The 261,811-nt window shown below is 42.5% G+C and overlaps 5 protein-coding genes and 1 long non-coding RNA gene across 8 annotated transcripts; 1 reads left to right on the top strand and 5 right to left on the bottom strand.

Annotated features, from left to right (window-relative positions):
* Window positions 1-54,038: 54,038 nt before the first annotated feature.
* LOC139576697 (sialate:O-sulfotransferase 2-like) lies at window positions 54,039-185,391 on the top strand. The gene is made up of 9 exons (XM_071403040.1): window positions 54,039-54,578; window positions 135,554-136,474; window positions 141,531-141,645; window positions 161,817-162,001; window positions 164,911-165,032; window positions 165,401-165,575; window positions 175,717-175,881; window positions 177,388-177,588; window positions 180,235-185,391. The coding sequence occupies exons 2-9, from the start codon at window positions 136,087-136,089 to the stop codon at window positions 180,591-180,593; spliced, it is 1,710 nt and encodes a 569-aa protein (XP_071259141.1). The 5' UTR covers window positions 54,039-54,578; window positions 135,554-136,086; the 3' UTR covers window positions 180,594-185,391.
* Window positions 150,659-152,694, bottom strand: LOC139576696 (uncharacterized). The gene is made up of 2 exons (XR_011675160.1): window positions 151,902-152,694; window positions 150,659-151,496 (listed from the first exon to the last, which is right to left on the bottom strand). It is a non-coding gene; the product is annotated as an uncharacterized lncRNA (long non-coding RNA).
* On the bottom strand, window positions 183,270-184,031 carry LOC139575330 (chemerin-like receptor 1). Its single transcript, XM_071400261.1, has one exon. The coding sequence runs from the start codon at window positions 184,029-184,031 to the stop codon at window positions 183,270-183,272; it is 762 nt and encodes a 253-aa protein (XP_071256362.1).
* On the bottom strand, window positions 184,261-191,850 carry LOC139576700 (chemerin-like receptor 1). Its single transcript, XM_071403044.1, has 2 exons — window positions 191,739-191,850; window positions 184,261-189,406 (listed from the first exon to the last, which is right to left on the bottom strand). Exon 2 carries the CDS (start codon window positions 189,376-189,378, stop codon window positions 188,338-188,340), a length of 1,041 nt encoding a protein of 346 aa, XP_071259145.1. The 5' UTR covers window positions 189,379-189,406; window positions 191,739-191,850; the 3' UTR covers window positions 184,261-188,337.
* A 180-nt stretch (window positions 191,851-192,030) lies between these two features.
* Window positions 192,031-205,611, bottom strand: LOC139576698 (chemerin-like receptor 1). 3 transcript variants are annotated; one of them, XM_071403041.1, is made up of 3 exons: window positions 205,500-205,611; window positions 199,658-200,018; window positions 192,031-193,324 (listed from the first exon to the last, which is right to left on the bottom strand). In XM_071403041.1, the coding sequence occupies exons 2-3, from the start codon at window positions 199,796-199,798 to the stop codon at window positions 192,332-192,334; spliced, it is 1,134 nt and encodes a 377-aa protein (XP_071259142.1). In that variant the 5' UTR covers window positions 199,799-200,018; window positions 205,500-205,611; the 3' UTR covers window positions 192,031-192,331. The 3 variants fall into 3 exon arrangements, with proteins under 3 accessions (XP_071259142.1, XP_071259143.1, XP_071259144.1); XM_071403042.1 differs by lacking the exon at window positions 205,500-205,611 and adding an exon at window positions 200,448-200,651; XM_071403043.1 differs by lacking the exon at window positions 199,658-200,018.
* Window positions 205,612-219,428: 13,817 nt separating this feature from the next.
* Window positions 219,429-222,318, bottom strand: LOC139575229 (chemerin-like receptor 1). The gene is made up of 2 exons (XM_071400205.1): window positions 222,217-222,318; window positions 219,429-220,800 (listed from the first exon to the last, which is right to left on the bottom strand). The coding sequence occupies exons 1-2, from the start codon at window positions 222,283-222,285 to the stop codon at window positions 219,808-219,810; spliced, it is 1,062 nt and encodes a 353-aa protein (XP_071256306.1). The 5' UTR covers window positions 222,286-222,318; the 3' UTR covers window positions 219,429-219,807.
* Window positions 222,319-261,811: the final 39,493 nt, after the last annotated feature.

Raw genomic sequence — 261,811 nt, 5'->3', positions numbered from 1 at the left:
TAGCGTACCTCGGAAGCTAGTGGAAAATTCTTCCACACTTTAGACCAATACTGTATACTATAGTTATGATTGGGCATGCAGAACAATGTATCTGGCTAACTGCTTACAGTTATGCATCCACAAAATGTTAATTTCTCTGATTGGTCATAATTAATATTTTTTTGGGACAATGAAGCACAAATCACTTTTCATTCTTCTTTTGATACATTTTTATTGCACTCTGCAGGAATTCCGCAGGGACAGATCTGTGCATGCATGGGAGAGCAGAGAAGAGTGGAAGTCAGAGGCTAGTTGAATGCAGTGCCTTTGGAGGGTGTTAAGTTAATTAGCCTCACAATGGAGCAGTGCAGTTCTCTGAGCATTCAGCAGGGTCTGTGCCATAGGCCTGTACTGTGATCAATATCCCCTTCCTCTCCCCTTCATAACAGAAATGTATCGCGGTCACTACTGCTGGCGGGGATGCTAGATCAATAGCTGGAACACCAGTTGTGTGCAATGAATTATCAGGTAGAATAGAAAACAGCAGTAGTCTGGACCTTGTAGGGCACACGCGTCAAACTCATTCCATGGAGGGCCGAGTGTCTACGGGTTTTCGGTCCTCCCTTGTACTTGATTGATGAATTAAGGTCACTAATTAGTAAGGAACTCCCCTCCCCTGGTTGTCTAGGTCTTAATTGAAAGGAAGAAACAAAAACCCGCAGACACTCGGCCCTCCATGGATTGAGTTTGACACCCCTGTCGTAGGGTAAGATTTGAATAACCCTGCTGCAGTATTTACTATAGATGTAGGATCTTAATTTGATCCTACATCTTGTAGTGTACTTGAGGTTTAATAAGGCTTCTAAAGTTTGTAATTAAGAAAAAAGAGAAACACTTCTCTGCCAATAACAGCTAGTTCTCAGTTTTCCCTTCCCCATTCAGACCACTTTAAAACAGTTCTAGCTAAATTCTTGCTTGAGAAATTTCTCTTCGCTAAGGACCTATTTTTGTTTCTTTTTGATCATTTTAATTGAAATCAATTACAGTAAGGTACTTGATTTTTACACAGAAATGATATGATATTTGAAGCTCAACGCTTCACTAGGGCTTCCTTCCTTTTACAAGTAATACATGGTCTTCAGATTATTTTGTACTCTGAATTTCCATGACTCCCTGCTGAGGATGCTGTTGTGTGTATGCCCAAGTAAATTGGGAGAACAGTGGACTGTATGTGAGAGATACAAAAAGTAAGTTAGCTACTGTAAACTCTCATTTCAGTGTATGGCTAAGCCCAACTTACATGTGCATATATCAATGTTTACATGGGATTTTACAGACTGAAGTTCTACTTATCTGAAAATCAATGTTGCATTTAACATTTCAAGCTTGTTCACCCCGAGTACCCATATTTTCCTATTTGCTATGTGGTGATGGAAGGTGTCCTCTCCAGTTCTCTCAATGTATCCTTGAGATGGCAAATTGTCTGTTTGCTGCTAACAGTCCTGAGTGACTGAGTGCTCTTAGGGCCACTAGATGAATGTGTTTTTCATGTTCCCCCTGATTGAGTGGGAAGCAGGGGTTCTATCTGAAGCCTGGAGGCAGGCGGCAGCAGCTGAATATGCCTGAACTCTGGAGGAGCCTGATTGATTGATCTCCAAGTAATGAGAACATTGGTGAAGTGGGGGCGTGAATCTACCAGCCATCCTCAAAGGAGCACTAAAAGAAGGTTGGTTTGTTCACAAGAAAAACATGTTGGTTGGTTGGTGTGGGTAGACATAGCTGTTATGTGTTTGGTTGGTGTGGGTAGGTCGATTACTCCTACCCTTTCTACCTCATTACACTTTTTACTTTGTTTCATCCAGGCTTCCTTGTGATTGTGTAGTCTGGTCAGGTGAACTCCAGTGGCCTTTTGCCTTCTTCTTCACAGGGTGACAGATATGAATGTAGCAGGAGGAGACGGAAGGTGACATAAGCCAGCTCACCCCCTGTTTCATTGGGTTCTGGTCAAAGGTAGTGCACTATGTAGAGAATAGGGTGCCATTTGGGACACATCCTAGACAGGACAAGAGTGGCCAATCAGAGAACTGTCTTCCCACATGAAAAAATACTATAGTGTATACTTTGGTAGGAATACTATTGTATTCCCTTTGGGTTTTTTTGCAGACTTTTCTGTAGTATTAATTGTAGTATACAGTCAAAAACTGTAGTATTTACAGTTTACTATAGTATAAATACTGAGGTAAAAATCAAGTAGTGTATATACTATAGTAATTACTGTAGTGTTTTTGAGGATTGTAGTATTTACAGTACTGTAGTGTTTTTGAGGATTGTAGTATTTACTGTAGTGTTTTTGCTGACTGTAGTATACACTGTAGTATTTACTGTTGTGTTTTTGGGGACATTACTGTAGTATTTACTGTTGTGTTTTTGGGGACATTACTGTAGTATTTACTAATGTGTTTTTGTTTTATTATCTTTGACATAGAAGTTGTGGGAAAGAATCAGAATTCTGTGAATTTGACTGATACTGCATCTGAAAATGTTTTCCACTCAGCTGGTACTATTGCAGAGCTATGAGGGAAGTGTAACTTCTAACGTGGCCAGGTCAGTCGGAAGCAATTCCGTGTTAATCCGCAGTGCTTGTGAGCCAGAAGGAAGAGATGTGTGGTTGTTTACATTACACAGCAGCATTGGGAGGTGCCTCTTGAGTTTCCACAGAATTCTTAGCATCAAATAAATTCACCAGTGTCCCAGACAATGCTAAACAAATTGACACAGTGCAATTTCCCGTAGGGAAACAAACCCCAATTAGCAGGATGCGTTTCAGTTACACTGCAGGAGCCAAAACAAAGACACGTGTCATGTGTTTCAGTAGGTCAAGACACAAGTGTCATGTGTTTAGGTCATGATGCTTCTGTAGGACATACATGTAGAGCCATAAAGAATTCCCACAGTGTTATCCAGTCAGTTAACATTTCCTAAAGGTGACACTGGACGTTAAGATAGAGAGTGAATATTGCATCAGTTAAGATTGATTGTCTAAAATGACAGGAGTCAGATCTTCTTTTTTTTTACTATATCTTACTACACTAATTACAAAGCTGAGCAAGGTAAACCTTGAAACCTCGAGGAGAACCAGGCTCAGGAGGGGAAACCACCCTTTCTGATTTTTGGGGGAAGTTTGTGTAACGCTCGTCTTCCTCCTCGTCTGAAGAGGAGCAAGGATCGGACCAAAACGCAGCCGGGGTTGAATACATACTTATTTATTATTATAAACGAAGACGGAAAAAACACTTAAACAAACTACAAAATAATAAACGACGTTAACAGACCTGAACTTGAGAACACAAAACATGAACGCACGAACAGGTACAAATGAACGAACGAAACGAAACAGTACCGTGTGGTGAAACAAACACAGACACAGCAACAATCACCCACAAACAAACAGTGAGAACAGCCTACCTTAATATGGTTCTCAATCAGAGGAAACGTAAAACACCTGCCCCTGATTGAGAACCATATCAGGCTAGATTGACAATGAACCCAACATAGAAACACATAACATAGAATGCCCACCCAGCTCACGTCCTGACAAAGGAAATAAGGTCAGGAACGCGACAGTTTGACATATACTGACCCTGATCTAAATCATTGTGGTGTATTTATTTTGATCGGGAAAAAAAGTTGTTTATATCAAGGCTATGTTTTATATTCATGTTATTGTTGTTGTTTTTAAAGTCTTGATTTTCAGAAAGTTTCCTTAGATCAAGGTTTTGGTTCCTTAGTGTAAATTCCTTTAATTTCATGTAGATTTGTTTAGTCTTAATAATTTTCTATGACAGCTAGATTCTGTATAGATTTCTTTGAGAAAGGAAATGCAGATAGCTTGGGAATATGAACAAAATATTTTCAGAAAGTAAGACGCTTCTAAATTCAAAGAACAAAACAGACAGAGAACAGAAGCTGAATGTTGCCTCATTTAGACATATTTGGCACCTTCCCTGTTTCTGACGGAGTGAGTCATGGACATAAAAATGTATATGCAGGAACGGAAACAAACCAATGGACACCCAAACGGCAGGTAGCATACAGGGTTGGGGAGTAACGGATTACATGTAGCCTAATCCATCACATATAACTGATTTACAAAAAAGTATTACTGTAATCTGTTACATTAACAGCAAAAATATTGTAATCAGATTAGATACTTCTGGAAAACCTTGATGATTACTTGTAGGATTCCTTTTAATTTCAGAAAAAAATGTTAGTGAAACAAATATTTGACACCTTTCTGTTTTCTCAGTGACATTCAAATCAGCATTGAAAAAAGTCGCAAGTTTAAGTTTATTCCGCCTGAGCGAGTCTGACCACAAGTCAGAGACCACTATGATGATGCACCAACCGCATTTGATGGATTGCGGGAAAAGAGGAGGAATAGGCTTTTGTAGGCTACAGTTCAAGCTATGTCTTCCAATGGTGCAACTGCTGTCGGCATCCAAAAACTATCCAATTTGAATGAACGCTTGGCGGTAAGGATTACAGCAGTGGTGTAGCCTCCCACTGGGAACAAACAGGTTGAATCAACATTGTTTCAACGTAATTTGTCAACATATTGTGACGTGGAATCTATGTGGAAAATACTTTGGATTTGAAAGAAGTAACCAAGTGTTGTTTTGAGGGTGAAATTTCAACCACAGGATTATGTCATCATGGGAACCATTTTCCAACATAGGCAAACCTTGAAACAATGTCAGATCTTCAATATTATATCTACAGTCATAAAAAAAACTCCTACTGGAGAGTTAGTCTATCTACAGCTTTCCATTTGGTCTCCCATCCAGGGTTTAAACGAAACCCAGCACTACTTGGCTTTGATATTTGTCACTGACAAATACCAATGTACTATCGTGAGAATGGTTACTGAGAGGTCTCTTAATAACTAAATAGATTCGCTGTTGCTATCGAAGTCATTACAAAGTGTAGGTTTAACAGAGTAAATGAAATGTAACCATACTTTATCATCAATAGTACTATTTATAACTACACAGCAGTTGCGAAGTCATCAAAGGCTATTGTTTTAAATTCAACCCAGGTTTCAACAAAAAATAGACAATATATGCAGTATACATATCCTCAATGAGTGATCATTTGAGACAATGCTCAATTTGGTGAGTCGAAAGAAAAATAATTAAGGGTTACAGAACAAAATCGGTCTTCTTTATGATATACGGCAGGTAGCGTAGTTCGTTAGAGCATTGGACTAGTAACCGAAAGGTTGCAAGATCAAATCCCCGAGCTGACAAGGTAAAAATCAGTTGCTCTGCCCCTGAACAAGGCAGTTAACCCACTGTCCCTAGGCTGTCATTGAAAATAAGAATTTGTCGTTAACTGACTTGCATAGTTAAATGAATAGAGATGTTGAATTTAGTTTATTCTGCCTGTTCTTTGTAATTTTCTAAATGGATGAACAATTCCACATTGAACACTGCATGGTAATGAATTGGTTTGGTAAACATCCGTTTGGTGAGTAGGCTTAGTCTCTATCAAACGTTTATTGCATATTTTCAGTGTGGAACCTGTCAATATTTAGGAGGGTTATAGCCTAGGCTAACAAGTTCTAAATGGCACTAGCAGTTTGCAAAGTAGCCTCAGCGTGAAAATAGACGGGACGCAATTATTCCAAAACTGCAGCTCGTTGTTGGAACACATATTTCCCTACTTCAGTCAACCAGTCCATTTTGAATTTGTGATAAAACTGAAGTCATTTGGCAAGGAATGTAGCTACTGTACGTTTTTATAGGCATTTATTTCTGTAGGTCTAATGGGAGCGTGTGTGCGCACTCAGCACCTGTGTGTAGAGGGAGCGGTCAGAACGCAATTGAGTGAGTGAAACATGGAAGGGAAAGTGAATTTAGGGAGAAGAACTGTGCGATGCTTGGCTTGGTTTATTTTTTGTTGTGCCCCCACTGGGGAAACAGGGTCCATATTAGGGGATATCTTTAGATTACATGTTTTTGTATATTCTAGAGAGTACAGTGCATATTTCCAATGCATATTTTGAGTTTTGTGGATATGCACAATATCTTGAGAAATTCTGAATCCAGATATGTCTTTAAGAAATATACAGTGCCTTTAGAAGGTATTCACACCCCTTGACTTTATCCACCTTTTGTTGTTACAGCTTGAATATAAAATGGATTCAATTGAGATTTGTTTGTCACTGGCCTACACACAATACCCCATAATGTCAAAGTGGAATGATGTTTTTATTTTTTTATTTGTACAAATTTAAAAAAATGAAAAGTTGAAATGTCTTGAGTCAATAAGTATATTGTATTTGTCACATGCGCTGAATACAACAGGTGAATACCGTGAAATGGTTACTTAAAAGCCCTTAACCAACAATGCAGCTTAAAGAAAATAAGAATTAAGAAAATATTGACTAAATAAATAAACTAAAGTAAATAAAAGTAACACACTAATATAACAATGACGAGGCTACAGTGCATTCAGAAAGTTTTCAGACCCCTTGACTTTTTCCACATTTTGTTGCAAAAACAGGTTTTAAATTTTTTTATAACTGAAAAATTACATTTACATAAGTATTCAGAGCCTTTACTCAATACTTTGTGAAAGCACTGTTGTGGAAATTACCACCAGGAACACCTGAAGTCAATCTTAAATGAATCACTCTTTATTGACAGCAAGCTGGAGAGGTCACAGTCAAACTTAGATGCATAAAGCACCGGTCTGATGTGAGCTCTGCCAGGACAGTCCCGTTAGTTCTCTTATATACTTCTTACATAGACAAGCTACATAGGCCTGGTTCATAGGGTTGGTTCCTATATGTGTCTGGCCCCATCTCCTATCTTAACTTATAGAACATATTCTGTGTGTTCTGCCAAAAGGTCTGAGGAGGGGGTCATGACCGTCTCCCCCTCATATCTCTACCCAGCACCTACAGGAACCAATGACTGTATGAGACAAGATGTACAATTCAAGGCTGTCTCCAGACTATACATTTTTCCTCCACATTCCCTACTTTTATCACTTCTATGATAATAATCGTTACATTTTTTATGAGATAGACACTTTCAAACCCTTCATTCTGGGTTATACAATCTAATTAGTATAGTAATACTATCATCATAATAAAGGCTTTACTTATATTAACGGGAGTACATTTATTTAAAAAAATCACACACATACACAGCATGTTAATAACATAATTAGAGAAACTAAGCAAAAAACACACGCTGCAGCCCATTTGGCAATTTGGGATCCCCAACTTCTAAACAGGGATTCCAACCAAGTTGCAAGTGCCCACTTTGGTTGTGGGGAATTATTCTTAGCAACAGTGGCAATGTATTTGGCGAGATCAGTCATATTAGAAGAGTGATCTGGGACAAAAGTATAACGTTCATCGCCAATGATTGCACAAGTGCCCCCTTGATCTGCCAAAAGATAGTCTGTTTTGCAGAGCCAAAATTATTTTAGTTCCTCATTCAATTATTCCAGGGCATTTTGAGTAGCATTGCCATTTTTCTCTATGTGTCTAGAGTTTGGTCTAGGACACATTCAACTCCATACCAAGGGAAAAACACACCAAAGAACCTGGAGACAAGTGCCTGTGTGTGAGTGATGTCAGCCAGAGTCTTTTAAACAGAGCCTTCAAATCCTTCTTATTGTTTGGAACGGTTCTCATAGCTGTCACCACAAACCCAATAGTGCAAGCATTTGATCCATAAGATTCATAGTACATTGTTGGTCATAGTCTTAATAAAATACATTTTTCCTGCCAATGCAATAGTAAAGTTCACCACCCTAACTTCTGGGCCACTCCAGGCCTGCAATGTTCCCTTTGGCTCATGACTCTTTCTACGATTACCATCTTCTGGGCCACTACTCCGGGCCTGTGTTGGTCCCTTTGGCTCGGCACTTACCTCACCCTTATAGAAACATTCTGTCTCAGAATCAGGCCCCCTTTGTACATTGCCTCCTGCCACAAATACATTTGCACATAAATCATTCCATGTAACCAATAACACCTTAATTGCTCCACTTATATAGTTATAAACATACTAAAAACTTGCTGAAGTCAATTAGTCAGTTACAAAAAATGTGTCTGTTTCCAACAGTCACTCACCTGGAACAATGATCCCTCACATGTTCCACACCACCTAGGAACCATATTGACTTTCACAGGGAAGAGAGTGAACACGTTATACCAGTTTCACACCAACCTTGATAAGAATGAGTTTGGGGTTAACCCAAGCTACAATCTAGTAGCTCTCCTCACATTTTAGTGGCATCGCTCTGTCTCTAGAAGCCTCGCCTTTCCAAATCAGAATTAGAACTATTGATTAATTATCCAACCTAAATTTAGAATGACAGTCCTTAGTGCTTCACGTTGGTTCTATCACTCGAATTTAAGACTCTCAATTTAGCACACACCGACACTGGAAGAATGTACATTTACATTGACATACAGTATATTCATCTTATATTTCGAGCATTAACTTTTCTCATCATGGCCCCCATTTGTGGTAATGACAGATTGGTATCTCAATGCATTCTTAGTCTAAATTATTATAAATTCTGCTGTGTGCAGACCTCTTGGACAAGCCTAAATCAAATATGGCCATGGTTGACCACCCCCCTCCTTTACGACATTCATTCTTCTGGCGTTTCTTCAGTTTCTTCTTCAGATAGCTTTACAGTTCGTCCTCTCAATTGCACACATGTTCAAAGTGGATGGCCCTTGATAATGTCCCGATTCCAATATCTGGGGAATAATCAGATTTTCCCAAGCAGACGAATCTCTCACCTGAGCCGCCACCACCATCCTTTACAGTCCATTATGTCATGTTCATTTTCCTACCAGTACACCAGCAGCATGAGAGAAGTTTGGATGGGATCTCTCTCCATGGTCACTCCACATGGACCCATGTCACACTCCTGAGATAAAAGATGTGAGAGAAAAGGCAGTTGATAGCTTCGACTGGATGCTGTGTACAGGTTGGCTCGGACTCAGATTTTAGGTAGAAGTGGTGAAAGACCATAGGGAACGCCATTGTCACCATTACTTCAGCCAGTTAGAGGAGGTGAGGCTCACACTTTCCTTGGTCAAATGATCCCTTCCATGCATCTAGATACCATCTGTGGTCACCTTCACCATAACCTCAAGAGAGGACAGACCAGAATAGTTTAGTTTAGCATTTCTGATTCAGTAAATCCAGACAAATTATTCGTTGTATTACAAATGAATTCTACTAAAAATACTCTTAATACAGATTTCTAAGACAAATGTCAAAGAGAATAACAAAACACAGTTGAAATCATTTTTTTTCGGGTTTATACTCCCTTATCATCTTGCCGATCTCACCACAGAGTTACAGGGTCAGGGAGTTATAGGGCTAATCCTTCGGGAGAAATCCCAACCATCCAGCAGACCCAATCTGGTGAGATTTGTATTGAAGCAAGACAAAAAGAAAACAAACACACTACACTTTTTCATATGAAACTCCTTATCCTCATTTGGACAGATGGCTCACATTGTGATTCATTCGTCCCAAAAACAGCAACAAATTTTAAAAAATGAATTAGAATAACAAATCAAATTAGAATGACAACTCCATAAGGAAATAATTGTATCCCATAAGGCAATAGTAAAAGACTAGACTAGAGACAGGTGTCCCTTTATTCAGGGGCAGCGCTCTCTCTCTCCTTCTCGTAGTCCGAATCACACATAGGACTATTGCTAAATTATAAACTTCTTCCTAAATATCAGTGTTTACATATTACATTTAAATCTCACCCAATGTCTCTAGCCTTTCTAGTGAGGGTGATCAGGTCTCACCAGAAAGTCAGAAGAGAGGTCAGAGGTCATTCCATCCCATTAAGTGAGTGTTTCTTTCCCTGTACCTCATACTCATTATTTAACGATATTTCAAACATTTTGTGTATTAGGTTTATATTGGATTTTTCAGGACATTTCTTATCAAGATCATTTACATGTGTGCAACCAAAACTCGGACAATAGATACTTCAGAAAATGTAATTTGTGTGCCCTTTAAGGTGCATCCTTTCCAAGCCATGGAAAAACCCACTAAAACACTCAAAAAAGACTCCACACAATAAATCAAACACTGTATTAACACCACTAACAAATATTCTTAAAAGGTGGGTTGTGTGTGGGTGCTGGCGTGTGTGGTAAAACGTAGGGTAAAAACAAACAAAATGGCCAGACCTTACTTAATTTGAGAGCTACCTTAACAGCCAGATTTGGGTACCTTTATACTGTATAGTATACAGTCTTAATAACTGCTCTTCCCAATCACCTGCCTCTGGAAGCCTTTCAAAGGGAGAGCTACAGAATCATTGGTAAACATGTTAAAAAAAACTTGGTAGCGGACATTCCATCAGTCCTGGAAGAAAGAAAATAAACATGTACTTAGTTATCACTATGCTACATTTTAATCAGTCCTAAAAATTCTTAATCCTAATCGAGTTTGTAACAATTGCGCAGGAGAAGAAGGCTGACGTTTTACATGTCCCCAACCGATTGTGTTTTTTTGTTCGTTTATTTGCATTGTTTGTAACTTAGTTTTTTACTTATTTTGTATATAATGTTGCCGCTACCGTCTCTTATGACCGAAAATAACTTCTGGACATCAGAACTGTGATTACTCACCACGGACTGGCAGAATCCTTTTTATCCTTTAATGAGTCTGACGAGCCCGACGCGAATGATATACTGCTTTCTCAGGAACAGGCCCAGATCCCCGTGATTTGCGTGAAGAGGAGGTGGAGAAAAAGGGGCCAGAGAGCGGGCTGCCTTCTGGGAATTCGGAGACGATCGAATAAACCTCCACTTCCTTCCATTCTGCTTGCAAACATGCAATCTTTGGAGAATAAAATAGATGTCTTACGCGGAAGATCAAACTACCAACAGGACCTTCAAAACTATAATATCCTTTTTGGGCTAGGGGGCAGTATTCGGAATTTCGGATGACTGACATGCCCAAAGTAAACTGCCTGTTACTCAGATCCAGATGCTAGGATATGCATATAATTGGAAGCATTGGATAGAAAACACTCTGAAGTTTCTAAAACTGTTAAAATAATGTCTGTGATTATAACAGAACTGATATGGCAGGCGAAAACCAGAGGAAAATCCATCCAGGATATGGGATTTTTTTGATGTGAGTGGTTTTCCATTGAAAGTCTATTGACTATATAAAGGTTTAGGGCCCAGAATGCAGTTCCTATGGCTTCCACTTGATGCCAACAGTCTTTAGACATGGTTTCAGGCTTGTTTTCTGAAAAACGATGAAGAATAAGACCTTTTGGTAAGTGGTCTATGGAATCATGCAGTACTGGTTTGCGCGCGTGACTGTGTGCGCACTCTTCGTTCTTTTTCCTTTCTATTGAAAGCTATTGGCTATTGTCCGGTTGAAATATTATCAACTATTTAGATAATTGACAACCTGAAGATTAATTATAAACATCGTTTGACATGTTTCGACGAACTTTACCGGTAATATTAGGATGTATTCGTCTTTGGGATATAAAGAGGGACTTTATCAAACAAAACGACAATTTATTGTGTAGCTGGGACCCTTTGGATTGCCAACAGAGGAAGATCTTCAAAGGTAAGTGATATATTTTATCGCTATTTCTGACTTTCGTGACGCCTCTGCTTGGTTGGAAAATGTTTGTATGCTTTTGTATGCGGGGCGCTGTCCTCAGATAATCGCATGGTGTGATTTCGCCGTAAAGCCTTTTTGTAATCTGACAAAGCGGCTGGATTAACAAGAAGTTAATCTTTTAACCGATGTATAACACTTGTATTTTCATTAATGTTTATTATTACTATTTTTGTTATTTGAATTTGGCACTCTGCAATTTCACCGGATGTTGTCGAGGTGGGACGCTAGCATCCCAATGAGCCCAAAGAAGATATTTTACGCTTCACGGAGTCGTGGCTGAACGATGACACTATCAACATACAGCTGGCTGCTTATACACTGTACCGGCAGGATGGAACAGCGGCGTCTGGTAAGACCAGGGGCGGTGGACTATGTGTTTTTGTAAATAACAGCTGGTGAACGATATCTAAGGAAGTCTCGAGCTATTGCTCGCCTGAGATAGTGTGGTCTACAGCTTGTCATGAGATACTCTATCTACCTAGAGAGTTTTCATCTGTATTTTTCGTAGCTGTTTACATACCACCACAGACTGAGGCTGGCACTAAGACAGCATTGAATGAGCTGTATTCTGCCATAAGCAAACAAGAAAATGCTCACCCAAAGGCGGCACTCCTAGTAGCCGGGGACTTTAATGCAGGGAAACTTAAATCCGTTTTACCAAATTTCTATCAGCATGTTAAATGTGCAATCAAAGGGGAAAAAATCTGGACCACCTTTACTCCACACACAGTGAAGCATACAAACCTCACCCTTCATTTGGCAAATCTGACCATAATTCTATCCTCCTGATTCCTGCTTACAAGCAAATATTAAAGCATGAAGCACCAGTGACTAGATCAATAAAAAAGTGGTCAAATGAAGCAGATGCTAAGCTACAGGACTGTTTTGCTAGCACAGACTGGAATATGGATTCCTCCGATGGCATTGAGGAGTACACCACATCAGTCATTGGCTGCATCAATAAGTGCATCGATGATGTCGTCCCCACAGTGACCGTACGTACATACCCCAACCAGAAGCCATGGATTACAGGCAACATCCGCACTGAGCTAAAGGCTAGACCTGCCGCTTTCAAGGAGTGGGACTCTAACACGGACGCTTATAAGAAATCCCGCTATGCGATCCAACGAACCATCAAACAGGCAGAGCGTCAATTCAGGACTAAGATCGAATTGTACTACACCGGCTCTGATGCTTGTCAGATGTGGCAGGACTTGCAAACCATTACAGATTACAAAGGGAAGCACAGCCGAGAGCTGCCCAGTGATATGAGCCTACCAGACGAGCTAAACTACTTCTATGTTCGCTTCGAGGCAAATAACACTGAAACATGCATGAGATCACCAGCTGTTCCGGAAGACCTTTAAGCAGGTCAACATTCACAAGGCCGCGGGGCCAGACGGATTACCAGGACGTGTACTGCGAGCATGCGCTGACCAACTGGCAAGTGTCTTCACTGACATTTTCAACCTCTCCCTGTCCGAGTCTGTAATACCAACATGTTGTTTGTGTCCAAGAACATGAAGGTAACCTGCCTAAATGACTACCTACCTGTAGCACTCACGTCTGTAATCAAGAAGTGCTTTGAAAGGCTGGTCATGGCTCACATCAACACCATTATCCCAGAAACCCTAGACCCACTCCAATTTGCATACCGCCCCAACAGATCTACAGATGATGCAATCTCTATTGCACTCCACACTGCCCTTTCCCACAATCTCTATATGAGAATGCTATTAATTGACTACAGCTCAGCGTAGTCAGTACATCACTGAGACCAAGCTTCCTGCCATCCAGGACCTCAATACCAGGCGGTGTCAGAGGAAGGCCCCAAAAATTGTCAAAGACTCCAGCCACCCTAGTCATAGACTGTTCTCTCTGCTACCGCACGACAAGCGGTACCGGAGCTCCAAGTCTAGTTCCAAGAGGCTTCTAAACAGCTTCTACCCCCAAGCCTTAAGACTCCTGAACATCTAATCAAATGGCTACCCAGACTATTTGCATTGCCCCCCCTCCCCCTCTTCCATACCGCTGCTACTCTCTGTTGTTACCATCTATACATAGTCACTTTAATAACTCTACCTACATGTACATATTACCTCAACTAACCGGTGACCCCGCACATTGACTCAGTACCAGTACCCTGTATATAGTCTCGCTATTGTTATTTTACTGCTGCTCTTTAATTACTTGTTACTTTTATTTCTTATTCTTATCCATACTTTTTTAAACTGCATTGTTGGTCAGGTGCTCGTAAGTAAGCATTTTACTGTAAGGTTTAGACCTGTTCTATTCAGCGCATGTGAAATTGGATTTGATTTGAGTTTACTGCATCTTAGGCAGGAAGTTTTGATAAAACCATGCGTATACAGAATTAAACTTTAGACACATCAGATGATAGTGTCCCGTCAAGCGGAATAGGCACCTTCTAAAGTAAACAATTCCAGAGCCCCTTTCTTGTAATCTTATCATTTTGACCTGTTGCATTGACATATGTCCCTGTGACATCAACTAGTCAAAATATGAAACCTGTTGTTTAACAAATCTGCTAGGTCCTTCAAAAAGTTGGTGCTGGCTTATCAGCTCAATATTTGGTACTAAAAACATTTACTTGGATCTACTTCAGTTCTGGACACAGTTCCACGTAATGGAACCAGATCATTGTTTTAGATGAAATTACCTTCTTACTTACTTAAATCACTGGTATATTCAAACTACTGAATTGAGAAATAATAATTGTAAATGGTCAAAAAAATATCTTATTCAATTATTCATAACACATTTTCCTACTGTATCCCTTACAGCCTTTTTGAGTTCAGTGAGTAAAGGGAGCTTATTTCTAACCCAAACAGATGCTTCTAATTTAATATCAGTCCCAATTCTCAATCCCTCTGTTCGTCATATGACCTTGTATTGAAACATTTACATCTTCAAGTTACTAAGACATTGCATTATTAGAGTGCTATCTGAATGCTACTGATATTACCATTCATTGTGCTACTTTCACTAGTCTCGATATCTGTTTCCTTCAACTAGGACTCTCAAGACCCTCCCAATCACTACTCCTAATACAAACGGATCACTCTCAAATGTTCTGCTTTTACCCCTATTGTAAGGTTTAAAAACAAAACAAGCATTATAACTTTCTCCTTTTTGGAAGGCATTGTTCTAATTTTAGTCTACCCTAACAATGTTACTCTATATATTTTTTAGCAATTTCTGTTGGATATTCACTTTCTGCTTCACACTTATTAAATGTCTATTATTTTAAGATTGACATGTATTGTGATGAATTTATAAAATACATCAGCCAATTCAAATGGAAGAGAAACTTTGGAGGTAGCTTCCTTTTTTAAGGTAGCTCTCGAGACTAGAGTCTCTTTCTGGGATCAACTTTAACTATAACAGGTCTGGCACTGTCTATCAGTCCCCTATAGATGGCGTGCTATGTCCATAATAAGTCTATACCTAGCAAGTTAAACAGTTGAGTAGGTGAATACAGAAAATCATGTTCAACATTCATTGTTTGCTTTCAACAGGGCATGGGTTTTATTTGAAAATGTATTACAGGGGTGGAGGAAATCCCATAAGCGTTTATAGTTTTATTGGTTAGGGATAAGTCAGGTCCCGTACCTTTACCAAAAGTGGATATGCGCCAATCTTTGTCTGAGACGTTATTTCCCAAACCCTTTAGACTCTAGCTGGGCTCTGGCTGGGCCACTCAAGGACATTTAGAGACTTGTCCCAAAGCCACTCCTGCGTTGTCTTGGCTGGGGGCTTAGGGTCGTTGTCCTGTTGGAAGGTGAACCTTCGCTCCAGTCTGAGGTCCTGAGCGCTCTGGAGCAGGTTTCCATCAATGATCTCTCTGTACTTTGCTCCGTTCATCTTTCCCTCAATCCTGACTGGTCTCCCAGTCCCTGCTGCTGAAAAACATCTCCACAGCATGATGCTGCCACCAACATGCTTCACCGTCGGGATGGTGACAGTTTTCCTCCAGACGTGATGCTTGGCATTCAGGCCAAAGAGTTCAATCTTGGTTTCATCAGACCAGAGAATCTAGTTTCTCGTGGTCTGAGAATTTTTTAGGTGCCTTTTGGCAAACTCCAAGCGGGCTGTCATGGGCCTTTTACTGAGGAGTGACTTCCGGCAGGCCACTCTACCATAGAGGCCTGATTGGTGGAGTGCTGCAGAGATGGTGGTCTTTCTGGAAGGTTTTCCCATCTCCACAGAGGAACTCTGGAGCTCTGTCAGAGTGACCATCGGGTTCTTGGTCACCTCCCTGACCAAGGCCCTCCCCTGATTGCTCAGTTTGGCCAGGCGGCCAGCTCTAGGAAGAGTCTCGGCTCATCCAAACTTCTTCCTTTAAAAAAGAAATGTAGATCTTTTTTTTAACCTTAATTTAACTAGGCAAGTCAGTTAAAGAACAAATTCTTATTTTCAATGACAGCCTAGGAACAGTGGATTAACTGCCTTGTTCAGAGGCAGAACAACAGATGTTTACCTTGTCAGCTCAGGGATTTGATCTTGCAACCTTGCAGTTACTAGTCCACCGCTCTAACCACTAGGCTACCTGCGCCTCACCTGCTGCCCCATTTATAGAATGATGTAGGCCACTGCATTCTTGGGGACCTTCAATGCTGCAGAAATGTTTTGGTACCATTCCTCAGATCTGTGCCTCGACACAATCCTGTCTCGGAGCTCTACGGACAATTCCTTCGACCTCATGGCTTGTTTTTTGCTCTGACGTGCACTTTCAACTGTGGGACCTTATATAGACAGGTGTGTGCCTTTCCAAATCATGTTCAATCAATTTAATTTACCACAGGTTGACCCCAATCAAGAAAAATCCCAAGGATGATCAATGGAAACAGGATGCACCTGAGCTCAATTACGGGTCTCATAGCAAAGGGACTGAATACTTATGTGTCACGCCCTGATCTGTTTCACCTGTTCCTGTGATTGTCTCCACCCATTCCAGGTGTCACTTATTTTCACAGTGTATTTATCCCTGTGTTTCCTATCTCTTTGTGCCAGGTCGTCCTGTATGTTAATCAAGTCAACCAGAGTGTTTATCCCGTTCTCCTTTTGCTATTCTCTTTTTGCTAGTCTTCCCGGTTTTGACCCCTGCCTGACTCTGGACTACTTTCCCGCCTGCCTGATCATCCTGCCTGCCCTGAACTTGATTCTGCCTGCCCTTCGGTACCTTTTGGACTCTGAACTGGTTTTGACCCTTTTTCCTGTCCACGGCCATTCTCTTGCCTTACCCTATTGGATTAATAAATATTTTAAGACTCCAACCATCTGCCTCCTGTGTCTGCATCTGGGTCTCACCTTGTGCCTTGATACTTATCTAAAAATAATGTATTTCTGTTCTTGTATTTTTCATACATTTGCCCCACAAAATCTAAAAACCAGTTTTCGCTTTGTCATTACTGGGTATTGTGTGTTGATTGATGAGGGGAATTTTTTTTAAATCAATTTTAGAACAAGACTGTAACATAACAAAATGTGGAAAAAGTCAAGGGGTCTGAATACTTTCCGAATGCACTGTATCTGTAAGGTCCCTCAGTCAAGCAGTGCATTTCAAATTAAGTTTCAACCACATAGACCAGGGAGGTTTCAAAATGCCTTTCAAAGAAGGGAACCTATTGGTATATGGGTAAAAATACAAAAAGCAGACCTTGAAGTTATTAATTACACTTTGGATGGTGTGTCAATACACAGAGTAACTACAAAGAAACAGGTGTGCTTCCTAACTCAGTTGCAGTGAGGAAGGAAACCGCACAGGGATTTCACCATGAGGCCAATGGTGACTTTAAAACAGTTGCAGAGTTTAATGGCTGTGATAGGAGAAAACTGAGGATGGATCAGCAACATTTTAGTCACCCCACAATACTAACCTAACTGACAGAGTGAAAAGAAGGAAGCCTGTACAGAATAAAAATATTCCAAAACATGCATCCTGTTTGAAACAAGGCACTAAAGTAACACTACAAAAAATTAGGCAAAGCAATTCACTTTTTTCCCTGAATACAAAGCATTACGTTTGGGGCAAATCCAGTACAACACAATACTGAGTATCACTCTCCATATTTTTAAGCATAGTGGGGGCTGCATCATGTTATGGGTATGCTTTTAATCGTTAAGGACTGGGGAGTTTTCCAGATAAAAAAGGCTTTATCCTAAAGAAACACCTGGTTCAGTCTGCTTTCATTGATTCAGGGGTGTGAATACTTCATTTTCAATAAATATGCCCCAAAAATCTAAAAATATGTTGAATTTCTTTGGGGGACTACCTACAGTAACCATCTCTTTATCACAAATACATTAAACTATTTTCCTCAATAACATACTTCAAAATTTGATATAGCTCTCAGCTATTCATGTAATTACTGATGACATTACACTAAAATATGGTGGTGTACAAAACCACTGAAATAACACCCTTTTATGAAAGATTTTTGTATTACATTAAATTTTCCCTTTATAGAGGCTAACAGTCAAATTAAATCTAGAAGAGGCCATTGACAGCTAATAACAGAATCTAAAATAGCTTGAGTGAAATAGAACACTAGGTAGTTGGCGTTTAGCTTAACTAACAAATTGCATACATTATAATGGGTTGAAGTATAATTGGCGTCTCATATGTACACATAAAAATATAAATAAATAAATATAAATTGAGACTTCGTTTGTTCAAACAAAACCATTAGGAGCTTAAAACATTCATAGACTAAATAAAAATCATTGTGGCTGCCATTTTGTCTCACAGAATTGCATACAAAACTATCCAGCTATACTCGCTTCATTATCTTTGAATGCGAAAATCCTTTCAATATTCAATCAGTCATAACAATTGAACAATACTAAATGACCAAATTGATGACCAATTGAACAAAACTAAGTCTAAATGACACCCAAACTCATCACCGTTATGTTGAACATGTTATCTGAAGATTTCAAAGATGAAAATATTCTTCTATATATTACATATCTTTAAAACAGGATAAATTAATGACACGGGACAGTTAGCTTGCTTCTTTTGGAAATTACGTTGCTGCGTTGTGTTGAGGAGGTGAGGAAGATGACCAAATGCAGTTGTTAAGATATTACCTTCAGATTACGTTGCCACCAGTGGCGGTCGGTGACGTTTAACCTGGATTAGCCCCTTTTTTTCAATTTTCACCTAAAATGACATACCCAAATCTAACTGCCTGTAGCTCAGGCCCTAGCTCAGGTACCATTTGAAAGGAAACACTTTGAAGTTTGTGGAAATGCGAAAGGAATGTAAGAGAATATAACATATTAGATCTCGTAAAAGATAATACAAAGAATAAAACAACCGTTGTTTTGTATTTGTTTTGTACCATTATCTTTGAAATGCAAGAGAAAGGCCATAATGTATTGTTCCAGCCCAGGTGCAATTTAGATTTTGGCCACTAGATGGCAGCAGTGTGTGTGCAACGTTTTAGACTGAGCCAATGAACCATTGCATTTCTGTTCAAAATGTTGTATCAAGACTGCCCAAATGTGCTAATTTGTTTATTAATAACTTTTCATGTTCAAAACTGTGCACTCTCCTCAAACAATAGCATAGTATTATTTCACTGTAATAGCTACTGTAAATTGGACAATGCAGTTCGTTTAACAAGAATTTAAGCTTTTTGCCAATTTGAAATGTTTATTTCATTCAGTCTTGACATAACCTGCGGGGAGCAGAGAGCATTAAATGCTATTTGTCTGAATACCAGTTCTCCCTCACTCTTTTCTCCTTACATTTTCCATCCTATATTGTGATAGGCTAACCTAAAGGTTATTACAGTGGCAATGGCAGATCAATATTTAGAGTCAGGGTTATGAGGGGAGGGCAGATGAGAAGGGTTGAAACAGGGAGATCTAAATGCAGTTATCATGTCCTTCTCCTTAAATTCCTCCATCTTCTTAACGGGCTTGGTCTTTAAAGAACACATCCCTGCAGGAAAATGTTGAAACCTTGGTACTGTAGATAGAAACAGATCTGAGAAATTATGGCTTCCTCCAAGGCTGATGCTTATGGCTGATACAGTCTTCCTAGGGTGCTCTCTGCTCAAGTGTTGTTGTCTTACTGTGGGACATTAGCATTCACCATGTGAGCTGAACCTCTGAGTCCTGGATTGAGTCCCGAATGGCACTCTACTCCCTATACTGAAGTGCACTATTTCTGACCAGGTCCCAGCACTATGTGCACTGTGAAGGGAATAGGGTGCATTTGGGACAAGGCCCCTGAAGAATCTCCCTAGACTCCCATCCTGAGCACCCTGAACAGCAAGACCCATCTGGACTTCAGTAGACAGCCAGTCCTTCTCAGGTTCATACATCAGACACAAGATCTAGCAGCACTCATAGAACAATGATGATGAAACTAGACAACATCATACTGTACACTTCCTGTGCCCCCCCCCCCCCCCCATGAGAGGGAACCCAATGAGTGTAAATTTAGCAGCGAGGGCTACAGGACAATGTCTACAATGCCTAGGAAATGGGGCTGCTGACCGTAACATCACACTCAATGTTAGACAATGTGGACGAGATACCAAAGAAAAGGAGATGAAAAAGCTAATATTAATTTAACAAAAATAATTATAATTTCTCAGTAATCTTCACACGACCTCGATGTACAGTATTGTTAGCTCAGGGTGCATTCCCGAGAGACTCTCCCTGAATGAGAATTCCAAGCTTGGATTCACAAACAGCCCTACTTTACTCTTCATACTGCATCAACCCTTTTTCACCAAGTAAAATCAATGCCTGATCTTTGGTCTGTTGATTTCCCGAGTGTTATAGCTACCGATTATAGTTGAGCACTTAGGATAATCTCATTATTCATTCATAACCCTGCTAATTAAATCTGCATGTCCCTTTAATAATGCAGGGTGTATTCTTCATGGTTTTCAGAGAGAGCCTTGGGAATTATTGATGTTAACAGCCTTCACCAGGTCTAATAAATGTAGATTGCTATTTCAGTTTAGCCCAGGCCTTCTCCTCCTGCGCCAGTCATGACATACTCACTGTCAACTGCCTAGCTTCAAATCAAAATAAATCAAATTTATTTGTCACATACACATGGTTAGCAGATGTTAATGCGAGTGTAGCAAAATGCTTGTGCTTCTAGCTCTGACCATGCAGTAATATCTAACAAGTAATCTAACCTAACAATTTCACAACAACTACCTTAAACACACAAGTGTAAAGGAATGAATAAGAATATGTACATAAAAATATATGAATGAGTGATGGCCGAATGGCATAGGCAAGATGCAGTAGATGGTATAGAGTACAGTATATACATATGAGATGAGTAATGTAGGGTATGTAAACATTATATAAAGTGGCATTGTTTAAAGTGGCTAATGATACATTTATTACATCAATGTTTCCATTATGAAAGTGGCTAGAGTTGAGTCAGTATGTTGGCAGCAGCCACTCAATGTTAGTGATGGCTGTTTAACAGTCTGATGGCCTTGAGATAGAAGCTGTTTTTCAGTCTCTCGGTCCCCGCTTTGATGCACCTGTACTGACCTCGCCTTCTGGATGATAGCGGGGTGAACTGGCAGTGGCTCGGGTGGTTGTTGTCCTTGATGATCTTTTTGGCCTTCCTGTGACATCGGGTGGTGTAGGTGTCCTGGAGGGCAGGTAGTTTGCCCCCGGTGATGCGTTGTGCAGACCTCACTACCCTCTGGAGAGCCTTATGGTTGTGGGCGGAGCAGTTGCCGTACCAGGCGGTGATACAGCCCGACAGAATGCTCTTGATTGTGCATCTGTAAAAGTTTGTGAGTGTTTTTGGTGACAAGCCAAATTTCTTCAGCCTCCTGAGGTTGAAGAGGCGCTGCTGCGCCTTCTTCACCACGCTGTCTGTGTGGGTGGACCATTTCAGTTTGTTCGTGATGTGTACGCCGAGGAACTTAAAACTTTCCACCCTCTCCACATCTGTCCTGTCGATGTGGATAAGGGACTGCTCCCTCTGCTGTTTCCTGAAGTCCTCGATCATCTCCTTTGTTTGGTTGACATTGAGTGTGAGGTTATTTTGCTGACACCACTCTCCGAGGGCCCTCACCTCCTCCCTGTAGGCCGTCTCGTCGTTGTTGGTAATCAAGCATACCACTGTAGTGTCGTCTGCAAACTTGATGATTGAGTTGGAGGCGTGCATGGCCACGCAGTCGTGGCTGAACAGGGAGTACAGGAGAGGGCTTAGAACGCACCCTTGTGGGGCCCCAGTGTTGAGGATCAGCGGGGTGGAGATGTTGTTACCTACCCTCACCACGGGGCGGCCCGTCAGGAAGTCCAGGACCCAGTTGCACAGGGCGGGGTCGAGACCCAGGGTCTCGAGCTTAATGACGAGTTTGGAGGGTACTATGGTGTTAAATGCTGAGCTGTAGTCGATGAACAGCATTCTTACATAGGTATTCCTCTTGTCCAGATGGGTTAGGGCAGTGTGCAGTGTGATTGCGATTGCGTCGTCTGTGGACCTATTGGGGCGGTAAGCAAATTGGAGTGGGTCTAGGGTGTCAGGTAGGGTGGAGGTGATATGGTCCTTGACTAGTCTCTCAAAGCACTTCATGATGACGGAAGTGAGTGCTACGGGGCGGTAGTCATTTAGCTCAGTTACCTTAGCTTTCTTGGGAACAGGAACAATGGTGGCCCTCTTGAAGCATGTGGGAACAGCAGACTGGGATAAGGGTTGATTGAATATGTCCACATGCTCTGTGGACGCGGCTGGGGATGCCGTCTGGGCCTACAGCCTTGCGAGGGTTAACACGTTTAAATGTTTTACTCACATTGGCTGCAGTGAAGGAGAGCCCGCAGGTTTTGGTAGCGAGCCGTGTCAGTGGAACTGTATTGTCCTCAAAGCGAGTAAAGAAGTTGTTTAGTCTGTCTGGGAGCAAGACACCCTGGTCCGCGACGGGGCTGGTTTTTCTTTTGTAGTCCGTGATTGACTGTAGACCCTGCCGCATACCTCTAGTGTCTGAGCCGTTGAATTGCGACTCTACTTTGTCTCTATACTGACGCTTAGCTTGTTTGATTGCCTTGCGGAGGGAATAGCTACACTGTTTGTATTCGGTCATGTTTCCGGTCACCTTGCCCTGATTAAAAGCAGTGGTTCGCGCTTTCAGTTTTGCGCGAATGCCGCCATCAATCCACGGTTTCTGGTTGGGGAATGTTTTAATAGACGCTGTGGGCACAACATCACCGATGCACTTGCTAATAAACTCGCTCACCAAATTAGCGTATTCATCAATGTTGTTTTTCGACGCTATGCGGAACATATCCCAGTCCACGTGGTCGAAGCAATCTTGAAGCGAAGGAATCCGATTGGTCGGACCAGCGTTGAACAGACCTGAGAGCGGGTGCTTCCTGTTTTAGTGTCTGTCTATAGGCTGGGAGCAACTAAATGGAGTCGCGGTCAGCTTTTCCGAAAGGAGGGTGGGGGAGGGCCTTATATGCGTGGCGGAAGTTAGAATAACAATGATCCAGGGTTTTGCCAGCCCGGGTGGCGCAATCGATATGCTGATAGAATTAAGGAGTCTTGTTTTCAGATTAGCCTTGTTAAAATCCCCAGCTACAATAAATGCACCCTCAGGATATGTGGTTTCCAGTTTACATAGAGTCGAATGAAGTTCTTTCAGGGCCGTCGATGTGTCTGCTTGGGGGGGAATATACACGACTGTGATTATGATCGAAGAGAATTCTCTTGGTAGATAATGCGGTCGGCATTTGATTGTGAGGAATTCTAAGTCAGGTGAAAAAAAAGGACTTGAGTTCCTGTAAGTTATGATCACACCACGTCTCGTTATTCATGATGCAAACACCCCCGCCCTTCTTCTTACCAGAGAGATGCTTGTTTCTGTCGGCGCGATGCGTGAAGAAACCAGCTGGCTGTACCGACTCCGATAGCGTGTCTCGAGTGAGCCATGTTTCCGTGAAACAAAGAACGTTACAGTCTCTGATGTCTCTCTGGATGGCAACCCTTGCTTGGATTTCATCTACCTTGTTGTCAAGAGACTGGACATTGGCGAGTAGTATGCTCGGGAGCGGTGCGCGATGTGCCCGTCTACGGAGCCTGACCAGAAGACCGCTCCATCTGCCCCTTCTGCGGCACCGTTGTTTTGGGTCGCCGGCTGGGATCCGATCCATTGTCCTGGGTGGTGGGCCAAACAGAGGATCCGCTTCGGGAAAGTCATATTCCTGGTCGTAATGTTGGTGAGTTGATGGTGCTCTTATATCCAATAGTTCCTCCCGACTGTATGTAATAAAAACTAAGACATTATATAAACATTATATAAAGTGGCATTGTTTAAAGTGGCTAGTGATACATTTATTACATCCATTTTTCATTATTAAAGTGGCTAGAGATGAGTCAGTATGTTGGCAGCAGCCACTCAATGTTAGTGATGGCTGTTTAACAGTCTGATGGCCTTGAGATAGAAGCTGTTTTCAGTCTCTCGGTCCCCGCTTTGATGCACGGTGATGCGCTGTGCAGACCTCACTACCCTCTGGAGAGCCTTACGGTTGTGGGCGGAGCAGTTGCTGTACCAGGCGGTGATACAGCCCGACAGGATGCTCTTGATTGTGCATCTGTAAAAGTTTGTGAGTGTTTTTGGTGACAAGCCGAATTTCTTCAGCCTCCCGAGGTTGAAGAGGCGCTGCTGCGCCTTCTTCACCACGCTGTCTGTGTGACTATCATTTCATTAACGCTGTTATGTTGCTGTCATCTGCCATTAAGGACTGTGTTAACAAATCAATTTTGATATTGCTTCCACCTTGCAGGGACTGGCCATTTATTCCAGAACCAAAGAACTACAGCTGCGTTGTTAGGAGTGTGTATTGGAGGCAAAGTCAGGTGCAGGAGAGCAGAGTGTAGTGAACAGGCGCACTTTTTATTCCGGTCAAAATGACAGCACACTTCCTCTTGAATTTGCAGACGTGTTGCTGTGCGTTTTGTTGCCAACTTTACTTTGCTAGCTGACAACTTTACGTTTATATTTTTAGTTTTTCCATCACAACTTTTTTCCCTCATTCAACTTTTTCACTCCGGACGCTTTATCTGGACATGGTTCGTCAGCACCTTCAACAGCCGAAGCTAAGTAGTAACTTTAACATGATGTCTTCTAACTGCATTCGCTGTACTCATAATATACAGGAGAATGATCGCCTAACGGCGAGGATAGCTGTGCTGCAAGCCCAGCTTCAGACGCAATCGTTAGGCAAGGGTAATTTCAGTGTAGGAAAGGGTGAAACAGCGTCTGTGCCACCAGTAAGTACAGATAGTAACGTTAGTATAAATCCCCCCGCACTGTCCCCGCAGCCGGACAATTTTCTCATGGCTTCTGGAGGGAAATGCTGTTGGAATGCTCAACCGGTGTCGCTCATTCAGCCGACAGAAACTTTCAACCGGTTTTCCCCATTGAGTAGCGAGTCGGAGTCTGAGGCCGAGTCTTCTCTTGTCTCTACTCCTCCCGTTACGGGGTCTGAGACGCCGAAGGCTCCCACCATTAGCTCTGACAAATTGAAAACCCTAGTCATTGGCGACTCCATTACCCGCAGTATTAGACTTAAAACGAATCACCCAGCGATCATACACTGTTTACCAGGGGGCAGGGCTACCGACGTTAAGGCTAATCTGAAGATGGTGCTGGCTAAAGCTAAAACTGGCGAGTGTAGAGAGTGACGAGCTCTACAGCAGAGTCTCACAACTCAATCGCTGGTTGAAAACTGTTTTCTGCCCCTCCCAAAAGATAGAATTTGTAGATAATTGGCCCTCTTTCTGGGACTCACCCACAAACAGGACCAAGCCTGACCTGCTGAGGAGTGACGGACTCCATCCTAGCTGGAGGGGTGCTCTCATCTTATCTACAAACATAGATAGGGCTCTAACTCCACTAGCTCCACAACGAAATAGGGTGCAGGCCAGGCAGCAGGCTGTTAGCCAACCTGCCAGCTTAGTGGAGTCTGCCAATAGCACAGTCAGTGTAGTCAGCTCAGCCATCCCCATTGAGACTGTGTCTGTGCCTCGACCTAGGTTGGGCAAAACTAAACATGGCGGTGTTCGCCTTAGCAATCTCATTAGGATAAAGACCTCCTCCATTCCTGCCATTATTGAAAGAGATCGTGATACCTCACATCTCAAAATAGGGTTACTTAATGTTAGATCCCTCACTTCAAAGGCAGTTATAGTCAATGAACTAATCACTGATCATAATCTTGATGTGATTGGCCTGACTGAAACATGGCTTAAGCCTGATGAATTTACTGTGTTAAATGAGGCCTCACCTCCTGGTTACACTAGTGACCATATCCCCCGTGCATCCCGCAAAGGCGGAGGTGTTGCTAACATTTACGATAGCAAATTTCAATTTACAAAAAAAAAAATGACGTTTTCGTCTTTTGAGCTTCTAGTCATGAAATCTATGCAGCCTACTCAATCACTTTTTATAGCCACTGTTTATAGGCCTCCTGGGCCATATACAGCGTTCCTCTCTGAGTTCCCTGAATTCCTATCAGACCTTGTAGTCATAGCAGATCATATTCTAATTTTTGGTGATTTTAATATTCATATGGAGAAGTCCACAGACCCACTCCAAAAGTCTTTCGGAGCCATCATCGACTCAGTGGGTTTTGTCCAACATGTCTCTGGACCTACTCACTGCCACAGTCATACTCTGGACTTAGTTTTGTCCCATGGAATAAATGTTGTAGATCTTAATGTTTTTCCTCATAATCCTGGACTGTCGGACCACCATTTTATTACGTTTGCAATCGCAACAAATAATCTGCTCAGACCCCAACCAAGGAGCATCAAAAGTCGTGCTATAAATTCTCAGACAACACAAAAATTCCTTGATGCCCTTCCAGACTCCTTCTGCCTACCCAAGGACGTCAGAGGACAAAAATCAGTTAACCACCTAACTGAGGAACTCAATTTAACCTTGCGCAATACCCTAGATGCAGTTGCACCCCTAAAAACGAAAAACATTTGTCATAAGAAACTAGCTCCCTGGTATACAGAAAATACCCGAGCTTTGAAGCAAGCTTCCAGAAAATTGGAACGGAAATGGCGCCACACCAAACTGGAAGTCTTCCGACTAGCTTGGAAAGACAGTACCGTGCAGTACCGAAGAGCCCTCACTGCTGCTCGATCATCCTACTTTTCCAACTTAATTGAGGAAAATAAGAACAATCCAAAATGTATTTTTGATACTGTTGCAAAGCTAACTAAAAAGCAGCATTCCCCAAGAGAGGATGGCTTTCACTTCAGCAGTAATAAATTCATGAACTTCTTTGAGGAAAAAATCGTGATCATTAGAAAGCAAATTACGGACTCCTCTTTAAATCTGCATATTCCTCCAGGGCTTAGCTGTCCTGGATCTGCACAGCTCTGCCAGGGCCTGGGATCGGGAGAGACACTTAAGTGTTTTAGTACTATATCTCTTGACACAATGATGAAAATAATCATGACCTCTAAACCTTCTAGCTGCATACTGGATCCTATTCCTACTAAACTACTGAAAGAGCTGCTTCCTGTGCTTGGCCCTCATATGTTGAACATAATAAACGGCTCTCTATCCACCGGATGTGTACCAAACTCACTAAAAGTGGCAGTAATAAAGCCTCTCTTGAAAAAGCCAAACCTTGACCCGGAAAATATAAAAAACTATCGGCCTATATCGAATCTTCCATTCCTCTAAAAAATTTTAGAAAAAGCTGTTGCGCAGCAACTCACTGCCTTCCTGAAGACAAACAATGTATACGAAATGCTTCAGTCTGGTTTTAGACCCCATCATAGCACTGAGACTGCACTTGTGAAGGTGGTAAATTACCTTTTAATGGCGTCAGACCGAGGCTCTGCATCTGTCCTCGTGCTACTAGACCTTAGTGCTGCCTTTGACACCATCGATCACCACATTCTTTTGGAGAGACTGGAAACCCAAATTGGTCTACACGGACAAGTTCTGGCCTGGTTTAGATCTTACCTGTCGGAAAGATATCAGTTTGTCTCTGTGAATGGTTTGTCCTCTGACAAATCAACTGTACATTTCGGTGTTCCTCAAGGTTCCGTTTTAGGACCACTATTGTTTTCACTATATATTTTACCTCTTGGGGATGTTATTCGAAAACATAATGTTAACTTTCACTGCTATGCGGATGACACACAGCTGTACATTTCAATGAAACATGGTGAAGCCTCAAAATTGCCCTCGCTAGAAGCCTGTGTTTCAGACATAAGGAAGTGGATGGCTGCAAACTTTCTACTTTTAAACTCGGACAAAACAGAGATGCTTGTTCTAGGTCCCAAGAAACAAAGAGATCTTCTGTTAAATCTGACAATTAATCTTGATGGTTGTAAAGTTGTCTCAAATAAAACTGTGAAGGACCTCGGCGTTACTCTTGACCCTGATCTCTCTTTTGACGAACATATCAAGACTGTTTCAAGGACAGCTTTTTTCCATCTACGTAACATTGCAAAAATCTGAAATTTTCTGTCCAAAAATGATGCAGAAAAATTAATCCATGCATTTGTTACTTCTAGGTTAGACTACTGCAATGCTCTACTTTCCGGCTACCCGGATAAAGCACTAAATAAACTTCAGTTAGTGCTAAATACGGCTGCTAGAATCCTGACTAGAACCAAGAAATTTGATCATATTACTCCAGTGCTAGCCTCCCTACACTGGCTTCCTGTTAAGGCAAGGGCTGATTTCAAGGTTTTACTGTTAACCTATAAAGCGTTACATGGGCTTGCTCCTACCTATCTTTCCGAGTTGGTCCTGCCGTACATACCTACACGTACGCTACGGTCACAAGACGCAGGCCTCCTAATTGTCCCTAGAATTTCTAAGCAAACAGCGGGAGGCAGGGCTTTCTCCTATAGATCTCCATTTTTATGGAATAGTCTGCCTACCCATGTGAGAGACGCAGACTCGGTCTCAACCTTTAAGTCTTTACTGAAGACTTATCTCTTCAGTAGGTCATATGATTGAGTGTAGTCTGGCCCAGGAGTGTGAAGGTGAACGGAAAGGCTCTGGAGCAACGAACCGCCCTTGCTGTCTCTGCCTGGCCGGTTCCCCTCTCTCCACTGGGATTCTCTGCCCCTAACCCTATTACAGGGGCTGAGTCACTGGCTTACTGGTGCTCTTTCATGCTGTCCCTAGGAGGGGTGCGTCACTTGAGTGGGTTGAGTTACTGACGTGATCTTCCTGTCTGGGTTGGCGCCCCCCCTTGGTTTGTGCTGTGGTGGAGATCTTTGTGGGCTATACTCGGCCTTGTCTCAGGATTGTAAGTTGGTGGTTGAAGATATCCCTCTAGTGGTGTGGGGGCTGTGCTTTGGCAGAGTGGGTGGGGTTATATCCTTCCTGTTTGGCCCTGTCCGGGGGTATCATCGGATGGGGCCACAGTGTCTCCTGACCCCTCCTGTCTCAGCCTCCAGTATTTATGCTGCAGTAGTTTATGTGTCGGGTCAGTTGGTTATACCTGGAGTACTTCTCCTATCTTATCCAGTGTCCTGTGTGAATTTAAGTATGCTCTCTCTAATTCTCTCGTTCTCTCTTTCTTTCTCTCTCTCGGAGAACCTGAGCCCTAGGACCATACGTCACGGCAAACCGGGCATGATGACTCCTTGCTGTCCCCAGTCCACCTGGCCTTGCTGCTGTTCCAGTTTCAACTGTTCTGCCTGCTGTTATGGAACCCCTACCTGTTCAACTCTTAATGATCGGCTATGAAAAGCCAACTGACTTTTATTCCTGATTATTATTTGACCATGCTTGTCATTTATGAACATTTTGAAAATCTTGGCTCTCTCTAATTCTCTCCTTCTCTCTTTCTTTCTCTCTCTCTGAGGACCGGAGCCCTAGGACCATACGTCAGGACTACCGGGCATGATGACTCCTTGCTGTCCCCAGTCCGCCCGGCCCTGCTGCTATTCCAGTTTCAACTGTTCTGCCTGCGGTTATGGAACCCCTACCTGTCCCAGACCTGCTGTTTTCAATTCTTAATGATCGGCTATGAAAAGCCAACTGACATTTATTCCTGATTATTATTTGACCATGCTTGTCATTTATGAACATTTTGAAAATCTTGGCTCTCTCTAATTCTCTCCTTCTCTCTTTCTTTCTCTCTCTCGGAGGACCTGAGCCCTAGGACCATACGTCAGGACTACCGGGCATGATGACTCCTTGCTGTCCCCAGTCCACCTGGCCTTGCTGCTATTCCAGTTTCAACTGTTCTGCCTGCGGTTATGGAACCGCCACCTGTCCCAGACCTGCTATTTTCAACTCTTAATGATCGGCTATGAAAAGCCAACTGAAAATTATTCATGATTATTATTTGACCATGCTTGTCACTTATGAACATTTTGAACATCTTGGCATAGTTCTGTTATAATCTCCACCCAGCACAGCCAGAAGAGGACTGGCCACCCCTCATAGCCTGGTTCCTCTCTAGGTTTCTTCCTAGGTTTTGGCCTTTCTAGGGAGTTTTTCCTAGCCACCGTGCTTCTACACCTGCATTGCTTGCTGTTTGGGGTTTTAGGCTGGGTGTCTGTACAGCACTTCAAGATATTAGCTGATGTACGAAGGGCTATATAAAAAATAAAATAATAAAATAATAAACATAAAATGTGCTCAAAACACGGAACATAGACAAAAAGTAACACGCGTAACAATATCCACAATATCAAAATACACGTAACACAAACAATCCTACACAAAGAGATGATGGGGAACAGAGGAATAAATACATATGAATTGATTGGGGAATGAAAACCAGGTGTGCAGGGAACAAGACAAAACAAATGGATACATGAAAAATGGAGCGGCGATGGCTAGAAAGCCGGTGACGTCGACCGCCGAACGCCGCCCGAACAAGGAGAGGAGCCGACTTCGGCGGAAGTCGTGACATGCGTGCATGGCCTCTAACAGTTGATGTCGATTAAGATAAATAATTGAATGCAACTAAACACATGAGCTTTTGTTTGTGCTTCAGGAGACAAGAGCAGCTTAGCGGAGTTTACATGCACTGTACAGTGGGCTCCAATATTATTGGCACCCCTGACTGGCAATGCACAAACAATACTTTATAAAAATATAAACAATATAATTATAGAGATGAACTCAAAATACCAACATGTGAGAAATACTGTACTTTATTAATGTTTCAATGGAACCCACCAAAATCATTTATTGATTTAATTAAAAATCAATGTCCTCTAAATCAAGGTTTCACAATTAATGGCACCCTTAAAGATTATTGTAAATAACATCTACCAAAATTAAACCAGGAATTAAATTCCACTTATTTAAGTTTATCTAAGTCTTAAGGAACTATATTGAGCCATGGCATCACTTCCGTTTTCACTAGGATATACAAATGAGGTAACACACATTCGATATCCCTTTGTCATCCAACACCATGAAGAAAACAAAAGAACTGGCAGTTCAAAAGAGACAGATGGTCATAGACCTTCATAAATCTGGTAATGGCTACAAGAAAATCCACAAACGATTGAATATACCACTGAGCACTGTCAGGGCAATTGTAAAAAAATTCAAAAGATATGGAAAGGTTGAAAACCTCACGGGTAGAGGACGCAAATGCATTTTGCCCCCCAGGATAGGGAGGAGGATTGTGAGAGAAGCAACAAAATCCCCAAGAATCACTGTGAAAGAATTGCAGGCCTTGGGGACATCTTGGGGTCACCAGGTTTCAAAAAGCACCATCAGATGCCACCTCCACAACCACAGGCTCTTTGGAAGGGTTGCTAGAAGAAAGCCCTTTCTGACCCCAAGACACAGACGCAAGCACATCGAGTTTGCAAAGCGTCATTTAAATTATGACTGGAAGAAGGTGCTCTGGTCAGATGAGACCAAAATGTAATGTTTTTGTCAGATACAGCATCGGCATGTTTGGCGGCGAAACAGAGATGCATACAAGGAGAGGCATCTCATACCCACAGTGAAATATGGTGGTGGGTCAGTATTGTTTTGGGGCTGTTTTAATTCCAGAGGTCCAGGGCCACTGGCTAAGATTGATGGCATAATGAACTCCACCAAGTATCAATCAATTTTGGCTGACAATCTGGTTGCCTCTGCCAGAAGGCTGGGACTTGGCCGTAGGTGGACTTTCCAACAAGACAATGACCCAAAACATACCTCAAGATCCATACAGAAATGGTTCTGTGATAACAAAATCATTGTTCTACCATGGCCATCTCAGTCGCCGGACCTCAATCCAATCGAAAACCTGTGGGCTGAGTTGAAGAGAGCAGTTGATAAGCGTAAACCCAAGAATGTGAAGGATTTTGAAAGGATCTGCATAAAGGAATGGTCCAAAATCCCTCCAAATGTGTTCCTTAACCTTGTCAAACACTACAGGAAAAGACTCCATGCTGTTATCCTTGCCATAGTTGGCTGCACTAAGTACTAAATGAGGAGTGCCAATACTTATGCAACCTTGATTTTGGTGAAATGTATTTTGTATTAAATAATTGTATGATTTTGGTTGGTTCCATTGAAACATTAATATACAGTATTTCTCACATGTTGGAATTTTGAGTTTCTCTATAATTATATTGTTTATATTTTTTTAAGTATTGTTTGTGCATCGTCAGTCAGGGGTGCCAGTAATATTGGAGCCCACTGTATATACTACATCCCTTCAGTCCCTGTTTACATGTATATCCCACTACCAGTCACTTTTTATGTATAAAGCTCAAGCACTCCAGTACCCCTGCACATTGAAAAAGATACTGGCACTGACGTGTACACTACCGTTCAAAAGTTTGGGGTCACTTAGAAATGTCCTTGTTTTTGAAAGAAAAGCAACGATTTTTGTCCATTAAAATATCAAATTGATCATAAATACAGTGTAGACATTGTTAATGTTGTAAATGACTATTGTAGCTGGAAACGGCTGATTTATTTACATAGGCGCACGGAGGCCCATTATCACCAACCATCACTCCCGTGTTCCAATGGCACGTTGTGTTAGCTAATCCAAGTTTATCATTTTAAAAGGCTAATTGATCATTAGAAAACCCTTTTTAGATCCTCTGCAATTATTTTGGTGGCACAATTACTACCAGCCTATATTAATGACTTCAAAATGTAAAAAGTAAATATTTTCCTCAGAAAAACAGTTTCATGAGAGTGTGCACAGAGTGGTCATGTGAATAATTTTGGTGACATAATGCCACCACCATATTCCCAGTTTAACCTTTCACGAGCCTCTACCCCGGGTCCGGGATCACCCCCCACCCCCCCCCCCCACACACTGATTAGCATAGCTAGCATAGCTTCACAAGTAGATAGTAGCATCTAAATATCATTAAATCACAAGTCCAAGACACCAGATGAAAGATACAGATCTTGTGAATAAAGCCACCATTTCAGATTTTTAAAATGTTTTACAGGGAAGACACAATATGTAAATCTATTAGCTAAACACGTTAGCAAAATACACAATTTCTTTGTCCACCATTTTTTCTCTCCACCAGTAGCTATCACCAATTCGGCTAAACTAAGATATTGATAGCCAATAACCAATAAAAAACCTCATCAGATGACAGTCTGATAACATATTTATGGTATAGGATAGGTTTTGTTAGAAAAAAGTGCATATTTCAGGTAGAAATCACAGTTTACAATTGCACCGACCATCACAACTCGACTAGAATTACTATAGAGAGCAACGTGTATGACCAATTTACTCATCATAAAACATTTCATAAGAATAGACAAAGCATAGCAATGGAAAGACCCAGATCTTGTGATTTCAGACAATATTTCAGATTTTCTAAGCGTTTTACAGCGAAAACACAATAAATCGATAAGTTAGCATACCACATGTGCAAACGTTACCAGAGCATCGATTCAAGCCAAAGAGAGCTATAACGTAATCATCGCCAAAATATATTAATTTTTTCACTAACCTTCTCAGAATTCTTCCGATGACACTCCTGTAACATCATTTTACAACATACATATAGAGTTTGTTCGAAAATGTGCATATTTAGCCATACACAACCGTGGTTATACAATGAAAATACTAGCAAATCAAGCCTCAAAATGTCGGACGTCATCTTTCAGAGTGATCTAGTTTAATCGAAAGCTAATCATATACTTGACTAAAAAATACAGGGTTGACAGGAATCGAAAGACAAATTAGTTCTTAATGCAACCGCTGATTTACATTTCTAAAATTATCCTTACTGTGCAATACAGGGTTCGCCAAGTGAAGCGATAACAAACAAAATGGCGGATTATGCGTTTCAAATATTTCGACAGAACAACGATTTATCATATTAAATATTTCTTACTATGAGGTGATTTTCCATCAGATTCTTGGGCAATGTATCCTTTCTTGGGTCTAATCTTCTTTTGGTCGATAGATGTCCTCTGTCCTTCAAAATGTCCACTAACATCGACCGAGACCCCGAAACGTACCCAAAGCTTCAAAGTGCACGACAAAGAAATTCCTCAAAATCGCACTAAACGGATATAAATTGCTATAAAACGGTTCAAATTAACTACATTATGATGTTTTTAACAACTATAACGAGTAAAAACATGACCGGAGAAATTTTACTGGCTAAACAACCATTTGGAAGGAGGCAAGTCCGATGTCCATCTTGCGTAAGACGCGCGAAGGGAAAGGACGGTACTTCCACGTTTTGTTGTTTTATAGTGGCTCTGATTGCGCAATCGAATCCATTCAAAACGTCATGACGTACTGACACCCAGAGGAAGACGTAGGCAGTGTCGGTTTCTCCATAGCATTTACAGGCACCTTAAAACCGACCCCAGATCAGGGGTCAAAATTTCTGAAATCTGACTCCCTGTCAGGAAAAGTGCTGTAGAAGTAGTTCTGTACCACTCAGAGACAAAATTCCAACGGCTATAGAAACTAGAAAGTGTTTTCTATCCAATAATAACAATAATATGCATATTGTACGATCAAGAATTGAGCACGAGGCAGTTTAATTTGGAGACCAAAAAATGCTAATGCGGAACAGCACCCCCTATAGTTGCAAGAAGTTTTAAACCCTTTCTTCCATCCTCCAGCTCTTGGGTGTGAGAGGTCAGTAGTCCATGCATAACAACAGGCTCCTTCAAAAGTAGTGAACTATCATGGGATTTTTTATTTTTTATTTAACCAAGCAAGTCAGCTAAGAACAAATTCCTATTTACAATGACGGCCTAGGAACAGTCTCTCTTGACAGCCTTCTGAGATTACTGTATGCCTGACCAAGAACACCTCATATGCTGCCGTATGAATGGAATAAATGAAATATTATTATTTATAAATTAATTATTATTATTTATTATTATTTATTCTGTCCTGTTCAGGGGCAGAATGACAGATTTTTACCTTGTCAGCTCAGGGATTCAATCTAGCAAACTTTCGGTTACTGGCCCAATGCTCTAACCCCTAGGCTACCTGCCGCCCCAATAGGGAATAGGGTGCCATTTGGAACGCACACACTGTTGAATATTAAGCATCATTTAGTCGACCGGGCATCTGAATCCTAACAAGGCAAGGTGCAAAATATACAAGCCAATTTACCCCTGGTGGCTGCATATTAAAGCTTCTCATCACTTTCACCTTGACACTGCCCCCTGCAGGGGTACAGAGAGGGGCGGACTGAGAGAACACAATGAACCAACATAGACATGTATCACCGTCACAATGTTGTCTGAGGAGCACTGAGTCAGTCCTCAGATTACTGTCAAACAGAACTATCCCACCCTACACACCAGTAATGGCTGATGTAAACAAAGAAGAAGAACTATGGGGAGAAAGAGAGGCACACTGCCGCTGCTAGTCTTGTGACATCAGCTAAGAGGTTTAAAGTGAACTGAACTGAAGTAACCTGGAGAGAAGCTGTTTTTAATGAGGACAATGCCATATCCTGCGTGTCATGATGAAATTGTCTTTATAGTGCATCAAAGCTTAGAGTCAAGGGGTAGTTGATTTACAAAGTCTCCTCAGGCATTTATGAACACAACACATAGCTGAGTGGTCTACAACTGTTTCCTGATGTATGCCACCCCAGTTAGCCATGCTTGTAAGACACATTTAAGGGTTTTCACTTTCCATTTGTGTTGTTCTCTTTCTTCATACCTGTAGGTTGATAATAATCTCAAATTCTTTGCATGAACAAGCCGACTGAGTGATATGCACTGCGTAACAGTGACAGATTATCCCAGATAATATTTTATAGCATATTTTATAGCATTCCAATAAGGAAGGCTGTGGAGGCTGCAGAGTAGAATGCCCTGAGCACAGCTCCCTTGTAATTGTGTCACCAAAATAATTGCAGAGGATCTAAAGCATTTCGTAGAGGTAAACTATTATGGTCCTGACGGTTACACAATGGTGTTGTCAGTGCAATGCCATTCCCCAAAGGTCAAATCACACTGAAGCTGACAACCAGATGATTGAGTTTTTTCCACAACTGCTAATCTGCTTGTTTTGAATCAATGCATGCTAGTCTGGAAGAGGAAGGAACTAGGGGGAAATAAGATATCATCTGAACGGATGCAACCAATCTCAGTATTCTATATAAGGTTACCACATCCTCTCTAGGCAATGGTGAAGGAAAAACATGGTGAAACAGTTTCCCCCTCTAGAGACTTTTCTCTTCTTTCCTCTGACTCATTAAAACTCATAGTGTCTGTGCCAAATGGCACCTTGTTCCATATATAGGAAATAGGATGCCATTTGGGACAAAACCATAAACATCACTATCCATCCACATCCTGTTAGACCTTACTGGACGTTAGCTAGTACACAGCAAGTCCCAGTGAGGGACACTGATTGGCCCCGAGGGAAACAGGCCAACAGACACATGGCGATACAGATAATCAATAAACATGACACATGACTACATAAATCACTTTGTGACAACTGCTGATGTAAACAAAATCAATTTTTATTGATTGAATTTGATTGATTATCAGCTGGAACTGACAAGACCAATGATCAGTTTCAACAACATCATCATGGAGAATGAAAAAAGGTGAATTCATTCAGGACATCAGTTTATGTACAGTGCATTTGGAACATATTCAGACCCCTTGACTTTTCCACATTTTGTTAAGTTACAGCCTTATTCTAAAATTGAATAAATGTTTTTTTTCCTCATCAATCTACACACAATACCCCATAATGACAAAGCAGAAACAAGTTTTTAGAAATTGTTGCAAATTTATAAAAAACAAAAAACTGAAATATCACATTTACTTAAGTATTCAAACCCTTTACTCAGTACTTTGTTGAAGCACCTTTGGCAGCAATTACAGCCTCGAGTCTTCTTGGGTATGACGCTACAAGCTTGGCACACCTGTATTTGGGGAGTTTCTCCCCTTCTTCTCTGCAGATCCTTGCAAGCTCTGTCAGGTTGGATGGGAAGCGTAGCTGCACAGCTATTTTCAGGTCTCTCCAGAGATGTTCAATCGGGTTTAAGTCCAGGCTCTGGCTGGGCCAGTCAAGGACATTCAGAGACTTGTCCCGAAGCCACTCCTGCGTTGTCTTGGCTGTGGGCTTAGGGTTCTTAGGGTCCTGTCCAACATTGTCCTATTGGAAGGTGAACCTTCACCCCCAGTTTGAGGTCCTGAGAGCTCTGGAGCAGGTTTTCATCAAGGATCTCTGTACTTTGCTCCGTTCATCATTCCCTCGATCCTGACTAGTCTCCCAATCCCTGCCACTGAAAATCCTCCCCACAGCATGATGCTGCCACCACCATGCTTCACCATAGGGATGGTGCCAGGTTTCTTCCAGACGTGACGCTTGGCATTCAGGCCAGTTTATTGTATTGTATGAAATGTATTGTGACAAGTAACTTAATTTGGCTGATGTCTGCATCTGTTTATTTGTGCTGGATGAGTGTACGTGGGAAGAGAAGAGGGGTTATGGATAGGAAATTACAGTCTTACAGCCATGGGCTCCAGGAATCCATTAGAAGATTGCACCTCTTGGATCCCTATTTTAAATCATTCCTGTCAGTTTGACGACACGGATAGCTGGGAGACCCACACCCAAACAGCACATTTTCAATTAAATCATCTCTGTACACCTTCCAGCATTTTCACTGTCACCACATTCCACTCGGTATACTATATGTCTCTCTCTCTCTCTCTCTCTCTCTCTCTCTCTCTCTCTCTCTCTCTCTCTCTCTCTCTCTCTCTCTCTCTCCCTCTCTCTCTCTCTCTCTCTCTCTCTCTCTCTCTCTCTCTCTCTCTCTCTCTCTCTCTCTCTCTCTCTCTCTCTCTCTCTCTCTCTCTCTCTCTCTCTCTCTCTCTCTCTCTCTCTCTCTCTCTCTCTCTCTCTCTCTCTCTCTGCTATCCTTTAATATAGGGGAATAGTGTGACATGTGAAAAGAGGCATCAATACTGACTGTTATTCTCCTCTCCCCCTCTCAAACAGAATACCATAACTACTGTACTGGTTATAGGAATGGACAATGGAGTAAGAGTTGAACGTGATATATAAATAAGTGTTTTATAGAATATGATGCTAGGAATGGATTCCAGAACAGAACTTAGTGATGTTAAAGGGCAGAGGATATGGTGTTTGGATGACAATGACAAGGTGTTGTTTTGGCAAAGCATTACCAGGACACGTTGCTGTCTCTGTTCCAACCACCGTCAGTAAAAACGTTCTTGTGTGTGGAAGGCCAAACTTGTTTAATTAACAGGACCCTCTTTGTTAAGTAGAGACTCCTGGGAGTAATATCTATGTGATGTTGTAAGTAACTTGTCCAAGGAGAGATATAGCTTTGAAGTTTTTATGCAAATCATATAGACGTTTCATAAGAGGAGGTAGAGTTATTTAGATGCCATTGTTACTACATCGCTGGAGGCTACAGTGGAGTTCCCATCCAGGACCATAGTACATTTACCGTAACAGGATCTCACGTGACGATTTATACAGGTGTAACTCTTCATAAACATGCATCAAGAACAGACACAATGGCTCCTTGACAATGGTGCTTCTGAACGGTACAATTACAAATGCTTTTACATTACAATTTCACTGCTTACAATGAGGATAGGGTAAATGAGTTGGTTTTCATTTTCATTCTGTTAGAGCTACCATTTAGAGGACAGCTACCATTAATAGGATGGTTGTTCACATCAATATCAGGTCTCTCGCACCTTGCATGCAATGTTGACATCTAAGCCATAGGACTGTTTCTCATGATGAGAAATGACCAACAGCAGCCCAGTGTTCTGGTGTAATATGGTCGTGTGAAATGTCATACTGGGCACAAACTGGTTGAATACACGTTGTTTCATCGTAATATGTCAACGTATTGTGATATGGAATCTACATGGAAAAAACATTGGATTTGAAAAAGTAAACTGTTGTTTTGAGGGTCAAATTTCAACAACAAGATTACAGTGCATTCAGAAAGTATTTAGAACCCTTGACTTTTTCCACATTTTGTTACGTTACAGCCTTATTCTAAAATGTATTTTTAAAAGAATTTCCTCATCAATCTACACACAATAATCCATAATGACAAAGCAAGAACAAGTTAATATAAAAAAAAAAAAATACAATAGTATTCAGACCCTTTAATCAGTACTTTGCTGAAGCACCTTTGGCAGCGATTACAGCCTCGAGTCTTCTTGGGTATGACGCTACAAGCTTGGCACATCTGTATTTGGGGTGTTTCTCCCATTCTTCTTTGGAGATCCTCTCAAGCTCTGTCAAGTTGGATGGGTAGCGTTGCTGCACAGCTATTTTTAGGTCTCTCCAGAGATGTTCGATCAGGTTCAAGTCCGGGCTCTGGCTGGTCTTCTCAAGGACATTCAGAGACTTGTCACGAAGCCACTTCTGCGTTGTCTTGGCTGTGTGCTTAGGGTTGTTGTCCTGTTGGAAGGTGAAGCTTCACCCCAGTCTGAGGTCCTGAGCGCTCTGGAGCAGGTTTTAATCAAGGATCTCTCTGTACTTTGCTCCATTCATCTTTGCCTCGATCCTGACTAGTCTCCCAGTCCTTGCCGCTGAAAAACATCCCCACAGCATGATGCTACCACCACCATGCTTCACTGTATGGATGGTGCCAGGTTTCCTCCAGACGTGACGCTTGACATTCAGGCCAAATAGTTCAATCTTGGCGTCATCAGACCAGAGAATCTAGTTTCTCATGGTCTGAGAGTCCTTTAGGTGCCTTTTGGCAAACTCCAAGCAGACTGTCATGTTCCTTTTACTGAGGAGGGGCTTCCATCTGGCCACTCTACCATAAAAGCCTGATTGGTGGAGGGCTGCAGAGATGGTTGTCCTTCTGGAAGGTTCTCCCATCTCCACAGATGGGAGAGCTCTGTCAGAGTGACCATCAGGTTCTTGGGCACCTCCCTGACCAAGGACCTTCTCCCCCGAAATCCTCAGTTTTGGGCCGGGCAGCCAGCTCTAGGATGAGTTTTGGTGTTTCCAAACTTCTTCTATTTAAGAATGATGGAGGCCACTGTGTTCTTGGGGACCTTCAATGCTGCAGACATTTTTTGGTACCCTAGATCTGTGCCTCAACTCAATCCTGTCTCGGAGCTCTACGGGCAATTCCTTTGACCTCGTGGTTTTTGCTCTGACATGCACTGTCAACTGTGGGACCTTATATAGACAGGTGTGTGCCTTTCCAAATCATGTCCAATCAGTTGAATTTACCACAGGTGGACTCCAATTAAGTTGGAGAAACTTTTCAAGGATGATCAATGGAAACAGGATGCACCTGAGTCTCATAGCAATACGTATGTATACTGAATACTTATGTAAATAAGGTATTTTTATTTTATTTTTAATACATTAGCAAAAAATGATAAAAACCTGTTTTTGCTTTTTTATTATGAGGTATTGTGTGTAGATTGCTGAGGAAATGTTTTTAGTTAATCCATTTTAGAATAAGGCTGTAACATAACAAAATGTGGAATAAGTCAAGGGGTCTGAATACTTTCTGAAGGCACTGTATATCATCGTGGTATCCACATTTCAACACAGACAAACCTTGTATAAAATATGTTGAATTTGTACCTTTAAAACAATAAAGAAAATAGGCTGGGCAGCACCTACTGGAAGTTGATCTATCTACTGCTACCGCACCTTTTGGTTTCCTATTCCTATTTTCAGTGATTATTACCAAGGTGCTATCGCAAGAATGATTGTTGAGAGATCTCCATTTAAAAACGAAATAGATTCATTGTTGCTATCGAAGTCATTCCAACGGATAGATTTAACAGAGCAAATTAAATGTGACCATACTTTATAGCACCTTTCATCAATGATGCTATTTAGGCCTACAGTATATAACATTTGCAAAGTCATCAACAGCTATTGGATGGGAGACCAAGAGTTAGCTGTAGATAGATCAATTCTCCAGTAGGAGGTGCTACCCAGTGTATATATTTTTGTTCTTCTGATAGGGGATATAACGTTGAAATTCTGACATTGTTTTAAAGGTACAAATTCCACATTTTATACAAGGTTTGTATAAAATATGTTGGTTACCATGATGACATATTCCTGTGGTTGATACTTCACCCTTAAAACAACAATTTACGTTGATGACTTCCACGTAATTTCCACATAGATTTCATGTCACAATACGTTGACAAATTACGTTGAAACAATGTTAATTCAACCAGTTTTTGCCCAGTTTTTGCCCATTTGTCTACAAGTTAACATATAAAATAAAAGGTATAGAATGGGATTAAGCCTGTAACTCAGATGGAACTATCCAAGCAGTAGATAGGCCTGCATCTTCTTTAAATGCTTATATTTGGTTGCGTTGTCAACCAAACACAATTCAATATTAATTTTGTAATACAGTAAATAGCCTAAAGTTAACGCTACTTTACAAACTAATGTAACATTCAAACTTAAAATAAGTAACACATCCATGGCCATATTTTGACTGTAACTATAAATGTCTTCTTATGTCATCATTTAAAGTGTGCATGTTCAAGATAGCATGCATAGGTCGCCGCAGGTCTGTGGAGATCTTCACAATTTCTGTGCAGAATCTCGAACGGCATTGATCACTTGCACCATGTACTTGTAATCTCAACTGCAATCCAGGCAATTTGGTTCCACTATTAGAGTAAGCACAGGGATAACACATTCATCTGTTGGATAAATAAATAAATATCTGACATTGTATTCCCATTTCAAATTTGGTTGTGGTTTTATATGGTTGAAAGCATAGGGACAACTGTCACGTTCCTGACCTGTTTTCCCTTGTTTTGTATTTATTTAGTATGGTCAGGGCGTGAGTTGGGGTGGGTTGTCTATGTGTGTTTTTCTATGTTGGTATTTTGTGTTCGGCCTGGTATGATTCTCAATCAGAGGCAGCTGTCAATCGTTGTCCCTGATTGAGAATCATACTTAGGCAGCCGGGGTTTCACGTGTGGTTTGTGGGTGTTTGTTCCTGTGTTAGTGTTTCGCCACACGGGACTGTTACGGTATGTTCGTTTATTGTTGTGTATCGTGTATTGTTTTCGTGTTCATTAAATTACCATGGAAACTTACCACTCTGCAAATTGGTCCTCCGATCCTTCTCGCCTCTCCTCGTCCGATGAGGAGGACGACTTAGACTGCCGTTACAACAACACATTGGAAATTCAAAAAAAATTTGGCTGGATTTTTGAATGGGTGAATATAGGTTGTACTCTAATTTATCAACGCCTCAACCAAATATGACCCAATTATCCATGTTGAAATGACGTGGTGTGCCCAAAGAGAGGTGTTTATTGTTCTAAAGTTATATGATGACAGATGAAGTGCCCTTTCTCTTCCCCATTGCGAAGCAGAGAGTCATGCTGTATGTAGAGTTACACCATGGCTGTAGCCTTAGATTTCCCCTGAGACCTGTGTTTACAGGATAAAAGCAGAGTTAGGTTCTTGATGGGAAACCCTCAATGAATACTAATGGGATATAAAATCACACATTTTCCCATGGCAGAGTTTGACATTGGTTGTATTGGATTTCAAGGCCTGTTATTTATATTGTGTTTGAGCAGTGGAAAATGTGGAAAACATTATGCCATACAAATAGAGTATGAATGTGTCTTCCAAGTAAAATATGATCCTGAATTCATTATATCCTTTATACTTCAAATAATGAGTTATGAAGTTGTATATTCTCTTTAATTTCACATCATCACTAACAGCAGAACATTGCCAGAATATTGCCAAGAAAAAACAGTATGTATGACTCAATCTTTAGAAATTAATGTGGTGCTCCCGAGTGGCGCCGTGGTCTTAAGCACTGCATCTCAGTGCAAGAGGCCTCATTACAGACCCTGGTTCGATTCCTGGCTGTATCAAAACCGGCCATGATTGGGAGTCCCATAGGGCGGACAACAATTGGCCCAGCGTCATCCGGGTTTGGCCCGAGTAGGCCATCATTGTGAATAATAATTTTTCTTATCTCACTTGCCTAGTTAACTAAAGAATAAATAATGTGATCCAATGAAAATGCCATGAACTCTTCAATGAGTTTTCTTGTAAATCACAGATTATATCATTGTGTTCCTAGTACTTGCCCTGTCGTGTATAATACAAATGTATTATTCCACATGTGTGGATCTTAATTCAAATCCTTTTGAATAATGAAAAGGACTGACCTGGCTCCTTATATCTGGCCAGACAGCCCACTCCCAATGAGTGGGCGGGGTTCTGGGAGAGGACAACAGACACAGACCCCATATTTCATTGTGGGCCTACATCCCAAATGGCATTGTTCCCTATAAAGTGCACTACTTTGGCCAGGGCCCATAGGTAAGTGCTCTATATGGACTATGGTGCAACACCCTGGGTCATCTCCTGAAAGGTACAGGAGGTCATGGATGTGATGTGTACATAAATGGGGGTGATATGTGTCTTAAACTGACAGAATGACATTTCACAACTTTTTGCAGATCAACCCAGGTTTACTGTATTGTTGATGGCAAAAGCATTTACAGAAAGAAACCTTACCTTTTGGCATATCAAACAAGCATTAACATGAATGTGCACTGTCATGTCTGTTATGTAGTGTCAGCAGACTGGCTGCTCCTTGTAGATGGATGAATAATAATGCAATGTGTTGACTGTTGAGAAGTGATTTGCTCCTAAAAACCTCTATGGACTGAGGTGAGAGAACTTAGAGGCACACATGGCACTGAATTAAGAAGTGAGAAGGCTGTGGTGTGACAGAGAGAAGGACACACCCCCAGAGAAGCCAGCAGAACAGCCCACCTCAGACCCAGACCACAACGGGACAGACAACACAGGACCCACCAACCCAACAGACCAACCCTCCTAACAGCACCCCTGTCAGCACCTCTGATAGCTGTCTTGACAACCCCCACACATCCACTGAGGACACACAAAAGCCAAAGACTGTGCATTGACTCAAATGGCTAATACATTCAAGAGGATAAACTTTTTCCTAAACACAAAGTGGCTAAGCTCTTGTGCCCAAACACTAGACATGCCCTGGAGCTGTTGTTAGAGGACAGACTAGGGTCCCCCAGCCACATTCACACAGGCACAAGTGACCTGAGTGCCCAGCAGGAAAGGGTGGCCACAGTACTCAAGGGAGTGATTGAAAAAGCTTCTTCCACTTTCCCCAACGCACAAGTGGCTATCTCCACCCTGCTACCACGAAAAGCCACCATACAGCAGGTGAATGCAAGCATTTCGCAAGACTGTGCCTCAAAACCTAATGTCTACCTGGCCCACCACTCCAACCTGGACTTGAACAGCCAAGAGGACCTACACCCAATCCACAGCATCACCAGCCACACCCCAATAGGCCCCCCTATATCAGACCTATGCCCCTTCTACCCACCCCATGTCCCTGCGGCAAGGACCTCAACATGACAGCAGGACATATGCCCAAGCCGTGAACAGAGCAACAGGCCCAACTCTCACTATTACACCTGCCCAAGCCCCATCCTGCGACCTACGAGGTACACTACTGTTCAAAAGTTTGGAGTCACTTAGACATGTCCTTGTTTTCCATGAAAACACATTAAATGAGTTGCAAAATGAATAGGAAATACAGTCAAGATGTTGACAAGGTTATAAATTATGATATTTAATTGAAATAATAATTTTGTCCTCCATTTGCAGCAATTACAGCTTTGAAGACCTTTGGCATTCTTTTTGTCAATTTGTTAAGGTAATCTGAAGAGATTTCATTCAATGCTTCTTGAAGCACCTCCCACAAGTTGGATTGGCTTGATGGGCACTTCTTACGTACCATATAGTCAGGATGATCCCACAACATCTCAATATATAAGGGTACAAGACGAGACCCGGATGCAGACACGGGAGGCAGATGGTTAGAGTCTCTGATATTTATTATAATCGAAGGGGTAGGCAAGAGAAGGGTCGTGGACAGGCAAAAGATCATAACAAGGTCAGAGTTCAGAAGGTACTGAGTGGCAGGCAGGCTCGAGGTCAGGGCAGGCAGTATGGTCAGGCAGGCGAGTTCAGAGTCTAGGCAGGCACGGGTCAAAACCTGGAGGACTAGCAAAAACAGAGAAAAGGAAAAAGCAGGAGCACGGAAAAACACGCTGGTTGACTTGACAAACAAGACGAACTGGCACAGAGAGACAGGAAACACAGGGATAAATACACCGGGGAAAATAAGCAACACCTGGAGGGGGTGGAGACAATCACAAGCACAGGTGAAACAGATCAGGACGTGACAGTACCCCCCCTCTAGGAACGCCACCTGCCGTCCTACCTGGGCGCATACCTGGCTGACCGGGGAGTAGGCGGTGAAAATCGACAATGAGGGCCAGGTCCAGGATGTCATAAGCAGGAATCCAACACCTCTCCTCTGGGCCATAACCCTCCCAGTCAACCAGGTACTGGAAACCACTGCCCCGTGGTCGAACCCTCAGAACCCTCACAGCGGCGGATAAACATCTGGGCTGAAGGTATGTTGACCTCAACTTCTTGTTCTGGGAAGAGCAGAGGCTGATACCCCATAGAACATTCGAAGGGGTAGAGTCCAGTGGGTTTTGCAGGGGAGAGTGTTCCTGGCACATTCCACCCAGACCAGATGCTTACTCCAGGTGGTGAGGTTACTGGCAATGAGACACCGGAGTGCCGTTTCCATGTCTTGATTGACTTGCTCCGACTGGCCGTTGGATTGGGGTTGAAACCTGGAGGACAGGCTGGCCGACGACCCGATAAGGATGCAGAACGCCTTCCAGAATCGGGACGAAAACTGAGGCCCCCGATTCGAAACAATGTCGACCGGGAGTCCATGGATTGGAAGACGTGCTGCACCATGAACGCTCCCTAGGCGATAATCTAACTCTGCCCAGTTGCATTGGTTCCGGTGTATCTGACTCACCCGTCGCCGATGATTCTCGTGGGAAATCGGGTGGCTTTGGGTCTTCTCAGAAAAACAGTCTTCCGGGTCTTCCGGATTCCTTTGGAGGTGAGCAAGCTACAGCGGATAAACGAGTGTGACCTAGGCCAGACCTCCTCTCACTCCTGCGTTCCCATAGACGTCTATCAATCCTAATGGTGAGAGTGATGAGGGAATCGAGGTCAACCGGTAATTCCCGAGCAGCTAGCTCATCTTTTATTACCTCTGATAATCCGTGGGGGAAGGTATCGAAAGGGGACTCCGGATTCCAGGCACTCTCGGCGGCCAACGTGCGAAAGTCTACAGAGTAGTCTGCCACACTACGGGAGTCTTCAAGTAGTTTTCGGGCCGCCTCTCTCGCGGATACCGGAGAATCGAACACCTTCCTCACCTCTGCCAAGAAATCCTCCAGATGACGACAAATGGCAGATTGTTGCTCCCAAACTGCCGTAGCCCAGGAGAGCGCCCTTCCCGACATTAGCGTAATAATATACGCTATCTTCGATTGGTCCGAAGAGAACGAAGATGGCTGTAGCTCAAAAATAAGGGAGCACTGAGAAAGAAATCCCCGGGCAGGTTCCAGGATCCCCAGAATATCGCTCCAGAGGAGGTAAGCGGGGTTCTCGTGGAGCCGGGGTAGGCTGTACAAACTCACCACTAATAGATAAAAGGTTACTGAGTGGTTGGGGGATCTCAGATGTGGCAGGCTGCCAATGAGCTAACTCCCTGATTTGCTCCATGATTGCCTTAAACCCTTGGTCGTGGCGTTCCGTCAGGGAACGAAGCCCTTCCAAAAAGTCCTTTAGTAGCTCTTCATGCCTCCCAATGGTGGCTCTCTGCAGGGAGACAGCGTGGCGGAGCTGGGTCTGTCATGGCCAGTTCGTACCCCCATTACAAGGTGAGACCCAGATGCAGATGCAGACACCTACACCACCCGATGTCACAGGAAGGCCATAAAGATCATCAAGGACAACAACCACCCAAGCCACTGCCTGTTCACCCCGCTATCATCCAGAAGGCGAGGTCAGTACAGGTGCATCAAAGCAGGGACCGAGAGACTGAAAAACAGCTTCTATCTCAAGGCCATCAGACTGTTAAACAGCCACCACTAACATTTAGCGGCCGCTGCCAACATACTGACTCAACTCCAGCCACTTTAATAATGGGAATTGATGGAAATTATGTAAAAATGTACCACTAGCCACTTTAAACAATGCCACTTAATATAATGTTTACATACCCTACATTACTCATCTCATATGTATATGTATATACTGTACTCTATATCATCTACTGCATCTTGCCATCTTTATGTAATACATGTATCACTAGCCACTTTAAACTATGCCACTTTATGTTTACATACCCTACATTACTCATCTCATATGTATATACTGTACTCTATACCATCTACTGCATCTTGCCTATGCCGTTCTGTACCATCACTCATTCATATATCTTTATGTACATATTCTTTATCCCTTACACTTGTGTGTATAAGGTAGTAGTTGTGGAATTGTTAGGTTAGATTACTTGTTGGTTATTACTGCATTGTCGGAACTAGAAGCACAAGCATTTCGCTACACTCGCATTAACATCTGCTAACCATGTGTATGTGACTAATAAAATTTGATTTGATTTGAGAAACGGGAGGCAGATGGTTCGAGTCTCTGATATTTATTATAAAAAAACAACAACACGAAGAGTTATCTAACCAAAATGGAGATGTATGGATGAACCACTTCTCCAATCTTTTTGGCTCTATAACAAAGAACAAACAGCAAAAACATATACATGATCAAATACAATTCTTAGAATCAACTATTAAAGACTACCAGAACCCACTGGATTCTCTAATTACATTGAATAAACTACAGGACAAAATACAAACCCTCCAAGGCCTACGGGGTTTATGGTATCCTGAATTAAATGATAAAATACAGACCACAAATTCCAATTGGCTGTGCTTAAACTCTTTAACATCATCTTCAGCTCTGGCATATTCCCAATATTTGGAACAAAGGACTGATCACCCTAATCCACAAAAGTGTTGAAGAAATTGACTCCAATAACTACCGTGGGATATGCGTCAACAGCAACCTTGGGAAAATCCTCTACATTATCATTAACAGCAGACTCGTACATTTCCTCAGTGAAAACAATGTAATGAGCAAATGTCAAATTTGCTTTTTACCCGCAAAACTGGTCCAGCTCCTTCAAGTTGGGTGGGTTCCACTGGTGTACAGCAATCTGTAAATCATACCACAGATTCTCATTTGGATTGAGGTCTGGGCTTTGACTAGGCCATTCCAAGACATTTAAATGTTTCCCCTTAAACTACTCAAGTGTTGCTTTACCACTATGCTTAGGGTCATTGTCCTGCTGGAAGGTGAACCTCCATCCCAGTCTCAAATCTCTGAAAGACTGAAACAGGTTTCCCTCAAGAATTTCCCTGTATTTAGTGCCATCCACCATTCCTTCAATTCTGACCAGTTTCCCAGTCCCTGCGATGAAAAACATCCCCACAGCATGATGCTGCCACCACCATGCTTCACTGTGGGGTTGGTGTTCTCGGAGTGATGGGAGGTGTTGGGTTTGCGCCAGACGTAGCGTTTTCCTTGATGGTCAAAAAGCTAAATTTTAGTCTCATCTGACCAGAGTACCTTCTTCCATATGTTTGGGGAGTCTCCCACATGCCTTTGGCGAACACCAAACGTGTTTGCTTATTTTTTTCTTTAAGCAAGGCGTTTTTTCTGGTCACTCTTCCATAAAGCCAAGCTCTGTGGAGTGTACGGCTTAAAGTGGTCCTATGGACAGATACTCCAATCTCCGCTGTGGAGCTTTGCAGCTCCTTCAGGATTATCTTTAGTCTCTTTGTTGCCTCTCTGGTTAATGCCCTCCTGACCTGGTCCATGACTTTTGGTGGGCGGCCCTCTCTTGGCAGGTTAGTTGTGGTGCCATATTCTTTCAATTTTTTAATAATGGATTTAATGGTGCTCCGTGGGATGTTCAAAGTTTCTGCTATTTTTTATAACCCAAGCCTGATCTGTACTTCTCCACAACTTTGTCCCTGACCTGTTTGGAGAGCTCCTTGGTCTTCATGGTGCCGCTTGCTTGGTGTTGCCCCTTGCTTAGTGGTGTTGCAGACTCTGGGGCCTTTCAGAACAGGTGTATATATATATTGAGATCATGTGACAGATCATGTGGAACTTAAATAAAGTCCACCTGTGTGCAATCTAACTAATTATGTGACTTCTGAAGGTAATTGGTTGCACCAGATCTTATTTAGGGGCTTCATAGCAAAGGGGGTGAATACATATGCATGCACCACTTTTACGTTTTTTATTTTTTAGAATTTTGACCTATTTTGTGTATGTCCATTACATGGAATCTAAATAAAAATCTATATAAATGACATGTTGTAATGCAACAAAATAGGAAAAACGCCATTGGGGTTGAATATTTTTGCAAGGCACTGTCTATCAACAAATTGGCGAGGGCACTAGAACAGTCTGCAGCACCCGGCCTCACCCTACTAGAATCAAATGTTTACAGCAGCACCTAGATCTTCTGCAAAGATTCTGTCAGACCTGGGCCCTGACAGTAAATCTCAGTATGACAAAAAAAAAGTCAAGTTCCCAGGACCACAAATTCCATCTAGACACCATTGCCCTAGAGCACACAAAAAAACTATACATCAGCGCCACGGGTAACTTCCACAAAGCTGTGAACGATCTGAGAGACAAGGCAAGAAGTGCCTTCTGTGCCATCAAAAGGAACATAAAATTTGACATAACAACTTGAATCAGTTATAGAACCCATTGCCTTTTATGGTTGTAGGGTCTGGGGTCCGCTCACCAACCAAGAATTCACAAAATGGGACAAAAAACTAATTGAGACTCTGCATGCAGAATTCTGCAATAATATCCTCTGTGTACAACGTAAAACACCAAATAATGCATGCAGAGTAGAATTAGGCCGATACCTGCTAATGATCAAAATCCAGAAAAGAGCTGTTAAAAACATATTCACTTGACACATTGGAAAGAATTTACAAAAAAAACTGAGCAAACTGGAATGCTATTTGGCTCTAAACAGAGAGTACACAGGGGCAGAATACCTGACCACGTGACTGACTCAAAATTAAGGAAATCTTTGACTCTGTGTCACACCCTGATCTGTTTCACCTGTCTTTGTGCTTGTCTGCACCCTCCTCCAGGTGTCGTCCATCTTCCCTGTTATCCCCAGTGTATTTATACCTGTCTTCTCTCTTTGTCTGTTGCTAGTACGCTTTGTCAGTCAAGCCTACCAGCGGTTTTCCCCTTGCTCCTGTCATCTAGTTTTCCTGGTTTTGACCATTCTGCCTGCCTTGACCCTGAGACGGCCTGCCGTTCTGTACTTCTTGACTCTGATCTGGATTACTGACCTCTGCCTGCCCTTGACCTGTTGTTTCGTCTGCCCCTGTTCTAGTAATAAACTTTTGTTACCTCGACACTGTCTACATCTGGGTCTTCACTAAAACGTGATTGTCACGGCCGTTGAAAGAACTTGAACAAAGCGCAACGTGGTGAGCGTACATATTTCCTTTTATTAGGTGATGACGCCGACAAAACAATAAACAATACCAAACAACCGTGAAGCTTAAGGCTAAGTGCCACAAACAAAGTTAACTTCCCACAAAGACAGTTGGGAAAAAGGGAGACATTAAAACGATCTCTAAGGTCAGGGCGTAACAGTACCCCCCCAAAGGTGCGCACTCCGGCCGCAAAACCTGAACCTATAGGGGAGGGTCTGGGTGGGCATCTATCCGCGGTGGCGGCTCAGATGCGGGACGCAGACCCCGCTCCACCATAGGCTCACCTCACTTTGGTGGCACCTCTGGTGCGGGGACCCTCGCCGCGGGCCCCGGACTGGGCACACTCGTCGCGGGCCCCGGACTGGGCACACTCGTCGCGGGCCCCGGACTGGGCACCCTCGTCGCGGGCCCCGGACTGGGCACCCTCGTCGCGGGCCCCGGACTGGGCACCCTCGTCGCGGGCCCCGGACTGGGCACCCTCGTCGCGGGCACCGGACTGGGCACCGTCGCTGGGGGCCCCGGAATGGAGACCGTCGCTGGGGGCCCCGGAATGGAGACCGTCGCTGGGGGCCCCGGAATGGAGAACGTCGCTGGGGGCCCCGGAATGGAGAACGTCGCTGGAGGCTCCGGACTGGAGAACGTCGCTGGAGGCTCCGGACTGGAGAGCGTCGCTGGAGGCTCCGGAATGGAGACCGTCGCTGGAGGCTCCGGACTGGAGACCGTCGCTGGAGGCTCCGGACTGGAGACCGTCGCTGGAGGCTCCGGACTGGAGACCGTCGCTGGAGGCTTCGTGCCATGACTCCTCACTGGAGGCTTCGTGCCATGGATCATCACTGGAGGCTTCTTGCCATGGATCATCACTGGAGGCTTCTTGCCATGAATCATCACTGGAGGCTTCGTGCCTTGGATCATCACTGGAGGCTTCTTGCCATGGATCATCACTGGAGGCTTCGTGCCATGCATCATCACTGGAGTGAGGAGACGTATGGGCAGTCTGGTACGTGGAGCTGCCACAAGGCTCACCAGGCTGGGGAGACATACAGGAGGATTAGTTCTGGGCGCAGGCACAGGACTCACCAGGCTGGAGAGACATAGCACCGGATATACTGGGCCGTGGAGGCGCACTGGAGGTCTCGAGCTTAGAGCCTGCACAACCTGTCCTGGCTGGGTGGTTATCTTCACCCTGCAAATGCGGGGCGCTGGCACAAGACGCACTGGGCTGTGTAGACGTACCGGAGACACAGTGCGCAGAGCCGGCGCAGGATATATTGGGCCGAGGAGGTGCACTGGAGGTCTGGAGAGCAGGGCTGGCACAACCCGTCCTGGCTGGATGCTCACCCTAGCCCGGCAGATGCGGGGAGCTGGAATGTAGCGCACCGGGCTAAGAACGCGTACTGGAGACACCGTGCGCTCCACCACATAACACGGTGCCTGACCAGTACAACGCTAGCCACGGTAAGCACGGGGAGTTGGCTCAGGTCTCCAACCTGACTCAGCCAAACTCCCCGTGTGCCACCCGTAAAAAAAATTGTGGGCTGCCTCTCGGGCTTCCTTGCTAGCCGTGTTCCCTCGTAACGCTGCCGCTCTGCTTTCGCTGCCTCCAGTTCCTCCCGTGGACGGCGATACTCCCCAGCCTGCCTCCAGGGTCTCTAACCATCCAGTATCTCCTCCCATGTCCATTTCTCCAGATAGCGCTGCTCCCCCTTACCACGCTGCTTGGTCCCTTGGTGGTGGGAAGTTCTATCACGGCCGTTGAAAGAACTTGACCAAAGCGCAGCGTGGTGAGCTTACATATTCCCTTTTATTAGGTGATGACGCCGACAAAACAATAAACAATACCAAACAACCGTGAAGCTTAAGGCTAAGTGCCACAAACAAAGTTAACTTCCCACAAAGACAGGTGGGAAAAAGGGCTACCTAAGTATGGTTCTCAATCAGAGACAACGATAGACAGCTGTCCCTGATTGAGAACCCTACCCGGCCAAAACATAGAAAAACAAATAATAGAATGAAAGAACATAGAATACCCACCCCAAATCACACCCTGACCAAACCAAATAGAGACATAAAAAGGATCTCTAAGGTCAGGGCGTGACAGTGATACTATGTACAGCGTCAGTGAGCATAGCCTTGCTATTGAGAAAGAGCTTTCAAGAGAAAACAGGCTATGTGCACACTGCCCACAAAATGAGATGGAAACTGAGCTGCACTTCCTAACCTCCTGCCAAATGTATGACCATATTATAGACACATATTTCCCTCAGATTACACAAACTCACAAATAATTTGAAAACAAATCCAATTTTGATAAACTCCCATATCTATTGGGTGAAATACCACAGTGTGCAATCACAGCAGCAATATTTGTGACCTGTTGCCACAAGGAAAAACAGTGAAGAACAAACACCATTGTAAATACAACCTATATTTATGTTTATTAATTTTCCCTTTTGTACTTTAACTATTTGCACATCATTACAATACTGTATATAGACATATGACATTTTAAATGTCTTTATTCTTTTTGAATGTTTGTAAGTGTGATGTTTACTGTTTATTTCACTTTTGTTTATTATCTATTTCACTTGGCTTGGAAATGTAAACATATGTTTCCCATGCCAATAAAGGCCTTAAATTGAATAGAAAAATAGAATACACATTTTTGGGGAGAATAAAGGGTCACAGCCATGTCTCTTCCCTTGCCCACTGCGGTGCCAGAGAGTTTCTCAGTCACAGCTCTTAGATTCATACAGTGATGAAAGCAGTAGGGATTAGGTTAGATGGCATTGACTTTCATTAGGCTAGTATGATTCTCAAGCCAACTGCTGTAAACTGTAGAGATTCCATGTTGGAGAATGTTATCACAGTTATATGTTTTTACAAAAACAGAATTAAATGTATGATGTTTTGGTGTATTGCGCTGTTGTGACATTACACAGTAGAAACTAATCTGTCACTCGGGGGGCTCTCGAGTGGCGCAGCGGTCTAATGCACTGCATCTGAAGAATTTGTTCTTAACTGACTTGCCTAGTTAAATAAAGGTTAAATAAAATCACATAAATAAAATAAATAATGTCAAGGTGACCATTACCTGCCCCATATAATTAATTCAAGACAAGAATCATACATAAATACCCATATAATTAATTCAAGACATGAATCATACATGAATACTCAAGGAGAAAGTATTTGTTTTATGGTGTAGGGTGGCCTGTATGGTTTATAATATATGCAATAGAAAAAGTAGTTATTTCAAAACGCACAGTGAAATGCACAGTCACCTCGCCCTTTAGTTGCGTGTATTTTCTGCTGTGTCTCTTTAAATACAGTAGGCAGTGCTATCCGCCTGTGTGGAGCGCAGAGCGCGGTTACCGCTGTGGTGTGCGCGATCCACAGGGCTGTTTGACAGGCGGTCTGGACACGAAGAGAATAGGCAGGTCGTCTCACCGCGACACGCTGGCTGCATCATACCGACATTGACCCAAAATGGTTGACAGCGGTGTACAGAAAGGATAGTCTCCCGCCTACCGTGTTCAGTATAATTTCTTCTCTCATTGTAAATTAACGTGTGGCAGCATCCAATGAACGCTTTATTGAACTGGACCAAGATTGGTTTGTAACGGGATTGAGAAACTCAGAGACAGAGGACCCACGCATGGACGTTATGGCGAATTCATAAATGTGTTACCCTATCTCAACATTTAGACTACCACTGGATCTATTGTGTTGATATTGTGAGGAATTTTCCCCGAGTAAGGACCAAGATTGTGCATGAGAGCTGTTATCAGACCCATTCTTATTTCAGAGTTGCATCTTTCTGTTACCCGCGCATTAGGTTCAACCAAAGATTCCCGAATATGCGGTAATGGATTGTACTCACCTTTGGATGTCTCTCTCATGACTCCTATTTGAGGTAGGTTACAGACCGTATCATATTTTATTCAGTTCAATGAAAGTTGCCAAACATTTATTTATTTATTTTTTATACCAGATATAGAATTTTACTAGGCTGTTATATGCATTTTCTACAGGCAGATTTCTATTGTAGGATTTAACATCTACCAGCAGATTTCTACTGGATAACGTCTGTTTCTATCAGCTGGTTTCTACTGTATAGCATCTGAGACATTGATAAGTGCCCCCATCACAATTGTTTTGACGATCAGACAGTGCAGAGTAATTTCAGCAAACCAGCAAACCCACTCTCCCCTCGGATCTTTATGTATGCTGGGCCACTGACATGAATTTAAGTCATACAAATATATGAATGTAGCCTACAGTAGCCTATAGTTTATTATTTTTCCAAGCCTACTGAAGGTGGTGGTGGTGAGAGACCATTACCACTGATAATGGTGGAGAGAGTCATTGCCATTGAGCTGAAAATTTCAACAGACATTTCAAGATTTCCCTGAGGGCCTATTAATGGGCCTACCATTACCAACACAGACCAGTATGCCTGTTCTATTTATTCCAACAGACTCTCATATACAGTTCCTTCAGAAAGTATTCACACCCCTTGACTTTTTCCACATTTTGTTGTGTTACAGCCTGAATCTACAATAGAATAAATGTAGATTTTGTGTCACTGGCCTTCACACAAAACCCATAATGCTAAAGTGGAATTATGTTGTTAGAATTGTTTACAAATTAATTAAAAATGAAAAGCTGAAATGTCTTGAGTCCGTAAGAATAGAGGCCATTTGTTATGGCAAGTCTAAATAAGTTCAGGCGTAAAAATGTGCTTGACAAGTCAAATAAGTTGCTTGGACTAATAGTGTTTAACATGATTTTTGAATGACTACCTCATCTCTGTACCCCACACATACAATTATCTGTAAGGTCCCTCAGTTGAGCAGCGAATTTCAAACACAGATTCAACCACAAAGACCAGGGAGGTTTTCCAATGCCTCACAAAGAAGTGTGATGGGTAAAAAAAACAGACATTGAATATCCCTTTGAGGATGGTGAAGTTATTAATTACACTTTGGATGGTGTATCAATACACGCAGTCACTACAAAGCACTACAAAGATACAGGCATCCTTCCTAACTCAGTTGCTGGAGAGGAAGGAAACCGCTCAGGGATTTCACCATGAGGCCAATGGTGACTTTAAAACAGTTACAGAGTTTAATGGCTGTGATAGGAGAAACTGACGATGGATCAACAACATTGTAGTTACTCACCAAATACTAACCTAAATGACAGAGTGGAAAGAAGAAAGCCTGTACAGAATAAAAAATATTCCAAAACATGCATCTTGTTTGCAATAAGGCAATAAAGTAAAACTACAAAAAAATGTGCCAAAGAAAGAACTTTATATCCTGAAAACAAAGTGGTACGTTTGGGCCAAATCCATCACAACAGATCACTGAGTACCACTCTTCATATTTTCAAGCATAGTGGTGGCTGCATCATGTTATGGGTATGCTTGTCAATGGCAAGAGTTAGGGAGTTTTTTAGGACTAAAAGAAACGGAATAGAGCTAAGCACACACAAAATCCTAGAGGAAAACCTGGTTCAGTCTGCTTTCCAACAGACACTGGGAGACAAATTCACCTTTCAACAGGGCAATAACCTAGAACACAAGGCCAAATATATACTGGAGTTGCTTACCAAGACGATATTTAATGTTCCTGAGTGGCCTAGTTACAGTTTTGACTTAAATTGGCTTGAAAATCTATGACCAGACATCATCATGGCTGTCTAGCAATGATCAACAACCAACTTGACAGGACATGAAGAATTTGAAAAATAATAATGTTCAAATATTGTACAGTCCATGTGTGCAAATCACTTAGAGACTTACCCAGAAAGACTCACAGCAGGAGGGCACTAATCGCTGCCAAAGGTGATTCTAACATGTATTGACTCAGAGGATTGAATACTTATGAAATCAAGATATGTTCGTTTATTTTTTATATTTTCTTCACAAGTGTTAACATTTTTCTTCCACTTTGACATTACAGAGTATTTTGTGTAAATTGTTGCCAAAAATTACAATTCAATCCATGCGTATATTCCCACAAACCAAGTGGAGCTGTCTATAGTCTGTAATCAATTAGACAAAGTCAAGTCAGGAAGAGGTTGTTTGATTTTCTCTGTGTGTGTGTGTGTGTGTGTGTGTGTGTGCGTGCGTGCGTGCGTGTGTTTGTGTAAAACGATCAGCTCCCCTGAATCTCACCACCTGATACATGCAGGGTTTATTTGGATTAGTTAGATGTGCTAATGGACATGTGAAAGTGTCCTCTGCACCAGTAGCCAACTCATCTCAGTGTGTGTAATCATACCCAGTCAGTGGCTCTGCTAGGCTGCATGTCATTATTTCCCTGCCTGTTCTGGAGGGCTTGCTCTATGTAAATATTGTTTGGCCGTGAGAATCAACACATCGCAACTCTCACTTTAACAGAAGTGTGAGGCAGCTGAACTTTCATTAGAGCCCTCCTGCTAATGTTTAACTAGCAGAATGACTTGCAGATCCACCTCAGATAGCAGAGGAAACCGGCCTGCCTTTCTGCCTTTCTGACTTCCTGCCTTTCTGACTTCCTGCCTTCCCTTTCTTAACCCTCTGTTATTCTGTTACTGAGGCTAATGACATGGTTAGAGATGTGTTAGATGTATTCTTCTTTGTGGCAGCTCAGTAATGGGGAAATGAACTGAATTGATATTCGGTGGTATTCATAATGAAGCATCATCTGTCAGCAGGTGCTCTCCAGAGACACAGTTATTCAGTACTGGAAGTGGTCAAACATTCCCACATTTAACCCTAACCCTAACATTCTTGGGTCAGAATAATATAACAGCAATATGTTAAGTCTTTAAAAATGACCACAAGGCTGCTGAACTACCCAGTTATTAATGCTGGGAATTGTTCAGACTGCTGCCATAGTACAGTACAGTAGGCTATAGTAATTACCTTCTGGAGAAAGTAAGTATAAAACCGGGCACACACTATTAATGACAAGTTGTGTATATATTATATGTGTCAACACCTTGTACTTTTAAAAGAAATTGATGAATTACAAGTCACTCATTTTGACAAATGAAATCATTATCTAGCTTAAGTGTAGCTGGCTGTAGCTGTCCCACCCTGCAGCCATCTACTAGCCTGAGGCTGAGAAAGTAGGGGGACAGGCTAGAGATAAGAATGCACAAGGGGGTTTGGATTCTGAGTGATGCTGTGCCAAACAGCAACAGTATATCTGAATAATGTTCCTCTCGCCCCTTTGCAATTAGATAGGAAAAAGAGACATTCAGGTGCTCTCAATGACTGTTATTGGAATGGTTGTAGTGAAGTAATATTTGATATGCGCATATTATATATACCTCACATGCGACTCATAAGACTAAGCAATTGGCCCATTAAATGAATTATTTGACTCCACAAAGATGATTTAGCAGTATGCAAGTAACTAAAGTTGAGTTACAGTAATAGGCAATCAATAAATGTCTGAAAATGGAATTCTAAATACAAGTGTATTTAATTACTTTGTAAAATGAATGAAATAACATACTGAACAAAACAATTTACCTTTATTTAACTAGGCAAGTCAGTTAAGAACAAATTCTTATTTTACAATGATGGCCTACCACGGCCAAACCCTCCCCTAACCCGGATGACGCTGGGCCAATTGTGCGCCGCTCTATGGGACTCCCGATCACAGACAGTTTTGATACAGCCCGGGATCAAACCAGGGTCTGCAGTGATGCCTCTAGCATTGAGATGCAGTGCCTTAGACCACTGCGCCACTCGGGAGCCTTATGCCATACAAGACATAAAGCTTATGTTACAAAGCATTAACAAGCATTACAAGGCATTATTCTAAGCATGATCGGAGAGGGAGCCCATAGCTCATGGGAGAGGGAGAGAATGAAATAGAAGGAGAGACTGTATCTCACCAGCGCAGATCAGGAACAAAAAAGAGAGCGAGACAATGAATAAGACCTTCTTTAAGCCTCAGTTGTTTGGATTCAAAATCTGAGTTGTTGACCAACAGCATAACTTCACCTCCAATCAGATATAATACCTACAGACCTGTAAAGACAACAGAACCTCTGCTTCTAAGAGGTGTGACAATGGGGGTTGGTGAGATCAACACGGAGAATGTTGAATTCCTAAGACAAAACAGAGGAATCTTTGCAGTGTAAATAGTCACTTCGGGGGCTGGGTCGCTCTACATGGTAACTAACCATGGTAATAACAGATGCATGGTACAGTATTTTCCATTATATATACTCATTCATTCCAATTACTCACCAGGCCAGCTGACACATTCAAACAGTTGTGAGTACTCATTCCTTTCAACCTTCCAATAATCATTTTTTTTTAAGTAATAAAAATATCTAGTATGTAGGTAGTATTTCATTTAGAATTTCAGATTCTAGCAGGCTTAGTACCCAGCCCAATAGAGCACTTTAAAGCCCCTCAGATATGCAGCTCTCTGTAGAGCCATGACTAGATAGCAGGAACAGCAGCATAGTGAAGAAGGCTTTGAATACCTTCAGAGTTTATATGGCTTCCTTCTTTATCCTCTTGGTGAACTCTCAGTGACTCCTCATGGATCAGAACAAGTGGCTCTGGTCTGTGAATATAACCAGAGGAGCTGACATAAAGAGAACATCCATGGCTGAGCTGGTCATAGCAATGAAACCCTCTGAAGCCTGCTGTGTTATGGGAAGGCACTGTACTGTCCTGTACTGTATGTATGTTTGATGATGTGCTCTCTCTCTATTGATATTTCATTATCATGAACGGATGCCAAGATTCTCATTAGGGTGTATACAGAAGTAGCCTGGCTATAGAAACGGAGTTTCAGTGTTTAGTGCTTAAGCTCTGGCATGTGGACAATCGCTCCTCACTGTTCTCTGGGTTTCGTCAGTGCGGTGTCTCAGGGAAGTGGCACATTAGACAGAGGGAGTTGATGGTTTTCTCTGTACTCGTTGTTAAATACTGTTTTGGTGCAGAATAAGCAGTGTTGGAAAAAGAGACCCAATTGTCATACTTGAGTAAAATTACAGATACCTTAATAGAAATGAATCAAGTAAGAGTGAAAGTCATCCAGTAAAATACTACTTGAGTAAAAGTCTAAAAGTATTTGATTTTACATATACTTAAGTATCAAAAGTAAAAGTAAAAGTATAAATAATTTCAAATTCTTTCTATTAAGCAAACCAGACAGCACCATTTTCTTGTTTTTTACATTTACAGATAGCCAGTGTTACGCTCCAACACTCAGACATCATTTACAAACGAAGCATGTGTTTAGTGAATCTGCCAAATCAGAGGCAGTAGGGATGACCAGGGATGTTCTCTTGATAAGTGTGGGAATTAGACCATTTTCCTGTCCTGCTAAGCATTCAAAATGTAACGAGTACTTTTGGGTGTCAGGGAAAATGTATAGAATAAAAAGTACATAATTTTCTTTAGGAATGTAGTGAAGTAAAAGTTGTCAAAAATATGAATAGTAAAGTAAAGTAAACTACTTAAGTAGTACTTTCAAGTATTTTTACTTAAGTACTTTACACCACTGAGAATAAGAATCACAGAAAGACAGAACAGCAGATCTATAGCCTGTCAGTTATAAAGAGGTTAATCAGTGGTTGAAGGAAAGAACAGTGAATAAGACACATCCATCATCTCAATGAAAACAGTTTAATGCCTCCAAATTCTGACAGGTAAATTAGGCATTGTCTCATCTATGATCTCTATAAGTAGAGATGTAGGACTCATATTTTTATTTTATTTTATTTATTTCACCATTATTTAACCAGGTAGGCAAGTTGAGAACAAGTTCTCATTTACAATTGCGACCTGGCCAAGACAAAGCAAAGCAGTTCGACACATACAACAACACAGAGTTACACATGGAGTAAAACAAACATACCGTCAATAATACAGTAGAAAAATAAGTCTATATACAATGTGAGCAAATGAGGTGAGATAAGGGAGGTAAAGGCAAAAAAAAGGCCATGGTGGCGAAGTAAATACAATATAGCAAGTAAAACACTGGAATGGTAGATTTGCAGTGGAAGAATGTGCAAAGTAGAAATAGAAATAATGGGGTGCAAAGGAGCAAAATAAATAAATAAATACAGTAGGGGAAGAGGTAGTTGTTTGGGCTAAATTATAGATGGGCTATGTACAGGTGCAGTAATCTGTGAGCTGCTCTGACAGCTGGTGCTTAAAGCTAATGAGGGAGATAAGTGTTTCCAGTTTCAGAGATTTTTGTAGTTGGTTCCAGTCATTGGCAGCAGAGAACTGGAAGGAGAGGCGGCCAAAGGAGGAATTGGCTTTGGGGGTGTTATATATAGTGATGGCTTAGTCATGTCATGTCTGAGAGAAATGACAGAAACATCTACAGTATGTACAATGACATCACTGTGATTGGTTCTAATATAACCAGTGCTGGCTCCATGCATAAGCGATATAAGTGGGCCCCCACCAAAATCAATATATATTTTTTATTTATTTGGGAAGTCAGTCTTACTGTTGCGAGTTAGAATAGTAGAATACACAATGTGCAATTTCGAAATTTGGTTGTGCATCAGCCGTTTTTCTCTTGTTATGTCAGTCACTGACAGTCACAAAATGACCATGTCAGCTAACAACTTTTACATTGTTAAGTTAGTCTAGCCTCGCCTCTCCTGAGTCCGAAAGGGAGTTGCAGTGATGGGACAAGACTGTAACTACCAATTGGATATCACGAAATTGGGGAGAAAAAGGAGTAAAAGTACAAAAATAAATACAAATATAAAGTTAGTCTAGCCTGCTACTGTATCTAAACTTGTATTAATCATGTCTGAATAGCGACCGTGCACGCTGGGCAGGTGCCCAGTAGCCCTGAACTCCAAGGGAGTTAGTTTTGTTAGTTACTCTCACTCAGATATCATTAACATGACATAAGTTTTGACAAAATGGATAGAATTGCAGGAAATTAGCTGTAAAACTGCAATTGTTTTCTCTCTGCCCCATGGCAAATTAAATACAATTGCAAGGCCCTGGAACAGGGAACAGAAACGAAAAACAGAAAATGGCAACAAAATTTGAGGAACAGAATCAAAACCGGAAACTAAAGTGATCTAAACTGTTCCGGAACAGAACTGTAATTTTAAAAGCATGGGAACCGGTTAATAACATTATTTTAAAATCAAGGCATTTTTTGGAGTCCCAGAAGAAACACAACTAAGCGCCTATGCAAAGCCTTCAATCTGTCACTCAGAAACGTATTTCAGTGTCTGCCTGCAAGCCGTAAATCTTTGCCAGTGGATGTGTGTGTGTGTGTAGGCTACCGTCATTTTAAAAGCATGGGAACCGGTTAATAACTTTATTTTACGTTCCAGGCATTTGTATTCCAGTTCCAGAAGAAACACAACTAACACCCCTCCCCCATATCTTATGCCTGCCCATACCATAACCCACAGTTGAAATTGAGATTCATTTGTGAATAGAACACTTCTCCAGCCTGCCAGTGGCCATCGAATGTGAGCATTTGCTCACTGAAGTTAGGTACGATGCCAAACTGCAGTCAGGTCAAGACCCTGGTGAGGACGACGAACACACAGATGATTATTCAGCTATGCAACCCAGAGTTTCATCAGCTGTCTGGGTGGCTGGTCTCAGACGATCCCCGCAGGTGAAGAAGCCGGATGTGGAGGTCCTGGGCTGGTGTGGTTACACATGGTCTGCAGTTGTGAGGCTGGTTGGATGAACTGCCAAATTCTGTATAACTGTACATTTCTGACGTTGGAGGTGACTTATGGTAGCGAAATGAACATTCAATTATCTGGTATCAGCTCTGGTGGACATGACATTTTTCCAGCATTCATTTTTCCCATGGGGGATTTTAGAAACACTTACAATAAGGGATATGTTTCTTGCAGGCCTACCTTGGCATGGCATTTTGATAACCATGTAAATTTCTCGCGGACAAGGTTACTTTCATCAATATATTCGGCTCTATTTACTCTATTTACTCTCAGATTTGAAAATGCTAATTAGAATCAATGTAGACATCATACAAAACTACAAATCCCTGCAAGCGCTTAAACCTTATCTCTAGCTGACACCTTTGCTAACAGTGTTAACTTGCACAAGACAGTTCACAGAATTGTCAATGTAGCCTATTTATTCATTACTACATTTAGCTAACATTAGATAGTTCATCCAGAGATTCTTACCTTTTCCTCAATATGGCAGTCTCGTCCAGATCATCATGGCATTTGTAGTTCTTTATGATAGCCACATTAGAGACTAATTAGCATTACATTTTTGGGGGGTAAATACAGGCGAATATATCGATAATAGTCACCTTGTCCTAGAGAGATTTACACGGCCATCAAAACGTCACGCCAGGGTCAACCTACACAAAACAGCCCTTTAAGTGTTTCCAAAATCCCCTTTGGGAAAAATGAATGGTGGAAAAACGATTGGAACCATTTCACTGTTTGACCTCTAGGTACTCTATGATCATGCTGTTCAATTAGCTTCTTGATATACCACACCTGTCAGGTTGATGGAATGCTCACTCACAGGGATGTAAACATTTGTGCACAAAATTTGAGCAATAAGCTTTTTGTGTGTATGGAACATGTCTGGAATCTTTCATTTAATTTCAGGTCATGAAACATGGAGCAACACTTTACATATTGTGTTTACATTTTTGTTCAGTTTAGAACTCACCTGCAGCTCACCTCTGCTACAGTCACGCCCCTTTCACCTTCTCCTACGCAACTGACAGTATGCAATTTCGCAATTCATCCTTCCTCGATTCCTCTCCTCACATCCTTCTCAAAACCCATTGGAGAAGAAGGTCAGATGGGAGGGACCTTGTACCTCCTCCTCCAATACAGTTGCGTTACAATACAGGTGAGGAAATAGGATGTGAGTAATCAAGGAAAAACAAAGTGAGACAAAGTCCTAGTAGCCATCGTGAGGAGATGTCACCGGCCCTGAGACCTAAAGTAATGATATCCTAGCCCAATCAAATCATGGTTTTAGAAGGATAATGTACTCTGCTTTGTGGGTATGAAGTCCTGTTGTGGACAGGGGTTGCCTCCTAGGTCAGCCATAAAGGGATTGTTACACCCACACCAATGATCAAGGACATTAACTTCAGCTGCAAATCTGTGCAATATCATCAGACAAAATGAGAGTGAGTGACACCCAAATAAAAGAGACAATCAGGGAATGTTCAATGACCCAGAAAATACACTATACTTTATTCAAAGAATCACTGCTTTATTTCATATCATACAAAGAATGCCTATATAAATGGTAAGTAGATTTAGACATCCATCTTTCTCCATAACAATAGACGATTGAATAGTTAAATGAATTGTGTCTAATAGAAATAATGTCAGGGCTGGGCTTGAACAGAAACTTGCACACCCAGTATTTATTTATTTATATATATATTTTTATTCAACCTTTATTTAACTAGGCAAGTCAGTTAAGAACAAATTCTTAATTACAATGACGGCCTACCAAAAGGCAAAAGGCCTTCTGCGGGGACAGGGGCCTGGGATTAAAAATAAAAAATAAATACAATATAAATATAGGACAAAACAAACATCACAACAAGAGAGACAACACAACACTACATAAAGAGAGACGTAAGACAACAACATAGCATGGCAGCAACACAACATGACAACAACATTGGTAGCAACACATCCAGGTGGCAGCACAAAACATGATACATACATTATTGGGCACAGACACAAAGGGCAAGAAGGTAGAGACAATAATACATCACATAAAGCAGCATGAAGAGATTGAGATAAAACTGTTCAGTTTGAGTGTTTGTTGCAGCTCATTCCAGTCACCAGCTGCAGCGAACTGAAAAGAGGAGCGGCCCAAGGATGTGTGTGCTTTGGGGACCTTTAAAAGAATGTGACTGGCAGAACGGGTGTTGTATGTGGAGGATGGGGGCTGCAGTAGATATCTCAGATAGGGGGAGTGAGGCCTAAGAGGGTTTTATAAATAAGCATCAACCAGTGGGTCTTGCGACGGGTATACAGAGATGACCAGTTTACGGAGGAGTATAGAGTGCAGTGATGTGTCCTATAAGGAGCATTGGTGGCAAATCTGATGGCCGAATGGTAAAGAACATCTAGCCGCTCGAGAGCACCCTTACCTGCCGATCTATAAATTATGTCTCCGTAATCTAGTATGGGTAGGATGGTCATCTGAATCAGGGATAGTTTGGCAGGTGGAGTGAAAGAGGAGCGATTACGATAGAGGAAACCTAGATTTCACTTTAGCCTGCAGCTTTGATATGTGCTGAGAGAAGGACAGTGCACCGTCTAGCCATACTCCCAAGTATTTGTATGAGGTGACTACCTCAAACTCTAAACCTTCAGAGGTTGTAATAACACCTGTGGGAAGAGGGGCATTCTTCTTACCAAACCACATGACCTTTGTTTTGGAGGTGTTCTGAACAAGGTTAAGGGTAGAGAAAGCTTGTTGGACACTAAGAAAGCTTTGTTGTAGAGCATTTAACACAGAATCCTGGGAGGGGCCAGCTGAGTATAAGACTGTATCATCTGCATATAAATGGCTGAGAGAGCTTCCTACTGCCTGAGCTATGTTATTGATGTAAATTGAAAAGAGCGTGGGGCCTAGGCTCGAGCCTTGGGGTACTCCCTTGGTGACAGGCAGTGGCTGAGACAGCAGATTTTCTGACTTTATACACTGCACTCTTTGAGAGAGGTAGTTAGCAAACCAGGCCAAAGACCCCTCAGAGACACCAATACTCCTTAGCCGACCCACAAGAATGGAATGGTCTACCGTATCAAAAGCTTTGGACAAGTCAATAAAAATAGCCACACAATATTGCTTAGAATCAAGAGCAATGGTGACATCATTGAGAACCTTTAAGGTTGCTGTGACACATCCATAACCTGAGCGGAAACCAGATTGCATAACCGAGAGAAAACTATAGACATCAAGAAAGCCAGTCAGTTGATTATTGGCAAGTTTTTCCAACACTTTTGATTAACAGAGCAAAATAGAAATAGGCCTATAACAGTTAGGATCAGCTTGAGCTCCCCCTTTACATAAAGGATGAACCGTGGCTGCCTTCCAAGCAATGGGAACCTCCCCAGAAAGGAGAGACAGGTTAAAAAGGTTGGAGATAGGCTTGGCGATAATAGGGGCAGCAACCTTAATGAAGAAAGGGTCTAAACCACCTGACCTAGATGTTTTTTGGGGTCAAGTTTAAGGAGCTCCTTTAGCACCTCAGACTCAGGGACTGCCTACTGGGCGAAACTTTGTAGTGGGGCAGGGGAAAAAGAGGGAGAAGCATCGGGGATAGTTGCATTAGAAGGGGTGGGAGATTAGGAAATGTTGGATGGGCAAGGAGGCATGGCTGAGTCAAATAGGATTCCTGACTTAATGAAGTGGTGATTAAAGAGCTTAGCCATGTTCTTCTTGTCAGTAACAACCACATCATCAACATTAAGGGACACGGGCAGCTGTGAGGAGGAGGATTTATTCTCCAGGACATTAACCGTTTTCCAGAACTTCTTGGGCTGAGACCCACAGAGAGAGAACTGCTCCTTAAAGTAACTAACTTTGGCCTTCTGGATAGCCTGAGTGCGCTTATTTCTCATTTGCCTGAACGATAGCCAGTCAGCCTGAGTATGCGTGTGCCGAGCCTTTCGCCAAATGCAATTCTTGAGGTGGAGTAACTCTACAAGATCACTGTCGAACCAGGGGCTGAACCTGTTTTTAATTCTCATTTTCTTTATGGGGGCGTGTTTGTTAACAATACCACTGAAAATATCAAAAAAGAAGGTCCAAGCGTCTTCAACAGATCAAGCTGATATTATACTATTTTACAGAGGCCAGTTCATGAAGGAAGGCTTGCTCATTAAAGTTTTTTAGCAAGCGTCTATGACAAATCAGGACAGGTCGTTTCACTGAGCAGCCAACAGTAGCTAGTTGACCTTGTATGTTCTATGCACTGTTACTTTTAACAGTACTTTTGTAGTCCTACAACCAACCAAACAATAAACCAATAGCATACATATGGATATGGCTATCCCCTTCAGTCTCTCCAGGACTTGGGACTTTTTTGGGACCTTCATCCGCGGACAGGGTTTAGCAGCTTTCACAGGTTTCTGTATCTTAGGTTTTGGAAACATAGAAATTAGTCCAGGACTTGGGTATTTATTCTCAAGTGGTAAAACATTTGATATTTCGTTTCAATTCTGTTTTTGTATTGTCATAGATCTATTTTTGGAACTGGAAATCTATTCATTAGCTAGCTAGCTTAGCTACTAGCTTGGTAGCTAACATTGTTGTTTTTAGCAGATCAAGCTTATGTTTATGTCATAAAAAAACAAATATTGGATTGCTGTCTATCCTATTTATGTGTAGCTAGCCAGCTAGCTGACATTACCTAGAATAGATGGTAACTTGACCCTTGTGCTATGCATCATCCTGGTGCCGGCACCTCCTGCTGCTAACGTTTCTATCCATGCCGGCAATGCAGCCCGCTGCGATGCTTCTTTGGGAAATCTATAAAGTTACATTTCTAAAATAAATGAATCGCCGGTCATAATGACCATCCCACCCGTGAATACTATGGTCAACTTGAGAAAACAACTAGACTAAGCTGTTTACAGCCGGGACAGATAGATATTTACAAACACATCCTGAGTTCTTTGGGGTTCCAGGGTTCCCTTCCACGTCTCCTCAAAAAGCCGTTGAAAAGGTCTATATGTTTCTTCTTCTCCTTTGTGGCACATCGGAAAATTATACATTTCCCTGCTAATGTTTCCTCAAATGTCAAGATTATTTTGGAGTGGGGATTATCTGCAAGACTCTTTGATCAGTTACAGGAAGGCCTGAGGAGGGCTAGCCTTGCTGCATACATATTTAGGCAGATTTTTTTGTCTTGACAGGGATAATCCGTAACAGTGGGCTTTTTCAGTAAATAATACTCAAGTAATAGCTGCCTGGACAGGTGATCGGGTAACCTTGAGTGAGGAAAGGCCATTCTGGGTGGTGGGGAAAAACCCCAAGATTTAGGTAACAAGATGATGTCCTAATGAAGTATGACATTGTTCGTATGTGCATATTTATATGTTTCTCCTTTATACATTTCACTCATTTCATCCTCATCAAACGCTTACATTTTTGGGTTATGCTAATGTTGATGCTCTATGAGGAGTTTCAAGAGCCAGTGTGTGGATAGATGTTCCTCTCGCCCCTCTTTGAAGGATGTGAACCCAGACCTGTCCAATCAAAGTAACACATGTTTCTCCGCTGGGCATCCTCCAGCAGACACAGATACAGCAGGGCACTGAGGGAGAGGATGTTGTTTAGCCCACCTGCCCGTGACTATTGTTTGGTTTTAGGAAGGGGGTTGTGGTGGTGGGTGGGGCTGGTGTGTGGTTGGGGGTCCAGTATGCTGGGATATAGACGTCAGGATATAGACGTCAGAAAAACAAGTGTTTTCCCTGCGCGATGGGGACTCTGTCACTCTACTTTGTTAACATCTCTAACTGTGTCTACCTGGCCGAGGAGGAAGGACGATGGATCAGCAGCGTTAGAGGCATCCCATGGTGATGGATGACTGCGGAACACCGTAGAAAGGGCAGGGAAACATGCACTGTCACAGAAACAAGGAGATGATTTCTACACCGTGCTTCTACACCTGCATTGCTTGCTGTTTGGGGTTTTAGGCTGGGTTTCTGTACAGCACTTTGAGATATCAGCTGATGTAAGAAGGGCTATATAAATACATTTGATTTGATTTGATGCTTTGTCATCATTACCGTCATTAACCAAGGTCGTTACTCTAACACTGCTAGTCGGTGTGTGGAGATGCAATGAATCCACTCTATAAGGACGGTTGTGTTTACAGGCTTGTTTACAGTATATACTATAATGTGGTTCAGCAGGCTCATACTCTCCGTTCCTTATTGGATCATTGAACTTGAATTGGTATTGTGTTTTGATTATTTAAATTAGTTCATATGGCTTTGTCAGTCATCTATACCCAGCATTCACATCATCCATCAATCAACTGGTTATTTGAGGTTAATGCCAGGTCTTCTCAGTTGGCAGAGTTGAACTAGATAATGAATATGTTATTAAGCTCTTTCCTGACACACACATGCTTATTAACCCAAAATGGTTGATTAGGTCCGACAGTCAGTCAATGTAGAAGGACCTTCCCAAAGCCGCGATTTCAAGCCTTGTCATGTGAAACTTTACACAGTCATAACCATGTCATAATATGTCATAATAGCTGACATAACTTGTCATAACCTGTCATAATATGGTCATAACACTGGCATGACACATGTCGCCTGTGGTGACATATATTGCGTTATGTTATGGCTGGTTACATAAGCGTGTCAAAACTCACATTTATTCAAATTTATTTTTTCCCTTTTTTCCCACCATAATCATATAAGCCAGATAGGCCTATCACGTACATGCCCTTATGTCAGTCATCAGTCTAAAAGAGGGTGTCTTTTCCTGCTCCTGAAATCTGCTCCTGCATTCATCCCATACATCAGCAACAGAGCATTGGGGTAGGTGCGTGTCTGACATCAATTTGTGCGCAATTACAATGATAATTTAATATGGTCAATTTCATAAAATGTTATATCACAAACATACTGTAGACGATGGTGTAATTGAATATTTGGCCTTGTATGGTCGGTTTTGTGGATTTTGACACTCTTATGTAGGTGTCATAACCAACCGTAAAATAATGCAATATATGTTACAGGTCTAAATATTTGTGTCGTGATAGTGTTATGACCATATTATGACAGGTTATGACAAGTTATGTCAACTGTTATCACATATTATGACATGGTTATGACGCTCGGTGTCAAGTAAAGTGTTACCGAGTTTTCAGGGTTGATTAGGAATCAGGTCCCAGACGTGGCGTTTGCACTGGCTCCTTTTAGTCTCGCCAACTCTCTGCTCCATCCTCCAACTCCCTGTCTGTCCTCTAAAGTGTCATTCAGGCTGACTCTCATATCATTGTAAATGACCAACACTAACTGCCAAGGGGAGTTAGAGGGGTCGACATGAAGGAGTGTATGTGTGCGTGTGTGTGACAGAGAGAGACCGGGAAGAAGAAAGAGTGGGGAGACTAGAGAAATAGAGTGAGGGAAAAGAGAGAAAGAATAGTCTATTATGTAGTCAATGAACAGCTGACCTTGAGATGTGGCCAGTCATAGAGATTACAACATCAGCCAATTGTAATTGCTGACCTACAATAACAGACCCTCTTGTTCATTCTTGAACTTGCTGACACACAAACAAGCCTTAGTCTGTGTGAAAGTACTGGAACCTGTTTTTCTACCTGGGTTACCAAGAGGGCGCCACCTGCCAACACCCATCCTCCTAAAACACAGACTTTTAGTTCTCTGGTTCCACTTTCATTGCATCTTGGAGAAGGGAGCCATTTAGCGAGCCATTTATCTTGGGCTAATGCTGAGCCAAAGCCCCATTGATATTTAACACACAACTACCAAAGCCTGGCGATTTCCGCACTTTTATATTACATTCTGCAAATTAATTCACATATTAAAGTAATGAATGCCTCCTTAGGCTGGATCATGTGGGAGGAAAGATAAACACTGCATTTATTAAATTATTTATCTTTTTGTTTTAAGCTACAGTTTCTGCCTAATGAATTTGGGCTCTGTTTGGTAACAAGTTGCAGATATTACCCAGATATTTGTATTTTATTTATTTAACCTTTATTTAACTAGGCAAGTCAGTTAAGAACAAATTCTTATTTACAATGACGGCATACCAAAAGGCAAAAGGCCTCCTGCGGGTACAGGGGCTGGGATTTAAAAAAAGTAATAATTAATAAAAATATAAATATAGGACAAAACACACATCATGACAAGAGAGACAACACAACACCACATAAAGAGAGACCTAAGACAATAACATAGCAAGGCAGCAACACATGACAACACAGCATGGTAGCAACACAACATGACAACAACATGGTAGCAACACAACATGGTAGCAGCACAAAACATGGTACAAACATTATTGGGCACAAACAACAGCACAAAGGGCAAGAAGGTAGAGACAACAATACATCACGCAAAGCAGCCACAACTGTCAGTAAGAGTGTCCGTGATTGAGTCTTTGAATGAAGAGATTGAGATAAAACTGTCCGGTTTGAGTGTTTGTTGCAGCTCGTTCCAGTCGCTAGCTGCAGTGAACTGAAAAGAGGAGCGACTCAGGGATGTGTGTGCTTTGGGGACCTTTAGCAGAATGTGACTGGCCGAACGGGTGTTGTATGTGGAGGATGAGGGCTGCAGTAAATATCTCAGATGGGGGAGTGAGGCCTAAGAGCGTTTTATAAATAAGCATCAACCAGTGGGTCTTGCGACAGTTTACAGATGAGTATAGAGTGCAGTGATGTGTCCTATAAGGAAACTTGGTGGCAAATCTGATGGACGAATGGTAAAGAACATCTAGCCGCTTGAGAGCACCCTTACCTGCCGATCTATAAATTATGTCTCCGTAATCTAGCATGGGTAGGATGATCATCTGAATCAGGGTTAGTTTGGCAGCTGGGGTGAAAGAGGAGCGATTACGATAGAGGAAACCAAGTCTAGATTTAACTGAGAGAAGGACAGTGTACTCTTTAGCCATACTACCAAGTACTTGTATGAGGTGACTACCTCAAGCTCTAAACCCTCAGAGGTAGTAATCACACCTGTGGGGAGAGGGGAATTCTTCTTACCAAACCACATGACCTTTTGGAGGTGTTCAGAACAAGGTTAAGGGTACAGAAAGCTTGTTGGACACTAAGAAAGCTTTGTTGTAGAGCATTTAACACAAAATCCGGGGAGGGGCCAGCTGAGCATAAGACTGATCATTTGCATATAAATGGCTGAGAGAGCTTCCTACTGCCTGAGCTATGTTGTTGCTGTTGCCCCCTTCTGTTAAAAGAATGCAACTATAGTATGGTATGTAGTAAATTTCACATACCTCATCTTCACAATAATATTCATGCCCAATCATCTATTTTACCAATTTAAGGCCTAATTATGTAGAGAATCATGGTGAATCTGCAATTCCACCCATAGATATCTGGACAGTAGGAAACGGACTGGCACAGCAGAGCTAAACCCATGTTCAGAAAGCTCTGTGAAAAATCAGACGTTCTTCACTTAAAAGAAGAAAAGGAAGAGATATTTCTGAGCCCTCTCCTCATAATACTCCCCTCCTCCCTCCAGTACAGCACCAGTGGTTGGTCTGATAAAGGATATAGATTTTAGTCATTTAGCAGACGCTCTTATCCAGAGCGACTTACAGTGGGGAGTGCATAGATTTTCATACTTTTTTTCTCATACTGGTCCCCCGTGGGAATCAAACCCACAACCCTGGCATTGCAAGCGCCATGCTCCACCAACTGAGTCACACAGGAGAAGAGAAGAGATCCCCTGTTGATCTGTCTTTCAGCTTGTACAGGGAGAGGCAGCAGCCTCAGATCTCCTCTCCTCTCTGCTCACTGGGCCCTAATTGGGCTGTCACAGCTTCCATGCAGCTTTGTCCGAATGCTGTGAAGTGAAGCTCCTGGCAAAATCCCGGGGTGCATCCCACTGTTCCTGCTAAGATTCTCTACCTACAGCAGGCCTGTTACCACTGTGTAATTATCATGGGATAAGTAGTTACATGTGTATGCACCGTTGGGAACAAGTACATGAAGGGTGTGGTGAACCTTAAATGTTCTTACAATATGTTTTATGCTCTTCATGACTAAGATTTTGTAATGTAATGTAATGCAGTAGCCAAACTCTGTCTATTTACAATAAGACCTGCCGTTGCTACTGTTCCACATTGTTCTAAAACGAAGAGTTGGCTCCTGCACTAGAAGCATCAAATAGGATAAGGCTCTAAGCATGTCTTAAGTATTAGCCTAGTTTCCGGTCTGGTGGGGATCAGTAAGCACGCTCATGCAGGTTCCATTCACAAGGCCTATATTCATTATCCATCTGTCGGTGAAGTCACACAAGTCTGGTGAGATGTGTGGGAGTGTCACATTATTACACAGTGCCTGGTCGGGCACGTGGCAGCCAGGGCCCAGGCCATGATGGCTCCCATCAGTTCCTGTGTCTACTCTACTATGTGGTGACTGTGCATGTGTCAGTAACAGGTCTCTTATAGATGTGCTCTGAGGATGACTCAGCTCATTCAGGGCCTCACTGATTCCCTGCCGGAAACATTCACCCATTCACACGGACCTCACTGCAAGGTTAGACTGAGGCCAGGGCTGGGAGTGTGATATTGCTATTAGGGTTGCAAAGCTACCGATAATTTACCAAAGTTACCGGAATCTTCAGTAATGTTGGTAATTAACAAAAAATCCATGGCAAATCAAATCAAATTTGATTTGTCACGTGCTGAATACAACAGGTGTAGTAGACCTTACCGTGAAATGCTTACTTACAAGCCCTTAACCAACAATGCAGTTTTAACTAAAGTCAATGTGCGGGGGTACAGGTTAGTCGAGGTAATTTGTACATGTAGGTAGGGGTAAAGTGACTATTCATAGACAATAAACAGTGAGTAGCAGCAGTGTAAAAACAAAGGGCGGGGGTTGTCAATGCAAATAGTCTGGGTAGCCATTTGATTAATTGTTCAGCAGTCTTACGGCTTGGGGGTAGAAGCTGTTAAGGAGCCTTTTGGACCTAGACTTGTCGGTCCGGTACCGCTTGCCGTGCGGTAGCAGAGTTTTTGAAAAAATTTTGGGCCTTCCTCTGACACCGCGTAGTATATACAGTTGAAGTCGGAAGTTTACGTACAGCTTAGCCTAGTAAAAATTCCCTGTCTTAGGTCAGTTAGCATCACCACTTTATTTTAAGAATGTGAAATGTCAGAATAATAGTAGAGGGAATGATTTATTTAAGCTTTTATTTATTTCATCACATTCCCAGTGGGTCAGAAGTTTATTTACACTCAATTAGTATTTGGTAGCATTGCCTATAAATTGTTTAACTTGGGTCAAACGTTTCGGGGAGCCTTCCACAAGCTTCCCACAATAAGTTGGGTGAATTTTGGCCCATTCCTCCTGACAGAGCTGGTGTAACTGAGTCAGGTTTGTAGGCGTCCTTACTCGCACACGCTTTTTCAGATCTGCCCACACATTTCTATAGGATTGTGGTCAGGGCTTTGTGATGGCCACTCCAATACCTTGACTTTGTTGTCCTTAAGCCATTTTGCCACAACTTTCGAAGTATGCTTGGGGTCTTTGTCCATTTGGAAGACCCATTTGCGACCAAGCTTTAACTGCCTGACTGATGTCTTGAGATGTTGCTTCAATATATCCACATAATTTTCTTGCCTCATGATGCCATCTATTTTGTGAAGTGCACCAGTCCCTCCTGCAGCAAATCACCCCCACAACATGATGCTGCCACCCCCGTGCTTCACGGTTGGGATGGTGTTCTTCGGCTTACAAGCCTCCCCCTTTTCCTCCAAACATAACGATGGTCATTATGGCCTAACAGTTCCATTTTTGTTTCATCAGACCGGAAGACATTTCTCCAAAAAGTACGATCTTTGTCCCCATGTGCAGTTGCAAACCGTAGTCTGGCTTTATTATGGTGGTTTTGGAGCAGTGGCTTCTTCCTTGCTGAGCAGCCTTTCAGGTTATGTTGATGGAGGACTTGTTTTACTGTGGATATAGATACTTTTGTACCTGTTTCCTCCAGCATCTTCACAAGGTCCTTTGCTGTTGTTCTGGGATTGATTTGCACTTTTCACATCAAAGTACGTTCATCTCTAGGACGCCTCTCTTTCCTGAGCGGTATGACGGCTGCGTGGTCCCATGGTGTTTATACTTGCGTACTATTGTTTGTACAGATGAACATGGTACCTTCAGGCATTTGGAAATTGCTCTTTGCTGAGGACTTTGCTGATTTCTTTTGATTTTCCCATGATGTCAAGCAAAGAGGCACTGAGTTTGAAGGTAGGCGTTGAAATAAATCCACAGGTACACCTCCAATTGACTCAAATTATGTAAATTAGCCTACCAGAAGCTTCTAAAGCCATGACATCATTTTCTGGAATTTTCCAAGCTGTTTAAAGGCACAGTCAACTTAGTGTATATAAATTATAAGTGAAATAATCTGTCTGTAAACAATTGTTGGAATAATTACTTGTGTCATGCACAAAGTAGATGTCCTAACTGACTTGCCAAAACTATAGTTTGTTTTCAAGAAATTTGTGGAGTGGTTGAAAAATGAGTTTTAATGACTCCAACCTAAGTGTATGTAAACTTCCGACTTCAACTGTAGGTCCTGGATGGCAGGAAGCTTGGCTTCAGTGATGTTCAGGGCTGTACGCACTACCCTCTGTAGCACCTTACGTTCTGCCGTGTTGTTGCCTATTCTCACCACCTGGGGGCTTCCCTTCAGGAAGTCCAGGATTCAGTTGCAGAGGGAGGTGTTCAGTCCCAGGGTCCTTAGCCTAGTCCTAAGCTATGGTGTTGAACACTGAGCTGTAGTCAATGAACAGCATTCTCATGTAGGTGTTCCTTTTGTCCAAGTGGGAAAGGGCAGTGTGGGATGCAATAGAGATTGTGTAATCCTTGGATTTGTTGGGGCGGTATGCGAACTGGTAATCTGAATGTTAACCTGTTTTAAAGGTCTTACCCACATTGGCTACGGAGAGTGTGATCACACAGTCGTTCAGAACAGTTGGTGCGCTCACGCATGGTTCAGTGTTGCTTGCTTCGAAGCGAGCATAGATGGCATTTCATTTGTCTGGTAGGCTCGCATCACTGGGCAGCTCGCGGCTGGGTTTCCCTTTGTAATCCGTGATAGTTTGCAAGCCCTGCCACATCCGACGAGCGTCAGAGCCAGTGTAGTAGGATTTGATCTTAGTCCTGTAGAAATGAGTTTTTCTGCATTAAAATCATCGGCAGTTAGGAGCGCCACCACTGGATGAGCATTTTGTTGTTTGCTTATGGGCCTATACAGCTCGTTGAGTACGGTCTTAATACCAACATCGGTTTGTGGGGGTAAATAGACAGCTACAAAAAATGTAGATTTTTTTTTATTTTTAAATTTTATCCCATTTTATCCCCAATTTTCGTGGTATCCAATCGCTAGTAATTACTATCTTGTCTCATCGCTACAACTCCCGTACGGGCTCGGGAGAGACGAAGGTCGAAAGCCATGCGTCCTCCGAAGCACAACCCAACCAAGCCGCACTGCTTCTTAACACAACGCGCCTCCAACCCGGAAGCCAGCCGCACCAATGTGTCGGAGGAAACACCGTGTACCTGGCCCCCTTGGTTAGCGCGCACTGCGCCCGGCCCGCCACAGGAGTCGCTGGAGCGCGATGAGACAAGGATATCCCTACCGGCCAAACCCTCCCTAACCCGGACGACACTATGCCAATTGTGCGTCACCCCACGGACCTCCCGGTCGCGGCCGGCTGCGACAGAGCCTGGGCGCGAACCCAGAGACTCTGGTGGCGCAGCTAGCACTGCGATGCAGTGCCCTAGACCACTGCGCCACCCGGGAGGCCCCGCCTCTTCATTATTAAGCAACCTGTTAGCGTCTTCCTTCCTGTCTGAGTGACGAGGCAAAAAGAGCTACAACAATAACAATAACAACAGTCTGTCCAGAAATAGAAACAGCAGTGAGCAACAGGGACTCACTCTAACTCATTCTAACTCAGGAGAGCAGAATCTCTAGACTTCCTTAATATTAGAGATTGCAGACCAGCTGCTGTTAACAAAGAGATACACACCACCCCCCTTGAGTTTACCCAATGCTGCCGTTCAGTCCTCCCGATGCATATAAAAACCAGCTACAATATTATCCATGTCATTGTTCTTCAGGTCCCGTTGATAGGATAGTCTCAAAGGGAGTTCATCCAGTTTGATCTCCAGTTATTGTACATTCTTCAACAGAACAAAGGGGAGAGGCAGATTATTTACTATCTGCAGTAGCTTCATCAGGGTACCCGCATTGTCTCTTTCTCTTCCGAGTGTCAGGGATTAGGACCTGGTCCGGGGTGAGCAGTATGTCCTGTGTCGCCTTCTCATTAAATTAGAAATCTTCATCCAAATTGAGGCTAGTTATCCCTGCTATGATGTCCAAAAGCAAAACAATTAAAAAGAATAGCAGAATTGGTCAGGAGTCCCTAAAACGTATTCTATACATTCCAGCTCCATTTTTCATTCTTATTTTCAAGCATGGTGGGGGTTGCATCAAATATACACTGTAGTTGCTTACCAAGAAGACAGTGTATGTTCCTGAGTGGCCAAGTTACAGTTTTGACTTAAAGGGTAGTTAGCATAAACGTAACCAAGTGTAACATATGGATTGGCATTAGTATACACATCAAAAGTCCCAATACAAAGTTACACCTCACATTTCTATTTTTGGAGTTATTACATGAAGCCAATCAGAATTCCAAAGAATACAAAAGTAATGTCCTTATAATGTAAACTCCAACAGAAATAACAGAATTATAACTTAAATCATTTGCACTCATTGACTACTGGTTTCAATGACATTTTCAGCCAACTTACACGCAAATACTTTATTAATGTTTTGTTACAAATCAACTTGCAAGGTTGCTAACCAACTAGCCTGCTAACGTTATCCCTACTAGCCTGCTAACGCTATCCCTACCAGCCTGCTAACATTACATTAGTCAGCGAGTTGCTATCAACACCTAGCTTGCAGCTACCCTAAAGTAAACCAAAGTTTTGGACATACACTACCGGACAAAAGTTTTAGAACACCTACTCATTCAAGGGTTTTTCTTTATTTTTACTATTTTGTACATTGTAGAATAATAGTGAAGATATCAAATCTATGAAATAACACATATGGAATCATGTCGTAACCAAAAAAGTGTTAAACAAATCAAAATATATGTTATATTTGAGATTCCTCAAATAGCCACCCTTTGCCTTCATGACAGCGTTGCACGCTCTTAGAATTATCTCAACCAGCATCATGAGTTAGTCACCTGGAATGTATTTCAATTAACAGGTGTGCCTTTTTCAAAGTTAATTTGTGGTATGTCTATCAATGTTTTTGAGCCAATCAGTTATGTTGTGAGAAGGTAGGGGGGTATACAGAAGATAGCCCTATTTGGTAAAAGACCAAGTCCATATTATGTCAAGAACAGCTCAAATAAGCAAACAGAAACTACAGTCCATCATTACTTTACGACATGAAGGTCAATCAATTTGGAAAATGTGAAGAACTTTGAAAGTTTCTTCAAATGCAGTCGCAAAAACCCTCAAGCGCTATGATGAAACTGGCTCTCATGAGGATCGCCACAGGAATGGAAGACCCAGAGTTATCTCTGCTGCAGAGGATACGTTCGTTAGAGTTACCAGCCTCAGAAATTGCAGCCCAAATAAATGCTTCACAGAGTTCAAGTAACAGACACATCTCAACATCAACTGTTCAGAGGAGACTATCAGGCCTTCATGGTCTAATTGCTGCAAAGAAACCACTACTAAAGGACACCAATAATAAGAAGATACTTGTTTTGGGCCAAGAAACACAAGTAAATTCGTCCTTTGGTCTGATGAGTCCAAATTGGAGATTTTTTGGTTCCAACCGCCGTGTCTTTGTGAGACGGGGTGTGGGTGAACAGATGATCTCCGCATGTGTACTTCCCACCGTAAAGAATGGAGGAGGAGGTGTTATGGTGTTGGGGTGCTTTGCTGGTGACACTGTCTGTGATCTATTTAGAATTCAAGGCACACTTAACCAGTATGGCTACCACAGCATTCTGCAGTGATACGCCATCCCATCTGGTTTGGGTTTAGTGGGACTATCATTTGTTTTTCAGCAGGACAATGACCCAAAACACACCTACTGTCTATATAAGGGCTATTTCACCAAAAAGGAGAGTGATGGAGTGCTGCATCAGATGACCTGGCCTCCACAATACCCCGACCTCAACCAAATGAGATTGGGATGAGTTGGACCGCAGAGTGAAGGAAAGCAGCTAACAAGTGGTCAGCATATGTGGGAACTCCTTCAAGACTGTTGGAAAAGCATTCCAGGTGAATCTGGTTGAGAGAATGCCAAGAGTGTGCAAAACTGTCATCAAGGCAGAGGGTGGCTATTTGAAGAACTATATAAAATACAAATATAAAATAATTTTTTTGGGTTACTACTTGATTCCATATGTGTTATATCATAGCTTTGATGTCGTCACTATTATTCAACAATGTAGAAAATAGTAAAAATAAAGAAAAACCATTGAATGAGAAGGTGTTCTAAAACTTTTGACTGGTAGTGTATATAACGCCATCTAACCAAACATAAAATAATGTTAGCTACATGCATTTAACTTAGCAAGCTAGCCAGCCAGCTAACGTAAGCTATTTATCCAAATAACATTTGCTCTTATCCAAAATAGATAGATTCCAGATGTCAGTCAGCTAGCACGCTAGCAGTAAGCCAAGGTGGAAAAAGTTACAAAATTCCCATAGCCTACTTCACAAAGAACATGCTGAGCAGTTGACAGAACAAAAAGGACACACTTTTTTATTTTGTTTTGAGCCCACGGCAAGAAGGCACCAGAGTCTGCAGTGCTAATGGGTTCCCACTAGATAACACAACCACAAAGTCTGTGAAGAGCATGAGGTGTGGCTAACGTTAGCCAGCTTGAGCTAGCTACCGCGCTGGCATACGAACTCAGTAGCACAGAGTAGATCCTCCATATGATGTTGAGAAAAAGTTAATTGTGGGTAGGTCCGAAGATATCCGGAAATAAGTTACAGTTTTTCCCAATTGTTAACACACGTTTGCTGAAACTACATTTCAGGTACTCTAAACTCTAAACACAAAACTCTAAACCGTTAGCCAATTCCCCTAAACCCCACAGATATCTTGTAAAATGAAACACAGCAATCAAAATCATGGAAGATGGTAGGGTTTTCAATAATCTGTTGTTGACATTATTTTCAACTACCATTTGCACAATGGCAGCCTCCTGTTTGTCTGTAAATAGACGCGTTCTACCACCATGTGGTTACCGTCTTTCAGTTGTACAAAAACAAAATAGCATACAGTACAGTAAACACTGCAGTTGTACAGTATACAAGATTAACATGTTACAAAGTAGTATAGCTCCCAATTTTATACATACAGTAATACATGAAACATTTACTCTGTTTTCCGAAAACTGTGCTTTATGTTGTACTACTGACAAGTAGTAAAAGTAGAGATAGGTTCAATGTCTGCAGTGCATACCTATTCTCATTTTGGAACGTCTGGATGATGGATGCTGCGGTGAAGCGGCTCAGATTGGGCTGCACTCTCTACACAGCATCTCTCAAGGTCAAACCATGGTTGACCATATGGTCCACCACAGTCGCCCGAATTTCATCAGAGATTACTCTCCTTGTTCTTGGTCTTCCTCCACCTCTGCCTCTGCCTCTACCCCCACCTCTACCCCCACCTCCGCCTCTACCAAGTTTGCTTCCATTGTTCTCCAAACACAGGAGTACTCACCTGTGGCCTTTTTATCCATACCAAAGAAAGGTCTGATTGCAAAGTGTACATTTACACAATTGGTGTTTGCACATGTGAAGAGTGAAAGTGATCAATTGTTAATTGAGCTTAGCTTGTTGAACAGTGTTGCTTTTCATTTGCACATAAGACATTTTAGTTGTGAAGGTTGTGCCAAAGGTAGAGAATTGTGTGTTGTGTTTTGCCAAATGTTTGTTATAGAATTGCAACCTGAGTATAAAGCAAAACATGTGCCAGTAGTAAATATGTAAAAAAAAAAAAAAAAACATAACTATGTTTGTAGTTATAGGTAACCAGATTGTGACTACAACTAAGTTTATAAATCTTTCACCACACTGTGTTTTTACTTTGGTGAGAAAAAACCCATGCTACTTACCCTTTAATCTGCTTGAAAATCTATGGCAAGACTTGAAAATTGCTGTCTAGCCATGACCCCCACACCTTAAAATTAAAAGAGCTTGAAGAAATAATGGACAAATATTGTACAATCCAGGTGTGAAAAGCTCTTAGAGACTAACCCAAGAAGACTCACAGCTGTAGTCGCTGCCAAAGCTGTTTCTTACATGTATTGACTCAGGGGGGTGAATACTTATCCAATCAAAGTATGTTAGTGTTACATTTTTCATACAGTTTTAAGACCTGTTATAATTTTTGGGGACATTTTGTATAGATTGTTTACAAAAAATTTAAAATCAATTTTAATCCCACTTTGTAACACAATGAAATGTGAAGAAATCCAAGGGGGGTGGATACTTATGATAACCACTGTATCATAAGTAAAATGCAAAAACTGCAGTTTCTTGACTTCCCTTTTCTCAATCCCATGTCATGTGATATTTTGTTGCATGGCTGGTGCATTTGAGACCTGAAAAGCAATGATAATGATTCTTAAATGATTAGTATAGAGGTGTGCCTTTTCTTTATGTTTCATCAGTTTACTGAGAATCTGGGAATTTAATATCTAAAGGGCAACACCTACACTAAATTAGTGGTGTGTAACAGGAATGCACTTTTTTGGATACTAATTCTTAACTACCCGTATTGGAGTGGAGATTGAGGTTACAGTAGATGTCACGATGTGCCTCTTCATTATTAAGCAACCTGTTAGCGTCTTCCTTCCTGTCTGAGTGAAGAGGCAAAAAGAGCTACAACAATAACAATAACAACAGTCTGTCCAGAAATAGAAACAGCAGTGAGCAACAGGAACTCACTCTAATGATGGCCCCTCTTTAATTAATGTGGCTGTGATGATATCCGGCTGCCGGCACTACTCTGCCTTTTCAGGCAGATTGGCTTGATGAGGAGGCCCATGGTTCAGTGACTGTTCCGCAAGAGGAGGCATGTTCACAGAACCTTCAACCCCAACCCTACCCCCCATCCCCCTCTCTCCTCCCAAACAAGTGCATCCAGCCCAGTGGGTCCTGGCCACTGCCTGACATGACTGCTCACTGTTGCAGAGCTCATATTACAAGCCAAAATAGCCTGAGCCTTTGGAGGTGATCCACTGCAGAGATAAAGCAGTGTTCATCAGGGTGAGAGGCAGGTTTGCAAGCTTCCCATTCTCATCATTTACTATTTTTGTGTGCTAAGGTTTAGGCCATGGCCTCTGCAGTCTGCTCAATTTCTATTGCTCAAAATAGTCATCAGGCTGGTCAGGTTATCCTTGAGGAGATCTTTAGACAGAGTATAGAGTCCATGGACATTGTGAGGATGTGTGCTTTCTATACATTGTGCCTTTCAAGCAGTCCACAATGAAGGACGATTTTGAAAGCTGAAATGTATCTCAGTACATATCTGCTCTTGCAGCTGATTTATGTACAGTTCTGTATGAAATACTCAAGTATTACTGTATTTAGCACACATTGTGCCAAGTAATTTTTTGTCCAAGCGGCCATTTTCTGCTGCAACTTTAAACTTTATATGTGCCATCTTTGTATGTGCCTTTTGGTTTCATTAGACTCCCAGGATGTTAAAATAGGTTGTTCCTTGTTTAAACCGCCTAGAGTCGATGTCCGCGCCCACAGAAATCGAATTAGCATAATAAAAGGAGGAGATGGCTTTGTCAAAGGGGGATAGGGGACGGGGTTGACGGACAGGTTGGGGGTGGAAGGCTGGTTAACGCTTTACACAATCCAGATTCAACTGCTCATGCCTGCTCTTGCTACGTCTTGACATTATCTACACTGTGTGTGTGTGTGTGTGTGTGTGTGTGTGTGTGTGTGTGTGTGTGTGTGTGTGTGTGTGTGTGTGTGTGTGTGTGTGTGTGTGTGTGTGTGTGTGTGTGTGTGCTTCTGCATGCGTGTGCGTGTGCGTGTGTTCGTGCATGTGTGTGTGTGTTTGTGCGTGTCTATGGACAGAACAGAATAGGGGATTTGGTGATTAATTCTGTCCACAAATAAGCAGACTGGTCAGGTGAGCCCAGGTGAGGTAAGATGGCTGCTTGGCTCTTTAGCTCAGTTTGGGCTTTAGAGGATAATTGGCTGCTGTTGAAGTCAAGTTTTAGTTTGACATTCAAGTTTCCAAATTCGAATTTCATTTATAAGTGCATTCTGTCATTGTCTGAAATCTGAAATCTACATTCAAAAGAATATGTCAGAAGAGACAATATAGCCAAACTAAGAAGAAAAAAACACCATATAAGTACAACACAAGCTCTTTTACTCTTTCAAACTATTAAAATTGGTTTGCTTGTGAATGCACCACCATCTCATTCTCTCTCTCTTTCTCTCGCTCAGTGTCTACTCTCTATGCCAAGGCGTATGCCAGCAACATCCAGATAACTTTGCCCATGTTTGTTGGATCATTAAATCCAGACTGTGTTTAAGAACACAGGCCACTGAGCAGTGGTGTGGAGTAATGAGTAACCAGTATATTGGATTTGGACATACACGCGTGGCTTAGATGCAAAGAAAATCCCTGGAAAGGATTCTGAGCTGGTCTTTTACTCAGGCAAAGCGTAGGAAGGCTGATGTAAGATAAGGTGTAACGTAGAAGCTGGGAAAGAGTGGGAGCTGCTTCCTCCTCTCTAGCAAGCTCAGTTAAGTGGCTTCCTGTTCGGTCAACATGGAAAAACTAAGAGCCTTCCTTTCAGTTAATGAATGACTCCAAGTAATTGTGGTGTGTGTGTGTCTGTGCGTGTCAGGTGAATGTGTGTGTTTGTGTGTGTGTGTGTGTGTGTGTGTGTGTGTGTGTGTGTGTGTGTGTGTGTGTGTGTGTGTGTGTGTGTGTGTGTGTGTGTGTGTGTGTGTGTGTGTGTGTGTGTGTGTGTGTGTGTGTGTGTGTGTGTGTGTGTGTGTGTTTATCGGCATGTGATTTGTGTTGATTTAAGCTAGGTTTCTGTCCACCCCTTGTAAATTAAGTAACTACTGTATAGTTAGTAATTTGTTGGGAACCCTGAACTCGTCTTGTATTCAGATATGTAATTAGATGTTCAGACTGTTTTTAAAGGGTGTTTAAATATGAAAGGGTGTCTTAAAAAATGTCTCTCCTTCAACCACAGTGGACTGAATTTCCAGAGAGTAACGTAGGTATGAGATTTATTTCTTAATTAAAGCCAATCAATCCTGCGAGTGGGAAAGCTGGAAGCAAGGGGAAACGCTTCACTCCAGGGGAAAAATACAGATATTCTGTTGGCCCTGAATAAACGCTTTGTTCAGGCTGGTGAGTGGAAGACATCATTTGATCTCCCATTGACAGAGCTTCCCCATTCAGCATCACTGCAAATAAGGACTTCTTTAAGGGAGCCCTCAGAGGGCCAATTCACTCAAGTGATTTTAAAATGTCCGTCTAGGGCCTCCGGGCAGGGTGCTGGGCTGGCTAGGTGGAGAGACAGCGTGGGGGGGGCAGAGGCTCAGACGAGTGGAGGAATCTGAGGTCTTTTCTCAGATTTTAGACTGTAGGGTGACACCCGGGTAAGGAGGACAGGATGAAAGAACCTCCTCAGTTGTGCCCATCAATGGCTCCTTTTGGGATTTAAAGGCTCCTTCTCTGGGTTGGTTAATCAGAATCTGTAACGCTGTAAAGGTTGCTGCACTGTTTTATTCATTCTCACTCAACCACACTCACTCCCTCTCTTCCTCTATCTCTCTCCTTCCTCCCTCCCCCTCCCTCCCTAAATTGAAAAGCTTCATGAATATATTGTGTTTTCACACAGCCTAGTGTCCTGTGGAACAAAATAAAGCTGACTCAGTTTTTGTGGAAATGGTAGGTGGAACCTGCACAGTCCAGTTTTGATTTGCTTATGGGCTGTGCTTTTGGGCATGTTCTATAATCAAAGGAAGCTATTATCACTACCACCCGTTTATTTTAACTATTCCGTTTCCATGGCACCAATAGGCACTGATATGGTGCCATGGAAACAACAGAGTAAAAACAAATGGGTGGAAACAATAGTCTTTCCTTTGATTATGCTCAGAAAATGTTTCTCAACACCGATGTAGTTACTCCATTACACCACACTCAGCTAAGGCTACTACTGTACAGGGCCAGTTGCTACTGTATAGGATAACGTTATTTTTAGAGCCTTTTATTTACCTCTTTCACTGTAAAAAGGACACCAGTGAGCTTAATGGTCCATTGAGTATTATAAGGATTACAATGAGCCTTTTCCCTGCCACCCATGGGCTTAATTTCTCAGCTTTATATGGCTCACCTATAACCCCATCCTGTGATTGGTCGGTTGGATCCTTTTTGTGCCAAATGCATGGGCATTATTGGCATCTGCCACTTCATTGCGTGCCACTGTGTACGAATTCACTTGTTTACAAACATTATAAATGTGCTATTGCACAAAGTACCTCTTTATGTCTTTCTCAACACTGTACTACCATTTCCTCACATCCTTCAGTTTCTTATGTTTCTCCTTTGACATTACTCTTTCCCTTGGTAGCATTAAATATCATTTCTGTGCTAACCTCACCAAGCGAGGTGTTAAATTAGAACAGCACTGTATCTTCCACCCTATCCCAATTAGAACAGCACTGTATCTTCCACCCTACCCCAATTAGAACAGCACTGTATCTTCCACCCAACCCCAATTAGAACAGCACTGTATCTTCCGCCCTATCCCAATTAGAACAGCACTGTATCTTCCACCCTATCCCAATTAGAACAGCACTGTATTTTCCACCCTATCCCAATTAGAACAGCACTGTATCTTCCACCCTACCCCAATTAGAACAGCACTGTATCTTCCACCCTATCCCAATTAGAACAGCACGGTATCTTCCACCCTATCCCAATTAGAACAGCACTGTATCTTCCACCCTTTATCCTAATTAGAACATCACTGTATCTTCCACCCTATCCCAATTAGAACAGCACTGCATCTTCCACCCAATCCCAATTAGAACAGCACTCTTTTCTTCCACCCTATCCCAATTAGAACAGCACTGTATCTTCCACCCTATCCCAATTAGAACAGCACTGTATCTTCCACCCTATCCCAATTAGAACAGCACTGTATCTTCCACCCTATCCCAATTAGAACAGCACTGTATCTTCCACCCTATCCCAATTAGAACAGCACTGTATCTTCCACCCTATCCCAATTAGAACAGCACTGTATCTTCCACCCTATCCCAATTAGAACAGCACTGTATCTTCCACCCTATCCCAATTAGAACAGCACTGTATCTTCCACCCTATCTTCCACAGCTAGTGTTAGATACTGTACCCAACTACAGCTAGTGTTAGATACTGTACCCAACTACAGCTAGTGTTAGACACTGTACCCAACTACAGCTAGTGTTAGATACTGTACCCAACTACAGCTAGTGTTAGATACTGTACCCTACTACAGCTAGTGTTAGATACCGTACCCAACTACAGCTAGTGTTAGATACCGTACCCTACTACAGCTAGTGTTAGATACCGTACCCAACTACAGCTAGTGTTAGATACCGTACCCAACTACAGCTAGTGTTAGATACTGTACCCTACTACAGCTAGTGTTAGATACTGTACCCAACTACAGCTAGTGTTAGATAGTGTACCCAACTACAGCTAGTGTTAGATACTGTACCCAACTACAGCTAGTGTTAGACACTGTACCCAACTACAGCTAGTGTTAGATACCGTACCCTACTACAGCTAGTGTTAGATACTGTACCCAACTACAGCTAGTGTTAGATACTGTACCCTACTACAGCTAGTGTTAGATACTGTACCCAACTACAGCTAGTGTTAGACACTGTACCCAACTACAGCTAGTGTTAGATACTGTACCCAACTACAGCTAGTGTTAGATACTGTACCCAACTACAGCTAGTGTTAGAGACTGTACCCAACTACAGCTAGTGTTAGATACTGTACCCAACTACAGCTAGTGTTAGACACTGTACCCTACTACAGCTAGTGTTAGATACTGTACCCAACTACAGCTAGTGTTAGATACTGTACCCAACTACAGCTAGTGTTAGACACTGTACCCAACTACAGCTAGTGTTAGATACTGTACCCAACTACAGCTAGTGTTAGATACTGTACCCAACTACAGCTAGTGTTAGACACTGTACCCAACTACAGCTAGTGTTAGATACTGTACCCAACTACAGCTAGTGTTAGACACTGTACCCAACTACAGCTAGTGTTAGATACTGTACCCAACTACAGCTAGTGTTAGATACTGTACCCAACTACAGCTAGTGTTAGACACTGTACCCAACTACAGCTAGTGTTAGATACTGTACCCTACTACAGCTAGTGTTAGATACTGTACCCAACTACAGCTAGTGTTAGATACTGTACCCCACTACAGCTAGTGTTAGATACTGTACCCAACTACAGCTAGTGTTAGACACTGTACCCAACTACAGCTAGTGTTAGATACTGTACCCAACTACAGCTAGTGTTAGATACTGTTCCCAACTACAGCTAGTGTTAGATACTGTACCCTACTACAGCTAGTGTTAGATACTGTACCCAACTACAGCTAGTGTTAGACACTGTACCCAACTACAGCTAGTGTTAGATACTGTACCCAACTACAGCTAGTGTTAGACACTGTACCCAACTACAGCTAGTGTTAGATACTGTACCCTACTACAGCTAGTGTTAGATACTGTACCCAACTACAGCTAGTGTTAGATACTGTACCCCACTACAGCTAGTGTTAGATACTGTACCCAACTACAGCTAGTGTTAGACACTGTACCCAACTACAGCTAGTGTTAGATACTGTACCCAACTACAGCTAGTGTTAGATACTGTTCCCAACTACAGCTAGTGTTAGATACTGTACCCTACTACAGCTAGTGTTAGATACTGTACCCAACTACAGCTAGTGTTAGACACTGTACCCAACTACAGCTAGTGTTAGATACTGTACCCAACTACAGCTAGTGTTAGATACTGTACCCAACTACAGCTAGTGTTAGATACTGTACCCAACTACAGCTAGTGTTAGATACCGTACCCAACTGCAGCTAGTGTTAGATTCTGTACCCTACTACAGCTAGTGTTAGATACCGTACCCAACTACAGCTAGTGTTAGATACTGTACCCAACTACAGCTAGTGTTAGACACTGTACCCAACTACAGCTAGTGTTAGACTACAGCTAGTGTTAGATACTGTACCCAACTACAGCTAGTGTTAGACACTGTACCCAACTACAGCTAGTGTTAGATACTGTACCCAACTACAGCTAGTGTTAGATACTGTACCCAACTACAGCTAGTGTTAGATACTGTACCCAACTACAGCTAGTGTTAGACACTGTACCCAACTACAGCTAGTGTTAGATACTGTACCCAACTACAGCTAGTGTTAGACACTGTACCCAACTACAGCTAGTGTTAGATACTGTACCCAACTACAGCTAGTGTTAGATACTGTACCCAACTACAGCTAGTGTTAGACACTGTACCCAACTACAGCTAGTGTTAGATACTGTACCCAACTACAGCTAGTGTTAGATACTGTACCCTACTACAGCTAGTGTTAGATACCGTACCCAACTACAGCTAGTGTTAGATACCGTACCCTACTACAGCTAGTGTTAGATACCGTACCCAACTACAGCTAGTGTTAGATACCGTACCCAACTACAGCTAGTGTTAGATACTGTACCCTACTACAGCTAGTGTTAGATACTGTACCCAACTACAGCTAGTGTTAGATAGTGTACCCAACTACAGCTAGTGTTAGATACTGTACCCAACTACAGCTAGTGTTAGACACTGTACCCAACTACAGCTAGTGTTAGATACCGTACCCTACTACAGCTAGTGTTAGATACTGTACCCAACTACAGCTAGTGTTAGATACTGTACCCTACTACAGCTAGTGTTAGATACTGTACCCAACTACAGCTAGTGTTAGACACTGTACCCAACTACAGCTAGTGTTAGATACTGTACCCAACTACAGCTAGTGTTAGATACTGTACCCAACTACAGCTAGTGTTAGAGACTGTACCCAACTACAGCTAGTGTTAGATACTGTACCCAACTACAGCTAGTGTTAGACACTGTACCCTACTACAGCTAGTGTTAGATACTGTACCCAACTACAGCTAGTGTTAGATACTGTACCCAACTACAGCTAGTGTTAGATACTGTACCCAACTACAGCTAGTGTTAGATACTGTACCCAACTACAGCTAGTGTTAGATACTGTACCCAACTACAGCTAGTGTTAGATACTGTACCCAACTACAGCTAGTGTTAGATACCGTACCCAACTGCAGCTAGTGTTAGATTCTGTACCCTACTACAGCTAGTGTTAGATACCGTACCCAACTACAGCTAGTGTTAGATACCGTACCCAACTACAGCTAGTGTTAGATACTGTACCCTACTACAGCTAGTGTTAGATACTGTACCCAACTACAGCTAGTGTTAGATAGTGTACCCAACTACAGCTAGTGTTAGATACTGTACCCAACTACAGCTAGTGTTAGACACTGTACCCAACTACAGCTAGTGTTAGATACCGTACCCTACTACAGCTAGTGTTAGATACTGTACCCAACTACAGCTAGTGTTAGATACTGTACCCTACTACAGCTAGTGTTAGATACTGTACCCAACTACAGCTAGTGTTAGACACTGTACCCAACTACAGCTAGTGTTAGATACTGTACCCAACTACAGCTAGTGTTAGATACTGTACCCAACTACAGCTAGTGTTAGATACCGTACCCAACTGCAGCTAGTGTTAGATTCTGTACCCTACTACAGCTAGTGTTAGATACCGTACCCAACTACAGCTAGTGTTAGATACTGTACCCAACTACAGCTAGTGTTAGACACTGTACCCAACTACAGCTAGTGTTAGACTACAGCTAGTGTTAGATACTGTACCCAACTACAGCTAGTGTTAGACACTGTACCCAACTACAGCTAGTGTTAGATACTGTACCCAACTACAGCTAGTGTTAGATACTGTACCCAACTACAGCTAGTGTTAGATACTGTACCCAACTACAGCTAGTGTTAGACACTGTACCCAACTACAGCTAGTGTTAGATACTGTACCCAACTACAGCTAGTGTTAGACACTGTACCCAACTACAGCTAGTGTTAGATACTGTACCCAACTACAGCTAGTGTTAGATACTGTACCCAACTACAGCTAGTGTTAGATACTGTACCCAACTACAGCTAGTGTTAGATACTGTACCCAACTACAGCTAGTGTTAGACACTGTACCCAACTACAGCTAGTGTTAGATACTGTACCCTACTACAGCTAGTGTTAGATACTGTACCCAACTACAGCTAGTGTTAGATAGTGTACCCAACTACAGCTAGTGTTAGATACTGTACCCAACTACAGCTAGTGTTAGACACTGTACCCAACTACAGCTAGTGTTAGATACCGTACCCTACTACAGCTAGTGTTAGATACTGTACCCAACTACAGCTAGTGTTAGATACTGTACCCTACTACAGCTAGTGTTAGATACTGTACCCAACTACAGCTAGTGTTAGACACTGTACCCAACTACAGCTAGTGTTAGATACTGTACCCAACTACAGCTAGTGTTAGATACTGTACCCAACTACAGCTAGTGTTAGAGACTGTACCCAACTACAGCTAGTGTTAGATACTGTACCCAACTACAGCTAGTGTTAGACACTGTACCCTACTACAGCTAGTGTTAGATACTGTACCCAACTACAGCTAGTGTTAGATACTGTACCCAACTACAGCTAGTGTTAGACACTGTACCCAACTACAGCTAGTGTTAGATACTGTACCCAACTACAGCTAGTGTTAGATACTGTACCCAACTACAGCTAGTGTTAGACACTGTACCCAACTACAGCTAGTGTTAGATACTGTACCCAACTACAGCTAGTGTTAGACACTGTACCCAACTACAGCTAGTGTTAGATACTGTACCCAACTACAGCTAGTGTTAGATACTGTACCCAACTACAGCTAGTGTTAGACACTGTACCCAACTACAGCTAGTGTTAGATACTGTACCCTACTACAGCTAGTGTTAGATACTGTACCCAACTACAGCTAGTGTTAGATACTGTACCCCACTACAGCTAGTGTTAGATACTGTACCCAACTACAGCTAGTGTTAGACACTGTACCCAACTACAGCTAGTGTTAGATACTGTACCCAACTACAGCTAGTGTTAGATACTGTTCCCAACTACAGCTAGTGTTAGATACTGTACCCTACTACAGCTAGTGTTAGATACTGTACCCAACTACAGCTAGTGTTAGACACTGTACCCAACTACAGCTAGTGTTAGATACTGTACCCAACTACAGCTAGTGTTAGACACTGTACCCAACTACAGCTAGTGTTAGATACTGTACCCTACTACAGCTAGTGTTAGATACTGTACCCAACTACAGCTAGTGTTAGATACTGTACCCCACTACAGCTAGTGTTAGATACTGTACCCAACTACAGCTAGTGTTAGACACTGTACCCAACTACAGCTAGTGTTAGATACTGTACCCAACTACAGCTAGTGTTAGATACTGTTCCCAACTACAGCTAGTGTTAGATACTGTACCCTACTACAGCTAGTGTTAGATACTGTACCCAACTACAGCTAGTGTTAGACACTGTACCCAACTACAGCTAGTGTTAGATACTGTACCCAACTACAGCTAGTGTTAGATACTGTACCCAACTACAGCTAGTGTTAGATACTGTACCCAACTACAGCTAGTGTTAGATACCGTACCCAACTGCAGCTAGTGTTAGATTCTGTACCCTACTACAGCTAGTGTTAGATACCGTACCCAACTACAGCTAGTGTTAGATACTGTACCCAACTACAGCTAGTGTTAGACACTGTACCCAACTACAGCTAGTGTTAGACTACAGCTAGTGTTAGATACTGTACCCAACTACAGCTAGTGTTAGACACTGTACCCAACTACAGCTAGTGTTAGATACTGTACCCAACTACAGCTAGTGTTAGATACTGTACCCAACTACAGCTAGTGTTAGATACTGTACCCAACTACAGCTAGTGTTAGATACTGTACCCAACTACAGCTAGTGTTAGATACTGTACCCAACTACAGCTAGTGTTAGACACTGTACCCAACTACAGCTAGTGTTAGATACTGTACCCAACTACAGCTAGTGTTAGATACTGTACCCAACTACAGCTAGTGTTAGATACTGTACCCAACTACAGCTAGTGTTAGATACTGTACCCAACTACAGCTAGTGTTAGATACTGTACCCAACTACAGCTAGTGTTAGACACTGTACCCAACTACAGCTAGTGTTAGATACTGTACCCAACTACAGCTAGTGTTAGATACTGTACCCAACTACAGCTAGTGTTAGATACTGTACCCAACTACAGCTAGTGTTAGATACTGTACCCAACTACAGCTAGTGTTAGATACTGTACCCAACTACAGCTAGTGTTAGATACTGTACCCAACTACAGCTAGTGTTAGACACTGTACCCAACTACAGCTAGTGTTAGATACTGTACCCAACTACAGCTAGTGTTAGATACTGTACCCAACTACAGCTAGTGTTAGACACTGTACCCAACTACAGCTAGTGTTAGATACTGTACCCAACTACAGCTAGTGTTAGATACTGTACCCAACTACAGCTAGTGTTAGATACTGTACCCAACTACAGCTAGTGTTAGATACTGTACCCAACTACAGCTAGTGTTAGACACTGTACCCAACTACAGCTAGTGTTAGATACTGTACCCAACTACAGCTAGTGTTAGACACTGTACCCAACTACAGCTAGTGTTAGATACTGTACCCAACTACAGCTAGTGTTAGACACTGTACCCTACTACAGCTAGTGTTAGATACTGTACCCAACTACAGCTAGTGTTAGACACTGTACCCAACTACAGCTAGTGTTAGATACTGTACCCAACTGCAGCTAGTGTTAGATACTGTACCCAACTACAGCTAGTGTTAGATACTGTACCCAACTACAGCTAGTGTTAGATACTGTACCCTACTACAGCTAGTGTTAGACACTGTACCCAACTACAGCTAGTGTTAATACTGTACCCAACTACAGCTAGTGTTAGATACTGTACCCAACTACAGCTAGTGTTAGATACTGTACCCTACTACAGCTAGTGTTAGACACTGTACCCAACTACAGCTAGTGTTAGATACTGTACCCAACTACAGCTAGTGTTAGATACTGTACCCAACTACAGCTAGTGTTAGATACTGTACCCAACTACAGCTAGTGTTAGATACTGTACCCAACTACAGCTAGTGTTAGATACTGTACCCAACTACAGCTAGTGTTAGATACTGTACCCAACTACAGCTAGTGTTAGATACTGTACCCAACTACAGCTAGTGTTAGATACTGTACCCAACTACAGCTAGTGTTAGATACTGTACCCAACTACAGCTAGTGTTAGACACTGTACCCAACTACAGCTAGTGTTAGATACTGTACCCTACTACAGCTAGTGTTAGATACTGTACCCAACTACAGCTAGTGTTAGATACTGTACCCTACTACAGCTAGTGTTAGATACTGTACCCAACTACAGCTAGTGTTAGACACTGTACCCAACTACAGCTAGTGTTAGATACTGTACCCAACTACAGCTAGTGTTAGATACTGTACCCAACTACAGCTAGTGTTAGATACTGTACCCAACTACAGCTAGTGTTAGATACTGTACCCAACTACAGCTAGTGTTAGATACTGTACCCAACTACAGCTAGTGTTAGATACTGTACCCAACTACAGCTAGTGTTAGATACTGTACCCAACTACAGCTAGTGTTAGACACTGTACCCAACTACAGCTAGTGTTAGATACTGTACCCAACTACAGCTAGTGTTAGATACTGTACCCAACTACAGCTAGTGTTAGATACTGTACCCAACTACAGCTAGTGTTAGATACTGTACCCAACTACAGCTAGTGTTAGATACTGTACCCAACTACAGCTAGTGTTAGATACTGTACCCAACTACAGCTAGTGTTAGATACTGTACCCAACTACAGCTAGTGTTAGACACTGTACCCAACTACAGCTAGTGTTAGATACTGTACCCAACTACAGCTAGTGTTAGATACTGTACCCAACTACAACTAGTGTTAGATACTGTACCCAACTACAGCTAGTGTTTGATACTGTACCCAACTACAGCTAGTGTTAGACACTGTACCCAACTACAGCTAGTGTTAGACACTGTACCCAACTACAGCTAGTGTTAGACACTGCACCCAACTACAGCTAGTGTTAGATACTGTACCCAACTACAGCTAGTGTTAGATACTGTACCCAACTACATCTAGTGTAAGATACTGTACCCAACTACAGCTAGTGTTAGATACTGTACCCAACTACAGCTAGTGTTAGATACTGTACCCAACTACAGCTAGTGTTAGATACTGTACCCAACTACAGCTAGTGTTAGACACTGTACCCAACTACAGCTAGTGTTAGATACTGTACCCAACTACAGCTAGTGTTAGATACTGTACCCAACTACAGCTAGTGTTAGACACTGTACCCAACTACAGCTAGTGTTAGACACTGTACCCAACTACAGCTAGTGTTAGATACTGTACCCAACTACAGCTAGTGTTAGATACTGTACCCAACTACAGCTAGTGTTAGACACTGTACCCAACTACAGCTAGTGTTAGACACTGTACCCAACTACAGCTAGTGTTAGATACTGTACCCAACTACAGCTAGTGTTAGATACTGTACCCAACTACAGCTAGTGTTAGATACTGTACCCAACTACAGCTAGTGTTAGATACTGTACCCTACTACAGCTAGTGTTAGATACTGTACCCTACTACAGCTAGTGTTAGACACTGTACCCAACTACAGCTAGTGTTAGATACTGTACCCAACTACAGCTAGTGTTAGATACTGTACCCAACTACAGCTAGTGTTAGATACTGTACCCAACTACAGCTAGTGTTAGACACTGTACCCAACTACAGCTAGTGTTAGACACTGTACCCAACTACAGCTAGTGTTAGATACTGTACCCAACTACAGCTAGTGTTAGATACTGTACCCAACTACAGCTAGTGTTAGATACTGTACCCAACTACAGCTAGTGTTAGATACTGTACCCAACTACAGCTAGTGTTAGATACTGTACCCAACTACAGCTAGTGTTAGATACTGTACCCTACTACAGCTAGTGTTAGATACTGTACCCAACTACAGCTAGTGTTAGACACTGTACCCAACTACAGCTAGTGTTAGATACTGTACCCAACTACAGCTAGTGTTAGATACTGTACCCAACTACAGCTAGTGTTAGATACTGTACCCAACTACAGCTAGTGTTAGATACTGTACCCAACTACAGCTAGTGTTAGATACTGTACCCAACTACATTTAGTGTTAGATACTGTACCCAACTACAGCTAGTGTTAGATACTGTACCCAACTACAGCTAGTGTTAGATACTGTACCCTACTACAGCTAGTGTTAGATACTGTACCCAACTACAGCTAGTGTTAGACACTGTACCCAACTACAGGTAGTGTTAGATACTGTACCCAACTACAGCTAGTGTTAGATACTGTACCCAACTACAGCTAGTGTTAGATACTGTACCCAACTACAGCTAGTGTTAGATACTGTACCCAACTACAGCTAGTGTTAGATACTGTACCCAACTACATTTAGTGTTAGATACTGTACCCAACTACAGCTAGTGTTAGATACTGTACCCAACTACAGCTAGTGTTAGACACTGTACCCAACTACAGCTAGTGTTAGATACTGTACCCAACTACAGCTAGTGTTAGATACTGTACCCAACTACAGCTAGTGTTAGATACTGTACCCAACTACAGCTAGTGTTAGATACTGTACCCAACTACAGCTAGTGTTAGATACTGTACCCAACTACAGCTAGTGTTAGATACTGTACCCAACTACAGCTAGTGTTAGACACTGTACCCAACTACAGCTAGTGTTAGACACTGTACCCAACTACAGCTAGTGTTAGATACTGTACCCAACTACAGCTAGTGTTAGATACTGTACCCAACTACAGCTAGTGTTAGATACTGTACCCAACTACAGCTAGTGTTTGATACTGTACCCAACTACAGCTAGTGTTAGACACTGTACCCAACTACAGCTAGTGTTAGACACTGTACCAAACTACATCTAGTGTTAGATACTGTACCCAACTACAGCTAGTGTTAGATACTGTACCCAACTACATCTAGTGTAAGATACTGTACCCAACTACAGCTAGTGTTAGATACTGTACCCAACTACAGCTAGTGTTAGATACTGTACCCAACTACAGCTAGTGTTAGATACTGTACCCAACTACAGCTAGTGTTAGACACTGTACCCAACTACAGCTAGTGTTAGATACTGTACCCAACTACAGCTAGTGTTAGATACTGTACCCAACTACAGCTAGTGTTAGACACTGTACCCAACTACAGCTAGTGTTAGACACTGTACCCAACTACAGCTAGTGTTAGATACTGTACCCAACTACAGCTAGTGTTAGATACTGTACCCAACTACAGCTAGTGTTAGACACTGTACCCAACTACAGCTAGTGTTAGACACTGTACCCAACTACAGCTAGTGTTAGATACTGTACCCAACTACAGCTAGTGTTAGATACTGTACCCAACTACAGCTAGTGTTAGATACTGTACCCAACTACAGCTAGTGTTAGATACTGTACCCAACTACAGCTAGTGTTTGATACTGTACCCAACTACAGCTAGTGTTAGACACTGTACCCAACTACAGCTAGTGTTAGACACTGTACCAAACTACATCTAGTGTTAGATACTGTACCCAACTACAGCTAGTGTTAGATACTGTACCCAACTACATCTAGTGTAAGATACTGTACCCAACTACAGCTAGTGTTAGATACTGTACCCAACTACAGCTAGTGTTAGATACTGTACCCAACTACAGCTAGTGTTAGATACTGTACCCAACTACAGCTAGTGTTAGACACTGTACCCAACTACAGCTAGTGTTAGATACTGTACCCAACTACAGCTAGTGTTAGATACTGTACCCAACTACAGCTAGTGTTAGACACTGTACCCAACTACAGCTAGTGTTAGACACTGTACCCAACTACAGCTAGTGTTAGATACTGTACCCAACTACAGCTAGTGTTAGATACTGTACCCAACTACAGCTAGTGTTAGACACTGTACCCAACTACAGCTAGTGTTAGACACTGTACCCAACTACAGCTAGTGTTAGATACTGTACCCAACTACAGCTAGTGTTAGATACTGTACCCAACTACAGCTAGTGTTAGATACTGTACCCAACTACAGCTAGTGTTAGATACTGTACCCTACTACAGCTAGTGTTAGATACTGTACCCTACTACAGCTAGTGTTAGATACTGTACCCAACTACAGCTAGTGTTAGACACTGTACCCAACTACAGCTAGTGTTAGATACTGTACCCAACTACAGCTAGTGTTAGATACTGTACCCAACTACATCTAGTGTAAGATACTGTACCCAACTACATCTAGTGTAAGATACTGTACCCAACTACAGCTAGTGTTAGATACTGTACCCAACTACAGCTAGTGTTAGATACTGTACCCAACTACAGCTAGTGTTAGATACTGTACCCAACTACAGCTAGTGTTAGACACTGTACCCAACTACAGCTAGTGTTAGATACTGTACCCAACTACAGCTAGTGTTAGATACTGTACCCAACTACAGCTAGTGTTAGACACTGTACCCAACTACAGCTAGTGTTAGACACTGTACCCAACTACAGCTAGTGTTAGATACTGTACCCAACTACAGCTAGTGTTAGATACTGTACCCAACTACAGCTAGTGTTAGACACTGTACCCAACTACAGCTAGTGTTAGACACTGTACCCAACTACAGCTAGTGTTAGATACTGTACCCAACTACAGCTAGTGTTAGATACTGTACCCAACTACAGCTAGTGTTAGATACTGTACCCAACTACAGCTAGTGTTAGATACTGTACCCTACTACAGCTAGTGTTAGATACTGTACCCTACTACAGCTAGTGTTAGACACTGTACCCAACTACAGCTAGTGTTAGATACTGTACCCAACTACAGCTAGTGTTAGATACTGTACCCAACTACAGCTAGTGTTAGATACTGTACCCAACTACAGCTAGTGTTAGACACTGTACCCAACTACAGCTAGTGTTAGACACTGTACCCAACTACAGCTAGTGTTAGATACTGTACCCAACTACAGCTAGTGTTAGATACTGTACCCAACTACAGCTAGTGTTAGATACTTTACCCAACTACAGCTAGTGTTAGATACTGTACCCAACTACAGCTAGTGTTAGATACTGTACCCAACTACAGCTAGTGTTAGATACTGTACCCTACTACAGCTAGTGTTAGATACTGTACCCAACTACAGCTAGTGTTAGACACTGTACCCAACTACAGCTAGTGTTAGATACTGTACCCAACTACAGCTAGTGTTAGATACTGTACCCAACTACAGCTAGTGTTAGATACTGTACCCAACTACAGCTAGTGTTAGATACTGTACCCAACTACAGCTAGTGTTAGATACTGTACCCAACTACATTTAGTGTTAGATACTGTACCCAACTACAGCTAGTGTTAGATACTGTACCCAACTACAGCTAGTGTTAGATACTGTACCCTACTACAGCTAGTGTTAGATACTGTACCCAACTACAGCTAGTGTTAGACACTGTACCCAACTACAGCTAGTGTTAGATACTGTACCCAACTACAGCTAGTGTTAGATACTGTACCCAACTACAGCTAGTGTTAGATACTGTACCCAACTACAGCTAGTGTTAGATACTGTACCCAACTACAGCTAGTGTTAGATACTGTACCCAACTACATTTAGTGTTAGATACTGTACCCAACTACAGCTAGTGTTAGATACTGTACCCAACTACAGCTAGTGTTAGACACTGTACCCAACTACAGCTAGTGTTAGATACTGTACCCAACTACAGCTAGTGTTAGATACTGTACCCAACTACAGCTAGTGTTAGATACTGTACCCAACTACAGCTAGTGTTAGATACTGTACCCAACTACAGCTAGTGTTAGATACTGTACCCAACTACAGCTAGTGTTAGATACTGTACCCAACTACAGCTAGTGTTAGACACTGTACCCAACTACAGCTAGTGTTAGACACTGTACCCAACTACAGCTAGTGTTAGATACTGTACCCAACTACAGCTAGTGTTAGATACTGTACCCAACTACAGCTAGTGTTAGATACTGTACCCAACTACAGCTAGTGTTTGATACTGTACCCAACTACAGCTAGTGTTAGACACTGTACCCAACTACAGCTAGTGTTAGACACTGTACCAAACTACATCTAGTGTTAGATACTGTACCCAACTACAGCTAGTGTTAGATACTGTACCCAACTACATCTAGTGTAAGATACTGTACCCAACTACAGCTAGTGTTAGATACTGTACCCAACTACAGCTAGTGTTAGATACTGTACCCAACTACAGCTAGTGTTAGATACTGTACCCAACTACAGCTAGTGTTAGACACTGTACCCAACTACAGCTAGTGTTAGATACTGTACCCAACTACAGCTAGTGTTAGATACTGTACCCAACTACAGCTAGTGTTAGACACTGTACCCAACTACAGCTAGTGTTAGACACTGTACCCAACTACAGCTAGTGTTAGATACTGTACCCAACTACAGCTAGTGTTAGATACTGTACCCAACTACAGCTAGTGTTAGACACTGTACCCAACTACAGCTAGTGTTAGACACTGTACCCAACTACAGCTAGTGTTAGATACTGTACCCAACTACAGCTAGTGTTAGATACTGTACCCAACTACAGCTAGTGTTAGATACTGTACCCAACTACAGCTAGTGTTAGATACTGTACCCTACTACAGCTAGTGTTAGATACTGTACCCTACTACAGCTAGTGTTAGATACTGTACCCAACTACAGCTAGTGTTAGATACTGTACCCTACTACAGCTAGTGTTAGATACTGTACCCTACTACAGCTAGTGTTAGATACTGTACCCAACTACAGCTAGTGTTAGATACTGTACCCTACTACAGCTAGTGTTAGATACTGTACCCTACTACAGCTAGTGTTAGATACTGTACCCTACTACAGCTAGTGTTAGATACTGTACCCAACTACAGCTAGTGTTAGATACTGTTCCCAACTACAGCTAGTGTTAGACACTGTACCCAACTACAGCTAGTGTTAGACACTGTACCCAACTACAGCTAGTGTTAGATACTGTTCCCAACTACAGCTAGTGTTAGATACTGTACCCAACTACAGCTAGTGTTAGATACTGTACCCAACTACATCTAGTGTTAGATACTGTACCCAACTACAGCTAGTGTTAGATACTGTACCCAACTACAGCTAGTGTTAGATACTGTACCCTACTACAGCTAGTGTTAGATACTGTACCCTACTACAGCTAGTGTTAGATACTGTACCCAACTACAGCTAGTGTTAGATACTGTACCCAACTACAGCTAGTGTTAGATACTGTACCCAACTACAGCTAGTGTTAGACACTGTACCCAACTACAGCTAGTGTTAGATACTGTACCCAACTACAGCTAGTGTTAGATACTGTACCCAACTACAGCTAGTGTTAGATACTGTACCCAACTACAGCTAGTGTTAGATACTGTACCCAACTACATCTAGTGTTAGATACTGTACCCTACTACAGCTAGTGTTAGACACTGTACCCTACTACAGCTAGTGTTAGATACTGTACCCAACTACAGCTAGTGTTAGATACTGTACCCAACTACATCTAGTGTTAGATACTGTACCCAACTACAGCTAGTGTTAGATACTGTACCCAACTACAGCTAGTGTTAGACACTGTACCCAACTACAGCTAGTGTTAGATACTGTACCCTACTACAGCTAGTGTTAGACACTGTACCCTACTACAGCTAGTGTTAGATACTGTACCCAACTACAGCTAGTGTTAGACACTGTACCCAACTACAGCTAGTGTTAGATACTGTACCCTACTACATCTAGTGTTAGACACTGTCCCCAACTACAGCTAGTGTTAGATACTGTACCCTACTACAGCTAGTGTTAGACACTGTACCCAACTACAGCTAGTGTTAGATACTGTACCCAACTACAGCTAGTGTTAGATACTGTACCCAACTACATCTAGTGTTAGATACTGTACCCAACTACAGCTAGTGTTAGATACTGTACCCAACTACAGCTAGTGTTAGACACTGTACCCAACTACAGCTAGTGTTAGATACTGTACCCAACTACAGCTAGTGTTAGACACTGTACCCTACTACAGCTAGTGTTAGATACTGTACCCAACTACAGCTAGTGTTAGACACTGTACCCAACTACAGCTAGTGTTAGATACTGTACCCAACTACAGCTAGTGTTAGATACTGTACCCAACTACAGCTAGTGTTAGATACTGTACCCAACTACAGCTAGTGTTAGATACTGTACCCAACTACAGCTAGTGTTAGATACTGTACCCAACTACAGCTAGTGTTAGATACTGTACCCAACTACAGCTAGTGTTAGACACTGTACCCAACTACAGCTAGTGTTAGACACTGTACCCAACTACAGCTAGTGTTAGATACTGTACCCAACTACAGCTAGTGTTAGATACTGTACCCAACTACAGCTAGTGTTAGATACTGTACCCAACTACAGCTAGTGTTAGATACTGTACCCAACTACATCTAGTGTTAGATACTGTACCCTACTACAGCTAGTGTTAGACACTGTACCCTACTACAGCTAGTGTTAGATACTGTACCCAACTACAGCTAGTGTTAGATACTGTACCCAACTACATCTAGTGTTAGATACTGTACCCAACTACAGCTAGTGTTAGATACTGTACCCAACTACAGCTAGTGTTAGATACTGTACCCAACTACAGCTAGTGTTAGATACTGTACCCAACTACATCTAGTGTTAGATACTGTACCCTACTACAGCTAGTGTTAGACACTGTACCCTACTACAGCTAGTGTTAGATACTGTACCCAACTACAGCTAGTGTTAGATACTGTACCCAACTACATCTAGTGTTAGATACTGTACCCAACTACAGCTAGTGTTAGATACCGTACCCAACTACAGCTAGTGTTAGATACCGTACCCAACTACAGCTAGTGTTAGACACTGTACCCAACTACAGCTAGTGTTAGATACTGTACCCAACTACAGCTAGTGTTAGACACTGTACCCTACTACAGCTAGTGTTAGATACTGTACCCAACTACGGCTAGTGTTAGACACTGTACCCAACTACAGCTAGTGTTAGATACTGTACCCTACTACATCTAGTGTTAGACACTGTACCCAACTACAGCTAGTGTTAGATACTGTACCCTACTACAGCTAGTGTTAGGCACTGTACCCAACTACAGCTAGTGTTAGATACTGTACCCAACTACAGCTAGTGTTAGATACTGTACCCAACTACATCTAGTGTTAGATACTGTACCCAACTACAGCTAGTGTTAGATACTGTACCCAACTACAGCTAGTGTTAGATACTGTACCCAACTACAGCTAGTGTTAGACACTGTACCCAACTACAGCTAGTGTTAGATACTGTACCCAACTACAGCTAGTGTTAGACACTGTACCCTACTACAGCTAGTGTTAGATACTGTACCCAACTACAGCTAGTGTTAGACACTGTACCCAACTACAGCTAGTGTTAGATACTGTACCCAACTGCAGCTAGTGTTAGATACTGTACCCAACTACAGCTAGTGTTAGATACTGTACCCAACTACAGCTAGTGTTAGATACTGTACCCTACTACAGCTAGTGTTAGACACTGTACCCAACTACAGCTAGTGTTAGATACTGTACCCAACTACAGCTAGTGTTAGATACTGTACCCAACTACAGCTAGTGTTAGATACTGTACCCAACTACAGCTAGTGTTAGATAATGTACCCAACTACAGCTAGTGTTAGATACTGTACCCAACTACAGCTAGTGTTAGATACTGTACCCAACTACAGCTAGTGTTAGATACTGTACCCAACTACATCTAGTGTTAGATACTGTACCCAACTACAGCTAGTGTTAGATACTGTACCCAACTACAGCTAGTGTTAGATACTGTACCCAACTACAGCTAGTGTTAGATACTGTACCCAACTACATCTAGTGTTAGATACTGTACCCTACTACAGCTAGTGTTAGACACTGTACCCTACTACAGCTAGTGTTAGATACTGTACCCAACTACAGCTAGTGTTAGATACTGTACCCAACTACATCTAGTGTTAGATACTGTACCCAACTACAGCTAGTGTTAGATACCGTACCCAACTACAGCTAGTGTTAGATACCGTACCCAACTACAGCTAGTGTTAGACACTGTACCCAACTACAGCTAGTGTTAGATACTGTACCCAACTACAGCTAGTGTTAGACACTGTACCCTACTACAGCTAGTGTTAGATACTGTACCCAACTACGGCTAGTGTTAGACACTGTACCCAACTACAGCTAGTGTTAGATACTGTACCCTACTACATCTAGTGTTAGACACTGTACCCAACTACAGCTAGTGTTAGATACTGTACCCTACTACAGCTAGTGTTAGGCACTGTACCCAACTACAGCTAGTGTTAGATACTGTACCCAACTACAGCTAGTGTTAGATACTGTACCCAACTACATCTAGTGTTAGATACTGTACCCAACTACAGCTAGTGTTAGATACTGTACCCAACTACAGCTAGTGTTAGATACTGTACCCAACTACAGCTAGTGTTAGACACTGTACCCAACTACAGCTAGTGTTAGATACTGTACCCAACTACAGCTAGTGTTAGACACTGTACCCTACTACAGCTAGTGTTAGATACTGTACCCAACTACAGCTAGTGTTAGACACTGTACCCAACTACAGCTAGTGTTAGATACTGTACCCAACTGCAGCTAGTGTTAGATACTGTACCCAACTACAGCTAGTGTTAGATACTGTACCCAACTACAGCTAGTGTTAGATACTGTACCCTACTACAGCTAGTGTTAGACACTGTACCCAACTACAGCTAGTGTTAGATACTGTACCCAACTACAGCTAGTGTTAGATACTGTACCCAACTACAGCTAGTGTTAGATACTGTACCCAACTACAGCTAGTGTTAGATAATGTACCCAACTACAGCTAGTGTTAGATACTGTACCCAACTACAGCTAGTGTTAGACACTGTACCCAACTACAGCTAGTGTTAGATAATGTACCCAACTACAGCTAGTGTTAGATACTGTACCCAACTACAGCTAGTGTTAGATACTGTACCCTACTACAGCTAGTGTTAGATACTGTACCCAACTACAGCTAGTGTTAGATACTGTACCCAACTACAGCTAGTGTTAGATACTGTACCCAACTACAGCTAGTGTTAGATACTGTACCCAACTACAGCTAGTGTTAGACACTGTACCCAACTACAGCTAGTGTTAGATACTGTACCCTACTACAGCTAGTGTTAGATACTGTACCCAACTACAGCTAGTGTTAGATACTGTACCCAACTACAGCTAGTGTTAGATACTGTACCCAACTACAGCTAGTGTTAGATACTGTACCCAACTACAGCTAGTGTTAGATACTGTACCCAACTACAGCTAGTGTTAGACACTGTACCCAACTACAGCTAGTGTTAGATACTGTACCCTACTACAGCTAGTGTTAGATACTGTACCCAACTACAGCTAGTGTTAGATACTGTACCCAACTACAGCTAGTGTTAGACACTGTACCCTACTACAGCTAGTGTTAGATACTGTACCCAACTACAGCTAGTGTTAGATACTGTACCCAACTACAGCTAGTGTTAGATACTGTACCCAACTACAGCTAGTGTTAGATACTGTACCCAACTACAGCTAGTGTTAGATACTGTACCCAACTACAGCTAGTGTTAGATACTGTACCCAACTACAGCTAGTGTTAGATACTGTACCCAACTACAGCTAGTGTTAGATACTGTACCCAACTACAGCTAGTGTTAGATACTGTACCCTACTACAGCTAGTGTTAGATACTGTACCCAACTACAGCTAGTGTTAGACACTGTACCCAACTACAGCTAGTGTTAGATACTGTACCCAACTACATCTAGTGTTAGATACTGTACCCAACTACAGCTAGTGTTAGATACTGTACCCAACTACAGCTAGTGTTAGACACTGTACCCAACTACAGCTAGTGTTAGATACTGTACCCAACTACATCTAGTGTTAGATACTGTACCCTACTACAGCTAGTGTTAGACACTGTACCCTACTACAGCTAGTGTTAGATACTGTACCCAACTACAGCTAGTGTTAGATACTGTACCCAACTACATCTAGTGTTAGATACTGTACCCAACTACAGCTAGTGTTAGATACTGTACCCAACTACAGCTAGTGTTAGATACCGTACCCAACTACAGCTAGTGTTAGACACTGTACCCAACTACAGCTAGTGTTAGATACTGTACCCAACTACAGCTAGTGTTAGACACTGTACCCTACTACAGCTAGTGTTAGATACTGTACCCAACTACGGCTAGTGTTAGACACTGTACCCAACTACAGCTAGTGTTAGATACTGTACCCTACTACATCTAGTGTTAGACACTGTACCCAACTACAGCTAGTGTTAGATACTGTACCCTACTACAGCTAGTGTTAGGCACTGTACCCAACTACAGCTAGTGTTAGATACTGTACCCAACTACAGCTAGTGTTAGATACTGTACCCAACTACATCTAGTGTTAGATACTGTACCCAACTACAGCTAGTGTTAGATACTGTACCCAACTACAGCTAGTGTTAGATACTGTACCCAACTACAGCTAGTGTTAGACACTGTACCCAACTACAGCTAGTGTTAGATACTGTACCCAACTACAGCTAGTGTTAGACACTGTACCCTACTACAGCTAGTGTTAGATACTGTACCCAACTACAGCTAGTGTTAGACACTGTACCCAACTACAGCTAGTGTTAGATACTGTACCCAACTACAGCTAGTGTTAGATACTGTACCCAACTACAGCTAGTGTTAGATACTGTACCCAACTACAGCTAGTGTTAGATACTGTACCCAACTACAGCTAGTGTTAGATACTGTACCCAACTACAGCTAGTGTTAGACACTGTACCCAACTACAGCTAGTGTTAGACACTGTACCCTACTACAGCTAGTGTTAGACACTGTACCCAACTACAGCTAGTGTTAGATACTGTACCCAACTACAGCTAGTGTTAGATACTGTACCCAACTACAGCTAGTGTTAGATACTGTACCCAACTACAGCTAGTGTTAGATAATGTACCCAACTACAGCTAGTGTTAGATACTGTACCCAACTACAGCTAGTGTTAGACACTGTACCCAACTACAGCTAGTGTTAGATACTGTACCCAACTACAGCTAGTGTTAGATACTGTACCCTACTACAGCTAGTGTTAGATACTGTACCCAACTACAGCTAGTGTTAGATACTGTACCCAACTACAGCTAATGTTAGATACTGTACCCAACTACAGCTAGTGTTAGATACTGTACCCAACTACAGCTAGTGTTAGACACTGTACCCAACTACAGCTAGTGTTAGATACTGTACCCTACTACAGCTAGTGTTAGATACTGTACCCAACTACAGCTAGTGTTAGATACTGTACCCAACTACAGCTAGTGTTAGATACTGTACCCAACTACAGCTAGTGTTAGATACTGTACCCAACTACAGCTAGTGTTAGATACTGTACCCAACTACAGCTAGTGTTAGATACTGTACCCAACTACAGCTAGTGTTAGATACTGTACCCAACTACAGCTAGTGTTAGATACTGTACCCAACTACAGCTAGTGTTAGATACTGTACCCAACTACAGCTAGTGTTAGATACTGTACACAACTACAGCTAGTGTTAGATACTGTACCCTACTACAGCTAGTGTTAGACACTGTACCCAACTACAGCTAGTGTTAGATACTGTACCCAACTACAGCTAGTGTTAGATACTGTACCCTACTACAGCTAGTGTTAGATACTGTACCCAACTACAGCTAGTGTTAGATACTGTACCCTACTACAGCTAGTGTTAGATACTGTACCCTACTACAGCTAGTGTTAGATACTGTACCCAACTACAGCTAGTGTTAGACACTGTACCCAACTACAGCTAGTGTTAGATACTGTACCCAACTACAGCTAGTGTTAGATACTGTACCCAACTACAGCTAGTGTTAGACACTGTACCCTACTACAGCTAGTGTTAGATACTGTACCCAACTACGGCTAGTGTTAGACACTGTACCCAACTACAGCTAGTGTTAGATACTGTACCCTACTACATCTAGTGTTAGACACTGTACCCAACTACAGCTAGTGTTAGATACTGTACCCTACTACAGCTAGTGTTAGGCACTGTACCCAACTACAGCTAGTGTTAGATACTGTACCCAACTACAGCTAGTGTTAGATACTGTACCCAACTACATCTAGTGTTAGATACTGTACCCAACTACAGCTAGTGTTAGATACTGTACCCAACTACAGCTAGTGTTAGATACTGTACCCAACTACAGCTAGTGTTAGACACTGTACCCAACTACAGCTAGTGTTAGATACTGTACCCAACTACAGCTAGTGTTAGATACTGTACCCAACTACATCTAGTGTTAGATACTGTACCCTACTACAGCTAGTGTTAGACACTGTACCCTACTACAGCTAGTGTTAGATACTGTACCCAACTACAGCTAGTGTTAGATACTGTACCCAACTACATCTAGTGTTAGATACTGTACCCAACTACAGCTAGTGTTAGATACCGTACCCAACTACAGCTAGTGTTAGATACCGTACCCAACTACAGCTAGTGTTAGACACTGTACCCAACTACAGCTAGTGTTAGATACTGTACCCAACTACAGCTAGTGTTAGACACTGTACCCTACTACAGCTAGTGTTAGATACTGTACCCAACTACGGCTAGTGTTAGACACTGTACCCAACTACAGCTAGTGTTAGATACTGTACCCTACTACATCTAGTGTTAGACACTGTACCCAACTACAGCTAGTGTTAGATACTGTACCCTACTACAGCTAGTGTTAGGCACTGTACCCAACTACAGCTAGTGTTAGATACTGTACCCAACTACAGCTAGTGTTAGATACTGTACCCAACTACATCTAGTGTTAGATACTGTACCCAACTACATCTAGTGTTAGATACTGTACCCAACTACAGCTAGTGTTAGATACTGTACCCAACTACAGCTAGTGTTAGACACTGTACCCAACTACAGCTAGTGTTAGATACTGTACCCAACTACAGCTAGTGTTAGACACTGTACCCTACTACAGCTAGTGTTAGATACTGTACCCAACTACAGCTAGTGTTAGACACTGTACCCAACTACAGCTAGTGTTAGATACTGTACCCAACTGCAGCTAGTGTTAGATACTGTACCCAACTACAGCTAGTGTTAGATACTGTACCCAACTACAGCTAGTGTTAGATACTGTACCCTACTACAGCTAGTGTTAGACACTGTACCCAACTACAGCTAGTGTTAGATACTGTACCCAACTACAGCTAGTGTTAGATACTGTACCCAACTACAGCTAGTGTTAGATACTGTACCCAACTACAGCTAGTGTTAGATAATGTACCCAACTACAGCTAGTGTTAGATACTGTACCCAACTACAGCTAGTGTTAGACACTGTACCCAACTACAGCTAGTGTTAGATAATGTACCCAACTACAGCTAGTGTTAGATACTGTACCCAACTACAGCTAGTGTTAGATACTGTACCCTACTACAGCTAGTGTTAGATACTGTACCCAACTACAGCTAGTGTTAGATACTGTACCCAACTACAGCTAGTGTTAGATACTGTACCCAACTACAGCTAGTGTTAGATACTGTACCCAACTACAGCTAGTGTTAGACACTGTACCCAACTACAGCTAGTGTTAGATACTGTACCCTACTACAGCTAGTGTTAGATACTGTACCCAACTACAGCTAGTGTTAGATACTGTACCCAACTACAGCTAGTGTTAGATACTGTACCCAACTACAGCTAGTGTTAGATACTGTACCCAACTACAGCTAGTGTTAGATACTGTACCCAACTACAGCTAGTGTTAGACACTGTACCCAACTACAGCTAGTGTTAGATACTGTACCCTACTACAGCTAGTGTTAGATACTGTACCCAACTACAGCTAGTGTTAGATACTGTACCCAACTACAGCTAGTGTTAGACACTGTACCCTACTACAGCTAGTGTTAGATACTGTACCCAACTACAGCTAGTGTTAGATACTGTACCCAACTACAGCTAGTGTTAGATACTGTACCCAACTACAGCTAGTGTTAGATACTGTACCCAACTACAGCTAGTGTTAGATACTGTACCCAACTACAGCTAGTGTTAGATACTGTACCCAACTACAGCTAGTGTTAGATACTGTACCCAACTACAGCTAGTGTTAGATACTGTACCCAACTACATCTAGTGTAAGATACTGTACCCAACTACAGCTAGTGTTAGATACTGTACCCAACTACAGCTAGTGTTAGATACTGTACCCAACTACAGCTAGTGTTAGATACTGTACCCAACTACAGCTAGTGTTAGACACTGTACCCAACTACAGCTAGTGTTAGATACTGTACCCAACTACAGCTAGTGTTAGATACTGTACCCAACTACAGCTAGTGTTAGACACTGTACCCAACTACAGCTAGTGTTAGACACTGTACCCAACTACAGCTAGTGTTAGATACTGTACCCAACTACAGCTAGTGTTAGATACTGTACCCAACTACAGCTAGTGTTAGACACTGTACCCAACTACAGCTAGTGTTAGACACTGTACCCAACTACAGCTAGTGTTAGATACTGTACCCAACTACAGCTAGTGTTAGATACTGTACCCAACTACAGCTAGTGTTAGATACTGTACCCAACTACAGCTAGTGTTAGATACTGTACCCTACTACAGCTAGTGTTAGATACTGTACCCTACTACAGCTAGTGTTAGACACTGTACCCAACTACAGCTAGTGTTAGATACTGTACCCAACTACAGCTAGTGTTAGATACTGTACCCAACTACAGCTAGTGTTAGATACTGTACCCAACTACAGCTAGTGTTAGACACTGTACCCAACTACAGCTAGTGTTAGACACTGTACCCAACTACAGCTAGTGTTAGATACTGTACCCAACTACAGCTAGTGTTAGATACTGTACCCAACTACAGCTAGTGTTAGATACTTTACCCAACTACAGCTAGTGTTAGATACTGTACCCAACTACAGCTAGTGTTAGATACTGTACCCAACTACAGCTAGTGTTAGATACTGTACCCTACTACAGCTAGTGTTAGATACTGTACCCAACTACAGCTAGTGTTAGACACTGTACCCAACTACAGCTAGTGTTAGATACTGTACCCAACTACAGCTAGTGTTAGATACTGTACCCAACTACAGCTAGTGTTAGATACTGTACCCAACTACAGCTAGTGTTAGATACTGTACCCAACTACAGCTAGTGTTAGATACTGTACCCAACTACATTTAGTGTTAGATACTGTACCCAACTACAGCTAGTGTTAGATACTGTACCCAACTACAGCTAGTGTTAGATACTGTACCCTACTACAGCTAGTGTTAGATACTGTACCCAACTACAGCTAGTGTTAGACACTGTACCCAACTACAGCTAGTGTTAGATACTGTACCCAACTACAGCTAGTGTTAGATACTGTACCCAACTACAGCTAGTGTTAGATACTGTACCCAACTACAGCTAGTGTTAGATACTGTACCCAACTACAGCTAGTGTTAGATACTGTACCCAACTACAGCTAGTGTTAGACACTGTACCCAACTACAGCTAGTGTTAGATACTGTACCCAACTACAGCTAGTGTTAGATACTGTACCCAACTACAGCTAGTGTTAGACACTGTACCCAACTACAGCTAGTGTTAGACACTGTACCCAACTACAGCTAGTGTTAGATACTGTACCCAACTACAGCTAGTGTTAGATACTGTACCCAACTACAGCTAGTGTTAGACACTGTACCCAACTACAGCTAGTGTTAGACACTGTACCCAACTACAGCTAGTGTTAGATACTGTACCCAACTACAGCTAGTGTTAGATACTGTACCCAACTACAGCTAGTGTTAGATACTGTACCCAACTACAGCTAGTGTTAGATACTGTACCCTACTACAGCTAGTGTTAGATACTGTACCCTACTACAGCTAGTGTTAGATACTGTACCCAACTACAGCTAGTGTTAGATACTGTACCCTACTACAGCTAGTGTTAGATACTGTACCCTACTACAGCTAGTGTTAGATACTGTACCCAACTACAGCTAGTGTTAGATACTGTACCCTACTACAGCTAGTGTTAGATACTGTACCCTACTACAGCTAGTGTTAGATACTGTACCCTACTACAGCTAGTGTTAGATACTGTACCCAACTACAGCTAGTGTTAGATACTGTTCCCAACTACAGCTAGTGTTAGACACTGTACCCAACTACAGCTAGTGTTAGACACTGTACCCAACTACAGCTAGTGTTAGATACTGTTCCCAACTACAGCTAGTGTTAGATACTGTACCCAACTACAGCTAGTGTTAGATACTGTACCCAACTACATCTAGTGTTAGATACTGTACCCAACTACAGCTAGTGTTAGATACTGTACCCAACTACAGCTAGTGTTAGATACTGTACCCTACTACAGCTAGTGTTAGATACTGTACCCCACTACAGCTAGTGTTAGATACTGTACCCAACTACAGCTAGTGTTAGATACTGTACCCAACTACAGCTAGTGTTAGATACTGTACCCAACTACAGCTAGTGTTAGACACTGTACCCAACTACAGCTAGTGTTAGATACTGTACCCAACTACAGCTAGTGTTAGATACTGTACCCAACTACAGCTAGTGTTAGATACTGTACCCAACTACAGCTAGTGTTAGATACTGTACCCTACTACATCTAGTGTTAGACACTGTCCCCAACTACAGCTAGTGTTAGATACTGTACCCTACTACAGCTAGTGTTAGACACTGTACCCAACTACAGCTAGTGTTAGATACTGTACCCAACTACAGCTAGTGTTAGATACTGTACCCAACTACATCTAGTGTTAGATACTGTACCCAACTACAGCTAGTGTTAGATACTGTACCCAACTACAGCTAGTGTTAGACACTGTACCCAACTACAGCTAGTGTTAGATACTGTACCCAACTACAGCTAGTGTTAGACACTGTACCCTACTACAGCTAGTGTTAGATACTGTACCCAACTACAGCTAGTGTTAGACACTGTACCCAACTACAGCTAGTGTTAGATACTGTACCCAACTACAGCTAGTGTTAGATACTGTACCCAACTACAGCTAGTGTTAGATACTGTACCCAACTACAGCTAGTGTTAGATACTGTACCCAACTACAGCTAGTGTTAGATACTGTACCCAACTACAGCTAGTGTTAGATACTGTACCCAACTACAGCTAGTGTTAGACACTGTACCCAACTACAGCTAGTGTTAGACACTGTACCCAACTACAGCTAGTGTTAGATACTGTACCCAACTACAGCTAGTGTTAGATACTGTACCCAACTACAGCTAGTGTTAGATACTGTACCCAACTACAGCTAGTGTTAGATACTGTACCCAACTACATCTAGTGTTAGATACTGTACCCTACTACAGCTAGTGTTAGACACTGTACCCTACTACAGCTAGTGTTAGATACTGTACCCAACTACAGCTAGTGTTAGATACTGTACCCAACTACATCTAGTGTTAGATACTGTACCCAACTACAGCTAGTGTTAGATACTGTACCCAACTACAGCTAGTGTTAGATACTGTACCCAACTACAGCTAGTGTTAGATACTGTACCCAACTACATCTAGTGTTAGATACTGTACCCTACTACAGCTAGTGTTAGACACTGTACCCTACTACAGCTAGTGTTAGATACTGTACCCAACTACAGCTAGTGTTAGATACTGTACCCAACTACATCTAGTGTTAGATACTGTACCCAACTACAGCTAGTGTTAGATACCGTACCCAACTACAGCTAGTGTTAGATACCGTACCCAACTACAGCTAGTGTTAGACACTGTACCCAACTACAGCTAGTGTTAGATACTGTACCCAACTACAGCTAGTGTTAGACACTGTACCCTACTACAGCTAGTGTTAGATACTGTACCCAACTACGGCTAGTGTTAGACACTGTACCCAACTACAGCTAGTGTTAGATACTGTACCCTACTACATCTAGTGTTAGACACTGTACCCAACTACAGCTAGTGTTAGATACTGTACCCTACTACAGCTAGTGTTAGGCACTGTACCCAACTACAGCTAGTGTTAGATACTGTACCCAACTACAGCTAGTGTTAGATACTGTACCCAACTACATCTAGTGTTAGATACTGTACCCAACTACAGCTAGTGTTAGATACTGTACCCAACTACAGCTAGTGTTAGATACTGTACCCAACTACAGCTAGTGTTAGACACTGTACCCAACTACAGCTAGTGTTAGATACTGTACCCAACTACAGCTAGTGTTAGACACTGTACCCTACTACAGCTAGTGTTAGATACTGTACCCAACTACAGCTAGTGTTAGACACTGTACCCAACTACAGCTAGTGTTAGATACTGTACCCAACTGCAGCTAGTGTTAGATACTGTACCCAACTACAGCTAGTGTTAGATACTGTACCCAACTACAGCTAGTGTTAGATACTGTACCCTACTACAGCTAGTGTTAGACACTGTACCCAACTACAGCTAGTGTTAGATACTGTACCCAACTACAGCTAGTGTTAGATACTGTACCCAACTACAGCTAGTGTTAGATACTGTACCCAACTACAGCTAGTGTTAGATAATGTACCCAACTACAGCTAGTGTTAGATACTGTACCCAACTACAGCTAGTGTTAGATACTGTACCCAACTACAGCTAGTGTTAGATACTGTACCCAACTACATCTAGTGTTAGATACTGTACCCAACTACAGCTAGTGTTAGATACTGTACCCAACTACAGCTAGTGTTAGATACTGTACCCAACTACAGCTAGTGTTAGATACTGTACCCAACTACATCTAGTGTTAGATACTGTACCCTACTACAGCTAGTGTTAGACACTGTACCCTACTACAGCTAGTGTTAGATACTGTACCCAACTACAGCTAGTGTTAGATACTGTACCCAACTACATCTAGTGTTAGATACTGTACCCAACTACAGCTAGTGTTAGATACCGTACCCAACTACAGCTAGTGTTAGATACCGTACCCAACTACAGCTAGTGTTAGACACTGTACCCAACTACAGCTAGTGTTAGATACTGTACCCAACTACAGCTAGTGTTAGACACTGTACCCTACTACAGCTAGTGTTAGATACTGTACCCAACTACGGCTAGTGTTAGACACTGTACCCAACTACAGCTAGTGTTAGATACTGTACCCTACTACATCTAGTGTTAGACACTGTACCCAACTACAGCTAGTGTTAGATACTGTACCCTACTACAGCTAGTGTTAGGCACTGTACCCAACTACAGCTAGTGTTAGATACTGTACCCAACTACAGCTAGTGTTAGATACTGTACCCAACTACATCTAGTGTTAGATACTGTACCCAACTACAGCTAGTGTTAGATACTGTACCCAACTACAGCTAGTGTTAGATACTGTACCCAACTACAGCTAGTGTTAGACACTGTACCCAACTACAGCTAGTGTTAGATACTGTACCCAACTACAGCTAGTGTTAGACACTGTACCCTACTACAGCTAGTGTTAGATACTGTACCCAACTACAGCTAGTGTTAGACACTGTACCCAACTACAGCTAGTGTTAGATACTGTACCCAACTGCAGCTAGTGTTAGATACTGTACCCAACTACAGCTAGTGTTAGATACTGTACCCAACTACAGCTAGTGTTAGATACTGTACCCTACTACAGCTAGTGTTAGACACTGTACCCAACTACAGCTAGTGTTAGATACTGTACCCAACTACAGCTAGTGTTAGATACTGTACCCAACTACAGCTAGTGTTAGATACTGTACCCAACTACAGCTAGTGTTAGATAATGTACCCAACTACAGCTAGTGTTAGATACTGTACCCAACTACAGCTAGTGTTAGACACTGTACCCAACTACAGCTAGTGTTAGATAATGTACCCAACTACAGCTAGTGTTAGATACTGTACCCAACTACAGCTAGTGTTAGATACTGTACCCTACTACAGCTAGTGTTAGATACTGTACCCAACTACAGCTAGTGTTAGATACTGTACCCAACTACAGCTAGTGTTAGATACTGTACCCAACTACAGCTAGTGTTAGATACTGTACCCAACTACAGCTAGTGTTAGACACTGTACCCAACTACAGCTAGTGTTAGATACTGTACCCTACTACAGCTAGTGTTAGATACTGTACCCAACTACAGCTAGTGTTAGATACTGTACCCAACTACAGCTAGTGTTAGATACTGTACCCAACTACAGCTAGTGTTAGATACTGTACCCAACTACAGCTAGTGTTAGATACTGTACCCAACTACAGCTAGTGTTAGACACTGTACCCAACTACAGCTAGTGTTAGATACTGTACCCTACTACAGCTAGTGTTAGATACTGTACCCAACTACAGCTAGTGTTAGATACTGTACCCAACTACAGCTAGTGTTAGACACTGTACCCTAACTACAGCTAGTGTTAGATACTGTACCCAACTACAGCTAGTGTTAGATACTGTACCCAACTACAGCTAGTGTTAGATACTGTACCCAACTACAGCTAGTGTTAGATACTGTACCCAACTACAGCTAGTGTTAGATACTGTACCCAACTACAGCTAGTGTTAGATACTGTACCCAACTACAGCTAGTGTTAGATACTGTACCCAACTACAGCTAGTGTTAGATACTGTACCCTACTACAGCTAGTGTTAGATACTGTACCCAACTACAGCTAGTGTTAGACACTGTACCCAACTACAGCTAGTGTTAGATACTGTACCCAACTACATCTAGTGTTAGATACTGTACCCAACTACAGCTAGTGTTAGATACTGTACCCAACTACAGCTAGTGTTAGACACTGTACCCAACTACAGCTAGTGTTAGATACTGTACCCAACTACATCTAGTGTTAGATACTGTACCCTACTACAGCTAGTGTTAGACACTGTACCCTACTACAGCTAGTGTTAGATACTGTACCCAACTACAGCTAGTGTTAGATACTGTACCCAACTACATCTAGTGTTAGATACTGTACCCAACTACAGCTAGTGTTAGATACTGTACCCAACTACAGCTAGTGTTAGATACCGTACCCAACTACAGCTAGTGTTAGACACTGTACCCAACTACAGCTAGTGTTAGATACTGTACCCAACTACAGCTAGTGTTAGACACTGTACCCTACTACAGCTAGTGTTAGATACTGTACCCAACTACGGCTAGTGTTAGACACTGTACCCAACTACAGCTAGTGTTAGATACTGTACCCTACTACATCTAGTGTTAGACACTGTACCCAACTACAGCTAGTGTTAGATACTGTACCCTACTACAGCTAGTGTTAGGCACTGTACCCAACTACAGCTAGTGTTAGATACTGTACCCAACTACAGCTAGTGTTAGATACTGTACCCAACTACATCTAGTGTTAGATACTGTACCCAACTACAGCTAGTGTTAGATACTGTACCCAACTACAGCTAGTGTTAGATACTGTACCCAACTACAGCTAGTGTTAGACACTGTACCCAACTACAGCTAGTGTTAGATACTGTACCCAACTACAGCTAGTGTTAGACACTGTACCCTACTACAGCTAGTGTTAGATACTGTACCCAACTACAGCTAGTGTTAGACACTGTACCCAACTACAGCTAGTGTTAGATACTGTACCCAACTACAGCTAGTGTTAGATACTGTACCCAACTACAGCTAGTGTTAGATACTGTACCCAACTACAGCTAGTGTTAGATACTGTACCCAACTACAGCTAGTGTTAGATACTGTACCCAACTACAGCTAGTGTTAGACACTGTACCCAACTACAGCTAGTGTTAGACACTGTACCCTACTACAGCTAGTGTTAGACACTGTACCCAACTACAGCTAGTGTTAGATACTGTACCCAACTACAGCTAGTGTTAGATACTGTACCCAACTACAGCTAGTGTTAGATACTGTACCCAACTACAGCTAGTGTTAGATAATGTACCCAACTACAGCTAGTGTTAGATACTGTACCCAACTACAGCTAGTGTTAGACACTGTACCCAACTACAGCTAGTGTTAGATACTGTACCCAACTACAGCTAGTGTTAGATACTGTACCCTACTACAGCTAGTGTTAGATACTGTACCCAACTACAGCTAGTGTTAGATACTGTACCCAACTACAGCTAATGTTAGATACTGTACCCAACTACAGCTAGTGTTAGATACTGTACCCAACTACAGCTAGTGTTAGACACTGTACCCAACTACAGCTAGTGTTAGATACTGTACCCTACTACAGCTAGTGTTAGATACTGTACCCAACTACAGCTAGTGTTAGATACTGTACCCAACTACAGCTAGTGTTAGATACTGTACCCAACTACAGCTAGTGTTAGATACTGTACCCAACTACAGCTAGTGTTAGATACTGTACCCAACTACAGCTAGTGTTAGATACTGTACCCAACTACAGCTAGTGTTAGATACTGTACCCAACTACAGCTAGTGTTAGATACTGTACCCAACTACAGCTAGTGTTAGATACTGTACCCAACTACAGCTAGTGTTAGATACTGTACACAACTACAGCTAGTGTTAGATACTGTACCCTACTACAGCTAGTGTTAGACACTGTACCCAACTACAGCTAGTGTTAGATACTGTACCCAACTACAGCTAGTGTTAGATACTGTACCCTACTACAGCTAGTGTTAGATACTGTACCCAACTACAGCTAGTGTTAGATACTGTACCCTACTACAGCTAGTGTTAGATACTGTACCCTACTACAGCTAGTGTTAGATACTGTACCCAACTACAGCTAGTGTTAGACACTGTACCCAACTACAGCTAGTGTTAGATACTGTACCCAACTACAGCTAGTGTTAGATACTGTACCCAACTACAGCTAGTGTTAGACACTGTACCCTACTACAGCTAGTGTTAGATACTGTACCCAACTACGGCTAGTGTTAGACACTGTACCCAACTACAGCTAGTGTTAGATACTGTACCCTACTACATCTAGTGTTAGACACTGTACCCAACTACAGCTAGTGTTAGATACTGTACCCTACTACAGCTAGTGTTAGGCACTGTACCCAACTACAGCTAGTGTTAGATACTGTACCCAACTACAGCTAGTGTTAGATACTGTACCCAACTACATCTAGTGTTAGATACTGTACCCAACTACAGCTAGTGTTAGATACTGTACCCAACTACAGCTAGTGTTAGATACTGTACCCAACTACAGCTAGTGTTAGACACTGTACCCAACTACAGCTAGTGTTAGATACTGTACCCAACTACAGCTAGTGTTAGATACTGTACCCAACTACATCTAGTGTTAGATACTGTACCCTACTACAGCTAGTGTTAGACACTGTACCCTACTACAGCTAGTGTTAGATACTGTACCCAACTACAGCTAGTGTTAGATACTGTACCCAACTACATCTAGTGTTAGATACTGTACCCAACTACAGCTAGTGTTAGATACCGTACCCAACTACAGCTAGTGTTAGATACCGTACCCAACTACAGCTAGTGTTAGACACTGTACCCAACTACAGCTAGTGTTAGATACTGTACCCAACTACAGCTAGTGTTAGACACTGTACCCTACTACAGCTAGTGTTAGATACTGTACCCAACTACGGCTAGTGTTAGACACTGTACCCAACTACAGCTAGTGTTAGATACTGTACCCTACTACATCTAGTGTTAGACACTGTACCCAACTACAGCTAGTGTTAGATACTGTACCCTACTACAGCTAGTGTTAGGCACTGTACCCAACTACAGCTAGTGTTAGATACTGTACCCAACTACAGCTAGTGTTAGATACTGTACCCAACTACATCTAGTGTTAGATACTGTACCCAACTACATCTAGTGTTAGATACTGTACCCAACTACAGCTAGTGTTAGATACTGTACCCAACTACAGCTAGTGTTAGACACTGTACCCAACTACAGCTAGTGTTAGATACTGTACCCAACTACAGCTAGTGTTAGACACTGTACCCTACTACAGCTAGTGTTAGATACTGTACCCAACTACAGCTAGTGTTAGACACTGTACCCAACTACAGCTAGTGTTAGATACTGTACCCAACTGCAGCTAGTGTTAGATACTGTACCCAACTACAGCTAGTGTTAGATACTGTACCCAACTACAGCTAGTGTTAGATACTGTACCCTACTACAGCTAGTGTTAGACACTGTACCCAACTACAGCTAGTGTTAGATACTGTACCCAACTACAGCTAGTGTTAGATACTGTACCCAACTACAGCTAGTGTTAGATACTGTACCCAACTACAGCTAGTGTTAGATAATGTACCCAACTACAGCTAGTGTTAGATACTGTACCCAACTACAGCTAGTGTTAGACACTGTACCCAACTACAGCTAGTGTTAGATAATGTACCCAACTACAGCTAGTGTTAGATACTGTACCCAACTACAGCTAGTGTTAGATACTGTACCCTACTACAGCTAGTGTTAGATACTGTACCCAACTACAGCTAGTGTTAGATACTGTACCCAACTACAGCTAGTGTTAGATACTGTACCCAACTACAGCTAGTGTTAGATACTGTACCCAACTACAGCTAGTGTTAGACACTGTACCCAACTACAGCTAGTGTTAGATACTGTACCCTACTACAGCTAGTGTTAGATACTGTACCCAACTACAGCTAGTGTTAGATACTGTACCCAACTACAGCTAGTGTTAGATACTGTACCCAACTACAGCTAGTGTTAGATACTGTACCCAACTACAGCTAGTGTTAGATACTGTACCCAACTACAGCTAGTGTTAGACACTGTACCCAACTACAGCTAGTGTTAGATACTGTACCCTACTACAGCTAGTGTTAGATACTGTACCCAACTACAGCTAGTGTTAGATACTGTACCCAACTACAGCTAGTGTTAGACACTGTACCCTACTACAGCTAGTGTTAGATACTGTACCCAACTACAGCTAGTGTTAGATACTGTACCCAACTACAGCTAGTGTTAGATACTGTACCCAACTACAGCTAGTGTTAGATACTGTACCCAACTACAGCTAGTGTTAGATACTGTACCCAACTACAGCTAGTGTTAGATACTGTACCCAACTACAGCTAGTGTTAGATACTGTACCCAACTACAGCTAGTGTTAGATACTGTACCCAACTACAGCTAGTGTTAGATACTGTACCCTACTACAGCTAGTGTTAGATACTGTACCCAACTACAGCTAGTGTTAGACACTGTACCCAACTACAGCTAGTGTTAGATACTGTACCCAACTACATCTAGTGTTAGATACTGTACCCAACTACAGCTAGTGTTAGATACTGTACCCAACTACAGCTAGTGTTAGACACTGTACCCAACTACAGCTAGTGTTAGATACTGTACCCAACTACATCTAGTGTTAGATACTGTACCCTACTACAGCTAGTGTTAGACACTGTACCCTACTACAGCTAGTGTTAGATACTGTACCCAACTACAGCTAGTGTTAGATACTGTACCCAACTACATCTAGTGTTAGATACTGTACCCAACTACAGCTAGTGTTAGATACTGTACCCAACTACAGCTAGTGTTAGATACCGTACCCAACTACAGCTAGTGTTAGACACTGTACCCAACTACAGCTAGTGTTAGATACTGTACCCAACTACAGCTAGTGTTAGACACTGTACCCTACTACAGCTAGTGTTAGATACTGTACCCAACTACGGCTAGTGTTAGACACTGTACCCAACTACAGCTAGTGTTAGATACTGTACCCTACTACATCTAGTGTTAGACACTGTACCCAACTACAGCTAGTGTTAGATACTGTACCCTACTACAGCTAGTGTTAGGCACTGTACCCAACTACAGCTAGTGTTAGATACTGTACCCAACTACAGCTAGTGTTAGATACTGTACCCAACTACATCTAGTGTTAGATACTGTACCCAACTACAGCTAGTGTTAGATACTGTACCCAACTACAGCTAGTGTTAGATACTGTACCCAACTACAGCTAGTGTTAGACACTGTACCCAACTACAGCTAGTGTTAGATACTGTACCCAACTACAGCTAGTGTTAGACACTGTACCCTACTACAGCTAGTGTTAGATACTGTACCCAACTACAGCTAGTGTTAGACACTGTACCCAACTACAGCTAGTGTTAGATACTGTACCCAACTACAGCTAGTGTTAGATACTGTACCCAACTACAGCTAGTGTTAGATACTGTACCCAACTACAGCTAGTGTTAGATACTGTACCCAACTACAGCTAGTGTTAGATACTGTACCCAACTACAGCTAGTGTTAGACACTGTACCCAACTACAGCTAGTGTTAGACACTGTACCCTACTACAGCTAGTGTTAGACACTGTACCCAACTACAGCTAGTGTTAGATACTGTACCCAACTACAGCTAGTGTTAGATACTGTACCCAACTACAGCTAGTGTTAGATACTGTACCCAACTACAGCTAGTGTTAGATAATGTACCCAACTACAGCTAGTGTTAGATACTGTACCCAACTACAGCTAGTGTTAGACACTGTACCCAACTACAGCTAGTGTTAGATACTGTACCCAACTACAGCTAGTGTTAGATACTGTACCCTACTACAGCTAGTGTTAGATACTGTACCCAACTACAGCTAGTGTTAGATACTGTACCCAACTACAGCTAATGTTAGATACTGTACCCAACTACAGCTAGTGTTAGATACTGTACCCAACTACAGCTAGTGTTAGACACTGTACCCAACTACAGCTAGTGTTAGATACTGTACCCTACTACAGCTAGTGTTAGATACTGTACCCAACTACAGCTAGTGTTAGATACTGTACCCAACTACAGCTAGTGTTAGATACTGTACCCAACTACAGCTAGTGTTAGATACTGTACCCAACTACAGCTAGTGTTAGATACTGTACCCAACTACAGCTAGTGTTAGATACTGTACCCAACTACAGCTAGTGTTAGATACTGTACCCAACTACAGCTAGTGTTAGATACTGTACCCAACTACAGCTAGTGTTAGATACTGTACCCAACTACAGCTAGTGTTAGATACTGTACACAACTACAGCTAGTGTTAGATACTGTACCCTACTACAGCTAGTGTTAGACACTGTACCCAACTACAGCTAGTGTTAGATACTGTACCCAACTACAGCTAGTGTTAGATACTGTACCCTACTACAGCTAGTGTTAGATACTGTACCCAACTACAGCTAGTGTTAGATACTGTACCCTACTACAGCTAGTGTTAGATACTGTACCCTACTACAGCTAGTGTTAGATACTGTACCCAACTACAGCTAGTGTTAGACACTGTACCCAACTACAGCTAGTGTTAGATACTGTACCCAACTACAGCTAGTGTTAGATACTGTACCCTACTACAGCTAGTGTTAGATACTGTACCCAACTACAGCTAGTGTTAGATACTGTACCCAACTACAGCTAGTGTTAGATACTGTACCCAACTACAGCTAGTGTTAGATACTGTACCCAACTACAGCTAGTGTTAGATACTGTACCCAACTACAGCTAGTTTTAGACACTGTACCCTACTACAGCTAGTGTTAGATACTGTACCCAACTACAGCTAGTGTTAGATACTGTACCCAACTACAGCTAGTGTTAGATACTGTACCCTACTACAGCTAGTGTTAGATACTGTACCCAACTACAGCTAGTGTTAGACACTGTACCCAACTACAGCTAGTGTTAGATACTGTACCCAACTACACCTAGTGTTAGATACTGTACCCTACTACAGCTAGTGTTAGATACTGTACCCAACTACAGCTAGTGTTAGATACCGTACCCAACTACAGCTAGTGTTAGATACTGTATCCTACTACAGCTAGTGTTAGATACTTTACCCAACTAGAGCTAGTGTTAGATACTGTACCCTACTACAGCTAGTGTTACTAACTGTATGTCCCTAACTGTAGTAAACAGTGTCTAACCAGCAGTGTTGGGGAAGCATCTCTGAAAATATAGTTTACCAAGCTACCAATTACACTGAAAGAAGTTAAGCTACATGAAAGCTACCCTTAAAAAGGCATTCACTACATCCAAACTACTAAATCTGAAATGTCATAGATAAGAAATTGCAAGAACTTATCACTTTGGAGTCAGATTGACAGAATTACAGAATGTGTAAGTTAGTCTATTAAACACAAAAACTGAATTTCAAGTGAGAATCAGGTAGGTCTGATGCAGAAAAATAAAGGAAATTCTTACCGACTTCTCCCATATTTTATTTTATTTTATTATTGCAAATAAAGTAGTGTGTAGTTCTAGTAGTTAGCTACACCGCTACATGGCAGAAAAGTAATTAACTACTGAAAACACTACCAAGATTATAATTTAGTTCAACTACTACCAAGCTACTGCAAAATGGAGTTAAATTACAAGTTAAACTACATGTACTCCCCAGCACTGTTCACCGGTGATAACAGTCTATTTTGGGCACCCAGTGAAGGGCTATGCCAGCTGTTTTCAAAGTGCTATTTTAGCTTCAGAGGACGATCGAACGAAAGACAGGATATATCTGGGAAGTTTCCCACACAGCCCCACTGACGAGCTTCCACAGCCTCTGAGTGGCTACCAATAATTCATTGAATTGGGAATTGAGCCAATCACTGATACCAGCTGGCACACTCTAGGATCAAACATGGGTCTAATCAAAATGGTTGGCATGAAGATGTGAAACCCCTGCACTGTGTGGCTGGCTACTACTGTACACTGCCAGACACAGAGCAAACAGAGCTGCTCCTGTGCTCTGTACCCACTGCCCCTCAATACTTATTGCCAGGACCTCCTGGGCACCACCGTTTTCAAGGCTCCAGCAACACTCACAGGCACCATCTGTGCTAATCTTATAAAGAGCTGTGTCACTTAGGAGTTACGCCTGGAATAGGTCTTAAAGCTGGAATCTGTAGCGTTGAAACTGCCACGTCCGTTTGCGATATTACAACAACAAAGACTTTACTTCAAACAACGAACACAGATTTTTTCCCCTCAGACATCATTACATGTGCATAGAACTGCAGAGCATGTACTACTACTTATTTGACCAAGATGTTGGATGCTTCTTTCCTTCCTTCATAAACAAATCAAAAACAATTACAAATGCGTCTGAGGGCCAACAGTTGCGCTGTTTCATCTTTCGTGGATTTTAGCTTCAATTCTCAGACCTCAGTTAAAGCATTGCCTTGGGATTAGGGTTGCAAAATTCCTGAGACTTTCAATAAATTCCCTGGTTTTCCCGAAATCCCAGTTGGAGGCTTACCGGAACCATGAGGGAATATGCAGGAAATCCGGAATCCTTCAACCAGGATTTCAGGAAAACCACACACTCCTTTCTCCGGCCCCACACTGGCCCCTCATCAGCCCCACACACTCCTCTCTCCGGCCCCACACTGGCCCCTCATCAGCCCCACACACTCCTCTCTCCGGCCCCACACTGGCCCCTCATCAGCCCCACACACTCCTCTCTCCGGCCCCACATTGGCCCCTCATCAGCCCCACACACTCCTCTCTCCGGCCCCACATTGGCCCCTCATCAGCCCCACACACTCCTCTCTCCGGCCCCACACTGGCCTCTCATCAGCCCCACACACTCCTCTCTCCGGCCCCACACTGGCCTCTCATCAGTCCCACACAATCTCTCTCTCTCTCTCTCTCTCTCTCTCTCTCTCTCTCTCTCTCTCTCTCTCTCTCTCTCTCTCTCTCTCTCTCTCTCTCTCTCTCTCTCTCTCTCTCTCTCTCTCTCTCTCTCTCTCTCTCTCTCTCTCTCTCGCCCCACACTGGCCCCTGTTCAGCCATGTTGTGATGCTGTTATCACTGTTGTAGAATGAAATCTCATCAGAGAGAAAGCCAGTCACAGCCAAGCCCAACACAAACCAGAGGAGAGGATTGATTAAAATAAAATTTAAACCAGCTGTGGTCAACTCTGTTTCAGAGCTCTTCGTCGCCCTGTTTCCCAATAATTCAGGAGTGGAATAGGGTTCATTTGGCAAATAAAATACAAAATAACAGAAATTGGATACATACAGTATGTAAGGGCCAAGCCAAACCACAAACTGTATGTTTTATATCTTAGTTATTTGACCATTGGAAAATATTATTTTCTGGGACTGATTTGTTTTCATTTATTGATGTTCTGCACAACATAGTTCTCCTGTTTGCTCTCTCAACAGAATGTCATTACCATGACATTTCTACCCAATTTCTTTTCTTGGCATTAGAACATAAAAATGTTAGACATTTATGGAAACAATTTGAGATTGTCCCATTCATGACAATAATATCTAGAGAAAGGTTTATTTTTATGTGGTGTGGCAGACGGCAGGGAGAGGTAAGGCGAGTTGTAATTGAGGGGAGATATCTTGCAGGTCGCTGGCTCCACCGCCGAGCCTTATATGGACTTCCTGCCCCAACGAGGGGCTACTGTAGGTGGTTAAGCCAAGGAGTTCTTGGGGATAAAGGAGGCAGCAGCCTGCACAAAGGGGCAGAGGAGGAGCGATAGCTGTAAGAGCGATAGCTGTGATTACCTGTGGTGACCTGGACTGTCGGATTACCCCCCTTGTGTACCGGACCGGATTGGCTGATGACCCCAGTGTGAGGAGTACCCCTGGAAAATGGAACGGACAATGAGAACGGCTTGTGAACTGTGAGGTGATTGGTGCATTTCCCCAGTGTACCAAGTCCCCTAATAAACTTCCCATTTGCATTCTAATTGTGCTAATTGTGCCTGTTTGTTATTGAACTTGGTGACGTGGAAACCTGCTATAGTTGAGCCTGCTATAGTGGTTTATACAAGGGAATCCAATAACATCACAAGCACAATGACAATAATGAATGAAAACAGATAAGTAGATAATTATATTTAATCTAATCATCTGTTTTTTATTCAATGTTACAAAAGTGGTCTGTATTATCCTCATCTGGGGCCAAACACAAGGCATATAAACACGACTAACTCAGCCACCCTTCCAAAAGACATAAACACTTTTTAGACTGCTACTGACTTTCTCTCACCCTCACCTCCTTTAACAGCGTTTACCACTAATACTGTACACTCCACTCCTCTACAAATAATGCTCACATTGCCACTCATGGGAACTGTCTCTGAAATTGAATACTTTCTCTAAAACCCAGTGGAAAGGAGCTGAATCCATCCATTCAATCCGATCCATTGTGCATCTGCAATGTAGTGAAACTATATGAAATTGGTAACTGAGTGTCATATGGGGAAGCTACACTGAGTGTACTAAAAAGTAAAAACACCTTCCTAATACCCCTTGCCCTTTACCATCAGAACAGTTCATCAGGGCGTGGACTCTACAAGATGCTGGCCCGTGTTGACTCCAATGCTTCCCACAGTAGTGTCAAGTTGGCTGGATGTCCTTTGGGTGGTGGACCATTCTTGATACACACGGGAAACTGTTGAGCGTGAAAAACCCATACCCTGTTCAAAAGCACTTAAATAGTTTGTCTTGTCCAGTCACCCTCTGAATGGCACACATACACAATCCATGTCTCAATTGTCTCAAGGCTTAACAATCCTTCTTTAACCTGTCTCCTCCCATTCATCTACACTGATTGAAGTGGATTTAACAAGTGACATCAATATGGGATCATAGACTGGCCAGGTGAATCCAGTTGAAAGCTGTGTCATGGATATGTCATGTTCTTAATGTTTTGTACACTCAGTGTATATAAGAAGGCTGTGAGTGACAGAGGCTGTGACAACTGTCAGAGAGCCTACAAGGTAGGACCGGGTAGGACAGGGTAGGACAGAAAGGCTGATTGTCACATAAGGTGGTCTCAGTAGACCTGTTCCCTGAGCTAGGTGGGATAGAAACAGTTTTTAAACGAAGACGTTTTCCCACCAACTTTGTGCCGACTTTTCTTTATATATAAAAGATATTGCCAGCAACAAATACCTATACTTTTATTTCCACCAACCGACTTACGCCTCGATCACACAGACAGCGTCATTGCATTTTGGTACACCAGAAGTCCATTCATTTCCAATGGAGCGCTACGTTTGCCTTGCAGCATGGTGTTGGAGGCAGTTGCAGTGCGTTCTATAGTATATGGTGCATACATTGGATTTATCTAACATTATGCGTCAAACTGTATACGTAAACAGCTTGACAGAAATGGTAGCAGGAGGGGAATGTTGAACTTTTGTTGCACACATATCCAGATGATTCTGCATACCATTTTGCGCGTTGACGCTGTCTGTGTGATCAAGGTGTTAGTCATGATTGCGTAAAGTTCTGCCTACAGCTTAGTATGAAATGGAGCCGTAATGCTGAGGTGCATTGGCACACACTATGCTCTAGCACCTTGAACATGCCTACATCTTCATTGCGCATAATGGTATGCAGCTTCATCTGGATATACAGTGCCTTCGGAAAGTATTCAGACACCTTGACTTTTTGCACATTTTATTAGGTTACAGCCTTATTTTAAAATTGATTAAATAATTTTTTCCCCTCATCAATCTACACACAACACCCCATAATGTCAAAGCAGGTTTTTAGACATGTTTGCTAATTTATATAAAAAGAAAAATGAAATATGACATTTACATAAGTATTCAGATCCTTTATTCAGTACTTTGCTGAAGCACCTTTGGCAGCAATTACAGCCTCGAGTCTTTTTGGGTATGACGATACAAGCTTGGCACACCTGTATTTGAGGAGCTTCACCCATTCTTCTCTGCAGATCCACTCAAGATCTTTCAGGTTGAGTTCAAGTCCGGGTTCTGGCTGGGCCACTCAAGGGCATCCAGAGACTTGTGCTGAAGCCACTCCTGTGTTGTTTTGGCTGTGTGCGTAGGGTAGTTGTCCTGTTGGAAGGTGAACCTTCACCCCAGTCTGAGGTCCTGAGCGCTCTGGAGCAGGTTTTCACCAAGGACCTCTCTGTACTTTGCTCCATTAATCTTTGCCTTGATCCTGACTAATCTCCCAGTCCCTGCCGCTGAAAAACACTCCCTCACCATGATGCTGCCACCACCATGCTTCACCATAGGGATAGTGCCAGGTTCAAACTTGGTTTCTTCAGACCAGAGAATCTTGTTTCTCATGGTCTGAGTGTCTTTAAGTGCCTTTTGGCAAACTCGAAGCGGGCTGTCATGTGCCTTTTAATAAGAACTGGCTTCCATCTGACCACTCTACCATAAAGGCCTGATTGGTAATAATGTAAGTAGGGTGGTTGGTCGGGGTGGATTGGTGGGCGTATAACGCAAGGTTGCTAGTTCGAATCTCATCGTGGACAACTTTAGCATTTTAGCTAATTAGCAACTTTTCAACTACTTACTACTTTTTAGCTGCTTTGCAACTACTTAGCATGTAAGCTAACTCTTCCCTTAACCCTAACCTTAACCCTTTAACCTAACTCCTAAACCTAACCATAACCTTAACCCTAACCCCTAACCCCTAGCCTAGCTAACGTTAGTCAGCTAGCTAATATTAGCCACCTAGCTAGTTTTTGTAACATATCATACGTTTTACAAATTCGCAACACATTATACGTTTTGCAAATTCGTAACATATTGTACGTTTTGCAATTTGTACTTATAATCATACGAAATGGGTGATGGACATCCACAAATTAATTAATAACGTATCATACTAAATGGAGTGTCTTGTATTTACATACAGAATAATATGAAATGCTCTGAGACCAGGTTGTGATTTCATGCACATGCTGCAGACTTTTGGCTGCACAGACCAGTAACATAATTAAACAAAAATATGGCATTCTATTTGTTAAAAAAACAAACATTTTATTTGTCTTAAAATGTTTCTTAGTGTCACGTTTCTGACCTTAGTTACTTTGTTTTGTCTTTATTTTGTTGGTCAGGGCGTGAGTTGGGTGGGTATATTCTATGTTGTCTGTTTCTATGTTGGGTTTTCTAGTTTGGCCTGATATGGTTCTCAATCAGAGGCAGTTGTCATTCATTGTCTCTGATTGGGAACCATATTTAGGTAGCCTGTTTTCACTGTTGGTTTGTGGGTGTTTGTTTCCTGTGTCAGTGTTTGTGCCACACGGGACTGTTTTCGGTTAGATTCTCTTTGTTATTTTGTATTGTGTCATGTTCAGTTGTTTCTATTAAAACATGGACACTTACCACGCTACGTTTTGGTCCGATCCCTGCTACACCTCCTCTTCAGACGAAGAAAAATTAATAATGGATTCCTTTATAATGGTGTATATTCAATAGATTTATTCAAATAGACGTCCACCCACATCGATCCACATCTACTCCCACACTTGCCAGCATGTGCACGGGAGATATAAATGGCTTATCCTGGCAAGAATGTGGTTAAAATGGGACTCTATGAATTGGGCTCTAAAAAACATTGCCTGATTTTTTTTTTACAGTAAAGGCTTTCTGTAAAGGGTATGAGTGAGGTGACAGCATCCACTCTGCAGGAGAGCCCTGTGCCTAGTGCTCAGTAAGTCCCAGGGCAGATATGAAGTATATTTATGGAGTGTCCTGCAGAGCCATGGCCCACAGCACGCACTGAGCTGCACGACTGCCCAGTAACGATTAACTCTGACATTTCTCCGGCCAGAATCCACTGGGATTAAATATTTGCTGGCTCATTTAATATGAATGTGAATTAATGGTCAATCATGCCACGTCTAGACTTGACAGTTCATGCAGCTTTTGTATTCTGATCATGGAGATCATGGAATTTCGAACACGTCATGCGTATACCCCTACATTTAAATGTGTCTTCCATGTCCATGTTGTGTCTGGATTCCCTTTTTAATGTATTGAAATGCCAGTATGCATTCTGCCAACGGTGGAACAGGATAAATCTGATAAGAACACAAGAACAACTTGATGGCAGGAGCCATTTACTGTAGCTATCTAGCCAGTGAAACCCTGTAGCTAGCCAGCAAGTTAGCTAGCAAAGCTAAAGGGATTGCAAACAGGTTAGCATAACTCTAGCCAAACAAAAATCATTTTTTGTAAATAAGCTAGCTGGCTAGCCGTTTTGAAGCCAGTAAACACGTTCCTCACACACTAGGAACATATTTCCTCTAACGTTTAATGAAAAAAGGTGCCTCACTTCCAAAACACAAATTTTCTGGAGACTTGTGGGCAGAGTGCTGATGACGTCATCCCAAAAATGTGCTTTTGGTAGCCTGATTGCATCCAGACTGAGGATACATTTTTCCCTGACCACCTTCTGAAGTGGCCAGCCAGATATGAACACAATCCAACCACAATACTCGAGGAGGTTCTCACTTCAAGGGCCTCTTATAGCTCATATAAACATTGTAAACTCACGGCAAGTCATAGAACCCCAACTGGCAATTAGAGAATGTAAGGACACCTGTCACTCTCTGCCCCCCTACATACAAAACCTGTCTGTGTGACCTCTGCATCCACTCTTATTACGGTCATTTGAACCTGCAAATTAGAAATGCTCTTCTCAGGTGGAGTTTGTAGTTCAATTTCATTTTTTCCATTGTGTGCTTATAAATAATTAATAGGGCGATTGCAAGCGTGTGTGTGCATGTGTGCGTATGCATGTGTGTATACTGTAACATTCTGCCATCTGCCACCAGTTATGTGCCCTTTATCTTTCTCCCCAACCATCCCCAAAATATGCCCATGAGTTTTTTGCCCCTGGCCTACATGCCAATTCCAGTATGTAGAAAAATGCTAGGCAGATGGTTAGAAAGTGAAAATAAGGAGGAAGTGCATGAGGGGAAGTACTTTGAGTACCTTTATATGTACTGTAGTACCTTTTATGAAGGTCTGCCTCTAAGTCAAGGTTACCCCCCCTCCCCTCTGAATGCTCTGACCTCAACACCTTAATCGCTCAAGGCATCGGGTGTAAACACAAGCCGTATAATGGCCATAGCGTGACTCAGAGAACAGATAGGGACACTCTTTTTTCACCACCCACTAAGGTGGTGCTCTGAAAGAGTGACAGAGTTTTTCCTATTCCATCAAATCGATATTGGCTTTTTTGTACGTTTTACAAAAGTACAGACTCAGAGCTTCAAAATGGTATACGATACATTGCAGTTGGGGGAAACATGGGAAAGTAATGCTTATTTGAAATGTGCTAACTTGTTATTCCAACTTATAGACAAGTTCCAGAAGGTTTTACACATTTGCTGAAAAGGTATTTTTTTGTATGCTCATTCAGCATAGTTCATGTGATGTCCAGAGATGCCTGAGTATATTTTCAAACAAAAATATACATTTTTGGCTAAGTATAGTCACTTGAAAGTTTGTTGCATTTGCATGCATTTTTTGTAAACCAACATTTTTGTATTTTTTTTCTTCAGAAATATGTTATTTGGGGTCTCCTTGAGCAGTCCTATCACTACTGATGTTTTTATGCAAGGAAAACTGGGCCTGGGTTTCTAATGGTTAAGTAAAAGGTTCTCTGTCATTTGCTTTTCGTCTGCTCAGCATTCTTGTTATGTTGTGTCATGTCGCTCCAGTTCACATTGACAGTGTTCAATATTCCAAGAATCATCTTTGTTTGTCTCTGTCATGGATGCTGTGTTTGCCCTTTGCTTAAAGATTTACCGCAGTGAGAGTTGTTTTATACAAGAGCCTTCTGAGTTCTTTTTTCGACTCTCTCCTTATTTGCAATCGAATTTCAGAGTTTTGTTCATCTCCTCATGCTCTGCTTCTACTGGACATTCCACTGAGTTCAAAACTTGGTCCACTTCTTCCGTGACAACAACACTGTTGATCTCCGTTTCTTCCTCATCACTGTCATCAGAAATCATCAGAAATGACAATGTTGTTTTTACCCAAGTCAACGATTTCCTCGTCATCTGATTCACTTTCAGAGTCAGAGTCAAGAGCGAGTCACCCTGTCGTCCTCCAGAGAGTAGTCCATCACAACATTCTCCTACTGAGCTTTGTCAATAGCGCCAGTTAAATTCAGGGCAGTGATGTTGTTGAGAGCTGTAGCAACACGTTTGCAGTTGTCCATTGCTATTATCTTTAAAAAAAAATCTGCGGTAGACTACTGATCAGGAAACCCCCATTATGTCTGTGGCATTGCAGACCAATCAGTAATCATCTCTCAGCATGACCAGACCCTCCATTATCTCAGCCAATCAAGGCTAGCCAGGAAGAAACCTTTTTTTCTCTGTAAGAAATAAACTAGGCTCGTAATTTAAAATGTTTACAGATCACCAAAGAGTTTGCTATTAGGCCCATATATTTCTATGTCTTCTATGATGTACAGTGGGGAGAACAAGTATTTGATACACTGCCGATTTTGCAGGTTTTCCTACTTACAAAGCATGTAGAGGTCTGTAATTTTTATCATAGGTACACTTCAACTGTGAGAGACGGAATCTAAAACAAAAATCCAGAAAATCACATTGTATGATTTTTAAGTAATTAATTTGCATTTTATTGCATGACATAAGTATTTGATCACCTACCAACCAGTAAGAATTCCGGCTCTCACAGACCTGTTAGTTTTTCTTTAAGAAGCCCTCCTGTTCTCCACTCATTACCTGTATTAACTGCACCTGTTTGAACTCGTTACCTGTATAAAAGACACCTGTCCACAACCTCAATCAAACAGACTCCAACCTCTCCACAATGGCCAAGACCAGAGAGCTGTGTAAGGACATCAGGGATAAAATTGTAAACCTGCACAAGGCTGGGATGGGCTACAGGACAATAGGCAAGCAGCTTGGTGAGAAGGCAACAACTGTTGGCGCAATTATTAGAAAATGGAAGAAGTTCAAGATGATGGTCAATCACCCTCGGTCTGGGGCTCCATGCAAGATCTCACCTCGTGGGGCATCAATGATCATGAGGAAGGTGAGGGATCAGCCAGAACTACACGGCAGGACCTGGTCAATGACCTGAAGAGAGCTGGGACCACAGTCTCAAAGAAAACCATTAGTAACACACTACGCCGTCATGGATTAAAATCCTGCAGCGCACGCAAGGTCCCCCTGCTCAAGCCAGCGCATGTCCAGGCCCGTCTGAAGTTTGCCAATGACCATCTGGATGATCCAGAGGAGGAATGGGAGAAGGTCATGTGGTCTGTTGAGACAAAAATAGAGCTTTTTGGTCTAAACTTCACTCGCCGTGTTTGGAGGAAGAAGAAGGATGAGTACAACCCCAAGATCACCATCCCAACCGTGAAGCATGGAGGTGGAAACATCATTCTTTTGGGATGCTTTTCTGCAAAGGGGACAGGACGACTGCACCGTATTGAGGGGAAGATGGATGGGGCCATGTATCGCGAGATCTTGGCCAACAACCTCCTTCCCTCAGTAAGAGCATTGAAGATGGGTCGTGGCTGGGTCTTCCAGCATGACAACGACCCGAAACACACAGCCAGGGCAACTAAGGAGTGGCTCCGTAAGAAGCATCTCAAGGTCCTGGAGTGGCCTAGCCAGTCTCCAGACCTGAACCCAATAGAAAATCTTTGGAGGGAGCTGAAAGTCCATATTGCCCAGCGACAGCCCCGAAACCTGAAGGATCTGGAGAAGGTCTGTATGGAGGAGTGGGCCAAAATCCCTGCTGCAGTGTGTGCAAACCTGGTCAAGAACTACAGGAAACGTATGATCTCTGTAATTGCAAACAAAGGTTTCTGTACCAAATATTAAGTTCTGCTTTTCTGATGTATCAAATACTTATGTCATGCAATAAAATGCAAATTAATTACTTAAAAATCATACAATGTGATTTTCTGGATTTTTGTTTTAGATTCCGTCTCTCACAGTTGAAGTGTACCTATGATAAAAATTACAGACCTCTACATGCTTTGTAAGTAGGAAAACCTGCAAAATCGGCAGTGTATCAAATACTTGTTCTCCCCACTGTATATAAAGTGTAATATTGGGATGCAAATGCTAAACTGAATACATTTCAACTCTATATCTGACATGGTATATAGGTGTCTTCTTTTTTTAAGCTCATAGCCATGTGTGTGAGGTGTATACTTTTGTTTCAAAGTAGATTTGTTTAATACTACCAAGAAACACTCTGTGTGACCCTGATTTATCCAACTGCAGTAAAAGGTTAACTAGACTGCTGCGGGGTGGAACTCCTATGTTTCCCCTCCCCATCCAGTGTTTCCATTCCAATCTCATTTAGAAGATATAATGAAGCCTGTAGAGCTCAGAGCTGGTTGGAACAGAGAGGACCACCCACAGTTGGATTTAGAATGAACTGAAGGCAACAACCACCACAGCCCAAAGCTTTTCATCCACTCTAATCAGAGATGTATTAGAAAGATGTATTTCAATTACTTTTGAGCATTTTGTAATTTTGTATTTCACCGGCCTTAACTACAATCCAATGTATTTCGTAACAAGATACTTTCGAGACCTGTAATTAGTATTTTCAAAATACAAAATACTTTTTTATAACTTTATTTAAGCGGTTCACAATTTCACCTTGCATTGGTATCAGAAGTCTAAGGGCATTATGATGTGATAAGAGTGTCTTCTAAATTACCAATACGTAAATGAAAATGTAAAAACTAACATTAAAGCATGCTGGGTATTGTGTTAATGAGCTCCGCCCCGAAACAAGGTCAATAATATTACCCAGTGTGCTTTCTAATTGTTTATTATTTTGGTAATTTAGTAGACACTCTTATCCAGAGCGACTTACAGTCAGTGCATTCAACTGAGGTAGATAAACAACCACATTTCACAGCCCTAGCAAGTAAAACACTTTTAGTTAGAGCTACTGAGAATGCTGTTGTAGTGAAGCCGTGTACTTGCAAGTGTATTTATGTAAATACTCTGCTTTGCAAAAGTATTTTGTATTTTAGTTTGATGCATTTGTCTTAATAATAGTGTCTTGTATTTATTTGTGAGATTCATTTTGATGTATCTTTTGGCCATATCTGACCCTAATGTGCTGCTTGCCACTGCTTCTGCTTTTATTGGGTTAGGTTGTTGGTTTATTTGTGTTAGTTCACTTGTTTGCAAGCTGGTGCATGACGGTTGAGTGTTGCCGAAGAGGTGGGGAGATGGTGTGTGTGGTGGGCACTACCCCCAAGCTATAAGACTGGTAAAATAGTTAGTTAAATAGTTAACCAATAGCTACACGGAATGTCTGCATTGATCCTTTTTGCACTAATCTCTTTTGACTCATCAAATACTCTGCTGTTACTATTTATTATCTATTCCGTTGCCTAGTCACTTTATCCCTACCTATATGTACATACGGTATCTACCTCAACTACCTTGTACCCCTTGACTCGATATTGGTACCCCGTGTACATAGCCATGTTATCGTGTGTTATAATTTTTTCTATTTATTCTTTGTGTAATTATTTTTCAATTTTTTTCTTCTATTTCAATGTTTTTTCTCTGCATTGTTGGGAAGGGCCCGAATGGAAGCATTTCACTGTTAGACTACACATGTTGTTCATGAAGCATGTTACAAATAAATTCGATTTTGATTTGATTTAATGCGGCTTATTTTACTTTCAGATGGCGAGCCACAACCTCCTTCACAGACTGTCACGGTAAATGGCTGGAGTGAATAAAAACGTCTTCCATCTGCGTGGCGGTGGAAAGGGCCTCTGTGGAGCTGTGGAGGCGTCAGCCGCAGGTCGATAGCAGGAAAGAAAGCAGTGCTGCTGCAGTGATCGTCTTTCAGTCTCAGCAAATCACCTTTCCTGCCATGGCTCCACCATCAGCTCTCTGCCCTCCTGATGCTTTCTCAGAGGGAATGTAGAGAGACACACACTGGAGACACACTCTCCAGCACTACACACACACCCCTTCATGGGGACAGACCTCATGCAGAGATCCCATACACACACACTCCTTAGCACAAGATACCTTTGTTGTGTGTGTTTTTTTACCTGGTAGGCAATTATTTTTCCCCAACCAGAATTGGATTTGGACTCTCTGTCCTGTGTGATTGAACCTCTTAGTAGCTTTTAGGGGGGTGTTGTCCTGCTCTGCTGCTTTATGGTTGGGTGTCCCTGGGACGTTGTGACTGAGCAGGGGGAGCCAGCATGGCCAGGCCTCTGCTGAAAATCCAACGCTACTTTCGCAGGAAACCTGTGCGCTTCTTCTCCTTCATCCTCCTCTACCTGACAGCTGGGAGCCTGGTGTTCCTGCACTCTGGCTTCGTAGGGGACAGCTCCACGGGGGGAAATGGGGGCCGGGACCCCCTGGTGGCATCTGGGATAGGGAACAGGGTGGCCTCCTCAGACGGCCGGGGGGTAGGAATGATGGGGAGGGTGTTGAAAGATACACGCAGACCCACCCCGCGGAGGTACGGCCCTCCCTGGATGAAAGGGGCTGGTGGGAAGAACTGGGAGGGTAGGGGAGTAGACTACACCAGCAGCTGGAACCGCGCCCTCAAGGGACGCAACGCCAAAGATCTGGACGACGGACGGGGTGAGTCAAAAGTTTATGTTGAGACATTGCTAGTTGTACAGTACCTACAGTACATGGTTGGTATACACTATATACACAAAAGTATGTGGATTTGGCTATTTCAGACACACCCGTTGCTGACAGGTGTATAAAATTGAGCACACATCCATGCAATCTCCATAGACAAACATTGGCAGTAGAATGGCCTTACTGAAGAGCTCAGTGACCTTCAATATGGCACCATCATAGGATGCCACCTTTCCAACAAGTCATTTCTTAAAGTTTCTGCACTACTAGAGCTGCCCCTTTCAACTGTAAGTGTTGTTATTGTGAAGTGGAAACAGAACGGGACCGCCAAGTGTTGAAGCGCATAGCACGTTAAAATCGTCTGTCCTCGGTTGCAGCACTCACTACCGAGTTCCAAACTGCCTCTGGAAGCAACGTCAGCACAAGAACTGTTCGCCTGGAGCTTCATGAAATGGGTTTCCATGGCCGAGCAGCCACGTACAAGCCTAAGATCACCATGCGCAATGCCAAGCATCGGCTGGAGTAGTGTAAAGCTCGCCCCCATTGGACTCTGGAACAGTGGAAACTATTCTCTGGAGTGATTCTCTGGAGTGATTAATCATGCTTCACCATTTGGCATGCCGATGGACTAATCTGAGTTTGGCGGATGCCAGGAAAACACTACCTGCCCGAATGCATAGTGCCAACTGTAAAGTCTGCTGGAGGAAACATTATGGTTGTTTTTCATGGTTCGATCTAGGCCCCTTAGTGCCAGTGAAGGGAAATCTTAACACTACATCATATAATGACATTCTGTGCTTCCAATTTTGTGGCAACATGACAACGCCCCCGTGCACAAAGCGAGGTCCACACAGAAATGGTTTGTCGAGATCGGTGTGGAAGAACTTTACTGGCCTGAACAGAACCCTGACCTCAACCCCATCGAGACCTTTGGGATGAATTGGAACGCCGACTGCGAGCCAGGCCTAATCGCCCAACGTCACTAATACTATTGTGGCTGAATGGAAGCAAGTCCCCGCAGCAATGTTCCAACATCTAGTGGAAAGCCTTCCCAGAAGAGTGGAGGCTGTTACAGCAGAAAGTGGGGGACCAACTCCATATTTATGCCCATGATTTTGGAATTAGATGTTTGACGATCAGGTGTCCACATACTTCTGGTCCTGTAGTGTATTTAACTAGACACCCTCAGCTTGGTTTTATACATAAGAATCATTGTCTCATAAAGTCACCTCTGACTTACAGATTTATGATCTTAATTTGATCACCCTGTTGCAGGAGACCTTTCCTGCAATGCAGTAAATGTAAAACTTGTAGTGTATTCGAGGTTTAAAAGGCTTCTGAAGTTTAACATTTCCACTTTGAAATTTCAGACTTGAATTTCCCTTACGAATAATGTTTCCCCTACAAAAATGTCCATTAATTTTAGTCCACATCATTCACATGGCCTGTTGCTGGCTCAAATTATGATCCTACATCTGTAGCTCCAGTTGACAGGTTTATAGACAATACAGTAATTTATTATTTCACTGCGACAGCCTGAAGAAATACACTATCCGTTTAAGTGACTATCAAACTTAAATGGCCCCTTGAGTGTTCACTGTTCATTATGAAATACACAGTATTCCACATGTACAGACACACAGGCATTTGTGGATAGGCAAATACACATTCACACTCAGAGTGTTGCTCAAGGTTAATGTGGGTATTATTGTGCTGGAGGCCTTGGCAAAACAGCAGCCATTTAAATGTGCTGCAACATTTAAGTGACTGGATATTTAACAAGTAATTATCCCTTTAGGTGATGCCTCTTCAGGACAGGCAGGTCACCAGTAATACAAGTCAGTATTTGACGTTCATCCATGTCTGAGGACGTTGGGAGATGATGTGGAAACTGTCTATTAGGAGCAACAGTGAGCACTGTTACCTTCAAGTAGATTTTGGATTTGCAAGGACATTGTGGATGGGCTTAAGCTCCTACATCTGATTCCGAAGGATGCGTGTTTGAATCCAGCGAAAGAAAGTTGTTTTTGATATTTTTATTTTAAACCTATCCCAAACCTTAACCCTTACCTTAACCATTCAGAGTTCATGTCTAAACTTAACCCTTACAAATGTGGAGTTAATTCCTAAACTTAACCTTTAACACTTAAAAATGTGATGTTTGGAATAACTTAAAAATGTGACGATTAAGACTGTGAGAGCTTGTAGCTCCAGGGAGATGAAGACCTCTCTCCCAGGGAGATCTAGAACCAGGGGCTCAATTAGCTCAGTGATGCCACCCACCCTGGTCCTCCTTGCCCACAGTCAGTCAACACCCATTGAGGGGGATATTCAGAACGTACTGATTTACAGCGATGGCAGGTTTTCCCTATATTTTATTATGTATGTTCACCTACATAATGGAGCTATCCTTAGCAACATCTGGTGTGACATTGTAAATGTGACCTATTTATTGAGATGCCACAGACAAATGACTTGGAATCAAACCACAAAATATCATTTTAAAAAATAAGCTAATTTAAGTATTGTCTCTATCTCTGAAAGTCTCACACTCATAAGCATAGATCTCCAATCTTGGGTAAAATCATGCACTGCTCATTTTCATGGGCCATATGTAGCATGTCCATGGCAATTAACCTTTCCGAAAAAGAGCTAGATTGAGCTCCTGTAAAGTGATGTAGATTAATTTAGAATGGGACTCCACAAAGCTGGCTGCTGTGAGCAGCTGGTAGCAGACTGGGAGTGCCAGAAGTGCACCGCCCAAATCATGTTATCCTTTTCAATGATCTTTACACTCTCCATACTGGACTTTAAAGTATATAGTAGGATTTGTACCAGATGACAGCAGTATAATAATAGAGATAGAATATCTCTATGGTTATTACCTTCGTAGTACAAGGATACCTACATATAGTAAGCCTTTGAATTAGAGAAATAGGTATTACAAGCACAGGCAGTTCCTGAGTGGAATTGATTTGCACAGGGATTGTTTTTGTTACATTCATGTGGTATTCATATGGTACATGATTGTTTTCCATCTTTCTGATTGAGAGAAACACAAACAGGCTTTATATAGTACATGTATTATTGCTACGGATTATCAGATCATACGAGAGGACCTCAGTTTGTCTCCATGTAGTATGTCCTCTCTGTCTAGGAGGTCCTTGCTCTCTCTCTCTCTCTCTCTCTCTCTCTCTCTCTCTCTCTCTCTCTCTCTCTCTCTCTCTCTCTCTCTCTCTCTCTCTCTCTCTCTCTCTCTCTCTCTCTCTCTCTCTCTCTCTCTCTCTCTCTCTCTCTCTCTCTCTCTCTCTCTCTCTCTCTCTCTCTCTCTCTCTTCCTGTCTTCCTCTCCCTCTGTTCTTTCTCTGTGAAGTGGTAACCCCCACAGGACCACAGCAGAGCGCTAGCTGAAAGAGTAATTAGTGCTTTCAAAGCGACGATGCTCCACTTCATCCACAACTCCTATGTGCCACAGTACTCCACCACCCCCACCGCCACCTCATCACATTCCAGGCCCCTGTCATGTTCTCGTCAAGAGCAGCCACACCCAACCCGCTCCCCACCATTCACACAAGGGTACGCACACGTGTGCACATGCAAGCACACGCACGCAAGCACACACACTGTCTGAAAGAAACATTAACCAAATACTGTCTTCCCCTGTATCCAACCACCTCATCTACCCTGTTTCAAGGAGTAATCCAGCAAGGGTATCGTTGTTATCCAGTACAGATTCATTTTATCTGTTGACATCCCTCATGAGGCGAGAACATTACTGTATAGTATATAATAAGATTATATGATACGATAATAACATGATACGAGAGGGGAGACAATAAGCTCATACTATGGTGACAAACTCAGAGAGGCACATTGTTTCTGACATGTCTGTTATTTGTTTGGGAAATCGAGAGTAAAAAACAAAGCTGTTTGAAATGGAACCACTATCCATCACCTGTCAGCACCAGATCTTCTGAATTAGAGAGATGCCTACTGTAACTATCATCACAGCCCTGAATAAAACTCTATACAGGTGGATGAGTGGTCTCCCTACACTCCCTACACTCCTGCCATACATCTGTGTACACACAGTATTTGTTTGTACAGTATAGAATTCACATTTGTGTCTGTTGCTAATCTTCTTGCCACATGACTGTGCTTACATCACAACTTGCAGATAGATATAGTATCTCTGCTTCCTTGTATGGCTGCTGATCGGATTATTTAATTTGATAAACTCAGCACAAAAACGGAAGGTGGAAGGGCAGCCCCATTTGAAGTGCAGTTCAGTTGAGCTAAATCACTGCTTCCCTTTATCATAAAGCAGATTAGTGATCAGTCCACTCTGCTGCTATGTCTGGGAGGAAGATTACTGCAAGGTCCTTACAGAGCACCACATGCTGCCGCTCTACTGCCTTTTAGACCATTACAATTACAGTAATGTGGTGGGTTAGGATGTGCATTGTTCAACGCCCCCAGGGGACAGATGGTGTGGGTTTTGGATTGGTCTATCCAGCATGCTACCTCACAGACAGAGCAGGAAGGAAGTGTGGAAGGATGAACCAGTCCCACTGCAGAAGGACATAACCAGCCTTCCCTCCCTCCCTCCTTACTCACTTCAAATAAGTCAGGGAGGAAGTGTACTGAGTGCCATTGCAGTAGCAGGCCACTAGAAGGAGTTGTGTGTCTTTATAAATAAATCAACATGCTAGTCTGGTGTTGATTCCTTGAGCAGCAACATTGCCCTTCAATATGTCTTCACTGTATGGATCAAATTGATGATTTGGGATTTTACTTGAAAGTTGTTTTACTGATTTACAGAATGTCTCTACAGAATTGACCATGGCTGTAATAATAACAATTACCTTTGGAAATGTACTAAATGTGCATGTTTTACTCACATAAACTATGGAATTCCATGCTAAACAAAACATGTGCTATCCAAAACGGTATTATTGCCTCTCTTCCTTGTCTCCTATAATATTCATTGGTCTGCTTGAATTGTGCATATTTTATTTATTATGAGAAATGTTATCTTTTTTCTCTTACAGCGAAGTACATCGGCTGCTATATCGACGACACAGCGAAAAGAGCACTTAGGGGAGTGTCCTTTTTTGACTACAAGAAAATGACGGTCTTCCGTTGCCAGGACAACTGTGCTGAAAGGTAGGCCTGGGAATATAAAAACTCACAAACACGACGATTCAGTACAAAGACATAACAAGCAATCAAATGTCCTCTGGTGTGCTTACTGTCCTTGCTACTTCTAAATTCATTGGTGGTTACTACTGTAACTGTTTGGCTGAGGAATGACAGGATATAAAATGCTTATGTTACAAACACACATACTCACGCAGGCACGCATATACACATATACAAACACACACAGTCACAGGGTGGGAGTGAGGAGTAATCAGTGTACCTGATCAGTGTAGATTAACATGTCTGGCAGAATGAAATGAGTCCTGTCTAATGGATATAGGGCCTTGTGCCAGCTATCATACTCTCTCACCCTCTCCCTCTCTCTCTTCCTCTCCTTCACATTAGCTCTCTATCCCTGTAGTCTCTATACTTTTTTCACATTATTTCTCCCTCTCTCTCTCTCCCTCTCTTTCTCTCTCTCTTTCTTTCTCCCTTTCTCTATTTCTCTCTCTCTTTCTCTCATTCTCTCTTTCTCACTCTCTTTCTTTCTCTATTTCTCTCTCTCTTTGCCTACCTCTGTCCTCTTATGATCTCTTCTTCAAATCATCTATTTCTCCCGGTCCACCTTGCCTTCTACTGTCCCTCTCTTTCTCCCAATGGCTCAGCCCAATGCATTCCATTACTAGAGAAAGAGAGGAGGACAACGAGAGGAGGACAGCGAGAGAAGAGAGAGAGGAGAAGTAGAGAGCATGTTTTCATCTTCCTCTTCTGCTCCTCTCTCTTTCTCTGTACTCCAACCCCTCCCAGAGCAGGATGCTCATATGCAGACAAATCCATAGCTGTGGGAAGTAGAGGTGCTAAGGGTGCTGCGGCACCCCCTGAAAAATCTGAATTAAAATATATATATTATTTACACTGAAAAAATATATAAACACAACATGTAACAATTTCAAAGATTTTACTGAGTTACAGTTCATATGAGGAAATCAGTCAATTGAAATAAATTCATTAGGCCCTAACCTATGGATTTCACATGACTCGGAATACAGATATGCATCTTTTGGTCACAGATACCTTAAAAAGAAAGGTAGGGGCGTGGGTCAGAAAACCAGTCGGTCTCTGGTGTGACCACCATTCCTGTCGTGCGACACATATCCTTCGCATACAGTTGATCAGGCTGTTGATTGTGGCCTGTGGAATGTTGTCCCACTCCTCTTCAATGGCGGTGCGAAGTTGCTAGTTATTGGTGGGAACTGGAACATGCTGTTATACAATCCAGAGCATCCCAAACATGCTCAATTGGTGACATGTCTGTTGAGTATGCAGGCCATGGAAGAACTGGGACATTTTCAGTTCCAGGAATTGTGTACAGATCCTTGCGACATGGGGCCGTGCATTATTATGCTGAAACATAATGTCACGTTCCTGACCTTATTTTTCCTTTGTTTAACTTTGTTTAGTTGGTCAGGACGTGAGCTGGGTGGGTAGTCTATGTTTTGTGTTTCTATGTTGGGGTTAATGTGTTGCCTGATATGGTTCTCAATTAGAGGCAGGTGTTTGACGTTTCCTCTGATTGAGAACCATATTAAGGTAGAGTGTTCTCACTGTTTGTTTGTGGGTGGTTGTCTCCTGTGTCCGTATATGTCTACCACACGGGACTGTTTCGTTTTGTCGTTCGTGTATGTAGTCTGTTCCTGTTCGTGCGTTCTTCGTTATATGTAAGTTCTCAAGTCCAGGTCTGTCTACGTCGTTTATTGTTTTTGTAATTCTCTAGTGTTCTTCGTGTTTTCGGTTTCGTTTAATAAATCATTATGTCTACCTTCACCACTGCATTTTGGTCCGACCCTTACTCCTCTTCCTCATCCGAGGAGGAGGAATTAGACGATCGTTACACATAAGGTGATGGCGGTGGATGAATGGCACAACAATGGACCTTAGGATCTCACCTTGGTATCTCTGTACATTCAAATTGCCATCAGTAAAATGTAATTGCGTTCGTTGGCCGTAGCTTATGCCAGCCCATACCATAACCCCACCTTCACCATGGGGCACTCTGTTCACAATGTTGACATCAGCAAACCACTTGCCCACACGACACCATACACGCTGACTGCGATCTGCCCGATACAATTGAAACCGGGATTAATCCGTGAAGACCACACTTCTCCAGCGTGCCAATGGCCATCGAAGGTGAGCATTTGCCCACTGAAGTTGGTTACGATGCCCAACTACAGTCAGGGCAAGACCCTGGTGAGGACAACGAGCACGCAGATGAGCTTCCCTAAGATGGTTTCTGACAGTTTGTGCAGAAATTCTTCGGTTGCGCTGGTCTCAGACGATCCCACAGGTGAAGATGCCAGATGTGGAGGTCCTGGGCTGGCATGGTTACACGTGCATGGTTACACATGGTCTGCGTTTGGGAGGCCAGTTGGACGTATTGCCAAATTCCAAATTGTTTTGTGTGACAAAACTGCACATTTTAGAGTGGCCTTTTATTATCCCCAGCATAAGGTGCACATGTGTAATGATCATGTTGTTTAATCAGCTCCTTGATATGCCACACCTGTCAGGTGGATGGATTATCTTGGCAAAGGAGAAACGCTCACTAACAGTGTCGTGTCTTTACTATGGATTAAGTGATATATGACATGCTATTTTATCAAATCAATTCTCTGTAATTAATATTACCTGATTAAACTAATCATGTACATGTAATTAACTAGGAAGTCAGGGCACCACGGAAGAAGGTTTATAGAGCTGTTGTCTTCCGAATAAACTCTTAAAGACCTGGTAATCTTTTATATCAATACCAGTCAATTATCAATCGTCACCTTATTCAGTCTCATCTGAACGTCGTAAAATTCTTGGTTATCTTCACAAACCCTGGCTAACCAGTTGAATCAGCAATACAAAATTTGATTTAACTATTTATTTACTAAATAGCTAAATAATCACACATAATTACATATATTGTACACAGGATGGATCATACATTGATTACTAATTATGTCTTACAAGAAAACGTCCCTAGTGGACTGAACCGATATGACAGCTGGTTACACAAAGAAAGGGGGTTGGGTTTGAATGAAAGCGCGGGAAGACTGAGGAACAAAATGATTGGGTCTCTATTGGACCTTATGAAGCTATGCTATCGTAAATACAGAATCTTATGCATTCTAAATAACCGCCCATTTGGAAATGGAAATGCAAGAAATATTTACTCTGATCTGCGCTTCGATAGATTGGTCGAAGATGGAAGGCTGGGTTGCCCAGCAGAAATCTCCCTTGTACTTTGAAGAATATGTCTTGTGGTAGAACGGATAAGTTGTAGTACCGTCGTCGTGTGGTAGAACGTATACATTGCAGTACCCTGTCTTTCTGAAGAGATTGTCCGTCCTTTCCTAGCCCACATTTACAGCTGCTGCTGATAACTCGACATCTAGGATGTATCACTTCTTTAGTGAATAAGAGTTCAAAGTTCAAACCAAGTTGCCATACTATAAGCTCATGCTATATTCTGGCTGGTATAGTGGAAGGTCATGCTTCCAGCGTGTCGATCGTCACCTCCACGTTGAAATTAGCCCTTTTAAACGTATGGACAGCTGTCCTCACGTCATCGGGAACACAATGTTAATTTCGTTAGGTTGTAGTCGTTCAACCATTCGCAACCAGAGCTAATGCTGAGGTTGGCTTAGTTCTGTAGTTGATATTAGCCCTTTTAAATGTATAGACAGCAGTCCTCACGTCATCGGGAACACTAGGTTGACTTTCGTCAATGGGCTTTTGTAGTGGGGGAGAGAAGGTGTAACGCTCGTCGTTGGAATGAGAAGAGGATGACCAATGCGCAGCGTGGTAAGTGTCCATAATGATATATTTAATATATCAAAACGAACACTGAACGAAAATAACAAAAGTACAAACAACCCGAAACAGTCCCGTATGGTGAAAACACTAACACAGGATACAACCACCCACAAAACACAAAGAAAAACAGGCTACCTAAATATGGCTCCCAATCAGAGACAACGACTGACACCTGCCTCTGATTGGGAACCATACTAGGCCAAACACAGAAATAGACAACCTAGACATACAACATAGAATGCCCACCCACATCACACCCTGACCAAACAAAACATAGAAATATACAAAGCAATCTATGGTCAGGGCGTGACAGAAGGGTGTGTTTCATAGTTCACAACCAATGCCTGTTCACTTGGGCGGGGACACTGAGTGAGCATAGTTCACTTATGAAAACAATTCTCTCATTTAGAAGCTAGAATTACATTGAATCTTTTCACAAATAGTTTCATATTTAAACATTTAAATTGCACAACAATTCCATGTGAATCTGACTTTCCAAGATACAGTTTATGTCGTCCTATCATCAGTAATAATGTCTCCGACGACAACTGATCTGACATCATACTCTTTAAGTACCAACGAATATTTTCATCTGGTTGGATTACTGAAATATGGTTCCGTTCCCAACCTTTTGATGTTACCAGACTCTCTCTATGTTAACAAAGGGCTTTCCAAGAGTCCAATCTGTAGAGTAGAGAGAGAACAGAGCAATGTCATGACAACAGGGATGTAAACAAATTTGTTAACAAAATCTGAGATAAATAAGCTTTGTGTGCATTTGGAAAATTTCTGTGATCTTTTATTTTAGCTCATGAAACAAGGGACCAACACTTTGCATGTTGCATTTATGTTTTTGTTCAGGGTATTACTGTATACCAAAAATATATATTTTTCTCCTCACACAAAATTAATGCACTGGGCCTTTAATAGTGCTTTATTAGCGAACCGCTAAAGTGTTTGCAACACAGGCAAAAATATTTTTTCAGCACCCCCCGTGAATAACCCAACATAGTGTGTTGTGTGTATTACCCAAACATGGGTTATTAATTTAACCATAAATTGGATTTGTATTCATTTTCATGCTGGGTTGACCGAGCAGCTGGGTCTTTTTTATGTAATCCATAGGTTATTTTCAGGAGTCATGTACTATCAGGGTCCGTGGCTTTTATATAGTTATTTTTGGCCTCCAGTGAGCGTATATGTCATCATGTTAAGTTTGTACAGTGCAAATTTTTGTTTTTGTTTAATATTTTTTCACATGACATATTCCAATATAACATTGTTTTTTTACATATTGTAACAAAGTGGTAACTATCCCAACACTGGGAAATGCATAGGCTCTTGAGGAACTCATACACGTGTGTAAGCTTCATTAAAGCTACAAACGTTTCAGTGTTCAACCTTAACATGTGATAACAATACAATAGAACAGATTATCCAGAATTACATTTACTCTCACTGATGGCCAAAAATAACTATCTGAAAGCCACGCCCCTACTAAGCCACGCCTCCGGTCTTCTGATCTAACCCGCTGGGCCATATCTCAATATCTCAGTAACAATACTCCAGCATCCACAACCCAACTTTGCTGATTTAAATTAAAACAACCAAATTAAGTTACCCAATGTCTGCAACCCAGCAGTTGGGTCATCCTAACAAACCCAGCATTTTTTGTGTAAAGGCTGTGTAGTGTTGGCTATCTATTGGCATTCTAAAGAGCTCAGAGGAATCAAGTATGCATCTCTCATGTGCCACTGCCAGGTTACTGTACCCCAAGGAGTATACAGGCCATGTGTGTTTGATGGATAGAGCCTTCCAGAATATTGTACTCTGCATGGACTTCGTTATCAGCATCACCCTGGAAAATGTATTTCTTTAAAAAGCTCTGGTGTCTTGGTGCAGTATTAATGCATGCAATCTCTCTCTGGTCCCACCCTTGTCCAACCAGAGGGCTCTCTTCATCTTGAAGAGGGCGAGTGAGGTTACTGCTAGTTACCCAGCTGACTGTCTATGAGTCAATCACCGTATTACTGGACTGATTGCAGAGAGAGCTGCTGAGAGAGAGCTGCTGAGAGAGAGCTGCTGAGAGAGAGCTGCTGAGAGAGAGGCTGACGTGCGTCTTGCTACTGCATGCATAATCGAGTTCTGAAATACAAGACTACTTACCTCTGGTCAGACATTGCAGACTGCAGTTGGTGAGACAAGATCCTTACAGATTGTCAGGCAGTACTAGAAGCCTTGAGAGTATTGCTGCTGTAGGGACATTTTTATTTCTTATCATGTTGCAACCAATGCAGAATATTATTGTGTGAGACAGAGCCTCTCTGTTATTATTGATGATATAGTTTTATTAACTTTTACTTGGTACTCATCCCGGATCCGGGAGCACCCCCCACAGTAAAAAAGCTGACTAGCATAGCCTAGCATAGCGTCACAAGTAAATACTAGCATCTAAATATCATTAAATCACAAGTCCAAGACACCAGATGAAAGATACAGATCTTGTGAATCCAGCCATCATTTCTGATTTTTAAAATGTTTTACAGGGAAGACACAATATGTAAATCTATTAGCTAACCACGTTAGCAAAAGACACCACTTTTTTTACTCCACCAGTTTTTTACTCCATCAGTAGCTATCACTAATTCGACTAAATAAAGATATATATAGCCACTAACCAAGAAACAACTTCATAAGATGACAGTCTGATAACATATTTATGGTATAGCATATGTTTTTTTAGAAAAATGTGCATTTTTCAGGTATAAATCACAGTTCTACATTGCAGCTGCAATCTGAAATAGCGTTGGAAGCAGCCGGAAAAATTACAGAGACCGACGTCAATTACCAAAATACTCATCCTAAAACATTTCTGAAAAATACACAGCCTACAGCAATTGAAAGACACAGATCTTGTGAATCCAGACAATATTTCAGATTTTCTTAGTGTTTTACAGCGAAAACACAATATATCGTTATATTAGCATACCACATGAGCTAACATCACCCCAGCATTGAATCAAGGCAAAAGGGGCGATAACGTTATCGCCACCAAAATATATTAATTTTTTCACTAACCTTCTCAGAATTCTTCAGATGACAGTCCTGTAACATCATATTACACAATGCATATAGAGTTTGTTCGAAAATGTGCATATTTAGCATCACAAATCGTGGTTATGCAATGTAATCTGTCAAAACATGGCATGCATTCTGGCCGGCGCCATCTTGGAAAGGCACCTAAGTTTACGATTATTTATCGATTAGATTGACTAAAAAAATACAGGTTGGACAGCTAATGAAAGATGCATTGGTTATTAATGCAACCGCTGATTTAGATTTTTAAAATTTACGTTACTAGACATACATTGTGAGTTACAGCCAGATTAGTGCCTCAAAAAATGGCCGACAACTGCGTTTACATTTTTCCACATAAATACGGAATAAAATCATAAATAGCTCTTACTTTTGGACGAGCTTCCATCAGTATCTTGGGCAATGTGTCCTTTGTCCAAAATAATCGTTGCTTTGTTGTAAAACGACCTCTTCAACTTCGGAACTAGCAGCTAACGATAGCTACACGGCACACACATGTCCAAATCCTCAAACGCAATACTAAGGAAATTCCGAAAAATAGCAATATACTCGCATAAACTGATATAAATCGGTTTCAAATAACTTCGTTATGATGTTTCTAACACCTATATCGAATTAAATCACAGACGGATATATCTTTGGTCAATAACGAGAGCTTTTGAGCATGCCATTCTGATGTCCTCTCTTGCGCCTTGGCGAGCGTCGAAAAGAAGGGACATCTCACTCCATTGCCTTTTATAAACTCTGAGAAACACGTAGAGACACCATTCCACTTCTCATTGGTTACTGACATCCAGGGGAAGGCGGGTGCAGTTCATTTCGATCCATAGGGCACACACAGAGTTTTAAACTGATCCGAGATCAGAGACTATTTTTCAGACCTTCGCATGTCCTGTCATGACTTTCGCTGTAGAAAGAGTTCTGGTTCACCCACAGACATAATTCAAACGGTTTTAGAAACTAGAGATTGTTTTCTATCCAATAGTAATAATAATATGCATATTGTACGAGCAAGAATTGAGTACGAGGCAGTTTAATTTGGAAATGTAAAAAAAAAAATAGTGCTAACAGCTCCCCCTATTGACAAAAGGTTAAGTTTTCTTTTTTTTCAATCAACAAACAAAACACATTCCACATATGTGGCAGACATAAATATTTTTTTACTTAACCCTTTCACACGTACCATCACACGGGTGTGATCGTTCTACAGTGGTCCCTGAAGCGTACGATCACACCCGTGTGATTAGAACACTCATTTAGAACGCTCGTTTAGAACGGCCAGTTTCGAATGACGCAACAATCAGCGTTTGAGCTGGCCACACTTTTTTCAGAAACTATTTACACAAACAGTCCTTACAAAGTTATGTCCAGAATGTGAACAGTTTATTTTTGGATTCAATGTTCAGATATTCACAGAAGAATATATAGCATAACACAATCATCCTAACCGGCAAAATGTAGGCTACATTTGTCCTAGCGCTGAGGAAAGATTGACCCAACACAAGCAGTCATATTTTCTAACTCTCGGCTGACATAAACTACAAAATAGCAATTACTATGTATAATTAATCACATCACGGGTGAGCACACCATTGATCGAAATAATTAGGTAAAGCACTTTTTAGAAATCGAAAGTAATCCGACGATTAGTTTCAGCGCGCAGCCATGCATTTTTTTCCTCACAGAAACCGAAGATAATAAGAGAAGACGAGATGAGTTTGGTCTGTTTATAGTACGCATGTTGAAGGGGTGTGTCGTCTACCGTCGTTCACATCCCACCATTCATTTCCGGAAGTCCTCAAAAAACGAGTGAACTCTTACTCACCTCATTTTGTTATAACATCTTTGGTCAAACAGACGATTACGTGAACCCAGAATGCATTGAATGTCAACAAACATGACTACACAGCTGGAATTAGCTTAGCTCATCATAATCAGTACAACCTTCAAAAAAGTATTTTACACACATAATATGTGCCCATTACAATCTGTGCAAGAATCGGAATGCATGATTTGTCACCTAGATTTGAAAACATGTGAATAAAACCGTAAATACACAAATAATTGCCACACAAAACATTTTCTGATAGTGATTTATTGATACAAGTGGCGCGTGCCGGCAGTCAACCACGTACCCTCTCACTCTAAACCATTCAGTGTTGTTGTTTATGTATGTAGCTAGTGAGATGAGCTGAAGCATTAGCAATGTCTTTCAAAAGGAGACAACAAACAAATGTGGAAATTCTGGAGATTTTTTTTAAATTCTGACAATGAGTCTGAGTATGAAAGTCAGGAATCAGATTCTGACAGTGACAGTGAGGAGCTGCCCCCCAACCTTGTAGCCATTGAGAACCCTGAATCTGAATTTCCCTTGTCCACTGACAAAGTCCCAGTTCCCTTTGAAGATGCTGGTGGTGATGGAGGCATACCAACAGTGGATGAAGTACAGGAGTTCTGTGGTAGCTGGAAGGCCACCAGTCATTTCACCCCTCCTGGCCCTGCTGTTTCACCCCTCCTGGCCCTGGTGTTTGCTTTGATGAGTCCCAGTCTGGAGTGCAACGCCCCTTGCCATTTCCAACTGAGGCAGAGTGCTTCAAGTTGTTTCTGACAGAGGAGCTGGTGGGAGACATAGTAGAGACCAATCGCTATGCCTTGGAGCTACAGGATAAGAGAGAGCCAGGAGTGGGGGACAACCACAATTAGTGAAATGTATACATTCCTGGTGACAGTAAAGACTGCTTTCTAGTTCTGCTGCTATGACTGCATTTCATCAACGCTACTACCATCCTAAATGACCCGTTATACAAAATAAGAAATGTTAACAGCTGGCAGTAAAGTGGCATGACAAACGAGACGTCCATGTCCTCTCCACTGTCCATACAGCAACCATGTCGGCCACAGGGAAGGTGGACCACCTGACGGGAGAGAGAAACAAACCAGACAGAGAAACATGAAACCAGACTGCGTGCTTGACTATTACCTCAAAATGGGGGCAGTGGATGATAAACAGCTTTGTGGAATGCACTCAGAAAACGACCAAGTGGTATAAGATATTTTTCAATTTTTCCAAGGTAGCGTCAAAATACAACATGCCAATACTTCTGACGCATTTAGCATTGTTTTACAGAACTCATAGAATAATGTAACTAGCTACATAAGCACGATTGAATATAACACCATAAAAGGTGAGTAACATGAGTAACGTTACCTCGCGTGTCCGCGGTTATAAGGAATATATACAAATATATTATGCTCCATTCACACAGTGAGCTATAGTAGAAACGGTATAACACGACACAATAAAGTAATTAGGCACTTACTTTGATAGAAACGCAGTCTTGATTTGAAGATGGGTGTCTGGAGTGACGCCTCTAGCACTGTGCCACTTGGGAGTCATAAGGCCAGGGTAGCTTCAAAATACAACACATGCTAATACTTCCCTGACGCAATTAGCATTGTTTTCCAGAGCTAATAGGAGAATGTAGCTAGCTACCTAAGCATCGAGTATAACACCATAAATGTTATGAAATGAGTAACGTTACATCGCGTGTCCGCGGTTATAAGGAATATACACAAAAACATGATGCTACAGTAGAAACGACATAACACGACATGCAGAAACTATTATAACGTAATAAGGCACTTTGATAGAAACGCACACATTTCCAAAGGTATTATTGGTAACGAAAACAACGTTGATTTCGATGCAGGCGACAGGTGGAATAATATGAACACGTGTATGCAGGACGGCAGATGAGTAAATGTCCTGCACAAACAATTGAGAAGTGTTTGGGGAATTTTGTCCGTGTCAGAAATGTCAAAAAAATGAATTGGTCCGCAAAAGTAAAAATGACTACTTTTATGTGAATGAATGAGGCGGAACACACCTCATTTCAAACTGTTATTAGAAAATAAAAAACTTGTTAGAAAATAATTTAAAATTGACAAATAAAAACAGGCTGCGTGCTTTTGTTTGAGGGCAGCGCGGATGAAATGTACTGTTACATAACAAACACATTCTGGAATGGAGAGAACTTTCTAATATCACGTGCATAAAAAAACTCACGCTGGGGCGACCGTTAGAGATATTTGGAACTCACGCATGAAAGGGTTAAAAAAAAAAAATACACATTTGCAGCAACACTATCTGTGATCATGTTAGTGTTAGGAGAATTAAGTTCTCATGTTCTTTAACCAATTAAATTAAATTACTCAGTCTGCTATATCAGGATTTGTAGGATACTGATAGAAATAAAAACAGACAGCGGCCCAGTCTACAAAAGTCAAATGTTTATTTACGGGAACGTTCTGCCTATCATTTCCTGTACATTGGTCTATATACCTCACATCTCGTCATAAATGTCCCTCCTCCTCTCAGAAACAATGACAATATAGTTCACAAGTCTTCCTGTCATACATTGTCTGCCACCTGTTATACAATCTACTACAAGCCCAAGGTCTCTCCCCTCCCTGGGTGGGGAACAATGTCCTGTGAGGAACACAGTAGTAGAGCTTGTCTGTCGATATCACCTCTTATCTCATACATTGTCTCACACTTGCACCCTGCTTTCATACTAAAAAGGAACAAAAAGTCCTTGTCCTAATTCTGACTAAAACTACACACATCAGATTTATAGAGGTATGATTCTAATACATTTCATACAATCATACAATGACAGGGTAGTTTTAGTTATAGTTCTACGTTAAATGTATAGATCATTTAGTCATTATTCATAAAATCCCTAACAGTTAGCTATTTTCAGCTTTTCCTGAGACAACAAGTGTAACGGATGTGAAATGGCTAGCTAGTTAGCGGGTACGCGCTAATAGCGTTCCAATCAGTTAAGTCACTTGCTCTGAAACCTAGAAGTAGTGGTTCCCCTTGCTCTGCAAGGGCTGCGGCTTTTGTGGAGCGATGGGTAACGACGCTTCGTGGGTGTCAGTTGTTGATGTGTGCAGAAGGTCCCTGGTTCGCGCCCGTGTCGGGGCGAGGGGACGGTTTGAAGTTATACTGTTACATTGATGCTGTTGACCCGGATCACTGGTTGCTACGGAAAAGGAGGAGGTTGAAAGGGGGGTGAGTGTAACAGATGTGAAATGGCTAGCTAGTTAGTGGGTACGCGCTTTCCTTAATCACCCCATTCACTCTGTCCAGTTTGAAATATAGTTGAATAGTGGAGACCAGAGTCCATTAGACCTGGGCTGTCTCTTGCAGAGGTCATAAGTGAGCTTTTAAAGAGGAAGAAAGTCAACAGTCTGGTCAATCCACATTTTAAATGTAGGAGAGGAATTAGAAGCTCACAGTAGATAATACATTTTTTAGCAAAGTATGTGATAGTCTTAAACACCTTTTCTATGTCTGGATCAAGAAAAAATTCCTGCTGAGCATTCTGAAGATAGAGACACAGGGTCATATCAAACTGTACATCTAATATTTTGTGTGCAGAAGTACAGTACAGTATGTATAGATTGCAAAAATCTCTCTACAACTCCAAAACACATGCATATACATTACACTACCATTCAAAGGTTTGTCGTCACTTCGAAATGCCCTGGTTTTTTAAAAGAAAGCACGTTTTTTGTCCATTAAAATAACATCAAGTTGATCAGAAATACAGTGTAGACATTGTTAATGTAAATGTAAATGACTGTTGTAGCTGGAAGCGGCAGATGTTTTATGGAATATCTACATAGGCGTACAGAGGCCCATTACCAGCAACCATCACACCTGTGTTCCAATGGCACTTTGTGTTAGCTAATCCAAGTTCATCATTTTAAAAGGCTAATTGATCATTAGAAAACCATTTTGCAATTATGTTAGCACAGCTGAAAACGGTTGTCCTGATTAAAGAATCAGAACAACAGTCGCCTCTTCACTGTTGACGTTGAGACTGGTGTTTTGCAGGTACTATTTAATGAAGCTGCCAGTTGAGGACTTGGGAGGCGTCTGTTTCTCAAACTAGACACTCTGATGTACTTGTCCTCTTAATTTCTCAGGATGTGGAATATGTAGAGCAAGACATCTTCCGCGTGGAGTGAAATCTTGTACTGAAGGCCGCCTGCATAAACACCCATAATACTTGGATTGCTCCTTATCAACTCCACCAAAGGCTCTGCCCCCAATAAGTAGAGCAGAGGGGACAGCGAGCATCCATTTAATAAAGTTTGGGTCCATATTGAACTTTTCTAAGACTGAGAACAGAAAGCTCCACTCCATCCTGTTGAACGCCTTCTCAGCATCCAGTGAAGCCAGCAGGACAGGGGTCTTCTGTGCGTTTACTTGATCTATAATATCAAAAAGACGGCGAAAGTAATCAGAAGAGTACCTGTCTCTAGTAAATCTAGTTTGGTACGTTTTTGTTATTTTGGAAAGAGGAGTGTTTAGTCTTTGGCGAGCAATTTGGTAATTATGTTGTAGTCGAAATCCAGCAAGCTTATGGGCCGGAAGGACGAGCAACACTGTTAGGTTGACTTTGGCTGTTTTAGGTTGACTCCAGGTGGCACTGTCTGGGGATTGTTTATGTACTTTTTCGCAACGTTCCAGCTCCCTCTCAAGATCTAACCTGTGTGCTTCCATTGCTTTTTCTAAGAGGAAACATATGCAATTAGATGACCTCTTAATGTGGCTTTGGCAGCATCCCACATTGTGGCCGGAGAAACAGGAGAGTCTTTCTTGTCTTGTGAGTACAGTAGTTGTCTATCCATTTAGTGACCAATGAATGGAATGCTTTGTTTCATAACATGGAGGTGTTGAATTTCCAGGTCTTTGACCTCGGGATGTTTTTACAGAGGTCAAAGTGAAGGCGGACAAAGGCGTGATCTGAAAGTTTTATTTTTTATTTTTTTATTATACCTTTATTTAACTAGGCAAGTCAGCTAAGAAAAACTTCTTATTTACAACGATGGCCTTCCAAAAGGCAAAAGGCCTCCTGCGGGGACGGGTGATTAAAAAAAAAAAAAAATATAGGACAAAAATATAGGATAAAACACACATCACTACATAAAGAGAGACCTAAGACAACAACATAGCATGGCAGCAACACATGAAAACACAGCATGGTAGTAACACAACATGACAACAACATGGTAGCAACACAACATGGCAGCAGCACAACATGGTAGCAGCACAAAACATGGTACAAACATTATTGGGCACAGACAACAGCACAAAGGGCAAGAGGGTAGAGATAGCAATACATCACACAAAGCAGTCACAACAGTCAGTAAGAGTGTCCATGATTGAGTCTTTGCATGAAGAGATGTGGATAAAACGGTCCAGTTTGAGTGTTTTTTGCAGATTGTTCCAGTCGCTAGCTGCAGCGAACTGAAAAGAGGAGCGACCCAGGGATGTGAGTGCTTTGGGGACCTTTAAAAGAATGTGACTGGCAGAACGGGTGTTGTATGTGGAGGATGAGGGCTGCAGTAGGTATCTCAGATAGGGGGGAGTGAGGCCTATGAGGGTTTAAAAAATAAAACTTGCGATGGGTATACCCTTGCGATGGGTATACAGAGATGACCAGTTTAGAGAGGAGTATAGAGTGTAGTTTGCCCCCCGTGTTGCGTTGTGCAGACCTCACTACCCTCTGGAGAGCCGTACGGTTGTGGGCGGAGCAGTTGCTGTAACAGGCGGTGATACAGCCCGACAGGATGCTCTTGATTGTGCATCTGTAAAAGTTTGTGAGTGTTTTTGGTGACAAGCCGAATTTCTTCAGACTCCTGAGGTTGAAGAGGCGGTGTTGCGCCTTCTTCACCACGCTGTCTGTGTGGGTGAACTAATTCAGTTTGTCCGTGATGTATACGCCGAGGAACTTAAAACTTTCCACCTTCTCCACTACAGTCCTCGGACGAGGAGAGGCGAGAAGTATCGGACCAATACGCAGAGTGGTTAGTTTCCATAGTGATTTAATATACACTGCTCAAAAAAATAAAGGGAACACTTAAACAACACAATGTAACTCCAAGTCAATCACACTTCTGTGAAATCAAACTGTCCACTTAGGAAGCAACACTGATTGACAATAAATTTCACATGCTGTTGTGCAAATGGAATAGACAAATGGTGGAAATTATAGGCAATTAGCCAGACACCCCCAATAAAGGAGTGATTCTGCAGGTGGTGACCACAGACCACTTCTTAGTTCCTATGCTTCCTGGCTGATGTTTTGGTCACTTTTGAATGCTGGCGGTGCTCTCACTCTAGTGGTAGCACGAGACAGAGTCTGCAACCCACACAAGTGGCTCAGGTACTGCAGCTCATCCAGGATGGCACATCAATGCGAGCTGTGGCAAGAAGGTTTGCTGTGTCTGTCAGCGTAGTGTCCAGAGCATGGAGACGCTACCAGGAGACAGGCCAGTACATCAGGAGACGTGGAGGAGGCCGTAGAAGGGCAACAACCCAGCAGCAGGACCGCTACCTCCGCCTTTGAGCAGGAGGAGCACTGCCAGAGCCCTGCAAAATGACCTCCAGCAGGCCACAAATGTGCATGTGTCTGCTCAAACTGTCAGAAACAGACTCCATGAGGGCGCGGGACGTGGACCCCACTTAAACAATGTTTTTTCCCGCCTCCTTAATCGCCCCCGTGGCTTCCTAACCACAACCACCCTCCATATCAACCCCACTGAACCAAGGGGTAGCACCGGACTGAGGGGCAGATCCTGGCTGGCGGGCGGCTCTGGCAGATTCTGGCTGGCTGGCGGCTCTGGCAGCTCCTGGCTGGCTGGCGGCTCTGGCAGCTCCTGGCTGGCTGGCGGCTCTGGCAGCTCCTGGCTGGCTGGCGGCTCTGGCAGCTCCATGCTGGCTGGCTCTGGCAGCTCCATGCTGGCTGGCTCTGGCAGCTCCATGCTGGCTGGCTCTGGCAGCTCCTGGCTGGCTGACGGCTCTGGCTGGTCATGGCTGGCTGACGGCTCTGGCTGGTCATGGCTGGCGGACGGCTCTGGCTGGTCATGTCTAGCGGACGGCTCTGGCTGATCCTGTCTGGCGGACGGCTCTCGCTGCTCCTGTCTGGCGGACGGCTCTTGCTGCTCCTGTCTGGCGGACGGCTCTGGCTGCTCCTGTCTGGCGGACGGCTCTGGCTGCTCCTGTCTGGCGGACGGCTCTGGCTGCTCCTGTCTGGCGGACGGCTCTGGCTGCTCCTGTCTGGCGGACGGCTCTGGCTGCTCCTGTCTGGCGGACGGCTCTGGCTGCTCCTGTCTGGCGGACGGCTCTAGCGGCTCGGGACAGACGGGCGGCTCTGACGGCTCGGGACAGACGGGCAGCTCTGACGGCTCGGGACAGACGGGCAGCTCAGACAGCGCTGGGCAGGCAGGCAGCTCAGACAGTGCTGGGCAGGCAGGCAGTTCAGACAGCGCTGGGCAGGCAGGCAGCTCAGACAGCGCTGGGCAGGCAGGCAGCTCAGACAGCGCTGGGCAGGCAGGCAGCTCAGACTCTGGCTGCGCTGGAGAGGAGGAAGGCTCTGACAGCGCTGGACAGGTGGGAGCAACTGGAGAGAGAAGACGGAGAGACAGCCTGGTGCGGGGGGCTGCCACCGGAGGACTGGTACGTGGAGGTGGAACCGGATATACCGGACCGTGAAGGAGTACACGCGCTCTTGAGCACCGAGCCTGCCCAACCTTACCAGGTTGAATGGTCCCCGTAGCCCTGCCAGTGCGGCGAGGTGGAATAGCCCGCAGTGGGCTATGCTGGCGAACCGGGGACACCATTTGTAAGGCTGGTGCCATGTACGCCGGCCCGAGGAGACGCACTGGAGACCAGATGCGTTGGGCCGGCTTCATGACACCCGGCTCGATGCCCAACCTAGCCCTACCAGTGCGGCGAGGTGGAATAGCCCGCACTGGGCTAAGCACGCATACTGGGGACACCGTGCGCTCCACCGCATAACACGGTGTCTGACCAGTACGACGCCCTCTCACTCCACGGTAAGCACGGGGAGTTGGCTCAGGTCTCCTACCTGGCTTTGCCACACTCCGCGTGTGCCCCCCCCCCAAGAAATTTTTGGGTCTGACTCTCGGGCTCCCAACCGCGTCGCCGCGCTGCCTCCTCATAACAGCACCTCTCTGCCTTCGCTGCCTCCAACTCCGCCTTGGGACGGCGATATTCCCCTGGCTGAGCCCAGGGTCCCTTGCCATCCAGGATCTCCTCCCAAGTCCAGGAGTCCTGTGTCTGTTTCTGCTGCTGCTGTCGCTGCCCTTTTCCACTCCGCTTAGTCCTTTGGCGGTGGGTGTTTCTGTAACGATAGTCATTTTCTTCCTCCTCCTCGGACGAGGAGAGGCGAGGCGAGAAGGATCGGACCAATACGCAGAGTGGTTAGTTTCCATGGTGATTTAATATATAACATAACAATATGCGATACAAAATAACAAAATAACTACCGTGACAGTCCCGTGTGGCGAAACACTGACACAAGAACAAACACCCACAAAAACCACGTGAAACCCCGGCTGCCTAATTCTCAATCAGGGACAACGATTGACAGCTGCCTCTGATTGAGAATCATACCAGGCCGAACACACAAAATCCCAACATAAAAATCACACATCGACAACCCACCCAACTCACGCCCTGACCATACTAAATAAATACAAAAACAAGGGAAAACAGGTCAGGAACGTGACAGGGGTGCTCCCTCTGCTGTTTCCTGAAGTCCACGATCATCTCCTTTGTTTTGTTGACGTTGAGTGTGTGGTTATTTTCCTGACACCATACTCCGAGGGCCCTCACCTCCTCCCTGTAGGCCGTCTCGTCGTTGTCGGTAATCAAGCCTACCACTGTAGTGTCGTCTGCAAACTTGATGAGTGAGTTGGAGGCGTGCATGGCCACGCAGTCTTGGGTGAACAGGGAGTACAGGAGAGGGCTGAGAACACACCCTTGTGGGGCCCCAGTGTTGAGGATCAGCGGGGTGGAGTTGTTGTTTCCCACCCTCACCACCTGGGGGCGGCCCGTCAGGAAGTCCAGGACCCAGTTGCACAGGGCGGGGTCAAGACCCAGGGTCTCAAGCTTAATGACGAGTTTGGAGGGTACTATGGTGTTAAATGATGAGCTGTAATCGATGAACAGCATTCTCACATAGGTATTCCTCTTGTCCAGATGGGTTAGGGCGGTGTGCAGTGTGGTTGCGATTGCGTCGTCTGTGAACCTATTGGGGTGGTAAGCAAGTTGGAGCCGGTCTAGGGTGTCAGATAGGGTGGAGGTGATATGATCCTTGACTAGTCTCTCAAAGCACTTCATGATGACGGAAGTGAGTGCTACGGGGCGGTAGTCGTTTAGCTCAGTTACCTTAGCTTTCTTGGGAACATGAACAATGGTGGCCATCTTGAAGCATGTGGGAACAGCAGACTGGGATAGGGATTGTTTGAATATGTCCGTAAACACACCAGCCAACTGGTCTGCGCATGCTTTGAGGACGAGGCTAGGAATGCCTTCTGGGCTGGCAGCCTTGCGAGGTGAAAATTCTGAATAAAAATGTAAAAGTAAGCTATAGGCCTGATATTGAATTGACACAGTGTCTGATCACTTTGTCTGCCAAATAGCCTATATGTTCTACAAACAAGATAACAGCCTGTAAATGGTGAATTTTCTCACTTGACATAAAAGGGGAAGTAAGTCACCTCCCGAGAGGCGCAGCTGTATCACAACTGGCCTTGATCGGGAATCCCATAGGGTGGCGCACAACTGGCACAGCGTCGTCCGGGTTAGGGGATGGTTTGGCCGGGAGGGCTTTACTTGGCTCATCGCTCTCTAGCGACTCCTTGTGGCGGGCCGGGTGCCTGCAGGCTGACCTCGTCGTCAGTTGAACGGTGTTTCCGCCGACACATTGGTGCGGCTGGCTTCCTGGTTAAGCGGGCGGGTGTTAAGAAGCGCGGCTTGGCGGGTCATGTTTTGGAGGACGCATGACTCGACCTTCGCCTCCTGAGCTCTTTGGGGAGTTGCAGTGATGAGACAAGATCAAAAAAGGGGCAAAAAATGTGGAAATAAAAGTAGGCAAAATCTTTAGCAGGCCTAGGTTAGGCTATAGGACCAATCCCTTATGCAGCCCCCAAAAATAATAAATAGACGGCTATAATTACATTTCGCGGGGTGGCTGGGTTATTGGATGGCAGATATGTTGTCTTACCTCCAATAGTAATAACAGTAATCGCTTTTAGTCATTGGTCCGTTTCTCAGTGGCCAGGATTGTCCTTCAAAAACCTATTTGCCTCTTCGGGAGTTTTGAAGTGTGACAGGGCTCATTGGTGAAGAATCCTGAATGCGTTTGGGTATTTGAATCCCCTGAAGATGCCTCGGGTTAATGAAGTGTTTCTTCACCTCGTCAAACTCTCGGCGCTTTCGACGTATTCCAGCTGACAGGTCTTGGTGCAAGGTGAGTTTAGCGTTTTACACTGGAATGGTGTTGATTTTCACCGCCTGTAGCACTCGTTCCTTGTCAGTGAAATCTCAGGAAACGTATGGCGATTGGGCGCGGTGGTTGTCTGGCTGCTGGTGGGGGCCTCAGTGCTCGGTGAGCTCTCTCCAGTTCTATGGGCCTATCGGTGGACAGGTGGAGCCACTCTGGGGGGTTGTATTGTAGGTAGCGCATCAGTGACATGTTTCCCTCTTCTTTTTTGGACAGGGTTAATAGAACACAGTTATTCCTTCACCCCCTATTTTCCAGGTCCTTTGTTTTCTCTTCCAGATGCTCTGTTTCCTTTTCAGCATATGCTATTGTTTTCACTGCACCTGCCATTGAGTTTTCCAATGATTGTATTCCCCACTCTGGCTCATCCAGGCGCCCTACGTTGATGGCTATCTTGTTGTTGATGTCAGGCAAGGCATTTTCCAGGGTCGTCACTTTGTCCCCTATCACACTGAGCTGAGTTTGATGTTGAGTTCTGTATGTTTGGATCTCAGCTCAGAAAGGATGTCTGCGACAGAGGATGAGGTTGGCAGTTGTTGGGCCTCGGGAAGGGACGGTCCTCATGCTCCTGGCTAATGGCGCTAGCTTTTTCTGAAGCTAGTTGTTTCTCTGAGGCTTTTTCCACTGCTATTGCTCGAGTCAGCGCAAAAATGTCACTTTTGTAACCACCATGGATTTTTTGACTAAAGCTAATGGGGTTTAACTTGAAGTGAAGGTAAGAATAAGAATTGGAAATTACTTGTGCGGAGCTGTCAGTTCATGTGGCCACCTCGTTCAAGGGTCACGTGATCCCCCCCATTATTGATGATATTAACATGTTAACCCGCTCTGTTTTCCTTTCACCAGGGGATACCTGTATTCAGGCCTAGAGTTTGGGGCGGAGTGCTACTGTGGCCACAAGATCCAGGCCCCCAACGCCTCTGAGAGTGAATGCATCATGCAGTGTAAGGGCGACAAGGGCAACCTGTGTGGAGGGGCCAATCGCCTGTCCATCTACAGACTGGAGCTGAGCCAGGAGTCAGCGCGCCACTGTGAGCTTTAACCACCTATCACCACACTCCACCTGGGCATGGGTACTCCACTAAGGGGGCATGGTGCACCCCACACAATGACAAACAGAGGGGTACTGATAGGAGCAGCCAGGCAATCATACCACAGTGCTGTTCTTTTTCAACATGACTGACTTCTACCTCATATTATAGGCTAATTATTTATTTTTTAATTATAGGTTAACTAACTGCAAACTAGATACTTGAAAGGATTCTACACAGTCCCTGGCACTGTTTTGCAATCAATGCTAATAAATATAAAAAAAATAAAAATATTTATTTATTATAATTTATTGTTTATTTATTTATAATTTATTTGCGTTTATTTATTTTATTTTTACAGGGACAGTGCACATTAATCAACGTTTCAGTAAAAGTGCCGGTTTTAGCCAGCCGGCTAATTTTCAACCGCAGTCCCTGGGCAGGTTATTAAAAACAATTATACCAAAGACAATCTATAGACAATTACACTATAGTTTTTGGTGGTTTGACGGTGAATTCTTTTGCCAGGGTCGGGTGCAACCCGGTTTAGTTGTTTACTTTTCCCCCAAAGAGCTGAGCTACCTAGCCCAGCGAGCCGTGTTTTTCACTTTAACACGGCTCTTGTTTTGTGAGAACAAAAACCCTGGTGTGCCCTAGAAAGCCTACGATCGCCAAAGGGCTAAATAAAAAAAATCGAGACAGCCGTGTTGGACTCGAGACAGCCGTGTTGGATTATCAAGTTTGATCCCCACAGTGAATTATTTTAAAGTTCAATACAAATCTAGATATTTCATGAAATACTACTACATTTATCGTCACACAGGACCACGTGCTGACATAGACCAATCACGGGCCGGCAGGCTACAAGGAGGCTTCTGGTTGACTCTCTCATGCAGGATGAAAACGACCACATGAGCAATTTTTTGGTGCCGTTCAGGCCCATTCAGCAAAATGGCAAACTTCAAATTCAAATACTTCCGGCTTCATACGCCATCAGGAGTTTTCCACAGGAATACATGGATGACGTCCGCGTTATCGCTATGTACTGATATTAATGTCTATGGGTGGGACGGGTAGTTAAGTGTGATAGGATGTTCAGAGGCAACAGGGTAGGGTGCACCTCCTCCCTCTCCTTTTACTCCCTCTCAAACCCTTCCTCCTCCACCACTTCTACTATCTCCTAGGTCTCTTAAACGATATGCACATAGACACCAATCCACAATCTATGGTAGTATATCTATTGGAAGAGGCTCCAAGCTTGTTTATATTCGGGGTTAAAATAACAACACTGTTCTGTAATTGTTGTTATTTCTCCTTTTTTCCTGTTTGCTGAAGCATGCATATTCCAGATGGCTGAGCGTTGCTCTTTTTCAAATGTGTTTGAGCATGCTCTGACACCTCTGACCCTGATCGCAGTAATCATGTGACAAGAACCCCGCTGCATGCTTCAAAAGAGGAAATGAACGGGAGGATGTTTTGCCCTCTGTTGTCCTCTGCACTGCAGACTGTTATCATCAGGTTGCCTGGGAAACAGTGCAGCCTCCCATTTTCCCCTCTGATCAGCAGCAGAATGTTTGTAGAGACATAAGACCCAATTCTCTGAGTAAAAACTCCTACCTCTCTTTCACCCTTTCCTTTCCCGTTATCATGTCCCTTTCCCCTATCTCTATATACCTATTTGTAATACTGAATCAGAAAGATCATGTGTAGTCTCCCCACACATTAGACCTAGGCTAACATACATGCACTTCATGCAGCTTAATATTTGCATCTATGATATGTTACCATGATGAGTAAGACACACAGACCTAATAGAGTTAGAATGGTGCTCTAGTTCTCGGGGCCCTGGACTGATAATTTATATAGTTAAGTGACACGCTAGCCGAGGAAGCTCCAATTAAGCATTTCATTACCAAAAAAGGAAAGGGTGTCTTTTTTGAGACGGCAGGCGGAGGAGATAGAGGAAGATGGACTTATTGACAGAGAATAGCTGAACTGAGAGACAGAGAGAGCGAGCGAAAGTGTCAATGTGCCTGTTATTTGCTGTTCTACAGTATGGTTGGCCTGTTATTTACTGTTCTACAGTGTGGTTGGGCCTGTTATTTGCTGTTCTACAGTGTGGTTGGGCCTGTTATTTACTGTTCTACAGCATGGCTGGGCCTGTTATTTGCTGTTCTACAGTATGGCTGGGCCTGTTATTTGCTGTTCTACAGTATGGCTGGGCCTGTTATTTGCTGTTCTACAGTATGGTTGGGCCTGTTATTTGCTGTTCTACAGTATGGCTGGGCCTGTTATTTGCTGTTCTACAGTATGGTTGGGCCTGTTATTTGCTGTTCTACAGTATGGTTGGGCCTGTTATTTGCTGTTCTACAGTATGGCTGGGCCTGTTATTTGCTGTTCTACAGTATGGTTGGGCCTGTTATTTGCTGTTCTACAGTATGGCTGGGCCTGTTATTTGCTGTTCTACAGTATGGCTGGGCCTGTTATTTGCTGTTCTACAGTATGGGTGGGCCTGTTATTTGCTGTTCTACAGTATGGTTGGGCCTGTTATTTGCTGTTCGACAGTATGGCTGGGCCTGTTATTTGCTGTTCTACAGTATGGTTGGGCCTGTTATTTGCTGTTCTACAGTGTGTGCACTGTGGTAGCCCATAGGGACAGCTTGAGGCTAAAGGGTGTTGAGACAGCCAGTGCAGGAGAGCCAGGCAGTCCCTGATGTGATGGTAACTGCTCAGTGCAGGCCACTGCTGGGTCAGGGCCTCATGCTTTGTGTTAGGTTCCTAGTGAGGCCAAGGGAGGGGTCAGTGGATACTATAGGGGTCAAACTGAAAGCTTTGTTCAGTCAGAACACACATGAAAATGTGTTAGTGATTGATACTAATCTAGTATGTTGTGTTTGTCCTTGGTTCAGATGGGAGTGCCATCTTTAAGGGGTGCTTCCACAGGCCTGACAATGTCACCCTGGCCCTGCCCATCAGCGCTGTCATCCAGAACATGTCAGTGGAGAAGTGTGTGGACATGTGTACGGAGAAGGTGAGGGAAATGTACATATTGTGATGTGTGAGATTGTGATGTCTGTTTGCTTGGTATTGTTTGAGTGAGAGCAGGTGTATTTGTGTTATGTGCATGTGTGCGTACATGTCATGTGTATGTGTGCCTGCACATGCTTCCACTGTAAAAAAAAATCTAGTTGTTTCAACTATTTATTATTAAGTAACTGCTGATGTAAGACGTCAATGTGATGTCAATGTGTGTCGAATATGTAACTTAACATTGTATGTTAAAAACACTGTGTGTGTGTGTGTGTGTGTGTGTGTGCGTGTATCAGTGTGTGTATCATATGCCTATACATCATCTTTCTCTCTCTGATGTTCCTGTGCTCCCTCCTTCCTGTCCTCCAGGAGCTGTCCCTAGCAGTCCTGGCTGGAGACAGGTGTCTCTGTGGGTTCCCCACCCCCCACTTCTCCCTCCATGAGATGGAGGATGAGGACATGTGCCTGCACCGCTGCCATGGCGAGGAGTTTGAGAGCTGTGGGAATGACGAGTACTTTGTGGTGTACCAGACACAGGTCCAAGGTAAACAAGCCACTATCTGTCACTGACCTCATCCTTCTAAGCCCTCTCTAGTTGTAGTGACTGGATATAACTACATCAATTACCATTACCAATGTTATTCATATTAAAGGATGGATTTCCATGTATTTGTTTTGATGCTTGGCCTCATGCATGTCAACATCAGAAGCCTCCTCCCTAAGTTTGCCTTACTCACCGCTTTAGCACACTCTGCCAACCCTGATGTCCTTGCCGTGTCCGAATCCTGGCTTAGGAAGGCCACCAAAAATTCTGGGATTTCCATACCCAACTATAACACTTTCCGTCAAGATAGAACTGCCAAAGGGGGAGGAGTTGCAATCTAAGTTCTGTCATACTTTCCAGGTCTATGCCCAAACAGTTCGAACTTCTAATTTTAAAAATTAATCTCTCCAAAAATAAGTCTCTCACTGTTGCCGCCTGCTACCGACCCCCCTCAGCTCCCAGCTGTGCCCTGGACACCATCTGTGAATTGATCGCTCCCCATCTAGCTTCAGAGTTTGTTCTGTTAGGTGACCTAAACTGGGATATGCTTAACACCCCGGCAGTCCTACAATCCAAGCTTGATGCCCTCAATCTCACACAAATCATCAAGGAACCCACCAGGTACAACCCTAAATCCGTAAACATGGGCACCCTAATAGACATTATCCTGACCAACCTGCCCTCCAAATACACCTCTGCTGTCTTCAATCAAGATCTCAGCGATCACTGCCTCATTGCCTGTATCCGCCACGGGTCCGCGGTCAAACGACCACCCCTCATCACTGTCAAACGCTCCCTAAAACACTTCTGCGAGCAGGCCTTTCTAATCGACCTGGCCCGGGTACCCTGGAAGGATATTGACCTCATCCCGTCAGTTGAGGATGCCTGGTCATTCTTTAAAAGTTACTTCCTCACCATATTAGACAAGCATGCTCCGTTCAAAAAATGCAGAACCAAGAACAGATATAGCCCTTGGTTCACTCCAGACCTGACTGCCCTCGACCAGCACAAAAACATCCTGTGGCGAACTGCAATAGCATCGAAGAGCCCCCGCGATATGCAACTGTTCAGGGAAGTCAGGAACCAATACACGCAGTCAGTCAGGAAAGCAAAGGCCAGCTTTTTCAAGCAGAAATTTGCATCCTGTAGCTCTAACTCCAAAAAGTTCTGGGATACTGTAAAGTCCATGGAGAACAAGAGCACCTCCTCCCAGCTGCCCACTGCACTGAGGCTAGGTAACACGGTCACCACCGATAAATCCGTGATAATCGAAGACTTCAACAAGCATTTCTCAATGGCTGGCCATGCCTTCCTCCTGGCGACTCCAACCTTGGCCAACAGCCCCGCCCCCCCCCCGCTGCTACTCGCCCAAGCCTCCCCAGCTTCTCCTTTACCCATATCCAGATAGCAGATGTTCTGAAAGAGCTGGAAAACCTGGACCCATACAAATCAGCTGGGCTTGACAATCTGGACCCCCTATTTCTGAAACTGTCCGCCGCCATTGTCGCACCCCCTATTACCAGCCTGTTCAACCTCTCCTTCGTATCATCTGAGATCCCCAAGGATTGGAAAGCTGCCGCGGTCATCCCCCTCTTCAAAGGGGGAGACACCCTGGACCCAAACTGTTACAGACCTATATCCATCCTGCCCTGCCTATCTAAGGTCTTCGAAAGCCAAGTCAACGAACAGATCACTGACCATCTCGAATCCCACCGTACCTTCTCCGCTGTGCAATCCGGTTTCCGAGCCGGTCACGGGTGCACCTCAGCCACGCTCAAGGTACTAAACGATATCATAACCGCCATCGATAAAAGACATTACTGTGCAGCCGTCTTCATCGACCTGGCCAAGGCTTTCGACTCTGTCAATCACCATATTCTTATCGGCAGACTCAGTAGCCTCGGTTTTTCTAATGACTGCCTTGCCTGGTTCACCAACTACTTTGCAGACAGAGTTCAGTGTGTCAAATCGGAGGGCATGTTGTCCGGTCCTCTGGCAGTCTCTATGGGGGTACCACAGGGTTCAATTCTCGGGCCGACTCTTTTCTCTGTATACATCAATGATGTTGCTCTTGCTGCGGGCGATTCCCTGATCCACCTCTACGCAGACGACACCATTCTATATACTTCCGGCCCTTCCTTGGACACTGTGCTATCTAACCTCCAAACGAGCTTCAATGCCATACAACACTCCTTCCGTGGCCTCCAACTGCTCTTAAACGCTAGTAAAACCAAATGCATGCTTTTCAACCGTTCGCTGTCTGCACCCGCACGCCCGACTAGCATCACCACCCTGGACGGTTCCGACCTAGAATATGTGGACATCTATAAGTACCTAGGTGTCTGGCTAGACTGCAAACTCTCCTTCCAGACTCATATCAAACATCTCCAATCCAAAATCAAATCAAGAATCGGCTTTCTATTCCGCAACAAAGCCTCCTTCACTCACGCCGCCAAACTTACCCTAGTAAAACTGACTATCCTACCGATCCTCGACTTCGGCGATGTCATCTACAAAATAGCTTCCAATACTCTACTCAGCAAACTGGATGCAGTTTATCACAGTGCCATTCGTTTTGTTACTAAAGCACCTTATACGACCCACCACTTCCAGTTCTCTGCTGCCTGCGACTGGAACGAATTGCAAAAATCTCTGAAGTTGGAGACTTTTATCTCCCTCAACAACTTTAAAAATCTGCTATCCGAGCAGCTAACCGATCGCTGCAGCTGTACATAGTCCATCTGTAAACTACCCACCCAATTTACCTACCTCACCCCCCATACTGCTTTTATTTATTTACTTTTCTGCTCTTTTGCACACCAGTATCTCTTCTTGCACATGATCATCTGATGATTTATCACTCCAGTGTTAATCTGCTAAATTGTAATTATTCGATTTATTGCCTACCTCATGCCTTTTGCACACATTGTATATAGATTCTCTTTTTTTTCTACCATGTTATTGACTTGTTTATTGTTTACTCCATGTGTAACTCTGTGTTGTCTGTTCACACTGCTATGCTTTATCTTGGCCAGGTCGCAGTTGCAAATGAGAACTTGTTCTCAACTAGCCTACCTGGTTAAATAAAGGTGAAATAAAATAAATAAAAAAATAAAAAAATAAAAAATGCTCTTTAAGTAGAAGAGAATGGCAGAGTGCTGGAAGTGGTACAGCAAACCATTTGTGTACAGTGTTTCTGAGCATGGGTGAGAGTGTTCTTGTGAAACAGCTAGCCCACTGCTTTCACACCATCACCAGTTGATTTGATTTATTATGATTCCCATTAGCCGACACCAATGGTGACAGCTAGTCTTACTGGGGTCCGACAAATAACGAAAAATACATTGCAGATAAAATACATTACAATTTACATTTAAAAACATTAACATGTAGTGTGTGTGTGCATCTATAAGTACATACACACAACAAGTAGGTCACATGGGGGAGAGGTGTTGCTTTATTTGTTTTTTGAAACCAGGTTTGCTGTTCCCTTGCGCTATATAACATGGAAGGGAGTTCTATGCACTCATGGCTCTGTATAATACTGTACATTTCCTTGAATTTGTTCTGGACCTGGGAACTGTGAAAAGACCCCTGGTGACATGTCTGGTGGGGTAAGTGTGTGTGTCAGTGCTGTGTGTAAATTAACTATGCAAACAATTTGGAATTTCCTCAACTCTTAGCCAAGAGTGACTGGAATGCATAGTATTAATATTAGCCCTCGGATTACAATGAAGAGCAAGATGTGCCGCTCTGTTCTGTGCCAGCTGCAGCTTAACTAGGTCTTTCTTTGCAACACTTGACCATATGACTGGACAATAATCAAGATGAGATAAAACTAGAGCCTGCAGGACTTGCTTTGGGGAGTGTGGTGTCAAAAAAGCAGAGGAACTATTTATTACGGACAGATATCTCCTCATCTTTACAATCATTGAATCTATATGTTTTGACCATGACTGTTTACAATCTAAGGTAACACTAAGTTATTTAATCTCCTCAACTTGTTCAACAGTCACACCATTCATCACCAGATTTAGCTGCGGTTTTGAATTTAAGGAATGATTTGTACCAAATACAATGCTCTTAGTTTTAGAGATTTTCAGGGCTAGTTTATTACTATCCACCCATTCCAAAACTGACTGCAACTCTTTGTTAAGGGTTTCAGTGACTCATTAGCTGTGGTTGCTGATGCACATTAGCTGACTCATTAGCTGTGGTTAAATCATCAGCATACATGGACATACATGGCAGGTCATTGGTAAAAGTTAAAAAGAGTAGAGGGCCTAGAGAGCTGCCCTGTGATACACCACACTTTACACTACACTTTACCATCACCATGGATGCTGCTGCTGCTTTTTTCTCTCACCTCAGTGGATGGATGCCCAGAGAGGCTGTGAGCAATGCTGCCCTACTGCTGCAGCAGCTCTTCTTACATTCAGAACTGGAAATAGAGGCTCTAATAAGCAATGTACAACAACATACTGTTCTGGACCAGTCATATTATATAAGGATACAATAAAAAAACAGTCAAATACATTTTAAAACGTAAACATTCTGTAGTATACACATTGGCTATATAAATTGCACAATTCTTTGTTTCTTAATCACTGGCCATGTTTCATGTGACCTTTATTTTCTGCTCCAGTATGACGAAAGCCTGTGCATCAACAGCTGTCCCAGAACACAAACTGACGTATTGTATCATCTCTTGCTTCCTTAAAACAGTCTCCAGAGTTGCAACATTATAACCACCACAGGGCTGCTCTCACACCAACCAAGTCCTGCAGTCACACAGTGGTGGAAAAAGTACTCAATTGTCATACATGAGTAAAAGTAAAGATACCTTAATAGAAAATGACTCAAGTAAAAGTGAGTCATCCAGTAAAATACTACTTGAGTAAAAGTCTTACTTAAGTATTACTTAAGTATTGCAAGTAAATGTAATTGCTAAAATATACTTAAGTATCAACAGTAAAAGTAAAAGTATAAATAATGTAAAATTCTTTATATTAAGCAAACCAGACAGCACCCAAGTGTGTGAATTTGGAGAAAAAAATCCTGTCCTGCTAAGCATTGAAAATTAGTATTTTTGAGAAAAATTTAGTATTTTTGGGTGTTAGGGAAAATAGTAATGTAGTGACGTAAAAGTAAAAGTTGTCAAAAAATAAGAATAGTGAAGTAAAGTCCAACAAACTACTTAAGTAGTACTTTAATATATTTTTACTTAAGTACTTTACACCACTGCAGTGATGTTACTCACAGGCCTTTGCCTTGTAGTACATCACATTACACTGTTGCTAAGCAGGAACTTGTATCAAGGGTGACTTAGCTTACACATATATGAAGCAATCTCTAGTTCAAGAGTGTCACCGTATTTGTATTTGTTAGGGATCCCCATTAACCAAGGCAGCAGTGACTCTTCCTGAGGTCCAAATACATTAAGGCACTTACATTACATATAAAACAAAATATAAAACATTACATCATATTATATTATTACACCACTACATACAGTGCATTCGGAAAGTTTTCAGACCCCTTGACCTTTTCTACATATTGTTACGTTACAACCCTTATTCTGAAGTGGATAAAATATTTGTTCCCCCTCTTAAATCTACATACAATACCCCATAATGACAAAGCAAAAACAGTTTTTTTTTTTTTAAAGAGGTGAATCCTGTTTCCATTGATCATCCTTGAGATGTTTCTACAACTTGATTGGAATCCACCTGTGGTAAATTAAATTGATTGGACATGATTTGGAAGGGCACAGACACCTGTCTATATAAGGTCCTTCAGTTGACAGTGCATGTTAGAGCAAAAACCAAGCCTAGAAGTCGAAGGAATTGTACGTAGAGCTCTGAGACAGGATTGTGTCGAGGCACAAATCTGGGGAAGGGTACCAAAACATGTCTGCAGCAATGAAGGTCCCCAAGAACACATTGGCCTCCATCAATCTTAAATGGAAGAAGTTTGGAACCACCAAGACTCTTCCTAGAGCTGGCCAAACTGAGCAATCGGGGCAGAAGGGCCTTGGTCAGGGAGGGGGGCAAGGACCCGATGGTCACTCTGACAGAGGTCCAGAGTTCCTCTGTGGGGATGGGAGAACCTTCCAGAAGGACAACCATCTCTGCAGCACTCCACCAATCAGGCCTTTATAGTAGAGTGGCCAGACGGAAGCCACTCCTCAGTAAAAAGCGCATGACAGCACGCTTGGAGTTTGCCAAACAGCACCTAAAGGACTTTCAGACCATGAGTGAGAAACAAGATTCTCTGGTTTTATGAAACCAAGATTGAACTTTTTGGCCTGAATGCCAAGCGTCACATCTGGAGGAAATTTTGCACCATCCCTACAGTGAAGCATGGTGGTGGCAGCATCATGCTTTGGGGCAGTTTTTCAGCAGCAGGGATTGGGAGACTAGTCAGGCTCGAGTGAAAGAAGAATGGAGCAAAGTACAGAGAGAGGTCCTTGATGAAAACCTGCTCCAGACCGCTCAGGACCTCATACTCGGGTGAAGGTTCACCTTCCAACAAGACAACGGCCCTAAGAGCACAGCCAAGACAACGCAGTAGTGGCTTCGAGACAAGTCTCTGAATGTCCTTGAGTGGCCCAGCCAGAGCCTGGATCGAACATATCTGGAGAGACCTGAAAATAGCTAGGCAGCGACGCTCCCCCTCCAACCTGACAGAGCTTGAGAGGATCTGCAGAGAAGAATGGGAGAAACTCCCCAAATAGTGTGTGTGAAGAATGGGAGAAACTCCCCAAATACAGGTGTGCCAAGCTTGTAACGTCATAAGCAAGAAGACTCAAGGCTGTAATCGCTGCCAAAGGTGCTTCAACAAAGTACTGAGTAAAGGGTCTGAATACTTATGTAAATGTCATATTTCAGTTTTTATTTTTAATACATTTGCAAAAATAAAATAAAAACTGTTTTTGCTTTGTCATTATGGGGAATTGTGTGTAGATGGGTCTGAATAACAAATGCACTGTATCTACAATACAAAATATATAATACCACCATACAACAATAGTACAATGTATGTGTGTAGAGTGCGTATGCTAGCACTTGTGTGTGTATGCATGTGTCTGTACCTTTGTGTGTGTCTCTTCACAGTCCCTGCTCCCCGCTGTTCCATAAGGTATACTTTTACTCATTCTTAAAATCTGATTCTACTGCTTGTATCAGTTACCTTATGTGGAATAGAGTTCCATGTAGTCATGGCTCTATGTAGTACTGTGCGCCTCCCATAGTCTGTTCTGGACTTGGGGATTGTGAAGAGACCTCTGGTGGCATGTCTTGTGGGGTATGCATGGGTGTCACTACTTCTTAACAAAATAACAAAACAAGTAGCGATGAGGTCAATCTCTCCTCTACTTTGAGCCATGAGAGATTGACATGCATATTATTAATGTTACCTCTACGTGCACATTTAAGGGCCAGGCGTGCTGCACTGTTCTGAGCCAGTTGTAATTTTCCCAAGTCCCTCTTTGTGGCACCTGACCACGCGGCTGAACAGTAGTCCAGGTGCGACAAAACTAAGGCCTGTAGGACCTGCCTTGTTGATACTGTTGTTAAGAAGGCAGAGCAGCACTTTATTATGGACAGACTTCTCCCCATCTTAGCTACAGTTGTATCAATATGTTTTCACCATGTCAGTTTACAGTCCAGGGTTACTCCAAGCAGTTTAGTCACGTCAACTTGCAAAATTTTCACATTATTCATTATAAGATTTAGTTGAGGTTTAGCGTTTAGTGAATGATTTGTCCCAATACAATGATTTTAGTTTTTGAAATATTTAGGACTAACATATTCCTTGCCACCCATTCTGAAACTAACTGCAGTCATTTCAGTCGCTGTAGTAGCTGACATGTATAGTGTTGAGTCATCCCCATACATAGACACACTGGCTTTACTCAAACCAGTGGCATGTCGTTAGGAAAGATTGAATAAAGTTAGTGGCCTAAACAGCTGCCTTGGGGAATTCCTGATTCTACCTGGATTATGTTGGTGAGGCTTCCATTAAAGAACACCGTCTGTGTTCTGTTAGATAGCTAATTCTTTATCCAAAATATGGCACGGGGTGTAAAGCTATAACACATACGTTTTTCCAGCAGCAGACTATGATTGATAATGTCAAAAGCCACACTGAAGTTGAAAAGAATTGCCACCACAATCTTTTTATCATCAATTTCTCCCAGCCAGTCATTTGTGTAAGTGCTGTTGAATGTCCTTCCCTATAAGCATGCTGAAAGTCTGTTGTCAATTTGTTTACTGTAAAATAGCATTGTATCTGGTCAAACACAACTTTTCCAAAAGTTTATTAAGGGTTGGTAACAGGCTGATTGGTTGGCTATTTGAGCCAGTAAAGGAGGCTTTACTATTCTTGGGTAGTGGAATTACTTTTGCTTCCCTCCAGGCCTGAGGGCACACACTTTCTAGTAGGCTTAAATTGAAGATATGGCAATATTGTCCGCTATTATTATCCAGATTGTCAAACCCTGGTGGCTTGTCATTGTTGATAGACAACAATACTTTTTTCACATCTTCCACACTCACTTTACGGAATTCAAAAATACAATGTTTGTCTTTCATAATTTGGTCAGATATACTTGGATGTGCAGTGTCAGCGTTTGTTGCTGGCATGTCATGCCTAAGTTTGCTAATCTTGCCAATTAAAAAAATCATTAAAGTAGTTGGTAATATCAGTGGGTTTTGTGATGAATGAGCCATTTGATTCAATGAATGATGGAGCCGGGCTTGCCTTTTTGGCAAAAAAATCATTTAAGGTGCTCCAAAGCTTTTTACCATCATTCTTTATATCATTTCTTTTTCATAGTACAGTTTATTTTTTATGTTTTATTTAGCTGAGTCACATGATTTCTCAATTTGCGGTACATTTTCCAATCGGTTGTGCTGCCAGACCTATTTGCCATATCTTTTACCTTATCCGTCTCAACCATAAAACATTTAAATTCCTCATCAATCCAAGAGGATTTAACTGTTTTTCAGTAATTTTCTTCATGGGGGCATGCTTATTAGTAACTGAAATAAGTAATTTCATAAATGCGTCAAGTGCAGCGTCTGGTTGCTCCTCATTACACACCACAGACCAGAAAATATTAATTACATCATCAACATAAGAATAATTTCAATACTTATTGTATGACCTCTTATACACTATATTATGCCCAGCCTTTGGAACTTTGGTTTTCCTAGATATGGCTACTATATTGTTATCAATACATCCTATGGATTTGTATACTGCTTTAAAGCACATTTCTGCAGCATTGGTAAAGATGTGATCAATACATGTTGAGGATTTCATTCCTGTGCTGTTTGTAACTACCCTGGTAGGTTGACTGTAACCTGAACCAGGTTGCAGGCACTGGTTACAGTTTTTTCTTGACTAAAGCCAGTCAATATTTAAATCACCCAGAAAATATACCTCTCTGTTGAAATCACATACATTATCAAGCATTTCACACATATTATCCAGATACTGACTATTAGCACTTGGTGGTCTATAGCAGCTTCACACAAGAATGTTATTTAGGTGAGGCAGATAAACCTGTAGCCATATTACAGTATTTAACATGAGATCCTCTCTAAGCTATACAGGAACTGTTTTGAATATAGACCGCAACACGACCCCATTGGCATTTCTGTCTTTACGGTAGATGTTATAACCATGTATTGCTACCACTGAATCATCAAAGGTATTATCCAAGTGAGTTTCATAGATAGTCAGAATGTGAATGTCATCTGTTACAAGCAAGTTATTGATTTGTCTTTACAGTGCAGGACATTTGAAGCAATGACTGGATTTCAAAGGCATTACATATTTTTTCCTCTATAGTAGAAACACATGTCTGCTCTAGGTCTAGGATGTATGACCCTGCAAGAGCTGTCTATGTTCACCAGTCCTTCAGGGGCTTACAGAAGCCGTTTGAGATTCCTACTGTCAAGCTAAAGTACAGAGACCCTTTGACATTCTCACTCACTGTCCAGCTATTTCAATTCTGTGGCAGGTTAATAAGACTATTTTTAGTAAGGAACACAAATAAGTCTGTGTATTTAATTTTCTCATTCATTATTGTGTATCACGTGTGTGACCTGTGTTCTATCCTGTGTTCCCTCAGATAACCGCTGCATGGACCGGCGCTTCCTGCCCACGCGTTCCAAGCAGCTGATTGCCCTGGCCAGCTTCCCCGGGGCTGGCAACACATGGGCCCGCCACCTCATAGAGCTGGCCACCGGCTTCTACACAGGCAGCTACTACTTTGATGGCTCCCTCTACAACAAAGGTACTGTAGGCCTCACCTAGACGTAAAATATGACATGGGTACTGGCTAGTCATACATCGGGAAGTCATGCAGTCACTTACACAGTAAAAATACACTTTATGCATTTCCATATATATATATATACACTACCGGTCCAAAGTTTTAGAACTGCTACTCATTCAAGGATTTTTCTTTATTTGTACTATTTTCTACATTGTGGAATAATAGTGAAGACATCAAAACTATGAAATAACACATATGGAATCATGTAGTAACCAAAAAAGTGTTAAATTAGGTTGAGGTTGGGTGATTGTGGAGGCCAGGTCATCTGATGCAACACTCCTTCTTGGTCAAATAGCCCATACACAGCCTGGAGTTGTGTTGGGTCATTGTCAAGTTGAAAAACAAATTATAGTCCCACGAAGGGCAAACCAGATGAGATGGTGTATCGCTACAGAATGCTGTGGTAGCCATGCTGGGTAAGTGTGCCTTGAATTCTAAATAAATCACAGACAGTGTCACCAGCAAAGCACCCCCACACCATCACACCTCCTCCTCCATGCTTCACGGAGGGAACCACATATGCAGAGATCATCTGTTCACCTACTCTGCGTCTCACAAAGACACGCCGGTTGAAACCGATATGGACTCATCAGACCAAAGGACAGATTTCCACCGGTCTAATGTCCATTGCTCGTTCCTTGGCCCAAGCAAGTCTCTTCTTCTTATTGTTGTCCTTTAGTAGTGGTTTCTTTGCAGCAATTTAACCATGAAGGCCTGATTCAAGTCTTCTCTGAACAGTTGATGTTGAGATGTGTCTGTTACTTGAACTCCGTGAAGCATTTATTTTAGTTGCAATTTCTGAGGCTGGTAACTCTAATGAACTTATCCTCTGCAACAGAGGTAACTCTAGGTCTTCCTTTCCTGTGGCGGTCCTCATGAGGCTCTCAGTTTCATCATAGCGCTTGATGGTTTTTGCGACTGAACATGAAGAAACTTTCAAAGTTCTTGAAATTTTCTGCATTGACTGACCTTCATGTCCTAAAGTAACGATGGACTGTCGTTTCACTTTGCTTATTTGAGCTGTTCTTGCCCTAATATGGACTTGGACTTTTACCAAATAGGGCTATCATCTGTATACCACCCCTACCTTGTCACAACACAACTGATTGGCTCAAACGCATTAAGAAGGAAATAAATTATTTTAACTTTCAACAAGGCACAGCTGTTAATTGAAATGAATTCCAGGTGACTACCTAATGAAGCTGGTTGAGAGAATGCCAAGAGTGTGCAAAGCTGTCATTAAGGCAAAGGGTGGCTACTTTGAAGAATCTCAAATCTAAATATATTTTGATTTGTTTAACACTTTTTTTGTTACTACATGATTCCATATGTGTTATTTCATAGTTTTGATGTCTTCACTATTATTCTACAATGTAGAAAATAGTACAAATAAAGAAAAACCCTTGAATGAGTAGGTGTGTCCAAACTTTTGACTGGTACTGTATATATATACTTTTTTCTAAGGCTTCAAAGGTGAGCGAGACCATTGGCGGAGTGGTAGGACCATCTGCATTAAAACACATGAGAGTGGCAAGAAGGAGATTGAAGCCTTTGACGCCAGCATCGTCATGATCCGCAACCCTTACAAAGCCCTCATGGCTGAGTTCAACCGCAAGTATGGAGGCCATATTGGATTCGCCTCGCAGGCCCACTGGAGAGGGAAAGGTGAGACTTTAGCCAATGATGACAACATGTTGTCACTGTGTCCACAAAAAGTATCTCGTCCTCAGCGAATGCCAAAGCTTATTTTTTAAACTTTTTTCGACCTACTGTATTTGTGCATTGTGTCCTTCCTCTGTCTTGCAATGAAAATGATTCATCTAATCAACTGTCAGTTACACTTTATATTACAGTGCTCTTTAATAAACTGTACTTATACTGTACTTAGGGTTAGGGTTGGGGTTGAGCCGAGGTGTGGACATGAAGCTAGAGTTTGGGTTAGAGCTAAGATTAATAGGGTTACTGCTGTAACTACAGTGTAAGTACAATCATTAGTAATTACAATACTTGTAACAGTAATTACATTAGTATAATTACACAGTAATAAGGGTATGTGATGTAAATTATTGATGAGTCATGACTAGGTGAAATCAACAGATATGAACAGGCTTGGCATACTGTGGATATGCCTTTTCCCCATCATGCTACTGCATGCCCATTTTCAGTGGCTCTCTCTTTATTAAAACCCCCTAGAGTTTACTGATGCACCAGTGCTTTAATTTAAGTAACATAATAAAATATTCCCCATCAAAACCCAGTCACATGACTCATACAAATGAATGGAAGTAGTTTTGTGCCAACCAAAATAAGGGGTTAAATGTGTGTAAAAACAAAACAAATATATTTCCTGAGCTTTCTTATAACTTTTAGATTTAGGACAGACACTTCAAAACCTTATTCCTTATAATGGAGTTTTTATTAAGTAATGTGGTCAACCACAGAGGCTTTCAATATCAGAATGATATAATGGGGTTTTGGCCTCATGTTGTAAGATGGGCAGAATTGTTTTTGGTATGTTGTCATATTATAAATGTTTCCCTCCACACATTTCAGAGTGTGTCAGTAACCATGGCAACCAGCTCCTATCTGAAATCCCTTGTAAGTTTGGGAACATATTTTCTAAATAAAAATTACTTTGAGCTGATTTCCTGGTGATTTTACAGTCTTTTATGTCTAACAACTTGGGGGCCCAAATAAAATTACCCACGGGACACATTTGGCCCGTTAGCTGTCTATTGGGGAACCCTGCCATATTCTCTATACTGTATATTGCACAAAATAGGGAATATGGTGCCATTCGAGATGGAACCTCTGACTCAGCAGGACATTGTGTAAGAGTCGGCCCCAGCTGTGTAATCACCGGCCCCAGGCCTTAAAGGGGGGCTGTACTGTAGGTTGTTATGATGACGTTAGAGTTACTGTTAGAGTTACTGATGCCTTTTAATGCACTGCAGCCTCACAATTACCTTGAATGCAAAACAAATTATTTTGGCGGTAGTGTTTGAATGTTACACATGCATAAGTATCGGTAGGCTATGTGTCATATTCGGAAGTGGTCTCTGGATGATTACGTCAAATTATTGAATTTGTCAAAAAGATTATCTTACAATCCCTAAACCAACAATTATCCCTGACCTACATAATTAAGTTATTCACACAGCTCCTTTCAGTGTACTGTATTAGCTTTTTGCCTCCCTTATAGACTAACATTCTGTACTTCCTGATGTCCAGAGGGGCTCAACAACCTTGGTCCATGGCCACTGTAACTGAACTCCAACTGACTGACAAACAAACAAATCTCTATCTATTCACATACTACATTAAAATAGTTGAATTGTACTCTCCTACTCGGATTAGGACTGCCTACTGTATTTACCAATGCTTCATGGCATACAATGCATGAGGTTTGTCAAGAGGGATTCAATAGCTGTGGTGTTTTGGCTCTCCAGATTTGGTTTCGCTATCTGATAAGGGAACTGTGGCAGACTGTTTCTCTGCTTCACTGCTGCACTTTAACATGCAATGTTCTTCTGCAGTTCACTATGGCAGTATAACTTCCACTCTCATATCATATGAATCCCCAAGCCTGCACTGCTAACTCAGCAGACTTACACTTTAACAACCATCCCTCTCCTCCTAATAAAGATACATGCTAAAGCAGCCCTGGTTTCGCCTGCCAACTCCTTTATGGACTGTGGCCTATAAAAGATTGAAAGGTTTCTGCAGTAAAGTATTCCAAAAAGGTACGGTGCACTGAACTGTCTTAGCAGTCAACTGAAGGACAGTGTATACTGTAGGGTGCTGGTAGACCTACTGGTGCCACAACAGTAGATCCCTATCCTAGCTGTCACCTGCTCTACAGTATGTCCCGCCCCTGCAGCTCTCCATTGACCCTGGTGGTAAATCCTGAGCCTCCCAGACTGCAGCAGGTCTGTCTGTTAAAAGGACAAAAACTTGCTTTGTTCTGTGTCATTAATTTAATCCCCCCAAGGAATCCCGGGTCTCAGAGAAGGCATTATGTGCTGTGATTACACTTGGTGAATTGCACCAGACCTCTTAAATGAAATAATATCAGTGTATTCTAAAATTACATTCAAATTAAAAAAATTCCTGCTGTTCGCTGGGCTGCTCATACAGCCAATAGTGCCTGTTTTATAGGTGTTTTCTTCCAATTTTGGATTAGAATTATTTACTTTGGATATAACTGATATATGCTAGAGATCAATTGTGTACCCTTAACTAAGATTTTAGGCCTTCTCACACAACTCAATCATTTTTCATCTGCTTCTGGTGTTCTGTGTTGTTTTGCAGAGTGGCCTGAGTTTGTGAAGAACTATGCTCCTTGGTGGGCGTCCCACACACGGGATTGGCTGCGTTATGGGAGGAACGTCCATGTGGTCCACTTTGAGGAGCTGAAGAGGGATCTGTTCTCCAAGCTCAAGGACATGGTCCTGTTTCTGGACCTGGAGGTGGCCGAGGACCGCCTGCTCTGTGTAGAGGGACAGAAGGACGGTAAATTCAAGCGCTCCGGCCTGCGTAAACTGGATTATGACCCGTACACACCTGAGATGCGCACTAGCATTGACGAACTTGTCATGACTGTAGACGCTTCCCTAAAGAAGAGGAACATGGCCGGGGTGCCGAAGGAGTACCGACCGACTCCGAGATAATATCTCCTCTCCTTTCCCTCTCTCTCTCTCTCTCTCTCTCTCTCTCCATTTCTCACTCTGTTCTTCTATCCCTTTCCTTCATTCTAGGATTAATTAATGGCATCCATGTCCAAATGGCGTCAAATATAAAAGTCACATGAACTGAAAATCAATGTGTAGGAAATACGTTTTTATTTAATATACTTCTCTGTTCCCCTCCACTTCTCTGTCTCCTTCTTTCTCACATCCCTTTCCTTTATTTGTTTGACTGACAGGCACACAACCGTATTGATTAGGACAACAGCATCATACTGTATACTGCTTTAAAAAGGACATTTAGCTACTTGGCTGATGAACATACATTCAGCACAGCACTCTGAACATTGATTTTGATTTGACCTTTGACATTAGGAAACTCAAATACACACCAATGAAAAGCACTTCTCCCTCTATGCACGTGTGTGCGTTATGACTTAACGTGAAGGTACAGTAGCTGTGTTGGAAGCCCATCCAAGTAAATACTGTCTGGATTACTGTCAGCCGACCACAAAATAAAATCCCTGTTCATCGGGAAAGTGATGAAAAAGCACTGTAAGAAGTCTATTTATATGCATAATGTGAATTACGAATAGGATCTGCTGCTATCACAGATTAGGAGAACAAATACTCTTTCGTGAAATGGTTTGAAATGTCACAAAACCTTTTAACGTTCTGTCATTTGCAACTAAATGTTTTGTTTTGTTAGAGATGAAAAATCTATACCTCCACTTGCTGAATACAGTATGTTTGAGAGCTACTAGATTTAAAATTAGGAGGTGGTCAAAACCGTACTATTGGACTTGGATTTGGTTGGCGAAAACCCCTGTGTCCATCTAAAAGAGGTAATGAATGGGACTGAACACTCATCTCTCCATCTACCCCTGTGGACCCACCATGAGGCTAGATCTTCACTCTTCTCCTCATACTTCAGCAGTTATTCTAACGAGAAGAGGTAATACAGCACCATCAAACAGCTGCTCTGCTTCTCTGAAGCAGTGGCCTCACTTAAAACGGTGCTGTATCAGTCTTACTGAGTCATTACATCTGTCCTTTTGGTTACTGGCAACAGCTCTGGAACACTAAATAATTAACCCTCCATGGTTTATTTTGACCATCAGGCTCTATGGAACACTCCTGACTCTTGTCAAGACAGCCTTTTCAATAACTAGCCTCGACTCATCGACAGCTTGTTCATCCTTGGTCTCCTCAGATGTGGTCAGCCAGACACACTGCGCATGATACATTTATTGTGGATTTATTGAATGTAGTTTTCTGCAAACAGCGCTATTTTGAAACGACCACTTCTGCTAAATGACTCTGCGGAACTTGTTGTGGTGCCTTTTCTGTCAGCTGACTGTTGGCTTTAAGTTGAAATGTAGGGAAAATAAAATGATTACTAATATCAAATATTATTGGTAATGTGAATATATTATTGATGATATTTGATATTAAACTGTCCGCTTAATGCATCATCTGACACACTAGTGTCGAGAGTGTTCTAGCTTATGAAACAAAATACCAAGGATGTTGTTATGCAATTATTGCAAATATTGTGCCAGTGCAATGCACTGATCGAACGTTTGAGATTTCCATTTGGCTCATAGATCTCAATACAGACAGGGAAGAGGCAGGGTTAACAATCAATAATAGTATGCCACCTCACTGTGTGGCTGAGGCACGTTAGATCAAGACTGTGGAGTTATCAAGCATACCCTGATAGTTTAACACTTCAAATTATACCTTTTTATGGGGGGACAGTCAAATTTGCCTGCCTATAATGACTCAAACACACCAAAATCAATCAAAATTCATATTTTGTCTCTGTTTGAGCTAAGAGATAATGAAGGTTCATTATTTAAATATTTGTCTTCATTTATTTAACTTGAATATGATCCAAAAAGTGTTTCACTGTAAGGTTAATACAGCTGTAGCATGTACTGTAGCTGAATGCTTACTACCCTAAAGGCCCAAAAGGCATTTATTCAAGTTATAGATGATTTGAGATTAGAGTTTTCCCCTCAATGCTTTTTTTTCTTGATATACGACCCCTGATCATTTTTGTTGAAGGTGAGTAATGCTGAAAGTGACACACCCCATATTCTAGATTGCTTTGGTTTCGCAAAACAAGCTATATAATAGTCCCAGCCATAGGTAAAGTGCAACAGAGAATAGAAAGCTAAAATACATCAAAATAATCTGTAAGTGAAACATTTGATTTTGTACACCCACCACTTTATGTTGACTGATGTATAATGTGTCTCTATTGGTCACATGTAGAAAGAGTGCAATGAAAGAAAAAATTCCTTCCAAAATATACACATATATTTTTATAGTACGTGCCACAAAATTACCAATATATTTATAATGCAACAAGTAAATGGGAGCTATCTCTTCTATTTTTGACATAGGACTTTTTTTTGCTTTCATTGACAGGCTAGCACTATCTCGAAAGGGGTGTCACATTTGAATGTATTTTGTATGGAATGAATGTAATGTGATTATAAATAAGGTAATAGAATGGAAGTGAAGGACTGCGATTCCAAATAAACATGCAATCTGAAATAAATGTTGTATGGTAGTAAAAGTACACCAGACGCTGGTTAGTATGTATTTAGTCCATCATATCTTCAGACCTTCAGGAATAACAGTTAGATAAACTTAATCCCTGGCTCCGGATTGCAGTATAATGAAGACATGGCAGGGGAGCCAGCCGATGAGGAACATGGCTATCAGGGCAGTCATGACTCTAAAGGACTTGGAGGACCTGGTCATCCTGTTGGTCCTCAGTTGCAGTGGGATGACAGAGTAGCAGAAGATGATTAGGAGGAGCGGGAGCACAAAGCCGCTGACAAATCGACTCACAACTACAATTAGGTGGCTATTTTGGGATGGGTAGTTGTTAAAGCATGTTGTTGTGTAGTCTGTGGTGACATGACAAAACATTATGGAGGCAATGCTGAGTGCAACAGAGATGACCCAGGCAAGGACCAAAACTGCAGAGGCTATCCTCACGGTACACTGGTTTTGGGCCCAAACTGGATATATGACCAGTACATAACGGTCAACACTCATGATGACCAGGAGGAAGATGCTGCTGAACATGTTAAGGAACATCGTGAAAGAGGTGAACATGCACATGAACAGCCCAAAGATCCATTCCTTTGTTACCATGTAGATGATGTTGAAGGGGAGACAGGCACAGAATATGAAGTCGGAGACGGCCAGGCTGAGGTACCATGTGGTGTTGACTGTCTTCTTCATCTTGAGACCAGCAATCGAGATGACCACCCCATTCCTACAAACCCCCAGCAGGAAGATAACTACCAGGAGGGAGGCGCATGAAACCTCTGTGAAGCATGTCTTGTGGGTTCTGAAATCTACATACTTGGGAGGAGTAAATTCATGAACTGACGTTGACATTTAATTTGAAATGTATAATGAAGGGAAAATAAACCTACACCTACACCTAAACCTGGTCAGGTACAGCATCCAATACAAAACATTGACTTTGGCCCTTTGGACATTACAGAGGCAGCAGGCTCATATATGATGCATGCTGTTTTGCAACTGCTGGGTAACTAATGTTACTACATGCACTTTTTTAATAAACTGTTCATGGCATACACATAAAGATGGTTGGACACAGCAGTTTGTTTCTGTCACATGACTTTTAATTATTAAATACATTAAAACAATGTACATTAAACAAAAACAGTATTGTGATTGTAAGCTAACATAAAGCCTAACAAGTGTACATCAATTAACTTTCTATTTCTCAAAACATTGGATTTAATCAGAAAAAGGCAGAAACAGTCTGCTGCAGAATTATAAATGTAATTCAGTTAGAATGTGACAATGCTCTTTCTGCTTCCCAGTTAAGTTCCTTTTAACAAGCAGCTTTTCTTTCTGTGGTTTACCATAAATAATTACAAACATGGTCCAATATACAAACAACAGGGGTAGGCAGCCCGGTTCCTGGAGTACCACACATATAACAGGATGTTGTTACAACTAGTCACCACACCCGACCTACTGAGCTAATTGATCAGTTCAGTGATTGCCTAAATTCAACACACATGGTCTTCCAGGTCGGTTAAATCAAACATATGAAGTGCCTGCGGCACTCCAGGACCAGGGTTGCCTTCCTCTGCAATACAAGATCCTAGCCTATTCATCTTATTCATCAGATAAACAAATTAAAGAGGTAGATTGAACAGAACAATGGTTGTGTTTTTACAAATACATTAACAATGAGTTCACATTAATCAAGTCACACAATGGTTGTGTGAAATGTGTTGTCCATGTGTTGTTCACCCTGGAGAGTAAACACAGGACTCTCCAATATGATTCTCAGCTTGGGTATGTAATTACACTTGACTTTCAGTGTCACAGCAGATGATCTGACAGTTGGTGAGGTGGGCTGAATTACATGTCATGGTACAAATCTGATTACATAGAAACCTGTCCACAACAAGATGGGTGATGTATGGCAGGAAATATAAATGAAGAGTTTTGTTCCAAAACGCAATATCCAGCAATCCAGACGACCACAAATTATTTGTTTTGGATAGGGCTGGACGATATGTTGTGTATGGATGTTTGCAATAGCTGAGGCAGATGTATACAGTGCATTCGGAAAGTATTCAGACCCCTTGACTGAAAGTATTCAGACCCCTTGACTTTTTCCACATTTTGTTACGTTACAGCATTACACTAAAATTCATAAATACATTTTTAAAAGCAAAATCCTGTTTTTAGAATTGTTTGCTAATGTATTTTTTTTTAAGTAAAACTTATTTACATAAGTATTCAGACCCTTTGCTATGAGACTCAAAATTGAGCTCAGGCACATCCTGTTTCCATTGATCAACATCCTTGAGATGTTTCTACAACTTGATTGGAGTCCACCTGTGGTAAATTCAATGGATTGGACATTATTTGGAAAGGCATACACCTGTATATATAAGGTCCCAAAGTTGACAGTGCATGTCAGAGCAAAAACAAAGCCATGAGGTCGAAGGAATTGTCCGTACAGCTCCGAGACAGGATTGTGTCAAGGCACAGATCTGGGGAAGGGTACCAAAACATTTCTGCTGCATTGAAGGTCCCCAAGAACACAGTGGCCACCATCATTCTTAAATGGAAGAAGTTTGTAACCACCAAGACTCTTCCTAGAGCTGGTCGCCCGGCCAACTGAGCAATTGGGGAAGAAGGGTCTTGGTCAGGGAGGTGCCCAAGAACCTGATGGTCACAAAGTTCCTCTGTGGAGATGGGAGAACCTTCCAGAAGGACAATCATTTCTGCAGCACTCCACCAATCAGGCCTTTATAGTAGAGTGGCCAGACGGAAGTTATTCCTTAGTAAAAGGCACATGACAGCCCACATGGAGTTTGCCAAAAGGGACCTAAAGGACTCTCAGACCATGAGAAACAAGATTCTCTGGTCTGATGAAATCAAGATTGAACTCCTTGGCCTGAATGCCAAGCGTCACGGCTGTTGGAAACCTGGCACTATCCCTACGGTGAAGCATGGTGGTGGCAGCATCATGCTGTGGGGATGTTTTTCAGCGGCAGGGACTGGGAGACAAGTCAGGATCGAGAGAAAGATGAACGGAGCAAAGCACAGAGAGATCCTTTATGAAATCCTGCTCCAGAGCGCTCGGAACCTCAGACTGGTGTGAAGGTTACCCTTCCAACAGGACAATGACCCTAGGCACACAGCCAAGACAACTTAGTAGTGACTTCGGCACAAGTCTCTGAATATCCTTGAATAGCACAGCCAGAGCCCGGACATGAACCCGATCAAACATCTCTGGAGAGACCTGAAAATAGTTGTGCAGTGATGCTCCCATGCTCCCCAAAATATATGCAATCCATTTTAGAATAAGCCTGTAATGTCACAACATGTGGAAAAAGCCAAGAGGTCTGAATACTTTTCTGAATGCATTGTATATACACTGAGCGCAAAAAAACATTATGAACACTTGCTCTTTCCATGACATAGATTGACCAGGTGAATCCAGTTGAAAGCTATCCTCCCTTATTGATGTCACTTGTTAAATCCACTTCAATCAGTGTAGATAAAAGGTTAAAGAAGTATTTTTAAGCCTTGAGACAATGTTAGGTGAGAATGATCTGTTAATTGAACGATTAGAATATTCCGCCCTGAAACATATAATTGTATGGAAGTGATTAGAATGTATAAAATCATAATCTATAAATGTGTAGTCCTAGTCAGAATTAGGGTAAAGACAATATGTCTTTATGGTATTATAAACACAGACTGTCTGATCTTGGTGCCGACCTGACTAGAGATTTGGGAGAGAACAGAGAACTAATCTCTGTCTGCTGGGTAGCAGGACATGTGTGTGCGTCTGTTAGTGTGTATGTGTGTGCGTCTGTTTGTGTGTATGTGTGTGCGTCTGTGTGTATGGGTGTGTGTATGGTTGTGTGAATGTGTGGGCGTGAGAAGTCAGTATAAAATGAATTGTTTTGTATTCTTGACTTTAGAACGTTCCCGTGAATAAACCTTTTTGACTATCTATTTTAGCTGGGCCTCCGTCTGTTTCATTCGACCAGGATCTTACAAATTCTGGTTTGCAGACTGAGTAATATAATTAAATTGGGTTATACACCTGGAGAACATAATTCTCTTATCAGACAATTAAGACATGGATTGTGTGTGTGTGCCAGTCAGAGGGTGAATGGGCAAGACAAAATATTTAAGTGCCTTTGAACAGGGTATGGTAGTAGGTGCCAGGTGCACTGGTTTGTGTCAAGAACTGCAATGCTGCTGTGTTTTTCACGCTCAACAATTTCCCATGTGTATCAAGAATGGTCCACCACCCAAAGGACATCCAGCCAACTTGACACAACTGTGGGAAGCATTGGTCAACATAGGCCAGCATCCACGTGGAATGCTTTCGACACCTTCTGGAGTCCATGCCCAGATGAATTGAGGATGTTCTGAAGGCAAATATTAGGAAGGTGTTCTTATTGTTATGTACACTCAGTGTACACTTCAAAGTGTGTGAATAGTCTTTCTGCTCTTCGATCTGTAAGCAGTGTGATGTTCATTTCCTTTTAGAAGGTAGCTTTTTTTTTCAGTGGTAGGGATATGTTTCAGCTTAATTTACACAAATTACCACAAAGAGGTCACAACGATTTCCACTCAAAAAACATTTCCCATCAAGAGACATGGCTGTCAAAAAGGAGGATTTCCTGTTTTCACTGATGTCGTTGAACTATGAGCTTGGTCACTCACTGGAACAAATGGACTTCTGCTTATAAGATTAACATTTTACGATCTACAGGGACACACATTATGCAGAGGTTATTATTATTAGGTTATTAGGTTGTTATTTCAATATGTATAGTAAATAGGTTATAAGCCTATGTTAGGTCACATCACTACAAAAGGTCACTCCACAGCAAGGCCTCCATCGCATTCTGTATGTGAGATAATGACATTCAAATTGGTTGGAAAAAGTTATGGTAGGAAAATATATTGGAGCTCATGGGAGAAACAAATCAAACAGATATACGTTTTAACATGAGACAAAGAGCACTACTTGTGATGATACAAATATATGACAAATATAACTAGTCCATAAGACCATAAAGTGAAAACACACCTTACATGACATTTCTACAAGACAAATCGTTGCTGAACAAAATTGTGTTCTTAGTCTCTGCAGCCACTGAGGCCTTACCATCATCGTAGAGATTTAGATGTGTGTGGAGGTTCTGCGGCTGCCCTCCATGGAGCTGGACCTGGAGAGGTAGCGGCTGGTGGTGCGGCCCTCCTCTCCGATGGCATTCGCCATCTTAGACAGTATGGAGCTCTTGAATTTCTGCAGGAAGTCATTGCCCATGAAAACATACAGCACTGGGTTGAGGAAACTGTTAGCTATGGCTACAGTAGTGCCCACCATAAGCCCAAATCTTATAACCTCCAGGTCGTAGCTTTGGTGGTTCAGCTCAAGCAGTACAAAGACATGGTAGGGCAGCCAGCAGATGAAGAATGTGGCTATCAGGGCAGTCATAACTTTGAAGGGCTTGGAGGACTTGCTCATCATTCGGTTGGTTCTCAGTCGCAGGATGATGACAGAGTAACAAAAGATGATGATAAAGAATGGCAGCACAAACCCACCAATGAACCGACTCACTGCGATCATCTTGTGGCTGTGTTGGTCTCTGTAGTTATTGAAACACTTTCTCGTCCCTAAATATGTTTTGACGTCTCTGAACACCATGGAGGGGATGCTGAGGGCGACAGAGGCAACCCAGGCCAGAACCACCACTACAGAGGCCTTGCCCATGGTGCGGTAGTTCTGAGCCCACACTGGAAACATCACTGACACACAGCGGTCAACACTGATGACGACCAGGAGGAAGATGCTGCAGAACATGTTGAGGAACATCACGAAAGAGGTGAACTTACACATAAAGACCCCAAAGATCCAGTCCTTTGTCACCGTGTTGATGATGTTGAAGGGGAGACAGGCACAGAATATGAAGTCGGAGACGGCCAGGCTGAGGTACCAGGTGGTGTTGACTGTCTTCTTCATCTTGAGACCAGCGATCCAGATGACCACCCCATTCCCACAAACCCCCAGCAGGAAGATAACTACATTGACCACCAGGAGGGAGACGCATGAAACTTCTGTGAAGCATGTCTTCTGGGTTTTGAAATCTACATCCTCGGGAGGAGTATCATTGTCATAGGTGTAATTGCTAAAATCATATTCATATGTATAATCCTCCATTGTGTTGCAGTTATTTGGCTTGCAATCCCTGTGAAGATAAGATATTGTCGTTAGGAAACTGTTTTGATCACCCCCTTGTTCTCAACCCTTTACTTCAGAGTGTCTTCTAGCCATGGGTAATTTACTTGTCTGTTTCTGAACATGTCCACTTCAAACAAATCTGAGGTGGTCTATTTGGTAAAGAGCACCGCCTTATACCGACCGTTAGGTCCAAAATTATTGGCACCCTGGATAAAGATGAGAAAATAAGACTGTATAAAATAAATAATACAAATACTGAGCTATATTGCATGCTCAATACAATTTCTCAGAGAAGGAGGATTTTGTTTAGAAGTAACAAAAAAAATCTAAATATGGTAGGGGACAAAATTATTGGCATCCTTGTTTTCAGTACTCCAGCACCCTTCCTTGCAAGGATAACGACACTGAGCCATTTTCTAAAGTCTTTTATGAGATTGGAGAACACATTGGGAGGGATCTTAGACCATTCCTCCATAAATAATATTTTTAGATCCTCGATATCCTTTGTCTGCACTTATGGACTGCCCTCTTCAATTTAAACCAAAGGTTTTCAAAGGGGTTCAAGTCCGATTGAGATGGCCATTGCAAAATTTTGATTTTGTGGTTAATTAACCATTTCTTGTGGCCTGGCAGAGGCAACCAAGTTTTTGGCTAAAATGTCCTGGTACACTTCCGTTTTTTGACGCCAAAGAGCTCTATCTTCATGGCATCTGACCATAGCACCGGTTCCAATGCCGTTTATCAAACTCCAGGCGGTGCTATGGTCAGATGACATGAAGATAGAGCTCTTTGGCCACACACACCAGTGGTGGGTTTGGTATTTAAAATAACAGAAGCATTTGCAGAAAGTACCTCATACCTACTGTAAAATATGGTGGTGGATCTTGGATGTTATGGGGCAATTTAGTTTCCACTGGTCCTCTTTTTATTATTTGGTATTTTTTTACTTGTCTTTTCCTACTACCACTGACTTTGCTGATAAATACTTTGAGGGCAAATGTACTTGCTATGATTGTGATATTTTGTTGTCTCACCTAGCTATCTTAAGATTAAGACATGAATTGTATAAGTCACTCTGGTTACGAGTGTCTACTAAATTACTAAAATGTAAAATCTAAATGTAAAATGAGCAAATGTATAAGTGTAAAATAATGTAATTTTCTACAAAAAAATGTAGCATACAAAATAGCTCAGTTTTTGCATCATTTTGCCTATCTTTATCTTTATCAAGGGTGCCAATAATTTTGGACCTGACTGTATGTGCTCGTGGTCACTGTGGGTTGGAGTTCCAGGCCCATCGCTACTTTGTCACAAACTCTCTCCTCACGGTTCTTTTCTCCGACTACCGTGTCCTCCCTCTCTTCAATCAAAATTGAAAAGGAAAAGGCTCAACGCTCGCTCACCATTAAAAACGTCTCTTAAGGATCCGCCCCTTTTTTTGAAATGTTCTTCTAAAACGACATACCCAAATCTTAACTGCCTGTAGCTCAGTCCCTGAAGCAGGGATATGCATATTCTTGATACCATTTGAAAGGAAACACTTTGAAGTTTGTGTAAATGTGAAAGGAATGCAGGAGAATATAACGTATTAGATCTGGTAAGAGATAATACAAAGATTTTTTTTGTACCATCATTTTTGAAGTACAAGAGAAAGGGCATAATTAATTATTCTAGCCCAGGCGCAATTTAGACTTTGGCTACTAGATGGCAGCACTACGTGCAAAGTTTTAGAGTGATCCAGTGAAATCTTGCATGTCTATTCAGAATGTTGTATCAAGACCGCCCAAATGTGCCTAATTGGTTTATTCATACATTTGTGCACTCTCCTCAAACAATAGCAATGGTATTCTTTCACTCTAATAGCTACTGTAAATTGGACAGTGCAGTTAGATTAACAAGAATTTAAGCTTTCTGCCCATATCAGATACAGTATGTCTATGTCCTGGGAATTGTATTTGTTTCTTACAACCTCATGCTAATCATATTAGCCTACATTAGCTCAACCGTTCCACGGACGGGTCACCGATCCTGAAGAAGTTTTAATGTAATTTTAGCAAAGTTAAAAGCTTCACATTTTGGCTTTCGTCAATGGCCTTCATCAATTTCTCCCTCTCTTCAATAAAATACTGATATCTATAGGCCTATGTGAAAATGTAAGATATGTTTTGCAAGTGTTGAAAACATCCTCAAATATAGATGTATTAGATATTGCCTATATTCATTAAATCAGTACTTGCAATTATCCAATCAATTAACTTAATATGTAATCTATAGCACAAACATAACATTAGATGATCTGAAACAATGATTTTGAAATGAAGGAAAAGACAATAGCCTACCTTACAGACCAATTGATGGTGGTGACATGTCACTGTCCAGTGGTGCTTGTAGATTGACTGTCACTTGTGATGTCCTACCACTCCTCTCCGTTTTTGACCAATACAACAGCACTAGCTGACTGTGCAGTTTCCCAAACATGTCCATTCCACTCCACTACTTTCAGTACTCTATTTTGGCTTGGTAGCCCCTTGTAAGTATGGTGTCACACTATGCCACACAGTTGGTGTCACATTTTTACTCTGGAAAATTGTCAAATTGAATTGAAAAGAGGTATTTTCAGAAATGTTAATGGTTATGTGTTTCATCAAATCTTTATTCGACAAGCATTTGAATTGAAAATAAACAGGTTAAAAACAAGAAGTAATGTATGACCTCAAGAGGTCTTTATATACAATGTGTAATTAATTATACATACAGTGAGTTGTTAACAAGACAATTTTATAAAGTATTTATTACAATTCATAAAAATATATTTTAGATTTTGCGTGATATCACTATTTATAACTACATTTCAAGCTGTTCATAAATTGCAAATTGTGTTTACAGTATGTTGTTTTCCCATTACTGCTCAAGGATATTATCCTCCTTATGGTTAGCGTGTCAGAGATGTCATCTCCTCATCCTTGTCTCTGTTGTCCTCCATCTGAGGGGGTCCTCTCAGCCTCTGTTCCTTCTTCTCCTGCCATATGCAGATGATAGGAGAGATGCAGCTGTTTAAGACTGACAGGGCAGTGGCCGGGGGCAATGCGTATGTGAACAACCTGCTGCCTGTCCCCATTGTGGCTTGCAGCACAGAGAGACTAATGACAGGAGTCCAGCATAGGAAATGGGCAATAGTCACAGGTCGAATAACCCGTGACCTTAGTTGGTTGTTTCCCATGCTGTTCATGCAGCAACAGCTGACACATCTCACACCCAAAGGGAGCAGCAGGCCGAAAATGAAGCGACAGATCAACACTGCCATCAATCTCTCCCTTCCCTCTTTAGACATCTGGGAGCTTCCAGTATAGCCATAGTTGTCAAGGCAGACGTGTCCATCGGCAGTGTACTGAACCTCCCTGGACAGTAGAGAGGGGGTACTCAGTATGGCCCCAATGAACCAGGACAGCAGGACTATGTTGGTGGACATGCGGTGTTCAAAGCATCCAGGGACACTCCAGCACACATTCCAGAAGGTGATCATCAGTGAGACAGAAAACATGTTCATAAACATCACGTAGTACCCCAGCTTGCAGACAACCTTCCCAAATGTCCAGGAGAAGTAGTTCCAGGCAGTGATCAGGTAAAGTGGGGCGAAGAGGCAGAAGACGAGGTGGGTGACAGCCAAGCCAAGGATTATCATGTGTTGACTCAGTTTCTTCTTGGACCTGCATTTTACAGTCATGAAGATGACAGCAGAGTTGAGCAGTAGACCCAGCAGAATGTTGGCTGAGTACACTGACACATACATGTATCTAAAGCCAGCCTTCATCTGATACATCTCATAGATGACTGGGGACTGGGAAGGTATTGCCACTGAATCATCGTAGTCATCATAGCCTGTTGTGTTGAGTGAGGCAACCATGATTTCTGTTGTTTTTTTACCCTAAGAAAAGGAATGCAATGATTCAGTCAGAATAGGTCCGGTCTGTAATGACTGTATCTGCATGCTAACTAAAATAACATGACATGCTATGTCCTTCCAGTTATCCAGTAAATCATTTTTAATAAAATAAAAACATGCATCTTGCACTGTAGGTAGGCCCATACTACAACTTGTTCAAGTTGTACTTGACCACTACAACCTTTTCTTAAGACTGGATGTATTCAATGCGGCAACACATACAGTGCCTTCAAAAAGTATTCACACCCCTTGACTTTTTCCACATTTACGACCCGTTTCAGGAAGCTAGGTGTATGAGCTAGGCATATGTTGGATGTCCCTACTTCACAGGAGAGGCATTTGAACGTAAAAACATGAATATTTTCAAAATACGTTTTTTGGCTGAAATGCCTTCTGGAACATGTGAAATTTCATGTGCCTTATTCTGCCCTTGAGTTGCGTTCCCATGCAAAACTAGACAGATAGCTAACAACTAAGTCTTCAATAAAACTCCCAAGGCGTGACTTTTCTTGAATGAATATATTGAAAACGTTTACCTTCCTCTAACCTTGCGGCAGGTGACACACTTGTGAATGATACCAGAGACCAGACGTTTGCTCCCAATAATCCAGAAGCCTGCTGCTGGAATAGCTCCATCTGAAAAATGACGGCCCTGGTGAGCCACTTGCTCGTGATAATGTCTTACCAGCAGGGTGGCGACATGATGTGTCCGTGGGATGATGAGAGGATGTTTTTCGTCTTGTGACATGTCGGCGGAGGATAAGCGGCCTCCCACCCTCAGCAACCCATCCTCATCAATCACTGGGTTCAGCTTTTTGAGTGTACTTTGTTTAGGGAACTCTTTTCCTTTTTCAAGGCATTTGAATTCCTCTTTGAAGGCTTCATGTTGCACACAGTGAATGATTGCTGTTTTGGCTTGTGACAACTCACTTGTACTACATGGTTTATTACAGTCATGCCAGCTTCTGCAGCTGGTGTTGTCTGCACCTTCATGGAAGGATCTGGCAACATGAATGAGTCGTGCTGTGGCTCGATTGAGAGCTTTCCAGCTTGAGAACCTCTCAAAGCGATGAGAGCCGAGTTGAGCTCCAGAAACCTTAGAGGTGAAGACAGTGACGTCTGGTCGAATCTCTGCGTCTGCGTGAGGCTCTACAAGGTCAAAATGTATGTTCTCAGGCTCACTTGAGTTTGTTTGGGTCAGGAAAGGTGGGCCTGAGAAGCAACTGGTGTACTTTAAGAGCGCAGCAAGTATAGCCCTGGTTGCATGGTCTGCTGGATTGCTGTCAGTGTTTACATAACACCACTGATCTGGATGGGTAGACTTCCTGATGCGAGTTACCCTATTGGCAACATACACATAGAATCTTTTGGTGACATTGTGGATGTAACCGAGAACTATCTTACTGTCTGTGTAGAACTTGGCCGCATTTACATCAATGTCAATTTCGTCAATTTCGTCTATCTCCCGGGTGGCGCAGTGGTCTAGGGCACTGCATCGCAGTGCTAGCTGCGCCACCAGAGTCTCTGGGTTCACGCCCAGGCTCTGTCGCAGCCGGCCGCAACCGGGAGGTCCGTGGGGCGACGCACAATTGGTATAGCGTCGTCCGGGTTAGGGAGGGTTTGGCCGGTAGGGATATCCTTGTCTCAGTATGTAAAATGTAATAAAATGTATGCACTCTACTGTAAGTCGCTCTGGATAAGAGCGTCTGCTAAAATGTCTCTGATCAGTTCATACATCTCAACAGCTAGCAAAGCCGCACACAGTTCTAGGCGTGGGATAGTGTGGGCCGGACGAGGGGCCAATTTTGATTTCCCCATGACAAATCCAACATGGCATTGACCTTCCGAGTCAATAACTCTCAGGTAGGTTACCGCTCCTATGGCTACTGTAGAGGCACCCGAGAAGATGTGCAGCTCTCTTCTTCGAGTGGTAGACAAGGAGACTGGGATGTAGGTCTGCTGAATATACATATGTTCCAACTCCATCAAAGATTCCTTCCACATTTTCCATTTATCTTCTTTTTCTGGGGGAAGAGGGGCATCCCACTCACTCTGATCAGAAGAGAGTTCTCTGATTAAGGCTTTACCTTGCATTGTTATTGGAGCCACGAACCCAAGGGGGTCATAAAGACTATTCACTGTGGACAGGATGCCTCTCCGCGTAAAAGGCTTCTCATTGTGGGACACCTGGAATGAGAAGCTGTCTGTTTCCAGGTTCCAGGAAAGTCCCAGACTCCGTTGAAAGGGGAGAGGATCCACTCCTAGGTCCAGATCTTTTAAGTCTTTTGCACGGTCCTCCATAGGGAAGGCTTCCATAACTGTTTTGCTATTGGATGCAATCTTGTGTAGTTTCATGTTGGACTCCGCCAACATTGCTTGTGTTTTTCTTAGAATGTCGATAGCTTCTTCTGTAGTAGCTACTGATGTCAGCCCATCATCGACGTAGAAGTTCCTCACTACATATTGCTTGGGTTCTGATCCGTGTTCCTTCTCAACCTGTAGCGCTGCTCGTCTCATGCAGTAGATGGCTACGGCTGGTGAAGGGCTGTTCCCAAATACATGGACTTTCATCTTGTACTCAGTTATGTTTCTATCTGGATTGTTGTCTTCATACCAGAGAAACCTTAAGTAATCTCTGTGATCCTCACGTACACCAAAACAGTAAAACATTTGTTGCACATCTGCTGTTAGTGCAATGCAATCCTTGCGGAAGAGCATTAGGACACCCAAGAGTGTGTTGTTTAAGTCTGGACCACTGAGCAGAACATCGTTAAGTGACACGCCTTGACACTTAGCACTGGTTGACGGCTCTCCTGCCTGAAGTCTCTGTTACCCCAGAACAGGTCTTCATGGTGTATGGAGCAGAGTTGTCATTGATGTTGAAGAGATTGAAAAACTCTGTCTTGGCCAGAGATTTGTTACTCTGTTCATCAAGCACTACATACATTTTGACAGCTTTCTCTCTTTTCCCAGCCGGATAAGCTTTAACTAGGCATATTTTTGAACATGATCTTGGATTAACTGCCTCACCACAGATCTCTGTACACTTTGAGGTGACAGATAGAAGAGCATTGTCACCTTGCTCCCCGCCATGCTCTTTCTCTGCTGTAGCAGTGTCTGTATTTGAAGGGGCTGGGCCTGGATGCAGAGCAGCAAGATGTCTGTCGCTGTCGCACTCAGAGCACTTGATTGACACCTTACAGTCTTTAGCTCTGTGCTGAGTTGACCCACAACACCGGAAACAAATTCCATTCTCTTTGAGATATGATTTGCGCTCATCTAGAGTTTTGTATCTAAACCCACTACACTTTTTAAGAGGATGAAGTTTGTTATGTATCGGGCAATGATGGTCAGGGTTTTCAATCTTTGTCTTACTGGGTTTGGTTTGGTGGTCTGAGGGCTCAGATGACACATCGGTTTTGTATACAGTCACAGGTGTCTTGCTGCTGTACCTGGCAGGTTTCTCACTTTTCATAGACACCTGGTTAGTTGAGGTGTAGAGGGTGAAACTGGGGTCGTTTCTAGTTTTCGCCTGGTTCCTGATGAATCTCGAGAAGAACGAGAATGGTGGGAATGCTACCCGACAGTCCTCCTTGTATTTGGATCCCTGTACAATCCATTTTTCTTGTAAACTGAATGGAAGTTTCTCTACTATAGGGTTTACCCCCCGAGATGTGTCCAGATAAGCGAGGCCTGGAAGATACCCTTCTACTTTAGCACACTCCAGTTCGAGAAGAATGTCACCTAGTTCTCTTAGTTTGTGATTGTCTTTGTTAGCCAGTTTTGGAAAATCATCAATTTTCTTCAACAGTGCATTCTCGATCACTTCGGGTGTACCATAGCACTCTTCTAGTCGTTGCCAGACCATGTTAAGCCCTGCTGTTGCGTTGAAAATATGGACAGATCTAATTCTGTTTGCTTGCTCAGACAACTCTGCCCCTAGCCACTTGGTAAGTAGATCTAACTCTTCCCTGGCTGATAAATTCAAGTCTCTGGTCGCATTGAGAAAGGATGCTTTCCATGTCTAATAATTTTCAGGGCGATCATCAAACTTCAGGAGTCTCGAACTCACCATCTCACGGCGTAGGAGGTACTTGATGAGATCTGGTGCCACTTGTGACTCAGGGATGCTTTGTGTGTGTGACTGGAAGTGGGCTTGTTTTCCATTTACACCATGCTGCTGTTCATTTCTTTTGAACGGAGAGTCTCTGCTCATGCTCTGTTGTTTGCTACTTTCTGGATTATGGCATGTAACACTAAGCTCTTGTTTCTCCACTTCAAATGGAAGTTCAGCAAAGTAGGGCTTAGCATGTTGTTGCGCATACTCACAAGTACGCTGGACTGGACTTAAGGGCTGTGTCCCTATGTCTAGTTCTTTGTGAAGTTCTCTGTGTTCTGATTCTACAGCTTCTTCAAAGGCTGCAGCTTCAGCCAATGCAGCAGCAGCTGTTCTCTCAAATTGGAGAACATACAGTGGGGAGAACAAGTATTTGATACACTGCCGATTTTGCAGGTTTTCCTACTTACAAAGCATGTAGAGGTCTGTAATTTCTATCATGGGTACACTTCAACTATGAGAGACGGAATCTAAAACAAAAATCCAGAAAATCACATTGTATGATTTTTAAGTAATTCATTTGCATTTTATTGCATGACATAAGTATTTGATACATCAGAAAAGCAGATCTTAATATTTGGTACAGAAACCTTTGTTTGCAATTACAGAGATCATACGTTTCCTGTAGTTCTTGACCAGGTTTGCACACACTGCAGCAGGGATTTTGGCCCACTCCTCCATACAGATCTTCTCCAGATCCTTCAGGTTTCGGGGCTGTCGCTGGGCAATACGGACTTTCAGCTCCCTCCAAAGATTTTCTATTGGGTTCAGGTCTGGAGACTGGCTAGGCCACTCCAGGACCTTGAGATGCTTCTTACGGCGCCACTCCTTAGTTGCCCTGGCTGTGTGTTTCGGGTCGTTGTCATGCTGGAAGACCCAGCCACGACCCATCTTCAATGCTCTTACTGAGGGAAGGAGGTTGTTGGCCAAGATCTCGCGATACATGGCCCCATCCATCCTCCCCTCAATACGGTGCAGTCATCCTGTACCCTTTGCAGAAAAGCATCCCCAAAGAATGATGTTTCCACCTCCATGCTTCACGGTTGGGATGGTGTTCTTGGGGTTGTACTCATCCTTCTTCTTCCTCCAAACACGGCGAGTGGAGTTTAGACCAAAAAGCTCTATTTTTGTCTCATCAGACCACATGACCTTCTCCCATTCCTCCTCTGGATCATCCAGATGGTCATTGGCAAACTTCAGACGGGCCTGGACATGCGCTGGCTTGAGCAGGTGGACCTTGCGTGCGCTGCAGGATTTTAATCCATGACGGTGTAGTGTGTTACTAATGGTTTTCTTTGAGACTGTGGTCCCAGCTCTCTCCAGGTCATTGACCAGGTCCTGCCGTGTAGTTCTGGGCTGATAACTCACCTTCCTCATGATCATTGATGCCCCACGAGGTGAGATCTTGCATGGAGCCCCAGACCGAGGGTGATTGACCGTCATCTTGAACTTCTTCCATTTTCTAATAATTGCGCCAACAGTTGTTGCCTTCTCACCAAGCTGCTTGCCTATTGTCCTGTAGCCCATCCCAGCCTGTTGCATGTCTACAATTTTATCCCTGATGTCCTTATACAGCTCTCTGGTCTTGGCCATTGTGGAGAGGTTGGAGTCTGTTTGATTGAGTGTGTGGACAGGTGTCTTTTATACAGGTAACGAGTTCAAACAGGTGCAGTTAATACAGGTAATGAGTGGAGAACAGGAGGGCTTCTTAAAGAAAAACTAACAGGTCTGTGAGAGCCGGAATTCTTACTGGTTGGTAGGTGATCAAATACTTATGTCATGCAATAAAATGCAAATTAATTACTTAAAAATCATACAATGTGATTTTCTGGATTTTTGTTTTAGATTCCGTCTCTCACAGTTGAAGTGTACCTATGATAAAAATTACAGACCTCTACATGCTTTGTAAGTAGGAAAACCTGCAAAATCGGCAGTGTATCAAATACGTGCTTCTACACCTGCATTACTAGCTGTTTGGGGTTTTAGGCTGGGTGTCTGTACAGCACTTCGAGATATTAGCTGATGTACGAAGGGCTATATAAAATAAAATTGAATTGAATTGAATTGTTCTCCCCACTGTATAAACGTGCCTCGAGGTCAGCTTTTTGCTTCATCACAGAAGCTTCCTTCTCAGCATAGGAGACTTGTGCACGCGCTGCGTCTGCCTTGGCGCGTGCTTTGATGGCTGCAGAACTCACCGTTGAAGATCTGCATGACTGTTTTGATGACCTTGATCTTGTAGATTGAGACTTGGTCCCAATGTGCTGAAGAGGCTCCTCCATCTCTCTCTGTCGAACTCTTGGCTCTGGTTGTTGTACCGTAGACTGCTGGTCTTCCATAGGAACAGAGGCTTTGTTGGCTGATGAATGTAGAAACAAACCACCGTGTGTGGTTATTCTTGAGCTTGAGCCCGCCGTGATGATGTTTTTTTTACTATTCTGCCCTTGAGTTGCGTTCCCATGCAAAACTAGACAGATAGCTAACAACTAAGTCTTCAATAAAACTCCCAAGGCGTGACTTTTCTTGAATGAATATATTGAAAACGTTTATGTTGTAAAACTGCAAAATACAGAAAAGAATATACTTTAGTATTCAATTCATACCGACATACTGTAGCTGTACATTATACATTTGAAGTTGCATGAATACAAAGCACGTGCTAAGGTACCATGCATCTGGCATGATGCCAAACCATATAGCTAATTGTTACTCATATGGTAATTGACTAACTCCTTTCATTACTCTAATAATGTACAACCATCTATGTAGAATAACAAAGCATATTACACTAGAAACAGTAACAAAACTACAGTATTGTATATTTTACAATTCGTTTGCATGACGCACGAGCAAAGTAATACAGCTAACGGCATACATGAAAGGCATTGCAATTTGTGTGAGTAAATGCAACCAACCAACATTGATATGTAAGCAACTCTATCAATAACAAAATTATCATCATTAGCTAAATGCTTGAATCGAACTTACAAACAAATATTTTCCAAGGCTGAAGCGTGACAAGAAATAACTACACTGAAAGACCTGCACCGTAGCGTTGTTTTTAGCTGCTTCTATGCGTGCAGAACGAATTCTCTACCAGTACCAGAAAGCTCCACTAGGGGGCAAATAACACCATGGAACACAATGAAAATCCATTTTAACCATTGTAATAAAATAATCTGTTACCTTCTAACAGGATGGCAGCACATGCCTTAATAACAAATGTGTATGCCATCTGTAAATACAAATACTATTGTTAAATGATGAGTGTAACAGGGTTATATTGGTGATTCCCCTTGCCACTTTATTGTTCTCAATAGGGGGTGCTGTTTACACTTTGAAGATTTTTTGTTCCCAGATTAAACTGCCTCGTACTCAATTCTTGCTCGTACAATATGCATATTATTATTACTATTGGATAGAAAACACTCTCTAGTTTCTAAAACCGTTTGAATTATTTCTCTGAGTGAAACAGAACTCATTCTACAGCACACTTCCTGTCAAGAAGTGAGATTTCTGAAATTGAGGTCTCTGTTCCAGGGTCGGTTTATAAATTCCCTTATAAGCTATGGGGCTACATGCACTGCATACGCCTTCCCCTAGATGTCAGTAAGCGGTGAGACTTTGAATGGAGCGGATAGCACCATCTGGGGGAGTATAAAACCTCTTGGAACGGAAGTACCGACCTTTTCGACGAGGCGCCTGACGCATGAGGGAGACCGGCATGGCTTCTTCAAAAGCTTTCGGTTTAGCAGTTTTATATCTCCGGCTCTGATTTCATTTGTTTTTTGTCTTAAAAACTTCATAAGGTAGTTAATTTAAACCGACTTATAGCAGTTTATAGTAGTTTATTGCGATTTTCTGGAGTTTCTTTGTCAGGCGTTATCACGAGTTGGGCACCTCTCCGGTACATCGGCGTTAGCAGCTAATTTCTACAGGAGTAGAGGACATCTTTCAACCAAAAGACGATTGTTCTGGACAAAGGACCACTTGCCCAAGATTCTGATGGAAGATCATCCAAAAGTAAGAGCTATTTATGATGTTAATTCGTATATCTGTGGAAAGATGTAAAATTATTAGTCCGCCATTGATTTAGGCATGGTCTCGCTGTAACGCACGCTGAATGTCGAGTAACGTTAATTTTAAAAATCTAACACAGCGGTTGCATTAAGAACTAATGTGTCTTTCATTTGCTGTCCAACCTGTATTTTTTAGTCAAGTTTACGATTAGTTATCGATTAGATTAGGTGCCTCTCCAAGATGGCGCCGGCCAGATTGCCTGAAATGTTGCTACTAATCACATTGTATAACCACGATTTGTGCTGCTAAATATGCACATTTTCGAACAAAACCTATATGCATTGTGTAATATGATGTTACAGGACTGTCATCTGATGAAGTATATCAAGGTTAGTCAAAAATTATATATTTTTGCTGGATTGTTACGATCGCTAACTTTTGCTACTGGTAAACGGCTTGTGTTTCCGGCTACTGTGGTAAGCTAATATAATGCTAAATTGTGTTTTCGCTGTAAAACACTTAAAAAATCTGAAATATTGGCTGGATTCACAAGATGTTGGTCTTTCATTTGCTGTACGCTGTGTATTTTCCAGAAATGTTTTATGATGAGTATTTCGGTATTTGACGTTGGTCTCTGTAATTATTCTGGCTGCTTCGGCACTATTTCAGATTGCAGCTGCAATGTAGAACTGTGATTTATACCTGAAATATGCACATTTTTCTAAAAAAACATATGCTATACAATAAATATGTTATCAGACTGTCATCTGATGAAGTTGTTTCTTGGTTAGTGGCTATATATATCTTTATTTGGTCGAAATTGTGATAGCTACCTATGCAGGAAAAAAATGGTGGGAAAAAAAAGTTGTGTCTTTTGCTATTGTGGTTAGCTAATAGATTTACATATTGTGTCTTCCCTGTAAAACATTTAAAAAAATCAGAAATGATGGCTGGATTCACAAGATGTGTATCTTTCATCTGGTGTCTTGGACTTGTGATTTAATGATATTTAGATGCTAGTATTTACTTGTGACGCTATGCTAGGCTATGCTAGTCAGCTTTTTTACTGTGGGGGGTGCTCCCGGATCCGGGATTGGGACCAATTAGAAGTTAAGCCAATGAGTTTTTGGTTTTAGTTTTGTCTTGCCTTCACCTACTCAACATGGCATCTTATTGGCTGGTTTGCGTAGCTTGCTTACGAGGGAGGATGTTTCGGTTAGAATCGTCCCAGTGAACAAGCACCAAACCAGCGGTAAGTTGTTGGTTGCAAAGCACTGTACGTCAAAAGTGATTTTTATACTCCCAAGTGATGATTTAAATGTACAATTTATATCAATTTGTTTGTAAATGTTATTCAAACATCACACATAAGATGCAGCGTTTTTTGGTGAATATTTGTTGCGCATTTTGTTGTAGAGAATTCCAGCTAATACTAGCTAGCAACTTACTGTGTCTGGTGGGGGGGTTCGTATATTTTGTACAGTGTGTGAGTGCAGAGTTGGATGGTGAGCCGTGCATTGCATGACGTGCAATTTTGTGCTGTTCCTATCAGGTACATTGTTAAAGATATTATATTGTATATTGTAATTGTATTATTTTGGTAACTACATCCCCAGTGAACAAGCACCAAACCAGCGTGCGTGAGTGCAGAGTTGGATGGTGAGCCGTGCATTGCATGATGTGCAATTTTGTGCTGTTTCTATCAGACTAAAGCTCCATGACTGGTGCTACAAGTTGGAGTTCGTGTCGATGATTAATTATACACAACGCAAGAAGAGTACTGTTACACGAGCCTAAATGGTTTAGCCACGGAAAAAGACAGGAACCTTCCTGCTAGCCATGATTGGCTGAGATAATGGATGGGCACGCCGAGAGATTAGTTCGGATTGGTCTGCCATGTAGCATGCTTCTGTCTATAACATGAGCTGCTCAGTATGTGTAGATAATCCTTGCTACCACAGCTTTTTAGAAAGATATAACGTTTGCCATGGAGAACTGCAAAAGTGTTGCTACTACTCTCAATAACATTGCTGCCCTGCTAAATCCACCATGCTATAGACAAAGATCAGTGTGAAGAATTACTTGACACAACGCGGGCCAAACAAGTTGTACAAACAAAAGGGAGTTAAAGGAGTTCCAGTCTGCCGTGAAGTATTCATCCATGTATACAGGTAAGAGTCTAGGTACATTTTCAGATATTATACATTTTTTATTTAGTCAGAAAGTTGTTTCATTGCAAATTAAAGTGTACTGTTAGCTAGCTAGCGAACATTAGCTTGCTGACTCGTTAGATAACCTTACGTGTATAATATGTGTAGTAATATTATTCATATCTCAGAAAACCATTTGCATTGCTAGTTATAGCCTAATGTTAGCTAGCTAGCTAACATTGAACCTAGTTGGGTAGCTTTAGCTACCTGCAGATGCATACTACAGCATTTCAGGGATGGTGGCTAGCTATGACAGTCTGTTTGTATTGCTAGTAGTATGGGTTGGGATTATGGTTAATTGTTTAGTTAGCTAGCTACATGTTTAAACCAAAGTCCACTTTTACAGATGATTACATGACCCCTCAAGTTAGCCAGGTGTGTCTGGGGGTGATTACGGCCATCTATTGTATTTCATGAGCATGTTTTTTTGTGTTACAGCCTGAATTTAAAATTGAATAAATGTAGATTTTGTATCACCTACACACAATACCCCATTATGTCAAAGTGGAATTATGTTCATGGACATTTTTACAGATTAATTGCAAATGAAAAGCTGAAATATCTTGAGTCAATAAGTATTCAACCACTTTGTTATGGCAAGCCTAAATAAGTTCAGGAGTAAAAATGTGCTTAACATGTCACATACTGTAATAAGTTGCATGGACTCACCCTGTGTGCAATAATAGTGTTTAACATTTTTTTTAATGTATGACTACCTCGTATCTATACCCCAGTGGAGGCTGCTGAGGGGAAGACGGTTCATAATAATGGCTGGAATGGCTGGCTGGCTAATGGAATGGCATCAAACACATGGAAACCATGTGTTTGATGTATTTGATACCATTCCACTTATTCCGCTCCAACCATTATCACGAGCCCGTCCTCCCCAATTAAGGTGCCACCAATCTCCTGTGCTGGACCCCACACATATAATTATCTGTAAGGTCCCTCAGTTGAGCAGTGAATTTCAAACACATATTCAACCATTAAAGACCAGGCAGGTTTTCCAGTGACTCGCAATAAAGGTCACCTAATGGTAGATGGGTAAAAATAAAATAAAAAATAGACAATGAATATCCCTTTACCATGAGGCCCATGGTGACTTTAAAACAGTTATAGAGTTTAATGGCTGTGATAGGAGAAAACTGAAGATGGATCAACAATCCATTGATCCATCCTCAGAGTGAAAAGAAGGATGTCTGTAGAGAATAACATTATTCCAAAACATGCATCCTGTTTGCAATAAGGCACTAAAGAAAAACTGCAAAAAATGTGGCAAAGAAATTAACTGAGTACCAAGGGGCTGAGTACTTCTCTAATCAATATATATTAGTGTTTTAGTTGTATCTATTTTTTTTTACTAATGTTTGAATTTTTCTCCCACTTTGGCATTACAGAGTATTTTGTGTAGATCGTTTCCCCCCCAAATGTACAATGAAATCCATTTGAATCCCACCTTATAACACAACAACATTTGGGAAAAGTCAAGGGGTGTGAATACTTTCTGAAGGCACTGTACATCAATTTAACTTCACCTACTAAATTCATAACATAGAACCAAACAATGAGTTTAAGAAAATGTTATACTAACTAAAAAGCCATTCCATGAAACAAGTTGTTTGTAGCATAAGAGTGGCAATAGCAATGGTCCTAACGTCTGGAAGCAAACGGCTGACAGTACAGACATGTGGCTAATACCTTAAGAGAAAGATAAGAGTTAAAAGGAATACACCAGAAAATGGTTGCATTTTACTGGACATTGACAAACACATGCTGTTGGTGTAAAGATTCCCACTGAAGTTAACCTTACCTTATGAAAAAGAATTTGGAATATTCCGTTGAGAAAAAGTGCAGCTTCCAAATAGCATAGCAATGTGTTGTTATCATTGAGCTCCTTCAGAAATGATTAACAAACATGAAGAGACTCGTCGACATTTCAGGAATGAAAGAAGACGAGTTTATTAAGAACCCAGTAGCATGACGAATGGGGACTTTTCATCAAATCAAATCAAATTTTATTGGTCACATACACATGGTTAGCAGATGTTATTGCGAGTGTAGTGAAATGCTTGTGCTTCTAGTTCTGACAGTGCAGCAATATCTAACATGTCATCTAACAATTCCACAACTACCTAATACACACAAATCTAAGTAAAGGAATGGAATAAGAATATATACATATAAAGATATGGATGAGCAATGACAGAGCGGCATAGGCAAGATGCAATAGATGGTATAAAATACAGTATATACATATGAGATGAGTAATGCAAGATATGTAAACCTTATTAAAGTGGCATTATTAAAGTGACTAGTGATCCATTTATTAAACTGGCCAATGATTTCAAGTCTGTATGGAGGCAGCAGCTTCTCTGTGTTAGTGGTGGCTGTTTAACAGTCTGATTGCCTTGAGATAGACACTGTTTTTCAGTCTCTCGGCCCCAGCTTTGATGCACCTGTACTGAACTCGCCATCTGGATGGTAGCGGGGTGAACAGGCAGTGGCTCGGGTGGTTGTTGTCCTTGATGATCTTTTTGGCCTTCCTTTTTGGCCTTCCAAAGCCATGAGGTCGAAGGAATTATCCATACAGCTCCGAGACAGGATTGTGTCAAGGCACAGATCTGGGGAAGGGTGCCAAAACATTTCTGCAACATTGAAGGTCCCCAAGAACACAGTGGCCTCCATCATTCCTAAATGAAAGAAGTTTGGAAAAAGTTTGGAAACTCTTCCTAGAGCTTGCCGCCAGGTCAAACGGAGCAATCGGGGGAGAAGGGCCTGGTCAGGGAGGTGACCAAGAACCTGATGGTCACTCTGACAGAGCTCTGGTGTTCCTCTGTGGAGATGGGAGAACCTTCCAGAAGGACAACCATCTCTGCAGCATTCCATCAATCAGGCCTTTATAGTAGAGTGGCCAGACGGAAGCCACTCCTCAGTAAAAGGCACAAGACAGACCACATGGAGTTTGCCAAAAGTCACCTAAAGACTCATAAACCATGAGAAACAAGATTATCTGGTCTGATGAAGCCAAGATTGAACTATTTGGCCTGAATGCCAAGCGTCACGTCTGTTGGAAACATGGCACCCTCCCTACAGTGAAGCATGGTGGTGGCAGCATCATGCTGTGGGGATGTTTTTCAGTGGCAGGGACTGGGAGACTAGTCAGTATCGAGGGAAAGATGAACGGAGCAAAGTACAGAGAGATCCTTGATGAAAACCTGCTCCAGACCGCTCAGGACCTCAGACTGGGGTGAAGGTTCACCTTCCAACATGACAATGACCCTAAGCACACAGCCAAGACAATGCAGGAGTGGCTTCGGGATGAGTCTCTGAATGTCCTTGATGGGCCCAACCAGAGCCCGGACTTGAATCTGATCGAACATCTCTGATAGAGCCTAGAAAATAGCTGTGCAGCAACGCTCCCCATCCAACCTGACAGAGCTTGAGAGGATCTGCAGAGAAGAATTGGAGAAACTCCCCAAATACAGGTGTGGCAAGCTTGTAGTGTCATACCCAAGAAGACTGGAGGCTATAATCGCTGCCAAAGGTACTTCAACAAAGTACTGAGTAAAGGGTCTGAACATTTCTAAAAACCTGATTTTGCTTTGTCATTATAGGGTATTGTGTGTAGATTGATGAGGAGGGGAAAACAATTGAATCCACTTTAGAATAAGGCTGTAACGTAACAAAATGTGGAAAAATTCAAGGGAGTCTGAATACTTTCCAAATGCACTGTAAGTGAACTATTGGTATTTATTGGTAATTTATTAGCATCCCCCATCAGCTGTTGCGAAAGCAGCAGCTACTCTTCCTGGGGTCCACACAAAACATTAAACATGATAAAATACAGAACAAATTTGTTTACATCCCTGGTAGTGAGCATTTCTCCATTGCCAAGATAATTCATCCACCTGACAGGTGTGGCATATCAAGAAGCTGATTAAAAAGCATAATCATTACACAGGTGCATCTTGTGCTGGGGACAATAAAAGGCCACTCTAAAATGTGAAGTTGTGTCACAACACTATGCCACAGATGTCTCAAGTTTTGAGGGAGTGTACAATTGGCATGCTGACGCCAGGAATGTCCACCAGAGCTGTTGCCAGATAATAGAATTTTAATTTCTCTACCATAAGCCGTCTACAACATCGTCGAGGAGAATTTGTCAGCACGTCCAACTGGCCTCACATCCTCAGACCATGTGTATGGCGTTGTGTGGGCGAGCAGTTTGCTGATGTCAACGCTGTGAACAGAGTGTCCAACGATGGCAGTGGGGTTATGGTGTGGGCAGGCATAAGCTACGGACAACGAACACAATTGCATTTTATCGATGGCAGTTTAAATGCATAGAAATACCGTGACGAAATCCTGAGTCCCATTGTCGTACCATTCATCCGCCACCATAACCTCATATTTCAGGATGATAATGCATGGCCCCATGTCGCAAGGACCTGTACACAATTCCTGGAGGCTGAATTGTGGCCTGCATACTCACCAGACATGTCACCCACTGAGCTCTGGATCAACGTGTACAACAGCGTGTTCCAGTTCGCGCCAATATCCAGCAACTTCGAACAGCCATTGAAGAGAAGTGGGACAACATTCCACAGGCCACAATCCACAGCCTGATCAACTCAATGAGATGAGATGTGTCGCGCTGCATGAGGCAATTGGTGGTCACACCAGATACTGACTGTCTTTCTGATTCATGGCGTTACCTTTTTTTTAAGGCATCTGTGACCGGATGCATATCTGTATTCCAAGTCATCTGAAATCCATAGATTAGGGCCTAATACATTTATTTCAATTGACTGATTTCCTTATATGAATTGTAACTCATTACAATTGTTGCATGTGTGTTTATATTTTTCAGTATATATTAAAACAGTTGAAGTTGGAAGTTTACATACACCTTAGCCAAATACATTTAAATTCACAATTCCTGACATTCAATCCTAGTAAATATTCCCTGTTTTAGGTCAGTTAGGATCACCACTTTATTTTAAGAATGTGAAATGTCAGAATAATAGTAGAGAGAATGATTTATTCCAGCTTTTATTTCTTTCATCACATTCCCAGTGGGTCAGAAGTATACATACACTCAAATAGTATTTGGTAGCATTGCCTTTAAATTGTTTAACTTGGGTCAAACGTTTCGGGTAGCCTTCCACAAGCTTCCCACAATAAGTTGGGTGAATTTTGGCCCATTCCTCCTGACAGAGCTGGTGTAACTGAGTCAGGTTTGTAGGCCTCCTTGCTCGCACACGCTTTTCAGTTCTGCCCACATATTTTCTATAGGGGTGAGGTCAGGGCTTTCTGATGGCCACTCCAATACCTTGACTTTGTTGTCCTTAAGCCATTTTGCCACAACTTTGGAAGTATGCTTGGGGTCATTGTCCATTTGGAAGACCCATTTGCGACCAAGCTTTAACTTCCTGACTGATGTCTTGAGATGTTGCTTCAATATATCCACATAATTTTCCTTCCTCAAGACGCCATCTATTTTGTGAAGTGCACCAGTCCCTCTTGCAGCAAAGCACCCCCACAACATGATGCAGCCACCCCCGTGCTTCACGGTTGAGATGGTGTTCTTCGGCTTGCAAGCCTCCTCCTTTTTCCTCCAAACATAACGATGGTCATTATGGCCAAACGGTTCTATTTTTGTTTCATCAGACAGAGGACATGTCTCCAAAAAGTACGATCTTTGTCCCCATGTGCAGTTGCAAACCGTAGTCTGGCTTTTGTATGGCGGTTTTGGAGCAGTGGCTTCTTCCTTGCTGAGCGGCCTTTCAGGTTATGTCGATGCAGTATTCGTTTTACTGTGGATATAGATACTTTTGTATCTGTTTCCTCCAGCATCTTCACAAGTTCCTTTGCTGTTGTTCTGGGATTGATTTGCACTTTTCACACCAAAGTACGTTCATCTCTAGGAGACAGAACGCATCTCCTTCCTGAGCGGTATGACGGCTGCGTGGTCCCATGGTGTTTATACTTGAGTACTATTGTTTGTACAGATGAACGTGGTACCTTCAGGCGTTTGGAAATTGCTCCCAAGGATGAACCAGACTTGTGGAGGTCGACCATTTTTTTTTCTGAGGTCTTGGATGATTTATTTTGATTTTCCCATGATGTTAAGCAAAGAGGCACTGAGTTTGAAGGTAGGTCTTGAAATACATCCACAGGTACACCTCCAATTGTCTCAAATGATGTCAATTAGCCTATCAGAAGCTTCTAAAGCCATGACATCATTTTACGGAATTTTCCAAGCTGTTTAAAGGCACAGTCAACTTAGTGTATGTAAACTTCTTACTCACTGGAATTGTGATACAGTGAATTATATGTGAAATAATCTGTCAGTTGGAATAATTACTTGTGTCATGCACAAAGTAGATGTCCTAACCGCCTTGAAAAAACGATAGTTTGTTAACAAGAAATTTGTGGAGTGAAAAACGAGTTTTAATGATTCCAACCTAAGTGTATGTAAACTTCCGACTTCAACTGTACAGTCGTGGCCAAAGGTTTTGAGAATGACACAAATATTAATTTTCACAAAGTCTGCTGCCTCAGTTTGTATGATGGCAATTTGCATATACTCCAGAATGTTATGAAGAGTGATCAGATGTATTGCAATGAATTGCAAAGTCCATCTTTGCCATGCAAATGAACACTGCATTTCAGCCCTGCCACAAAAGGACCAGCTGACAGCATATCAGTGATTCTCTCATTAACACAGGTGTGAGTGTTGACGAGGACTGGAGAAGGCTGGAGATCACTCTGTCATGCTGATTGAGTTCGAATAACAGACTGGAAGCTTCAAAAGGAGGGTGGTGCTTGGAATCATTGTTCTTCCTCTGTCAAACATGGTTACCTGCAAGGAAACACATGCCGTCATTATTGCTTTTCACAAAAAGGGCTTCACAGGCAAGGATATTGCTGCCAGTAAGATTGCACCTAAATCAACCATTTATCGGATCATCAAGAACTTCAAGCAGAGCGGTTCAATTGTTGTGAATAAGGTTTCAGGGCGCCCAAGAAAGTCCAGCAAGCACCAGGACCGTCTCCTAAAGTTGATTCAGCTGCGCGATCGAGGCACCACCAGTACAGAGCTTGCTCAGGAATGGCAGCAGGCAGGTGTGAGTGCATCTGCACGCACAGTGAGGCGAAGACTTTTGGAGGATGGCCTGGTGTCAAGAAGGGCAGCTGAGAAGCCACTTTTCCCCAGGAAAAACATCAGGGACAGACTGATATTCTGCAAAAGGTACAGGGATTGGACTGCTGAGGACTGGGGTAAAGTCATTTTCTCTGATGAAACCCCTTTCCGATTGTTTGGGGCATCCGGAAAAAAGCTTGTCCGGAGAAGACAAGGTGAACGCTACCATCAGTCCTGTGTCATGCCAACAGTAAAGCATCCTGAGTCCATTCATGTGTGGGGTTCATGTGTGGGCTCACTCACAATTTTGCCTAAGAACACAGCCATGAATAAAGAATGGTACCAACACATCCTCCGAGAGCAACTTCTCCCAACCATCCAGGAACAGTTTGGTGACGAACAATGCCTTTTCCACCATGATAGAGCACCTTGCCATAAGGCAAAAGTGATAACTAAGTGGCTCGGGGAACAAAACATAGATATTTTGTGTCCTTGACCAGGAAACTCCCCAGACCTTAATCCCATTGAGAACTTGTGGTCAATCCTCAAGAGGCGGGTGGACAAACAAAACCACACAAATTCTGACAAACTCCAAGCATTGATTATGCAAGAATGGGCTGCCATCAGTCAGGATGTGGTCCAGAAGTTAATTGACAGCATGCCAGGGCGGATTGCAGAGGTCTTGAAAAAGAAGGGTCAACACTGCAAATATTGACTTTTGCATCAACTTAAAAGCCTTTGACACTTATGAAATGCTTGTAATTATACTTCAGTATTCCATAGTAACATCTGCCAAAAATATCTGAAGACACTTAAGCAGCAAACTCTGTGGAAATTAATGTGTGTGTCATTCTCAAAACTTTTGGCCACAACTGTATGTGCTACTTTCAGCCCTTTCCTGGGTATACTGTACAGACGTGGGTTCAAAATACTATTTCGGGCATTTGAATTCATTTCAAAGACATTTGGAAGTAAGTATTTAGTCATTTTTATTTGAAAAGACAAGTAGTTAAAATATTGGAATGATTTTGGAAATACTCAAATTATAACATCAACTTCCGGCGCCGACAGAGATGGCCACCTCGCTTCGCGTTCCTAGGAAACTATGCAGTATTTTGTTTTTTTACCTGTTATTTCTTACATTGGTACCCCAAGTAATCTTAGGTTTTATTACATACATTCGGGAGGAACTACTGGATATAAGAGCAATGTCAACTCACCATCATTACGACCAGGAATACGACTTTCCCGAAGCGGATCCTCTGTTTTGCCCACCACCCAGGACAATGGATCGGATCCCAGCCGGTTAACCAAAACAACGTTGCCGTAAAAGGGGCAGACGAATCGGTCTTCTGGTCAGGCTCGGGAGTGGTGCGCGATGTGCCCGTCTCCGTCTCAGGCTCCGGAGACGGGCACATCGCGCACCACTCCCGAGCATACTACTCGCCAATGTTCAGTCTCTTGACAACAAGGTTGATGAAATCCGAGCAAGTGTAGCATTCCAGAGAGACATAAGAGACTGTAACGTTCTTTGCTTCACGGAAACATGGCTCACTCGAGACACGCTATCGGAGTCGGTACAGCCAGCTGGTTATCGCGCCGACTGAAACAAGCATCTTTCTGGCAAGAAGAGGGGCGGGGGGGTATGCCTTATGATTAACGAGACGTGGTGTGATCATAACAACATACAGGAACTCAAGTCGTTCTGTTCACCTGACTTAGAATTCCTCACAATCCCATTATCTACCAAGAGAATTCTCCTCGATTTTAATCACAGCCGCATATATTCCCCCCCAAGCAGACACATCGACGGCCCTGAACAAACTTTATTTGACTCTATGTAAACTGGAAACCACATATCCTGAGGCTGCATTCATTGTAGCTGGGGATTTTAACAAGGCTAATCTGAAAACAAGACTCCCTAAATTCTATCAGCATATCGATTGTGCTACCATGGCTGGTATAACCCGAGATCATTGTTATTCTAACTTCCGCGACGCATATAAGGCCCTCCCCCGCCCTCCTTTAGGAAAAGCTGACCGCGACTCCATTTTGTTGCTCCCAGCCTATAGACAGAGACAAAAACAGGAAGCTCCCGCGCTCAGGTCTGTTCACCGCTGGTCCGACCAATCTGATTCCACGCTTCAAGATTGCTTCGATCACGTGGATTGGGATATGTTCCGCACGGCGTCAAACAACAACATTTACGAATACGCTGATTTGGTGAGCGAGTTTATTAGCAAGTGCATCGGCGATGTCGTACCCACAGCAACTATTAAAATATTCCCCAACCAGAAACCGTGGATTGATGGCAGCATTCGTGCGAAACTGAAAGCGCGAACCACTGCTTTTAACCAGAGCAAGGTGACCGGAAACATGACCGAATACAAACAGTGTAGCTATTCCCTCCGCAAGGCAATCAAACAAGCTAAGCGTCAGTATAGAGACAAAGTAGAGTCGCAATTCAACGGCTCAGACACAAGAGGTATGTGGCAGGGTCTACAGTCAATCACGGATTACAAAAAGAAAACCAGCCCCGTCGCGGACCAGGATGTCTTGCTCCCAGACAGACTAAACAACTTATCGCTTTGAGGACAATACAGTGCCACTGACACGGCCCGCTACCAAAACCTGTGGACTCTCCTTCACTGCAGCCGACGTGAGTAAAACATTTAAACGTGTTAACCCTCGCAAGGCTGCAGGCCCAGACGGCATCCCCAGCCGCGTCCTCAGAGCATGCGCAGACCAGCTGGCTGGTGTGTTTACAGACATATTCAATCAATCCTTATCCCAGTCTGCTGTTCCCACATGCTTCAAGAGGGCCACCATTGTTCCTGTTCCCAAGAAAGCTAAGGTAACTGAGCTAAATGACTACCGCCCCGTAGCACTCACTTCCGTCATCATGAAGTGCTTTGAGAGTCAAGGACCATATCACCTCCACCCTACCTGACACCCTAGACCCACTCCAATTTGCTTACCGCCCCAATAGGTCCACAGACGACGTAATTGCAACCACACTGCACACTGCCCTAACCTATCTGAACAAGAGGAATACCTATGTGAGAATGCTGTTCATCGACTACAGCTCCGCATATAACACCATAGTACCCTCCAAACTCGTCATCAAGCTCGAGACCCTGGGTCTCGACCCCGCACTGTGCAACTGGGTACTGGACTTCCTGACGGTCCGCCCCCAGCTGGTGAGGGTAGGTATCAACATCTCCACCCCGCTGATCCTCAACACTGGAGCCCCACAAGGGTGCGTTCTGAGCCCTCTCCTGTACTCCCTGTTCACCCACGACTGCGTGGCCATGCACGCCTCCAACTCAATCATCAAGTTTGCAGACGACACTACAGTGGTAGGCTTGATTACCATCAACGACGAGACAGCCTACAGGGAGGAGGTGAGGGCCCTCGGAGTGTGGTGTCAGGAAAATAACCTCACACTCAACATCAACAAAACAAAGGAGATGATCGTGGACTTCAGGAAATAGCAGAGGGAGCACCCCCCTATCCACATCGACGGGACAGTAGTGGAGAGGGTAGTAAGTTTTAAGTTCCTCGGCGTACACATCACGGACAAACTAAATTGGTCCACCCACACAGACAGCGTGGTGAAGAAGGCGCAGCAGCGCCTCTTCAACCTCAGGAGGCTGAAGAAATTCGGCTTGTCACCAAAAGCACTCACAAACCTTTACAGATGCACATTCGAGAGCATCCTGTCGGGCTGTATCACCGCCTGGTACGGCAACTGCTACGCCCACAACCGTAAGGCTCTCCAGAGGGTAGTGAGGTCTGCACAATGCATCAAACTACCTGCCCTCCAGGACACCGACACCACCCGATGTCACAGGAAGGCCATAAACATCAAGGACAACAACCACCCGAGCCACTACCTGTTCACCCCGCTATCATCCAGATGGCAAGGTCAGTACAGGTGCATCAAAGCAGGGGCCGAGAGACTGAAAAACAGCTTCTATCTCAAGGCCACCAGACTGTTAAACAGCCACCACTAACATTGAGTGGCTGCTGCCAACATACTGACTCAACTCCAGCCACTTTAATAATGGAAAAATGTATGTAAAGAATGTATCACTTGCCACTTTAAACAATGCCACTTAATATAATGTTTACATACCCTACATTACTCATCTCATATGTATATACTGTACTCTATACCATCTACTGCATCTTGCCATCTTTATGTAATACATGTATCACTAGCCACTTTAAACAATGCCACTTTTATATGTTTACATACCCCACATTACTCATCTCATATGTATATTCTGTACTCTATACCATCTACTGCATCTTGCCTATGCCGTTCTGTACCATCACTCATTCATATATTTTTATGTACATATTCTTCATCCCTTTACACTTGTGTGTATAAGGTAGTTGTTGTGAAATTGTTAGGTTCGATTACTCGTTGGTTATTACTGCATTGTCGGAACTAGAAGCACAAGCATTTCGCTAAACTCGCATTAACATCTGCTAACCATGTGTATGTGACAAATAAAATTAGATTTGATATAAGGGCTCAGGGCCAGACCCAGATGCAGACACGGGAGGTAGATGGTTTGAGTATTATATTTATTATATTATATTGTGTATTATATTTATTAATTCCAAAAAGGGTAGGCAAGAGAATGGTCCCGTGTGGCTCAGTTGGTAGAGCATGGCGCTTGCAACGCCAGGGTTGTGGGTTCATTCCCCACGGGGGGACCAGGATGAATATGTATGAACTTTCCAATTTGTAAGTCGCTCTGGATAAGAGCGTCTGCTAAATGACTTAAATGTAAATGTAAATGTCGTGGACAGGCAAAAGGTCAAAACCAGATCAGAGTCCAGGAGGTACAGAGTGGCAGGCAGGCTCGAGGTCAGGGCAGGCGTCCAGAAAACAGGCAAGGGTCAAAACCGGAAGGACATTCAAAAGAGAGATTAGCAAAAGCAGGAGCACGGGAAAAACACACTGGTTGACTTGAAACAGACAAGACGAACTGGCACAGAGAGACAGGAAACACAAGGATAAATACACTGGGTAAAATAATCGACACCTGGAGGGGGTGGAGACAATCACAAAGACAGGTGAAACAGATCAGGGTGTGACACAAATTCACTGACTCAAATACACTCCTATGCATTTAACCCAGGTATTTGAAAATAGTATTTGAAATAAGTATTTGACAATACTTTCAAATAGTAGGATAATTATAAGAATTAATTTGAAATTATTTTGAAAAGTTTTATTTACAGTGATCTTCCAAGCCCTTCCCCATTTCACACCTCACACTCGTACAGGTGACCCACTTGTACATGCCGTGAAACAGGACAAATATAAGCACCCGTTATTTGACCTTTGACCTTTTGTACACCCCTACAGGAGCACGGAGAACAGTTCTGTAGGGCCTTCCGGTTGAGAGTGATGCAGTTGCCATACCAGACGGTGATACAACCAGTCAGGATGCTCTCGTTGGCGCAGCTGTAAGAATTCCTGAGGATCTGGGGGCCCATTTCAGACTCCTGAGGGAGAGGAGGCGCTGCTGTGCCTTCTTCATGACTGTTCTGGTGTGAGAGGACCTTGAATCTCTTGACCCTCTCCACTGCGGCCCCCTTTGTTGACGTTGAGGGATAGGTTATTTTCCTGGCACCAGGGTTCTCACCAGGTAATCAGTCCTACCACTGTTGCGTCGTCTGCAAACTTGATGACTGAGTTGGAGACTTGTGTGGCCATGCGGTCATGGGCAATGTTCCCTCTAATTTTCTTCGGGAATGAGAAAATTTCATGTCTGCTGAGAGCAAACTTGTTTGTTAAAATTCTGTGCAACTTCCAGCACTCGTTTACTGTGAACACTGAGGCTGTACCCACTTTAAATTACAGTTTCAGACAGTGGTCAAGCAGGCTGTGGCTATTGAATCATAATGTAGGCTTACCAGAATGGCCTATTATCAAACATAATGGAGAAAATATATTCCATAACATTTATACATGGCAATAGCTGTTCTATCATTTAGCCTACAGCAGCAGCCAATGTGTGGTGTTCAATGTAGGCCTGCAGAGACACGCAGGGCTTGACATTAACCTGTTTATCCACTTGTCCTTCAGATAAGGTGGTGACTGAACATGTTTGGTTTGTTTTATGCAGGAAACCATTATACTGAATAAAATTCATTATTATTCCAATATCATTATAATCGAGAATCAGACAACAGTTGTTTGTATTAGTATATATTATGGATCCCCATTAACTGCTGCCTTACTCTTCCCGGGGTCCAGCAAAATGAAGGCAATTATGCCATTTGAAAAACATTACAATACATTTCACAACAGATTTCACAACACATGAAGTGTGTGCCCTTAGGCCACCACTCTATTACTGCATATCTAGAACACAAAAACCATGTGTGCATGTGTGTATACTGCGTTTGTTATCATGGTTGTGTGTGTATGCATGTGTATTTTGATTCGGGCCTCAGTACTTGAAAATACTCAAATACACAGAAAATATGTATTTAAATGACAACTATAGTGAAATCATACTGTACTATATAATAGACTGAGCACAATATGCAATGGCTAGTTACATTTTCAGGTGGTTGGTTGATCAGACCTCAGAAATAGGGATCTATTTACTGTACATTGTGTGAATGCATGATTTTATCCTCAAACCCTGGATAAAGACATAGCAGCCCTTTATACAATGGGAATGAAAAATATTCGGAATAATTTTGCATGAACTTGACTCACGTCGTGATACAGAATGAACATGTTTCAACAGAACGTGGGTACTGGCTCTAATGTTCAACATGTCTCATAGACAATCATCTCAATGACAATGCAATCATTTGGGCATATCTGAAAGGTACATATTCACAATGACCCAATTATCTACATGTTTTCATTGCTAAAACCTTCCTTTATTGTATGCAGTATTTCTATAGAGATAAAGAGAGCTACTGCTCTCTGAAGGTCTGCAGAGCCTGGGAACAGAATAAAAACACAGTTAGCTAAAATCACAGATCTCTTTCAGAAGATTTCCCTGTTGACACTGTGTTATTAAGTAATAGAGTCGACCACACGTATGTCAAAGCCATATCTGCAATTGATGTAATGCCGGCCTAAGAATATTACCTAATTGTGTAATATTAATACAATGTTCTTTTTTTCTTTAGAAAACTTTCACATCTCTTTCCCTCTACACTATGTTGTTATCAGATGTTTCATGGGAACAGTCTCTCCAATGCATTTAAATCATTGACCTAAACCTGGGGCAGTATCTGTGTGCTTGCCAAGTATGTCAATATTTCAGTACAGCAGCAGCACTGCCCCCCGCATGGAACAGCCTATCTGACCCACTTTGATGCACTTCAGCAAAGTCCCTTTCACCTCGGAGTACATGGAGGCCCGCTCATGTACCTTGCAGATTAGATTTCCTAATGAAGGTCTAGCTATAAATAATGAAACAGTGCACACAGACACACAACAATGGCTTGGTTTTCTCATAGAGAAAATGCGGTCTCTCCCAACACCTGCCTAATATTGAGTTGCAACCCCTTTCGCCCTCAGAGCAGTCTCAATTTGTCGGGCATGAACTCTACAAGGTGTCAAAAGCATTCCACAAGGATGTTGACTCCAATCTGTCCCATAGTTGTGTCAAGTTGGCTGAAAGTCCTTTGGATGTTGGACCATTCTTGATGCACACGGGAAACTGTTGAGTGTGAAAAACCCAGCAGCATTGCAGTTCTTGGCACACTCAGTTCTTGACACAGATGCGCCTGGCACCTACTACCATACCCCATTCAAAGGAACTTAATTATTTTGTCTTGTCCATTCACCCTTTGAATGGCAGACATACATAATCCGTGTCTTAATTGTTTCAAGGTTTAAAAATCCTTCTTTAACCTGTCTCCTCCCCTCACTGATTTAAGTGAATTTAACAGGTGACATCAATAAGGGATCATAGCTTTCACCTGGAAAGAACAGGTGTTCCTAATGTTTTGTACACTCAGTGTATATATCTACCCATTTGTTTTGTTTTTCTACAGACGCTTTTATACAATTTTCATGAACTTCCGCCATAAATTCTAAAGCCAATCTTTTTCAATCCAAATGAAACGAAAGGCATGGATGCCAACAACGCCAATTCACACACTCAATGCTGAATACCCTCTATAGTTAGCTAGCTAGCTAGCTAGCGTATTGAAGTTCTAGCTAATGCACAAATGAATTGTCATAATATCTGTTCTTCTGTCGTGATTAGTGCGCCGAGTTCCATAGCAAAGCTGACTGCGCTCTGTGACGTTATCGCTTTGGATAAATGTTATGAAGTAGCAGGACACAGTGCCAGCTGTCAGAGTCAGATACATGCTGATTTCTGAGAACAGTCCCATAACTTTGGTGCCGTACAACTTCATCAGAAAGCGGACAAACTAGCTGCTGTATGGCCATTCAAACAAGCTTGCACTAGGCTGCTAGCTGAAGCATGGTTTGCGATAGTAGCCAGTGTGTCATAGCTACAGAGAGCGGAGTGATTTTTGAGTTAGGAATTAGTGTTAAGCGGATTAGAAAAATTGTCACACTATGCCACATTTTTTTTATGTCACATTTTTACTCTGGAAAATTGTCAAATTGAATTGAAAAGAGGTATTTTCAGAAATGTTAATGGTTATGTGTTTCATCAAATCTTTATTCGACAAGCATTTGAATTGAAAATAAACACAGGTTAAAAACAAGAAGTAATGTATGACCTCAAGAGGTCTTTATATGCAACGTGTAATTAATTATACATACAGTGAGTTGTTAACAAGACAATTTTATAAAGTATTTATTACAATTCATAAAAATATATCTTAGATTTTGCATGATATCACTATTTATAACTACATTTCAAGCTGTTCATAAATTGCAAATTGTGTTTACAGTATGTTGTTTTCCCATTACTGCTCAGGGATATTATCCTCCTTATGGTTAGCGTGTCAGAGATGTCATCTCCTCATCCTTGTCTCTGTTGTCCTCCATCTGAGGGGGTCCTCTCAGGCTCTGTTCCTTCTTCTCCTGCCATATGCAGATGATAGGAGAGATGCAGCTGTTTAAGACTGACAGGGCAGTGGCCGGGGGCAATGCGTATGTGAACAACCTGCTGCCTGTCCCCATTGTGGCTTGCAGCACAGAGAGACTAATGACAGGAGTCCAGCATAGGAAATGGGCAATAGTCACTGGGCGAATAACCCGTGACCTTAGTTGGTTGTTTCCCATGCTGTTCATGCAGCAACAGCTGACACATCTCACACCCAAAGGGAGCAGCAGCCCGAAAATGAAGCGACAGATCAACACTGCCATCAATCTCTCCCTTCCCTCTTTAGACATCTGGGAGCTTCCAGTATAGCCATAGTTGTCAAGGCAGACGTGTCCATCGGCAGTGTACTGAACCTCCCTGGACAGTAGAGAGGGGGTACTCAGTATGGCCCCAATGAACCAGGACAGCAGGACCATGTTGGTGGACATGCGGTGTTCAAAGCATCCAGGGACACTCCAGCACACATTCCAGAAGGTGATCATCAGTGAGACAGAAAACATGTTCATAAACATCACGTAGGACCCCAGCTTGCAGACAACCTTCCCAAATGTCCAGGAGAAGTAGTTCCAGGCAGTGATCAGGTAAAGTGGGGCGAAGAGGCAGAAGACGAGGTGGGTGACAGCCAAGCCAAGGATTATCATGTGTTGACTCAGTTTCTTCTTGGACCTGCATTTTACAGTCATGAAGATGACAGCAGAGTTGAGCAGTAGACCCAGCAGAATGTTGGCTGAGTACACTGACACATACATGTATCTAAAGCCAGCCTTCATCTGATACATATCATAGATGACTGGGGACTGGGAAGGTATTCCCACTGAATCATCGTAGTCATCATAGCCTGTTGTGTTGCGTGAGGCAACCATGATTTCTGTTGTTTTTTTACCCTAAGAAAAGGAATGCAATGATTCAGTCAGAATAGGTCCGGTCTGTAATGACTGCATCTGCATGCTAACTAAAATAACATGACATGCTATGTCCTTCCAGTTATCCAGTAAATCATTTTTAATAAAATAAAAACATGCATCTTGCACTGTAGGTAGGCCTATACTACAACTTGTTCAAGTTGTACTTGACCACTACAACCTTTTCTTAAGACTGGATGTATTCAATGCGGCAACACATACAGTGCCTTCAAAAAGTATTCACACCCCTTGACTTTTTCCACATTTACGACCCGTTTCAGGAAGCTAGGTGTATGAGCTAGGCATATGTTGGATGTCCCTACTTCACAGGAGAGGCATTTGAACGTAAAAACATGAATATTTTCTAAATACGTTTTTTGGCTGAAATGCCTTCTGGAACATGTGAAATTTCATGTGCCTTAATAACAAATGTGTATGCCATCTGTAAATACAATACTATTGTTAAATGACGAGTGTAACAGGGTTATATTGGTGATTCCCCTTGCCACTATTGTTAAGCCAATGGGTTTTTGGTTTTAGTTTTGTCTTGCCTTCACCTACTCAACATGGCATCTTATTGGCTGGTTTGCGTAGCTTGCTTACGAGGGAGGATGTTTCGGTTAGAATCGTCCCAGTGAACAAGCACCAAACCAGCGGTAAGTTGTTGGTTGCAAAGCAGTGTACGTCAAAAGTGATTTTTATACTCCCAAGTGATGATTTAAATGTACAATTTATATCAATTTGTTTGTAAATGTTATTCGAACATCACACATAAGATGCAGGGTTTTTGGTGAATATTTGTTGTGCATTTTGTTGTAGAGAATTCCAGCTAATACTAGCTAGCAACTTACTGTTGTGGCAAAGAAATTAATTGAGTACCAAGGGGCTGAGTACTTCTCTAATCAATATACAGTATATTAGTGTTTTAGTTGTATCTATTTTTTGGGACTAATGTTTGAATTTTTCTTCCACTTTGACATTACAGAGTATTTTGTGTAGATCGTTTCCCCCCCAAATGTACAATGAAATCCATTTGAATCCCACCTTATAACACAACAACATTTGGGAAAAGTCAAGGGGTGTGAATACTTTCTGAAGGCACTGTACATACATTTAACTTCACCTACTAAATTCATAACATAGAACCAAACAATGAGTTTAAGAAAATGTTATACTAACTAAAAAGCCATTCCATGAAACAAGTTGTTTGTAGCATAAGAGTGGCAATAGCAATGGTCCTAACGTCTGGAAGCAAACGGCTGACAGTACAGACGTGTGGCTAATACCTTAAGAGAAAGATAAGAGTTAAAAGGAATACACCAGAAAATGGTTGTATTTTACTGGACATTGACAAACACATGCTGTTGGTGTAAAGATTCCCACTGAAGTTAACCTTACCTTATGAAAAATATTTAAAATATTCCGTTGAGAAAAAGTGCAGCTTCCATAACAATGTGTTGTTATCATTGAGCTCCTTCAGAAATGATTAACAAACATGTAGAGACTCGTCGACATTTCAGGAATGAAAGAAGGACGAGTTAAGAACCCAGTAGCATGGCGAATGGGGACTTTTCATCAAATTACATGCACATGGTTAGCAGATGTTATTGCGAGTGTAGCGAAATGCTTGTGCTTCTAGTTCTGACAGTGCAGCAATATCTAACATGTCATCTAACAATTCCACAACTACCTAATACACACAAATCTAAGTAAATGGAATGGAATAAGAATATATACATATAAAGATATGGATGAGCAATGACAAAGCGGCAGAGGAAAGATGCAATAGATGGTATAAAATACAGTATATACATATGAAATGAGTAATGCAAGATATGTAAACCTTATTAAAGTGGCATTATTAAAGTGACTAGTGATCCCTTTATTAAACTGGCCAATGATTTCAAGTCTGTATGTAGGCAGCAGCTTCTCTGTGTTAGTGGTGGCTGTTTAACAGTCTGATTGCCTTGAGATAGACGCTGTTTTTCAGTCTCTCGGTCCCAGCTTTGATGCATCTGTACTGAACTCGCCATCTGGATGATAGCGGGGTGAACAGGCAGTGGCTCGGGTGGTTGTTGTCCTTGATGATCTTTTTGGCCTTCCTGTAACATCGGGTGCTGTCGGTATCCTGGAGGACAGGTAGTTTGCCACCGGTGATGCGTTGTGCAGACCGCACCACCCTCTGGAGAGCCTTGCGGTTGTGGGCGGTGCAGTTGCCGTACCAGGCGGTGATACAGCCCGAGAGGATGCTCTCAATTGTGCATCTGTAAAAGTTTGAGAGGATTTTAGGTGACAAGCCACATTTCTTCAGCCTCCTGAGGTTGAAGAGGTGCTGTTTTCCTCATGAACAACTTCACAGTCCATGTATACAGTGCATTCAGAAAGTATTCAGAACTCTTGACTTTTTCCACATTTTGTTATGTTACAGCCTTATTCTAAAATTTATTAAATATATATATTTTTCTCATCAGTCTACACACAATACCCCTTAATGTTGCCATTAAAAAAAAAATATTCAGACTCTTTGCTCTGAGACTCGAAATTGAGCTCAGGTGTATCCTGTTTCCATTGATCATCCTTGAGATGTTTCTACAAATTGATTGGAGTACACCTGTGGTAAAGTCAATTGATTTGACATTATTTGGAAAGGCATACACCTGTATATATAAGGTCCCAAAGTTGACAGTGCATGTCAGAGCAAAAACAAAGCCATGAGGTCGAAGGAATTGTCCGTACAGCTCCGAGACAGGATTGTGTCAAGGCACAGATCTGGGGAAGGGTACCAAAACATTGCAACATTGAAGGTCCCCAAGAACACAGTGGCCTCCATCATTCCTAAATGAAAGAAGTTTGGAAAAAGTTTGGAAACTCTTCCTAGAGCTTGCCGCCAGGTCAAACTGAGCAATCGGGGGAGAAGGGCCTGGTCAGGGAGGTGACCAAGAACCTGATGGACACTCTGACAGAGTTCCGGTGTTCCTCTGTGGAGATGGAAGAACCTTCCAGAAGGACAACCATCTCTGCAGCATTCCATCAATCAGGCCTTTATAGTAGAGTGGCCAGACGGAAGCCACTCCTCAGTAAAAGGCACAAGACAGCCCACATGGAGTTGCCAAAAGTCACTTAAAGACTCTTAAACCATGAGAAACAAGATTATCTGGTCTGATGAAGCCAAGATTGAACTCCTTGGCCTGAATGCCAAGCGTCACGTCGGGAGGAAACCTGGCACCATCCCTACAGTGAAGCATGGTGGTAGCAGCATCATGCTGTGGGGATGTTTTTCAGGGACTGGGAGACTGGTCAGTATCGAGGGAAAGATGAACGGAGCAAAGTACAGAGAGATCCTTGATGAAAACCTGCTCCAGACCGCTCAGGACCTCAGACTGGGGTGAAGGTTCACCTTCCAATAGGACAATGACCCAAAGCACACAGCCAAGACAACGCAGGAGTGGCTTCGGGACGAGTCTCTGAATGTCCTTGAGTTGCCAGAGCCCGGACTTGAACCCGATCGAACATCTGGAGAGACCTGAAAATAGCTGTGTAGAGATGCTGCCCATCCAACCTGACAGAGCTTGAGAGGATCTGCAGGCGTGGCAAGCTTGTAGCGTCATACCCAAGACTCAAGGCTGTAATCGCTGCCAAAGGTGCTTCAAAGTACTGAGTAAATGTCTGAATACTTATGTAAATGTGATTTTTCAGTTTTAGCTGTACATCCTACAGTGTTACTGTACATCCTATACTGTACATCCTACAGTGTTTTACTGTTGAAATTACAGAAAAGTCAAACAGTGTACTGTTTGGTATAGCACAGAGAATTTTCGATCAACATTAACTTGGTGATATTATCTTCGCTTTCGATCCGGTCAAATGTGTATCTTTAATGTCTGTGTCCAGTTGCAGGTGGTGAGTTTTAATTTAGAAAATGCTCCATTATTCTCCGTTATTACAATAAATAAATGTTTTTGCTCCATGAAGTAATCCAATAATGTGTATGCCACCATCTTATCTTTTTCAAATCTTCTCTCATGAATCGAGACAGGTGAGTGTCATCATGACATGCGCCACTTTGGGGTGGATCCACCTCTCCATCAATGAGAGAAGATTTGAAATAGACAAGATGGAGGCATACACATTGTTGGATTACTTCATTTATTTATTTGAATAACGGAGCATTTTCCGTTATTCATTATCTGTCGACTAGGTGTGAAAGAGGCATCATGCATAGCTTTTAATTTTACCCTTAAGAATAGGAGTAAAATATCTCTATTCTCAGCACTTTTGACCAATTTTCTACTCTGAGACACTTTGTGGATACAGGCCCAGACCTCTATGCAGTCAGTCAAATAATTATCTGGAACCTCTTCTTACCTTATCTACTGCAGCCCTCATCCTCCACAACAGCCATTCTGCCAGTCACATTCTGTTAAAGGTCCCCAAAGCCCACACATCCCTGGATCGCTCGTCTTTACAGTTCGCTGCAGCTAGCGACTGGAACGAGCTGAAACAAACACTCAAACTAGATAGTTATCTCAATCTCTTCATTCAAAGACTCAATCATGGACACTCTTCCTGACAGTTGTGGTTGCTTTGCGTGATGTATTGTTGTCTATACCTTCTTGCCCTTTGTGCTGTTGCCTGTCCCAAATAATGTTTGTACCATGTTTTGTGCTGCTACCATGTTGTGTTGCTACCATGTTGTCATGTTGTTGTGTTGCTACCATGCTGTGGTGTCATGTGTTGCTGCCTTGCTATGTTGTTGTCTTAGGTCTCTCTTTATGTAGTGTTGTGTTGTCTCTCTTGTTGTGATGTGTGTTTTGTATTATATTTATATGTTATTTTTTAATTTTTTTAATTGTTTTAAATCCCAGCCCCCGTCCCCGCAGTAGGTCTTTTGCCTTTTGTTAGGCCGTCATTGTAAATAAGAATTTGTTCTTAACTGACTTGCCTAGTTAAATAAAGGTTAAATAAAAATAAATAAATAAAAATAAATTACCACTAAGTGTGGTGGATCCTTAACTTTGACTTCCCCATAATCTGTTACACTTCCTGTGAGCTGAGCCCCCTGTAGAGCTGCGTCAGCTGATTTGTCATTGGCCGATGTGCTTCAGTGCCTGCTCCTGCCAAATCCTCTTGTTCTCAACTCCAGGTCTCTTGGTTTAGATTTGACACAGAAGACCTGAAAGTCTCCCATAAAGGGAATGTGGTTTCTTAAAAAATTATCAGGGTGGATCAAGCGAATTATGGAGCTCTGCTTCCCTCAAGCAATATCCTGCTTGATATAGGACAGAGATGAAGCCGTGGAAGCTAGCCATCAGAGGGGGGAATTGTGCACAAACATAACTATTACTAGAATATCACACACACATGCACCCCAAAAAAAGCAAGCGAGGGAGACAGAAAGGGAATGAGTGAAAGAGAAAGAGAAAAACACCTTCTCAGTAGTGCTGCATCCAGGAGGAATCAATAAAATGAATAGATATAAAATAAGCTCTCTTATAAGAACATAGAGCACAAGTAATGAATCCCTGCTATGTGTACAGGAAGGTGAGGTAGAGTAGAGCCACTTTAATCACTCCCTTACAGGTACTGATGTTGCCCAATATTAAGACTGGGCATAGGGCACAACCAGCATCCATGTTTTTATTTTTATCTACGAGATGTAGAACAGTTAAGGGATTTTTATTTTTCACAACTGCGTTGTACAATGCAATGTACTGCAGCATTTAACCAAGGCTTCATTATACTACAGCCATTAATTGCATATTACAGTCTTACAAACAAACACCTCGGAAAAACATTTACATTGACTTACTTGTTTTAAAGAACAACGTGGCACACGTGGCACACTTGCTGACAATGAGTCTGAAGTAAAGTGTCAACAATGTGGTGGATATCTAAAACAGAACAATACTTCCACTTCCTGATTTATAACACTTGTATAAACAAGTTGGCAGTCACTAATGCTTAGAACAATTCATCTATTGTACTTATTGACTACAGGACACCACAGTACTAAACATTGCAATGAAACAAATTAAAATAGCAGCTACTATTTTGCATACTCAAGATTTCTGATATATATACAGTATATATATATATACAGTATATACACTGCTCAAAAAAATAAAGGGAACACTTAAACAACACAATGTAACTCCAAGTCAATCACACTTCTATGAAATCAAACTGTCCACTTAGGAAGCAACACTGATTGACAATAAATTTCACATGCTGTTGTGCAAATGGAATAGACAAAAGGTGGAAATTATAGGCAAATAGCAAGACACCCCCAAAAAAGGAGTGATTCTGCAGGTGGTGACCACAGACAACTTCTCAGTTCCTATGCTTCCTGGCTGATGTTTTGGTCACTTTTGAATGCTGGCGGTGCTCTCACTCCAGTGGTAGCATGAGACGGAGTCTACAACCCACACAAGTGGCTCAGGTAGTGCAGTTCATCCAGGATGGCACATCAATGCGAGCTGTGGCAAAAAGGTTTGCTGTGTCTGTCAGCGTAGTGTCCAGAGCATGGAGGCGCTACCAGGAGACAGGCCAGTACATCAGGAGACGTGGAGGAGGCCGTAGGAGGGCAACAACCCAGCAGCAGGACCGCTACCTCCGCCTTTGTGCAAGGAGGTGCACTGCCAGAGCCCTGCAAAATGACCTCCAGCAGGCCACAAATGTGCCACAAATACTTAGAGCCCAGTATTCACCCTGTAATTACAGACTGCAATTATTGAGTCATTACAAATAACTACAATGCTTGTTACAATGTAATTACACTATAATAAAGACCCCTTCAAGTGAAGTGTTACCGAACCCTCTGTGGAAAGAGTTCTACATGGAACCCAGAAAGGTTTTACCTGGAATCAAAATGTTTCTAATTGAGAAAAAAGGGTTCTTCAAAATGGTTCTTCTATGGGGACAACCAAAGAACCATTTTAGGTTCCAGAGAGCACCTTTTTTTCTAAGAGTGTATAGTGAATGAAAGGCTATTATACGCCCCATCATTTTGCTGTTGGATGATTTGTTTATTTGTTTGCTGTAACTTTGAGCCCAATGTTGCACTGAATTTCCTCCACAACATCAAAACTAACAACACTGAGGGGTTTAAATGAGGAACCTTCGATTCACCAGGATGTGACCTCATTTCCCCCACATTAACACTTCTCTCCCCTCAGTACCTGTTAGCCACCATGCCTACATGCTCTCCCTTTCATGCAGTCAAGCAGTCTATCATCTGGCCAGAGCAGAGTCATAAATTTAAATCACAGAGCAGAATCAGCGCTCGTTTCTCTCCACTGGCGTGAATGTGTGCTCTGCCCTGGTCTGGCTTTCCTACTCTGCCCTGAAATCAGCATCAGATTCTGGTCCTGTCAAGTAGCATGCCGTTTGGATTGTCTTTTATAGTAAGTTGGGTGTTCTAGTGTTCTCCCCATACAGGGAAGTGCACAGCCTCAGAGCCATTATATAGATTACATTGAGAGATAAATGCATTAGGCTATGTGCTTCCTCGCAGAAATCTGTTTGCCTGAAATCCATCCCAACAATGCAGATTAAATGAGAGGATATTGGAAATAAGGGGTAATAAGTGGATGGTCATTATGTGTAGTGGTAACCTTTAGGGCACAGAAATGCATTCATCTAAAAAAGACCATTTGTCACTCAGCATGATTGAATGCACTTTTGCTTTACTACAGTTCATATTTGGACACTCAGTTGGTGGTTGATGGTGTTGCCTTATACTGCGCTGGACTGGGGCATTAGAACAAATACTGCCATCTACTGACATGATATCTGAAAGGACTATCCATGCTTGTTTTGTCAACTCACCAGAACCATTCAAAGAAATCAGCTGTCCTTTTGTGGTCCAATTTCAATATTAATTCTTAATAGTGGTAGAGTATAGTCATAACCTTTGGGGCACAGAAATGGCATAATTCTTGTAAGACAACCGTTTGTCCCTTAATCTTACTGTTAAATGTAGGATTAAATAGCAGATAATTTTATCAACTGGATAAGACTAAATGTGCATAGCTACACTGATACACATTTTTGTCCTGGTCCTTTTTTGCTGTCCTTTACTTAAATCCTCTTGAACAAATAACCTCATGTCAACGCTGTAACATTGTATCGCACTAACCAACTATAACATTGTCACATAACACCCTCATTGCAGATAAAAACACAATTTGCTCCAACTCTCTCTATTCACCCACACAGTCATTCTTTAGATAAATGAATTAGCTTTATTTATTTATTAGCCTTAGGACATAGTGGCAAGAAAAGGTACAGTTGAAGTCGGAGGTTTATATACACTTAGGTTGGAGTCATTAAAACTCGTTTTTCAACCACTACACACATTTCTTGTTCACAAACTAGAGTTTTGGCAAGTCGGTTAGGACATCTACTTTGCGCATGACAAGTAATTTGTCCAACAATTGTTTACAGACATATTATTGTCACGATGTGCGCAACTGGTTGAAGGTAAGTCAGGTGCAGGAGAGCAGAGATGGGTGATAACAGGCGCACTTTATTCATACCCATGGAAAACACACGATAACACCCAAAGTACACAAACGGTACAATAAACAAAACACACGGGTCAAACACATACCCGGCGCGAACCAGCCTGATGCGAACCAGGTGTGCGGAAAACCAAGACAAAACTAATGGAAAATGAAAGGTGGAGCGGTGATGGCTAGAAGACCGGTGACGTCGACCGCCGAACGCCGCCCGAACAAGGAGAGGGACCGACTTCGGCGGAAGTCGTGACAATTATTTCACTTATAATTCACTGTATCACAATTCCAGTGGGTCAGAAGTTTACATACACTAAGTTGACTGCATTTAAACAGCTTGGAAAATTCCAGAAAATTATGTCACAGCTTTAGAAACTTCTGATAGGCTAATTGACATCATTTGAGTCAATTTGAGGTGTACCTGTGGTTGTATTTCAAGGCCTACCTTCAAACTCAGTGCCTCTTTGCTTGACATCATGGGAAAATGAAAAGAAATCAGCCAAGACCTCAGAAAAAAATTGTAGACCTCCACAAGTCTGGTTCATCCTTGGGAGCAATTTCCAAATGCCTGAAGGTACCACGTTCATCTTAGGAAGGAGACGCGTTCTGTCTCCTAGAGATTAACGTACTTTGATGCGAAAACTGCAAATCAATCCCAGAACAACAGCAAAGGACCTTGTGAAGATGCTGGAGGAAACAGGTACAAAAGTATCATATCCACAGTAAAACAAGTCCTACATTGACATAATCTGAAAGGCCACTCAGCAAGGAAGAAGCCACTGTTCCAAAACCGCCATAAAAAAGCCAGACTACAGTTTGCAACTGCACATGGGGACAAAGATCGTACTTTTTGGAGAAATGTCCTCTGTCTGATGAAACAAAAATAGAACCGTTTGGCCATAATGACCATCGTTATGTTTGGAGGTAAAAGGGGGAGGCTTGCAAGCCGAAGAACACCATCCCAACCGTGAAGCACGGGGGTGGCAGCATCATGTTGTGTGGGTGCTTTGCTGCAAGAGGGACTGGTGCACTTCACAAAATAGATGGCATCATGAGATAGGAAAATGATGTGGATATTGTCGTGGCAATTTCCTGTATTACCAAATGATGAGAGAGCAAACCACACACACCAGTCAGAGTTATACTTAAACTTCACCTTTAATAATAATTAAGCTTTTGCAATAGCATTTGACTTTCAACATTTCAGTATCTCTAATGAAAAGTTGAGAGTGGCCAACATAATGGCAACTGAGATCTTTTATAGCAAAGATCCACCCCCTAGTCGACATGACAAACCACAGATAATAGGAAATGTTCACAAAGAAAGACTTTTATTTGAGAGAGGAGTATCCCATAGCCAGACAGCATTCGCTATAAATTATCGTTCAGTTTGGTCTCCTAAACGAGATTCTAATCTCGTTCTTGGTACTTCATAGTACTAAAACATTACCTTATCCAATGGCATATATCAATTGTAAATTCTAGATTATCCCATCTCAAATACACCCCAACCTGGACAAACTCACTGAAGACAGTGAGCCTCTTAGGTCATATACTAGGTCAAGATAAGGACAACATCAGAGGGGTAATACAATGTTTCCAGATACTGGCATACTCCTCCCCCCAATGGGAAAAGGAGGGAGTGACTGGCGAACAGACATTGTTGAGACAACTAACTGGTTCCCCATTAATCACGCCATCTTTTCACATGGTTTAGGAATAGTTAGACACATTCCCATAAGAAGACAATGTTCCATTCTGTCCTCCTCCCCTTCTGATATTCTGCATAGCACCACATGGTTTAACAGATAATTCACATATGAAGACAAGCCTGACCTCTCCCCTCTCTGGGCCCCAAGTGACTAAGCCCTAGCTGAGAAGGGATAACTGCAACTGCCAACCCTATAGCCCAAAGGGAAACATTCTAATAATGACAAGTATCTCACAAGCATAATATGAAAATAAAACATCTTATCTATGTTACCCAACTAATTCTGATTCATCCCCAACAATATATTGAAGCAACATCTCAAGACATCAGTCAGGAAGTTAAAGCTTGGTCGCAAATGGGTCTTCCAAATGGACAATGACCCCAAGCATACTTCCAAAGTTGTGGCTAAATGGCTTAAGGTAAACAAAGTCAAGGTATTGGAGTGGCCGTCACAAAGCCCTGACCTCAAGCCTGTAGAACATTTGTGGGCAGAACTGAAAAAGCGTGTGCGAGCAAGGAGGCCTAAAAATCTGACTCAGTTACACCAGCTCTGTCAGGAGGAATGGGCCAAAATTCACCCAACTTATTGTGGGAATCTTGTGGAAAGCTACACGAAAAGTTTGACCCAAGTTAAACAATTTAAAGGGAATGCTACCAAATACTAATTGAGTGTATGTAAACTTCTGACCCACTGGGAATGTGATGAAAGAAATAAAAGCTGAAATAAATCCTTCTCTCTACTATTATTCTGACATTTCACATTCTTAAAATAAAGTGGTGATCCTAACTGACCTAAGACAGGGAAGTTATACTAGAATTAAATGTCAGGAATTGTAAACAACGGAATTTAAATGTATTTAGCTAAGGTGTATGTAAACTTCGGACTTCAACTGTATGGCCCCCATCTTCCACATGATGTGTACCAGTGCTATTGATTCAATTCCATTCAAAAGGCTTTATTGGCATGGAAAGTGTTGCCACATACATTGTTTGCTTTGGCAATGTATCTAGCTGATGCTTGCCCAGACCATGTGACCTCCAATGGAAGAATCACATAGAAATACACTCTCAACCTCTGATATGAGAGAGTCGTTTTTGCCCCCAGTGTGTTGATGCCAGGTGGCGTGCCCCGATGCAGGCAGCCTCCAAACCCTTGGCAACGCTGGTGAGTTTTCACTGGGCTCAGGGGATAGGCTCCTTGCCAAAATAATTTTTTCCAGTGAGTGAGGAGAATGAGTAGAGACACAGTTTGGCCTGGCCGTAAATGGGTGTGTGAAATTTGGAATCCTACCTCAGGCAGGCTATGAGTACCAGCTGTGAACAGCACAGACATGTCTGAGAAGTGAGTGGTGAATATCTGGTATATTTTTACCTTAGTTTAACGTGGTCTTTGTGTGGTACCATATGACTACCATATGGATTATGTAGAGGAATCGCATGCATATACACTGTGTACAAAACATTAATATAATGGCACAGGAGGGGACGATTGCCGTTTTATGGGCTCCTAACCAAATGTGATATTTTGAGTGTTTTTTCACATTGTTTGTAACTTATTTTGTACATAATGTTGCTACTACAGTCTCTTATGACCGAAAAGAGCTTCTTGATATCAGAACAGCAATTACGCACCTCGAACTGGATTTAGATTTTTTTTCTTTAATGAGTCTGACGCATAGGATATACTGTAGCTCATGGACCAGGCCCAAATCCCCGTCCTTCGCATGAAGAAAAAACTGAGATACAGGGGGCGCAGATCCGGGTGCCTTGTGAGAATTCGTCGGCGAGTGGGTAACCCGCCTCTCCAATCCATTATATTGGCCAACGTGCAATCACTATAGAATAAACTGTATGAGCTCAGCTCGAGACTATCCTACCAACGGGACATAAAACATGTACTATCTTATGTTTCACTGAGTGATGGCTGAATCTATGACACGGATAATATACAGTTGGGTGGGTTTTCCGTGCATCAGCAGGACAGAACAGCTACATCCGGTAAGACGAGGGGTGGTGGTGTGTGTCTATTTGTCAATAACAGCTGGTGCACGATGTCTAATATTAAGGAAGTCTTGAGGTATTGCTCGCTTGAGGTACCTCATGATAAGCTGAAGACCACACTATCTATATTTTTCGTAGCTGTCTATTTACCACCACAAACCAATGCTGGCACAAAGACCGCACTCAACGAGCAGACAAGAAACTGCTCATCCCGAAGTGGCTCTCCTAGTGGCCGGGAACTTTAATGCAGGCAAACTTAAATCCGTTTTACCTCATTTCTACCAGAATGTCACATGTGCAACCAGAGGACAGAAAAAAACTCTAGACCACCTTTACTCCACACACAGAGACACGTACAAAGCTCTCCCTCACCCTCCATTTGGCAGATCTGACCATTATTCCATCCTCCTGATTCCTGCTTACAAGCAAAAACTAAAGCAGGAAGTACCAGTGACTGGCTCAATACGGAAGTGGTCAGATGACGCAGATGCTGCGCTACAGGACTGTTTTGCTAGCACAGACTGGAATATGTTCCGGGATTCATCCATAGCATTGAGGAGTATACCACATCAGTCCCCGGTTTCATCAATAAGTGCAACGACAATGTTGTCCCCACAGTGACCGTATGTACATATCCCAACCAGAAGCCATGGATTACATGCAACATCTGCACTGAGCTAGAGCTACCGCTTTCAAGGAGCGGGACACTAATCCGGACACTTATAAGAAATCCCGCTATGCCTTCAGATGAACCATCAAACAGGCAACGCATCAACACAGGACTAAGAATGAATCCTACTACACCGGCTCTGACGCTCGTCGGATGTGGCTGGGCTTGCAAACTATTATGGACTAAAAGGGAAACCTAGTGACCCAGTGACATGAGCCTACCAGACGGGCTAAATGCCTTTTATACTCACTTCGAGGCAAGCAACAATGGAGCATTTATAAGCGCACCAGCTGTTCCGGACAACTGTGTGATCCCTCTCTCTGTAGCCGATATGAGCAAGCCCTTTAAACAGGTCAATATTCACAAGGCTGCGGAGCCAAACGGATTACCAGGATGTGTACTCAGAGCATGCTCAGTCCAACTGGCAAGTGTCTTCACTCACTGACATTTTTAACCTCTCCCTGACCGAGTCTGTAATACCTGCATGTTTCAAGCAGACCACCATAGTCCCTGTGCCCAAGAAAGCAAATGTAAACTGCCTAAATGACTACCGCCCTGTAGCACTCACGTCAGTAGCCATGAAGTGCTTTTAAAGGCTGGCCATGACTCACATAAACATCATCATCCCGGAAACCCTAGACACACTTTAATTCGCATACCGCCCCAACAGATCGACAGATGATGCAATCTCAATCGCACTCCACCCTGCCCTTTCCCACCTGGACAAAAGGAACACCTACAGTTGAAGTCGGAAGTTTACATACACCTAAACCAAATACATTTAAACTCCGTTTTTCACAATTCCTGACATTTAATCTGAGTAAAATTCCCTGTCTTAGGTCAGTTAGGATCACCACTTTATTTTAAGAATGTGAAATGTCAGAATAATAGTAGAGAAAATGATTTATTTCAGCTTTTATTTCTTTCATCACATTTCCAGTGGGTCAGAAGTTTACATGCACTAAATTTGTATTTGGTAGCATTGCCTTTAAATTGTTTAACTTGGGTCAAACGTTTCGAGTAGCCTTCCACAAGCTTCCCACAATAACTTGGGTGAATTTTGGCCCATTCCTCCTGACAGAGCTGGTGTAACTGAGTCAGGTTTGTAGGCCTCCTTGCTCGCACATGCTTTTTCAGTTCTGCCCACAAATGTTCTACAGGCTTGAGGTCAGGGCTTTGTGACGGCCACTCCAATACCTTGACTTTGTTTACCTTAAGCCATTTTGCCACAACTTTGGAAGTATGCTTGGGGTCATTGTCCATTTGGAAGACCCATTTGCGATCAAGCTTTAACTTCCTGACTGATGTCTTGAGATGTTGCTTCAATATATCCACATCATTTTCCTACCTCATGATGCCATCTATTTTGTGAAGTTCACCAGTCCCTCCTGCAGCAAAGCACCCCCAAACATGATGCTGCCACCCCCGTGCTTCACGGTTGGGATGGTGTTCTTCGGCTTGCAAGCCTCCCCCTTTTTCCTCCAAACATAACGATAGTCATTATGGCCAAATGGTTCTATTTTTGTTTCATCAGACCAGAGGACATTTCTCCAAAAAGTATGATCTTTGTCCCCATGTGCAGTTGCAAACTGTAGTCTGGCTTTTTTATGGCGGTTTTGGAGCAGTGGCTTCTTCCATGCTGAGTGGCCTTTCAGGTTATGTCGATATAGGACTCGTTTTACTGTGAATATAGACACTTTTGTACCTGTTTCCTCCAGCATCTTCACAAGGTCCTTTGCTGTTGTTCTGGGATTGATTTTCACTATTCGCACCAGAGTACTTTCCATTCTAGGAGACAGAACGCGTCTCCTTCCTAAGAGGTATGACCGCTGCGTGGTCCCATGGTGTTTATACTTGAGTACTATTGTTTGTACAGATGAATGTTGAAATTTCTCCCAAGGATGAACCAGACTTGTGGAGGTCCACAATTTTTTTCTGAGGTATTTGGCTGTTTTCTTTTGATTTTCCCATGATGTCAAGCAAAGAGGCACTGAGTTTGAAGGTAGGCCTTGAAATACATCCACAGGTACACCTCCAATTGACTCAAGTTATGTCAATTAGCCTATCAGAAACTTCTAAAGCCATGACATAATTTTCTGGAATTTTCCAAGCTGTTTAAATGCACAGTCAAATTAGTGTATGTAAACTTCTGACTCACTGGAATTGTGATACAGTGAATTGTACGTGAAATAATATGTCTGTAAACAATTGTCATGCACAAAGTAGATGTCCTAACCGACTTGCAAAACTATAGTTTGTTTTAACAAGAAATGTGTGGAGTGGTTGAAAAACGGGTTTTAATTACTCCAACATAAGTGTATGTAAACTTCCAACTGTGTGTGACAATGCTGTTCATTGACTACAGCTCAGTGTTAAACACCATAGTGACCTCACAGCTCATCACTAAGCTAAGGACCCTGGGACTAAACACCTCCCTCTGCAACTGGATCCTGGACTTCCTGACAGGCCGCCCCAGGTGGTAACGGTAGGCTACAACACATCTGCCACACTAATCCTCAACACAGGAGCCCTTCAGGGGTGCGTGCTTAGTCCCCTCCTGTACTCCCTGTTCACCAATGACTGCATGGCCAAGCACAACTCCAACACCATCGTTAAGTTTGCCGACGAAACAGTGGTTGGCTTGAACACTGACAACAATGAGACAGCGTATAGGGAGGAGATCAGAGACCTGGCAGTGTGGTGCCAGGTTACAACCTCTCCCTCAACATGATCAAGACAAAGGAGATGATTGTGGACTACAGAAAAAGGAGGACCGAGCCCGCCCCCATTCACATTGAATGGGCTGTAGTGGAGCAGGTTGAGAGCTTCAAGTTCCTTGGTGTTCACATCACCAACAAACTATCATGGTCCAAACACACCAAGACAGTTGTGAAGAGGGCATGACCATGCCTTTTCCCCCTCAGGAGACTGAAAATATTTTGCATGGATCCCCAGATCCTCAAAAGGTTCTACAGCTGCACCATCGAGAGCATCCTGACCGGTTGTATACGGCAACTGCTCGGCGTCTGACCGTAAGGCGCTACAGAAGGTAGTGCGTACGGCCCAGTACATCTCTAGGGCCAAGCTTCCTGCCATCCAGGACCTATAAACTAGGCGGTGTCAGAGGAAGGCCTCAAAAATTGTCAAAGACTCCAGTCACCCAAGTCATAGACTGTTCTCTCTGCTACTGCACGGCAAGCGGTACCGGAGAACAAAGTCTAGGTCCAAAAGGCTCCTTAACAGCTTCTACCCCCAAGCCATAAGACTGAACAAATAATCAAATAGCCACCGGACTATTTGCATTGACCCCCCCCCCCCCCCCCCCCTTTGTTTTTACGCTGCTGCTACTCACTGTTTAGTATCTATGCATCGTCACTTTACCCCTACCTACATGTACAAATTACCTAAACTAACCTGTATACTCACACATTGACTCTTTACCGGTACCCCCTGTACATAGCCTTGTTATTTTATTGTGTGTTACTTTTTAAAAAACAATTTTATTTAGTAAATATTTTCTTAACTCTATTTTCTTAAAACTGCATTGTTGGTTAAGGGCTTGTAAGTAAGTATTTCACAGTACGGTCTACACAAATAACATTTGATTAGGAACTGCTCCTTCCATGACATATGCTGACCTGGTGAATCCAGGTGAAAGCTATGATCCCTTAATGATGTCACTTTTCACATCCACTTCCAAATCAGTGTAGATGTGAAAAGTGACATCATTAAGGGATCATAGGAGGATGTTAAGCCTTGAGACAATTGAGACATGGATTTTGTATGTGTGACATTCAGAGGGTATTTGGGCAAGACAAAATATTTAAGTGCATTTCAACAGGGTATGGTAGTAGGTGCCAGGTGCACCGATTTGTGTCAAGAACTGCAACACTGCTGGGTTTATCCACCCACAACAGTTTCCCATGTGTATCAAGAATGGTCCACCACCGAAAGGACATTCAGACAACTTGACACAACTGTGGGAAGCTTTGGAGTCCACATGGGCCAGCATCCATATGGAATGCTTTTGACGCCTTGTAGAGTCCAATGCGTCCCACTGTTCTGAGGGCAAAAGGGGGATTTAACTCAATATTTGGATGGTGTTCTTAATGTTTTGTACACTCAGTGTATTTGGTGTGCACATAGTCTCGCGCACACACACACGCTAATGCGCACAGCTTCCCGGTTAACACCCTGGAGGATTACAGATGGCAGTGTGCCGGCAGTCATAAGCACAGATGGGCCAGCATGGCTCTGTGTTAAATCTTTACATTAACAGGCTTTATCCACATAGGCAGGGAAGGGAAGGGAGGAAGGCCAGGAAAAACATGGCTCTTTTTTCCCCCTCACACTAGTGTGAGCAGTAGGACTCTCCAACCCCTATTCTCTAGTTCATAATCTGACCACTACACTATGACCGAATATTCACCCAACTACTGTTTCACGATGATCAACAGTCTACAGTTATTTATGCTATACAGTTTTGTTTGCATGAACGGTATTTTTCACATGAAATATTTTAGCCTATAACCCCTAGCCTTGCTATGTTGTCACTTTGATTTTTATTCCAAATATGAGGATCCTCAAAATATGTATTGGCTATAGAAAACACTGATTGAAATTCATTGAGCAGGCTGAGAAAATGTATTCACAGATATCTGTCCACTAGAAATAAGGTATTCTCTCTACATTGCTGAGAGATAATAAGCCCAGATATTAGACACAGAGTGATGGTGGTGCTTGAGACAGAGCTGAGAAGCAGAGAGGCCTCCAGCTAAATAACTGCAGTGATGTACGAACCAACTCTGTGGTGTGCAGGTCACGCATTAGCCATGGGGAAGTCACTTGGAACGGAGGCCTTTGGAATGCCTGAGGCTTGTCAGACTGGAAATGAAGCGTGGCTCAGCAGTCTGGTTCAGTGGCCTGACCTGGTTTAACCTGGCAGCACAGTCACTGTTCCTGTATCCCCATCTGAGCAGAGAGAGATAGGATGTGTAGAGAGAGCAGAGGAGAGGAGACGTTAGGATAGTCGGGAGAAGAGAAGTGAGAAGGTAATTGTCACGATTCCTAATGAAGGTGGCTCCCCTTCCTGTTCGGGTGGTGCTCGGCGGTCGTCGTCACCGGCCTACTAGCTGCCACTGATCCTTTTTCCCCTTTTCTGTTAATTGGTTTCACCTGTTTTGTGTTTGGTTTATTAGTTGGGCTATATTACCCAGCAGGCCCGCCTGCTATTTGTGCGGGATTGTTTTGTGTAACTAGGGTGCACGTTTCATGTATACGTATTTTCTTGTTTTGTGGGTTTTGCTGGACTGTTCCAGTCCCCGGTTTTGGGGCATTTGTTTTGTGTGCGCCCTGTGTTTTGCGGGGTGGCTTATGTTCGCCGTTTTAGTGCATTAAACTAGCACTACCACTGAACTCTCTGCTTCCTGCGCCTGACTTCGCACCCACTACACCCAGAGCGTTACAGTAATTGATGGAATTGGCTAAGAACATTGACTCTAATTATGGCCAGATTGGCAAGAGGACTGTAGACAATTTTACAAGTGTTTGTAGGATATTTCATAGCAGATTTGCCTGGAACAGGACACTTAGCAAGGGAGTAGAATTTCACCTTTCCATTTTGGGAATTGTAAGAAATTGTATTAGATATTGGTAACTTGTTTTAACAACTTCTCAACATTAGCTATAGTTGACACAACATGCACACAACCCCTCTTTCTCTTGGACATATGCTGATCTCATTAGACGACAACCACCGACACACACAACTCCCCTCCCCCATGACAATTATAGACACACACAACTCAAGGTTGGAGCACAAGACAAAGGACTGTGGGAAGAGCCAATGGAATGTCGACATCAGGCCTGATCAGGACTACCCAAGACCCAGATCGACAAATCGGAAGGCCAGACGACAAGATCAACCTACTTTGCTTGTTGCCTATATAATCTGTATGTACTGTGTAGAGGGCCTCTTTTCCAGACGATTCCATACGAATCAGACAGAAAGGAGCCGTGCTGCACGCTTTGCCTAATATTTTTACACTTGAATAAACCTGCCTTATTATACAATTATCCACCTCGTCCTATGTCTCCACTTGTTCTCCTGTCTCCAGTAAACGTTTTATCAACAGAAACTTGGTAGCAGAGGATGGTTAAGACATCTTTGATTTCGGTCCAATAGAAAGTTGATCAGACAGGAGACGCGTGGGAGAAAGATTCGAGAAGGAGAGGTGACCTATTTTGAAGGAGAATCGCGATTCAACTCACCCAGGAAACTGATCAAAAGAGCTCGAAACTAAAAGGTAAGCAGATGCCTGTTTAATCAAAATCTGTATATTGTATTATAGCCAATATCTAAATTCAATGATCAGAAGTACTGTGGTGAGTGTGAATTGTTGCTAAATTTATGTGGAATTGTTTAGAATCTAAGGCATTGTGTAAAGATATTTGCGAAGTATAAAATCAAGTCGTATTAGTAATCTGGAACTAGTTGAATTGTTCTTCAACTAGGAGTATCGGGGATAAATCTAAGCTTGATGAAGTGTTGAAATGTAATGTGATCTGTTCAAGTCGTATTAGTAATCTGGAACTAGTTGAATTGTTCTTCAACTAGGAGTATCGGGGATAAATCTTAGCTTGAACTAGGAGTAATGGTATTAAACCTGAAACTCAAAGTGTTGAAATGTAATGTGATCTGTTCAAGTCGTATTAGTAATCTGGAACTAGTTGAATTGTTCTTCAACTAGGAGTATCGGGGATAAATCTAAGCTTGAACTAGGAGTAATGGTATTAAACCTGAAACTCAAAGTGTTGAAATGTAATGTAGTCTGTTCAAGTCGTATTAGTAATCTGGGGCTAGTGGAAATGGCACCCCACTAGGAGCATCGGTGATAAATCTAAGCTTGGCATATCGGGATTCAAGTTGCATTAGTAATCTGGGACTAGTCGAAATATTCTTCAACTAGGAGCATCGGTGATAAATCTAAGCTTGGCATATCGGGATTCAAGTTGCATTAGTAATCTGGGACTAGTCGAAATATTCTTCAACTAGGAGCATCGGTGATAAATCTAAGCTTGAACTAGGAGTAATGGTATTAAACCTGAAACTCTCCAAATTAATGTGAGTGATTGAACGTTCCACGAGACCGATTGCTACTAATTAGCCATATGCTAAGTTGAGGCTGTGTTGAAGTGACTGCCGAGTCTACTGTGAAGCAGTTATTTTCTGTTGAGAAGTTGACTTGATTTTTCTCTCTCGTGCTGTTGGGATTGATTTAAGAATTAGAATTCATTTGATAATTATTCTAGAAGCGCTAGGATACACCATATATTGTCCCAAAAGGACACGTTTGAAATACTTTAGGAAAGTATTTAATTAATTAAGTTAGTTTTTGAGATTTCAGTTTTTTAATTAGTTTTTGAGAAAAATGAGTCCTAGAATTAATTAAATATTTATTCTAGAAACGCTTGAATATACTAATATAATGTCCCGAAAGGACATTTCTGAAATGTTTTGGCAAAGTATTTAAATAATCGAAAAAGTGAAAACGAATAATAACTTTTTGAAAATAGTTCCTAAAATTATTATTATATTTAAAATAGAAGCGCTCGATAATACTAGTATATTGTTCCAAAAGGATATTGCCGAAATACTTTGGGAAAGTATTTAATTAATTCGCCAAACATAAAGCAATAAAATTCTTTGTACACAAGGGGGAGACAGACACCAGAGATAAGACTGTGTCAGCACCAGAGATACATTGCTAGTTTTGGCCAGTGATGGGCTAAGTGCACCAAAATAGCATAGAGCCAGACATAGCTTAACGACAAAATGGCCACGACCACCGTCCCCAAACACAAATTCAATGAATACTTAGATCAGAGAATGAAAGATAGATCAGGGGGAAAGATGCAGTATAAGGAAGTTAAGAAGGTGTGGGAAGGAGTGAGGCTAAAATGGACACAGGCAGGATACCTCAGTGGGGTGGCCCCATCAAAAGGGCAACTCCTCACTATGGAGAAGGAATTAGAGGAAGTAGTGAAGGAAGGGATAGAAAGTGAAGTTGAAAGGAATAAGAACCACTTATTCAAAAAGGAAGGAACAAAGCATAGGGAAAGAGCAGAGGCTGAGCTGAAAATAGGAATTTGGGCAATTGAAGAAATTAGAAGAGCACTCCCTTACAGGAAACCTGATATGATGGGGGTGGCCACTGAAGCCCCAACTGACACCAAAGAGGGCAGGCCCAACAATAATGATGCCCCACCTACCACCACAGCAACCCCATCGGCCCCCACCCATCTATACCCAGAACTGCCACAGGGAGAGAAAAAAAAACACCACCTCCCTATTTTCAAAATCCATTCACTCACCTCCCTCAAAACCCTTTTTTGACCTCTGCTGTGGTACAGGCACCAGTGTTTGTGGTGCATGAAGGACACCTAAAAGGAAGCATGACTTTGGGGATCCAAGAAGGGCAACTCGTGTGTGAAGAGAGGCCTGATCATCAAGACAGGGAGGAAAGGGATAGAGCATACACACAGGGACGTGGGGGGGGATCGAACTCCGCCTCACTACAGGGACACGGTGAGTCTCTACCAACCTACCCACAAGGACGGGGTGGTGGGTCTCAACCAGGCCCTTTGAAGAAAGAAGACAGAGAGCTGATTCAGTTTTCTTCCACTCCAAACCCAGACTGGTTCAGAAACAGAACACGGGGGGATAGTCAAATAGTCTCTGAAGGGTCATGGTCGCCACCAGGACAATGTTCCTCTGGGGCCTCATTAAGAGGGAACCACAGCAAGGACGATGAAGGTGAGAACAGAACAGGACAAGATGAAGAGGAGGAGGAGCGAGACCTCAGGGAGTCACTGGCACGGGCCAGATCTATGATAGAAGATGTTGAACGTGGAGAGGGCTCGTACCATCAAAGGCTTTTGCACTCTTGAAAACAGATCTCTAAGTGGCAGCAGCCTTAACAGCACCTGACTAAAAAAACAAGTTCCATCTGGATGTTTCTGAAAAAGAAGGATTTACATCATCCATCCTTTTCCAGAACCTACAGGGGGAGAGTAGAGTGTTGATGTATCACTCCTCCAAACTGGATCACATTGAAGAAGGACAAACCACATGCTCCAGGTATGTGGCTGCAGTGGCAAAAGCTATTGGAAAAACAGCCCACATGATAATGTGCCATACATTGGAAATCCACACCCACCATGGGGTTGCAGCATATCTGATGAGCAAAGAATTCACGTTCAGCGCTGAAAGAAAAACGAAAATCCAGAATAAATGCACACAATCACACATCACATTTGTCAACACTGACAAAAACATGGCAGACGCACTCAATGCTGAAGAAGGTCTGCCCCACTCCTGTGCAGAAAGAGCTGCACAAGAACTGAAACTGAGACCTGACCTGGGGAACGAACCACTCACCAACCCGGACCTATGGTTATACACAGATGGATGCTGCTATAGAGGAGAGGAAGGGAACATAGCAGCATACGCAATGGTGCAGCAGCTCCCGGATAGATCACATGTGACTTTGGAATCTGCCATCATCACACACCTGCATCAGCCCAGTTAGCTGAAATCATAGGGTTGACACAAGCTCTGGAAAGAGCTGAAGGAAAGACTGTAAACATCTACACCGACTCAGCGTATGCTCATGGAGCAGTCCATACTGTTGGACCACAATGGGTTAGCAGGACATCAGCATAGATTACACAGATATGGGGCAAGACAATGTGACAAATGGAAAAAGGTACCTGTTAGTTATGGTAGACAGGTTCTCTAAATGGGTTGAGGCAATACCAACAGCAAGGGAGGATGCAAAATCGATCATTAAGTGGCTCCAAACCGAACTCATACCAAGGTATGGAGTTCCAAGGCAAATCAGATCCGACAAACGGGTCCCATTTCAGTAACCAACACCTGAGACAGGTGGAGGAAAGATTGGGTATTGTACACAAGTTTGGGTTAGTGTACAGGCCACAATCTCAAAAGTCTCATGGAACGCGCCAATCAAATGTATGTGCAGGTTTGAAGTTGATTTGGATTGAAGCCCTGCCCCTGGCGTTGCTGGCCATGAGAGCCTCTCCAGGTGCAGGCACCCATCTCTCTCCTCATGAGATAATGGTTGGAAGAATTATGCTTGGTCCACCAAGGGAGGGAGGTCATATGCCCGCCCTTGATGTATAACAAATTGTAATGTCTGATAATTGACGGAACTTTCTGCAGCTCTCTCCACACAGATTCACAAGGTCCAAATGGGGAAGCTGACAGGAGATCCGCCATCACTGAAGGTAAAAATTGGTGACTGGGTGGGGTAAAAGTCCACAAGAGAAAGTGGCTAGAACCCAGGTGGACTGGACTGTACGAAGTGAGGGAGGTTACTTCACACTCAGTCCAGGTCAAAGGTAAATCAGGCGCACCTTGGCACCACCTCACACATTGCACTCCAGCCCCAATCCCTTCTAGAACACTGACAGAAGTCAGAGCTGAATTAAACAGCTTAAATTCGATTCCAAATGAAGACATTCCTGACTCAGGGGATGCGGCATCAAACTCCGCCTCCCCTGATAAAGGAACATCGCCCAGTTAGAGGGACATTTCTCCCTCCCTGGACAAGGCTAGGGATATCTGGCCCCTTATTTGTGATATTCCTACTGATATTTGGGGTGTCCCTGGGCACTTTCACATGGTTAATAGAATAACTATAACCGGATCCCCATGGATGTATGTCACGGACACTCTAGTCTAACTAGGTAATAATAGATTAAAAAAAATAAAAAAATCAAAATCAAAATTTAGAAAACAATAGTTAAAATAAGAAACTAATATGGCTCAAATTGAGAAGGTTGAATAAGAGTGGGTGGAGAGCTGTGCAGAGAATGGACAGAAGATGGCAGTATTACAGCACCCAACGGTCTCCCAGCCGACGGGGAGCCTGGTTGAATGCTGGTGACATAATTTTGTTTTTTGGAGTAAACATTAAGGTTAAGGGTTTCCGTGTTCCCAGAGATAAGATATCTTAAAAGAATACACTCATATTGGAATAGGAGTTTTACTTTCTGAGTTTTATTTAGGCAAGGGACTTTGAGAAGATAAAGGGTTCTTTTGGTATGTCTAGATATGGTATGGAACACGAATGTAGGTGTAACCTTTTGACCTATTTTCTGTTTTCGTTGCATTTTCCGGTGACTTGATCACTCACGGGGAAATGTAGTGAGAATAATGAATTTGTGTCATTTGGGATACTAGTTTTGAGGTAAATTGATTATAATAAAGTTTATAACTATTGACCATAAGGTTAGCATTTGTATTGGCCATTAGAAGATAGAGATAGGTTAATTAAGGTTATGTAAGGACTTTAGAGATTGACACTATAAGACATGTTGTTATTTTTAAATCCATGATTTCAGAAAAAGTCAAAACAGTGAGACACTTAGTTAATATTGCAAAGGAACACATAGTTGTTATTGAATATTATTTTAAAAAAAGGCAGACAGAGGGGTCTACCCCGCACTGTTGAGACCTTGAAGGTTTGAGAGCAGGGTGATGAGGGTGGACCAGGAAATGAGCAAGGTAGGCTGTGAAATAAGATAGGAGAGAAAGGGTTTAACATATATAAGCAGCACAGATACATTTCAAAGTAGATAAGTCACTTGACAGAGAATTGGAAAAGAATAGATATGAATGTACGCCCAAGGGAGAATTGGATATGCGGCGAATAAAAGGGACGTTCCTATAATATGATGTACTAAGTCATTATTTAGAGTAGGTAAGGTTGATACCTGGCCAGAGCCAGGTATCAAACGGGGGAGGGTACATTGTGGTCTAGGATAGGATGGGGCCTATTGGATAATAAACTTAATTAAAAATTTCTAGCTAAAAAATAGGCATAGAAGTTAAATATATAATCAGATAAAACAAATGAGAAACTGGTGGTTAACCAAACCTGTATGTCCAGGATTCTATGCGTTGCAGGTGAATTAAAGGAGAAGGTGAATCACTCGACCTGGGAGCATATCGCACTTGGAGGGTGAGACAAACTGACACTGCCGAATGATCACAGAGTTAAGGAGAAGAACTGTTGCTAATAAAGCTCGGGGGTCAACTCCTTAATGAAAAATCCCTGACCCCGTCCTTTCATCACTGTGAACGTTCATAGAAGTGAAAGTGTTGCTTGAGCTCTGGCTGATGATGTGTTCTCTGGGAGAGGATGTGGTTTTACAGGACTGCTTCAGGTCCTGAGCTGTCTGATTAGGATACGATGGGGATGTTACCATCACAGTACTGCCAGAGCCACCACCAGTTCCCACGGACCAGGGATTCAGCCGGCCTCCTCCACCACTTCAAGACCAAGTCCCACACCACCACCTAAGCTCTCCAATCCGGTACAGGTAATAAATGTGAAAGACATCTCAGATAGTGAACAATTGGGGACTGAAACTGGTTATGAGGAAAGGGAGAATATGTGGTTGGCCTACAAAACAATAAATAGAAAGGACTGTGTCGCATGTGGACATGCCAGACCTATTCTGGCTGCTCACCCATTTGCCCTAAGTAATGGAGAAGGTTGGATGTGTATATTGGAAAGTTTAAGCCAAATTCAACCCTGTGTAAAACTGAGTCTTGTGTTCCCAGAAGTCCCTCCCCAGATGGTACCGTGGGGAGTTAAGGCATATGGGGGATATTACAGCTGTATCACTGGTACAGGTAGGGGTATAGACTATGGGAGGCTCCCTACTACTGCCTGCATCACTAATGCCACTATTAACTAGAGGTGTTGCTGATGTATGGTGGATGTGTGGACCTGCCAGGCGATTGACCCCATTTTGAAAGGAAATTGCCGTTGCACATGTGCTTTGGCCAGTCTGATAACACCATTGCCAATTATTGAGGTTACAGCTAATCAACTTCTGGGAGCTGCACATGACACAGAGGCTCGGAACCAACCCAGGAGACGGCAGAACCGTGACGCTCCTTGGTCCGAGGGTACAGATAACATCCACACCAACCTGTTGGGGGTCCTAATAGGGGTCCCCCCACGAATTCCAGGCATTAAACAGAAATGATGGTCTGTGGCATCTGATGCCCACCATTGGCCCAGCTATTGGTGATACTAAACAAAATGCCTGGATCAATTATATCTTTAATATAATCAACAATGATTTGTCAACTACACCCACACTGCACTTAGGGGGATGGCTGAACAATTGGATGCCACCTCTCGAACTGCTAGACAGAATAGGCTAGCACTAGACATGATACTGGCCAACCAGGGAGGTGTATGTAAAATGATTGGAGAACAGTGTTGCACGTTTGTCCCTAAACAATACTAGTCCGGATGGGAGCATGTCAAAAGCTCTGAGTGGGTTGGCGAGGTTATCAGTGGAGATGAAGGGTCTTGCAGGTGTGGAGGAGAGTGGACTGTTCCCCTGGCTGGGTGGTTGTTTTGGTAAGTACACTGCAATGATGATTACTGGATTTCTGACACTAGTTGTTGTTTTTCATTTTTGTGTTGCCTGTATCATACCTTGTTTGAAGAAGTCTGTTACAGATGTGGAAAGGGCCTATGGTATGATGCCGCTGCTTGATGCTCCAGTTGGAGAGGCTGATACGAAAACAAGCTTCCGCAGGAAAGTGGGCTTGACAGAGGAGGACCCTTGGTTTGCTGTAGTTGATGTTGTCGAATGAATAAAAAGTGATGTTTGTCCTCCCTGTTGTGAAGGTTTGAAGTTCCCGGGTGGCGACGAGCCCACCTGGTACAGGTTGTATAGAGGGATGGACCTGAGGGTTTAACATATTCTCGTTTTTTGGGTTACTAATGTGTGGTTGGCCACTCCAGGTGTAGTTATTGGAGTGGTCTCCTTTTTGGTCCTTGCTCATTTACGACTCAACTTACATTGATGCTATTGGTGTCCCTAGGGGGTGCCAGATGAATATAAACTGGTGGACTAAGTGACAGCTGGGTTTGAATCTTCTGTCTGTTGGTGGTGTACAGTTAATAAAAATGTGGACAGAATTAACTACATTCATTTTAATGTCCAGAAACTGGGCAATTGGACTCAACAAGGCTTCGAGGCGGTCCATGGACAATTGTCAGCTACGTCCCTGATGGCATTTCAAAATAGAATCGCGGTTGATATGTTATGGGCTGAACGGGGGGGGGTCTGTGCAATGTTTGGTGAGCAGTGTTGTACTTTCATTCCCAATAACACAGCTACGGATGGGAGTCTGACTGTAGCATTAGAGGGACTTCGTGCCCTTCATGGTAAGATGAAACAGCATTCTGGAGTGGACACTTCTATGTGGGACTCATGGATGGATGCCTTTGGTAAATATAAGACGCTGGTTTCCTCTATCCTAGTATCTATTTCCGTTTTTGCAGGCATTCTTGTACTTTGTGGATGCTGTTGCATTCCATGTGCGCGGACGCTTGCTAGCCGTGTTATCACTGCCGCCATAGACCCTAGTCAGGAAAGGGCCCAAATGTTTCCATTGCTTGATGATGGGGAAGCTGGACCTGTCTATCTATTTGAGGACTAAGATACTTTTATGTCACGTCTCTTGTGAGACGTGAAGAGGGGGAATCAAAATTTGTCTTCTGACAAATTTTAACTAGTTTATTCACGTCTATAAGACGTGAAGAGGGGGATTTGTAAGAAATTGTATTAGATATTGGTAACTTGTTTTAACAACTTCTCAACATTAGCTATAGTTGACACAACATGCACACAACCCCTCTTTCTCTTGGACATATGCTGATCTCATTAGACGACAACCACCGACACACACAACTCCCCTCCCCCATGACAATTATAGACACACACAACTCAAGGTTGGAGCACAAGACAAAGGACTGTGGGAAGAGCCAATGGAATGTCGACATCAGGCCTGATCAGGACTACCCAAGACCCAGATCGACAAATCGGAAGGCCAGACGACAAGATCAACCTACTTTGCTTGTTGCCTATATAATCTGTATGTACTGTGTAGAGGGCCTCTTTTCCAGACGATTCCATACGAATCAGACAGAAAGGAGCCGTGCTGCACGCTTTGCCTAATATTTTTACACTTGAATAAACCTGCCTTATTATACAATTATCCACCTCGTCCTATGTCTCCACTTGTTCTCCTGTCTCCAGTAAACGTTTTATCAACAGAATGTAAAGTCGAAAACTTTCATCTGAGGTAGTAACCATTTTGTTTGCACATTTTGGCCCCTTGCTCAGCAATGAAATACAAATAGAAAAACAGATTTTTAAAAAGAGAGTCCTTTACCATAATAACAGGTCTCACTGTTCTCTTGATTACCACACTGGCAGGATGTCTGACGTAGCGACCCTGCTACAGGGTCACTCACGTGATCCAAGCGGTGATTACAGATGCTGCTCTCTGAATTCCCAATGATAAGGTACAACAGAGGCACACATTGGCCGTTATCAATATCATAGTGTATTAAGAAGGCAATCTCTGATCTACACTCGATCTCGTCTCAACAAGCAAGTTGGACAGCCTGAGTTGAAACGGACAGAAAAGCATTCTGGCATTTTGGATTAATGAAATTAAACCAATAAGACGCTGAATGAAATGATAATCCACTATGGCTCCAATATGGCTCTGGGGACATCTCTATTTGCTTTGGCCATAAATTCTGTTATTGTCATCAGAAACATCTGATGACACTGTAAGAGGTCAATTAGTGCCACAGCTGTCCAGACAGACCTGGCTGGGCTCAGGGGATTTCTGCATGTCATCACAGTGTGATCCTGTTATCCCAGTAGTCCCACCCTGCTGGGGATTGTTTGCTGTTTACATCATGATATTTGCCCTGTGGCTCCACACAAACCAAGACAGTTTTAGGTTCCTTTTTTAGTTAGTTAAAAAAAACAGGGGGCATGCAGACAACAGGTCAAGGGCAGGCAGAGGTCAGTAATCCAGGGCAGTGTCAGACAGGTACAGACAGGAATACAGGCTGGCTCAGCGTCTGGGCCGGCAAAGTAGTAAAAAAACTAGAAATACAGGGGCAAGAGAGAAACAGGAGTACGGAGAAAAGGAGACAGAGGTTTAATCCTTGATACATGAAAAGTGGGATGTATCCGGAGGGCGCGGGGCAACAGAAGACGAACAGCAGAGGGGCTAAGGATCTTAGAGATGGGGAAAGGGCAGATAAAACAGGGGGAAAGTTTGCGAGATTTTGGGTTCGAGTCCAGGCTCTGTCATAGCCTGAAGACCCATGGGGCGGTGCACAATTAGCCCAGTGTTGTCCCGGTTAGGGGAGGGTTTGTCCGGCAGGGAAGTCATTGTCCCATCGCGCAGTAGCGACTCCTGTGGCTGGCCGGGCGACCTCTCGACATTCGCCTCTCCCAAGTCCGTACGGGAGTTGCAGCAATGAGACAAGACTGTAACTACCAATTGGATACCACGAAATTGGGGAGAAAACGGAGTATAATATATATATATATATTTAAGTGGACAAACATACCCTATGCCCGAGACGATAAAAGGGAGCCCGGGGTCCGGTGGCGATCCACCTGTCGTCGTAAACTGGAGGTGGTCTTGAGAAGAGCAGACCGGGATCTCTTCCAGGTACGGCGGAATAACATCTGGGCCATGGGTATGTTGATCTCTTCCTCGGGGAAAAGCGGGGGCTGATAACCCATCAAACACTCGAAAGGCGAGAGACCAGTGGCTGAGCAGGGGAGGGTGTTGCGTGCGTTTTCTACGCACACGAGTTGCTGGCTTCAGGTGGTCGGGTTGGCGGAGACGAGGCAACGAAGAGTCGTCTCCAGGTCCTGATTGGCTCGCTCCAACTGGTGAAACCCAGAGGACAGGCTGGCCGACGACCCAATGCCTTCCAGAACCGGGACGGGAACTGAGGACCACGGTCGGAGACCATGTCCAACGGAAGTCCATGGATCCGGAAGACGTGCTGCACTATGACCTGGGCGTCTTCTTGGCAGAGGGTAGCTTGGTGAGGGGAATGAAATGGGTGGCATTGGAAACCTGTCCACCACTGTGAGGATAGTGGTGTTGCCATCAGATGGAGGAAGACCAGGGACGAAGTCCAGGGATATATGTGACCAGGGACAGTGAGGGACAGGAAGAGGTTGCTGACGAGTCATATTCTGAGCACAGACAGTGCAGGTCGCGATGAACGCGGAAACGTCAGGGACCATGGTGGGCCACCAAAAGCGTTGTCACACAAAGGCCAGGGTTCAACGGGAGCCAGGCAAGCCTGGAGGAATGAGCCCATTCCAGGACCGGGGAGCGTCTGGGACAAACATCCAGTTAGCCGGGCCCCCCTGGGAAGTGAGGCACAACCGGGAACGCTGCACTTCACAGACCTGGTTCTCTATTCCCCAGATGAGTGTAGCTGCCAGACACGAGGTAGGAAGGATGTTCTCGGGTTTTTAGGGTGTAGCAGCAGGGCTATAGCGGTGTGAAAGCACATCTGGCTTAACATTCTTGGACCCCTGGAGGTAGTAGATAGTAAAGTTGAACCGGGTGAACTGCAGGGCCCGTTGAGCTTACCTGGAGTTCAGATGCTTGGCGGTGGAGATATTCCATGTTCTTGTGATCTGTCCACACGATGATTGGATGTTCCGCCCCCTCTAACCAGTGCCTCCACTCCTCCAATGCTATCTTCACCGCGAGTAGTTCTTGATTCCCCACATCATAATTCCTCTCCGTTGCGTTAAGACGATGAGAGAAAGCGGTGCGGGGATGCACCTTAAGGGTCCAGGGCAGGATGCTGGTACAGGACGGCCCCCACTCCAACATCCGAAGCATCTACCTCCACCACAAACTGACGGGACGGGTCCGGATGGATTAATGTGGGAGATGTGGTGAAGCGGTGCTTAAGGTCCAGGAATGCCCGGTCAGCAGCTGGGAACCATGTGAACGGGACCTTGGGAGAGGTGAGTGGTGAAAGGGGGGAAGCCAGTGTGCTGTAACCGGATAACAAGGCGATAGAAATGGGCAAATCCTAAGAAGCATTGCAGCTGCACTCTGGACGTGTGTTGGGGCCAATCCACCACCGCTCTTACCTTTCCGGGATCCATCTGCACATTACCAGTAACGACGATGTATCCAAGGAAGGAGATGGTGGAGCGATGGAATTCACATTTTTCTGCTTTGACAAAAAGCTGGTTCTCCAGGAGACGCTGGTGGACTAGCCAGACGTGGAGAACGTTTTCTTCTATTTGTTATTTTTGTTATTAGTGTTCAGTTGAAATAAAAGCATGAACACTTACCACCCTGCGCTTTGGTCCACACCTTCTTCCACAGACGACCGTTACATTAGAACCTTGTTTGATGCTTCTACTATAAAAGGGGGGGAATGAGAGGGGATTGAGTCAGAGGTCTGGCAGAGTGCCACGAGCTGGTCATGCGCATTCACATGAGAGGTTGCTTGCGTTCCATTGCATTTCTGAAGACAAAGGAATTCTCCGGTTGGAACATTATTGAAGATTTATGATAAAAACATCCTAAAGATTGATTCTATACTTAGTTTGACATGTTTCTACGAACTGTAATATGACTTTTCGTCTGAACTTTCGCCTGGACCTGCCAGTGCGTCGTCAGTTTGGATTGTGTACTAAACGCGCAAACAACAGGAGGTATTTGGACATAAATTATGGACTTTATCGAACAAATCAAACATTTATTGTGGAACTGGGATTCCTGGGAGTGCATTCTGATGAAGATCATCAAAGGTAAGTAAATATTTATAATGCTATTTCTGACTTTGTTGACTCCACAACATGGCGGATATACAGTATTTTTGGCTTGTTTGGGCTCTAAGCGCTGTACTCAGAAAATTGCATGGTGTGCTTTTTCGGTAAAGCTTTTTGAAATCTGACACAGCGGTTGCATTAAGCAGAAGTTTATCTAAAGTTCCATGCATAACACATGTATTTTCATCAACATTTATGATGAGTATTTCTGTAAAAAAATCAGCGGATGTTTTGGAAGCAAAACATTACTGAACGTAACGCACCAATGTAAACTGAGATTTTTGGATATAAATATGAACTTTATCGAACAAAACATACATGTATCGTGTAACATGAAGTCCTATGAGTGTCATCTGATGAAGATCATCAAAGGGTAGTGATTCATTTTATCTCTATTTATGCTTTTTGTGACTCCTCTCTTTGGCTGGAAAAATGGCTGTGTTTTCTGTGGCTATGTACTGACCTAACATAATCGTTTGGTGTGCTTTCGTCGTAAAGCCTTTTTGAAATCGGACATAGCGGCTGGATTTACAAGAAGTTTATCTTTAATCCTATGTATAACACTTGTATCTTTCATCAATGTTTATGAGTATTTCTGTAATTTGATGTGGCTCTCTGCAATTTCACCGGATGTTTGTTTGAGACAATGCATTTCTGAACATATCGAGCCAATTTCATTTTTTTCCATATCGCACACCATGCGATTATGTTAGGTCAGCGCCTAGCCACAGAAAACCATACAGCCATTTTCCAACCAAGGAGAGGTGTCACAAAAGTCAGAAATAGCGTTAAAATTAATCACTTACCTTTGATGATCTTCATCTGATGGCACTCCCAGGTATCCATGTTAGATAATAAATGTTTGTTTTGTTCGATAAAGTTCATCTTTATGTCCAAATACCTCCTTTTGGTTTGCGCGTTTAGTCCAGTAATCCAAATGCACGGGCAATGCAAATGCACAAGTCCAGACGAAAAGTCAAAAAAGTTCCATTAATGTTCGTAGAAACATGTCAAACGATGTATATAATCAATCTTTAGGATGTTTTTATCATAAATCTTCAATAATATTCCAACCGGACAATTCCAATTCATTAGAAAGGAAAGAGAACGAGCGTCGCGCTCACGGCCACGCGCGAGACTAAACTAATGTCTTTCAGCTTGACCACTTGTTGAAACAGCTCTTATTCGATCCCCTTTCACAATACAAGCCTGCAACAACTTCTAAAGACTGTTGACATCTACTGGAAGCCTTAGGAAGTGCAATCTGACCCCACAGACACAGGATACTGGATTGGCAATCACTTAAAAAACTACAAACCTCAGATTTCCCACTTCCTGGTTGGATTTGTCTCAGGTTTTTGCCTGCCATATGAGTTATGTTATACTCACAGACATTATTTTAACAGTTTTGGAAACTTTAGAGTGTTTTCTATCCAAATATACCACTTACATGCATATCCCAGCTTCTGGGCCTGAGTAACAGGCAATTTACTCTGGGAATGCTTTTCATCCAAACTTCCCAATGCTGCCCCCTATCCCAATGAAGTTAATTAACAAAACAGGGGGCAGGCAGACGACAGGTCAAGAGCAGGCAGAGGTCAGTAATCCAGGGCAGTATCAGTAAGGTACAGAACGGCAGGCAGGCAGGCTCAGGGTTAGGGCAGGCAGAGGTCAGCAGTCCAGGGCAGTGTCAGACAGGTACAGAATGGCAGGCAGGCTCAGGGCAGGCAGAAAAGTCAAAATCGGGAAAAACTAGAAAACAGGGACAAGAGCGAAACAGGAGTACAGGAAAAACGCTGGTAGGCTTGACGAGACAAGACAAACTGGCAACAGACAAACAGAAAACACAGGTATAAATGCACAGGGGATAATGGGGATAATGGCCGACACCTGGAGGGGGGTGGAGACAAGCATAAGACAGGTGAAACAGATCAGGGTGTGACAGTATCCTGTGCATACTCTGGCGGCTGTTATTTCACCCTACGCTAATTATGTGTATCCTCCATTCATTGGTTGTGCTTCTAACGAGCAGTCTGTGCGTGGCGTCCATCCTCCTCCTCTGGGTTAATTGACTTCAATCCAAAATCTAGGAGGTTCATGGTTCTCACCCCCTTCCATGGACTTACACAGTAGTTATGATAACTTCCGGAGGATGTCCTCCAATCTATCAGAGTGCTGGCAGCATGAAATGACATGTTGTCCACCAAATCAAAGGATCAGAGAATGAATCAAGTACTGAAAACATACAATATTTGAACAGTTTTGAACCAATTAATTTCTTAAAAAATGGAGCTGCAAGAGAGACATAGAAAGAGATGGAGAGAAAGAGCTATATTTCTTTCTTTTTTTCACTTACTGTACTTACTCAGCAATGTCCTCTGATTGACTTCAAGCACCAGTGGTCCAGATCAATACCCACACACCCAACAACAAAAAACGTTCCCTGTCTTATTTTAATTCATGCAGGCCTGTGGGGCAGTTGGGCCAAGGCTAATTTCCTTTGAAGCAGACAGAACTTTCATATGCTGCTGAAGATTTGGCACCCTGGTTCTGGGGGTTTCAGCATACTAACTACACACAGGCCTCGCAGATGTGGTGCTTGAAGGACTGGACAGTGGCTGTTTGTTTTGATAGTACTCACTAGCAATGTTACAAGGAGCATATTGCCAGATGGGAGCTTCATGCTTAACCACCTTAAGGGACTGTGATGATTGATCTGATGTTGATGCCATTGGTGCCCCTAGCCCCCCCTAATCCCCCACCTGCTGGCAGTTTATTCAGATCATTTGATATACGTTCATCTTTATGTTTGAGGAAAACATTACATCTGATGCATGTAATACGACAACTCGATTCACTTCCCTGACCACTCATAGACAGATCAAAAACTGGACAGGAACAATATAGGCACAGGAAAAATACTGGACAGGAAATAAGAGTGCAGCAGATGTATCTCATGGTGCATATAATGGCATATCAGTATTCCATTATGACAGTAATGCTTATTATAATTTGTAATGTAATGTTGTTTGAGATTAGTGTCCCTTCACTTCCTGAGTTTTTGTTTTACCCCACTGCAGGTGAACAAGTGCAGGTGAATCTACTAATCCCCACTAATCCCCACTTTACCCCACTGCAGGTGAATCTACTAATCTAATCTAAATAAAGGTATTCAAAACCACTTCAGTGTCTATTACCATACTTATGGCAAGTGAAGAGCATCTTGGACAAGTCCATTGAGATTTAAGGTGACATTCGTGAAAGAGAAAGTCGAGCACCTGGAATTAAAAATGGTCTCTTGTGATTCAGTTTCAGTACAAGCAATGAGTATTCAGGAAGCTGGAAATCATCCAGTAGCAGCTGTTTAACAAGGAAATTGAATTTCATATTTTCACCCATACTGTTATTTGTAATGTGTCGTTACTAGTCAACTTCAAGCAAGTACTTTACTTCAAAACAATGTCATAACAACCAATCAAGTCAACCCACCAGCCAACCACCTCGCATCCTCTCTGTGTGTATGACAAGATCATGTTTTCCTGCCACCCAGAGAAGCTGAATCATCTCTGTGTACTGAGACATGTCTCTGATAGTATCTGACTCCTGGGCTGCATATTAAATGGCACCCTTTTCCCGTTATAGTGCACTACTTTGGACCAGAGCCCTATGGTAGTAAAGTAATGCACTAACAAGGTAACAGGGTGCTATTTTGCTGAGGTAGTGGCTTGTCCACCCGCTCCCCCTGAGCTGAGCTGGGGAAAACAGATGGGGATGCTCATTGATAAGTGAAACAGTGAGGTCGCTGGTAGTGGCTGCCCTACAGCAGAGGTCTGAGGCTTCTGTTCTGGGCTATTTCTATCTACTTTCTCTCTGCACGGTGCTGTAGCCCACACACCACGTCATCAGCTGTTCACCTTGTGGCACTGCTGGAGCCCCCTAGTTCCCAATTAGCTCAGAGGAACAGCTACCACACCACAGGAGACTGCCACCGTGGCTAGCCTACATTAGGTTATATGACAGAAAACATCTATGTTATTGATTGTTACATAAAAATATATAATGAGTGTGATACTGAATTATATTTTGTGATGATTGTTTGACCGAGGTATAAAGTTGAACACTGAAATGGCTGAGGAATTAAAAACGTTCAGTCTTCTAAAGAGTACATCAGGGGGGACTTCTCTCCCTCCAGTACCTCTAGCAGCCACACAGTCATCCATTTTCACCCACTTCCCTGCCCTCTGAGCCATCCATACTCCATACAGAGTGAAAAGAAAGTGGCCATTCCTCCATATCTCTCCCCCTCTCTCTCTCTCCCTCTGGCGGTTTAAGGAGATCCCTCCATCTGTAACACTCAGCTCTGTCACCCATTACAAAGCCTATCCTCAGACAGGTGCACGGCTCTTTTAAGGTGGGCCAGGGAGAGAGAGTCTGCGGAGAGGGGGACAAAGAGAGGGACAGAGAGAAAGAGAGAGCGATTAAGAGAGAGTGTATGTGTCTGTGCCAGGGAGATTTGTTCACTGGGCCTGACAGGTATCTCTTTTCTCTTTCCAGGCGGGTGGATGGATTTTTATCTCTTGATAAACCCTGAAAGTGACCCTGAGACAGGTGTGTTTTTTAATTGTCTGTAATGGAGCACTAGTGCAGGTATTACATATTTGATTTATCCCTATGCAGATTACACAAACCCTCATACCTATATATTAAAGCTTTTGATACAGTAGACCATTCCATTCTTGTGGGCCGTCTAAGGAGTATTGGTGTCTCTGAGGGGTCTTTGGCCTGGTTTGCTAACTACCTCTCTCAAAGAGTGCAGTGTATAAAGTGAGAAAATCTGCTGTCTCAGCCACTGCCTGTCATCAAGGGAGTACCCAGGTAAGGATGCTCTCAAGCGGCTAGATGTTCTTTACCATTCGGCCATCAGATTTGCCACCAATGCTCCTTATAGGACACATCACTGCACTCTATACTCCTCTGTTAACTGGTCATCTCTGTATACCAGTCGCAAGACCCACTGGTTGATGCTTATTTATAAAACCCTCTTAGGCCTCACTCCCCCCATCTGATGTGTGTTTTGTCCTATGCCTTTTGGTAGGCCGTCATTGTAAATAAGAATTTGTTCTGAACTGACTTGCCTAGTTAAATAAAGGTTTAATAAAAAAATATATTAAAAAAAAAATTGGGCATGAGAGAGGTGGGTCGTTCCACAAAAGGAGTCCCTTTTGTATCCCTTTGATATTTTAAGTTGAAGTCATTCACCAATATTTAATCTTAAAAGCATGTTATATTAAATTAAGTGTCCTTTAATATAGACCACATTGAGAATTCAATAAATCAGATTTTGTATATGAATAAAGACTTGCTAAAGTGCCAAAAATCAGATTTTTGAAATGTGCCTTGTTTTTCCTACTTCTAGGAAGATTTCAACCCACTTAACCCCAACATTTCTTCAAGTTCTCACCAACATTGTAAAGTCCTAGTTATGTTCTTTCTTTGACAAAATCCTTTCTGAAGATCATTATGTACTTCATGTGATTAGTGATTAATTTACATCTGTACCTAATTTTAAGGTTAACCCTGTTATGCACTTGAACTGAACTCCCGTTTTAATATGGTGAAACTATTCGTTTAAAAAAATGAAAACGTAAAATTAACATTGAACATAGAATAGTCAAATCATAGTGTAAAAGCAAGTGAGCTGGTCCTACTCTTTTTGGCCATTTGCTGGTGTTTTGTGGAGGGAAAATGATTGTGTCAAGTATAGCACATCGACAGTGTTACCCATAGATACACAGACTAGAATTTTTTTAACAATTTCATTTTTTTATGAAGCTTGTTTTCATATGCCCCTCCCTGTTGTACACAACAAGCTTCCATTCCCAATGCCACAAGAGGATTTCTGGCTGATTTAAGATGAAAACCTCAACCCTGTTACGGTCTTTTACTTTAATGGCACTTTATGGGCACACACTATATTATTTTTTTTCTTTTCTTTTTTTTACCCAAGGAAAACATGTTTTTTTATGAAGTTGAACATCTGTTCTTTATTACAGAATGTAAACATTTTGTCAAATAAAAAAAATGTTGGACAAATGTGCCCTACCCAAAACGTACTCTATTCATTGAATGACGCAGGTAATGAATGCCTGTCTCGTACCGTTGGCCTGTTGTTCATGCACAACGCACAGCAATCACTTGGCACCAATGATCTGGAAGATAACAGAACATGACTCTGTCCCAGATAACAGATGCCTAACCTGTTTTTTTAAGACTGTTATTTTTTAGAATAATGCCAAAGTGACATGAAGCATGTGGTCTAAATTAGCATTCATCCGTGATTTCATCACTTCACCCACTGTTTTTTCTATTCTTGCAGCCGAGAGGTTTCAGCTCATATGAGCATATGCCAGATGGACACAGAATTAGCCCACATTTTTATGACCCGAGGGTCATCCATCTCATAACTTCATGATTCCCTCAGCCTTTGCTCATTACTTCCCTTTCAATTATTCTTTATTTTCAACTGAAACAAATGAAATTTTATTGGTCACATACACAAATTTACCAGATGTTATTACGGGTGTTCCTAGCTCCAACAGTGCAGTAGTATCTAACAATTCACAACAATACACACAAATTACTTTTTTAGCTACAATATACATATCTCTCTGGCATATTACATAATTTATGCAGCAGTATACAAGATGTTTTTGGACTGTGCTCACTTGAACAGGTGGGCAAATTTCTTGTCATCAAACTTTGTCATCAAAGTCGCTCAAAACGTATTTTTCCAGTCTGAACTTATTTTTATCCAAGTTCCCAGTTGTCTTGAATTCACTGAAGTCTAAGATTTCCCAGTTCCGAGTTTCCAGTTGTTTTGAACACGGCAGAAGTCATGCTGGATTGACAGCATGGCCAATGTATTCAACCTTTTCTGGCCCATGGTGTTGCGTGTGAATGTTGATCCTTTTAAGCTTGGAAAAGAGGCCCTTTAACCCACACTTGGACCACACACCCTATCCACAGAATAGCAGGCAGGGGAAGCAAAATATTAAAACTTCTTAGGGATAGCCCCCTTTTTAAAAATGTTTGCCTAAAATGACATACCCAAATCTAACTGCCTGTAGCTCAGGCCCTGAAGCAAGGATATGCATATTCTTGATACCATTTGAAAGGAAACACTTTGAAGTTGGTGGAAATGTGACTTGAATGTAGGAGAATATAACATAATAGATCTGGTAGAAGAAAAGAAAAAGAAAAAAACAACAGTTTTCTTTTCTACCACCATCTTTGAAATGCAAGAGAAAGGTCCCAGTTCAAGCCATCACTCTGTTTGTAATTCCGATGGTGTTCAGAGGGATAACTTGAAGAATGAGCGAACTACATGACATTCAGTGTGAAGACACCCAGGTACATTTGGGCAAATCGTGAAGGAGACATTGGCATTCATATTAAATTTTTCTGCAAGAATATCGTCAAATCTGTATACTTGGACTTTGATTTAGCTTTTCCAGTATTAGTAGCCATATTATAAGTTCAACATTTGCAAAACAACCAGTTTTCATAACTCTGAAAATTCTTATACTTTCTGTCTAAAAGGAAAAGGCATGCTGTCTCAAAAGGTTAGCGCCTACATTTTGCAACAGAGGCAGGGTTTCCAAATACTCCCGTAAAACCCAGCTCATTGGCTATCTAGCTAGCTTTGTTTGACCCCGATTGGTGCTTATTTGACAAAGATACAGTCGATCAAATGAAGACCGGCCACGTCATCGGCATGAAGGCGTCGCTCTCTGATCAAATTTGGTGTCCTATAGGATATACGACACCCCTAATTATATAGTGAAGTCTGGTTACGTTGTAGGATCTCTGAAGAATACATACGAACGTGAATTGACTGGTTGAAACAACGTTTAGTGTTAGATTTTCACAGATTCCTTTCTGTGCAAATTGAACGAGTGGAAAAACAAAATCGATCGTGAATGCTATATGGACCTTTTTAGGATATGAAAAATGATTTTATCTAACAAAACGACACTTCATGTTATCTCTGGGACCCTTTGGATGATAAATCAGAGCAAGATTTCAGAATGTAAGTACACAATTTATCAAACCTATCACGCTGAAAAAAGTGTTTTGTTATTAGGAGCTCTCCTCAAACAATAGAATGGCATTTTTTTGCAGTAATAGCTACTGTAAATTGGACAGTGCAGTTATATTAACAAGAATTTAAGCTTTCAGCCGATATAAGACACTTATATGTACCGACATTTGTTGTTTCTCTAAAATCTGCGATGGTGACATAAGGCGCTGCATGATTTACAACTGTCCCGTAAACAGGACGCCTATCCCTATTAATTGCTTTGCAACGCTTGCAGTTAGCCACTGATTCCTTCAAAACCATTCATTGTTGAATTTGCAATTTCAAACTTGTTGTGTAATGTTTATGTCCAATGGCCGATGAGCACCAATACGTTTTATCTATAATTTCTCTTCATATGAAAAGGATTGAAAAGGATTTGCCAGCAGATTGTCGACGTGATTCATGATGATGACTGCTTGCTAGCTAAGATTTTTAAAGTATGATGTTGACATGATCAGTCCACTCAAAGCTCCGGTAGATATAACGTTATTTGACGTCATTTTATCTGTGGCCAATGACCTTGAGCCTTCTTGGATGGGTACCTCTAATGTAAATATATGGCAGCACCCAAGGGAATTGAACTTTCTAGCTCTCCCCGTAGATTTTGCAGTGCCGTAGTGTCCTCATGAGTGACAGAACAATGAGCCAATCTCGGCACAGCTAGAAAATATTACCAGCCCCTACGCTCTGTATTTTTTCACTGGCTGCCCCTCCACTTTAGGAAAGCACTGAGCTAGGCTGAAACACCTGCATTTTGGAGCTGCCTTACTCAAGAAAGCAAAAAAGAGACCATGTTTGTATGCAGCTTTATTAACTCAATAAAACTGTTTTTACATTGGTTGCAAACTGATATCTGACACGTATTAATGCCAAAATAACTTGCAAAACATGTTTTTTAGTTAAACAGGTGGGGCTCAAAATGACGGGCCACCACTGGTCCATGTCAAGTCCTCGGTGAAGTGGACGACAACAAACTAAAAACTGCAGTCCCGTTTATGTGGATCGGGGCATGCTCCCTCCTCTGCTTCCTGAAGTCAACAAACAACTACCTTGTTTTGCTGACATTGAGGGAAAGGTTATTGTCTTGGTACCGCAATACCAGTTCCCTTACCTCCTCCCTATAAGCTGACTCGTCGTTGTTGGTTAACAGGCCAACAACCGTGGTGTCATAAGCAAACTTGATGATAGAGTTGGTGTTGTGCAAA

The sequence above is a fragment of the Salvelinus alpinus genome, chromosome 5, assembly GCF_045679555.1.
Source record: "Salvelinus alpinus chromosome 5, SLU_Salpinus.1, whole genome shotgun sequence".
Lineage (NCBI taxonomy): Eukaryota > Metazoa > Chordata > Actinopteri > Salmoniformes > Salmonidae > Salvelinus > Salvelinus alpinus.
Note: the sequence above shows the minus strand (reverse complement) of the source record. Positions and strands in the feature narration are given on the sequence as shown.

Bases quoted from the DNA above. Each gene is read 5' to 3' on its own strand.
- LOC139576697 (XM_071403040.1), top strand. From the start codon at position 136,087: ATGGCCAGGCCTCTGCTGAAAATCCAACGCTACTTTCGCAGGAAACCT. The intron at 136,475-141,530 runs GTGAGTCAAAAG...TTTCTCTTACAG, and splicing joins AGATCTGGACGACGGACGGG to CGAAGTACATCGGCTGCTAT. The intron at 165,033-165,400 runs GTGAGGGAAATG...CCTGTCCTCCAG, and splicing joins TGGACATGTGTACGGAGAAG to GAGCTGTCCCTAGCAGTCCT.
- LOC139575330 (XM_071400261.1), bottom strand. From the start codon at position 184,031: ATGTCAACGTCAGTTCATGAATTTACTCCTCCCAAGTATGTAGATTTC.
- LOC139576700 (XM_071403044.1), bottom strand. From the start codon at position 189,378: ATGGAGGATTATACATATGAATATGATTTTAGCAATTACACCTATGAC.
- LOC139576698 (XM_071403041.1), bottom strand. From the start codon at position 199,798: ATGGAAGACCAGCAGTCTACGGTACAACAACCAGAGCCAAGAGTTCGA. The intron at 193,325-199,657 runs GTGAGTTCTGCA...TCCTTTTCTTAG, and splicing joins AGTCATGCAGATCTTCAACG to GGTAAAAAAACAACAGAAAT.
- LOC139575229 (XM_071400205.1), bottom strand. From the start codon at position 222,285: ATGATAACAACACATTGTTATGGAAGCTGCACTTTTTCTCAACGGAAT. The intron at 220,801-222,216 runs GTAAGGTTAACT...TCCTTTTCTTAG, and splicing joins TTTTAAATATTTTTCATAAG to GGTAAAAAAACAACAGAAAT.